This window comes from Netta rufina (genome assembly GCF_964035555.1).
Source record: "Netta rufina genome assembly, chromosome: Z".
Classification (NCBI taxonomy): Eukaryota; Metazoa; Chordata; class Aves; order Anseriformes; family Anatidae; genus Netta; species Netta rufina.
The window spans coordinates 288,030-531,317 of record NC_140126.1 but is presented as its reverse complement, the minus strand read 5'-3'; the positions used below and the strand labels follow the sequence as shown (position 1 = coordinate 531,317).

Below are 243,288 nucleotides of genomic sequence, written 5' to 3'. Positions count from 1 at the left end.
TTTTGCTTCTTCAGCCCAATTGCAGATTACATCAGCTGCTCCACCCTGAGTCTGATTTTTGGGGATGCTGTGTAATAATCACACCTGCCCAGGCTTCCAGTCATGTGGGGCTCCCTCAGCTCAGCCTGAGCTGGGGATTGCCCCGTTGTACTGCCGTCCCATGCAGGAGACGTGTGTGCGTTGTCACAGCTCACTCTGTTCCTCCCTAGGAAATATGAGGATCCCAATTCCACCTGGAAAAAAAATAAAATAAAAAAAGGATTTAAAGTTATGCAGTAGGCGTGAAAATCAGCAGTCAACCTCAAGTGTAAACTTGTATAAATGTATAATAAATTTTACCACAAAGTGATAGACTGTTCTTATCAGGACAGCATGCAAAACAATAATTGCTTTAGAAAATAATAATAAAAAAATAATCTTCAAATGAGCTCAGTGGTATGGATTTATTTAAATGAAAACGCTTAGGTACTTAAACTAGAATAACAAGAATAAAATGCTAGAGGAAAAAAAAGGCAAAATTAAGGCCAATGAGATAAAATACATATATATTTACTCTAAATACACCGGATCAAAAGATGTGGATGGACACTTGGCTATAATTTGTCTAGTCCATATTGTACAAATACTCTTTGTTGCAAATAGTTCACTGAGGTTGCTTTTCAAGCTTACTCTGGCTGAAAACATTCAAAATTTTCTTCATTCATCTTAACCCTTAAGTAGATAGAGAACTTTGGAATTAAATACATTTTAAAAATCTTAAAATAGTTTCAAGATGTATTTGAAAAGGAGGTTGGCTGCATGTTGTACCGTCTCCTGTAAAACACTCCAAATATTCTTTTGATAAAGAATTCTATTTTGGGAAGTTCTAAACAAAACAAAACAAAACAAAACAAAAAAAAAAAAGGGATGTGTCAACATGCCTGTAAATGTACTTAAGTATTTTTTTTAATCACATCTAGTACTGAATAGTTCTGGGAAAGATTTCTAAGCTACTCTTTGAGTTTTCAAATTACAGGGACCAGTGCTGGAACGACAGTAATTCTGGTCTGCACAGCCGTGCATGCTGCAAGAAATCCTTCAGCTTCGTCTCCGAGTATGTTGTTGCTGTTAGTATCTTCATGTGGCTTTAGAAACATTTTACGTTTTTTTATGCACTAACTTCATTAAAGCAATCATGTTCCAGGCTGGAAGGATTTCTGCTTCTCTAATTCAGAAATATTTCACTTAAAAAAATAAAAAAATAAATCAGAAGTGAGTAAGCAGAGGTTTAACCAGTAAGCGTGTGCTTCAAGTCAAACTTGCATTTCCTTCATTCTTAGCTGGCTTCCACCTACGTGGTAGGACACAGCACTACCTCCATCTGTCTTTAAGTAATTCAGCATTACACCATTCTTCCTAAACTGTGCAATCTCTGGTTCAAAAAAAAAAAAAATTAAAAAAATAACACCAACAACCCTCCAAACTCAAGACCTAATGTAATAAATGTTTCCTCTAGCCCCATGCTAGATATGCCTTTAATGCTAATTAAGCAGCACAGCACAGCTGCTTAATTAGCCAACATTGGCTGGCAAAACCCAGCAGTGAGGAAGGTTTGGCTTTCTTCCTTCCCTGGGAGAGGAGGGCTGCAGCTAGAGAAGAGGTGAGCATTTTAGGGCCGTGTGGGGCATTGCCACCCCCGTGCTGGTGTCCTGGGTGCCTCTTCTCTGATCCCAGGTAGGCAAGTGGAGGAAATGGTGCGACATCGTGAGGGAGCAGGAGCACAGATAGGATGGCTTGGCTGGGTTTCAGCTTTTGTGACTTCAGATGCTTGGCAGCCTGCAGCTGAGCTTGGAAAATGGGCGTTTTTTAAATGTTACTCAGAAGGTGAAGTTTCTATATATTCTTTCTGCAGAGGATGTTTAGTAATGTGCCTGTGGACCCATGGAGATGGGCTCTTGAAAAATCATTCTCCCGGTCTGGAGCTGGAGGGAAACTTCTGCCCTGGGGGAGGACAAAAGGTGTGAGCAGGTACGGAGGAGGTACTCTGCTCTCCCTGCAAGACCCAGTGAGGGAAACCAGCCTGGAAACACTTACCAGCCAAGCAGCTTGGCATCCAGCTTTTACTTTGACACGGGAGCATAGCACAGGGTCATTCCTGCGCCTGCTAGACATCGTCACACCGCAGGCGAATGCTGAGCTAATTTCCTCCCATTGTCTTTGGGGAAGCACAAGTGCTGCAGAGGGGATATTGAGGTCCCCTGGAAGCTCGTGCTGTGCCTCCTTCCACAGCTAAACAAACCTCTGCTGCTTCCCTGTGAGCCTTTGAGAGGTGCTCTGCCGAGACTCCCGTGTCTCAGCCGCTCGTTGTGGTGGAGGAGTTCTTATCGCTTCCTTGTGGGGGTAACTAATGCTGAAATAATTTCACTGTTGGCAGATGCAGTCTAAGAGTGATAAAAGAGAGCCAAAGGAGTGTACAGGAGTTGCTAGGCTGTACTCCCTGAATTCCTGGAGCCAGCACCACCTCTCACTTTTCTTCTTCCTCTCCTAATCTTTCAGCCTATCTCCCTGAAAATTCAAAATGATCCCCCTGGTATTTCTCCTAATCTGGCATTTAAAGTCTCAGGCAATAAAGCTTTCACCACTTCCCTTAGGGAGACAATTTTCCAGCCTACGGTTCTCTATTCAAAAGCTTTCCACCCTGATTCTCAGCTTAAACATGCCCTTTCTTAATTTCACCCCATTAAAATCATTAATGTATCACCAGTCTTCTCCCTTCATGCCATTTACTTCATTCAAATATTTACAGATCACTAATGTGTCCCTGCTTAGTTTACTAATTATAGTGTACCTACTATATTCAGAACCTCTTCTTTCTTTTCGTAATGCCTCCGGGCTGCTGATTCCTTCAGTTGCGGCTCTTTGAGCTCCTTTCCATTTATCACTCTTCTTTGCAAATGTGCGGCAGATGCTCGCCGCCCTCGCCTGTGTCGTTATGCTTTCCTGTGCGCCGTCCAACACGGCATTGCCTGTTCCTCGCTGCCGCATCCTAATGCATGTGCAGCCGTGTGCCAGCTGTCTCTCAGGAGTCGTGCCCCCGAAGCACGTCCTTTCCTTCAAATAGAGAGGCTGGGATGTGGAAACAGAGGTTGCCCAGAGATGGTTTTAGTCGGTGGGAGGGCACGGTTAAAGCTGCTTGGGAGAGCAGAGGTGGTTCTGGGTTTGAGCTGCCAGCAGGGGTGCCCAGGGCTCATTCATGAAATTGCCGAGGTTGGAAGGGACCTCAGGAGATCCCCCAGTCCAACCCCTGCCCAGCAGGGTCACCCCGAGCATGTTACACAGGATGGCATCCAGGTGGGTTTGAATATCTCCAGAGCAGGAGACTGCACAACCTCTCTGTGCAGCCTGTCCCCGTGCTCTGTCACCTCACTGTAAAGTCCTTCCTCACGGGGCAACAAAACCTCCTGTGGTTCAATGTATACCCATCACCCTTTGTCTTCTCACAGTGCCCTCCTTGTGCCCTCTGCTAATGAGACCACCGGTTTGGGATGGGCTGATTTTGGATGGGTGGGCCAAATTTTGGATGGGCTGATTTCAGATGGGCTGATTTTATGTGCCAGTTTTGGGTGGGCTGATTTTATGTGCCAGTTTTGAACGGGGCTATTTTGGGTGGGCCAATTTTGATGCACCGATTTTGAGGTGCTAATTTCAGATGGGCTGATTTTGGACAGGCCAATTTATTGTGCCAGTTTTTGTATGTGCCGATTTTGATGCGTCAATTTTGATGTGCCGATTCTGGGCGGGCTGATTTTGGATGTGGTGATTTTGGCTGGGCCAAAATTTGATGCATCGATTTTGAGGTGCCAATTTTAGATGTGGTGATTTTGGACAGGCTGATTTTGAGGTGCCAATTTTGGATGTGGTGATTTTGGATGGGGCCAAAATTTGATGTGCCAATTTTGAGGTGCCAATTTTGGAATGTGGTGATTTTGGACGGGGCCAAATTTGATGCACCGATTTTGAGGTGCCAGTTTCAGATGTGGTGATTTTGGACGGGGCCAAATTTGATGCGCCGATTTTGAGGTGCCAATTTTGGATGTGGTGATTTTGGACATGCCAATTTTGATGTGCCGATTTTGAGGTGCCAATTTCGGATGTGGTGATTTTGGGTGGGCCGATTTCGACGCGCCGATTTTGAGGTGCCGATTTTGGATGCGTCGATTCTGGACGGGCCGATTTTTGATGTGGTGATTTTGGATGTGGTGATTTTTGATGCATTAGTTCTGAGGCGCCAATTTTGGATGGGGCAACTTCGGACGGGCCGCTTTTGTGTGCCAGTTCCGTATGTGCTGCTTTCGATGCGCTGATTCTGGTGATTTTGTTAATTTCGGACGGGCCGCGTTTGACGCGCCGATTCTGAACACCCCAATTCTCGACAAATTGTCTATTTCCTACAAACACTGGCCGCTCCGCACCACCCCCCAACACCCCCTCTTTCGGACAAAAAACCACACTCAGGACACACCTTTATTCCCACACACGCCTCTCTCCCTTCACCCCACACTCCCCTGAGGAGGGAGCCGCCTGAGGGATCCCCTCCCGCCCGCTCCCCCCGCCGCCATTCCCCCCTCTCCCGCTGCCCGGCCTCCGCCGCGGCGAGGCGCTGCGGGGCGGCGGCCGCTCTGCTCGGCGCTCGCCTGCTCCGGCTACGGAAGTGACGGCGGGCGGCGGAGCCCCGCGGCCTCCGGGGACATTTTCTCCGGTGTCGGGGCGGCAGCGGAGACCCCCCCCGGCTCCTCCCGGCCGTCCATGCCCCAGCCGCTACCCCCCCGGGGGGGAGGAGGAGGCGGCCAGGAGGGGCCCTCGGCGCCCAGGTGAGCGCTGGGCGGAGCGGGCGGGGCCCGGCCGTTGTGGCCGCCGTTACCCCGCGTCCCGTCACGGTGTGGCGGCTCCCTGAGGGGGGTGGGAGTTTGTGTGTGTGTGTGTGAGAGAGAGAGAGGGATTTTGGGGAGGAAAGCACAACTTTTGGGGGTCTGCGGGGCGGCAGGGGGGCGATTTTTTTAATTTTTAATTTTAATTTTATTTTTATTTGGGGGAAGCCAGGCGCGTTCCCCAGTCTCACAGCTTGGCATCGAGGCTATCCGCCAAACACCTCCTCGGACCCCTCGGGGAGGTCTCGCCCCCTCTTTTTTTTTTTTTTCTGGCAGGGGGCTCACAGCCTGCCCTGGCCGTGCTCACGCCCTGGTTCCTCCGTGGCGGGGTCCAGCTGCTCGTGTTGACATCTGTAGGTACCTGTGTGAGGCGATAACTGGGTTAAACTGGGTTTTACTGGCACCTCCCTGCCAGCACAGAGTGCCCCGCTGCACCTCAAGGGCTCCAGCAGCTTGGACGTGGAGGGGCTGTGGCGAAAGTGTAAGTCCTGGTTTGTTATTTTTTTTTACCGTAGTTCTGGCTTTTAAAAATGAATGAGCAGTAAAGCTTTGGACCTGTAATTGTCTCCTGAAAAGAGTAAGTTTTCTCTTAAACGCCTCCCCTCCGAGTAGATTTTTATTTGGCTTTAAGTCTTTTCTGGTACTTGTCAAGCTTAAGACTGAATAGCAGTCTTCTTACAGGACAGGATACTTGCAGTTTGCACGCTAAAAACTTTAACTGCAAATGTATTATCTCTCTCCTTAGAACAGCAGACAAACATTTACACTTAAAATGTTTGTCTTGAAGTGTTTTCAGTTGCCTGGATCGGTTAATAAACCCAAGGTCTGACCTTGGTGATACACCATGCACTCCAAATAAGTGGGAACACGGTGCTCCTCTGAGGTGCTCATCGTGTGGCCCTCCTGCCTCCCTTTGCACCCATAATCACCATTTCTGAGAGAGGAGCAGCTTCCCTGCTGCCCTGGAGGAGGGAGAGCTGCCTTTGTGGAGGCAGTAAGTGTGTAACAACCTCTGAGGAGAACACGAAGTTGCTTGTGAGGCGTGTTTGCTAAACCCAGATGCCCCACATGGAGCTCAGATGGCAGGTAAACCCTTGGTGCAGGAGCAGTGGGATGAAGTGCAGTGAGCTCATCTCCCTCGCGGCAGTCGGTTTTCAGCAGTTTTGTGAGCATTTCATGTGTCCGGTGACCTAGAGGAGCCTGCTGCTGGCGAAGGAAGCTCCAAAGCAGGTGGTTATGTGGCTACTAAAAGCTAATAAAAGGTTGCTCTCTGTGGTTCTGGCATACCAGCAAGGCTGGTGTTTTGTCTGTGTGGCTTGGGAGGAGGGACGAGGGGTGAAGGAAGGCAGTACGTGAGTACAGGCAGCTGGTATTTGTGCTCAAGTATGAGAATAACACTTGTGACTCATTTTAAGCACTTGAATTTTTAATTATAATGTGTTGACTATTTCTGTTTGCTCTTCGAGCTAATTGCTAGTTGGCTAGCACACAGGCTTCACAAAGAGGTGCGATGAGAAATTCCTGAGAAATCAGGAAGAGGAAAGGGCTCTTTCCTTGCGCACAGCGCGTGGCGCAGCCTGGCCCTCTGCTCTTGCACGAGGGCTGCCCGCTCAGTAAAAACCCGAAGCACACAAAAAATGAGCTTGGAAATGAGCGGATGCGTCGAGGTGGGTACCGTGGGGGGAAGCAAAAGGGGAAGAAACCCGAAGCCGACCGCAAGGCAGTTGGGAACGGTAAATGCGCGGCGGTCCCAGCACGTGAGCCGAGCTGTGCCGTAAGCGATAACGGGGAGGTAGGAAGGAAGGATGTCTGCCTGCGTCTGGCAAACGGGCAGCTGGCTGCGTGGACGAGGTGGGGATTAGTGGGGTAAGATAAGACTGGATGAACAAAGAGTAAATATAGAGAATCGTGAGGGGCTTTGAACGCTAAGCGTTACAGAGATAAGTTGGTGTAACTTGATCAGAACAACAAGAAATAATTGCCTCGTTTTTCCTGACCCCCCCCCCTGTCTCCTTGCTGGGTGTTTACATTTACAGTGCAGGCTTTTTCACCTCGCCTCCAAGGCTGGAACAGATTTTCTTCACTTTCTTCACTATCTCTTACGCATGATCCCATCAGCCCCCTGCTCCACCAAGGATGCCTGTGACGTTTGTGACCCACAAGATATCAGCATCTCACAAAAACAGCTATTTCCAGGGTGGGAGCATCCGCACGCCGTGCTGAGGTGGCTCCGCTCTGCGTGAGCAGTCTGGTTACGCTCTGGCCAAAATATTACCACTAAAAGCATTGAAAGCTTCGAAACTTTTCACATGAGTAGGTTGTTCCATCAACCTGTGTCTCGTTCGCTGTAACATCTCAAAGGCAGTGGGTTGATGGTACTTTCTGAGCACGGGGTCTGTGGTCCATCTCTGCTTCTGTGTTTTCGCCTGCAGCTGACCATGTGGCTTACAAACCCGTAAACATTGACAGAAGCTGGGCAGCAGGCTTAATAACACATTTACTAGATCAAAGTGAGAGATTTCAGTACTTCAAGCACGTAACTCACACCTCAGAAGAGGCTCTCCTGGAAGGAGGTACTAGAACTTGAACAGCGTTTGCTGACTTGTGCATTGTGGGGAACCAAAAATGAAACGGCCGTGGGAGAGCGTGACGGGCTCGGGGCTGGGAGAGAGCACGGGGATAAAGAAGAACTGCTGCACGATTACAGCACTGAGACTGCAGCTTAGGCTGTGTGTAGGTCAGCAAGGAAGCCACTTCTGGCTCTGTTTTCCAGCACACGAAGTGGAGCTCAGCAGAGAACCAGAGCTTTTGACTTAGGTGCTGTAGCTGCGGGGCAGCTGAGCTGTTACAGCACCGGGATCAGCTGCAGCAGAAATTTCTGCTTTGAGTCTACAAATTGGGAGCTAGGATGTAACTGCTACATACGGGCAGTTCTGAGGGGGGGGGGGGGAAACAACAAAAACAACAGAATATATTATCTTTATTTATTTTCTTTAAATACTAATTTAGATATAGAGTAACTATAAGCCTCTGCAGTTGCTTTATCCCAAGTCCATCTCTGAACTCGCCTGGAGCGACTGATAGTGTCGCTCACCCAGTTGCTGTGAAGTTAGAATTGAAATTTGTGGTTGCCTGATCGCACTTGTTTGTGTTCCCCCTTCGCACGGCTGATGAGCAGGAGCAGAGCTGGTACGGTGTAGTAATTTCTGCACGGATGTGACTTTGTTTCTGCAGTTGAGGCACATGGCCATTACTCATTCAGGACTGGAAATGAGATGCAGCTGGGTGCCTGAGGTGTTGCTGTTACACCGTTGCAGATGCGTTACTGAATGCACAGGGAGGTCAAGTAACGTGCCCGTGGCTGTGTGGTGAGTCGTCTTTAGATTCCCAGGCATCCAACCTAGTACCCCTTTTTATTTAAGAAGATATTTTTTAATCAGTTTCACCACATAGCCTGTCTCCTGAATGTTCAGAAGTGGATTTAATTAACAAAATAGTGTACGGACTTTGGCCATATCACACCTTGTGATACTTGTCTCCCAGAAGACAGCTGAAAGCTGTTGGGTCTCAGTCTGGCAGCTTTTAAGTCATAAGAATAGGTGGACACTTCAGTTAAATGCAGGTAGTTAAGACTCAAGCTAGCATTTTTGTTTCAGTGTACTTGCATCTTAGCTTTGATTTCATAATGAAACTTCTGCAGCATCCTGCAGGATGCTCTTCTGCTTTTATGCTTTATAATTTCCTCAAAGTGAGCAGGCAGAAACTGACTGTGGTTGGATAATGTTCTTGCCACGTTTCTTCTGTAATGTCTTATTTCATAGTGCTTGGTCATTAGTCTTCCAGGACTATTTCAGAGAAAGCAGATTTCACTTCCATTCATTCAAAATGGATAGAGACCAAGAGGCTCTCAGTAGCAGAGCTGGGAAGAGCTGAGAGCCAGGCTTTGCAGTGCCGGTTGTCTGTGAGTAGTTTCCACCATTTCAGTAATTGTTTTTTCATTGGGAATATTACGTTTCCACGATAGCAGTTTGCACCGTATGCTCCAACAGTCCTGTCAAACTTGAAGTAAAAAGAAGCAACTTAACATGATAGCCAGATAAGATTGAGATAGTGTGGTTCTCCTGTACCATGGTTTCTAATCAGCTGGAAATCTCCCGACTCCTCAGTTTACTCTCCCAGTTTTTGCTCTGTGGGAATGCCAGCTCCTGTAGTGAGATCTAAGTAACCTGGTACAAGCAAAATTTTAGGGAAGAGTGATAAAGGCTGGGCCAGGAAGCTGTCCCGAGTACTCTCGTTAGGAATACAATGTAAGATAAGGGTTGTTTTTTTAGAGACTCTGCTAAGGAAGTGAGCTGGATGAAATGCCGGTAGCCTGAGGTCTCGTTGTGTTTCACAGGATGTCTTTTGGAAATGAAGTTGTTGCTGTGGGAAAGAACGAGCTTGTAGGTAACGGTGCCCACGAGCTGAATTACTTATAAATACAATTTGAGTTGTCAATAGCTGTGGTTCCCCAGAACTCCTAGTACTTTTTGGTCAGCATTGCATAGAATATGAGGAGTTGAAAATAAATGTGTTATTTAAAAAAAAAAAAAAAGAAATTAAGTTTTATTTTCTACGATTTGGTTACTGATATTAATAAGTCATCTTAAGCGATTCACAGGCCTTGGATCCCAGGCCATTCTTGATCTACAGCTTTTATCAACCCACTGTAATAACAGAAACTCCAGAAATTGTTGAATACAGCAAAACTAAGCTAGGGAAATCTAGTGAGTATCATATTGCAGCTAGCTACTTTTTGAGGGCTTATGAAGCTGTAGACCTCACGTAATTTAAAAGTTGTTTTAATGATGCATTTGATTTCTCTTTTTTTTTGGGTTATAAGGTGAAAGTGCTTGTTCTACTTAACACCTGTAGTGAATTTTACTGCCCCATGGAATTTGTAAAGCTACATCAACGATAGGGTTGTGTTGGATGAACACAGTGGGATTTAATTGATATTCCAGACTTAACACCATTTTTTCTTCTACATTTCCTTTTGCTAGGAAAGTTATATGTATGTTACTTATACATCTTCTATTGTTAATTATTAGCGTTATTCTTAAGAAAGCTCTTCCAGCTGAGCTTTTTTCCTTAAGTAAAGAACAATAATGCAAAAATCATTTGGGGGTAAATAGTGTTTTTTATTTAAGGGTAAGTGGGGCTTTTTTTTCCTGTTACTACCTGCATGGTACTGATGAAAACTACCATCCAGTTTTCTTTCTCTCTCTTTATAGTTGGTAACTTGGTGTTCTCTTGGGTATGCTGATACTTAATCCCTGTAGGCAAATACATGCAAAGTCTTCTGTACATTGTGGGAAAGAAATGCCTATTTCCTGGTCTGTCTGTTGTCCTCTCACAGCAAAGGTCTAATTTCTTCACCTGTGCCAGCTGGAAGTAAATGCTTTAGGAAGTATCTGATAGTAAAAACAGCATTAAAAGCATTATTCATAATGCACATGCAGCTGGCTTCTGACCCAGTCAGTTGTGTGTTAGAAATACCCAGAGCAGCTTTTGTTCAGTTGTAGAACCAACCTGTGTACTTCCTACTAATTTATTCACCTGCTGGCTGTCAAAAGCTAATTAACCCTCTCCTGCACTGTTCTTTTTCCTGATGTGCTCTGTTCTCCTGCCGTAACAGATCGTGCCCCAGTCTCTTGCTTACTGCCTGCATCCAGACACCTATGGCTGCTGAGTCCCGTGAGAATTTCCTGTATTTTTTGTCACAGTAGTTTCTTAGGAAACCTCAAATAGGGAGCAGTGCACTGGGATTTGTAAAAATACAGACTCAAAGTTTGGCTGTCTTGTTAGCTGTGGTCTTGGTTACAGTCCAGCAGCACAGGTGAACTTTCTTAGTGTGAAGGCAGCAGGTTGTTCCTGCTGGAGCTCTGTCTGTGGCTTGCTGAGTCCTTAGGTCACGACAGAGCACTGTAACAACAGCTTCCTTCAGAGGAGCATGTTGAACATGTAGAGACTACATTTGCAATCTGTTAGACACCAAAATAAATTGGTATCTCTTATTACTAGTTTTTAAGAAGAGACTTTTTGGTGTCAGTAACGGCCCAACAGCAGTTGATGTCTACTGTTGCTAAAATGTTCATAATTTGACCGAACGACTTTGTCATTAGTGTATTGATAACATTTATTTTTTTAGTAGTATGCCTACTGCAATTTCATGTCACAGCATTTAGATTTTACACTTCTAGCTTAATAGGTAAATCAAAAAATGAATGCTAATAACTTGTGGATGAGGAAATAACTTGAGGTGAGGGTCTGGCTTTTAGATCCTTTCCAGCCTGTGTGTAAAGTCTGGGCTTGTCACCTAGTTCTTCAGCTGTCCAGACCATAAAATGTTTATGTCGCTGCCACATGTGGCAGGAAGATTCTGGCTTTAGAAAAAAAAACAAACAAACACAGTTTTGGTATTGAATTTAGGTGTTCAAAGTTTTAAAATACACAAAATTTGGTTTGCGTTTACTCCTTCCATACTAATATGTGACAAAGATGTGTAAAATGGGCTGATGGTAAAATACTTGCAGACTGTAAGTTTGCTTAATATGTCTGTTAACTCGTCTTTGTTAAAGACAGACGGCTGTCATAAATCGATACCAGTGGCAGTTTATTGAGCGGCTTTGTCTTTTAGGTAGCTTTGAGAGATGGTGAGCTGCTGGTGAGTCCCTTCGTGTGCTGCACCAGCTGCGGGAGGAGCACAGGAGCTGGCACGGTCCCTGCAGCAGGCAGGCAGCCCTCTAACTGGAAGGGAGCAGTGGCACAGAACTTGACAAAACAGCTCGTTATTGAGAGTGTCTGTGCTCCCCATCGCAAGGGTTGTTTAATTACAGGGTGGTTTTCTGCAAGATCAGGTGGATTGTCCGGTGTTGTCCCTCGCTGCAGGTCTGTCACTGCTGTCCCTTGTGTTAGGCTGCTAACCCTGCTCTCCTGGAGTGTAGTTCTCTGATCTCATTCAGTCCCCTGGCCCTGTGATAAGGTAGGGAGCTTCCTCCTGGGAAGGCGGATGGCAGACGGAGCAGCAGGTAGGCAGTTCTGCCTCCTCGCCGTGGCACTGAGCTGCTGGAGGGGCTGAAGGACTTGTGGAGCTGCCGTGTGAGTATCCCACAGCACTCGCTGCTGCTTCACATTTTCCAAATAACAGCAGCAGCAGGGTACAGAGTGTTCGTTTGTGCCTGTCTGTGCTGGATCTGCTTTGATTTTGCCGGAGACAGCAGTGAGATGACTCGTGCTTCGAAGTTACATTGCTCTTGCCTTTTGAGCTATTAGTGGGTAATGCAACGTGTGATTACTTTCAGGCTTTTACAGATAAACGTTCTTAATAGAAATCAGATCTGCACTCTGAAGACCAGAATTGAAGTGTTACTGTTGTTCCCAAGCAATTTTAAAGACATGGCATTTCTGTGAGCACTACTTTATTGACCACAGTAGAACAACGGACCAATGATTCTGGAGAAGAGGTTTGCTTATTTAAAATGGCGTGAACCAACAGAGGAAGCACATTTATTTTGAGTTATAGAAATGGATAGGTGAAATGGGAAAGTTTGTTAAACTCAGTCTTACAAAAAGATAGTGCATCTCTATGGCTATCCTCAGTAGGGTGATCTTGTGCAAGCTAATAAATGGGAGAGGAAAAAAGAAATGAAGCATGGCTCTCCCAGCATGAATTTCTACCACTAGTTTTATTGAAAGAATAAAGAAAATCTGAGTGAAACTCTTAAATTTTTAGGAACAGGTAGTGATAAAAATATGCCCTCTGCAATTTATGGAGTAGAGAGTGCTGTAAACTTTAGATCACTGTGCACTTGGAAGAAAGACAGTTATGCTCTGAGGAAGAACTGGTATTTTAGAAGGGTAAATGTGTCTTTATCTGTATGCTAATGGATTTATTTTTACAAGGACTGTGATTTTTGTGGGATTTTGGTGCAGCTGGTGAATGTTTCTGCAAGTCTCTGTCAACTTGTAAAGTAACCCGTAGCTGGTAGTTACTTTATTTTTATTTGTACAGTTTATTTTATTTGGAAGAGGCAGGAAATGTGCATTAAACATTAGAATGCAAAGACCAGTATTTAAACGTAAAACCTTGTTTCTTATTAACAATGGAAAATGTTGCTTTTAAAGGTTTCAAAGGATGCTTCCCAAACCTTTGTTTAATACATATGCTTGTAGTTTTTATTCTGCCTTGAATAATTTGTATAGCCAGCCTGTTGAGCCCACAGTAGGAGCAGCCTATTTTTAACCTCGGTTTGTTTATGCAAAACCAGTTGAAACAGAGCATTACTTTAATCCTTTCTTCTTTTGTTTCACACCTCAATTCTCTTACCACGTCCCTTGCAGAAAGGGTCCTATTCTTCAGGGTTGCTACCAGGCCTGATTTATGAATCATCTGATAAAGAGCCAACTCCACTCCCAGAAATGTGCCTTAGGTAGAATTGTATGCTCGTGAGTCAGCTTCAGGGCAGCATTTTCAAAGGAACACTATATAAATTACACAGTATCCATGCGGGGGTGGCTCAGTGTTATGAAAAATCTGCTCTAGAGCATCGTGCACGCACATCCACACAGCGCTGAGTCAACTGTCTTGAGTTAAATTGAGTCCTGGTTGCACTTGTGTTGTTTGAAGAGCAGAGGTATGTGTGACACTTAGAGGGAAATAAAAGGCATGTGCTAAGAATGTGCGGTATCCCTGGGGAGGAGGTGGAGGAGTACAAAAGACAGCAGTTGGGAAGTCCAGAAAGCATCACTGCTTCCTTGTCATCATGCAAGTTAGGTTTTTTTAGTAGTCTAATTCTGTGGATTGATTAGTTTTTAATTACTTAGGCATTTTGTTGTTGGCACATCCACGCTTAGTGTTAGTAGGAGAATGGCACTGATGAGCTTGCTGCATTAGGAAGCCTGGTTAGAGTAAAAAAGAAGGCATGGCAAACACGTGGATACACCTGCAAAGGATTTAGGCAAACATTCAGAAGTGGCCAGTCACTGCAACTCCACATCTCCACGGTCGTGTGACTCACAAGTGGGCATAACTTCGGTGTTTGCCCAAGTTACTGTTCTGTTAGGATGAATTAGTCTTGGGTGTCATGGTCAGCTCCTCAGTATCCAGGTTGTGTGCTGCTCCTGCCCTCCCCATCTCCCCTATCTTTAGGTAAGTGCTTGATTCAGAGCTCCTGCTGCTCTTGTCAGAATGTTTACATTTTTTACTGTTTAAAAAAAAAAAAAAAAAAAAAGACTCTTTTACACAGTTCTGTTGGGCTAAGCTGTATACATTTGTCTATAACTTGTTTAGCTCTTACTCCATCCATGCTCAGTTGCTTTCAGTAAAGGGGAGATAATCCACTGCTGATAGAAATCATTGTTTATGGAAGTTTCAGCCACTGTATTCTTTAGGTCCATATAAATGTAAAACCATTTAGATGACAACTGGAGCTGTAAGGTGTATTTCCTCTGGGCAGACTGCTTTAGTTAGCTCTGTTTTCTAAATAAGTAACTAATCTGCAGCACTGCAGTTTAACTTTTCATTTACCTAGTCACAGACTGTACATTTTCTGCAAAACTGTACATTTTCTGCATAACTATAGGTACCGTTTCTCTTTTTTCAAATTATAGCTTGTGAATGAATGGCTAGTGGTGTGAGGAGGTGGGTTGTTCAACCTTTTTTTCTTTCAATGCTAAAATGGCATTCAAAGACAGTATTTTGCTAGATATATATGTATATTTTTTAATGTAAGCAATTGCTGGAACTGGTGTAAGAACAGTCATAAGCAGGGAGAAGTGAACTGCTGCCCTCTGGGTAAGAGGACATCGTGGAGTCTGCGTCAGCGGAGGTTTTCAAGATGTGCTTTGTGCTAGGTACTCTCACCTAGGCTCACTTTTCCAGGTGATCTTTGGAGGTTCCTTCCAGCCTGGGCTGTTCTGTGAAATGTGCCAGGAGTGAACTAAAGGCTCTGCACCCAGAGGTGGTCAGGCACTGCGACGGGCTCCCCAGGGACGTGGTCACAGCACCGAGCCTGGCAGAGCTCACAAGTCATTGGGCCGATGCTCTCAGACACACGGTTTGATTTTGGGGTGGTCCTCTGGGGACCCAGGAGTTGGACTTGATGATCCCTGTGGGTCCCTTCCAACTGAGGATATTCTGTGATTCTATGCTTTACGGTGACTTTTAAGAGCAAGCTGCTGTGAGAGGCTTACTTCTTCTGAATCTGTCGTACCCACAGCTGCTGAGGGAGCGCAGGCTTCATTCTTTATCATGAATCAGTTCAATAACACCTAAAAAGATGACGTACAAAGAAGATGAGGCTATCATGATGTTTATTAAGTATGTCAGGCTTTATCATTTGTTTTGGGTGAAATTTCCTACTGACATGGCAGGATTTACAATTCTAAAGGACATTTGCTTTGCTGAAAGCAAAACAAAAATGTTTTGAAGGATGCACATGTGGCCAGTTATTGATTAAAAGCATCCATACTGTCCTTGGTACAATTATTTGTGCAGTAGAATATATTAATAGCATAAATTCCACAATAGTTGTTCTTCCGGAACTACTAATACCTCTGTTCAAATTTCTTTTTTGGGGGGTTTTTAACCATTTTTTATCTTCAAAAATCTCAGAGCAAACAGTGCTGTGAAGGAAATACTTGGCAGTCCCCCCTGTGGGGATTTGGAACCTGTGAGTTCAAGGTGTGATGAGATCAAACTGCAGGTAGTTTTTTGTCAGGTTTGTTTTTATCTGAAGGGATGCTTTGTTCCATGCCCTCCCTTCCCTAGTCTTACTGCCAGCTCTGGCAGAGAATTTCTTATATTTTGTGTATTTTGTGGTGTGTGTGTGTTTTTGTTTTGTTTTGTTTTGTTTTGTTTTTTCCTGCTGAAGTGAATCTACCCAAGAAAGGCCGAGCCAGCTTTGGAGCAAAGGAGGGAGCAGGACTGCCCACTCGTGAGCAGGGGGTAAAAAACATCTCGATGAGAGGCAGCGAGCTGTGAGACTGGCTGGGCTGTCTCTGCTCGTCTGACCTTTGGAATCCTCCTGACTTTCTTCACAAAAGTGCAGTTTTCAAAGAGAGCAAATTGTCTGCTTTTACAAACGAGTCCGTGACTTGAAAGCACTTCTCGTGTACAGGTAGATGTTTAAAGGTTTCCACGTAGTGGTGCTTGCTGTGTGTGGTTGAAAAATAAAATAATCTGTTGAAAAAAGCTAGCCTAGGAGTTTTTATAGAATTGCTTTTTTGAGTCGATATCTGTGCGTCTGAGAAAGGAGAGTGACATTTCTGAGCAATATCTAATTAAGTATCCATCTGTGTCTGTAAGCACCACAGCTTATTTTTCAGTGCTATGTTGTTCTCGTTTAAGAAGAAAACTGTTCTTTTTCTTGTGTTACTTTGAGATCACCTTTTCTAATGCCATTGCAAGAAAAGAGAGTGACAAGAAAGGACGGGCGTTTTTCAGTACAGTCTATTTCTCTTTATGATCTATACATTTCTCCAATAGAGCTAAATCAATGTTTTTTTTTTTCTTCTTTGAGATGTGACTTTCCTTGGCATAGATATTTTACCCCCACAGTCTGCATTCTTCCCTACAGCAAAGTCTGTTCGAATCACGACAAACCTTCTTCCCCCAAGATAAATGTGCAGTTTTTTATGCACAGTAACACCGGAATTCCTGCAGATGAAGCTAGGGACATCACGTAAGCCAGCAGGGCAGACTGGAGTCCGTGGATGAGGAGGCTGCTGGATGTCCTTGATACCATCTCTACCACCCGTGAAGACTCCTGGTGCCTGAGGGAGGCTGCTGAGGACCGGAGCAAGGCTGAGGACAGGACCAGGCTGTGGCCAGCCCGATCTCACGGGTCCTGCTCTGAGTGGGCAGGAGCTGGGAGCAGAGAACTTCGGACCAGACCCGTTGTACAGAAACTGTCCTGTGGTTCTGTGACTCTCTGTATTTGGGTTGTTAAAGCTCGGAAATTTTATAAAATCCTTGCAGCGTGAGTGAAAAGAGGTCTGGTGCGGTTTGAGTAGTCAAAACATGATCCTGCATAATAACAAAAGGCTTTATTTTGGATTTAGACTCTCAGCAAGGTTGCAACATGTAGATAAAACATAATGTTTGTTGGTTTTTTTTTGTCTGATAGACCAGCAAGATGGAAGGTCAAGTACTGATGTCTTTATGTTCCCTTTGGGGCTCGTGAGTAGATGATGTTCCTGGGTAGGACACTCATGAGAAAAAAATCCCTGGTCAATTTGTGCCACCCCTTAGCTCTGTGTTGGGCTCCCCTGACCAAAAGGGTGAAGGGTACAGAAGCTGTTCTGTGGTTACTAGCTTGAATTTTAAAATGCATTTCTTTTGGCCAGGCTATTATTCTTACTGTATGTATTTGAGCAACTAAGTTTGTTCCTGCATGAGTAGAAATCACATTTCAAAGTTCCTAGGAAAGGTATTTTTCTGTTCAAAGTGTATTACCAAGCAAAAGCTGGGAGTTGCACTAGCAGATACAGTACATACCCCGCTGTGAGTGGCTTGGCAAGAGTTATATATTCATCAGATCTCTGTTCCGCTTTCATGTCTCCTAGGAACATTATTTGGTAATGTAGATTTGCAGATGATATATGTAGGAATACTGATTTTATTACAGCGTTGGGATGCCATTGTCTCAAAGGTGTATTCGTCATGTGGGTTTGTTGATACTGGGCTGTGGCCTGGTAAATAAATGGGCTCTTACGTGATATTTATTACCTACATTAAATTACCATCTCCAGAAATTCTTCTTTTAAGTTGGTTTCAAGAGAATTTTTCTCAGTGCAAATATTGGGAACGTTTTTCTCTCTATCTATTTTCCTTTATTTTAAACTTACTCTATTCTTGTATTTTTTTACGTGAAACAGGGTTTCTACTTGTTTTTTTGTTTCCTTTTTTGTATTTAGTATACCTAGAGTTGTCACCTGTGCCTTTCTTCTGTTGTCTGTTATTAACTAAGTTTTCTTTCCTTAGCTGGTGTTTCCCATATTTATTTTCATAAATCTGTTGCATCATCTAGCATTTCATTCATTTGCCTGAAGGAGACACGACCTCTACTTTAATATTCTTTTGAAAGTGAAGTTTTGAAGTGGGTTAGGGCAGACAGCACAACCCACAGCATCTTGAACCAGGGAAGCAGCTTCACTCTGTGCTACAGGCAGCAGCAGCATTCACGTACAGGCAGCTTGGGATCGATGGGGAGACAAGAAGGATTGTCAGGGCATAGAAAAACCTCTCTGACCCATCTATGCTCTCTTAGGCTGCTCAAGTGCTATTTGCCCTTGCCTGCAAAAATGCCATTTTAAAATAGTAAAGCTTAATATTGCTTTTCCTTATGTGTCTATGCCTTTTTTTTTTTTTTTTGAAGTGCCATAGTGCCATAAATTTGTTGTTTTCTGTACTTCTAAACCCATGAACCATTTGTTCCATGCAATTAATCTGCGAGCGAATGCGGTAACTTCCTTCGCTTTTTTCTTGCATTGAATTCCAAATGGAAATTTGGGTTGAAGGCAGAGTGTGAAAAATTAAGATAAAATGATAAATATTGTACTGCTGAAATTTTATTATTATTTTTTTTTAATTCCCTGAAGGTGCTCTAAGTGCTGCTTAGTTGATAACGTGCAAGTTATTAATCAGAAAAATGGCTTGTTTTTTGTACTTGTGCTGAAGCAATGCAATTTATTAAATTATAATTTAAAGTAAAATAGCAGTGTGGGTGGATACTGTTTGTCACTTGCAGCCCATACTACTTTATGCTGTTCTCCTGGCAGATTTAAGAGAAACTAGGTCAGCCTGTAGGTTCTTGTACCAGCAGGACTTGTACGGGAGCCTTTCAAGGAGCACCGAGTGGTGTTTTAGATGCTCCTGATACGTCTTTACACATGGCTCACGTTGGTACTGTAAGTTTTATAAATTATCTTAAAAACATTAGATTATAAAGTTTGGAGTCCTGATCAATTGCGAAGAGATTTCTCATAAAGATGAAAACTGGACAGTGTTCTGGGCTGTCCGGGCAGATGGCTACAAGTCTGGGAGTTTTCGCTCTGGCTTTGTTCATAGGTACTAAAGTTCTTTGTTAAAAGGTTTAAAGGCCTAGGTAAAGAACTTTAGCATATGTTGCTTATAAGACACTGGTTTAAATCTTTGTAAAGGAAAAGTAAATATTTTTGTTTTCTAATTGTTTTGATCTAGTGAGATAAGCCATGTTTACAATGCGTGCAGTGCTGCTTTTCTTAAGTGTGTAAAAGGACGAGTAGATTGGTGTAATGGGATGAGTTCACTAGGAAAAAGTAAATGGGGGAAAAAAGAGCAGTATGGTACTGAGCAATGCTCTCCATGATTGAAAGCAACAAGCTGACAGAGAGTTATTTGGGTAAATGATTCTTACTGTTCTGTTCTTGTGCAGGCTGCTGTGTTGCTGAAAACCGTATCTAGCTGACCCAGTCTTCCAGTCCGCGTGCTCCATGCTTTGAGACCAGGAGAACCTCGGCGTTCTGAAATGAAGATGGAGGCGGTGGGAAAAGCAGAAGAACTTCTCGATTCGGAAGTTCCTCCAAAGGCTTCCGAGAAGCAGGAGACTGCTCCCGATGAAGACGGACCTTTAGAACTGGAGCCGCATCCTCAGAAGGACAGTGTGCCCGCTGCCTCAGACTCCGCAGTGCTCTCTTCGATGCCTTGCTTACTGATGGAACTGCGGCGAGACTCCTCGGAGTCTCAGCTGGCGTCCACGGAGAGCGATAAGCCAACAGGCAGTCGAGTTTACGAGAGTGACTCTTCTAATCATTGCATGCTTTCCCCTTCTTCCAGTGGGCATTTGGCTGACTCAGACACGTTGTCTTCCACAGAAGAGAATGAGCCCTGTCAAGCTGAAGCTGCTGTAGAGGGAGACCCTTCGGGGGTGTCTGGGGCTGCAGTTGGGAGGAAATCCAGGCGATCCAGGTCCGAAAGCGAAACTTCAACAATGGCTGCCAAGAAAAACCGCCAGTCTAGCGATAAGCAGAATGGTCGAGTTACCAAGGTAAAAGGTCACCGAAGCCAAAAGCACAAAGAAAGAATCCGACTGTTAAGACAGAAGCGGGAGGCAGCTGCTCGCAAGAAGTACAACCTGCTGCAGGACAGCAGTACCAGTGATAGTGACCTGACGTGTGACTCGAGCACGAGTTCATCAGATGATGATGAAGAGGTTTCAGGGAGCAGCAAGACAATCACTGCAGAGATACCAGGTAGAGGATGTTTTTTAAACTGAACTGTAACGCATCTGACATCGTTTCTCAGCTGTCATGCTAAGTTAGATGAGTGACACTTGAGAAAAACCAGAACTGCAGCTCTGTAAATTTGAAGACTGCAGTATATTAACAAGATATGGGCAAACTTTAAAATCTGTTCTGAGGTTTCATTGCACTTTTGCATACCAACAAAGTGTAGAAATGGTTAATTGGAGGAAGGACTATCTTTGAATTCTGGAATTTTCAGATCTCTTCCTTTGTAAGCCTATATGAATTCATGTCAGTGCTGTTAAATCCCATTAGATGGTGATAATCTAATAAATACATTCTTAAGATAAGTGGCCAGCTTTGCGTTAATATATTAAGACCACAGCTCTGCAGCTGTGTTCGAAATGACATGGCATACCTCTTGCCTGTGTTATAGTAAGGCCCTGTTCACTACTGCACTTACACTGTGCTTTCAGCTCTCCATTTCAGTGCATGACAAACCTACTTAGCCTTATTGTAAATTCTTGCAGGTTGCTGCTGGTCACCTATTTTGGGACAGAAATAAGAATTTGTTTACAGAGGTGCCCAAGCTGTTTCCAAATCTAAATTTTCAGCGTTTTAGACAATTCTGTTACCATTTTCCTATGTTGTAAGGATCTATAATTTCTATATTTTTGATTTTCCCAGACACCCATGTTAAAAGATGGGAGGCAGCAAATTTTAGGGGCCTTCTTATGATGTTATTAGTGAAAGAAAGCTGGATTCTTCAAATTCTTGTCTGCTGAGTCTTTGTTATTTTTATTAGCCTAAGTGCCATGGACGGGATTTTGTGTGAGCTGCTCTTGCAGAATATTATACCACAGAACCACCATCGTATGGCAATCAAAAATAAAATTGCATAAAAATAAACTTTTTGGCTTGCCAATTTTTACTGGGTTACATGACTTTTTGCCTTCTGTGCTAGAAGCTTTTTTGGAGATAAGTTTAAGCTTACATAAGGCAAGAAGACCAAAAGGAAAACTGCAATAATTAATATTAAGTTTCCGAATTAATGTTTGCTAGAATAGAGTTATTTAAAATATTTGTATCAGATTTTACAAATAATGATCACTGTTCTAACTGGCTTGGTTATGGTGAGCGATCCTGCCACCAGGAGAACTGGCACTTTTCCCACATACTGCTAGGAAGCAGGTTGCACAAAGGAAGTTAATGTTTATTATTGGAAAGTCTGGGAAAGGCATAATCCTCCTATAATTATTGTGCAGTAAAATCTTAATAGAGACTCTAAAATTATTTTTACCATTTTAGTAGCTAGCCAGACCTCTAGCTTTCATAGTTCTGTGCCTTTTTACTTACTCTATTTACACTTTGCTGGGCAATAAGACCTAATGTAAAGCCTGTCCTGTGTAAGAAAACTTTCTTTCATTGAGTTTTGGGACAGCTCAGCCCCTCTACTCCCAAAACAACCCACCCACCCTCAGTGCAAAATCCCTCAGGGTACACTGCTTTCATTTTTTTTATAAAATTATAAAGTACCTTGTGACCCAGAAAGGTACCACCTGGTGTTTTCAGATCTGCCCAGACTTCTGACTTGCAGTGCTGAGGTCTGAAGGCACACCAGGGTACTTTTCCATGTCAATTGGCTTCTCAGTATTTGAGCTCCAGGTCTCGCCATGAGAGGTGTGCAGTGAAAAGGTCCCATTGTGGCTGATGGAAGAACCTGTCGATTTCATGATTATTAAACCAAAGCCCGATTTTACCTGGGTTGCAAGACATGGGAGTGCAAAACCCACCTTGGAGAACAGTGACCTTTATTTATTTGGAGGCTGTTATCACGCACCTGGCACCAAATTACATTTAAGACAGCAAAACTTTTGAGCTGTCCTTCTGTGACTAGGCACAACGTGTACCTGCCAGATTGCAGTTTTCCTTTAAACAGAAACAACGTTGGTTTGTGGGCAGCAGTCTGCTAGTCCGAGGGAAAACCATCCCCTGCAGAGATGGGACAAGGGCGGCCAAAAACGCTTCCTGCACCTGTTGCAGGCTTTGCAGGCACTGCAGAGCTGTGGGCTGGGGGCTCCCAGCACCCCCCCTGCAGTGACAGGTTCATGGGCCCTCCTGTTGGGATGGGCAGAGTGGTTTAGGTTGTTTTCCTGAACGGACAGCTGTTTTAGTGCACTTAGCTTTGTGCTCTAAGCTTCCTCAAAATTTTGGGGAGGAATGAGTAGTTAGAAGATAATACAGGGTAGCAAAGCATTGCTGGAAATCTGAAAATACAGGGTTAGCCTAAACCTCGTGGATGCTAGTGAGAATTTTCTCACTGACTCAAGCAGTTTGGGCTCTATTTCGTTTAATGCCATGATTTTTGAATTACTGCAGGTGAGGAATAATTTTTTTATATATTAATGATTGAGCCTCTCTGTTGGCAGTAGGGTTTTACCATGCTATAACAAAAACTAGATAGCATTTGCTTTGGGCATAGGAGGATGATCTTCAAGTCCTAAAATAAATTCTTCTAGACTTGCTGCTATTGAAAGGTTTCCCTTTAAATGCTTTCAGATTTGATCATGCAAGTTAACTCTAAATGATATTGGCATGAGAGCAAGTCTGGAAATCAACGTTTATTTCTTTGGAAGAAGGAAAGGGTTTTTAAAAAATTTAAATATAATATGAAAAGATGGTCCTTTCACCACTGTTGTGCTTCCTACAACTCAAGAAGAGGTCTGAATTGAAATAGGGATGACTCACGTTCTAGGCTTTCAAAAATCTGTAGTTCGAAGTACTGATCTTAAAAAAGATGTTGCAGCTCATTTGTTTGAAAAAGAAAAAAGGATTTTTAATACACAGAAATCTGAAGAGAGGAGCACAGTGCGCGTGAGGGACTCTGAGCCAGTTTACTTCCTCCAAAGGTTAGTGCACAGAGATAGACTGAAGCATCTTGCAAGGGGTGAATTTTGTTGGAAGAATGATAAGCATAGGGAAAAATCGGAGTGATTTGGAGTCAGTTCCTCCTTTGGAAGGGCAGGATAGGAAAATGGCTAGGTATTGTCCACCAGTGCTGACTGCAGTGAAGATGCAGCATGACTTCTAAACTGTTAGGTTGTCTGTTTTCCTAAATTAAATGACTTTGGACGTGGTCATTATTTGGGAAGTTAATTAACAGATCCCATAAAGAGACAACAGGAGTTCCATAGGTGCTGTTCTGCAGGTGATAGTGTCTTGGCTGACTTCTAAAACTAGAGCTGCAAGCTTGCAGTTAGCAAGGGGACCAATTTGATAAACGCTAGCTTTTTAGTATTAATAGAAATGCATTTTTAGACTTACTTTTTTTAAACACCAAAGGCCACCAGTAAATGACAACCGAGTAGGGTATGTTATAAGTAGAACTGCAGGGGAAGCCTTTGAAGCAGATTGGTTTGCTGCTGCTGTAAATTGTAGGTATGCTATAAATGATGCCTTTTAAAAAAAATGACATTACAGGGTAATGTATATTTCAGTACATAGTCTCTTTTAGTTTACAAAACAGTTTTGTCAGCTTTGACTGTGCTAATTCATTCTTAACTTTAAAAGCCTGCCTATATTGTATCTCACATATCACTGTCAGCAGTGGTTTTAATTTAAATTGCAGTTAAAACTTAGTCAGCGTTACTTAAAGGTGTCAGCTGTTAAATCTGTGGAAGTCAGGCTGCTGCTTAGTCCTTTTGTCTTGGGATAAGTTCCCTGACTAAAGAAGAGTAAATACAAACGTATCAGCTGTTCAACACTAGGAGTATGTGAACAGAAATAATACTTTTTTCAGGGGGGAAAAAGATATTGAATATTCAAAAGGAGCCACATTTTAGGAAAAAGGTACCATTTTACTTAATTATTTTTAGTTAAATGCTGTCAGAAGAGACGAAAGGTAGTTACTATAAAGTGATTTATTTTTGGGCAGTGGACCTGAATGATGAATTTCCAGCATGTCTGAGAGAGAAGACTTCAGAAGTAGGGTTTTTAATAGAAAGTCTTTGCCCCTCAACTGGAAGCCTTGCTACTGCTGAAAAGTAAAAAGAGAGTAACCCCAGGCTTTGTTTAGCTGTTACTGAAGGTCTTATGTATACCTCATTTAAATAGCTCCTAAAATGAATGTATTGCTCAAGTGATACTGTAATTTCGTACGCTCAGTGGAATCCCAATAAAGAGTTAGTGCCTTAAGCTTTTATTAGTGAGTATGCTTAGGTTGTGCAATGATTTCTCTCCCTCGTAAGATATTTTCTATTATTCTTAAGCTAGAGGATCCTGCGAGTTTCGTATTTATGTACTAAGTTGTCAGTTTATATAGCTGCTTTGTGTAGTTAACGTGGTGCTTGTCTCCTTGTGGACCACCTTAGGTGACGTTCCTGCGTTAGGCCAGCGTGCACGCATTGGTTATTGCTTATCAGACAGGTGCAAAGCCTCACCTTCTTGGGGCTTTGTTGCTTCCTAGAGGATTCCCGAGTGAACTTTAAACTTAAAAATAGAGATACTGCTGCCTTCTCTTGTTAATAAGCAGAGTAAAATAATCATAGAATCATAGAATCATAGAATATCCTGAGTTGGAAGGGACCCTTAAGGATCATCAAGTCCAACTCTTGACACCGCACAGGTCTACCCAAAAGTTCAGACCATGTGACTAAGTGCACAGTCCAATCTCTTCTTAAATTCAGACAGGCTCGGTGCAGTGACCACTTCCCTGGGGAGCCTGTTCCAGTGTGCAACCACCCTCTCTGTGAAGAACCCCCTCCTGATGTCAAGCCTAAATTTCCCCTGCCTCAGCTTAACCCCGTTCCCGCGGGTCCTGTCACTGGTGTTAATGGAGAAAAGGTCTCCTGCCTCTCGACACCCCCTTACGAGGAAGTTGTAGACTGTGATGAGGTCTCCCCTCAGCCTCCTCTTCTCCAGGCTGAACAGGCCCAGTGACCTCAGCCGTTCCTCGTACGTCTTCCCCTCCAGGCCTTTCACCATCTTCGTAGCCCTCCTCTGGACACTCTCCAACAGTTTCATGTCCTTTTTATACTGTGGTGCCCAGAACTGCACACAGTACTTGAGGTGAGGCCGCACCAGCGCAGAGTAGAGCGGGACAATCACCTCCCTTGACCTACTAGCGATGCCGTGCTTGATGCACCCCAGGACACGGTTGGCCCTCCTGGCTGCCAGGGCACACTGCTGGCTCATATTCAACTTGCTGTCTACCACGACCCCCAGATCCCTCTCTTCCAGGCTGCTCTCCAGCGTCTCATTGCCCAGTCTGTACATGCAGCCAGGGTTTCCCCGTCCCAGGTGCAGGACCCGGCACTTGCTCTTATTGAACTTCATGCGGTTGGTGATCGCCCAGCTCTCCAACCTATCCAGATCCCTCTGCAAGGCCTTTACGCCCTCATTTGAGTCCACAACTCCTCCAAGTTTGGTGTCATCAGCAAACTTGCTCAAAATACCTTCTATTCCTACATCCAGATCGTTTATAAAAATATTGAAAAGTACCGGCCCTAAAATGGAGCCTTGAGGGACCCCACTGGTGACCGCCCGCCAGCCTGACGCAGCCCCATTTACCATAACCCTTTGGGCCCTGCCCGTTAGCCAATTGCTCACCCATCGTATGATGTTTTTATTTAGCTGTATGGTGGACATTTTGTCCAGTAGGATCCTATGGGAAACCATGTCAAAAGCCTTGCTGAAGTCCAAAAAAATCACATCAGCTGGCTTCCCTTGGTCCACCATACGGGTGATCTTATCATAAAAGGAAATCAGGTTAGTTAGGCAGGACCTACCCTTCACAAACCCATGCTGGCTGGGACCAATGACTGCTTTGTCCCCCAGGTGCGCCTCAATAAGTCCGAGAACCATCTTCTCCATGATTTTACCAGGCACTGACGTGAGACTGACAGGCCTGTAATTGCTAGGGTCTTCTTTCTGACCCTTCTTGAAAATCAGCACAACATTTGCCAGCTTCCAGTCTACCGGGACCTCTCCAAATTCCCAGGATCGTTGAAAAATAATTGAGAGAGGTTCCGCGATGACATCCGCCAGCTCCTTCAGCACCCGGGGATGAATCTCATCCGGACCCATGGACTTGTAGGGATCCAGGTGGAGTAGCAAATCCCACACACGTTCAGGGTCGGTTGGGAGTTTGTCATCCCCACCGTCCCGGCCCTCCAGCTCAGGGCACCCTGGGTCCCGAAGCCCATCATCGGCATTGAAGACAGAGGCAAAGAAGGCGTTAAGCGTCTCTGCTTTGCCTATGTCACTGTCTGTGAGGAGACCTTCCCTATCAAGGAGCGGCCCTATGTATTCTTTAGTTCTCCTTTTTCCATTCACATATCTAAAAAAAACCCTTTTTATTTTCTCTCACAGACACAGCCAGCTTCAACTCTAGGTGTGCTTTGGCCACACGAATTTTCTCCCTACAAACACGAACAGCATCCCTGTATTCTTTCCATGACACCTGGCCCTCCTTCCAGTAGCAAAACACTCTCTGTTTCCACCTAATCTCCATTAGAACGTTCCTGGTCAGCCACGCCGGCCTCCTGCCCCGCCTGCCTGACTTGCGATATTTAGGAATTGCCTGATCTTGTGCTTCTAGGAGGCATCGCTTAAAGAATGACCAGCACTGGTGGACATCGAGGCCTTCAAGAGCAGTTTCCCAGGGGACCTTGCTGACTAGTTCCCTGAGCAGCCTGAAGTCCGCTTTCCCCATATCTAGGGATGAGGTTTTGGTGGCACTTTTCCTTCTGTCACCGTAAATTTTGAACTCAACCACTTCATGGTCGCTATGACCGAGGTGGCCACCAATCACCACATCTCCCCTCAGACCCTCTCTGTTTTCTAGCAACAGGTCTAGGAGGGCACCTTTCCTAGTTGGCTCCGTTAGCACCTGCACCAAGAAGTTATCATCTAGGTGCTTCATGAACCTCCTGGACTTGCTCATGTCAGCCGTGTGGCACTCCCAGTTAACGTCTGGCAAGTTGAAGTCCCCCATAAGGACAAGGGGAGTTAATCTCGAGGCCTCTCTTAGTTCTGTAAAGAATAATTTATCGGCACTATCGTCCTGGCCAGGCGGTCTGTAATAGACTCCCACAACGACATCCCCTTTATTCGTTCGTCCCTTGATCCTTACCCAGAGGCTCTCAACTTTGCCATTGCCGACCTGAAGTTCCACACAGTCCAGCCCCTGCTTCACATACATCGCCACCCCTCCACCTCGCCTACCCTGCCTGTCCCTCCTGAAGAGCCTGTAACCATCTATCACAACACCCCAGTCACAGGACTCATCCCACTAGGTTTCGCTTATGCCGATGATGTCGTAGTTGCGGGACTGGGCCGGGACTTCTAGCTCATCCATTTTATTCCTCATACTGCGTGCGTTCGTGTAGAAGCACTTCAGGTACATCTCCTTACACTCAGCACCTTGTGGATCTGACCGAAGGACCTCACTGGCACACAGCCCCTCTGATTCTAGCGTACCATCCCTTAGGTCTTCACTGGCGTGCCTGGTTTTAGCCCCTTCCCCCTTCGACTCTAGTTTAAAGCCCTATCTATCAGCCCTAATGAGGATGGCCTTGCATTCTTGCTGCTGAAGCTCTTCCTGAACATCCCAAAGTCACGTTAACCATCCTTTTGATGGATGGAAGGAGAAAATCCTCCTTCCAGCTATGCCCAGCCTGTTTTCAGCACTGGCTAGGAGGAGTTTCGTGAGAAATGCCGCACGGCCAGCCGCTGGCTCTGCAGGTGAATTAAGGGCATGCTTGTAGCCGGTGCGAGGTGAGCTGCTGGCATCGGCATCATCACGCTGACCTGATACAGTCTGTGGGCTGTTCCTCTGATGGAGCTGGGCTCTGCTGTCAGACCTGACAAAAGCTGCTTTCACCTCGTGTACTAGCACAGTGTCCGTGTGTCTTTCTGTGCTCGTGTCTGTGTGTTTGTGTCATGTATTCTCTTCATCGGTGTTCACTATTTTTTCCCAAAGTTAAACCAAGAGCGGTAAGATCTGGGCTTGGCTGCTCTAGATGCTGCAGTCACTGCTTCAGCCTTTATCTCTGTTATTTGTGTACGGTTTTGTGTATGTCCATGATAAAAGGGTTAATCTAGCTAAGCAAAATGCATATAATTGTTCAGGTTTATCATTTAAACAGTGGCATCTTGGACCACAGCTTAACAGAAGTAAACCTCTTGTTGCATGATGTTTCGGATTCCTTCAGTCAAATTCAGAACTGAAATTGCAAGGGAATTGGGCTAATTTGATTTATAAAGCAAACGAGACCTTTGTGACAGAGTTGTCTGAGAATTCTAGAATAAAAATAATCTTGAAGCCAAAATTTATGATAACTTCAGTGCGTGTAAAATGTTGTTTATTTTAACATTAATACTGTTGGTTGATTCAATATTTGCTAATTCCTCCCCGATGTCATATCCAAAGGACACAATTAGAAAAGTTTTATTTTCCTGAGTTAACATGCCTTAATAAACAATATTATGTTATTGCTTAATGATGTCTTATCAAATGGCCTCAATGTCTTTAAAGCTGGCTTCAGTCGTGCTGGGGGATCTGGAGGAGCGACCAGGGAAATTCCAGGATTGCTTGACAGGGGCACCGTATGGGATAGGAACTGCATAGGCAATGTCCTGGAAGAGGCCATGAACTGCTTTGCCGAGATGCAGAGGCAGACAGAGGAGAAATTTCGCATGTGGATAGAAAAGCTAACCCGTCTTGACACGGATGAAGAAAGCAAGCAACAACTGGAGCCCAGGGATCCTAAAATGCAACTAGTTGGCCAAAGAGTCCCCCCTACCACGCAGTCAGGGGCATTCATACAGATGCCTGATAGCCAAGTACTTCCACAGCAGTCGTTTAATTCTTACATGGGCTATCAAAGTGTTGATGCTACATTAGAGTTTCCAGCGACTTTTAATAACAATTTTCCAGCTATCTTTCCAGAGAATGGGAATATTGCAGAGCCTGATCTGAATCAATCATAAACTTAAATATAAATATATATATATATTTATCTCCTATCTTTGCAATCTTGATGTTACTTTGGATTATGCTAAAAACAAGGTTTGCTTTTCTCTTCATATATATTTGTTTCGTTTTTCTCTTCTGGGTTTGAATACCATGGTATCTTTTTTAATTTATAGAGAATATATATGTAGTTTAAAAAGAAAAATAAATTTACACCCATGTGCATGTGCCAGCACACACATAAAACACCTGTAAAGGGAGGGGGGGAGTGGGAAACACCGTAGGCTTTCATCACCCAACTTGGGAAAATATAACTTAGAATCCTTGTTTAAACACCCCAGAAGGAATAGAGCTATGTTTGTTACCACAGGAGCATTTAGACTGCTCATTCAAATGCCCTCTTTGCATGTTAGAACATTTATATAAGGAAATAAGTTTTATATTTAAAGATGCACCCTAGAGAACCAGACAAGATACAGACCTGTAACTTTTCCTTAACTCTCTGTTTGTTCCCAATTTCTGCAGCTTGAACATGGCACACATTAGTTTTTCTTCTTCCTTTTTAGGTAGAAGTAACAAATGAGCTTGCCCTAAAGCTTTAGCTATATATAACCAGTATGCACAACTGATTTTTTTTTTTTGTCTCCCATTTAGTAGTTCATTTTCTGTCCAGAGTTTTTATTAATGTCACTGCTGTCTTGCATATGACATATTTATGGAAGCAGCTGTCTGACGCTGTGTGCACAAATAAGCACATGTATACATATATATATGTGTGTTCAGCTTGGGTGGAAATCATCTCCTCTAATTTTAGGCGTCTAGTTTGCTGTTCTGCAGATCTCTGGAAAGAGAAGCACCTGTAGAGGATATCTCCTGGCGGCGTCTTTCTCTTCCATCAGTTGTCTGCACTCCCCTTCTAAATAGTTTAGGTGAGATAACTTCTGGCTGAAGTTAGGCGAGATGAATCACCCAAAAGGACATGTGTGTGCATGCATGACTGGTGCATACAAAGCACTGCTGCTTCCCTGTGTATATATGATCAAACTGCATCCTTCGTGCTGGGATAAAAATAGTGGTGTCAGTCCTAAGATAAGCAGCCGTTGCTGGATGGATTGGTTCTTGGCACAGGAATTCAAAGAAAGGTTTGGCAGGCAGATGAGCAAGCACTGTGGTGGTCGGGAGGAGTGGTTTGCTGCTCTGGGTCAGACAGCAGGAGCTTCTTCTGAACCATGCTGGAATGCTGCTGAAATCATTATTTACTTGTGACTGGGAATGCCAGAGCACTAGTTTCATTTAAATAATACAATAACTTGCTATTGCGTGGATTTTTTTATACTGATAGTTATCCTGAATAGGCAGGCTTGAAACTGTGATGTTTAAAGTAGAATTAATTTAAAATATATACTAGAAACCTCTATTTAATTCTTACTATTACTACTACACACAGGGATTTTTGTTCACCTCTCCAGTAAGGCCTTTCTTCGTGTGAAGTAACTTCTCCATAGCTACCAAAAATGTATACTTCTCATCAGCTAGAACGTGTTAAAAGTTTCTAATGCAAATCAAAATTTTAATAATGGAAATTGAAATTCTTTGCATAGGCATAGTTTAAGTAAAGAGAACACTACAGGTCTCTTTTTGCTCTGCTATTTTGTCTTTTAAATATCGGTCACTTCTGTTTTTTTCTAATTATTTTAGCCAAATTCCTTTTCTTTCCATTGGAAGTAGCCACTGTATCTTCTGTAGGTCTAACTTCTTCCTTCCTGAAGTCAGTGGGAGATTTTTCATCAATTTGTGGCTTTCAGATCAAACCTGTAACCGGAATTCAAGAAATGCTTTTTATTCTTGGTATAATACTGTCACTGGTGTTTTAACGTTGTTCTTGGCTCAGACTCTTTTTTTTTTTTTTTTAAATTTGTGATGCCTTCATTAAATAGAAAAGTTAGAGAGCTACGTTATTTTCAACGTAAGTGTTTGAAAGACTATGCAGGAGATAATTTTTAAGAACTGGAATAAAATCTATACAGAACATACCAACTTCATGCTTAATTTTGATACAAAGATTTTGATATGAACTTACGAGAAGACTCCCTCATCTGAATTTGTGTGCATTTTTAACTTAACTGTAGGTAAACTTTAAATGAGTTACATTTAATTGCAATTTAATAAACGTATCTGCTTAAAATTTAAGGTCATTCAGGGAAGATAATTTGCTGATATGAAAAAAAAAAATCCTCCTGTTGTTCATAGATTTGATATATATACCTTTATGATGATAAGAGCAGCATATTTTAAAGCATGACAACCTTACAAAGCCTTCCCATGCATGCAGAAGCAGCTTTTTGCAGTGACTGGTTTCTTTTAATGTGTAGGCATCACTTAACTCAGTATGTCTGTAAGCATGCTCTTAGCCTTTTTTTATAAAGCACTAGGTATGGAGCAATTAGGTATTTCAAAACAAATTGTGTAAGGGGATCAGTTGAGCTTATTTTTCTCTCAGACTTCTAAACTGACTTTTATGTACTGAGCTCATAAATAGATAATAACTTTGGGGATGTAGCCAGTGAAATTTCTGCCTACCTTCAATGTCTTGGTTAGGTAATCTTTTTTTCTTTAAAAACAAAACAATAACAAAAACAAAGCAGAATTGAAATAACTTAGTGTATTAACAGGTAATTTGCATTTGAATACTGTAGGCAAAAATTAAAAATTCTCCAACACTTTTATCCATTATTATTTTATTTTATTTTTTTTTTAATGAAAACAATTATAAATGTGAAAGAACAAGCAGACAATTAAAGATGTAATAATACTAGGGTCAACTTACTGAAAGGCATCCCGAAGGCTGAGGGGATGGTTCATCTCAGATGTAATTGGAACTCATTTTCCCTATGAAAGCTGCCTAGCGTTGAGGATACCTGTGCAAGACCAATGGCTGTAAATGATTTTGGAAACTTCCAGGCTCCTGATAGGTAACTTCAGAGGTTTTCGTTTTCTGGAAAAATGGAAATATTTTTGCTGTAGTATCTGACTACAGTTGAGTTTGCCCAGATTTCCATTTTAAGTCTGTTTTCAAAGGGCTTTGACTAAAAACTTTCAGGGAGTTAGAATTTCTTCAGCTGAAATTTTAACATAAATTTTAATCTCATCGATTTAGTATTGCATTAAAGTAGTCCAGCCTTATTTAAGTGTGTCAGGAGGAAACACTTTTGCTTTTCAACCTGGAGATAGATTTTTTTTTTTTTTAATGTATGTTTTTGCTCACATCTCAAAAAATTGCTTTAAAACCACTGAGTTTAACACATAGAGGAGAATCAGTAGGACTTTTTGCACAGGTATGGAGAATCACAAATGATGATTTGGAGTTTGTATAATTTTCCTAAGATTTATACTTCAGAAAGGATTAAAGACACATTCTAGTTTCTTAAGTAGATAATTACACGTGGTCTTATGTTTTCGGAAGGGTAGATGCGTCAGGTCAGATCAGCTGGTGTAGACCAGGATAACTCCATTGTAAACGGTGCCAATGTAAACCCAACTGGCCTATTCAGGTTTCTACGTTGCCATTTTTAATATTGAATTATGTTCTCAATGCGGCAAACATTTCTGCATGGGAGTAATTGAACACCCCTTCCATCGACTGCAGAGTCAGGATCTAGTAGGAGGCGAAACACAGCTACTTCATTAATGTTTTTATATGAGTGCAAACGAGCCTTTATAGAAGGGACTAATTGAAATGTCACGAAATGTCAAACTGCCAATTCGGTGAATGAAACATTACAGGATCTGCTCCTAGGGTGGGATCCAGTGCAGAAGCCCCTGAAGGTCCTGGCGGCTGAGCACTCGTGCTCCTTCCCCCCTTGAGAAGGGTTTGAGAGGTACAGGCAGTCCCCAAGTTTGGCACACACGTCGGTTTAGCTGAGGGTCGGGGGCTTTTCTTTACATGTTTCTATCAAAGTAAGTGAATTTTCAGGGCTTGTTTAGGAAAAAAGGTATTTTTTTTTAATTAGCACACAGAATAAAATAAATTCAAGTCAAGGCAGTGAGCCTTAAAACAGTCTATTGGAAAAGTAACTGAGCAGGGGGAAAAAAGGCAAAAAAAAAATAAAAATCCTAGGCATTTCAGGTATACCAATCTTTATTGTTATTTCTAACAGCATTAGGACAAAATAATTCAGGTAGAAATATGCATCTGTTTGTGTTATTATTTTTTTAAGTTCACGGTGTCTTAGTGTTCGTGCAGGATTGTTTGGTTATTTTGTCAGAGCTGCTAAAGTTAAGACTGGAGGACCGGTCTTAAATGTGCTGGAATGAGGTTGGGCATTTATTTTGCCAGTCGAAACGTATTTATATTATCACCGCGTTTTCTTGTTAATGTATTTTGTTTCTTTCTGTATCACATACTGTAAATGTCTTTAAGTGCTATCCTGTGTCTTTAAGGGCATTAGAAATTAAATCCCAGCCCTATTAAAACCAGTAGAAAACCTCTACTAATTTCAATGGGGCTGGCATTTCTCCTCATTAGCAAAGGAACTTGCTGCAGGTTTTGGTCAGAGACTACTTTAAGGGGACTCTTTGCCTGATAAAAGTGTGTAAATGGGGCTCCCTGAGCTGCTGTTTGTTTTTTTGAAATGATCGAGGTCTGCACTGTGACCACTGCAGCTGTGTTTGGAAGCATTAGAACAAACGCGCTGTGCAATTAGTACTGTAGACGCTAAATACTCAGGCTGGTTGATGAAGATGGACAGTACTTCGCAAAACATGCAGCTAGAAAACGCTTTTTCTCACAAATTTTATTAATCTCATGGTGCTGGATCAGCAAAGCAAAGGCACACGGAGAACAAAATTAAATTAAGACCGATTTTGAGCGCTCTGTTACATCTCAGACTGATGGGCAGGGGTTAGCCCGGACCATCAGGCGTTTGGTATCTCATCGGGCCGCAGCAGCTCGCCGTGGGAGGATGCAGACCGTGCTCCAAAAACGTGATGCTGCTGGCAGGGTGAGCCTGCCTGCACTTGCCTGCCTTTTGCTAAAGTAAGTTGTGCCTCCACAGGAGAGTTTGTGGTTGTAGCTCTGTGTGACGCTTTCAAATCCCTCCTGATAAACCTCTCCCCAGTAAAAGTAGGGAAGAGAGCTGGCTAATAGGTCTGCTTCCACAATTAAGCAGTCATTAAGTAGCACCAGTGACAATGAGTCCTGTTGTGCGACAGACATCGTGCATTTCCTCCTGTTCTCAGTGCACAACCATGCTCTGTGTGCCTTGGCTTAACACACATTGAGAATACCTTTATTGCGTCTCTCGGTGTAATTCGGTAAAACAAATCCAAGATACTTTCCATCTGGCCATCAAAAAGCCTGAAAGAATGAATGTTGATCAGCAAGACTTGAATTTTTGAGATCTCTTCTGGTGTGATATATTATAAATGATCCAGTCTGAGAACAGATACTCATTTGATCATGTTGGTTTTCATTATTTTATTATGATAGTTTAAAAAAAAAAAAAAAAAAAAAAAAGCTTTACTGTGTGAAATGAAGGAAACTGTGAGGAAAATGGATTCATCATTTTTTTGTTCACTTTATGATTTTAGGGAGAATGTTGTTACACTACTATTGTTTTTTATTGTATTTACCATGTATTCTTTGCCTAACCCTGTAAATTTTGAAATGTAACTACTGTAACCTGGAATAAATAAATAAACATAAATAGTAATGAAGTGTTTCATGTTGCTAAACAACATTTAAAAAAAAAAAAAAAAGGCAAAGGTCTCCTGCCCCCCACCCTCCTTTGGGAACTGCTTTAGAGTTCAGATCCTTTATGCCATCTGAACCGAGCCTGCTTTTGCTGTAGCTCTGGATCATGTCTTAAATAATACCAGGTTTGTATTGTTTATCTAAAATAAATTAAAAAAAAAAAAAAAAAAAGTGGTTGCTTCAGCCTGTACTCTTATATACGAAGCCATCCTGTTTAGGTGGAAGTTACTGCTTTGTCTACTACAAAGCTATTTCAGCAAGTCATTTGGGATGCAGTCCTCTGGATCTTAGTTTTTGGCACCCAAAATTTGTTTGCCTTGATTGCCATAGTGATTATCTGAGCTTTTAATTGATGGGGTTATTAAAGTCCATGCTATGTTTTGCTTAATCTTGAAGTCAGTATAGTTATCGCTCAAATTTGTGCGAGGTGTAGATGAAAGGTGTTCTCGGGTCTTTTTATTCTTTTAAAATATCTATCTCAGTATTCTCTCTTGCTACATAAAATCAATAATTTAATTCAAGGTACTGGGGTGGGCGTAAAACAGAGCAATGCCTTTATTCCTGAAGAAGACCCAGAGGTGAAGCTGTGGCTCTTTAGGCTCGCGACTACCTGGGTGCCTCGGCCTGTTGCCTTTTCAACTTCTGCACGTTTCAAGAATACATTCCCGAGCACTATTTTTAAACTCCCCCATAATTTCCCAGTCAAAAATAGCTCGGTAATTTGAGGGGAGCGTTGTTTTCAGCCCAGCTCAGCTCCCCAGCTTGTTAGCCCTGAGCGAGCCGCACATCTCTGCGTGCCTCAGTTTCCCCCACGGGCAAGGGGAGGTGAACAACCACCTCGCTGAGATCACTAATGGAGAGCTTTGTTCAGAACAAAGCGCTGCAATTACTGCTGCTGCTGTTATTGTGCACGTCTGAGAGCTTGTGGTGCTGCTCACACCTAAAGGAGGCTCCAGACACCGCTGGCTCCAGCAGGCAGCCCCAACCACCAGAACTGGGCTTTCAGCTGTGGGGTGACTGCAGCCCTCTGAAGCCTCCAGCCTTTTTTCTTTACTTGGAGGGAATTTAAGCACATAAAGTACTCTGAGTAAGTCCTGTCCTCAGGGCTGGAGCTGGTCTTGCCGGGCAGTTTTGGTGCTGGATTTGGGTGCTCTGCTGATGCCAGACCAAGCCCTGCACGCTGGGGAGGCCGTCCCCCAAAATCCCCCTCTCTGGCTGCAAAGGGAGGACATTTGGGCAGCGAGCTGGGCCTCCATGCCTAAATTTAAGAGAGCTGAATGACTCGGAGGAGTAAATCCCCATTCAGGTCGTGCTAGCTTGCCCTTTGTTTCACGCTGCAAAGTGACCCCGGTACGCTGAGCATTGCTAGGCAGCTGCTTCAGCACAAAGGTAGCCAACGCCGCTTCTCCCAGGGGCGCTGCTTTCTTAACCCACCGCTGGGTTTTTACGCTTGGCTCCCCCTTTTTTTGCTCGTGCTGCCCTTCTCGTGAGCTGGGGGATGAAAGGAGACGTGGCTCTGTGGAAAGCATGGCAGTGGCTAGCAAGTAGGAGGCGACTGAATTTGCTGCGTTGCAAACTAAACTTGTTATGTGTAGAGCTGGATTTCTGTGCATGTGGCTTTTAATTCACGTGTCCTGAGCGGATTTAGCCTTGGTGGGCTCTGTAAATCGAGGGAGATGCTTGAAAGTTTTGTCCCTGTCATGACCTCTGCCTCCAAATTCTTAATAAATAAATAAATAAATAAATCCTTGCAGTCTTTCCCTCCCCCTGTTAACATTAAATGTCAACAGCTGTATTTTGCTGCTGGTACTTATTAACTTTCAGCCTTGTCTTTTTCAAGCACTTAGTGCTTTAGTAATAAATTAAAGCTTATCACCAGTGAAATGTAAGGCTTCCAGCTTCCTTGGGTGCTCAGAAGAAGCGATTTTTCCTAAAGGCATTGTTTAAATTACTGAGTAGGGAACCTCCTAATTGTGCCACGTTAGATCGTGATCCTGGCATGATTTCGTTTTGCTGTCTCCTTCGAAGTCCCTTTGCAGCCAGCTACTGCGAGGAGCAGCCCTATCGCAAAGACAACCTGATGTGAGTTGTGGCTGTGGCTTTGGTTGGTCCTTTCCAACCTGAAAGCCCTTTTCGGTCCCTATTTCCTAGCCGAAGCTGGCTGTCCTTATTCCTCAGCACCCCGCAGTCCCTTTGCATCACGCCGTCAGATGGCCAGGGTTAACCCCTCCTGCCCCATCCGCCTGCTGCCGAAAACGAAGCGGGCTTTGGGCACCGGAGCTGTTTTAGAGGATTTTTTTTTGATAATACGTCCACTGCAACTTTCATCCGGTTGTCATCTGGGACTGTTTTATTTATTTTTTAAACACACACAAGCATTTCTTGCTTGTTCCTTCTTTTATTCGTGCTGGGAGTCCCAGGCTTGTTACCTCGGCCGCGTACTGGTGATAGGTGTGGGTAACCCTGGCACCAGGGCCCTTCCCTCTCCAAATCTGGCTTTGAAAGGCAAGGCTGAGAAAAGCACAAAGAGACCTCTGCTGTGCTTGGTTTGTAAACAGGCAGCTTGTTTTCTCCAGATCTTTAAATTGGTGGCTGTTACGCTGACAAATATAATTACAGTATGTAAATTATATTGAAAATATTTTTGTCTGTTTGATGTATACTAAATTTAAGCTAAGTTATAAGGTGTGCTGTTTGGAAGTGTGGAAGATACAAGAGTGGAGCTACAGATAACAAGTTTATGCTTGTATTTCCTACTGATGAAGACTTTCACACAAGTTATTTCTATGGGTAGGTGATGAGAATATCACTCTGCATGTATATACATTTATTATACATTTTTGCATGATTATACATGTAGGAGTGGTACAATTTTGACTTGAGACTATTGGTGCCTTTTGTCCAAATACAATTTTACTTGTGTAGACACGTCTATCTAAATCAAATTTCCCTGCTTCTTTTGGAGACCTTAGCAAGAAGCGAAAGAAACAAAGCCCTGAAGGAACAGTACACAGCTCCTGAAATTTTAGATAACCTTTTGTAAAAATGGTCAAATAGTCAATATTGTACTTGACCCTCGTATCTTCTGCACTCAACTGTTTATTTTTATAGATCACATTATATATGTTCACGCTGAACTCTGATGATAAGACTGAAAGAAAACATTCCTCTCGTGATTCAGTCCACTTGTAACTTCTGCATGTAATTAAGTCATCAGCTTGCACAAACAATTAACCGAACATCAGCCAGCTTAGTTTTGAACTTGGAATGCCATTATTTTGCAATCGCCTTTTCAAAAGCAAAAGATTGCCTTTCAGTTAATTATCGGGATTTCTTTTCTAGTCATAATCATCAGTGTTTCATGTTGTGAACAGTTTGGTCTTTAATACATTGGCATTTAACTACTCATTTATTTTTGTCGGGTCTGTTTTAAGTTTGTAATATAACATTGTTTTATGAAGCTGTTGTTTTGGAGACAGGTCTGATCTCAAATATTTTGTGAATTTCTTCATACCTCGTTGCAAAACTGATCTTTAGTACAACTTAAGCAATATGGTCACTCTTTAATGAAGCGTGTTGCTAATCACAGAACAGGCATTTCTTAGGGTGTTGTGTTGAATTATGTGTCAGGGACCGAGTTACAAAAGCAAACCTGAGTAGATGCAGCTTTTCAGGGACCTAGATCTGAAACTTTTAGTTCATTGCATTCTTTGTCTTCAACAGTAGACATTGGTTACTTCCCAATGAGACTGATCTTTCCTGAAACTTTTTTTTTTTTATTCTTTGTGAATTTAAAAAAATTCTTCATTCAGTAACTCTGAAGGTCCTGTCTTTCTGAACACGTCATTAGTGTCCCATATGACTGATAATGTTATGAAAAAGCCCCTCAGATGTTCAGCTGCCAGCACTCCTTTGGAGCTGTGCAGTTACACGAGGGAAGCACCTGAGCTTTGGCCATTTTTCCATTTTGTACCATTTTCTGTGGCTGAAGTCTTAGCCCAAACCAAGTTTTCATTCTGGCACTTGAGGAACTCCAAACACTTTCACCCACTCTGAATTGATGAGCTGTAGTTGCTAGCTGAGACAAGGTATTTGAATCAAAATGCACATCCTTTCAGCATTATGATGTCTAGCTGTTCTCTCTTTGCTTCCACATCAATCCTTGTCTTGAATTTGAGGTTTCTCTGAGCCTCTTCTGTTTCTAGTATGCTTCCTCATCATAGGAGGTTTTCATTGCTCGAAAAGGAAATATTCTGCCCTAATGAGATGGACCAAAAATATCTTTTTGTTTTTCCTCAGTAAGATTTCAGAATCATGCAAGCAATTCTCTGCTTATTTCCCCCTTCACTTTGGTGGCAAAAGGTGCATATGGTGATCATAAAAACAAACAAACAAAAAAACATATTTATCGCTGCATGCTATAGTTTCATTCCTCATTGTTCTTGATCTTAAAAAAAATATAAAAAACAAACAAACAAACAAACAAATACATTGCAGTTTTGAAAAATCCTCCCTGTCCCTGACAGACAGCTGTTACGTAAGGAAGCTCAGCTGATGTTAAATTGTTGTAACTGGATCAGTTATATCAGAAAGTTAGCTTTACTCAACCAACCCTAAAGTAATGTGAGCTGTCACTTGAGTTTTGTAAAACTCTCTAGTTAAATGTCTTGCCAAATTTTATGTTCCGTAGTATATTATTTCTTCTTTTAAACTGAAGGTTTTATCCTTTTAGGACTGTAAATGTAACATTGTCAGATACTGGAGCTGTTGTGTGTTAACGTGAAAGATAATACCCAAATAACTGGCACATTCATAACGCTGTTTTCCTCACATCTGTGTTTTCTGTGTATACAAAGGTTAAAATGTCTCTGTAATCTCAGACTATGTTCATTAACTGAAGTGCAATAATTGGTACAATTTACAGTTCTTTAAGAGCTTTGCTAGGAGATTGCATTAATCCTTAAACAATTTATATGTATTTTAAAGGTGCCTTTAAAAGGTGTATGCCGATTTCTGACAGCTGCTACCTTTCTCTCCTTCTGCAGATGGACCTCCAGTTGTAGCTCATTATGATATATCTGACACAAATTCGGACCCAGAAGTGGTAAATGTGGACAATCTGTTGGCGGCTGCAGTAGTTCAAGAGCACAATAATTCTTTAGGAAATCAAGACTCGGGATCTACCTGGAGAACCAGGGGGCTGATAGAGGAGCTGAGCGCTGATACAGGTCTGTTGAAGTTCCCTTCCTCTGGTGTTCATTCATTCCAGCATCTTGGCCACTGTCTCTGCCTTCTGTCCTTTCGGTATCTTTGTAATTTATATGGCTTTAAAAGCACCTTGTACGGATTATGCAATAAAGCAGTATAGGAGTTTATTGAAAATGTCTGGCATTTATTCCAACATACAACTGGTAAAAATTGGCAAAGGTTCCTGCAATGTGTTTTTTTGAAACTAATTTTCTTAATTATTTTTCTTCCTTCCCCTCTAATTACTTCTTGGAAAAAAGGTCTTTTTTTTTTTTTTTTTCCTTTTTTCCTCCTCTCTAGTGAGAGCGAGCTAAACTTATTACTTAATGATTGATTATGATGACCCATGCCACTAGTTAGTAACCAATCATAATCTTATTTTAATTATTGTAATTGTCTATGTCTACGTATGTCTTATTTTTTCTCTTTTTTTATTTCCTTAAAATATACGCATTAATTATTCCCATATGCCACCTTCATTTTTTAACATACCCCAGAAAACTGGACATACTGACATCAAATAGATGAAGGGTGAAAAAGTGCTGGTAAGGGGGCTTCGCATCGAGAGACTGAAAAGAAATTTCCTACAAGAAAGCAAGAGCAGGAATACTGTGGGAGGCTTCATAAAAACTGCTCAGCTTCACTTGGTGCTTGCAACGCTTCGCTAGCAAAAGGGTTGAGCAATTAGACGAGATGTTGCTGTGTCTTGGGGGAGAGCCATATAAGCAGGGAGCTAATGGGGAGTATTTCCTATCGACTTCATCAAGTATCCTCAAGTGGCAATATATTATCTTCCTTGCCACTCATTTTTGATATATGGTTAAGTTTTTTAGCTGCATAAGACATGGAGTCTTGCTTGTCTTGGTGGAGCAGAGTTTTTTGTGTTACTCAGTTTTTAAATACCAGTAGGTCGCAGCTACTTTTCTGTGTCTATCAGGCTTAAAGAAATACAAGTACGTGGCAGATTTTGAAGGAGCTATTCCATTACTATATAGCAGACGTTTCTGTTATGTCAATGTGAGAACCTCTGTTGTGTTATCTTTGCTGTGCTCTGTGGCCGGATGATGTTCCAGCTTTTTTGAAGCTTGCCTGCGCTTTCCAAGCTCACTGCTGTTGTTTGCAGGATAGTAGGCTAACAAGCCTACTCCTCTATTAAGTGATTAAAAAAATATATATAAATATTAGAACAGCTGAAATTAACTTTATTACATAGCACTAATGATTTGGTACTTTAGTAGAAAGAAAGGAATGTAAGGAAATAAAAAGTGAACGTTTCTTACCAAGCTTCCTTCTGCTTACCTGTTATGAGTACAGTTGAGCGATGCAGGTAGAAATTTGTCATCCCTCCTTCTACCTATATCCAAGGGCACTCACTTTTGCAAGGACGAAGCTGTGAGGTAAAAGAAACTGAGATAACTTCAAGAAACTTCTTTATCCTTGAACCGATGTGAACATGTCCAGACTAATTCACTCCTCGTGCTGGGAAAGCATCTGAAAGGATGAATCTTTTTTTTTTTTCTTTCCCCTGCATATACTTTGCCCCAGAGCCTTGTACCTCTAGTACACTTCTGACTATACATTTGTCAGTGCCAGCCTTTTCTTACCATGCCTAAGAGTGCACGTTTGGAAAGCAGATGTAAGATTTGAAAATTCTGTTTTCCAAATTAATCTCAAGCCAGTATCTAGTTTAGCATGCATTAAAAGATGCGTTCCCATGGGAAAATAACACCGTAAAGTTTATCTAAGTGAAAAATCATACTGGGACACACTATCACATCTTTGTGTATGGGCAAATATTTGGAGTTGTTTTGCAAGCTGATGTAGGGAAAACAAAACATCTCCTTTGGGCGTCATCTTCACATTAAAAAAGCGTAAGCATGTTATTAGGCATGAAATTCATATGGCCAGAGGCTATAAATCTGTGTGCCGTAATCCTGATTTATACTCAGCTACGTGTTGTAATATTTACTTTGCTAATCACAGTTTCCCTACTGCTAAGTACCTTTTTTTGTCTGAATGTACAGTGATGGCAATATCCTACTGTTTCGGGGCTCTTGTTTATACCCTGGGGACTTGTTAGGGGGCTGTAAAAGCCCCTCTGATGGGCATTACTGTGTCTACAGAGGTTGCAGGATGGCATAAGTCAGTTTTTTAGCCCCAGCAGTTAATGTACTAAGGCAGACCGAGAGCAGTAGCAGCAAGCTGGAAGTGGTCAAGGAGCTCCTTGCTGTTCCGCTGTTGGGATCGGGGCGATGCGACCCGCTGGGGCAGCAATCACCTTCAGCTCCTGGTTGGCATTGCCAGCACATGAATCAAAGCCTCTGAGCCTCTGTTTCACGTTGCACAGCTTGCCTGTGTGCCCGGCCACTTCTGTTTAAGAAATATCCGTGACCCGTTTGGGGACTTTATGGCAGTCTGTGATATTTGTTCAGCTGAACTGTAATATTAGGAAAAGTCTGCCTGGGCTATTCATTTAGTTTGAGCTCATCTTAAAATCTTTCCAGCCTTGTGAGGTGGAAGCTCCTCCTTCAGGCCCATTGCAGCACATGCATTTCCTTTCCTTTCCAGCCCTGCTCTGATGCTGCACCAAGCGCCTTTGCTGTCCAGAAACAGTGAGCATACAGTGCTGTCACTGTCCTATTTTGCTTCCACCCTTTCTGAGCATTTCAAGTATTTCTGAGTATTTTCAATTAGAAAGTCTTCCTGATGCTTGTTCTTGGGTTAATTTCTTCTTTTTGTGTCCTCTTGGTCCACCTTGGGGTTTAATCAGTTCTGCAGTTTGCACGCTTTGGGAGTTCTGTAGATGATTATTGCAACCTCCTCCTCCTATCTTTGAGGAAGTGTCCAGTCAAACTAGATACGGATAATGCATTTGGCTAATCTCAAATTTTCCTGCTCTACAAATGATTCTTCCCATGTGTAATACAGTTGTGTGAATTGTTTCCAAGAAGCAGGTAGTCTCGTCTTCAAGGTTGCCCTGCTTCTCCCAGGTTGCTGCTAAGGAGACAATAAAAGTATATATTTTTATACTTTTACGTATTGAATTATTTTATTGTCTATAAAATAAAAATTGTTTTGTCTATTTTGTGTTTTCTGTGCAAGTATAATATTTCACAACGCAGTTTCACTAATTGTGGTGAAGTACGCAGCAGTACTTAGCAGGAAACTGAAAACCTGCCACACTTCTTGTGTTTAGAAAGGACTTGTTGTTTGACAAACTGATGAAATGGATAGCCATTGAGGAGCTGTGATTAAAAACAAACAAACAAACAAAACCCAACATTGTTATATATAAAGTTTATGAAGAAAAGTGTGGTTTTTTGTTTGTTTGTTTGTTTGTTTCTCAAGTATTTATACTAATTTTAGAGCAGATGTGAAGCAGTCTGACCAGAAACTGATAGTTTTGTTTTCTTCTGTCTCCTGGTTTAGAACAAAATATTGACACCAACATTTCTATTTCCTCAGGGTGTGTGTGGTGTTTTGATCCATCCTGTAGCCTTTCTTTCCCATAGTGTCAGTGGGTTTGATTTATTGACAGTAGATTGTCATCTTGCTTTATCTCGAAGAGGTTTAGGTGCAGGCTAACTCTTAGCATTATTGTAAAATAACAGTTGGAAAGTCCAATTACCCCTAAAGCGGAGGAGTGTGCCTGACACAATGTGTTCCTGTCTTTTTTTCACATTTGTGTGATAACACCATTGCTAGAGCTACTGAGATTGGATAAATCCAGTGATCATCCTGTATCAGATAACGCACTGAAAGTTAGCTAAGTTGATCTGACAACCTTTCCTGATCTTGGTATTTCAATCTTTGTTGGGTTAGCTCTAGAAATTCCTTTTCCAGCTGATTCCTGAGTCATGTAAGCTGTTAAACATTGGCTTTGTTTGCATTTTTCCCTTCTATAGGTCATTTGGATCCAGGCGTCCTTGCAAGTGACAAAACCTGTTCTGGTAATGCCCAGATCAATGAAGAAATTAATATTGCCTCTTCTGATAGTGAAGTAGAGATTGTCGGAGTTCAGGAACATGCCAGGTATGAATTCCTTTTTCCTACTTTTTTCAATTTTAATATTTCATTCATTTTATCAGAATATCTGTGTTGCAAAAAATAATAAGGGAAAAAAAATTGCTAACTTTCACTTGGCTAGTTATCATCCTTGACTGATGCCCCAAAGGTAGCACTTGTTTTTTCTGTTCTGCTTGTCATGGTGATATCAGAATGTTTTCCTGCAAAACGGTTATCAATGTCATATGTATTTAGATTAAGCTTGTGATTTGCTATCAAATATCAGCAGGCTAGACATATGAAATATTGCAACACCAAATGTTGAGATACCAACTTTGTGTATGTCAGGAAACGTTGTTAGGAATTCTGTTTTTAAGTACACAGGATAAATATGCAAATACATAAATCAAAATAATTATTAGGGTTCTTGTTTCTTTTCAGAATAATTCACTTTAAGCATTTAAATATTTTTTGTTTTATTTAATTAATCAGTTGTTGTAGAAGTAAAACCAGTAGTGTCTTTTCAATGGCCAATGCAATAAGATAGCCCTTTCAGCCTAAAAGTCAAATCCGTATTAATCTTAGTTTTATTTGAAGATAAAAGGTAATTCAAACCCCCAAACTAGATCAGGGCAGGAAAGCCACAAGTTTCTCTAAAGTTTGGACAGATAGCAGTTGAGCTGTGCTTTGGCTGTTATTCTTGGTAGGCATATTTTGATGTCTCTCTCTTTAGGCTGTGGTCTTTCCTTCCTTTGAGGTATTTTGAATCAGCTGAGCAAGACCAGCGTTTTCATACAGTGAGGAGAGTCAATTTGGTGAAATAAAACCAAGTTATTACAGTGTACACACAAGCTCTGTTTAAAACTAGTTTGCTTCCTGGTGAGTGCTAGGAGGAGGAAAAGGGGTGTGCAAGAGAAGGAGCGGAGCTTTTCTCTGTCATTCCTTCACCACATCTTTCTGGGAGAAAAGAAGAAAGGAGGTGTGCAGGACCCGGTTTCCTGGGTAGGAAACTACAGATAGTTTGGATGCAGTCCATCGCTGTTGGATGCAGGGCAAAAAAATCAAAATTCTAAGGTGCTAAAGGCAGATAAATTTAGTCTTAGCTTCTAGAATAGTGGAAGTCTTCTCATGGCTAGCCTGCCTATTTATCCAGCAGACCCAGAGCTTAGAGAATCTTTACCCTGATGCCAAGTGACGAGGACTTGTTCTCCACTACTATTTCATGTACTAATCTGTCTAGTGCTATATACACATAAGCCTTCTGCATGAGGTCCCTGAGTCAAACACTTTCCACGCTGCTTGCCTCAATAATGTTTACCATGTATGAGAATAGAAATGTTAAGTAAATGCAGAGTTGCTGTTTAAAATTAGTTTTAGTAGATATGGACTGAAATAATTTCAGCAAAGATAGATGAATAGCACACTCTTCTTCTTCTGCTTGCCTTTGTTCATGTAACCACTCTGTCATCCCTCAAAAAGTGGTTCTTACTGGTTCCGTAAAATATGTGCACATTTTGGTTGTTTAAATCCTATTTAGAGTTTTATTTCTCTTGCAGGTCTAGGCTTGCAGTTATGAAGTATTGATGGGCTTCTGACAGGGTTGTCGTTTGGAAAAGGTTTAGGTTTTTGATCAGTATTTCTTGCATGCCTAGTTAGTACGGTGTTTGGATTCCGTTCTTTTGCTCACACTGTTTTCATTGTGCTCCATGCTCCATGTTGTCATTGGATTGGTGTGAGTTGTGACACTCTAGAGTTTGTTTCCCATTTGTAGTTCTTGAGATTAGTAGCAATTTGGTGGTGTTTCTCATCATTAGAATTATACTTGGCATTTACTTAGGACACCAAGTCATGTTTCTCAGTTTCTTTATTTTTTGTCTGATAGAATTATTTTTTTAATCATGCATGTGTATAAAAGTCTTCTTCCATTTTTTCCTAGTTTTTCTTTAAGTTTTGTTTTGTTCCTTTACCTGATATCATCCCCTTAGCTACAGGTTGGAAAGCATGTTCCCTAAGTTAATACTTGATTGAACATTTTGTTATTGGCTGCTTGTGCGACTTGTTTGAGGAAAAACACATTTTTTTGCAAGGCATCATTTCCATGAGATAAGTCGTAGATCGCTTTTTGTCATCTTCAGGGAGAAAAGTTAGTGTTAGCCTTGCCTAAGCATGGAGGGCTGCTCTGTGTTGTAATGGTGAAGCATAGTCCCTGAGACTGGGCACTGTGTTTAGCTTGCTTTGGCTACAAACCTTTCGTGTCAGTTAAGCTTTAAAATGTTTCTTCTTAAAAGAAAGCTTAAAAAAATCCCCTCCATTTGTTAGAGTTCCAATTCCTTATTACTAATTCTTCGTAGACACCTAGTTTACGTATGCGTTTTTAAGCTCAACAGTGTAATAAAAATAATTCTGAACATTGCATCCAAAACTAAACAGGGTATCTGACATTTGTATTCTAACAAGTTGGAGCTCAGAGAACGAGATTTTTCATCCTATTTCATGAAACTCTTTCTCTGAGCAGAGACAAACACGATGAGCATAACCTAAGGCGTTCTGGAGAAACTAAATTGTGCTGCCTTGAATTAAAGCCAGTAAAACGTAAATGTCAGGAATATTTGACCAGTGCAGGAAACGTGGGTGCCTGAAATACAGTTCACGTGCCTTCACAAAGAGGAAAAGGTTACCCCAGCAGCCCCAGATCTCCTGCCTACAAGAGCAGAATAATTTTTGGAGCACGAGGTATAACGTTTTACTAGTGCTTGTTTAAGGTTTCCAGCTATGAAAGGAGAGACCATCTTAAAGACCAGTAATTCTTGTCATCACTTCATAGAGCAAGCTGAGTCCTCTGTTATGCTTTTTTTCTAGTTGTTGCTAGCTTGTACTTAATTTGTCACTTACCTGTTATCAATGTAATAGATAAAAGTACTGTGCAAATAAGTAGACACGTACCTCACTTCAGCAGGGCACTTGAGCGTGTGCTTATCTTTAAATATGTGATTTAGTCTCATTGACTGCAATCACTGAAAGCCTAAATGTTTTGCTGAAGTGGGGCTGTACCGTTAGCAGGGAGCATTTCCCAGCATGTTTGTAATTTTTAGTTAAGATGACCGAAGAAAAATCAAGTGTAATGGCTTTATTATTGTAATGAAGGTATCATTATGTCCTTACGGCAACACAGTTTTTTGATTTCGCATAGAAAGTTGTCTTTTCTCTTTGTCTCATCAAGTCTCGCATTCAATTTTTCCTTTTTTAAAATTCCAGTGGGTAAAATTGCTAGCGGGAAGCTGAATGCTTCTGCATAATACGTGATGGGGCAGAAAACTCTTCGAGATCCTGGGGATCCATGCACATATTTATGGGGAACACCCACTGGTAGTAAGAGTTCTTAAAAAGAATGTAAACCCCAGCAGCCCCTTCCCCACCTCTGCCCATGATTATGAATTTAAGTCTGGTCTCAGCGTGGTGAACCTGCAGATCAGTGGGTATTTAAGGTGTCGTGGGTCTACAAATGGAAAAGCCCCAAGGAAATTCTGGGGAGGGACACGTTAATGAAATGCATAAGCGGTAACACACTGCAGCTAAGAATCTGGTGCCTGAATTCAACAGCAGCTTTTAATGCTTTTTGCTTTTTGCCTTGCTACAGGTGTGTGCATCCTAGGGGAGGCGTGATCCAGAGCGTGTCTTCCTGGAAGCACGGCGCCGGCTCTCAGTACATTAACACTCAGCAAACGCAATCATGGACAGCTGTGACTCCCCAGCAGAATTGGTCTTCGCCCCCAGAAGTAGTAGACCTCACGTTGGATGAGGATACCAGACGCAAATATCTACTGTAATGCGGTGTCACTGTGTTTCTGTCCCCATCCCTCCTCCCTTTGTGGCACAGAAGTTCATTGTTACAGCTTCAGCTTCAGAAGCCCTATTCCTGGCGTTATGGCATTCAAACTCATGAAGTTTTTCATTTCCATTGGAATGTAGTATAATTTTAAGATCATTTAAAACGGTTTCTTTGCCTTCTCAAAGGAGGATTCTTCCCAGAATAAAGACCCAATAGCTCCAAATTTAAAGCACAGCTCTAGTTGCTAACTTGTGTGTGTTAATTTGAGGAAAAGCATACAAAGTTGTCCTCCCACCCTTTCCTGCCTCCAACTTCAGAACATTTTTTAATTTATCAGTATATCAGGTTTGTTAGTAGAAGTTAGTGTTTTGCTGTGTGAGCATCAGTGATTTTGAGAAATGCTGTGTCCTCACTGATTTCAGTGGAACTGGGGTTATTCAACACTTCCAAAAACTGGGCCGAGACCATTTATACCCAAGCTGATGTGGTTACGTTACCAGCAGGAGGGACTGTCTGTAACACAAAAGGCCCATAGCATATGCACTGAACAGCTTTTAATTAAAGGACTTTTATTTTCAATTTAATTTATAGTTTACACTCTTTTCAGTGCTGAGTCTTCTATCTACTTGACTACTGTGTTTCACTGATCATTTCCCACAGCTTACTACAGTTCAAAATAGTCGTAACAGAAACTTTCTAGCAGCTAATTATTGAAAAAGCACAAGGAAATGAAAAGTAATAAAAAGGCCCAACACCCCTCTCCTTTTTAAATGTATCTGAGCTTTTTACCTATTTCTGAATCTTGCCTCAAGTAGGGGAAGGAGAGAAATGAAATGCATTTGCTCCTAGTCCTCATTTCTTCTATTGCTTATCTGCTTCATTGACCATCTCAAAAAATAATTAAAAAAAAAAAAAAAAAAAGTGTAAAGCCCCAGTCTAGCAAAGCACTTTAGCAGCTGTGTATTGTTAAGCTCTGACAGTTTGCTGAAACTCTCAGGGCCATTCAAGTGCTTCAAACTCTGTCCTAAAGGTCGTTGCAGGATCAGGGCCTGAGGTTGTGATCTGTTCTTTAACTAGATCTGCACCATTTTCCTGGCTTTAGGTCATGTCTCTTATCCTAGTTCTGGAATTGCTTTTAGGGTATGATCCAGGAAACACTTTCTGCCGGAATATTTGCTTGACTGAAATCAGTGGAACTGCTTGCTTCGGAGGACTCCAGTTTCTGTAGCGTATGTGGGGGTTCCTGGCCGTAATCTGTCATATTGAGCCTTCTGCAAGGCAAAAGCCAAAGATTAGACTTAAACAAGATGATACTCACTTTGAGTATCTGTTGTGCAATTAAAATATTCCAATGTTTCTAATGGAAATTTTCTAGAGCTCTCTTGGCAGCCTTTTGCCATGTGATGCTGAACAGGGGGTAGTCAGGACATGGGAAGTTGTGTTTCGTGTTTGTGTTGGCTCGTTTTTAAAGTTATTTGGCTTCCAATATTTTTTTTTCTGTGAGCAGAAAACAACAACAACAAAAAAACACCACCAAAATTCAGTTACCCGTGTTGTCACGTAATGTAAAAACAAAACAAAACAAAACAAAACAAAAAAAAACAGTGGTGGTATAGTCAACAACAGTTTTTTTCTTTAATAAGCAGAAAGGTTATGACTGCACTTTAGAGAACAGCTAGGTAAGGGATTGTTATTCCAGTTTAAAGCTTTCTAAAACGTGGAGCTGTGATAAGTGTATTGCATGACCAGGCAGTGTATGTGGTGCTTCTAGCGACGGGTTTCTTTCTCGGGGGTGGGAGGGAGGAGCGGAGCCCACGCTCCTTGCGGTAGGGACAAAAAAAAAAAAAGAGCCTGCACCATCAGGACACTCTATCAGCAGAGGCTGCTGATCTTTTTCTCCTCGTGTTTTCATCGCGTACCTCGGCCGTCATTTTGGTGGGCTGGCACACATGCTGTAAGGTGACTTTTGGATTTTGTGTGGCTGCTTCTTGCTGTTTGATCGAGTCGTTTAAAGATCAGTTTCGAGGAAAGCTGCAGGGACCCATTTGTAGTCCTTCCATTAAAATCGCAAACTATCTGTTTTTCAGTTTGTATATGATGTGACTTCCATGTATATATAAAAGCGACTGCGTCCTAACCAAACTTCCTCCAATTGTGCACTGTGTTTGTTTAAACAACTCATGTATCGTAGTCTGATACAGGTTTTCTTTTTATTTTATTTAAAACACTACATTATTTTCTTTTATTCCTAACAAATTTGAAATGATAGTGATCCGAAAACCACAATCACTGGATAAATAGAAAGTGTTTTCGTTTTATTGTTTTTATTTTTTATTATTTTTTTTTTTTTACAAGAGAGCAAAAGGTGCCTGGATGGTTTTGCTCTTCTCAGCAGGAAAGTGAAATGTTAGCCATTGTATGGCTAAGAACCAATGCACTTAGGGCCTGATCCAGAGCCCACTGGAGCTGATGCGGGGCTTTCCGTCAGCTTCAGTGTGCATTGGCTCAAGCCCTTCATGGTTTTAGCAGTTCCTGAATTGCTGGAGTGTGAACTTGGAATCTTCTGTAGTGAAGACAAATCATTGCTTAGAAGTTAAATGTTTAAAACGTGTGACTCTAGTTAAAAAAAAAAAAAAAAAGTTTGATTCTTCTCGACACTCGTTATTTAGTTCTCATTTTCCATCTTGTATTTAATGGTCTTTGGAGAAAAAATAATAATAAAACAGAGTGTTATATATATATATAAATATATATATTTTTGGTGCAAGATGAGACCTTCTGTTTTTTGAAACAAGTCTGTAGCATAAAGGTTAAACTATTTTAAGACAAAATAAAATAGAGTGTATTATTTAAACAATATCATCTTGTTTGGGATGTTTTTTTGTTTGTTTGTCTGAGCAGCCTCCTCGTGGTATTTCCTCCGAGCGCGTCCCCTTGTCCTCCTGGTGGTCCCTGCAGGCTGAGCAGAGCACTTGGCCACTGGGATCCTGCTGCACGCAGATTTTCCCCACAAGAACCACAGTGGCCTAAAAGAGCTGGCAAGCTGAAACCTGACATTTGAAAGAGAGGTGTAGACCAGCAGTGGAGCCGTGCCCGGGTCCTGCAGGCCACAAGAGGTGGTGCCACGCTGAGCTGCGTTTGGGGAACCCCTAAACTCCCATCTATTGCCTCCACTAATATGGAAGCAGGAATGAGAATATAAAATCCATTATGTTTCCAGCCGGACAGGGTAGTGTGGTTTATTTCTGATGGCTTTTGTCACACAGGGAGGCTCTCCATGGTGCAGGTGGTGAGAGCCATTTTATCCACGTGTTCTACATAGCCAGACAGATAACAGAAGTCAGTTCGCTTTTCAGCCCCATTGAGTTCTTGGCTTCTGTGAAGCTTAGAAATGGGAATTTGGGGGCCAGGTTGCTGCCATGAACATGGACACCAGAGATTTTGTTTCATGCACATCACCAGCAAGAGAACAGCATCACAGAGTCTGGTGCAGATGTGGGAAGATGGGAGGCAGCGTCCTCCCCAAGCCCTTTTTCTCCATCACCAGGGGAAACCCAGCGTCCTTGAGCTTCAGCACACGCCATACGTAAAGCCTGACATTTCCCTGCAGTCACTCAGCACATCCCTCGTGGCTCAGGCCAGTTTGCTTTGTGGGGATTGTCGTTTCTGGAGCTGTATGAGAATTGACAAAAGCTGCCCGAGCAGCTCGCATTCTGTATTGTTTTCCACGGTGAAGTCATTGCAGTGCAGATTAATTTTTTGGCTGAGTTCTGTTTGTCTGCCTTAAAATGGGAAGTGAAAGGGTTTTACCGAACAAATTAGTTCTCGCCTTCCCTGGAGGATCCGCAAAATGTGTCCTTTGCTGAGTGCTTCACCACCATTTGCTGAAGTACTGTTTGTTTTTTCCCTCTCCTTTTTAGGGCTGCAGCTTGTGAATGCCAGATGCTTTCTCTCCCGAGCATTGCAGGGACGGAGCTGCAACTTCCCCTCTGCAGGGACAGGGGCAGCCCTCCTGCAAAGCACCTCCTTGTGTACGAACACATCTTGTTTTACTTCCAGCTTTGGTGCAAATAAGGTGGCTGCTCTCCTTTTATTGGAACTAAACAGTAGCTTACGGCTGGAAAAAGAAACAAATTAGAGCTCTGCAAAATTCATTTTTCATTACTCTACACCACGCAAATTGAATGCAGACCTGGAGCCTGGCTGCTGCCTCTCACGGCGGGTTTCCTGTGTGTGGCTCTGACAAAATCCCATCCCCTACAGCTGAGGATCACATTTGCTCTGCCCACAGCTTCACCCACTGATAGCTTTTGGCTGGCCCCTGATCAAGGGCACCCAAACCTTTCCCACCTCCTTTCTGCTGGGTCCTTGTGTGTCTGCATTAAGGCTGATGCCACCAAACCCCACTGCCACGTCTCACTCCAGCTCATCCACTTCTTCCCCTGCTGGCAGTGCTGCACGAGCCCGCCTGCTCAGCGGTTTTCAGTAGAAATCTCCAACTCTACGCCAAGGTCACTCGTGAAAACACCGAAGTAGCGTGGTTTCAAAGCCGGTCTCTCAAGGGGAGCCAACAGCTTGCGCAGCCACAGCTGAACCAGGCATCAGCTTCCTCAGAAACTCACCACGGGCAGATTTAATTACTCGCATGCTAAAATATCCTGATTGCTCCTGTCATTGCCATGTTAACCCCCTGGATCCCCAGCCTTTGGCAGCTGGGACCTCCAGGTCCTTCCAAGGAAGCAGGGTGCCTACAAAGCCCCCAGGAAGGGGGTTTCATGTTGGAGTGGTTGGGCTGGAGCGATGCTGGTGAGACCCTGATGAGAAACGTGTCGCTCTTGCAGTGTGTTAGTCAAAGCTCATCTCACATGGCATGGAATGTGACAGAGATCCACAACACAGTAATTTTACTGCTTTTCCCCATGATCACACTTCCCACCCGGGTCCATTTAATCCCACTCTCCTCGGACCGCGTGTGACAAAACCTCCAATACAAATACCCCTGGCAGGAGCTGTGCCCACTGCACGGCCCCAGCTGGGCGCCCCGGGTCTATTTCGGGACATCTCCCCAACACCCTCCTCCTGCCAGCTCTCACAGCTCTTACAGGATCTGTCATCTGCACCAGGAGCACAGGCGAGGCTCTCCAGGACGTGGTGATGGGCTGGAAACCACCTCCTTCACTGGGCTCTCCTCTTGGTCAGCAGCACGTCCCTGAGATGTCCCCTCCTTGTTCCCGTGCCTGAGAGCTGTGCTTTCAGGGAAGGGCACCCTAAGAAAGCTGCTTTGCACTTAAATAAAGCAGTGGTGAGGGTTGATGAATAGATTTGGGAAGATGGGTAGGTCTTTTGAGCGGTTGGGCTTGGCTCTTGAAGGTGGGCATGGAAAGCTGGGGAGCTTTGTGGGGATCGACCCGCCTTAGGGAAGTGCTTCTCTGAGTGATCTGAATGATTTTGGCCCATCATGACCCCAGATTGCTGAGGAATTGTTCATCTCCTGGTGGCAACTGTGGGGACCAAGGAATGGAGGAGGCTCCAGGAGAGCTGCCTGGAGAGGGGCAGGGCTGGTGTGTTACTGAAACGGGAGCAGTAACCAGACGCCTGCCCTTGAATTATTGAGGAGCTGCGGCATGTGCCTCCGGGGCATCGCGAGTCACAGCATGGTGAGCTGGGGTGGGCGGCGTGGTGCTGCCACCAGCGTGCTTCCAGGTCAAAGCCACGATAAATCCTGATGAAAAGAGGGGAGCCTGCAAAAGGCAGCTCGCGGCATGGCTGGGACAAGGCTCAGCGTGTTGAAAATGCAGTTTGGGTCATCTCCATCGCAAGGAAAGGTTCCTGGGGCACACCAGGCCGTCCGCCACGGCCCGTGGATAATCCAAGGACCTTTTCTGTGTCTGGGAAGCATCAGGCCTTCATTAGGAGGAATTATTAGGGAAATTTTCACAGCAGGCCAACCTGGGCATTGCACAAGGCGGGGAGCACGCTTACCAGGGGGGGCTGAGCTCCCCACAAGGCAAAAAAAAAAACGTGTTATTAAAGTGCCTCACAGGCCGGTTAGCGGTGGTTTTTAATCCAGTTTGGCCACCGACATTTTAGCTCGAAAAATGCGGTCTGGAAGCAGCCGGTGGAAGGCACTAGATGGCACCAGAGCCGGAGGCACGGGCTGCAGCCGCATCCTGCGCTCCCATCCCCAGGAGCAGGGGATCAAGGCTCCAAAAATCGCGCCAGAAAGGGCTGGTGGGTGTGAAAGCATCCCAGGCATCGGCAGGGTTGGATTCGCACCTGGCTGCAGCATCCTGGCTACAGGAAAAGTGAGCCCAGCGGGATTTACCTGCAGCTGGACAAATACAGGGTGTAAACGCCGCCTTGCAGCGCTTGTGTATGTCCTGGGGCGAGCTTTGGCTAAAATGGGCACATTTAAACACTGAGCACACACAAAAGATGAGATGAAATTATGGAAATAGCAAAATAAGTGTGAATTTAGTTGAGCATAAGCCTCAAACAAAGCCTTGGGGTGACCCGGGTGTCAAAGCCCAGCTGGGGCTCCCATCGCACTGGGCCAGGCTGTGGTGCCACGGCACCACCTCTCCCTGTAGGATTTCCTCTGATCACCACCCTCCAAGCCCAGCGGGGTGTTTAATCCCCCAGCAAGACCTTGAGAGCCCCAAAACCCTGTCAGCGTGCCACCAGGCGTGCTGGTGGTGTGGACACCACATCTTCCCATCTGCAACCCGATGGCATTGCTGCTGTGGGTGCGAGACGTCCTCCTGGAGCCGGCTGTGGCAATTTCTGAGGGAAAAAATAAAATTAAACGATACATTAAATAGATATATATCTATATATCCGTGTGTGTGTGTGTATAGGTGTTCACCAGGGCTTTTCTGCTGCTGTGGTGGAGGTCTGCAAGGAAAAGCCAGCTTCGGATGATGTTGGCATGCGGGGTTTTGAGCTGGCTGATCCCACTCCCCTGTCCTGGAGGGTTTCACCCCATTTTTGTGGAGATGGCAGAATCCCTGCCCTGCCATCCCTGCTGGAGGACAACTCGGGACCCCGAGACGGGGCTGCAGGGACCCCAGGGGGAGCCTGTGGGTGCCGAGCTTCAGCCGTGAGGACAGCTGGGGACCCAGGCCTCACTTTAATTTTAATTTCATTTATAATGCCGAGCCGTGGTGTTGGGGATCGGGCTGCTGTGTGTGTGTGTGTGTGTGTGTACGTGCCGCAGCCCCAGCCCCCCTCCACCACCTGCCACCCAGGCAGTTGGCGCTGGGGCAGCCGGCAGAAACGGGTGGAAAGCGACGATTTTTTGTGCGTGCGTTTTACTTATTTTATTTATTTATATATTTATTTATTTATTTATTTATGTATTTATTTATGTATTTATTTATTTCCCATTCTCCCGTTACCCTGCGTGCACAAACGGGGCAGACCTGCCACAGGATAAAGATTAAAACCAGGACGGGTTTTAATCTTTATTTTATAAATGTAGTCAGGAAGCTGATTTAGCTATCTCCCCCCCCCCCCCTCCCCAAACCCCCCCTCTCCCAAAAAAACTCCCCTCAGCCACACTGCGCGCGTGCCCGCGCCCCCTCATCATCATCATCTCCCCCCCCCCCCCCCCCCTCCCCTTTTAGTGGGCGGGCACGCGCGGGCCCGCGCCGCGCTGCCATTGGCGGCGGCCGCCTTTGTGCCCGCGTGCGCGCGCGCGCGGGCGGGGAGCGCGGCCCGGCCGCCGCTGCAGCTGCTGCTGCTGCTGCTGCTTCTGCTGCAGCCACCGCCGCGGGAAAGCAAGCAGAGAGCGCGAGCAAGAGCAAAGGGGGCCGGCGGGAAAGCGGGAAAGCAGCGAAGCAAGGAAGGAAGGAAGGAAGGGAGCAAGGGAGGAAGGAAGGGAGGGGAGGGGGGGTTGGAGCTGGAGCCGCTGCAGCCGCTGGAGGAGCCGCTGGGGCCGGGGCCCGGGCCGCGCGCCGCCCCGCGCGCAGCATGGTCCTGGTGCACGTCGGCTACCTGGTGCTGCCCGTCTTCGGCTCCGTGCGCAACAGAGGTACCGCCACGCCGCGGGTTCGCGTCCCGGGGCCGCCCGAACCGGCTGGGGGGGGGTGTGTGGGGGGGTTAAATAGGGTGGGGGATGCTCCCACACCCCCCTAAAACCCCGAAAACCTTGCCCCAAACCCCAGCCGGGCCCCCACGCCCCCTCCCCTAATTCCCTATATTCTTTTGTTTCCCCCCCTCCCCAGCATCCCGCTTGTTCCTCCCCCCCCCCTTGCCTGCGCTTCCATAGATCCATCCCCCTTCTTTTTATTATTACTGTTATTATTGTTTTGTTGTAAACGCCGATTTCCGTTAGTTTTCGTTCCGTTATTTAATTCACCCCTTTTTTTTTTTTTTTTTAACCTGCCCCCCCCCCCCCCCCCCCACTCCCCCCCACCCCTCCGCGTAGCCTAGCGGCCACCCCCTGCCATCTGTGCCCCCATCCTGTGCGGCTGAGGACATGGCACTGTAAATCCCTGCCCCGGGGATTCCTTTTGCTGGTTTTTTTTTTTTTTTTTTTTTTTTTTGGGGGGGGCTGCAGGGGGGTCCCGCTGCCAAAACCACGAGAAAATTAAAAAAAAAAAAAAATTCCCCCAAAATTTAAAAAAAAAATTAAAAAAATCACAATTCGGTGCGATCCGTAACATCCCGAATCAAAGAGGGGGGGGGGCGGGATGGCAATTGGGGACCCCCACCTTAAAATAAAGCCCCCCCCCCCCTTAGACACACACCCCACCAGCAAAATGGATTTCCATCAACCAGGGATAACATTATTTTCTGCTGTGCTGAATTACTTCCTGTTCTTATTTTGTGGGTAATTTTCTGTACCGAATACCCTTTGGTTGTGTATCTCCACCTTTTTTCTTGTACTAAAACTAAAGCATGGTCTGTATTTTTTTACATTACCTAGTTTCTGATGTAAATCTCTCTGTAGAGACATACCCTGCTGAAAAGTAATGTGCTGTAGCCTATACATCTGCTCAGTGTACGCTGCTTTTGTTCTGTTGCCCTTCCATAGCATGGTGGGCCTTGCCTTTTTGTATTGTGTGCATGATGACATTGTTACACACGATTCCACTAATACTAATATACGATCTCTCAATAAAGAAACTAGTTTTCCTATATTAACCTAGTGTGCTTTTTCTATTGCTGTTTTCCCATTTATTGTCGTATCCTGCTGTTTAGATTTTTTCCTTGCTTTCCCCCTCACCCCCCACCCCCCTCATCGTGAGGTCTGAGTGAGTGGATTTCTCCCTGGCGCACATAGGGGGGCTTTTTAACATAGATACATTTTTTTTCCCCATCCCATATCAACCCTCAGCATTACTCTGTGTATACATTGCTCCCGCAACGCACGCTCTGTGCTGCCAGTGTGCCGATGCAGAATCCTGCCTGACAACTGAATAGCCAAAAAAAAAAAAAAGCATAAATCCAAGCTATTAATCAGAAAAGATGGATAATTAATGAAGGGTCCGCCACTGATTTTATCTTAGTTCTGTTACACCTTCCTTAGCAGACTGGTACCAAACCGAGGGACGGCCTCCGGATGGACGGGGGGAGTTCTCTCCCCCCTTAACTCTGATTAACAAGAGGTGAATGGCCCTGGGAAATATAAAATCCCCCCTGCCCGTGGCCCTATATCTGAGCACGGATGCGTGCTCGCCATCTGCCAGGCGAGAAGTCTCCGTGCCTTGGTCCCAGGGCTGTAAATATCCCCGCCGGGGCCCTAAAACCGTCCCGTCTGCTGGTGCCCTGGCTGCCTCTTTCTGCTCCGGGCCCTCCATCTTCTGACGCCCGCTGTGGTCACGGAGTCGGCCCCCGGGCTCGTGAGACATAAAATCTGCCCCAGGCCCGCAGAAGGGTCCTGTAAAACCCTCAAATTTTGGTTGCAGGGCGGTGCATGGATGCCAGGGCCAGCAGGAGAGGGGCTGGGGCGCGGGGGGGGGGACCTTGTCCGAGCGGCGCCCTGAGGAGACGGGGAGCCGCAGGGCCGGGTGCTCATCCTCACCCAGGGCAAGGCGGATTTCGGCAGCTCCCAGCGCTGAAATCCCCTTGCCACCATCCCCACAGAGCTGCCCTAGCCAGCCAAACAAAAGCAAGCGGTCCGAGGCGCCCCCAGCACCCCTCCAGGAGCCGCATCATTCTGCAAAGGCCGTGCCTTTCCACCTCCCTCCTGGCTTTTCCCTCAGTTTTTTTGTTTTTGTTTTTGTTTTTTTGTTTTCTGTTCCGTTTTTGAGTCACGACCTCCTCCTCCATACTTCCTCCTCTGTCTCTCTGGGTGCCTGTCGGGGCCCCCCCGTCCCCCAGCGGGCCCCCCTGGGTGCAGTGCGTGCCGTGCCCCTTTGTTCTCCTCCATCCTCGCCCCGGGCCAGCGCTGAGCTCCGCACACATGTCCCCGCGCACACCCCGAGGAGGGAGGCTGTGCTTCTCGCTTGCATGAAGGGAGACGTGCATGCCTGTTGGGGCTGATCATTTTCTGATGTGACCTTTTTTTCTTTTTATTTTTCCTTATTTTTTTTTTTTTTTCCCTTCGTTTCTTACAGTTACTCAACCCCCCCCCCCCTCCCCACCCACCCCACATGAAACAATGAGAGTTTTGGTTATGGTGTAAAACAACAGCAAAAAAATGAATCCCTTCCACCCCACCCTGCCCCAAAACCCTGTCGTGGATAAACCCTGTCCCCCCTGGACCTGTGGGTGGCTGCAGCCCCTGAGGTCCTACCCTACAAAGCGGTGCTGGTACAGAGCAAAAGGGGGCGGTCAGCGTGCTCTCTAATCACACCTCGGTAATCTGGTAATAAAAAGCTGCTGGGTTAATGGCGACATGTCCTAAGCTATTGATCACCCCCATCATATTTTGACCTGTCTTGTTAGAAACACATCCATAGGAGAGGAAACATCTCCCCCCCTCCAGCTCCCAGCGTTATTAGTCGGTAACCAGCGGGCTTCCGCGGCTCATAATCCATCAAACACATCTGCACTTTAACGACTTAATTCCTTTGACACCCTGAGTCTCGAAAAGCCACCTGGACAGAGAAAATAATCTTTTTTTTTTTTTTTAATTTTAGCATCTGCGGGCTGAGGAAAGCCCAGACAGATCCTGTGCGGGTGCTGCTGTGGGTGTGGAGGCACACGCAGCGCTTCTGTCCCTCCAGCACCAACCCCAGCCCGCAGGCTGCTCTAAATAACCTCTTTCTGTAACAGGGAGGAGGATAATCCCGAACACGGACAAAACCGGCTCTGAGATTGGTTTATGTAAGGGTTGTGTAAAGGTCTTAAACGCATCTGTGGGAATTTAATAACCGTGCTGCTAAAAGGGGGCCGGACCCATCCAGGCTCGGGCTGTGGTCACCATTTCCATCGTTTTTTAAGGAAAAGGTGAAGGGATGGTGGTCACGTTTTGCTGTTCCTCGTTTGGGGAATAATCAGCAAAGTCTGGTGAGTGTTGATGTGGACTTACCGTGTGGATCCGGCCCCATGGAGGTGTGTTAGTCAAGAAGCGGTGAGTTTGTGCCCAAGTGAAAAAGTGAATGTGGCTGGGATGGGAAGGGGGATCCCAAAATCCCTCCTGGGGGCTCCTCGGCCCCGGTGCTTGGTCACCAAAACCTGGCCCCGTTTTTTGGGGGAGAGTGGGACCCTGAAACACCCTCCTGCAGGCTCGGTCGTGGCCTCTGTGAGCTGCCTGGAAGGAGCTCCACGGAGTAAGTGTGAGCCTGAGTATTTTTGGAGCGGGGGTAGATTTTTGTGGGGAAAATGTCTGGAAGTACAGAGCTGGGAGGATGTTGCAGGTCTCCTGTGCCTCAATCAGACTCAGCACCTTTAAGCCCCAAGAGCAGAGCTGACTTTGCAACTGGGGGAATCGTGACGGCACTGCCAGGCGTCAGGACTTTGGGGAATACCACGGGATTTGGGTGGTTTTACAAAACCCGCAGCTCCAGGAGTCAAGCGATTACACCAGGCTTTGCTTTCCTGTTAAATGGGGGTCTCTGAAATAAAGCTTTGAAGCACTGCTTCCTGCAGGCTCCCTGCTCGAAGCCCAGGAGTTTGGGCCACCTGAGGTCTGGGACGGAGAAGGGCAATGTGTGGTTTGTGAGCATGATGTGTGTGGTGGGCTCGGGGCAGGGACAAGCACCCGGTGGGGAAAATGCCCGTTTTCCCCCGTTCTTGCTTCAGTTTGGGTCAATCTGCAGTAGGGCTGGGCACGGGGGTCACGGTTCCCCTGGCTGCCCACACAGGACCCCACGGGAGGCCCTAACTTAGTCCTTCCTTGGTCTCATCTTACTGCTGAACCTTCTTAGGGTGAAACTCAGGTCTGTGGGGAATGGCTCAGCTCTCCCTCTGACACGGCAGAGCCCCACATCGTGCTGGAGAGCTCGGGTCTGCAGAGCTCAGGGCAGGCAGCACTCAGATCAAGCTCACTTCTGCCCCGAGTCCCCTCTGCTTAACCCTTTTTGCTCCTCCTCTCCTAATTTTGCAGTCTCCAGGACCTTTTCTCACCCATTTTCCTGCCTGCTGCTCCTTTGCATTTCACAGCCCCAGCAGTGGCTGGGTTGTGCTGTGGGGCACATGCTATGGATGTCTCTTGGTAAGCGTCCTTATCGCCGTCATTTTCTCTCCCTTCCTTTAAATGTCCCTGCAGGAAAGTTGCATGCTCGTGGCTTGTAGCTCCTTAATGAAAATTATGGCTTTGGTTTGGGTGGATAAGCTGAGCAGGGTCCGCAGCAAAGCTGTGAAGGTTATGGGGAGAGGCAATTTGGGGCACCTTGGTGGGCTCTGACCCTTGGATGTGAGGATGTACCTGTAGGGAGATGTTCCTAAGAGGATTTTGTTAGCTTGGAGGAGAACCTTGGTGTCTCCATCAATAACTGAGGGAACACAACTTTGCATATGCCAGCGTGCACAAAAATCCTGGTGCTTTCTGGGGGGTCTCCCCCTGAAGGAGGAATTGGAGGTGATGGCTCTGCCACCGTGTCCCCGTCCTCCTCCCTGCCTGGAGGTGACACCCAAGGAGTGGGTGCGGGGGGAGGTCTGGGTGCCCCTGTGCAGAGGACCTCTCAAAAGAGATGAAATCCATCATTTCAGTGAGAGGAGAGCCTCTTCCCTGACAAAGGACCGTCAGCCCTGCAGTGTTTGGCATCAGTAGACGTTGATTTCAGGTGGTGATCTTGGCCAGCTGCTTTGGTTTCAGATGGGTTTTGGCAAACGTTTCTTGCTCTGTGAGCTAACCGAAGCCAGGGATTTTCTTCTCTGCTTCGAAGAAACTGCTCTGAACAGTTCAGAAGGCACTGAGCAGGGACCCTGTGGTCTAGCAAAAGCCTCCTTTGAGTTTTATTGCTTCTGGGGATGGCTCACCGTGGGGTGATGTTTTGGCGGACTACCGGCCCTGATGGTGCTGCTGCCCATTGCTCATTTTCCTAGGAGGGCTCTGGTGATGCTGTGGAGCTGTTATCGTGTGTCTCTCTTCCTTGAATGGTGCAAGGAGCAGGCATTTCCCTAAAAGTGGAGAAAATGAGGCAATGTGTTCTTCATGGACATGGCCTTTCTTTGAAGGGCCCTCGAGGAGGACTTTTGGAGCTGGACAAGGCTGATGGTGGCTCTGGTGTCCAGGCACCCAAGGCTGGCTTTGGGTTAGGAGCTGCTCCAGAAAACTGCTCTCATCTTCTCCAGGCATAGGGAATCTCCAAAAGACGTCCAGAAGCAGAGTGCCCCGTGCTTCTGCCGTGCTGTGCCTGCTCCCAGTGCTGGGCTCCTCCCGTGGGGGTCTCTGGGCTTCCTCACCCACCTTCTGGGGGCATCCAGCTCTTCCTCTGCTGCGCTGCGAGCCCAAACACGGATGGATATATCCAAAGGGATCTGGGTGGTTTTGGAAGCTGTGGATGTGTTAGGAGCCACCACTCGTGAGCACCCCAACCTGTTCCCATGATATTCCTGCTTATAAGCTGGGCATCTACAGAAAAAGGAGGCTTTCTCCTGGTTTTGTTTATTTGTTTGCTTGTTTGTTTTGCTGGTGAGGCAATGCCTGTTCTTGTGCAGCCCTGCAGGGCTGGATGGGATCTCATTTGTCTGTGCCCCTTGGGCACTGGGGGACGTTTGTCTGCTCCATTCAGACCATTTGTTGGCAGCTGGTGGGAGGTGAGGCTGAAATGGGCTCAGCTGTGAGCCCCAGACCTCAGAGAGGAGAAGCTGGAGCTGGAAACGAGTTTTGGGTTGGTGGTGAAGCTGCTAGGACGCGGGACCTGGCTCTAAAGGTCTGAGCGTGCTGATACGTGCATAAAATCAAAATTACCCCTCAACCTTTAAAATAGTTGCTTGGGATTTATAGTGGGGTGAGTAAGATGAGAATCTAGTTTCAGGTGTTAAAAAATAATTGGCAGCAAACTGGCCCCAGCCTAATTATTTTGTTTTTGTGTGAGTTTGGCAGTCTTTGCAGGACTATCGGCATATTTTCAAAAATCATCTAACATTTGCTGGCAAATTTGAGCAAAGGAGCCCTGGGAGGAGCTTTTTAAACCTCAGAGAGTGTCTGAAGGCACTGGAGATGCTGGTGCTCGAGGAGAGGTGTCCATGTCCCCTGGGTGGCAGATGCCAAGTCTGCAACACGCCCGGTGGGAAGGGAGCTGTAAATCCCATGCCCATCGCCACGCTTCTTCTTCTTGTTGTTGTTATTGCTAAATCCACATTTCTCTTTCTTCTAGCCTGGCCTTTAATATTAATACCTTAATTTCATTTATAAATTCACTTATCAGCTTTCATTAGTCATCCCATTAATGATCCCCGGCAAGAAGTTTGTCACTTGACGTCAAAAGGCAGATTAAGGGACTGGTGGAGCCTTGGGAAGCGGCTTCGCTCCGCACCAGCACGACAGCGGCTGGCATCTGAGGCTAATGCCATGTATAATTTGCATCTGCTGCTCGGGGGGTGAGCGATTATTTCATATATTTAGCCGAAAACAAGAGCGTTTCTCCATCATGAATGGTGCTACGTCTCCCCCAGACTCGGCGGCGCTGTGAATCACCTGCCTGTTAGCATCCTGCTGCTGTGGTCAGGCCCGAGGGGACGGATCCTGGCAGCCCCGGAGGGGTGCTTTACTGCAGCAGCTGCTAATTGGAATTAAGAAGCTCCTTCGGTGCTCGGGACTGGGAGAGGATTAAGATCTGCATGGCCAAAATCAGGCGTCCTTGGTCTCTGCTCCTACCGGTGGGATGTAGGGTTTGGAGATGGGCATCTTGAGGCGTGAGAATGGGGGGAAAAATGCAAATTTTGCTCAAAGCATGTTGAAAAGAGCAGGGTTTTGGACTGGAAATCGATGAGATACAGCATCCCCTGGCACAGGTCTGTTCAGGGCCATTGTGGTGAGGCATTTTAGACGCTAGGAGCTGGCACGTTGGGAAAGCCTTATCTTGTCCAATCATTATTTGTGATATCCCACAGATCTCCAGGGGCCGAGATAAGGAACGAAGCAGCTTTCTGCACAGAAACAGCATGACATGAGCGGGCTTGGACGAACAAGCCCAGAGAACACGTTTTCTAATAGTTATTATCTCAGATGCATGCAAGCCTATGAGAAAAGGACCAGAGCAGGGAGGTGTTGGGTCTGCACAAGGGCGACCCCAGCTCAGCGCCCCATTTTGAGCCGTGCAGGCTGGTTTTGCTCAGCCCTCATTGACCTGAAAGGGAACTTCTGCATTGAGGGGAGATAATGGAGTATTGTGTTCTCTGGGAAGAGCCCTGCGGCCACAACGAACCCGGTGTGGGGCATTTTGATCACTGCCTTGGGTGGGAAACGGCAGCGTGGGCCAGCCTGGTGGGCAGGAGGCAGCTGGAGGTTGGGGACGAGGGGACACGGAGCCCCTCAACCCCAAATCTGCAAGGGCTGAAGGGTGACCAAGGGAAGAGCTTGGTGCTCTTGCTGAAGCAGCAGCACGCCCATCACCCGTCCTTGCTCAGTCTCAGCTCTTTGGCTCCTTCCTGCGTTAAATTCATTGCTGGGGGCTGGATGTGTGGCTCCGAGGTCACTGATGATGATGATTTTCCGGTCCACTGGCTGAAAACCTATTTTCCTGGCTTTATTTTATTTTTATTTTTTGAAATTTTCAGCAAAATGACAGGTAATTTAACACCCCGTGATGCCATCCAGGCTTCTCCTGTAGGGTGCAGGGGTGTCCCCGGGCAGGACAGCATTTCCAGGAGGCTGTTACAAGCTTAGAAAAATGGGATGTGAACCAAGGGGAAGGGGGCAAAGTGAATCCCCCGTTCCTTGGCCAGAAGGAGGTTCCTCCTGAGCAGAGCCGGTTGCAGATCTAAGGCCAGAAGTGCTCGTTACCCTTGGTTAGTGCAGGGATTTGGACTGGGCAGCTTGGGAGCCAAACCCACACCACCCCGTGCCAGCGCAGCCGTCCTGGCCAGCACTGCTGGTGGGTTTACCCCCACGGTGCTCCCTCACCTTCACCTCTTTCCCATTTTTTAAGCACCTGCCACACTTTTCCCTCTGGATGTGGTGGGTTTTTCTGAATTGCTGTCCATGGCACAGTGTGTCCAGGAGATGGGGAACCTCCTGGGGAGCCCTGTGTGGGCTGACGGGACGGGGAGGCTGTGCTTGCAGATGCTGCAGAAGGAGCACCTACCTTGGGAAGGGTGATGGATGCTGCACTAGCTGGTGCTGGGAGCACCATGGGGATGTTGGAGGCTTGCTCGTAACCTCAGTGCCAGCTTTAAAGTGTGGGCATGTTGGGCACTTCTAGAAAACGCTGCTTTTAGAGGAAGGAGGTCTGGACAGGTGCTTTCTATAAAATAATTTTGCAAAGGCGCTGCTGCTTTTTCACCACATTGAGCAGGGGGTGCTGGTGCCTCGCCTCCCCCCACCTCTTGGCACGCTGCTGTTGTTGGTCACAGATTTTTGGTCTCAGTGATAGGAGCAGGGAAGCAGTGAGGGCCCCTGCCCAAATCCCTGCAATTCAAATGGGAAATGTAAAGATGGAAATCCTTTGCAGAAACCCAACTCACCAGCAACATCCCTTGATGGGAGGTGACATCCAAGAGCCAAAAGCCTCAAATTGGTGAGTCCCTCCTGCAAGGGATGGCCACAGGGAGGAGAGAAGTGCCAGGGCACCCAATAACCCCACCTGGAGCTGCCACCGCTGCAGAGGACCTTGGTGAGTCCTCTCCAAAGGCAGTCCAATGGAGGTAAGTTCAACGTGGGCGTGCAGAGGTGGCACCCCAAAATGCTCCTCTCTGGATAGACCCAGCTCCTGGTTGCTTTTGTTTTTTTTTTTTTTTTTCAGTGTAAAGCCCAAGTCTGTTCCTAGCGATGCCGTGACGCACGCACTCCCGCACCACACCAGGGAGCTGGAGCTTGGAGAAAACCAACAAATATAATGAGACTTTGTGATTTAAAAAAAAAAAAAAAAAAAAGGGAGAGGGGGATAAAAGCCCAAAACACAACAGCAACATGAAAATGCAAATTGTTTGCCAAGGTCCAGGCACCAAAAGGCTAATGAAAAGGTACTTTGTTCTTACTCATGCCTGCCATGGGGACTGCTCCCCGTGTCTCCCTGGGGTCTGGGTTGGCTGTGGTGCAGCCCCTAAGGCTCAGGAGTTGCTTTCTCTGTGTGTCCACACGCAGGATGCCTTCCCAGCATGGAAGGGGACTTTCATGCTCTTGTCAGGGCTCAGAAATCCTGGAAATCTTGCAGCTGTGGGAGAGGATTTGGCTTAGCCTTGGTGTGGCTTGGAGAGCCGTGGGTCTCCACCACGTCCAGTGCTGTGTTTCCACAAAACGAAGCGAAGTGGAAACTTGTCCGAAGTTGCTCTGAAGGACTGGGCAGCTCGGCTGAGCTGGACACAGCTCTTCACTGAGAAAACGAGGCTCTGCCCGAGCTGCATCCACAGTACAAGGGCATCCCAGCCTCCACAGCTGTGCGCAGGTTAATGCCAGTGGGGGCTACGCTGCTGTGCGGCTCTCCAAATCCCAGAGCAGAAACCCATACACACCATCAGAGCAGGAGAGCAAATGACCCGAACCCGGGGGCCCTGGGAGGAGGTTTTCCATCGGTACAGCTTGTGTTGTTACTCTGAAAACCAGAACGATCCCTCTGTAAAGTGTCAGAAGTCGAATTTTCTGCATGAGGGCACTTGGGGCTGGGGACAGCCCCTGGTCTCCTCTCTGGGCTGGAGGTTTGCAGACCTGCCACATCGTGGGGGACTTCTGAGCCTGCTGGCACCTCCTCGTGGGGCTCGGGTTGATTTGCTTGGTCAAAATGCTGCTTCTAATTGGAGGAATGGGCTTTTGTGCGTTGTAGTTTATCTTTCTCAAAGAACACGAGAGAAATTTTAGAAACACAGTGTGCAGCTCGTCAGTGTCCTAGGGACAGCGGGCTTTAATTAACGTAAACTTAAAAGTTCAGGTCCCAACTTTAATTCCTTTTTGTTTGTTACTGAGAGCTCTGTGGAGTCAACAGGGTTTGTGGCTTGAGCAGATGGTATTTTTCCCCAGAGCTGGGCTGGGTCTGAAATACCGCATTGTAATCGCTGCTTTTCTCTCTTCTACTTGATATCTGCCAGAACCACCAACCACCGGGCATTGCTTGGGTTGGTATCGCTTGTGCCCTCTTATTTCAACTCAGGCAGAAATGAGTTCTGCTCTGGGATTCAGCAGTTAGCACCACAAAAAAAACACAACAACAAAACAAAACAAAAAAAAAACCAACCACCAACTAACCAACCAAAACCACTTATAATCTATTCCTGCCTTCCCTAAAGGTTCAGGTACGCTGCGAGCTGGTGGTATAAATGGAAAATGCACACCTAGTGCTATTTTTATTCCAGTCTTTGAGTGAAATCTGCACTGCTCATGATGCAGAAGTGCTGTGCTGCATGCAGGGGTGTGCAGTCACAGGCACGCCCCTTGCAGATGAGGAAGAGGAGACTCTGCCGTGCTGTCGGTGCTTTTGGGGCAGTAATGGGGAGGCGCACACGCCGCTGCCCCATCGTGCTGCTTGTGGGTGCTTTGTGGTTTTGCTAGAGCATCTTCTGCCAGCTGACAGAGCTGCTGAGTAATTAATTTGGGAAGGGACCTCTGGAGGTCTCCAGCCTCCTGCTTGGGGCAGGGTCTTGCCCAGCCAAGGCTGGGATACGTGCAAGGATGGAGCTGACAGCACCTTGCTGCTGCCTGCTCCTGGGCCAGTGCTCCCAGGGAGGACACCTTCTCCCAGGGCTGGCTGGGTGCAGTTTGCACCTAGGGCATCTTCCCCGAACCAAATGATTAAAAACATAATGGAAAAGCAACCGTTTCCCCCAATTCCCACCTCCCAGAGGGCAAAACTGAGCCCTCCTCTCTCTCCACCATAAAACTCAGCATAGGAAACCTCTTTCTGCTTGGCACCAGAGTCCAAACAAGGGGAATCCCCATGGGGATCCACAGCCACATCTGCCCAAACATCACCTGTGGGCGGGGTGGGCAATGGGTGTGTGGGCACATCAGGCTGAGCCCAGCTCTGTGGGACCCTCTGGGCTTCCCTTGTGGTCTCCCACCTTCCTGCCTCCCCCTGTACAACATGTTGGTGTTTGTCTTATAGACCACCGGGTGTAAAATTTGGGGAAAGCGTGGATGAGTCTGCTCCTTGGTGGGTAAAGTACTGGGAAAAGGCAAATGGGGATGGGGAAAAGTGGATGTCTGGTTTTCATTCTCCTTTCCATGCTCCTTATGGAGGAAAGATAGAGGAGAAAGACTCTTCTTTAAAGAACGATTTTAACCTTATTTTGTTTTAATCCGAGGTCACGCATTTTCCCATTATCACCTATTGCAGCAGCTGGAAGAGTGACTCAGGCCACATCTTCTCTATGAAATCTGCTTAAAAATAATGATCTGGGGAAAACCCAGCTGCCAGCAGCAGCAGCCGTGTGACTTCCTCACCCAGCCGCGCTGATCAATAGCTTTGCTTTCCTCGTCTGGCCGACAGATCTTGGCTTTTCGAGCCCGACTGGTGCAGAGCCTCGTGGGCACCTCTCCATAGCAGGGGATTTGTCCAAGTCGATCAGATCTGGAGCCACCGAGAGGGAATTAATGCGAAATGCCTTGATGTTAGTTTTACAGTCTCTTTAATAGGCATAACTACGCTATTAAGCTGATCTGCCTATATTTAACTCTTATTTGTACTCAAGTGGAATAAATGTTTTGCTTTAGGAAGGATGAATTTTACGGAGTAAAAGAGCTATTGTAAATCTCCCAAATGCCTCGGCAGTGACAACATGACGGCTTCCAGCCTGCAACCCAGGCTTTCCATGCTGTGGTACTGCCCCAAGGCCCTACCTCCTCCTCTCCCCCACCTCCTCTTCTCCCCCTCCCCGATCACTCACAAAATGCCTCTGAAATGATGGCGTTGGGCACACGGCTGATTAGACGCTGGGTATCACAAATGACTAAAGTTTTCATCCAGCCCAAGGGGGCCCCAATTTTGGTGGCTGCCGGTCTGTGAAAAGCAGGTGGAGAATAGCAGCCTACAGGTCTGAGTGGGTGGGCACATCCAGACCCAAAGCCCATGAGTCCAGCAACAGGGGGGAAGCTGAAGCACCTTTAAATCCCCTCTGCCCTCTTTGTGGCAAGCAGGAATCTAACAGCAGTGTGGAAAACCTTTAACTTTGCTCATAAAGCGAGGGGCAGAAATTGAAACAGAACAGCCTTGCTGAAATCTGTGTCTTGCTTTTTCTCTCTTTCTTTATTTTTTTGGTGTTTTTGTTTTCCTTCCTCTCTTGGCTCTATCTTCCAGCTGAGGCTTGTGCTGATTTGTCACAGGTCAGGAAAAACGAAGCCGTGGTTTGCAGAAGATGAATGGACTTTTTAAATCAATTGCGTGGTCCCGGTGTCAGCAGGGTGCCAATCGCCCTGCATGGCGCTGCCTGGTCCCTCTGCTGGTGTCATTAAGGGGCGCGGGCAGCATCCATTACGTGGGGGCTGAGCCTCGCCACCCCGTAATGGAGCTGAGCTGCCTGACCTTAATGTGTGACTGAGATTTAATTTGAAGCTTCTCTGAGCACCATCAGGCTGTAATGGAAACAACGCCGGCCCAGCTCTGTGAAGCCGTAGCCCTGAGAAGACAGCAAAATAAATTAAATTTGGCAATCAGTAAAAATCCTTGGGGCTTGGAGGTCACATGCGGGGCTAGAAAAGGTGTATTTTTTTCCACTTCAGAACTGCAGGTTCTTGGTAGGCTTCTGTGTGCTGCTGGGAAGAGCGTGGCACAGTCTGTTTGCCCTGAGCTGGTGGGAGATTCCTCCAGGCTGGGAGCAGCACCCGGGTTTGTTGCCTGCTTGCTAAGGATGGGCTGTGGCACATCTGCTGTGGTGGGACGGGTGAGGCATGGGGCCTTCCAGAAGTGGGCTCCTGTGGGAGAGAGCAAAGCTGGGGAAGGAGTTCAGCATCCCAGCTGCTTGGCAGGAAAGGCTCAGTCCCCCCTCGGTCTGCAGCAGAGGGAGACGTCTCGCTGGAGCTAGGATGAGGCTCTGGGGTGGCAAAATGCCAGATAAAAAGGTCAGGTTACAAGTCCCTAAAGGCTTCCTGAACATCCAGGGCTGATGCTGTAGAAGGTGCTCCGAGATGCTTTGGGATGGCTGGGCCTTCACCCCCTGAGATGCAGGAGTGACACACGGAGGTGGAATCGAGCTCTCGTGTCTGTAAATCCACTGCCCCCGCCCAGGGCTGACCCAGCTGCTCCTGGGGTAACTTTTCCCATTCCTGGGCACACATCTGTATGGCTTGCTGGGCAGAAAACTGCCTGAGGCTGAGACAAAGGGGGTGTGTAAAGCAAAAGGGGCATCAAGCTGCTAATGGTAGGAACCCAGCCCTGCTGTTCTTCTTTGGTTCCTCTTACTAGCCATGGTAACACCCAAATCAGTGTTAGCATGGCCAGGATGGCATCCCTAAATGCAAACATGGGTGATGTAGGAGGTCTTGGCTGGCCATAGGAGAAAAGGTGGCTTTGGTCCTTGCTAAAGTGGGGAAGGGGATTGCATGGCATCAGCCTGTGGTTGTATGAGCACTTTCTCATCGGAGGTACTTGATCTGGCCACAGGTGTACCACCACCACCTCTGCTGCCCAGGCCAGGCTGTCCTCTGCCCCTCTCCTGTCCCCTCTGCAGAACAGGGTCCATAAACCAGCTTGGTCTACACCACACTGGGCAGGAGCTTTGCCACCTCCCTGTGTTACTTAAGCCCAGAATCAGCCAATTTGGGTGCGCCGTGATTTGCCACAGCACGAAAAATCCGCTTGAAGGTCCTGCGGAGGAACTGAAATCAAGCAAATTTCAGATGGCCTCACAAATGGAGCTGAAAGGTCATTGCAATACCAAGCAGGAGGTGGTGTGCTGCGCTGCAAGCCTCTGCTAAATATCAGCCAAAGATTAGCCCATCCCCTCTGAAAGGCCAAGAGCTGCAAAGGCTCCGAATTCTTCCTGTCGTGCGTTCGAGCTCGCGGAGTCTAAAAATGGCACCAGCCTCCTTATCAAAGGGAGATACAGCTTCAGGAACAGCAAATTCAAGGGAAAATGTCAGGCCGGTGAGGTACGTGAAAAGGAATTTGGGAGATTCTAAACTTTTTGAAGCCAAAAGGGAAGCTGTAGATCGTGTGGCTAGCACTAATTAACTTGGCATTGTGCTGATTAAACTTCATTCCAGTTTAATCAGCAGCTGTGGAGAGGAGCATTGTTGCTGCCAGCCTCCCGTCCCAGCTCCTGCTCCACTTCCCTTAGTTTTGATGGATGGACAGCCACGCTCAGAGAGGAATTTTTGGGGGTGGAGGAAAGCTTGAGCTGCTCTGAGGTTTATTCACTGCCCGGCTGAGTCTGCGATGAGGTGGGAGCAGTCTATGGGCAATGATCTGCTGTAGGGTTGGATCTGCATGGCCATTTTGGGATACCCACCAGACGCATCACCAGATCTTGTGTTTGTTTGGAAATCTGTTTTTTTAAAGGCTTCGCCAGACCTACATGTTGCCAGTTCAGGGACTCTACTAAATACAGGTTTTATATGGGAAAAGCAGCATCAGAGTGTCAGTTTTACCAGGGGATAGGCTTGTGGAAAGAGCTCAGCAAGGCTGCAGGTGTCTCACCCAGGCCTCCAACCTTCCCTAATGGCATTTTGTTAATTTACCTGGCAAATTCCTCACCTCTTGTGCTGGCATGTCTGGCTGGTCTAACTGGGCTCAGCAGTTCTCCCCACACCCAGTTCCTGGTGTCCGACACTGGGGCCTCCTGCCACCGCCAGAGGTACAAGACCAAGAGTTTGGAGAGCTGCTGAATCTCACAGCAACCAAAGCCACTAAAAGCCTGGATGAGATAGTTTGCAAACGTGAAATAACCCATCTGCATGATGGAAATCTCACCTCCTATGTGGCAGGTAGTGCCTGGCCCCCCAAATATGTGGGTTGATGCATCAGTTGGGTTAAAAGGTGCCTGTTGTGCCAGCATCAGCAGGGCAGAAAGCCTGGGGAATGCTCGCCCAGCCCCGGCAGCAGTTTTGTTTCTCAAAAGCTTTGGGAAACGAGGTAAGAGCAGCAACCTGGTGTTGCTGACAGGCTTCCCTTGGGGGAGAGCTGGCTGAGGGCTGCAGGGCCCTCCCCTGCCCGCCATGCCTGCGGGCTGTGCTGAACGGCAGCACGCAGGTTTCCGAGGTGGATGTAATAAAACAACATCCACGTGGGAGAGGAAAAATGTTTCTGTCTGAGCGGGCTTGGCAAAACCGCTGTCAGGAACAGTAAAACTCATAACGGGAGGTCAGCTCGGGTGCCAGGCAGGCGGCTCGCTCCCGCGCCGCACAGCGGGAGGAGGCCGTGCTTTAAAAGGAACTGGGAAAGGGAGATAAGCTGGGCTGCCAGCACCTTGGAAACCCTCCCTCCAGGTGACTTGAGGCCACACGGTTTGGCTTGTGTCCCTTGGGAAGTGCCTTCTTCTCCCAGCAGCTCCTCTGCTCCCCAGTGCTCTCCATCCCACGAGGTGCCCACCATGCCACCGAGCCTGGTGCAGTGTGAGCACTCAGGACCCATTTCCCACCCCTGTGATGGATTTTCCAGTTTAGCTCTGCCTCACCTGGCTGAATCGTCTGATGGGGAGCAGGCTGCTGGAGGTTGTGTTTTGCCCAAAGGAGAGCACAGACCTTGCTGCTGGGGTCCCCCTGCTCCTCCCCGTGCACCCTCCCCGCCTGCTCAAGCCCCTGGCTCCTCCCATGGTAGCAAGGCTTTTCCCAGCCTTGGACCACAGCTGGTGCTTTCTCCAGAGACCCTTATGAGATGTCTTATGTGAACGAGAGGTGGGAAGACCCTGCTGTGGCTGGAGGTACCTCCAGGAGGTTCCTATTCCCTCTGGGGCAAGGGCAAGCTATGGGCCTTGCTGCCAGCCAGCAATCTCCTGGTCCCTCTCTCTTGCAAGCAGTTCTGCCAGGATTTGGGGTCATCAAGCTGTGGAGTAACTCCTTGGGGAGGTTCTCTGTGTGCTGTTGGGTTACAAGCCTGGCTTTGAAGAGGGGAAGCTGGTGGGAGGTTGTTTTGGGGGAAATTTCCACTATGTAGAGTCACCTTCAATCCTCACCCCAGCAAACAGGGACATGGCTCAGAGGGGATGAGGGATGTGACTCCACACCAAGGAGAGGACTTTTTCCTAAGGCAACACCTGCAGAGTCCTCCCCAGGCTGTGCCGCATGACCCTGAACCAGCACAACCTTCCCATACTCCTCCAAAAAAAAAACCAGCCCTACAGAAAATGAAACATTCAAATAACAGCACCAGCTGGGCAGCAGCCCAGCACCCCGCTGGGGACGCTCTGACATCCAGAGCTGACCTCCTGAGCAAAACCACAGCTATTTCCCTCTGCCCCAGCTGGGGTGGACTTTCAAAGCCTGGCCAAGCCTTTGGGCTGAGAGGCTTGGAGCATCTGTTCGGCTTTTTGGCCGCTGGAAAGTAGCTGATTGATGTAGGGTAACCTCTGAGTGTGGAGTAAATCTGGAAGTGCTAAAATCCTGTCAGGTGCATGGTGGAAACCGTGGGGCTGGGGTGCAATAACCGGAGAAGTGGGGTGTCATAGGGCCACAACTAAAACAGAAATCCTTCTCCAGCATGTTACTGACATGGATTAAAAGGCTTGGGGAATTTTGCTGTGTGGTAGCTCTTCCTGAACACCAGGCAGAAGGTGCTGGAGGTTGAACCACCCGGTGCTGCAGCCACTCCTGGAGGTCTCGGCCGAGCAAAGAGCTCTGGCAGCAAAGCTGGAGCTGAGCTGTGCGAAGGACATCGATCCCGCTGCAGGGTTGGGATTCAAAAGGCCAGGCCTTTGAGAAATAACACTGTAGGTCGTGCTCATCTGAAAACAAAAACAAAAAGCAACACCCTGCCATTCTTCAGTATAAGCTGCTTTTTCAAAATTTTCTGAACACAGCGAAAAAAAATCCCAAGCATTTCTGATTTCCCATTTTACATTCTTAAGCTGGAAAAAATAAAAGTGGCTTATGAGGTTTAAGCTATTTATTACCAAATAAAACTGCATTTGGGCCGTCTGCTTCTGTGCCAAGTTTTGGTCTCCCGAGAGCAGGCATATGGAGAGTTACGAGCCCCTCTGAAGCGAGGCTGATGACAGGAACATTGACTTGGTCTTAATTCCGTCCAGGCTGTCAGATGCTCCTGGGCTATTTTGGAAGCCCATCATGGGGACACCAGAGGCTGCCTGTGCTGTGGAGCCATCCCCACAGCATCCCACCAGGATGCTGCCTTAGCATTATCCCTTATCCCCAGCCATCTCCTCTGGGTATTGCATTTACTGGTGAAATCGTGTATTTCTCTCTAAAGCTGTGTGTGAGCTACAGAGAAAGGATATTCTTGGTGGAATAAGCAGGAACATGATTTCTGTTCCCCGAAACATGATTTCTGTTCACACCATGGCTGGAAGGCAAGTTCCTTGCAGTCAGCCTCCTTTGACCTCAGCGGGAGGGGAAAATATCCACAAGCGGGTGGATGCTCAAGGTGTAAGTGAGAGCTGTTGTCACCTACTCCGTCATTCCATCCCAAAATTAATCCCTGCCTGCGCCAGGGGATGCTCTTTAGGAAACCATCCAGCCTCAGCTTGGGCAACCCTGGTGCCACGGAGGGGATTTTGGCTGCAGGTACTGGGCCAGACCTGGTTTTGTTGGGCTTATTTGCTAGACCCAACCCATGCAAGGCACCATTTAGTCTGTCCTAAGCCACATTTTTTCCTCTTTTCTCAGTGCAGTGGGGCTGCTGTGGTGCTGCCTGTGGGGTGCTGGGTGCGAGCCCCTCTCCAAGCCCCCTCCCCATTTCTGGCACCCATGCAAGGGGCTTGTTGCTTCCCCTGTGTGCAGCACCAGCCTGGCATTTCCTAGGTGAATGACTTTACATTTCTCCCCACGAAATACATATTTCTCACTGTCTGGGTAGAGTTTTCTGCTCTGTGTTATTACAGCAGGACTCAGGCATTAGCTCACACCAGGATCGCGTGCGGAAATGTAAAGTAAGAGTGATTTCCACCCTGAGAAACTGATATTTTGTTTGTGCTTTAAACACAGCTCTCTTTCCTAGAGTGACACATACCTCTAAAATCAGGACATTAAGTTTAATGGACAGCAGGCTTCCAGGATCTTTGATTTCAGCTGCAGATTTCTTATTCACAGAGCATAAAAGAAGAATTGCCTGGGTGTAGTGGGGTAGGACCGGGGTTTCCCAGCCCTGAGTTCACCCAGCTCAGCTCAGGGACCTGCTGAGCTGCCCTGACCCGTTCATCTCTGGCTCTTGCTGTGGTGCTGGGGGTGCAAATGGGCCCCAGAACATCCCCTCCAGAGGATGCACGGTGATGGTCTGACCTGCAAAGTCCTTTTGGTTAATTGAGTGAGCAGGTCGGGGGGTGTGGGATGCTGTGGGCAGCAAAGTGTATTGGGTGTTGGGCACTTCCACAGGCTGGGGAGCCCTTTGGCCACAGGGCAAGCAAGGAAATATCAGAAATCTGAGTGTTGGATTTGCTTCTCCAAGCAGCTGGCAGCACATTGCTGCCTGTCACAGTGGGGACACAAGCACCCAGACTTGTACATCACCAGCCTTGATGGGGACAGAGCTCACCTTGAGAGCTCCTCACTGCATGCGTGTATCATCATCTTACCTGCTGCTCTGTGCAGGCAGAGACAAGTAGCAGACCTCTGGCATGTCAGGACTTTTATTATTTTGTTTTTTAAGTTAGGGATAAACAAGCTCCCTAGTGTCCCAAAAAGGTGAGCATGGAGGAACAGGCAAGTTTATTGCCTCAGTTATCCCAAGTGTTTTCCGTCCCCCTCCAATTTATTTTATTTTATTTTATTTTATTTTATTTTATTTTATTTTATTTTATTTTATTTTATTTTATTTTATTTTATATTTTATTTTATTTTATTTTATTTTATTTTATCATTTAATTTAATTTTTATTTTATTATTTTATTTTATTTTATTTTATTTGGTGAATTGGGCTAATATCCCAAAACCTGGGGAAGAAATTTTGGGCCCAGGTGCCTGCCAATAATCTGGGAAAAACTCCTTTGCTCTGCCTTTCCTGCTGTATGGAACATAGAATAGGCTGGGAGACGCTGCAGCCCCCCTGCCCCTTAGCTCCCCCCCCATGCTCCCCCTCTTTCCTCGCACCCAGATGGAGTGACATCAGGACCATTACATCTTGGGAAACATTTTTTTTTTCAGCTCATTTTGGCTTTTTATTGGTGTGATGATCCAAAAAGCATGCATACACCCTCGAACGCGAGGCATTAGAATAAAGCTATAATTAAAACATAGTGTGAAGTACAAAAGCAAAAAGACGACTTAGAGTGTAGCAACACCACCAAAGTGTTTCGCTTTCCTTCTCTGAAAACATTGCTGCATTCAACATGTTCTTGCAAAACAGTATCTTCAGTGGAAGGTTTTTCCCCTCCTGAAGCTATGGGAAAAATGTTGTAGGGAGAAAAATCATAGGAAGAGGTACGGGTCTGGGCTGCCCGGCTGTATCTCATCACTGCTCTCGCTGAATCTGGCTGCTCAGTATCAGTTCAGCCTTTCCTTTCATCCCTGATGGAAATGTGCTGAGGAGTGCTGGTTGTCACCAGCTGTAAACATTGTTTGCTGAATGCTGAACCCGGGCTCTGGAAGGAGTCCTGTCCTGGACTTTTTGGGGTCCAGCGGGGCTGCATGTGGTTCCTGCAGGAGAGGGGTTGCTCTGCGGGGGATGTGGAGGCTCAGGAGAGCTGCAGGGGTGTGGGTATGTGCACGAGTCTCTGCTCTGTTCCATGGTTTTGGGATGAAGTGAGCTCTGCCTTGCTGTGCCAGCACAGAGGTGTGGGGAGGAGGGATGCAAGGAGGATGGCAGCAGCCACCAAACAATTAAAAGGCAACAAGGAGCCCTTTTCTGCCCATCTCAGTCCTTTTCCCCTTAACCCCTTTGCTGCTCTTTCCAACCAAATATGCAAGACCTTGAGAGGCACAACGATAAAGAAAAACCCACCCCAAAAACGTGGTGCTCCCGCCCAGAACCCAACCACGCTTGACCATCAACCATCACATCAACCACGTGGAGCCCACCACGAAGGCTCAATCCTGACTGAGTCCTTGGTGCTGCACAGCACGGCCAAGCACATAAAGCAACCAAAAACCACTCCTTACCTGTCAGTAATGCTCACCAGGGCTGGAGCTATGGTCTGCTATGCTCGGCATGGCACTAGACGCGTGGGACGGCAGCCTGCGCCCTGGGCTGGGTTTGAGCCGGCTGCCTATTATTTTTGGCACAGCTCTTCCCATTTGCTAAACAAAATGACAAAGCTGTTGGCGAAGGTGCTGAGATCGGGACAGATTCCTTCCCATCTGATAAGCTCTTCTCCAGTTCTTTCCACCTCCTCGTCTGTCCTCCCCTCCCTGATCTCCTCTCCTTGCAGTTTGGTGTCCTACACCGGGAGGGAGAGGGCATGGTATCCCCTTCTGTGCAGGGACACTACATCTTTATGCACCTGAATATGCAGTGGATTTGGCCTATAGATTTTAAAATTATTATTTATTTTATTTTATTTTATTTTATTTTATTTTATTTTATTTTATTTTATTTTATTTTATTTTATTTTATTTTATTTTATTTTATTTTATTTTATTTTATTTTATATATGTTATGTTATGTTATTATGTATATTTCTTCAGATTTATTATCTATTTGGACATTTTCATAAGGATTATGTTCACAAAAAAAATTGCAAAGGGTTAAGACAAGACTGACAGCACTCACTCATGGTGCCAGGCAGTTTGTAGCTTGTTTGTAAACACAGTGTGAGCCCCGTGGCCACGTGAACCTGAAGCTGCTCCCACAATTTCTGCCTTTCCTGGCCACAAACCATCAGGACAGATGCTGACATCTGACCATGTCTCTCTCCATGGGGAATGTGAATACACAGCTACAGGCATGTCCAGGGAAACAAAGTGCAGGCACCGTGGCGGTGCTATTAAAAGCCTGGCTCTGGTTTTGGGGGGGTTATCTGCCTTCCCAGGAGGGCTCTAATTAGCCCCAAATGGCCGAGATGGTGTGTCTCTGGTCCTCATCTCGGCAGATTGCAAAGGGCAGACCTTCCGTGGTGGCAAAATTTGTCAGTGAGCAAAGCCAGGAGGATGTATAAATAACCCCAGCATCCCTGCCACCCCCTGCCTGCCCACCTCCCCCGGCCCTCACTGTTAGAGGCTCAGCGAGCAGGGCCAGGTTGCCTTTCCCAGGGGAACAACTTGCATGTACCGTGGCTGCTTAACCGCATCGGACAGATTTTGTTTTCCCTGCAAACGCTGCTGTAGCTGTCTGCTCGAGATGCCCATCTCCAGTGTGAGCTGCAGGTCCGATCCTGCCCAGTCCTCATTGCTCCAAAAATACCGCTGCCACGAGGAAAGGGAGTGGAAATTGTTCTGATTTCTGTTTTTATTTTATTTTATTTTATTTTATTTTATTTTATTTTATTTTATTTTATTTTATTTTATTTTATTTTATTTTATTTTATTTTATTTTTGTTTTTAGAAAGCTGTAGTATCTTCTGTCTCCTGCCACGCATTACCCAGGGGCTTTGCATCTCCAGGGTGGGCCATCTTTTAATGAGCACTTGGATCCCTGCATCCTTATGGGGTGAAACATTGGATAAATCCACATGTGCATATGCACAGTCAAATCCTGCCTGCTGCCAAAGGAGGATCCCCAGGGACCGAAGCAGCCAGTAGCAGACCGGCACATTTCTGAGATTCGGTGTCACCTACCAAGCTGTAAAAATACATATGAGCTTGTCATTTGCAGGGGTTCACCTGGGAGTGCCAAGGAATTCACAGCATGTCTTGTTTCATGTTTTAATGAAAAAAAGGTCCAGGCTGCTTCAAATAATGTATAGAAACAATAAATATAACTGTAGAACTGAGAAAAAAAATAGCTGTGGAAGAGAGAAAGAAGCTGTGAGGACACGATGAGTTTCCAAAACCAGATTTATATCTCCTAAATTTAAGTCCGCTGCCTGTAATGCCATCTTCCCACGAAGCACTGTGAGCACTTCCCAAATAGCTGCTGAGTGATCTTCCTGGCACGGATTTTGGGTTGAGATCATCTTCAGGGTGCAGGTAGGGAAAGGGGCTGTGGCATCACTGAGATGTGCAGCGATGGGACATACCCATCAATATCAGGGTCAGAGCAGGCCCAAGAATAAAAGTCCAAATTGCTTATGTCTTCTTTAACTCTCAGGAACCACCTTTTGGGGACTAACTTGTGCCAAAGAAAGCATCTGTGTAAAATCAACTGCATTCTGGTGATGTTCCCCTGTTCCTGCCCAGCCACCCAAACCACTGTGCTGCTCCAGGGCTTGCTCCCGTGGTCACAGACCCAGACCCGTGCCGGGTCCTCAGCACCACTGCTGGGGGCCACAGCACCAAGGAGGTGAGCCCCCCTGGGGGGGTGGCCACTGGTCTGCATGCCTGTTTTGGCAGCAGCAAGAGGTAGTGAAGTGCTGATTCCCCACCCTGTGGGCCCTCTCTGCTGGCCTTGGCTTTGGGGTGTGATGGAAGAAGCCAAAGAACAAGGAAAAATTGCTTTTCTTTTTATTTTACTCCCTCCACTTTTCAGTGGCAAAGACCAATGAGGCTGGTGAACCTGCTAGGTGCCTTTGCATAAGGTCATCAAAAACCTCCCAAGAGCTGGCCAACTCCTCTTCCTGCAAGGTCAAAGCATCCCAATGGAGAACGTAATCCTGCAGCAGGATGAGGACCAAAACTTGAGCCCATGGTGGTGGGGAGCTGGTCTCTGTCCTGCAGAGGGATGTTGCCCTCCTGCAGCAGCACTAGGACAGGCAGTGGGGAACAGCTTGTGGAGGATGCAGGTGGTGGCTCTGGAGCTTGATAGACAGCTTCCAACTCATCGCCTTTGCTGTAGAAAAGTCCTCGGGGCTTAGCTGAGAAATGGAAATATCAGTCCTGCCTCTGTCACGGGGAATAGAAACAGAAGGTGAAGCGAGGTGCCTGGACTGGTTTTCAGTCAGTGATTGCTCTCTGCGGTGGCAGACATTACTGCCCAGATAAAAAGCAGATTAAAGACATGAATCAAATTTTCTTGAGGCATTTTATGGGCCATGATTTTAAGTTAGAATGCAAATATGGTCTGGGACCGATCTGAGGCTCAGGAAAGAGAAGGAAGATGTGCTGGTGAGTAATCATTAATAGGCACGGACCAGGAGTGGGTGTCAGTGAGCCAGGCTCTTGTCTTGGTCACAGTGGGTTGTCTGGAGCAGTTCTGCTCAGTAGGGGTTACTGAGTTGTCCTCGTGTGTGCAAGATCAACTTGTGGCCTTGGAAACAAGTCTCCAAGATGCCCCCTCGCAGCTGGATATGACAAGCAGAACAGGGCAAACTTGACATCAGATAGCACAGGGATGAAATGTTCTGTTTTGTGTGGTTGTTGGCTTCCCAAAGCTTTCTGGGGTCCACCAGAGCTGTGTTTGGCAGCGACCGGCTCTGTTGTGCAGGCTGGCTCGGTTATGCCAGCTGCATGATTTGATGACAGCTAATAAGCACAGCTTTGCTGAAATATTCTCTGAAGACTTTGCTTTGCCATCAAAATCCTCATCAGCAATTGGATTAACTGTAGGAAATGAACAGCTACAACACAAGATAGTGAGTTATGTTAAGACAAATTGGTGGGGTTTATTTAATCATATGGTCTGGGTCTGGATAATATTATTCCTATGGAGTTAAATACATCATAGAACCTGTGGGTACAAGAAAAAAAAAATACTAAAAAATAGTTAATTCCGATGACTAGTGCCTAAAATAAGAAAGATTAACTCTATATCGAAAAACCCTACAGGGCTGGGCTCTTACCTTAGGTTATATTGGCTCTGCATGGGCCGTGCATGCCCTCCCACCCAAACATCAGAGATGTTCTGGACCACAGCGAAGGGTATGACCCAGTCCTTTGCCAAGGTTGTTGGCATGGGAGTAAAAAATCAGGTCAAAAGCCCTGACTGCATGATCTGCCCACCCTGTGCCCTCTGGTCGTCATGCCTCTGGCATCAAAGACCCTGTAGACATTTTGCTAAGTCAGACTGAGGTTTCCCCAGACACAACAAAAGGCTGAAAATCCTTGGGTGATGTGGCACCAGACATCAAAAAAAAAAAAAAAAAAAAAAAAAGCCAGAGACACAAAGGATAAGAGACTGGCTTTTTCTAGTTTTATTTTGTGCTGCAAAATTTGGCTCAGTAAATGTGTGATGAAATATCTCTCAGCTTCATTGCCCTGTGCTTTGTCTGACCTACAACCAAACTGCTGCCCCAAGGCACAGGCTGGTTTGTTCGGGTGAGCAGTGGGATTAGCACTTTAACCTCCTCTTGCACCTTTTCTTGAGGCCCCACGAAGTCCTGAAGATGTTAAATCTGTCTCCTATCACTTGCTGTAGCTGTTTTCCATTGGGAGGAGCAGAGCTGAGCTATTCACCATGAGTGACTCTGCCAGTGTCCAGCAAACACAAGCGTTAGGAGGCATCTCTCCATGGTGGTGGTGTTGCCCAGCTCGAGCAATGGGCCAGGTCCTCAATTCATTATTCATTTTTTACCTGGGAACTAGGGCAGCCAAAATAGCCTGTAGTATGGGGGGACAGGGTACATAGACACCTCTTGGATGGGGTTGGTAGCTCTGCCATTCAGGAATGGTGGGTCTGGTCCCACCTCCTCTGGTTTTAATTAATAGGGCAGTCAAATCATGCCATTACCTGACAGCATGAGAAATTATCACCTTCAGAATCTCTGCTGCTGGTGGAACACAAATTTGTTCCCCATTGCCTCTCTCAGGGGGGCACTACGGAGGATGAGTTTGCATTTAAGAGACGTTGTGTATAATTACTTATGCACTGTTTTAAAAGCTTTTCATTTCCTCTAAATCCTCTCCTGTTCTTTCTTCTGCTGGCATCTGGCTTGCTTTGTGCACCCTCTGTTTCCATAAGGGTGTGAACAGAAAGAGCCTGGGGCTCCCCCAGCTCTTGTGCTGGCCTGGCCCAGCCCATGGGTGGAAGGGAGATGGAAGCAGAAGGGATCTGGGACAAGGAGGCATCACCTGCACACCTGGCCTGTGTCTTGGGATGACACTCAGTGTCTCACAGTGCTGTTACACCTTGACATCTTGTGCCAGTTCCAAAGATTAACAAAATTATAGGAATTTCCTTCCTAAAAGGAAGATGAGGCATTCAAAAAAGTGCATAAAAAGGCCGGTGTCCTATCTTGGGGCTGATACCCAGCAAAGAGCCTCTTCTAATGGTCTCTCTGGAGTCTCATCCTTCAGTGCTGAGCTGCCTCTCTCCTTAGTTCAAGAGCCAGAAGTTTTACCGTGGTGCCTGGAACTGTGCTGGGAATGTAGGAATTAACGTGCTGGGCTGGGCCACGGGCCCATCCAAGCAAGGACCTTGAGGGAGATGAAAGCCAGTGCCAGACGTTTGCAAAAAGCCTCCAGCACGGATATCTTTCACACCTCATTTCTTCCTCATCCCCACCAGCCTCACGGCTGATCTCACAGCAGCTCATGTTGTGTTTTCTGCAGCCATTTTCCATTTCCTGATGAGGCCGGGCTGCTGGAAAGGGTCTAGGCAAAGAAAAAACTATCAGCCAAAATCATAGCCCCTGCTTTCAAGGGAGGAAGGTGTCCTGTCCATCTCCTGCAGCCACTGAGAGACACTTTCTCAGGGCAGGGATTATTTCCATGCCTTTTTAAGGGTCAGACAGGCAAATAAATACCTTTTTAGACAGGCAAATAAACACTTTGATTTGCATGCATGGAAAGTCAGCGACTTTTGGGAAGTTCTGTGGGCTGTTAACCTGCAGAAACGCATTTCAGACAATGCATTTTTTCCTTCTCTAAAATGTTGAGCCTTTTGTTCCTTTTTTCTCTTTAAGACAGGCAAACCAAAACAAGCTGAAATTTTCCATCAGCATGCACTTCAGTTCAGAGCCAAAAGACTACTTTGAACCCAAACCCATATTTTGGTTCCAATGTTTTTTGGAGGAAAAAAAAACTATTAGTCAAAATCAACATTTTTTTTCCCCTGTGCAATCGACATTAGCTGACCTGCCCTTTTCCTCTGCCTTTTGGCAGGGGAGGCAAACAAACAGCTGCCTGCATAAAAATTCCTCTGGATCTGCAACTGGGTGCCTCTGCCACCGCCGGCCCCGGTGACAGCCGCGCTCTTCTCTTCCAGGTGCTCCTTTTCAAAGGTCTCAGCATCCCCATGCTACCTCCTGCCGGCACTTCCACCTGGGTCCCCAGCCTCAGCTCTCGGCCGACTTCGCCCTGCCTCACGCAGTGCAACCCCAGCCGGGGCTGACCCCCCACATGGCCCCTGCGCACCAGCACAGCGGCCCCCTGCACCAGTCCCTGGCGCCAGTGCCAGCCCTGCCCTTCCAAGACGTGGCCGGACCCTCCTTCCTACCTCAGGCGCTACACCAGCAATACCTCCTCCAGCAGCAGCTCCTCGAGGCCCAGCACCGCCGGCTCATGCCCCATCCCAGGTAAGGTGTGGTCTGAAGGAGTCACAGGAACGGAAGGGGTTGGGTTGGGTTGAGTTGGGTTGCGTAGGGTTGGGTAGGGTTGAGTTGGGTTGAGTTGGGTTGGGTAGGGTTGGGTTGAGTTGGGTTGGTTAGGGTTAGGTTGAGTTAGGTTGGGTTGGGTTGGATTGGGTTGAGCTGGGTTGAGTTGGGTTGGGTAGTGTTGGGTTGGAAGGGACCTCTAAAGATTGTCCATCTGACCTCCTGCCATGGGCAGGGACACCTCTCACCAGACCAGGTTGCCCAAAACCCCATCCAGCCTGGTCTTGAGCACCTCCAGGGATGGGGCATCCCACATCTGGGATGCTGGGAAGCTGTTAGGCTCAACTTTGCCAAGCAGCTTCTGGAAAGTCCTGTCAAAACTTGCTGATAACATTAGGTTGTCTTCCAAAGTTTGCCTGTGTTTTCCCCAAATGTATCCTCCAGGAGGCTGCAGGCCAGGGTGCACTAGGGGGTGAACCCTTCCTGTGGGGATCCACGCCATGCTCACCTAGCATGTCCCAAGGCCACCTAGTGCCACCACTTGTAGGGGACTCACAGCATAACACCCCGGGGTGGCAGTGAACCTGTCCTGCATCCCAGAGAGAGGCAGACTGCATACATGAGCTGCTGCCTCAAAACCAAGTAGAAGATGAGATCCACGTGGCTCACAAGGTTTTGCACATGCAGAGCTTGCTCGTCTGGACCTAGGTGTGCTTCCCAGCTGTGATCCGCCTCTGTGAAGTGAGACAGAACAAAATCATTGATCTACAGCACATTCAATCAGGAAAAACAGCCTAAATTCAGACGGGGCTGAGGACTGCAGAGAGAATTACTGCAGCTCAGCAGAGGTGGGAATGGGCGCCCAGCCTCATCCTGTCAGTGTTTGTGGGGAGAGGGGTTTGGATAATGTGTAGGAGCAGCGTGCTTTTTTTGGAAGCATATGGAAGCTGCTTGTGGGCTGTACCCGTGCGCTGGGAACCAAAGGATGAGTCTTTGTGATAATACTTCGTTTGGAAAGCATGCTACAGACGGAAAATGCTTTCTTTCTGTATCCTTTCTGTCTGCAAATTGCGGATTCTTCTCATCCAGCTTTTGTTTTGCATAAGCTGGATTTCAGGTGGATTTAACGATTAGTTAATAATTGGGTAGCAAATATGTGCGAGGCTGAGGCACTGATGATACAAGTGTTTATCCCTTAGTCATAAGCCGAATTCAAACAAAACTACAGAGCACAGTTTCACATAGAAACTGCTCCACTACCTGCTGGCAGTGTTACATATGCAAACAGGTTGTCAGAGAAGAGGGACTGTGGTGGGGGAGAGGGTAGGAGCCTCTCACCCAGCCCTGTAGCCTGCTCCTGAAGGCATCCAGCACAGCTGCTTCACAGGAGGCTGCCAGAAACCCTTGGGTATGGGGCACGAGGTCCTGGTAATGGGAATATGGGGGTGCCCTAAAGATGAAGCCTCTTCATTGTGCAGTTTTCTTATGTGTTTGTCCAGTGTTTTCCTGTGGATTATCTTTGTGATAGCTCCGTTGGTGAGTGGGGACTCAGCAGGGAGCGTGGGGTCTTGGTCTGTAATGCAGAGCCTGCTTGTGCAGCCGCCTCGCACCTCTCCATGCACAGACAGTGACCAAGCAGCATATGCTCTTCCCCTGAGCGGAGAGTAGTTCAAATGGATAAAAATCACAGGAAGAAACTTGATTCCCTAGAAAAACCTCACTGTATTTCCTACTACTTACCTCTCCCTGCTCGCAAGGGTAGCTGGAGCAGAAGAAGCTGGGTCCCAGGCTGGCACTTCCATCACCCACAGAAATGTTGGCAAAGGCCAGCAAGAATAAATTCTGCTGTCAGTTACTCCTGAGTGATCCTGTTATGAATGAGGTTCCCTGGGAGTTTATGGACTGCATGGGGAGACAAGACAACCTGCCGCTTCCTCATGATGATGGATAACACACGTACCGGGAAGATGCTTTGTCCTGTCTGTTGTTTATGGGGCTGACTGTGGAGAAAAAGAAAATAGTGAGAGAGACACAAAGGTGCTAAGGAAGAAGTTTAGTCTCCTCTTTATTTTTTTTCCTTGTTGCCACCAAATAACAGCTCATGTAAACTGAGCACATGAGGATGTTTCAGGGGGTGCAAGTGGAGGTCTGCATCATGTCAGTGGTGACCAAGAGCAAATGCCATAGCTCTGGGTTCCTCTTCCCATCATCCTTGACACCTGTCTGGGTTCTTCTGACTTGGATGCATGATAGCGATCCCAAATCTTTGGGTTTTCCCATTGTTTGTTGACTTGGGCTTGTGCCCACCCATTGTTAACTCGCTTCTGGTCTCTTCCTCCCGTAGGCGGGCTCAGGAGCGCATGTCCGTTCAGCCCCACCGCCTGCACCCCAGCTTTGACTTCAGCCACCAACTGCAAACTCCACAGCCCATGGGGCCCCAGCCCAGGTATTTAGCCGAAGGCACGGACTGGTAAGTCTTCCTCATCTCTCCAGTGTGTTGAATGAGGCACTTAAAAAGTTCCGTGGGGTTTGCAAACCCCTCATGGCTTGGTGCTTCCATGAGAGCTGGTGGTTCAGTAGAACAGAAATAAACTGGGGAGTGTGCAATGGGGAAACTCATCCCTGAGAGCCACAAGTCCATGCTAAAGCATTTATGCATGTGTACGATAACATCAAGGCATCGATATTGCCCAAACCTCTCCATACATGGATGCAGAATGCACCTAAACCATAATCTTCCTCAGGGGCTTGTCATGCTGCAGCCTCCAGGGCAGCACCTTCCATGGTCTGTTTCATCTAGACCAATATCTCTCTCTGAATGAGACCCTCTGCTGTCCACCAGGCACTCAAAAACAGTGTCCATAACTCTTCCAGAGCCTAAATTAGTGGGCACAGCCCTGCCCTGCCCCGAAGGGTGGGGTGAACGAATTAGTAGCTGTTAATCATTCTCTCATCACATTGTCTGATGCCTTGGAAAAGCTGAGCAAAGCATTGATTGCTCTGTTTTCAGAGCAAGTTTTGAGCTCCTGCACATTTAATAAGGCACAGGGCCCTACTCGGAAGAAAAGGAGAATAAAAACATATTTCTGAGTAGCTCCTTGTTAGCTGAGCAAAGCCCATTCTGTGCGTTGAAAGGAAAAAATAGCATGTGAACATGTAATTAGAGACAATCGTAGTGTGTATGCACAAGGGGACCAAAATAAAATGGCACAGGAAATCTTAATTATGGCATTTCCTAACATCTGAGTGGTTTGCTCTGCAAATGGAGAGTTCTTTTAACACAGTTTTTCTTCCTCCTCTGGGGTAAGAATATACAACCTAAAATATGGCCAGATCCTTCTGTCATTTTCTTCTCAGGTGTTCCCATTACTGGTACTGCCATGAGGTGAATTTGGCCGATGTGACATTGTTCAGATCAGGCTGCAAAGCGTTTCATGCTCCATCTGGGTAGAGCCACTCTTTCTGCTTCTCTTTCTGTGCATATCGCTTAATTATAATCATTAGAAGGATCCGATAAAGCATCATTTAATCTTCCCCTCCTCCTCCCCTCTCCTTCTCCCTCTGTGTTGCTGCGTTGCCTTACAAAACCTAAGGAGTGGGCACGCCAGAAATCACATACCGTGTACACATATTGGGGTGACTCACTTCCCCTCGGGGCACATGTACAGTTTTGCCCAGTGATGGATATAAAAACTTCCCTCTGATGTGTTATCACCACGTGAGCTGTGACAGTGCTTGCTCAAAGGCAAGGGCAGCGAGGTGGGAAGCAGGGCTGGAAGCTGGGGCTGGAGGGTCATGGGTCATCTCAGACAGCCTAGCCTTGGTTAAAATCTTCTGCTGGAGGAGGAATAAACTCCCCCTGAGCTCCATTCTGCATAGGCATTTATTGATGACCATTCAGCCTGTTTTCTTGCCCTTATCCCTCAGTTTTTAGTTGTTGGCAGCCCACGGACTGTACGCATTGCAGCTCTTGAACCTCACCTCTTAACCTGATGATGCAGTACCTGTAGCACAAGGCAGAAGGTGATGGTTAGTTTGGGTTTTCTTTAGCTAACGTGCTCTGGATGCTTTACAGGGTTTGGTGCCCCAAACCCTGTAAAAACACTGTTACATGCAGTGTTCTGCATTCGGCAAGCATCACTTTAGGAGCTTCAGTGCTGGGCTTTTAGGATCCAGATGCAACACTGCACAGCAGTTCAGCAGTGCTGCTGTTGCAATCACTTGTGCAAGTTAATGATGCCCATTTGTCTTAAGGAAATCCCTTCAGCCCCTGGTCTCAAGGCGCTCTGTGGGTTATCACATCTGTCTGCAGGCAGGGAATATCAGCAGGCAGAGAGGAGATGGCTGGAGTCGTACATCAGGCCAGAGGCAGGGCTGCGATGAACCCAATATCTGATAATTTCCAATTGAGCCTTTCATCCACCTGGGAACCATCTCAAGCAGCAGGATAGATCTCCAAAAATGTGACATGGGAGTTGGAAAATGCCCAGTCCTGTGGATTCCCACCCTGGCTCTGTTCCTGCCTGTCTCCTGCTGTGTCTTATCCTCTGCCAGGCTTTGTCTGTCCAGGATATGGCTAGCATACGGCCAGCACACAGCCAGCAAAGACAGACCCCCTCTTTGCTCCAATTTGATGTGGGGGGAATTATTAGGGGGCATGAAAGCACTGCAGTTATTACCTGGTATGCAGACTGTGCTGGGTAAGAGATTTTTGTATTTAGAATCACAGAATAAAATTTACTGTCCCCTCCTGTCCATTAACTGCCGCTGGGCACACTGCTGCTGTTTCACAGCTGCTCCAGGACACGTCTGGGTTGCTCCTAACAAGCCGTGGCACTCACTGCTGCTGTCCTCCGCGGAGAGAAGGAGAACTTCAGGCTGGAACAAGGAGCAACCCCTGTGCTCTAATTAGTTTTGCTTTGACAAATGCGAAGACAATAGCTATCAGAGCGCTGGCTTTTGTAATTACGATAAAGTGAATGACATTCGGAGCACTTGTTTGCTGAGAGACTCGGTGGCTCGGGGAGAGACAAAGGGACCAGCTAATTGGGTTACAGATAGATGGATTATGGATAGGTGCTGTGCTAGGTCTCCTCCCATCCCATCCGTGCAGGCTGGGATGGGGTTTGCAGTTGTGGACTGGGCAGAGCTGCGGTGTTTTTTGGGATCTCGGTCACTTGAAGTGGCAGGGTTGAACTGGGCTGATTTCTGGAGGGACTAAGCACCCAAACCCACAAAAATGAGCCTCAGGACAGGCTGTGTGCAGGGCAGTGGGACTGCCAGGGATGTCCTGCTTCACCAATGGTCATCTGCTGGTTGTGTGATGCTGTTTCCTACAGCTGTATCATCCAGAAATATCTTAGAACCTTTATTATTTTTTCTTTATTGTTATTACTATTATTATTGTTATTATTATTGTTATTATTGTTATTATTATTTTGTACAAACAGCATTTCTGGGGTGCCCCGAGGCCAGGTTTGATGCATTCTCCCTTGCAGGCAGGGAATACCTCCCTTGTCCCCTCCAAACCTTCTTGTGACCTGGGCTGGGAGACCTCCAGAGAGGTCACAGGCACGGATGATGGTCCTAACAACCACCCAGAATGGCCCCTTGTTTCTTTGCCCTCATGCATTTATCTGCATTCCCGCAAAATGAGGGCAAAATGTGATCATCTGCAATGATGGTGGCACAGGGAGGACCTGGCCAGGCTGAGTTACTGAGTCTAGGGATTGATCAGAGCCCTCAAAACACTGCTCTGCAATTTTCAGGCTACACCCTGCAGCTCTTGACCCCAGCTAGCACAAATGCTAAGTGCAATAAAATCATCCCCTTGCTCCTTCATTCTGCCCTGGTAGAGGGAAGGGTGATTGCCCAAATCCAAGGCTTTTAAAGCAGAAACATCACCTCTTGTTGAGGCACCCCTGGCTGCTCAGAGCCCTCCCCTGCCGTGAGCGTGATTTATCACAGCCCGTACCATGCTGCTAGACAGCCACAGCTCCACCTTCCTCCTCCTCGTACCCACAGGGACCTCAGCGTGGATGCAGGCCTGACTCACGCCCAGTTCCAGGTCCGGCCGGTCCCTCAGCCCTATCAGCATTACTTGGCCACACCTCGGATGCACCACTTCCCCAGAAGCACATCCTCGACACAGATGGTAAGTGAAACGCCTTTACCGAGAAATGTTTTATGCATTGTCTGCCAGAAGGCAGTCAAAATAAAGGCTGCTATCTTTCTATCACCTGTCTTCTGCGAATCCCACTTATCTCCGGCCGTGGGAGGGAGTGTCTGAAAGGATAAGGTTGCATCATTGCACTCTGGGCTAGGGAAAGGAAAGAAAAGCTCAGCTGCTCTGGAAAGATTTGGTCCATTGCCTGCAGAGCACACACAGGCTGGTCTGCAAAACCTGGGAGACTCAATAATTATCAATAATAATGTCATTAATGCAGTGAACTTTGGGTTCCTAAGGCTCCCTTTATGCAGAAGGACTGGAGTTAGGTGGCAATTCCCCATGCCCAGCCCCCAAGACCATCCCTCCTCACATATTTGCCATCTGCATCAGCCTCGATGCCTCCTATTAAATTTGTGTGTGACCTGTTGCGCAGGTGGAGCTAGGATTTGACAAAAATATCTTAATAACATTAAGATGGGCAGACCAGGGTCATTTGCTGGTCTTTCTCCTAGCAGGGAGCTGCGTTTGGAGCTGAGCCACCCAGAGCCCCACTCATCTTTAAAGCAGCCTCAGAGATCCCACGAGGGTGCTCTTCTCTTGTACCCACAGTCCGACCCTGACACCTGCACACTGCTGCAAAGCTTTAAATACCAGAGGTTGGGTGAAGAGAAATCAACACATTTAAAAATGAAAATTAAATCTCTTTTTAAGCTAATCCACGTTGAGAGTTTGGAGCTGCGGTGTTATGGATGCTATAGGAATAATTATAACAAAGAGTTTATTTGACATGTTTATAAGACATGTGAGTATGTTGTTATTATTTATAGGAGATCTACTTTTTTTTTTTTTTTTTTCCTAGTTATTAATCTACTCTTTCTTTTTTTTTGGTTATTAAAAGACTTCCATCGGGGAAGGTGTCAGCCTGCTCTCTCATTTTCAATTTTTGTAGCGCTAAATTTAAATCAGGGCACACGAGGGATTTCTTTGTGCTAGCACAGGTGGCTTTATTTTTCTCCCTCACTTCCTGCAGGTTGTTCATGAGATCAGAAATTACCCTTACCCTCAGCTCCAGTTACTTGCTCTTCAGGGACTGAACCCAAGCAGGCACACGTCGGCTGTGCGGGAGAGCTATGAAGTACGTATCTTGGGGACTGTGATTATTAAATTTTTAAGCCCTGGGAATCCATGCAAGCTCTGGCATGAACTCATAAGGCTGCCTTATGGCTTGGCAGCCGCAGATGGGAATGGGATGGAGACCTGCAGCCATTTGAGTAATAACCAGGAAGCAAAAGGGGTTGGGTGGCTTAGTGAAAGATGTTTTATTCCAGGGTGCCTGGGTCTGTCTCTGGCTGACTCTGGCTCCCTTCATGGCTGTAAGCGAAGTGCTGCAGTTCTACAGGGTTTTGTCTCCTGACCTGCCAAACGGGGCTCAAAATCCACCCCAGTTTCTGAAATATTGGGTATCCTGTGCTCCTCCACCACTGCCTCCCGTGAGCAATGCTGATGGCATTTTGCTGCTGTTCTTGTGCCGCAGGAGCTGCTGCAGCTGGAGGACAGGCTGGGCAGTGTGAGCCGGGGCGCCGTGCAGAACACCATCGAGAGGTTCACCTTCCCACACAAGTACAAGAAGGTGAGCTCCCCAAAAATATGGCATGGCTGCCACCCCCTTGCAGCTGCCCAAGGGTTGTGTGCATGGAGCGGGCAGAAGAAAGGACTTCAGGGGGTTGCAATCCTCAGGGGTGGCAAACCAGCATCATTGACTGAAATATTCCCCCAAATGGACCGTGAAATTCAGAACTGGTGCTTTAGCATCTTGTGGGACTGCTGGGTTGACGTGGTGGTGTAGCTCAGCTCCCTGTCGATGGTGTGGGGGCAGCTCGCCCTCCTTTCTCTTTGCAAGGAGCATCTCCTCCGTTGGAGCTGAACTCTTGCCCTTAAAAAAGTCGATGCCAATTTTTTGGGGTAGTGCTAAAGAAAACAGGAAAATTGCTCATTTGGGTAGAAATGTCATGTTTGTCATCCCCTGTGACAATAAATATGTTTCATTGCCCAGGTTGGAAGGGACCCAGCTCCTGCTGCACTTATCTCTGACCACATCTCCAGTGGATGCAGAAAGAAAATAAGTCATTTGGAATGGGTGTCGGGGGAAAAGGAGAGGAGGGATCTGGCAGGCTAAGAGCTGCCACATGGTGCAGTAAGGGTCTATGCCAGTGCCCTAGCTGACAAGGGGCACAGTGGTTTCTGTTCTTGCTGGCAGTGGTGACCCTACACATTTTGGGGTCTTCAGGAGAAGCACGCACCAAAGGAGACTGTGGCACTTCCATCAGCCCCACTGCCCCCAGTTCTGGGAGGAGGCATGTGGCCCAGCAGCGTGCTGGTGGCATCCTCCCCCCGCTGGCTGTTTTGGCTGGGCTGGGTTCCCCAGGCTGGAGGATCTGGCTGATAGAAGAAGCTCTTACTATTTGCCTTCCTGCCACTACCCAGGCCTGGCAGAGCATTAGCAAATCAGTTCTCAACCAAATTATGTCTTTAACCTTGCTGCAGAGAAGACCGCAGGAGGGCAAAGCTGAGCAGGAGGACGGAGAGGAGTCGGACACTGATGAGAAATGCACAATCTGTCTGTCCATGCTTGAAGATGGAGAAGATGTCAGGTATGACCCTTCCCTCTGCTCCACTGCCTCTCAGTGACATCTGAGTTATGCTTATCCCAATAACACTGCCATGCCTTGGTGGGGCTGTTCTTGCAGGGTTTAAGAAAGCACATGCCAATGTCCAACTGAAAGGGCCAGATTTTTGATTTTTTTTTTCATTGGATCTCCTGGGTTTGGATCACCTGCTTCAAAACCTTGTGTTGGGTGGCCAGATGTCCTAGGATAATGGGTGCCAGGCCTCAGAGAGCCATTGGGAGCTCATGGGCATCAATGTCTTGCCTTTACAAGATGATCAAAGTATGATAAAAGGGAGATTGTGTGTCAAGTACAGGGGAATGAGGCTTGTGGCTGGGGTGTAGCTGCTTTTTAACAGAACAAGGGAGATCTCTCAGCCTGTATGGTCACAGCGAGCATCCGGGGCCACAGCAAAACCCCTGCTGTCAAGGTGCCCAGGCTCTTGGCTGGGTCAAGACTCTGCTTGATGGGGACAAGCAATTAGAAGAGCTGAGCTAGTGGTGAAGGAGCTTTGGGTGGGCAGTGCATCTGCACTAGTTGGTCCTGCTCCTCACCTTTTGGCTGCCTTAAGCTGTTGTGAAGAGCTCTGGTTTTCTTTTGCTGTGGGCCCTTGTGGTTTAGGATCCTTCCTGGCTAATGAGAGTCACCAAAGAGATGGCAAATGTGATATGGATGAAAAGGAACCACATTGCCTGGGGCACACCAGACACATAAGTAGGAGCAGTGGAGACCCACTGACTGCTGGTGAGCCACCAAGATCAAGAAGCCAAGCGTATAACTTGACACTCTTGAAGGGATAAAAGCAGCAGCCAGGGTAGTTGGTCACTGCAACAGCTCAGCTCAGGAGGATGTGGGATCTTCTAAGAGGTTTTGGCCAAGGACACCATCTCTGCCCTTCTGCCCCAGGGTAAGCTGGTGTTCCAGTGCTGCTTCCCCATGATGAAAGCAGCCCCATTTGCACCTTTCTGGATGTCCTCAGTCCCCTGAACCCCCTCCACCCACGAGGTCCCTAACGGGTGGTGCTTCTCTCTCCACAGGAGGCTACCTTGCATGCATCTCTTCCACCAAGTGTGCGTGGACCAGTGGCTGGCCACCAGCAAGAAGTGCCCCATCTGCAGGGTGGACATTGAAACACAGCTCGGCTCGGACAGCTGAAAGGACTGGCTGGACACACCATTTTCCTTATCAGGTCGTATGGCCATAAACCCTTGCAGCAAAATTTTTGCCTTCTGAGCCATTTGATTGAGAGGAGAAGTCTGCAGGCACGTTAGAGAGGAGGAGGAGGAGGTGGCAGTACAATATCTAGCAGTAGGAGATATTGCACATACGCAGGATACGGGCCCGGTGAAAGGGAGCTGGCATTCCCGGAGCTCAGAGACCCCGTGCTGCAGAAGATTTAGTGTTGAACGTGAAGGAACTAGTTGTGGTAGTCTGGCCTGTCAATCCTGCATTTCATGAGGATTGTATATATACCTCTCGAATACGTAGAAACATGTTATAGGGGTCCTTTAGCTATTTCTATGGATGGCAGCTGGAGCATGTTAGCTTAAGAAATGTTGTGTTTGATGCCCTACTCATCTTGTGGTGGACATGTTGCTGTTACCTAATTTGCACCAAATATTTTTTCATAGATTCCTTATTTTGGTGCCTGATTAATACATTGCAGAGGGGGAATGAGGAGGTCAAGCTTTCCCACCCTTGGGGGGAAGAGGCGAAAAAGCAAAATCCTGTTTACAGTCAGAAGGGTTGCGCTCTTTGCCTCAGCCACGTGTGCTTCCTTTCCGTGCATTTACAGTGCTGCAAATTCAGAGACGCTTACAAAATAAAATGTAATTGGGAACAAAATGAGTGAAGCAATAGGGAAAGGCTTCCCTATAAGCTTCCTGCTTATCTGCTGGTGCTGGATGCTTGCTGGAGGGGCACAATATCAATGGGGATGCTGTTTCTTTGCTTTCTGTATCTTAACAAAGTGGCTTGGCATGCCAAAATCTAAGGCAGGCCATGTGCTCTCTCCGTGCTTGCTATCTTCCATACTGCTTTCTCCTGTGAGCCAGGGGCTGGTTGGCTTCAGCATGCTATGGCATGGCCCCCCTGGGGTTAGACACATCCCAGGCTCCTTGCTGGTCCAAAATGCTGGTTATGGAGCCAGCTCCTGTACCTGTGCTTTGGGGTATAATTGCTCAGAGGAAGCTCCAAGGGGACAAAGCCCAACGCCACATGATTTGGGGATATTGCTAACGCTGTGGCTGGGCTGGGGTAGAGCCGCAGACAAGATGCCCTGCTCCTGTTCCCCCTCCCAGCCCACAGCAGGGTGGGAGAAGGAGAGCAGGGCCTTTTTGTCACACACGGTCACCCTGCTTCACTGCTTCCCCAGCGATTTATCACAGCACAGGGAGGTTAAGCAGATATACGGCACAGGTGGGAACCTTTCTTTTCCATTTTTTTCCCTTAATCCGCTTGGGTTTATAGGCTGTGGGGTCTTTTGTGGGGTCAAGTCTCTCAGAGCAGGGATTGCAGAGACCCTTCTCTGATAAAGGGATGGGAGGAATTGTTGCTCATGAGACATCAGTGTGGGTGTTTTGGTGCAGGAAGGGAATGCCAGCTCTCGAGGGTTTGCTGCCTTCTGGAGGGGCTGGGTTTAGCCCTGTATCAGAGCATTGTTATACACAGATGCATTTCACTCCATATCCATATGGAGAAAAAGGTGATTATTAAAATGAAACCTAATTTACCACTTTCCATTATAAAAATGCACACAACTACATCAGGAGGCAGTCCTTAGAATAGAAGTATCACGGAACCATTAGGGTTGGAAGAGACCTCCAAGATCATCTGGTCCAACCATCACCCTACCACCACTGTCACCCACTAAACCATGTCCCTAAGCACCACGTCGAACCTTTCCTTGAACATCCCATGAAGGAGTGGGCCATTTTGACCCAAGCTCCCCCTGAAGTAAAGACCTCAGCTGCAGTGACACAGCTGAAAACCCTTTGGTGAATAGGCATTTACAACCAAAAAGCTTTTTTTTTTTTTTTTTTTGGAAACTAGGAAAAGAGAGATGCGGAGGAGCCAGGGGAACAAATCCTGAACTTTATATATTTATTATGCAGATGTGGTGGAGCTGAATTGTGGCTCCCCAAGCACCCATTCTGCTGGAGCCAAGAGATGCTCTCCACGTAGAAATGATCATAAATTACCATCTGGGAGATTGCAGGATTCCCATGAGCTGTACCAGGAAAACACCGACCTCAGAGGACCCACAGAGATTAGTATTTTTATTTTTGCCAACCTGCTGATGAGAGTGAGGGAGGGGGCAAGGGGCAGCAGGCGACTTTCTCCCCTCTCACTGTGCCTGTGTCGGTAAAAAGGAGTGCAGGGGGGGTCACAGTGATATATATTTATTGTGGTGACATTTATTTGCCACCTGTGAGAGATGGTTTCACAGGAGATACAGTAGTCCCAGCCCTGATGTCCGGAGTGATGTGGACTCCTGCAGCAAGGAGTGACCCACTGGGACATAGGGGGCTTGCTCCAGCAGCAGCAGATTCAAGCAGCATTAAAAATAATCCTAATACTACCAATAACATGGACAAGAAAAGTGAGATGTTGTTTGTAAAGCACACTGTAAGCCGGGCTGGTGCACCCAGGTGTGAGCTGGGGGCGAAGCAGGGGAGGAGCGGGGCAGAGGGACCCTGGCTGTGCGGGGAGGGAAGGAGGAGCGCTTCTGAACCGCGCCTTTTCTTAAAGCCTATGCGAGAGTATTACTATCTGCCTAACGAACAAGCACAGTTTTTAGATATATATTTAAAAAAAAAAAAAGTAACAAAAAGACAAAAAAATCTGGTGAAGAAAAGCACCAAACTCCCGTGGTCTCGTGTGAGTGACTGATCCCGAGGTGCGTGAGAACCGTGTGTCAGGTTCCTCTTTGCGTTGAAATCATTTCTACGAGTGGGTCGCGATGATAGGAGGAGTTTAAAAACAACAACAACAACAAAAAAAACAAACCAACAACAAACAAAACAAATGAAACACACAGAAAATCTCTAGGAACAAAACATTGATAGTTTACAGGGTTTTGTGAGTTTAAATGCCTTATATTTAACAATCATAATTTATGACTAACTTGTAGATATTGTGGGTTCTTATTTAATTATTTTTATAGTTGTTTTTTGCATTTTTAATTATAATTTATTTATTTAGAAATTAATACTAATTTTTTTTATTACTCCTATTACCTCATTTTTGCATTGTTTCTGGGAATGGAATGCTTTGCATGCGTCGGTACTTAAAAAGAAATTAAACATGGGATGTGGGGGTAATGCTTATCTTGTCAAAAAAAAAAAAGAAAAAAAAAGAAAAAAATCAGGGTGTGTGATTACAAACTGTATTACTGTGGTGCTGTTACCTTGGATACATTCCATAAAAATGCAAACCTTTGATTCTGTATGCTGTGACATAGTGGAAAACTGCAATATAGTGACTGTGTTTAGCACATATATATGAATATTATTTGCACTCATAATCAAACTCTGGTGATCCTTTCACTCGTGTCCTTGAGCATTGAAGGCAGTTCGTAGTGCCCTGAAAAACCAAAATTTCAGTCAATTCCTGCCGCCACCCTGTCCCAGTGCCTGTGGTGATGCTCCTGCCCTTGCTGCATGTGTTACCTGCAATAACGCCTGCTGGGCCCCGCTGCAAGGCTGTGCTTGGGGCAATGCCTACATTCAGTGCATGACTCTGCAAATTGTTTCAAAAAAATGCGGAGGGGAGTCCAGGTGCTGTGGTTCTGTTGTTTTTTTGGTGCTTGTTGGTCTGGCTGCGTGTCCCCTGCCAAGCCACCCCTGCATGCACCCAGCTGGGAGCTCCAGGGGGATGCAGGAGGGAACTGGTGGAGCCTGGGTTTGGACACCTCAAAACCAAGGGTCTGCCAGCAGTTTTTAGGGGATGACCCCCCTCCATCTGGTTTTGCATGGTGTGGTGCTGTCAGGGGAGGGTGGTGGGACCTCAGCTCCTTCACTGCTCCCAGACGGAGCTGGGAAATGGGGGCTGGATGGACAATTTGGGATCCTTTTGTCACACCAGGCCTTGACACTTGGCTATAATCCAACCGTAAAACATGCCTGGAGCAGAAGCCCTCAAAACCAACCTTACTGTGAACCTTCCACTTGCTTTTGGCCCCTCTGTTGGGGCAGAAACCTTGACTTGAGGCTTGTTGAACTGCTGTAGGGCTGTGAGAGGCACTGGAGCCCCCCTGCCCTGTTACTCCTGGGTCATCCCCAGGGGACCAGCCCTGGGCTGATGTCTTGTTCCTGCAGCAGTGGCCAAGCATCCACGTCCCCATCCCCAGCCACGACTGCACCGCTGCTAACACGCTGCCCCTTCCCAAAAGGCTCCTGAATATCCAGTGCTTGAACCATGCAGGAGGGTTTTAAAGCACCCCAGAAAACATTTTAAGCTTTAAGCCATAACTGCTGTGGGTCAGCACAGATGCTCAGCTGTGCATGAACGCAGAAGCAGGGCTCGATGTGTCCCCCCACCCCAAAAGGCTTTAGAAGCAAATGCCTTTTGGGGCTGAAAGGCACGACACGACTGTACCTTCATCCTTCCTCTTCGTCCCTTCAGGGTGCTGCTCTGCTTTGCTGCCTTTGCCTTACCCTGGGTTTCCGCGTCTTCCCTTGCTGCTCTGTAACTTTTCTCCCTTAAACTGTGTTTTTGGGCTGTATGGGGATAGGGGCTGGGTGTCACCCCACAAAGACACCATCAGAGGGACACGTAAAACATGGGGCAAGCAGACAGAAATCCTCCCCTTTAATGGCCCGGGCTGGTGAAAGGATCACCCACATTTTTGTACTCCTACTGCTGTTCTGTTGTGCTGTGCAACATTTTGCTACATAGACTATTTTATAGAAGAAAGCTAGAAAAATATTTATTATTAATATTAAAGCAATAGTGCATTGAAGAAATGAAAAGACATTAGAAATTGTGTAAATGCTTAGATTCACTTTTGGTGGATTTTTTGTACTTTATTTATAACTAATAAAATGAACTGCATTGCTAACTATAAACCTGTGCAAGCTGGCAGGACACTTGTATGGTCTTTATTTACCCCTGAATCCTGACCCCCACCTGTGGCCACCATGTGAAACCCACACAAGTGGGTGCCCAAAGCCTCCTGGAGAACCCCCCATTGAAGGTGAAGCCTTCAGCATGCAGAAAAGTGAACGCTGGTGGAGATTTTTCTGCCTCCTTCAGCCCTGAAGCAGGAGGAAAAGAAAAACCTACTGAAAAATGAAATAACAGTAATTAAAGAACTTTAAGGTGGAAAGAGTTGAGGGTATTTTCCAACCTTTTGTCGCCCTTGGAGAACACAAGGGGTAAAACACCCAACTTCGCAACCCTTTTCATGGGTCCTCTTGTTTTTTTTTTTTTTTTTTTTTTTTTTTGTTTGTTTGTTTGTTTGTTTGTTTGTTTTTTTTCTTGCAATGAGTGGTGTCAGTCTCCCTCCTGCCTATTCTCCAGATGACTTTTCCTCCTCATGTGTTTCATGTCAAAAGGCTGTGACCAGTCTCAATTATGTGATTAGACCGAGCATGCCCTGGGGACAGACGCTGCTGATCAGGAGATTTGGTTCCTGCAGCTGGGCAGAACTGCTGGCTCCTCTAGCACCCAGTAAGGGCTGTGCTAGGGATGCCTCCTATTCAGGCAAGCTGAAACTCCTGTTATAGCAAGCTTTTACAAATTCTATCAGAAAGCAGGGAAAGCACACTTGCTCAACGAGATCTCGCTGATGTCCTTCAAAAGGGTTACAGCACTGAGAGCTGCTGGAGATCACAATCGGTTTTGCTTCAAAGCTGCCACAGCAGAGCACAAATGTGCTGCTGAGATCTGATCACAGCCCCGCCAAGCACAACGAGCTGAAAGTGGCTTTGCACCCATTAGGGCACAACATCACGGCCACTGCAGGCATCCACTCTCCACATTTACCTTTTTTTTTTTTTTTTTTTTTTTTGTAGTAGTAGCTAAACCATCAGCTGGCCCAGGGGTTGGAGGTCAGAGCTGTACAAGCCCACAAGTAAATAGAAATAATAATAATAATTATTATTATTTTTTCAACGGGGCATCTTTTCTGTAGGGTGGATGCTTCATAGCCATGAGTTACCCTGACTTCGTGCACATAGGGTTGGTGTGGGTGTACCAAATGCCATCGGATGTTTCACTGCTGCTTCCCAGAGATGCTTGGTTTAATTATCAGTGTCCTGCAGCAAGAGACAGCCAGTCCCTACCCGTTAATCTGACACTGCGAAAGTCTCCTCGGTTATATTTGCTGTCACTGAGAGCACCAAAGTGCAGGATGTCATCGGGCTCCCAAAATGATGGGGACCACAGAGAAAACAGACAACCCATTTTTGCAGTTTCCTCCTGGGTGCCGAGTCCTTGTCCTGTGTCCTCACTTCTCATCCACATTCCTGTTTTTTTCTTTTTCTTTTTCTTCTTCTTATTATTTATTTATTTTATTATTTTTTTTTTTGAAGGCATGTGCACTAAACCCACACCAATTAAGAAAAAAAGAGCAAAAGAAAAACAACGGTGGAAGGTAGGGGAGCAGGAGCTGTGCATCTGCCCAACACACGGCTTTGGGGAGCTCTGCCCCAGGAGGCAGACATGCCCTGAGCCCTGCACAAAGCACAGAGCTAGGGTAGTTTGGGCTTTTTTCCTCCCCAGTCTTCTGCTTGGCCAGGAACGTGTTGGGTTTAGCAGCTTAATGCAAATCCAGCCCTTGGAAAAACTCCACTCTGCTGATTACTTTTGTGGCGTTAGTAGTTGTAGCAACAGGATGACTCCCCAGAGCTGGGGTGGAGCTGGGTTTTGCACAAACAAAGGGTGTTTTTAGAGTCTTCAGAAGAAAAAAAGATTTTTTTTTTTTTTTATGCTTTGCCAATATTGCCTTCTGGGGAGAGCGTGAGGTTGCTGACTCCATATCAGCAAACTCTCCCTTGACCCTTTTTTAGGGCAGCATAGCCTGGAGTTCAGCACAGATTTTGGGTTGAACGTGCCCATCCAGGGCTGGCAGGTGGTTTTGATGTCAGCCTAGGTATTTGCAATCCCTACACAGCAATTTGGTGGCCGCAAAGTTGCTCATTCCTGCTTCGACAGGACCTGTGATCTGTGAGTTGTGGCTGCAGCTACTTGTTACATGATTGCTTCCAGATGGAGCCTGTCCTGATGCCGTGCCACCTCACAAACACGTCCTATGTACGCCAAGGATTTCCCCGTTCTGCTTGCCCCACGCAGGAGGGTGTGGATCAGGAGGTGCTCCCAGGGGCTGGGAGCACGGAGCAGTGAAAATCCTACTCACACAGTAGTGAAATTCCTCCTGTTGCTGATAGAGGTCCAAGCGAGGTGCCCTAGTACACACCTCCAAGCTCGGCCATCAGTGCACGGGGAGTGGGGAGCACTGAGGGCTGCTGTTGTCCTTCCATCAGGGACCAGCAATGAGCTTTCCTGGGAGCACACACCCCACTCACTCTACTCCAAAACCACCAGTTTAACCCACTCTCAGCCCGTTTGATCCCTGTTTGCACAAAGGGATCCCCCTGGGAGGGGGAAGGAGCTCTCCTAGGACACAGCCAGGCTGTGAGGAAAGTCTTCTGAAGGCAGCTCAAACACTACAATCCCCATTCCAAGGGACATGTCCTACCACCTGGTAGGTGGACATCAGTCAGCTGAGTGTTGGGAGGAGGAAAGAAGCCTTCACCCCACCTGCTGAAGCTGCAACACTTGGCTGGGGGCAGCAGACCCCTTCTGTGGCTGCCTCGTTAACCATCCCGGTCTCGTTAGTGCACCCTGGGGGCTGAAGGTCTGCCTCCTCCTCCTCCTCAGCAAACCTGGCTACTGGGAAAACCCATCACACTAAAGACTGTGAGTTTAAAGATTAAAATGAATGACAGCTGCTTGGAAAAGGGGTTGGTGTTCAGTCTGTGAGGGGTAAGATTGTCCCGAGCCGGCTTTGAATACAATTAGCACAGCTTCCTTGAAGAGGAATGGGTTGTCTGCTGGGTCCTCTGCTAATGTGCTCCCAGGAGCTGCTCTGGCTGCCAGAGCCCTTGGACCTTCTGAATCCAGCCTGGGAGCTGTATCTGGCATGGGAGGAAAGCCCATGGGTGGAAAACAGCCCCCAAACCGCACCACCCGAATCCCAGGCAGTGTTCATACGTAGGAACATGTGCTGCAGTGATGTGAGACAAAACCAGGATGTCCCCGTTCAATTTTCTTAAATATTTTGTCTCAGTTTCATACTTCCCTTTACTCACCCCAAAAGGGAAGCAGACAGCGTGGAGGCCAGTGGGCATTTCCAGCCCCAGCAGGGCAAGGTGCTGAAAGCAGGAGGTGGCAGCTGAGCTGCTGCTGGGAGAGTGCATGGGTCAGCTACTGGCAACCTCCAATTGTAGATAAGAAAGAAATGAATTTATTTCATTCACAATTTTATATCCATTAAAAAAAAAAAAAAAAAAAGAGTATTACTTTTACAAAACTTTAGCCCAGGAAACACATCTTGCTACTAAAAATCTCTCCATACAAAAGGCAGCATTCCGAAAAGGAAAATGCAATATAAAACCACAAGGTGGGAAAAAAATGCATGTCCTGAATGGAGCAAAATGCTCCTCAGTACCTAGGGAAAAGCTCCCTCCAGATCAACCCATCGCCCCGGTTCTCATCCAGCCACTTCCCACAGGGAAATATGGTGGTGACGCCGGTGGCCGAGTTGGTGATCTCCACCCGCTCCACCAGCCAGCCGGGTGCCAGCCCACTGTTGTCATGCTCGATCCGGACTTTTTTGAGCTCACCCATGTCCAATGTCTCCAGGTAGAACCTGTTGGTTTTGCCCCTCTCGAAGAGGTTCCTGAACTTCTGCTTCAGGGCGCGCTTGCCCGAGTCCCCATTCAGCCCAAAGATGGTGATGAACACATTGGCGTCTGTCCCTGCCCCCTTCTCAAAGCCCGTGACCACGATGGTCTCGTATTTGACTGGCACCAGGCTGCGGGCTTTGCTGGCAAAGCTCTCGGTGACCTTGGCACACTCGAAGACTTTGTAGTCCCGTCTCTTGTACCGCAGCGGGATCTTCACGTTGCACCTGAAGAAGTACCTGCCAGAGGGAAGGCACGTTAGTGGTGTGGTCACCTCCTTCTTGTTAGGGTGCTATGGACCTGTTGCAATACTTTTCCATCTACGTGCTAGCACTGGAGTTCCCCCCCAGACAGACACCCAGGCTGAACACTGCAGCTGCTGGAAAATCCCCTATTTCCCTGCACAGACAAGGACAGGCTGCATTATGAGGGCTGGAGTGGGGCAGCTCTCACCTCTGTTGGCTGTGTGATGGCACGTCTAATTGCAGAGCCACCGAGAAAGGCAGCAATCAGCCCTGTACCTAGCACAGCCTGCCTCTGCGGAGCTCAGCCGGTCTCAGAGGTTGCATCCCTGCAGCAGCAGCACGTGAAGGGAGCTCAGCAGCAACCCTCACCCACACTGCAGTGAGGATCGGGTTAGGAATTGAGAAAAAAAGGACTGGGGAAGATGGGAGGAGGAGGTTTATATAGCCCCCTGTTCCTCCTCTATACCACCCAGCCCATCCTGAGCAGGCAGAAGAGTGCGGAGCACGGAGGTGATGGGTACCAGATGCTGAAAGCCCTCGGCTCTGTGCTGCTGCCCCTGGGGGTGTGCAGGGAGCAAAGAACGGGCTCACAAATTGCTGCACACCTGGCAGCCAGCCAGAGGCTGGGGCACGGCGCTTCTAATGATGTATTTCATTTCCAGTGATGCAGATCATTTCCCAATGAGTTTTTCCCCCTCCTCCCTCTCCCCCCATGCCAAATTGCAGCAGGTCCTCCCGGGGGGGCAGCGTGGCTGGACTGCAGCACGTGTGAGTAAAACCAGCACCTGGAGGAAGGGTTGCTGCTGCTCTTCGAGCTGTAGTGCTTCTTAAGCACTTCCAACTCTTTTGACATTTTATGCAGCCAAAGAAAAGCTCTCTATTCCCTGGAAAGAGGGATTGTAAATGAAAAATTCTGCCGGGAGCAAAATTTTAGGCTCAGGGACAGAAAAATTGCATGAAAATGGATGGGGAGGCTGCCTAATGCTGCAGTTTTATTTCCTGAACTGCATTATTATGGTGTGGATTATGGTGGAGCAAGCCAGTCTTTAAGAGAGGCAGGAAGGAAAAAGATAATTTCTCTAGCCCTGGGATTTGGAACAAAAACCTTCCAAATACATACATTTTGCAAACTAACATTGAATACCAAAAGGAAAAACAAAACAAAACAAAAAAGCAGTATCATTCAAAACTATTGCTACAGCAATCTCATAACTCTTTTAATATAGTCTTTTTTATTATTATTATTATTTTATTTTTTTTTTTACATTTGGGATCAGCAGTACCCAACATGAGAGCTCGCTCTCACGGTGAGATCTGCTCCAGTTGATGATTCGCAGCCTGCAAGCGCTACCGGTATCTCCTGGCTGCTCTCTTTTATATAAAACAACTTTAAAAGGCGTGGGTCTTTGTGAGAAAGTCTTTGTCCTCTTCAAAACATCCTCATTCAGCAGCTTCAGCATGTTCCCAGGGAGTTTCATGCGCAGACCTGACTGCGAAGCCAGGCACTGAGGGTTCCAGGTTTTCCCCCACCAGGAGAAAAGTGTTGTAGGTTATAATTGACTGAGTTTTCATTCAGCAAATGTTATTGTGGTTCTTCTGCTGCCTGATTAATTTGCTAGGAGAGACTCTCAGCATCTAAAAAATATATTCACTTCAAGGATTTCTTCTTAAACACTCAATTGTCTCAGCTGGAAAAAAAACCCTTACAGTTAAATTCCCTTGCAGCAGTGGAAATATCACAGTGCAGAAAAATCCATTAACGTTGTGGATATTTTCTCTGAAGAGGAGTTTGTTCTGCAAACAGCCAGTCTCCTCCAGTTCCTCCATATACCTCGTGCCATCTGCCCCACAAACCATGAACATCGCTCCTTCCACAGACAAGGACGTGTGGGTCCTGACATGCACAGAGCCCTTCAGAGATGTTCATTGTTCCAGCATGGAAGATTTCAGCCATATTTGAATCAGAGTAGCTGAGTATTTGTGAATTGGAAGCTACTTGTACCTTCCCAATGTGCTTTCAGATCATCCCAGAAGGATCATCCAGACTGATCTGAGGCTGAGGTTTTGTCTTACTCTCAACTTTCTTCTAGCAGCTGTATTTACAAGACTTACCTGGTGGCCAGTCTGTGCAGAGCATCCTTCACACCCCTTAAATTTCAGTCAGTATGTGTACTTCCTACAACCTGAAATGTTTGTCATAGCTGTAAGACTCACCCCAGCTACCTTGTTCATGAATTTACTTGCATGTGCAAATGGCCTTGGTGACAACAAAATGGAACAGCAGGAGAGGAGGGGGTATTGTCTACCTGACAACCCAAACAGCTTGCCCTTATCTTTCAGAAAAGGATTACGATTTTGTAAGAATTTCCACATTTGCTTAAGTTTGAGATGCTTTGGGAGGATGCATGCAGAGCTGCTCAGTGTCCTCCTGCCCTCCAGGAGCAGCTCCCTGCAGACAGCAGACACTTACTTGTTGCAAAGCTCCATCTCTGTTACGATAATCTCCTGGACATGCCAGTAGACATCAGCTTTCGCAGACGACTTCTTTCCATCCTTTGGACAGTGACCAACACAGATGGCTGCAATATCTCCAAGGTTCTTTGAAGAAAACTGAAACGTGTCTGTTGCTCCCCTATAGGAAACAGGGAGCAGTATCAGTCAATATCTTGAATGCTGGCAGTGCCTCGTCTCATATGGACATTAAGTAATTTGCACATGGCTATGGAAGATAGAAGATAAGCCTTCATTTAAAGTCATTTGAGTTAACCTACAATCATTCAACACAAAGTATAATTTCCATATTTAAATTCAGTATTTTGTCTGATTAGGGGTGACACTTTAAATTACTGCCACTAGGACTTTCTAGGATAAACTCAAGCAGTTCCACATACAAAATCAATTTGCCTCATTATAGATAAAGCTAAAGAATGACTAATTTCCCCTCCGGCACTTATTCATTCATTCTTGACAGTTACAGTATCTGTTACACATCTACCCACCATAGCTGTTTTAAATCTGCTAGTTCAGCCACCCTTCCTGCTTTAGGAGCTCAGACCGAAAATAGTTTAGAGAAACAATAGGTCTCTGTCAAACTCTTGTCTGGCTCCCCATCATGCCTCCTACATATCTGTTAGGTTTGTCTCCTTGGCTTTGGTCCTTATTCCAACCTGCCTCCAAGGATGGACTGTCACTAATGCTTTGAGGGATGGTGTCTCCAACTCCACTGTAGTCCCCAGCAGCTGAGTGTCAGGAGGAAACTCATTCATGTTTCCCATGAAATCTCAGCCATTCATACCAAAGTCCAGATCAGCTGTAATTTCACTTTCTACAGAGCTATAAAAAACAAATTTCCTCTCTGCAGAGCAACTGAACATCAGCAGCAGCTGTGACTTTGAATATGTTCTTGTCTCCTAAGGGTGTGCTGTGTCCTTAAACAAAAGAGAAAACCATCCCATATCTGGAGCACCTTGGCCCCACATGGGGAAAGGAACTTGCCCCACGTTACACAGATGTGCCTCCAGCCTGTCTGCACATGAGGCTGATACTCGGCTTTCCTCACACAACGGTGATCTTTCAGCCTTACCCCCAGATTTGGCTGGAAAGTCAGATCTGAGTGGCTCTGACAACATTTAGCCTCCAACTATTTTTACTTTCCCTCTGATTCCCACTGCCAGTGAGATGCTGTAAAAGGAACTAAAACCACCTCCAGCTTCCTTCTGCTACTCCCTGCTCAAAAATACGCAGCCTCCCCAGAGGCTCACCAGAAGCCTGTTTGTATGTACTGATAAAAAAGGACACACATACACACACAGAGGTATGCATCATCTATATTGCCTTTTACCAAAGTTTTTTTTTTTGTTTGTTTTGTTTTGTTTTTCTCGTCATTTTTAAAACCTGCTCTTTGTCTGCTCATCAAAAACTGATTTTACATCTTGCTTTTACTCCAGGTGACAAGTCTTTAGGCTTTTTTGAAGGGGGTTAAGAAAGAGCATGGCACAAATGCAGCTCTGTGGACTGTCCTGGAGAAGACATGGCATTTGTGGCAGACACACGAATGGTGAGGTATTCCTTTAGACCACCACCCACTCCCACTACCTCTCAAATCTCCTTTTCTTGGAGGAGTTTTCCATTAGGAATTCTTTTGAGCGGCCCAGCTTCCCTTCTAAGATGATCCAGATGTTTTCCTTCGTTTCTGCATCCTCTCTGTCGCTTGTTACAGTGACAATTTCATAGGCTTTAAGGCATAATTAACACACGTGTTAAGCAGCACAGGAAGAGCAGATGGTCAAAGACATCTCTTCAGTTGACTGTCATTTTGGCTGAAAACCCTCTTCCTAATATTTATTGCAGCACACAAGACAGCATTTGCAAAACAAGGGAGGAAATGCACTGAAATCTGTGGGACTCGTGACATCTTTGTGCTTAGGATTTTGTGCAGGGGTAGAGCACGTGGAAAACCTGAGTACTGCTTGGTCAGCTGGCAGGATTAAATGGAGCTGCTCTTGAACAAGCCGTGTCCAACTCCCTGCTGTGTGAAGAACCACTATTTTAACACAGCACAAATACTTCAGTTTTGGTGATACAGTTCCTAACAGCATAGAACAGCCTCACAGAGACAGTGAGGGTATCCAGACACGCACAGGACGTGCTCGGATGCTGTGGTGGCATGTCATTACTCACGATGGCAGTCATGGGGTTGTCGTTTTGCAGGGGCTGAGTGGAATCACATTGAAGTAATGTGATTCTCGACTCCCCGGGATTTTCCCGAAGAAAAGCACTGTGTTGCAGGAGTTTCTGAGGTGTGCTTAGCAAATTATCAGTGCGGTTAAATAACATTGCTCTTTTTCTCTCACTTGTTCACCACATTAGACACCAGTGTGATTACCTTGGAGCTGGTGGAGTTACCCAGAGCAGGGAATTACCCAGGTCTATGGGGTGTTAAGCTCAGCTGTCATCTTCAGCTGAGATATGGGAGTCTGTAGCCCACAGCATGTTCAAGAGGAAGCTGGAGAAACGTTACTTGCAATGCTTTAAGGACTGAACTTATTTTCCACCTCAAAGATTTTCCCAAGGCCCATTGTTTCTAATGAGACCGTAACCACGTATGCATACAGCTTACTGCTGGATTGAACCACAGCAGATGGGCCCTTCTTAAGTCTTCAGCCCAGAATGAGGTGTTTTTCTTCCTCATAAATCCTGATTTGTTTCTCTCTGATCACAGCATTGCACTTTTGAACTAAGGTGTACCTTAACTAATCCAACCTTCAGAGCCCCAGTGGAGCATCCTCCAGGAGATGTGGCCCTGTGGCCTCTGAGGACCCTCAGCAAACACCACAGGTCACCTGTAAACTTACCAGTCCGCTCCTTCAGTTCCAGGATGTCATTATTGGCACAAGCCAGTTCCCTTATGAGCTGCCCATCGTCTTCACCTTTAGCCAGCCAGCGGTCACACTGGAAGCGAAACGTCTTGTCCGTGGCAGAGTCCGTCACGTCGATGTATTCCAAGTGCCAACCCGGCGCAATTCCTTTGCAGTAAAACAAGAAAAAAAAAAAAGTTAGGATATTTTTCACATTGTTTGGGTAAGGAGGTGAGATACCCATTGCCAGGAGTACCTGACTGGCACTGGAAATGACTGGTACTTGTTTCAGATAACGTCACTGGTATACACAAGGTTCCTCTGATACTAAACCAACATGGACCGGCTCAAGACCATCATCTGATCCCCCTTCCACAATCAGGCCATGGTTTTGAGGGACTCACTGGCTTGAGATCAGACATAAGGGTGTTGGAGTGTGGTCCCAGAGAAGCTGGATTTCAAGGGGTCTGGGCAAGGGGCCATCCCTTGTCCTTGCCCAGCATGTTGCAGGCGTTGCAGCTCTGCAATGAGGAGCAGCCTCTGCACCACTGTCAGCACATCACACCTGGGGATGTGGGGCAGGAGAAAGCCCTGCTGCAGTTTAGGGATAACAAAACCTTACAAAACCCCCACAAAATCAAGGCCCAACAGAACTGTTTGCCAGAGTGAAAAGAATGAAATCTCCTAAAATTCAAAGGGCTTGGAGCAAAAAATGGAGCAGCTTGTGTTGCAGAAACTGCTGCTGATTCTTCCTTCCACTTTAAAGGAAGTGTGAAACCTTAAAGCCTAAAGAAAAATATGAGTACTAGATGGCCACAAACTGTAGGGTTTAATGTCTTTTCCTCCGGCCTGTACTACACCCCCATCCCTTCATATCTGCATTTGAAGGTCAGAAGGTAAATTATCACTGGCTCCTTTGGCCCTGTCAGCTAACACATGCAAGGAAATCACCCATGCTATCCTGCTCTTGCCAAGCAACCAGAGTGAATTTATTAATGCTGTGGCTGGGCATGAAAGTAACACAAAGTGATGGATGCTCCTCCAGGGACCAACAGATCACCTAACTTTTGCCTCGGGTCCTTTGGAGGAGACATAGCTCCCTCTTAGTTTTCTATTTCCCCCCATTTTTTAAAAAAATTATTATTATTATTATTTTATTATTATTTTTTTTTTTTTTCCACAGAGGGAAGCAACTTGAAAATCAAGAACAGGGCATTTGGGAACATATTCCAGATTTCTTTGTTGAAATAGAAGAAACTCTTGTTGGTTTAGGGGGCATGGGAGGTTCTGACAGTTCTACTTACAAGTCTAGTTATTGTCAGACAAAGGGAGGTTATGTTCATGATGAGACATCTCTGCTGAATTATTACTTACATCCCATAGGCATAAAAGAGCTCTTGCTCTTCCAAGTGCTTAATGCCATGTGCCAGCTTCCTTAGTTTGCAAATATTAATCTTAATTAGCCTTTTAGCCCTGGAAGATAATGATGGCACCTTTCTGAGCTATGTCAACAAGTCACCCTGCCCTGTGAACTGCCATACAGTGTGTGTTAGCTGTTTCCTACCAGCCTCAGAGGCGTTCCTGATGTGTAATTTGGCTTTCTGAACCTTCTCTAGGCTAAGAAATCACCATACAAAGAGCTCAAACCTCTACTGAAAACACTATTTGCTCTTTAAATTCCAATTTAAAGATTGCAAGCCAGCTACAGGGGGTTGCTCAGGGCTGAGTTCAGCCAGGCTTTGAATGTCTCCAAGGACAGAGACTCCACAACCTGTCTGGGCAAGCTGTGTTTGATCACCTGTGTGAAAGGGAAAATAGCAAAAAACAAAACAAAACAAAAAAAGTCTGGCTCCATCTTCTTTACTCATCCCCATCAGGTATTTATACATATCAGTAAGATGCGCCTGGGCTTTACCGTCTTGAGGCTGAGCCTCTTCTCACACAACAGATGCCCCAGTTCCTTCATTCTTCCAATTCCAGTCATATTCCTGGCCCTTCACTGAGCTTGCTCCAGTGTGTCCATGTGTCTATTGCATGGGGAGCACAGTGCCAAGGGAGCTGGGTACACCTTGCAAACACGCCTGGCCCCATCCAGGCTTCAGCAGCAGAGCAAAGTTGTGAAGGGTTTTTGGGGAAGGCCTGGCACATTGTACCCTTGCAGATCCTCATCAGTTTAGTGCCTGCTGGGCAGAGCTTATCAAGTTCCCTGGGGCTCCCACTGTGCTCCAGCCTGCTCTTTGGGGCTGGCTGGAAATTTATTCCGAGCACGTTGGCAGTGTCAGCCGTTAATCTTTTTGGCAGGCTCATTTCCATTCAAGTTGAATGAACATCTCTGCAGCATATTTGGGAGGCTGTTCTGCTTCCATCAAAACTTCAGTTAAAACAGTGCAGGATGAAAGGGAGAAAACATCCCATGGTTCTCCAGCGCGAGACATCAATGCCTGCAGACTAGGACGGAATAAATCGGTGATCTTAGTCCTGTTGCCAGCAGTGAACAGCTTGACAGCGGCGGGATCAGTGCTAAGCAGTGGTATCAGGAGATGGCTGAACGAGACCTGCATACCCTCCTCCCTCGTCTCCAGCCCAGCCCCAGCAGCTTCTCACCAGGAGAGCTGCAACAAACACCTGCACTTTTACCATGGGGAGAGATGGGCCAGGGCTGGCTTTCCAGCTTGTGTTGGAGTTAAGGGCAAAGAAAGCATGCAGTGCAACTTTTCCTGGTGTTCCCTGCAAAAAATGTATTTATCAGCTCTGGGATATCTAAAAAAAATCTCTGGGCTCTGTCAGGGGATTGATGCTGAAAAGCAAAAAACAACAGAACATCCCTTGCAGCACACGGGTACCTTGAGTCAAGGAGCTGGCTGGTCACCCTTAAAAAAGTGATGCTCCTGCTTCAAAGCATCCCCTGCCTGCTTTAAACAAAGAATGCTTCTCTTCCCTCTCATTAGAATTGCTCTTCAGTCTTTTCCTCTTTTCTTTCCTGATGATTAGCAGTTTAAATTAAATTGGGAGACCTGGAAGCTATAGACGTACCCTATGTTGCTTTCCAATCTTGAGAGAATTCACCCTGGATAACTTCTGTACTGCCAGCACCCAGGGCAGCACGTCTCCCTGCCCTGTCCTGTCCATCTGCCCTGGTGTCAGCAGTGGATGTCACATCAAGACCTTCAATGCCACAGCACTAAGCTTCATTTAAAACCTGATGTGAAAATGGAAGGATTTATCTGGGGCTTAAGAAATTCTGTTTTACCAGACAATTATTCTTCTCTTTTTTTTTTTTTTTTTTTTTTTTTTTCCACACTGGGAAAAAATACATTTAATTTATTTTTGTATTGATCTAGAAAATAAATGCCAAGTCCTGTTATGAACAGAGTCTGAGTGTGAGGCTTGGCTGACCTGGCTCTGCGTGCCACAGCAGTGGAAGGAGAACATGGTTTTCTTGTCTGCAGAACCATTTCTCAGGTTGTGAAATCCTGCTTTCAGGAAATTCCTGCTTTCTGCACATCGGTGGCATTTGCAGAGCAATGGGCTAAGAGAAAGGGAAGTACACCCCATAAGGATGTAACCCCATCCATAAGGATGTAACCCCAGAGGCAGCAGATCTTCAGCACAAGCTGGATTATGGCATAAGCATCAGTCAGGGGGTGAGGAAGAGGAGACAGCAAAGTGCTGTGGGCATAGCCAAGGACTTGGCCACTGCTGGCAAAGCTGGAGGATCTCTTCAGCGATGGCTTATCGGCCTTTTCCTGGGTGCCAGGATGCTGCTGGATGGTGAACTACTGCAAAAGGCCACAGCCTCTACATCGCTCAACTTTCAGTGCTTGCACAAGAGCCAAAGCAGGTCTGTTCGTATCCCTTTGGCACCTCAGCCAACAGTACCAGGAATGCAAAGGCTCAGGCACAAAGCAGTGGCAAAAATGCCTCGGAGGATATCATGGGCTTTTCTGCAGGGACTCCAGGACAAACCAGGGCAACCACATTTGTCTCCGTTAGTCTGTTATTTGACAGAGGGAAAGAAATAACAAATGTCTGGGCAGTTCCTGCTTGATTATGCAGGTCTTGGTCTTTAAAATAGTTTGGCCACCACTGTGCCTTTGTGGGTGATTCCCTATCTCTGTAACAAGTGTTCAATGTTTATAACAAAAGGAATTTCCCTCCAGGCCTGTTTCACTGCCATCGAAACCCCCAGCAGTAAACCTGCCCTAATAAAACCCATGGCTGTGCCACGTAGACTCCTTAATGGTCCACAGTTGGAAGCGACATTTTCAATAGCATGCAAAACATTTCAAATGTAATTAGAGGAGGAGAAGAGCTTTGGGGAAAACAGAATCACTTTGCTTGCTTGACTCTGGCAGTTGTATAATTTAGTGTCATGTAGGGAAATGTATTCTCTTCCCAAGCGCCCCTATCCAAAAGAGCAGCAAGTTGTCCCATTTATCTTCCTTTTCAAAAGAGCCCAAGCTGGCAGCTGAGTGATGCTGGGCAGGGGTCCTCTGTGTACGTCTGCGAGGTCTTCACAGGAGCATCTTGCTTCTTTCCCAGGTGATGCTGAAAGCCCGTGCCTTGTGTAGTGAATTCCTTGCTAAGTCACATCTGGGGGAATCCAATCTCTGCTGGTAGACCAGGGAGATGAACCACATCCAGGCTGGGGTGCCCAGGTGTCCATACAAATGAAGATCTCTCCCTTCTCTGTGACCATTCTCAATGATTTTCCTCCCTATCCCCTCTCTATTTGAAACATTTCATTTTATTTTTATTTATTTATTTTGTGAAAGCATTTGATGCCCAATTAAAGATAACCATTGTCATTACTGGTGTTTATGTTCTCGTATGAGTAAAAGAAAAATCCTCCTTGCGACACTGACTGCTCAAGGGTCAGTGCAGAGCTGCTGCTGCCTGGCTATTCACCGCCAGCAACCAGCACTGCTCAGCCCCTTAATTCCAATTTTTTCTTTCACTTTTCAGATGTTCTGAAACTCAAAGTAATGACCATTACAAATGCAGTTCATTGGCCTTGTGTCCTCTGATGTCATTTACCCCCTGCCTGGTTAGATGACTGCCCAGCCTTAAATTAAATCCCACCACGTGAGACATCACCCAGAAAGGGGTGGGATTTTTGATAGACATGCCAGATCACTAGAAAAAGGAGCATTAATTGTGAGGTGCTAAAATCATAGCATCTAGCTCTGCATCGATACATCTCAAAACACCTTAGGAAGGTGAATAATTTTTATCCCTGATTTACATAATTGAAAATTAGGTACAGGGATGTGATTTACACAAGGTCATTCTGCAAGCCAGTGTCAGAATAAAAATAGATAATAGATGCATTTGTGTATTTCTCCTTGAGGATCATGTTAGTTCACACCACAACGTTTCTCATCAGAGCAGACAGGCAATGCAAAACCTCACGCAACCTTTGACAAAGCAAAAGCTTAACACTCGGGACAGTTTTAGAAAATAGGTTCCCTGCCCCCCACCCGTGTTTTCTGTGCAACTTGTTCAGTGCGGGATTTGACTCAGGGCAAAAGCATCAGTAAATTACTCTCAGAAAAAAACAACACTAACAACAACAACAACAAAAACCACACATCTTACTGACAAACTACTCCTGTGCAAAAACACTTAACAGCTCAGAATGAAGATATAACAGTTTCTCAGAGAATATTCTTGTGATTGAAGCATATTTCACGTTTTATTGAAGCATACTTGATGCAAAAGCATTTAACAAGGGTGCAGGATAATTTGTCACCAAGAGGAGCAAAGGAGGCTTGTAGCAAAGGGAAAATTTTATGGAATTGATAATTTTACAGCTACTGGTTGGCCCTGTGGCCTCTTTCCATTCTGTAGTGAAGGGTTACAGGAAATTGGGATGAAATGAATGACTGTGCAAGGTCAACACTGAAGTCTTTGCCTTCTCTCCAAATCTGATGTTTTGTTTGCTTACATCTTTTATTTTTGTTTTTTATTCTATTTTATGTCAACTCTGGACTATGAGATTTCTGCCGTGTCTTATGTTTCTGCTGTAATGACTGTAGCACATCTCTGTGAAAAAACAGTTGAGTGTAAGGATGAAACCTGCAGTTGAAGAGATAGGAGGGCACATGGCACCTACAGGAAGGCTCTGAAGGGAATTTGCTGAGGACTAAGGATGGATTTGGGCAATCTGCAGGACTGAGCAGCCACAGCATGGTTGCTGGCATGCTACGCAGGTCTGTAGTTGGTGGACACCAACATGTCTTGTCTAAGGAGCTGAGTTCAGTCCATGCAGAAAGATGTAGAGTTTGAAGTTGCCTTCCTCTCTACTGAGCCATCAGTAAAACATGTGGGATGGAGCAGCCTCCTCTCAAGCAGCTCGGTGCATCTGTCTCACTTCCTCTTACTTTTTACTTAAAGCAGAAACTGTTAAACAAACCTGCCCCAAGGATCAGCAGAGTTTATGAAAGAACAGGCAAGCTCTGAGAAGAGGGCTTAAAAAGACCTTTTCAAGTCTGATAGCTGAGCCAATCTTTGTAGAGAGCAGAAAAGCAGATCTTTAAGTTTCTTTTAATAATTTATGCTCTCCCAGTGCCCAAAGGGCTTGGAATCATGTCAGTGAAATGCAGAAACATATCTCTGGATGTGCAGTGTGCTAGGAGTTCAAGGCCTGGGCAATTTAAGACCTGGTCCTATACATTGCTCCTGAAAAAGGCAGTTCCTTCAGAGAAAGAAAAGGAAAAACAAGGGCACACTGACATTCCCCTATTGCATCCATCTCAAGAAAGGGGAATAAGATGCTTCCTTCTTTGGAAGATCCACCCAAAATGAGTCATTGGGGCAGTTAGGCTATTTAAAACTCAATTAGACAATGTCATTGCAATTGGTGTAATTGAAAGAAGGGCCCCGTTGAGGCAAAGAAGGAGTTGGGCTGCATAACCTGGTTATTTGCTTCTATCTTTGCTTTTATAATAACACAGAGAAGCCTGGTTTATCCATAATTAGACTGTTCCTGGCTCCCCTTGGCTGATGGCAACTGAGATAATCAAGAATCTGAAATTAATGACTTTAGAAAGACTGTTTATCGTCTGGGTTCAGATCTACTCAGGCAGATGAGGGAGCTAAATCCACATTTCCCACATCTCCTTGTTGCGAAGAGAAAATGGCAAAACAACACCAAAAAGTTTTTATAGTTAAATAATTTCATTACTGAGATACTGTGAAACTTTAAGCCGTTCTTCCAGAATGGTGATTTAGTCCTTAAACCGGAGGGGAAAAAAATGAGACCTACATTTAGAAAGCCAGCATTTCCACAGACCTACAGATACTGATCTTGCATAAATGTAGAAGTAAATGAACTGAGATATGAGAAAATACATAGTGCCTATCTGAGATCAGGAGATGGGGAGGCTGGAAATGATTAAATTTGCTCAGGGAGTCTAAATATATTAGATTGAACATCAGTATCTCAAAGTGAACAAGGGCAGGATAAAAAGACGTGGAGCAAAACAAAGCTAAATTTCATTCACATCAGTTCATTGTTACCAGACTTTTGCTGGTGAGCTCTAAACATCTGAAAAATCAGGAACAAGCTCCTTGAAACTGCAGTTGCCAAGTCTCTAAACAGCCTGTTTTCAAACGAGCACCAACTTCCTCCCTACTCAATCTTACTGGAGTGGGAGAAATTAGATGGGGGCTTCGTTCCTGCTTTATATCTCACACAGAGGTGCCACTCTGTGGGTTTGGTGGGGAAAGTGACATTTAAAAACATTAAAGTGGGTCTATAAAAACTGGCACTCTGATATGCTTTTCCTAAGGAGACAAATGTAGTGTTTATGTTTTAAAGACCTCCTGACAGCCTTTGCTATTGCAATTACTGTCTCTTCAACTCTGAACACTCCAGTACAGTCAAATTTCAGTGAAATGATAAACAAAAGGGGGATGTGAACTGCTGGCATATCGACTGCAGTGAAACTTCCCTGATGCTGAACTGGATTTCATGGCAAAAAGCCACCTTAGGCAAGATGTTTAGGTGCATATTATCCCCAAATGGGGATCACCTGGTTGACTTATTGATGGGACCATACTATTTTTAAAAGAAAAGGAAGACATTGCTTAGCTGTTCCCTTAAGAAGCCCATGGGCTAGACTAGTAGCACCTAATGTGAGTCAAAACAAGTTGATGCTGCCATTAAGGCTGATATATATCATAATATAATTGATATATAGATATAGATATATGGTATATCATAATATAATTGATATAAAGAAATTTAAGGGAAGAACATCATTCACATTCCAAGTATGCAGCCTGTGAAGAGTAATGGGATAGTCCAGCGTGAGGCTAAGTTTTCCACACAACATTGAGAGAGAACCATTTAGGCAAAAATAGGAAAAAAAATAAGGAAAGAATGAGCAAAATCTGATGCTTGAAATTAATGGTAAATATAAGCATATTTCTGTTTAATACCCAAAGTCCCCCAAGCATCTGATGAAAACCATACACGACCCTTGACCCCTGACCTCCCTACTCTTTTCCAAAAAAATGGAGCCAGGAATTTCTAACCAGTGGCAAAGCCAATCTATATAAATTATATAGAGAGCAGGCATGTATGCAAAGGACAGCTCTAGCCTGGGACCCCAGCAGTAATAAATACTCTACACACCCAACTAACTGTCATACTTTGTTGCGTGAAGCTGTAGATAGGATATGCCTTTCACATGACTAATGCAAGAACAATGAAGACAACATATGTTATGACTTAAACTACAGTTGTCCTCTTCACCGAGGGGAAAAACAACTACATTTATACTGAACAAAACCTGAGCACATTGTTTGTCCAAGGCTTAACCCTACAGTCAGCTAGGTCTGGTAAAATCCTTATTAAATATTATTTATAAATGGAAACCAGAGATATCAGGGAAATAAGGAAAGAGAACATGAGGTTGCAAAGTGTACTTATATTCATAAATATGCACCATTTTTCCAGGTTCTGGACACATGGTATACTATTTTAGGTGGTTTGTGGTGACTCTGACTACATACTCAGCCTACAGCAAAATTATACTAATTGAGACTATTTACTGCTTAGCCCAGGGCTAAGCTCTGTTAACTCCCTTTGCCACCAACCAAGAGTGTGTAAAAAGCAATTACCATAGCTCAGCTGCAAAGTGGTAGCTCCACAGAGTGCAACAATAAAATCACCAGTGGCAAGGAGAAGGTGAACCATGGTCACTCGTCAAGAAGGAAAAGGCAACAGGTGTCCCATGCAAGATAACGGGGAATTGCTCATCACAGAGCAGCCAGTAGACTCATTGGACTCAGTGCCACGGGTGCTAAATGTCTCCTGCAGAGTCTGGGTTAGCACGTGAATGAGAAAATCCACTGCACATTACTAAATGGACAAAAATGATAACCAGTGCAGGAGACGCCCTGAGGGATGCAGAGTGAGATGTGGAGGATGAGGCAGGATTACACACGCTTGCTCAGTTCCTTCCCCTCCTCAGGCACCCTGTGATGGCTGCTGTTGAAAACAGCTGCTGGGCTCGATGGCTCCTTCGTCTGACCCAGTCCTTGCCTTGCTACGTCCCAGCCTGTTCACGTGCCTGAGCCCTGAGGTTCAGCTCAGATCCGGTGGGTATTTTTCATTCTGTTAGCATGATCGACCACTGGGAGCCACGAGGTCTCCTGAGGAAAATGCTCTCATTGTGGAAATTTTAGCTGGTAATATATTTACACAGGAATCTGCAAGTCCATGGTGGTTTTGTGCTGCTCTAAGAATGACATTGAAACCACCCCTGCAGCTGCAGAGATGCCTGTTTGCTGAGCTAAAACTCCAGTGGGAATTTTGATGGTCCTTTCCATTTCAGCATCAAAACAGCAGATTCAAAGAATTAAGTGTTTCTGCAACTAAGATCAGGTAAAACCAGCTCTCAAACCACCTAGTTAACACTGACTTGGTGGGTCCATGGGAGCCATCAACTTCACCTTTGGGCTGCAGCAAGGGCCTGCCATTAGCAACCCGTTCATTATTAGTTCGTAATCACCTCCTTGAGACAAAGAATTCAGCTGGGTAGGGATGAGATGAGATGTCATCAGAGCAGTGTGGTTGATGCTTTTGTTACAAGATTCTGCCTGATACTTGAACACCACCACAAATGACTATGACAGCAGTACCAGGCACTGCTGCTCTTTGTGAAACCAGTTAGGGTGTCCAGCAGCAGGGAAACGTCAGCATCTCTCTCAGCAGGGCACTGCACACCCACCGTATGATGTACTGATTTTAATAAAGACAGACAGAGATCTTTATTTCTATCTTCCAAAGCTCACCGTGCTATGTCAGGCTGCATTACCCCATGTGTCAGTGTCAGGCGGGGAGCATTAAATTGTGAGAAAAGTGCCATGCTGGCCTGTGACAAAAGTATTTCATTAAAGGAGCTGCTGTGTTGGGATAGCAGGCTGGATGCCTGTGCTTTGGAGGAGATATCATTATCTGTGCTGCAGCACTAGCTGTATGCTCTGAGGGAAGCTGGGGACCTGTTTGAGCAGATCCTACACCAGCATGGGAGGAGACAGACTCAGGCATGAAGTGAACAGGTCTAGATGAGCTAGGGCACAGGGTCCAAGGAAAATCCTTCAGGTTACCCAGTCTGCAGCAGAGCTGGGAACAATACCCCCAGCCAACAAGGTGGCTGCCCCTCCTGGCAGGCTGTCCCAGACCCCATGTCACTGCCCTGACCTTTGTTGTCGTGCCAGATCCGCACTTTGCAGAGGTCTCCCAGGCTCAGCATGTCGGAGAAGTTGAATTCGTCCATCTGGTTCCTCTCGAACTTGTTGGACTTGTTGGACTCCTTCAGGGCAAGGATCCCGCTGTCCCCGTTCTCCCCAAATAGGACCAAGAACACGTTGGCATCTGTGCCTGCTCCTGGAAGACAGAGCAAGGCACATCATCACGAGCTGTCCTGCCTACAAATGTATGGAAAGGGAGGCATCAAAGGCAGCCTGGAGCTGGCTGCAGTGAATCTGGGGTTTCTTTGGGCACAGCCAGAAAATTTCAGTGAATCTGTTCAGGATCCTAAAAGGAGGACATGCCATGGTATCTAACAAGCCAGCCCTTGGATCCTGTCCCCCAAATACAGCTGGAACATCTTGTCTTGTGGTCAAGGTATGGTGAGTGTGATGGTAACAGCACTAATTGTAGGCACAGATATGAACTTCTGACGGATTTGAAAGCAAAATGCAGATGATCAGCCAAAACACTGTGGCATTCTGAGGTCCACCCCCCTTTCCCTCTCCCATAAGCCTTCTCCGATATTCCCATTTCTCAAAATATTGTCCAAATTGAACCAATGGAAAAAGTCCCCTTTTCTCACACAACTCTCAGCCCTTCTCATGTACATGTACAGAAAATCCATTAAGATGATCTTTATTAACTAATATTGAATTTCAAATGTCCATATTTTGTAGAAGAAAACAGAAATGCTGCCAATTTTCATAATTTCTGGAGTCTATACCATCACCTGAAACGACCTTGCGAACATTTTAGCTGAAGACGTTACCACAGTTTTACAGGGTACTATTTAAAATTTGACCAAAATTATGAACTACCATTTTATTCCTTTTTATTTTTGATGCCACTATAAGGAAGCAGATTCATAGAAAGAAACTTGACTCCATGCGGGCAGATGTTCATTGGTATGTCAGAACAGAGACCCTTAAATTTTAGCAAATAAAAATAAGATCATCAAACCCAAATCTGGCTTACAAAGAAAGTCAGTGTCTGCTGCCCTTGGTTGGATATCCTAGCTCTGAAAACTCTAAGTGCCTGCCAAACCTTTCTTATATGACTGTATCGTAAATCCACTTTGGGCCACACAGACAGTATTTCCCATAGCTCCATTCAAAACACAACGCAGAGACAAAGTCAGGGGGGCTGAAAACTTTTAGACAAAGTTACCACTTCTTCAGGATAATCATTTGTATACTTAAATTAGGAAGAAATCACCACTTTTCTTATAGGACTAAAAAAATGCTAAAATAAAATTAAAAAGTGGGGGGAGGAGGTCATATGGACAAAAGGTAAAGCATCATTTGATGTCCACACAAAAAATTGTGTATGTTAAATTGGGGTTAATTTTCAGCAGTTCCCTGGAAAGGACTTAAGAAGGAAGATAAAACATCAGGGATTCAGGCAGTTCATCTGGCAGCATCTTTTATGACCCTAAAGCTTGTTGAGATGAGGGACAAAGCAAACTAAAGTCCATTTCCTTCCAAGGAGCAGGCTCCCAATTAATGCCAGGTCTCAAAAAGCACAGAACCAACCGTTTCCTAGCAAAACCTTCCCAGCAGGAAGAAGCTTATGGTGGCCTCATGCTGTGACATTTCCCTCACAAGCAATTAGCAGGAGATGCGAAAGAAAAGAACAGAAACTGCTGAATCAATGTACATTTCACCTATTTTGGTCTCTCTCTCCCTGCTACCCTCCCCCACTCCCCACCCCTCCCCCTTTTTTTTTTTTTAATTTTAATTCCAGGAAACATCAGGCACACTTAGGAACTGTAACAAATTTGACAAATGAAGGGATGAAGGCCCTGTGGTTGCACAAGCTTTAGCTGGCAATGAGTGCAATAGTGCAGGGGTCGATACTGGGGTCTGTACCACTGAACTTTGTCGTCAACACCCTAAATGATGACAGAGTGTATCCTCAGATTTGCAGATGACATTGGATCTGGGGCACTGAGTTACACACTGGATGGCAGAACTCTAACCCAAAATGGACCCTGAGAAACATGAGGGCCAGGCAAGTGGAAATCTCATGAAGTTTGGAGTGGAGAAAAGCAAAGTTCTGCATCTGGGGTGGAATAACCTCTGCACATGGGTGCGCTGGGGAGCTGAAGAGGACTCAGAGGTCCTCTACAACTCAAACCAGTTCTCAGTGTTCAATACAAATATGTAGCCCATAAATTGGGCTACATCAGGAGGAGTGACCAGCAGCTGAAGGAAAGATCTTACTCCTTTTGCTCAGTGCTGAGGAGCCTCCACTTGCACCGTTGTGTTAGTTTGTGTTCGCAGGTCAAGGGGGACATAGGGACAGCAGGGAGGGCCCAGCAAATGGTTGCCAAAATGAATGGGTGCTGGGACACATGGCCATGAGGAGAGGCCAGGAGAGATAAGCTGGCACAGGTGAACAAGGGCCCTATAACCATGCAGAGGGAGCAATAAAACGATGAAAGGTCCAGGAGCTGTGGAGATGTCAGATAAACCCTAAGGAGCCACAGCCACAAATTGCAGCTAGGGACGTCCAGACTGGGCATTAGGAGAAAAAGCTTTCTTAGGAAAATGGTGCAGGTCTGGAACTGGTGCCTCGGGTGGCAGCAGCACCATCCCTGGAGGTGTCCAAGATCAGATGGGCAGAACCTTGGTCCATCCAGCCTAGTGCTGGCAATAGTTCTTTGAGGTGGAAACTGGATTAAATAACCTCCAGATGCCCCTTCCAACAAAAGTGTCTATGATTTTATGATTCTTACTGAGCAGCTGTGTAGTTTTTAACCAAACTGGATTTGAGTCATAGCCTTCTGAGGCCAAAGAATGTCCTTCTTTTGACTTAATGGGGACTTGGATACAGCACTAGGAACTGACACCAACTGTCTTAAATTATGTAATTTGTAGGCTGTAGCTGAGCTGACAACATACTAATTAATCTTATAACAGCAGAGATAAAAACCTCCTGCTTCGTTAATGTTTGGAAAATGAGAAAGCAGTATTTATTCTTCCTCAGTCTTTATTGCATTACCATGTGTATGATGCCTGCCTATAGAGCACAGAAAGGCTGCATAAGTCAAAATTAAATGGTGAGGACATTGCTGTGCCATTTCACATGCTCTGGCTGTAACTGTGGGTCATGCCTTGAAGAAAATGAGATTGTGTTGTACTTCTCTTACAAGATCAAAAGTAAATCCAGATCTTGGTTTAAACCAAGGATTCCCCACCTGGCTTAGGATGTGCCTGCTGTAACAAGCTCTTCTCCCCTTATCTGTGTGTATTCTGAGAGCTGCCATTTGAGGTACAGCTGGTGGCCTTTGAACTTTGAGACAGGAGTTGTTCTTTTTGCAGGATGAGCTTTTCACTGATACAGCCTCTGTATGTTATGTGATCATCCAAGGTAAACCACTTCTGAAAAGCCAAAGTTTTTTGTTTGTTTGTTTTTTAAGACAAAGTGAAACAGGACTGCTATTGTGTGCATGGTGTATGGTGGAGAGGAAATGACTGCGGCTTTCAAGTTTGTTGCAGGACAGTTTTGGTGGTATCAATTTTCCCCAACTTTATCCATCTAGTTCAGCTTAGTTGTCTTGACTTTGTCTAAATCTAATGAAGGAGGGAGAAGGTTACTCCAGAGGATGCTCCAGCCCACTGGTTAAGAATCCTCTCCTGTATGAATTGGCCAGAAAGAATTTAGCCTTGTCCTGGTTTCAGTTAGGACAGAGTTAATTTTCCTCCTAGTAGCTGGTAGGGTGCTATGTTTTGGCTTAGGATGAGAAAAGTGCTGATAACACGCTGATGTTTTAATTGTTGCAGAGCAGTGCTTACACCAAGCCAAGGATGTTTCAGCTTCTCACTCTGCCCTGCCAGCGGGCAGGCTGGGGGTGCAGCAAGAGCTGGGAGGGGACAGACCCAGGACAGCTGACCCCAACTGCCCAAAGGGGTATTCCATCCCATCTGGGGTCATGCTGAACAATATATAGGGGTGGCTAGCCGGGGTGGGGGGGTGGCTGCTCAGGGTTAGGCTGGGCATCGGTCAGCGGGTGGTGAGCAATTGCATTGTGCATCACTTGTTTGTACACATTAGTAGTAGTAGTACTATACCATCATTATTGTTATTATTATTATTGTTATTATTACTGTTATTATTATTTTCCTGTCTTAATAAACTATCTTAACTCACAGGCTTCACTTTCCCATTTCTCTCCCCCATCCCAGAGAGGGAGGGGGGAGGGTGAGTGAACGGCTGTGTGGTGTTTAGCTGCTGGCTGGGTTAAACCACAACAGAAGGAGTTAAGATCAGAAGTAAAATTTTTGGAGTGACAAATTTAACTCTGTGTTTTCTCTCTCTCTCTCTCTCTCTCTTTTTTTTTTTTTTCTTTTCTTTTCATTGTCTCTGATGGACTGGGAAGTTGAAAGGAATTGCAGAGAAAAACTTTATATCTAGAAATAAACACTGTTGATTCTATTCTCAGTAGAGTATTGCTGTCCCTAGACAATATCAGCATGTCAGGAAATGATATAACATATTTAAACTGACTGTCAAGGATAAAAGGTCTTCTCTCCTCAATTGGTCGAACCAGGAGTAATAGTGGAATACATAATGATCAAAGAGGGGAGATGGTTCATGACTTGTACCCTCTTTAGATAAGCTGGATAAAGTTCAGCGCTATGTCAGTGAGCTGTATGATCTAATCATAAACAGACTCTCTGAAATCTCTCTGTAATCTGCTCCTTCCTACTGGTTGTCGCTGCACATAATGAAATAAAATGCTTCATGATTAATACCCGTCATCCCTCATTCAATGGGAAGGGCAGATCTGTCTCCTGTTGCTGTCATCTTCCATTCTCCTCTCGTTTCCATTTCTATCGCCTTTGTGTGCTAGGGCTGAATTTCACAAAAAGGTCACAGAAAGATCTACCGTTATACTAGATGGATTGCCAGATACATAAGCAAGTCTTCCTCTCTTTTGTTTTTAGTATTTCACTACATGTTTTTCAGACAAGCAGCAGGCAGAGCAGATAGATAGGTAGATGAAAAATTGCGAGGTGGCACTAAGACACTTTGCCAGGAGAATTTTGGTATTCTCAGCTAAAACCTCACAAGCTGCATAAAATACCACTGGTAAAATTAAAAGAGAGAGAGGGAGAAGATAAAGAGAAGGGTGGAGATCAGGAGGTGATATGTGAACTGGTGTGGCAGAATACCCTTAGAGGGTCAACGTTTCAGACAAGTTCTCAGCAAGATAATGTGCAACATGTCCCAGGCTGGCATGAGGCAATTGTGTACATGGCTGTAGCTTTCACTCATCAACCTGACAGAAGTTCTCATGCAAAGAGACAGTGATCCCAGGAAAAGACACAGAAATCCCATTTCTTGGCTCTTGAAGCTTTTCAGTTTTTACTTCTTCTATATGCATTTAGGGATGCTTTTTCATGGCTAGGGATAAACGGTTTCAAAACACTTACAAAGGGAGGGTGAATTACTGCTGTCCTCTTCGGACAAAGCTGATGGTGCCAGCCAAAAATCCAGAGCCCAGAAACTTTGCCATTAGCCTGTTCATCCACCCTGTGTGGTCATTGGACCTGATCAAAAAGGAAAAGTGGGCTCCTGACTATTGCAGCACGGTCTGGCAATTCCTGTGATTAAGGTTTCTTCAGAGGAAGCAGTCCTAGTCAAATCTAGACTTTGTGTCTAAACATTTCACTGCTCAGATGAGAACAAGTCCCGTAGAGTAACATTGCTAAGATGAACATACAGCCAAAGTGACTCTTCCAGCATAGTAGGGTTAGATCATGCTTTTCTTAACATAGCTTCTAATTAATCAGGAGATGTTTTTCATTGTTAAAAATTGAGCTTCGTACTAGAAAAGTCATAAAATATCCACCATGGACATACCTCCAATATCACTGGTTTTAACCTGAATAGTGTACGTTGTGTCCTCCATCATCTGCTCGTCATTTATCATGGCTGGCATCTCACACACAAGGCTTCCCGTGGCATTTTTCACCTTTGACAGCCATTCACCATAAGTAAATGTGGCCACTTCTTGATTAGTCAGGTTCCTCATGACTATCTGAGAAGAGCCAAAATAAAGGAAAAAACACTACAGTTACAGTTTGAAGGAGAGCAAAGATTAAATTTATAAAGTGCACAGTGTGGTATAACATGGATAGAGCTTGGTCATAGTTTGAAAGCCTGTACTGAGTTCTTCCAGGATAAACTCAACTCTCTCTCATGGACAACATTTTCTGTGGTGACTTGTCCCAAGAAACAGTCTTCATAGATGATTCTGTAATGTTGGACCTTTCCATGTATGGCCTAAAGCATAGGAAGAAATTTGGTCTTCTGACATAAATTATGAGCAGAGCTCATCTCTATGAGAGTCAGACCTTTCCTGGATGTCTGTACGTTACTAACTCCAAAGAAGAAAGAACAGAGAGTTTTTAAAAACCTCATTAAGCTCTCCCTGAAATTCATAGTACCTTTCTTTCACCTGTCTCTTCTGTGCAAACACACAACAATCACTGTAGAGATATGCAAACCAACTCCAAACAAGTTAAGGAAATGCATAAGGAAAAATTAGGCCAGGAGAACTTAATGCTTTCACACACTTTTCCCTCTGGGAAAAGGTGACAGAACAAACAACATGCAACAGATATTAGTCATACTGCCTCATGTGTCCCTGGCAGGAGCTCAGATGCTGTGGTGATAAGAACAGAATAAGGACTTATTTAGAACACGGAAGACAGCTACTCCAGCACATAGCAAGTAAAATACCCGCCTTTCCATGTCTTGGTCAAACTGGGCTTCTGCAGAGCATCAGTCGACTGGAAAAAAGGCATTGCCCTTGCCTACAGCAAAAATCTGGCAGTAACTTGTTGATAAATGGGGGTTGCTGGAGCAAAGGGAAGAGACAGGGATGGAAAGTATTATGTTACCATCTGACAGAAACAGAGACCATACCTAAGTGAAGCAGTGCATCAAGAAACAATATCTTGCAATGCACATCTCTGCAAAGGCCATGGAAAGACCTATCAGTGAAGTGTGACATGATATTAGGAAGAGAAAAATCATGGAATTGGGGAGAGTTAAGTTAAAAGGGCGTCTAGACCCACCTGCTACTCCAAGCAGGGCTAACTGCAAAGCCATGTCCAACGGAGTTTTGAAAATCTTCAAGATCAGAGGTTCCCCAGCCCTCTGGATCCCATCCCAAGGCTCCACAAGTCTCATCGTGAAGACTTTTCTCCTTATATCTGACTAGGATTTTCCTTGCTTCAATTTGCGTCCCTTGCCTCATGCCCTTTCACTGCCCTCCTCTGAGAAGGGACTCTGTGCCTTCCTTTCAAGCAGCAGAAGTCTGCAATTGTGTTCTCCCTTAGCCTTTTCTCCTCAAGGCTTAAAAGCCCGATCTAACTTAGCCTCTCCTAGCATGTCATAGGCATCCACCCTTGACTATCTTTGTGACCTGCTACATTCTCATATCTCAGCCTAAGAAACTTAAAAATCCTGAGAGAAAATATGCTTAAATTCTGTCCTCAAACTGCATCTGTCCCAGTGTATGGCGTTCTGCTGACCGCAAGTAAGCTTTGCTAGAGCCTTCAGCAATTCCAAAGAAGAATATTGTTCCAGGTTATAAAAAACATTTTTAAAGAGAGCAGAAGCTGCTCTGAAGCTGAACAAGTGCTATGTGTGTATTGAACAATTCTGTGGGTAGGACACTCATCTGGGGTTTTCTCTCTGCCTAATGCTAACCAGGGACCCATCACACAGCACCTTCACCCCTACAGGACATTTTGCTTTGTTGAAGCTCCCCTGCTTTTCTAAATGGATGCTTTGACACTATTTGTGGTCAGAGAACTGTTCTCTGAGCCAAGAGAAGTTGACCCAAAACCCTGCTTTGACCCAGGTGTCTACCTGGTCTCACCACCTCAGGTCTCCTCCAGCCTGGCCGGGGCACCTCTGCTGGGGTACAGAGCAGAAGGAAGTCTCCTCTCTGACGGGTGCATGAACCACAGCTACATCCTCTTGGGAGTCCAACCTGGAAACTTCACTTTGGCTGAAATTTGCAAATTTGAACCATGAATAACCTTACATCAAATTAAAATGTCTTTTTTTTTTTTTTTTTTTTTTTTCATCCAGGTGTATAAACTCTTCACTGGAAAAAATTCAGCCAGCTCTACCTTTGCCCTGTTCAAAACCGATAGCGATCCTGTCAGTAGCAAAACTTCCTGGGCACAGCTTGCAGGGAAATGCCAGGGAAGCAGCAGGGGGTAGGAGCAGATCAGAGCTGCCAGCTGGAGCACCCTTGCAGCCCAGGAGGTCAGACCTCTCTCAAACAACCCGCCCAGTGCTCCAGATGCTGTCTAGGGGAAACCGTCTGGCTACTAAAATGCCCTAAATACTAAAAGGGGCATGCAGGGAACAGGAGGCCTATGGCAGCTGGCTGCTAAATCCCAGTGTGGCTATGTTGCTACCTGACCTAGCATGGGTGCCCAACCCGCACATCACTCCTGTGTTGCTGTCCAAGCTTGGGACAAGTAAATGGCCATTCAAGGCACCTCTCCGACCCTCAGATGTCTCCCTGCTGACTACAAGAGGTCTAAATAATTTGGCAGAAAAGACAAAAGCTGAATGTAGCTTTTCATTGACTAAAAGGGCACAAAAATGAATCCAGTCCTAGAAGGAGATGTGCTGCACATATGCAGGCTGATGCAGAATTGTGATTTGGATGATGAGGGTCATGCTTCCATATAAACTATTATTTTAGGATACCTAAAACTCACTGTGGACATCCTGCATGCTTTTAAGCTTAAGCGTTATCGCTAGTTATGCATGGATTTTAACCGGGCTGTAGAACACCTATAAAACATGAAAAGAAAGTGGGAGAGGTGTGTATGAATAAAATGCTGATAATTTGCTTTGTAGCTGAGCAAATATTGCAGCTGCCAGGAACTTTAAGCCAGTGACTTGAAATTAATAGTGTGTTGTATGCTGTAACGGGAAGGTTTGACATGTCCATTCATTTGATTTACCTCTCGCCAGGCTTCTCCAAGCTGCAATAAAAAATAAGCTCCCCAGGGGTTCACACCCTGCTAACACCAAAATAAGTAGGTCCTGGATTTCATCTTTAAAGACTCAACCACACTTTTTTATGGTCCTGCTGCATGTCATTAGTCTTCACTTAAAGACAGGGTCCTCTGACTGTAAAACAGAAAGACTTTGTGGCAAAGAACAACAATCAGCTTCAGCTATAATGAATTGTCTCAAATTCTCTTAATCTTCATATAAAGGAAGAAGAACAGAATAAAGACAAAGTCCCACATTCAGGATTATCGGTGACGTTTGAATGCAATGCAATTAGTGCTTCATTAAGACAGCTTCTTATCTGCCTGGCTTTGACAGCACAAAGTAACATTAAAATGCCAAGGGAACCAACTCTGCAGAATTCAAGTCTGACAGTTCCTGTTACTTCATTTGGAAAGCTCTCATCCCTTCTTATTCCTAGCTTTTCGACTCCCTGTCTAAGGCACTGGGCAGCAGGTGAAATCTTCATGTGGCCTGAGGAACTGGCTAGCCCAGGAGGAGCTTTCCAAAGCATTCATTTCAATGTCCCTGAATTAGAATCACCTATTCTCTGATTTTTTTTCAGAAACACCAAGCAGTGTAGTCGTAGCTTGATGTGGCAGAATATAAGATTCAGCAATAGGTCAGAGGGAAATATCCAAACTCCACGTCTCTCCCAGCAGTGGTGAAGTCAGGAACTTGTTCTGCTTTGGAGAGCTTTCAGCATGTTTCTGTGCATGCTCCAGCTCATCAAAGTGCAGCGTTTGGGCGGAGGGGTTTTCTGTTTGCAAAGTGTGGCACCACATCTACAAAATGTCATACAATGTACATAGATATAAGTAGCTGTAGCAATAATAGCAATAATCTAAAGCATTCACTCTGGCCAGGCACATCACTAATTTTGTCCCCTCTCATAGATTAAGTACCAGCATTTAAATCTTATTGACACTTTTGGTGCAGTTGGAGTCTTTGGCTCCAAGTTCATTGCATTACTGAGATTCTGAATGAAATTTCAATGTATTTTATATAGACAGAAAAAAAAAAAAAAAAAAAAAAAGAATATATGACGACTTCTCTGCTTGTAAATTGAATCTTTTGGCTGTGTACAGAATCATTGATAATTCATGCATTTTAATTGGTATTTATGCACTTCTATTTCTGGTAAACCAAAAGCAGTATAAATTATAGCCAGCAAATAGTGTACAAAAAGACCAAAGAGAATTAAAAAGATCATTTATTGTTATTTTAATAGAACAAGAAAACTGAGAATATCCTGTAGATAAATGGAGCAACAAATGGTTAATTACGGGGTTGATAGCTTAATCTAGCTTCTCATTTCACTGTGCTAGTTAGCACTAACTGTGAACCATCTGTCTGAGAGTTTAGCACTACCCCCACAAGTATTTCATTATGCAGTTTTAATATGCACTTTTGACAGAAATGGAAATGGGCTTAGATCAGTTTTCATGTCACACCAAGCTACATAAGTTTTCAAGGCTGGAATACAAATCAGGGAACACAAATCCTTCCTCCCCTCCTCCAGAGCGCTCCTGTCCCGACTCGCTGCCTGCGAATGCCAATGCTGTGTTTACCTTTGCAGGGAAGGTGGGAATGAAAACTAATAAATAAAGTTCTCTACTTATCACTGGAGCAAGGAGATGCTGTGTTTCTCTAAGAAAAACAAACTAGAGGTACGGTTTTCAAAAGTTTCTAAAATCTTTTTCCTCCAAGAGTTGCATGAGAGGTCCACCAGTTGCTTCTGTACAGCTGTCAGAGGGCTATAAACACATCAGCTGTCTCCAAATGAGAGTACGCTTTGCCTACACCTTTGGGAAAGCCTCACTTTGTGTGGGTTCCAGCAGGTTGAGGTGTTGGAAGAGCTGGACAGAGCTGGTGAGAGGAACATGGGATATGCTACCTGCCCCTAGAGGTGCTGGCCCTTGCCTTTGAGCTATTGCTAATACATGACTGTAAGATCTGGAATGTCCCCTGGGTGAATTAGCTTTATATGATTTCACTTTATATCAATACAATTTATAAAACTCAGGGGGAGGTACAAGGGAGCAGGCAAAGGGAACTTGACCAAGACGACAGAATCAAATCAGAGAACAGATTGAGTTACTCCACAGCCGCAGGGAGATAAAATGTGTGTCTGTGACATCTATTTGGAAGACATATGCTGAAGGCCTACTGCTTTGGAAAGATGCACAAGAGTCACTATGAAAAAAGTTAGAAGTGGTAATGTTCAAAAAGCAAAGCTTTGTAGACCATGGTAGGTGAATTCATCACTGCACTAGAAACTAGAGGCCACCAAGGACCAATATTTAGAAACTTATTATTTATGGGAAAATTAAAGACAGTTTCAGAGTAGCCAAAAGGATAAAGGAGCCAATTAAAAAAAAAAAAAAAAAAAAGGTAAAAAAAAAAAAGTGTGCTATTCTTTCTGGCCATGGGTTAAGTCATTGGGTTTTTACCTATTCTTATCAAAAAGTTAAGCTACAGCAGTCCAGCAGGATACCTGCTCCATAAATAGCACACTAAATAAACATGGCAGAGATGCCTTCCTTCCTTAATGACTTCTGATTGTGTGGAATTGGCACGTTACTCTGTCTCTATCTTAGAAATACAATGATAGGCCCATAACAAGGAAACTACATTTTACTACCCAAACATAAGTGCTGTTTACATGGAGTTGGTGGTTGGGTAGAGAAGATAAAGGCAAGCACAGAGCTTTTTTGCAAGATAGGGCACTAGGGAAAAATACAATCAGCAGAAGCAGTCGGAGACATTTTGCATGCTGTATTCAAAACTCAGAAAGAAAATGACAATTTGCTTTTACGAACTGGAAAAGAAAGAAATCAGCCTGCATGTTAGATGAACAGAAAGGGAGAGATAAATTTGCCTGAAAGGATGGATTATCTGGACATTTACCACCCATCCCAGACTGCCTGGCAGAGGGGTAACCACTCTCCCATGGGGTCAGAGCAGGGCAGGGGACTGCAGAGCTGGGGATAAAACACCAGGACCAGAAAAGAGTGCAGGTGCCTGGTGGCAAGCCAAGGCTCTTTTGCAGGGAGGCAGAGTCTACCAGCAAAGCCTGCTGAACAGCTGTACAGCACTGCTTTGCCCTTGCTCCCCCTTTTTTGGACTGAACTCCTGCAGGAACAAAACATGAGCAAATTAATAGAAAAAGGCAAGAAATGAATAAAAGCAAGCCTTTTGCTGTCTTTCTCCTGTTTCTCAAGTCCAGAGAGACTTCAACACAAGAGGTACACGAGGAGATGAGGTGTGAGGCACATTACCCTTTCCAGGAACCAGTGTGGGCGCGTCCCCTTCCCATCCGTCCGGATCCTCATCTTCCTCAGGGGTGCGATGTCAGCGATCTCCATAATGAAGCTGTCCTCTTGGCCTCGCTCAAATCTGGAGGGAGTGAAAGACCGAGGAGCATTCATGCTGCCTCACTACACCACGGTCCCCTGCTCACGCTGCAGCTTACACCTTGCCAGCAGCCTCACATTAAAAGTTTATGAGTGCACTTTACGGGACTCGAGCCCTTCTGCCCTGCAATCTCCAGCTACTGTGTTTTTGGCAAGACACCTCAGCCCGGATTTGACAGGGATTCCTCCTCCCCTGGAAAATCAAGCCCATACGAGGTACCTGGAGCCTTTCCAGGCAGCCTGCAACGTGCCTTACCGTTCTGATTGTAACCAGAGCAGCAGGCAGGGACTCACAGCCAGGTTCCTGCACATCGCCTTTCTCTTGGCATCTGCCCACGTGCCTGCCCTTGGCCCATCCCTACAAGAAGGCGAAGCAGTTGTGCTTAATCTTCTTTCACTAAGATACATCACATAACTCTGCATTTGCCGTGGTGATAGACAGTTACTGCAGCTCAACTATATACAGCAACCTTGTGACTCAGAGCCCAAAGCCTACATTTAGTAAGTTCAGGCAAATGGTGTTAGAGAGGGGCCCAAACCATCCCACATCCTCTTCCTGAATTTGGGGAATTAGGATTTGCAAACAAGCTTTGTCTTTGGTGAGAACCAAGATGGGTTTGTGCAATGTTGCTTCAAACATCTTACCCTGTGCATGGCTGCTGCGTACAGACACAAGGAGGTGTGGGAACTGCTTGTCCACAACAATCAGCAGAAAGAAGGGAAAGGGAAAAAACATCTAACATATGCTTCTTGAAGAAGATATTACACTGGCCAGGACTGCAGGTACCTTACCTCTCTCTTAATGTTAATGATGACAAGAAGAAACCCTTGTAGCCCTTGCTCCTCTGCCTGTGCTGCCTGAGGCTCAACATTACTCTGTTCAGAGCAAATGTGCCTGACAGTTTGCCCACAGGTACTCTGGCAGACCTGCTGCAGCCTCAGAGATGGGAATCCAGCCCTAGCAGGGCAGAAGGGCAGCCAAGTGCATGGGTCTGCCAAGTACCAGCGTGGCACTCTGCTGCTGAGGTTCCTCCTTTGCACAAACTTCTCCAGGTCAGTGATTTACAAGGTGGGACCTGGGTCTTCTGAGAGGCTTGGAGAGAGCTCTGCAATCTGTGGGCACTGCCATTCTACAGATAATCCATAATGATGCTGTCTCATTCCTGGCAATGTACTCAGCTTCCTACAGCTGTGCAGTGCCAGGGATGTGAAGAAAAAAAATGTTTCTTTACCATCCCCTGCTCAGATTACACCCTGCAGCATGAATGTGATTATCCTCACACCATTATCTGAGCCGGCATGGCTGCAGATGTTAGCAACAAGGATTGGCTTGAGCTTCTCAGTTTTCATCCAGGCATTGCTTTCCCTCCTCTTCCGGAGGCTGTTGGATGGGGCCTTTTGGTCCCAGTCCATTCCTAGTTATTAAGGGTTATGTCTGCTCTTTGAAAAACTCCCCTCTCCATTTTTTGTCTCTTTGTGGTACTGGATACCAAGACAGCCTTTCACCATGAGAAAGAGAATGTGCTTTTGTGTCCAGGTTGGATTAATTCCCATTTCCATGTCAGAAAAAGGTGTGACCCTTCCAACTTGAATTACCCCATGATCCTGTGATCAGTTTTCATTACCATCACTGTTTCCTACAAAGCTTCATTGAGACCTCTCACTCCACTCCTTTCCACGCTGAACAACTCTAAGCTAAACAATCTGTCAGCAAAACAAACCATCATTTATCTTCAGTGAATGCCCTGTTTACAGCTTGTGAGGCTGATGCTCACCTGTTACATCCAAGAAGTCATTATATGAGACGGTAACAATTGCTAAAGCGACAAACTGTGTGACCCAGGAGCACATTTCTATCCTAAATTTATATGAACATGACCAGGAAAAAAATTGAGAAGGGACAAAGTGACGATATGAGCTGTCTGGCACCTTGCCTTTTCCAGAACAGTGAGGCATTTATCTGAGGGATTTCATTTAGCTTTCCTGCCATGTCTATGCTTATAAATATTTCTGTTGCCCAGAGGCCTTGGCAATAGCAGTAATGTAGCTAAAATTGCCTTAAATCTGTGACAGGTTAGACAGACAGTTCTTCACAATGCCCCAAGCTGCTGTGAGTGAGTTGGACCCTGGACAGCCCTGGTGAAGAGGCAGAGCCTTCTCGGCAGCTCTTGCCCAGCCCTCACACAAAGGCTGGTGAGATTTCCATGTGGAACAGGAGCCAGGGAAGCCTCTGTAGTTACCAGCTGGAGGAAGACACGTGGGAGTGGTGTGGAAATCAGTAATACATGTATTTGGGCACACACATGTCCTCTGCAGAGGATAGTGAAGAGATGATGAAGCTCCATACTCTTGGTGTCCAAGGTGTGGTAAAGAGACCCTTTAGCTAGTGGAGATGTGCCAGTTCAGCCCCAAAGATATTAATATATCACTAACTGTTTTTTACATGTCCTTATTCTTTATATGACCCCAACGGATTTCCATCATCTTTTGCAGATCTTCTGGCAGAAGACAGCCCAGGCAACTAACACCCCACAGACTGTGTGCAATCCTTTACTGCGTCTTCATATTCTTATAGTAGAGTTTATCCATCCCACACAGATAAACAAGTGGGAATTTTTTGATAGGCCACACAGTTACGCATATTGCTCACCTGGCCACAGAGAGCAAAGCTGAGATGCCTCTTTTGAGGGCTTGAAGCTGCCTCAGTCCCTTTGGATATTTTTGGTGATGCACAGTGATACGACCCCTGCTTTGCTTTTAAATATGGGCACTCACAATCAATTTTCCCACTGACCAGAACTGAATGCTGGCCTTAAAACACTGGCAAACAGCCCAGTGTGGGGTTGCCTGGGGTCCTGAAAACGGGATGACCCCAGTACTGGGACATGCTGGTGGCCCAGGTGCATTGCCCACACGTGGGATGCCTGCAGTGGGGAGCGGAGCCCAGAGCTCTGGCTGCCTGCGTGACTCAGCCTCCCTTCTCATGGAGATTTTCATCAGCAGCACCCTGGCTACATTTCCCTCAGAGCAAACAAGACCACACGAAGGATTCGAGCCTAGCTGAACGTGCTTGCCCAGACACCCACTCTGCTGTGACAGCAGCGAGTGAAACATCCCCTCAGCAAACAGCTCGACGCAGGGAGCCTTGTCTTCAGCTACCCAGCCCACACGTGGTGCCCAAAGCTGCAGCGGAGGAGCTGCATTGCCTGGAGCTGCGAGGAGAGCCCAGCATCACCTCCGCAAGCTGAGCTGGAATCGCGTGGCACAGTGCTCAATCTCTCCTGACACTCTGCAGGTGCTTTGCTGAGAACATCAAAATCAGAGGTCGTCAGCTAATTAAATTAAAGCGTGACGAAAGCCTGCCTCTGAAAGATGCCTAGTGCCATGCTCATTCTTCAGCACGCCAGAGCTTTCTGTACTGAGGGAGGTGTTAGGAACAGGAAAGCTTCAGGAAATGAATTGGTAGCATGTGGGTTTTTTTGGCTTGCAGAAGTGCTGGCGTCAAACTAGGGTTACAGCATTTGTTAGCTCTTTCTGCTGCAGAAAACAGGAGATTTCACCTTTTTAGCAAAATCAGAGCATGCCGTGCAGCACTCCATGTGGTTCACACCCTGTTTGCCTCTCTCTGCACAGTACAACCACATCTGTCCAGAGAGATTTTGTCGCGTGTCCCTTTTGTGCCAGCTGCAGGCAAGCCAGCCCCAGTTCCCAAACTGGGCATCTGATGTAGCATGGCACAGAGCCCAAACTAAGAAGCCTCACTTCTCAGCAGGGCCTGGAGCTTACTATCTCAGCTCTGGCTCCCCTCACACAGCTTCAGGTCCCAGGCTGGCTCACATCTGCCCAGTGCAGCAGACGGGAGGAGCAGGCAGAGCAGAGTCAGCACCTTCCCAAGGCACGTGTGTGAGTGTTGGTTTGTCTACCTTTCATTATACAGTTACATTCCGATCACAGCCACTAAATTATGTTGAAATTAAATCACTTGTTTTCCACAGAAGATGCATTCTGCAGAAATTGTACCTGTGGTTTCCATGCAATGTCCAGAGCTCCTCTTGGAGTTGAAGGGGGTCTCACCATTCATTCAAAAAACGTTCATGTTTTTGTTAGCAATGTTTATCTCTTAAAGCTACTGAGGGACAGGTTAAACAAAATCCTTATAGATGACACCAGATTATTCCCCTGGCAATACAGTGCACTCCTTTCCTCCACTCTGCTAAACACATTACAATAGCACTTAAAAAGAGCCCAGTTCAAAAGCAATAAAATCAATGAGTTGCAGTGGGAGCATGATCAAGCCCCAGAAGGCTCTTGCCCTGAAACCAGAATCTGTCATCACTCCACTTCTAAGCAACAAAAATGACAGCTACTGTACCTGTCTCCATTTTTTTCCAGCTGTATCTCCTCGGTGTTCCCATTGGATCCAAAGACAGTCATGAAAATACTGGCATCCGTACCACCGCTTTCAATGTCTCCAGTCACAACCGTGACTTCATAGAGGATCTGGGGAGGATTTGAAATGATCAGATCTCATGCAAACAGCTGTCCTTAACCCACACAAAAGCCTGGGCAAAAGGCTAGACAGGCTCTGAGGGAGACCTGCTTCTTTGTAGGAAATAGTCACAACATGGATTCTTGGGTTTTCTCCATACTAATGCTTTCTGAGGCAAAGTGAGAGAATGAAACTTGCTATGGGACCATCACCTTTGCATAATTTAGGACTTTTGGGGCAGATTTTCTCAGCCTACACACACTCCAAGAGAAAGGGACATTCATTAGGATGAGAAAATGCTTGTGGCATGATGAGGACTTGATAAACATTCAATGGGAATTGAGTGTGTGGGTCTCCAGCACTCGGCTACAGGCTTCTCCTCCCACCCCTTCAGACCTTTGCCCAGCATTATTGAAAAATGCTCATTATTGAAAAAAAAAAGCTCCTAAAACCACATTTATTTCTTTCCGTTGGCTGCAAAAGTGCTTCCCCCAAGTTCTTGGTGTCCACCTGAGTAACATTTAATCCAACACCATTAACAGGTTAAACACTTTTTATGGCAGAAAAATCCAGCTACCCTATCTCCCAATGGGATGTGCAGCACTGCATCTGGGAACACATCAGATTTCCCAGATCTCACACTTGAAAGGTATGCCAATTTGTAAAAAGCTGCTTGGCATCATTTTCACCTTATTAGCCTAACTTTGTTCTTTCCTCCTGACATGTGAATAATAAGATTCAGAATAAAATATTTCAAAAGTGTGCAAATCCCAGTGACTGTCAGTGGCATTAAGACTTCTGGGCCACTTAGAGGCTTTCGAGCCTGTGCCTATGGTAACAAGACCTCCAGACTTAAGAGGTGGACGAACATAAAAAATTAGCCCCAACAAAACTTTTCAAACAGTAAGCTGTTATGCAGATTTTATTGACCCGAATTGTAGCTGCCAGATAAATCAGCAGTGCAAAGGAATAATGCCATGGTAAAATTATTTTTCATGTTTGTTCAGACCTGAGCAACTTGTCCATCACATATTCATCCACACTTTTAAAATCGTAGTAGGGCAATATATTTGCTATAGGTAGGAGAAGAAAAACTCTAAACTATTTTAAATGTAGATTAAAGATTTTTAAGGACTGCAATGGATATTATTTTCTTCACATTTGGAAAGCCAGATAACTCAATTTAAAAGTACAAGAGTGAATATCAAGGCAAGAAGAAAATTAAATTGAAATGGGTGCATATGACTGTGTAGGGTCAAGCAAGAGCAAAGCAAACAAACAAACAACAAAAAAGCATGAACTTGTATTTGTCTTCTTTGAACTCTATTTAAAAAAAAACAACAACAACAACAAAAAAAACCTAACTCACTTTCTAACTACACTTATTTATGAGGGAACAGTTCCAAGTTCCCTCAACTAGGAGACTGATCAGAAAGTCAAATGTGTACTTCTGATTTCACGATTCAAACATCTCCCTGATTTCCTACAAACCCTTCAATGAGTTTCTGGCTCAACATCACAGAAAAAATGTTAGTTAGATGTGTCTATTTGAGGCATGCTTATGAAAATAAATATTCAGGACTGGGCTTTTAAAGGAAGACTGACTGTAAGTCCTCATTAACATCTATCTCAATCTAGAGGCAAGCCATCAGATCACTGATAGGGTTTTCAAACCTTATCCAGGAGGTTAAACAATCAATGCGAAGTTTTTAAGCTGTTAGATTTTAACCTTGGTATTCAGTCTGAAGGAGTTTATTTCCCCACTTACTGAAATCTGCGCTGAGTTGTTGAATCCTCCACAAATGCTAAAAATGTTAGCAAGCTTTTGTGCATGTGTGTAACAAAATATTTCAGGAGAATATATTTAGCTTGGGGATCAAGAGCAGCGTAAAGAAAAATTAATGTCCTTTGAAAGTGCAACCTCACTGCAAACAGAAACAAAACTATAGAGATTTAAAATTGCCATACAGGTATTAAACAGGGTATTATTGTCCCATTCATCTAGACTGGTATTTCTATTATAAATCTTACCTCCAAATTCAGCATAGCTCAGCTTTCCAATTTGTCCTTTGTTGAAATATGGCATAGCACACATTACATCAGATTTCTTATATTTGGATGGAAAGACAATATATTTTTCTACTATTTGTTCAACTTTAATGTGCTATTCATTTTAAAGATCAAATTTACGAATGTCTCCATGTTTCAAGAGCTTCCTATTATTATTATTTTCTAACTGAATTAAGGTTTCCCAATCCCAGATTAGAAAAACTGACGTGTAGCCACACTATGCAGAGATTAAAATATCTTCCTCTGTAAGTAAAAGACTGAAACCACAATCATCAACCAAAGGATGAGAACTGCTTGCACATGACCTATATCAGCACAGGGCTGTGCAACCACTACAGATGAGCCTAGAGCTTACCTTGAGACCGATGTTAACACAGTCTGCATCCAGGATGTTGAGGATTCGGGAGGTGAGACCATCGCCTTTGTCTCGGGCCAGCCAGCATTTACAGACAAAGTTGTACATGACACCCTTGGTGGGCACGACGATGGTGAGCTCTTCCACCAGCCAGCAGCTCTCAGGGGTAGCACCATCATGCCCCACCTGCAGAGTCACAGGGAAAACACCTGCTGGTTAAATGGAATTTCTTTGGAGGAGAGGCCCTGAATGCTGGTTTTAACCAGTGATGAGGGGTTAATGGCATTGACTACATACATTTTCATGTAAACCAATTCCACAGTGGAACAGAGCGAGCTGTGAAATAGTCTGTGCCACCCCTGCTCAGCAGGCAAGGCATCAATGTACAAGGTAGCCAATATGGGCAAGGGGGTGCAGGAAAACTGCTGCCACGCATGAGGAAAGGCAGGATGCTGTTATCCCCAAATGTAAGCAAAGGGATCATGAAATAGGCAGGCTGCCCTGACTCACATGAAAACATGTCCATCCTCTGACTACTTTACTTCAGCCCCTCTGACCACCAACCACTGTTGGCCAGTTCCTGGAGGCATCCGCTTCCATCTGTCCAACCCCTTCCACTGCTGTAGCAATGCTTAAAAGTGACTGTCCGAGGCTTCATAGACAAGATGAAAGATGCATCTAGGTGAACATGCACGTGTGTTATTCAAGCCCTTCTTCCCTCGCAAATCCACGTCAGCATAAGTTGAATGCACGTATCAGGCTGTTTCTCTGTTTCCTATTTCCCCTGCCAGACCTAGCTCAGTGTGAGATGGAGAACTCCGTGTAACAGCTGATGGGCAGACTTCTCCAAAGACCCACACAAGTCCCTGTAAAGGATGCAAGAAATCCATCTCCTATTCAGATTTACAAGGAAGATTATGTATCTTAGCTGCTGTAAGAGACTCTTTCAGTCATGCAGTCATTCCAGTGAAATCTCTGCACATGAGAGGTTGGATAAAAGACCTCCCTACAGATCATTATTTTCAGAGCAAGTGTTATTCATGCCATTACTTGGAAAATGAGGTTCTTAGCTTTCATTTTTAAAGAATTAGGATATTTAGGGTTGCTCAGGAAATAATTTTAAATAACAAGTTCATCTAGGGTGATATATCTGCTATATCTAGGGTAATATATCTGCCATATCCTTTTTTTGCCCCCAAACAAGTGATCTTTTTTATCTGTCTCAGCCATCACTGCTATTAGGAATATTATTACTATACTAATGTCTCTGCAGCTGCAGAAAATTAAAGTTAACCACTAGGGAAATTTCAAGTCTACAATGGATGCATTAATTCTCTGATTCCAGGGGTGTGAGGTGAATGGGAATATCAACACTTACTTTCCTATTCCCCCTCTGCCAGGGTGGCTGCCCTTCTCTACACTGAAAGTTCCTCTGATAGTTTGTTTTTTCTAGACCCATTGCAGGATGGTGTGGACAAAGTGGTGGACAAGGTTCATGGCAATGGCTCTGCAGTGAAGCAGGGATGGAAGAGCTGGAGGTAAAATCGTGATTAATCCATTAAAGTCTGTTCTCCTGAGTTGATTACAGCCACCTCCTAATGCATTGTTCCAACACATGGCCAGACACCAGATTTTCACAGCAACCTGTAACTCCAATGGTGTCAGTGGTGGGCCAGAAGAAAACGTCCTGCATTCTGGCTGCCTTGGGGAACCTGCACACAAGCAGATTTTCCACAGTCCCCAAGAATAATATTATAAAGTCACGGGGATTCATGAGCTCATTTCTGAATTTAATTTTAAGCCTGGTAAGAACAAATACCTGAATCCACCAATGTAGTTTGGACATGCATGCTGATATCAAGACAAGTTGTTTAGGCTGAGATATCTGAAGAAATTTGAATGCATTTCAGTGGCAGGTAAATCCTTGTTCTGTTTTGAAATTTTTTGTAACTCACACCCAGTGTGCTCTGGAGATTGCTGGGTTCTTCATCAAAAGTAAGGCACATTTTTTGTGCAGAGCAGCTGACACACACGTTGACCACAATAGGGGAAAAATGGGAGATAATCTGAAGGTGGACAGAAGGAAACAATGCCAAAGAAAAGAAAAAGAAGGGGGGTGGGCGGGAGGGTTTCTGTTAATTCTGAAAGGTTCTGAGAGTATTAGAAAGACCTGGTGGTCTTCCAGTATCAGGTCTCCCTATTCAGTGGACAACTGGACTTATACTTAATATACTTAATACGTCTATCTCCTTGGCTTTACTCTGTGCCTGTGACTGAGAAAGGCACTGAACCAGAACTGGTTTGGAAACACACAAAGCAGTGCAGGACTCTTTGAACACACCTGTGTCTCTCTGCAGCAGCTGCAGTCTAGGGACAAAGACACCTTTGTTCGATAAGAGAAAAAAATACTAAAACTGATTTTAAGAAGACAGCGTAAACTGCCTGTAACCAATAACTCATATTACTTATTTTCGTGTCAGCACGTCTATTAAAGTACACCAGTAGCAAATATTATATCTGTAGGTTTACAAGACAGGTACAAATGGGCCCCTTTCAACTTACTTCATGCTCCACTGTTTCTGCTTGCACTGTAGGATATTTGCCACAGGAGGATAATGCCAAACTAAAAATGACATCACACTGCAAATGTTACAATCCTGCTAAATCCCAGAGTCTACTGCCTGGATTATACAGAGCGCTCCTGGAACCTTAATCCCCATGCTATGCTGTTTTCACATGGTAACTCATATTCACAACCTCCTGCCTCCTTCCAGAAGCAGCCAAATGCCAAATCTGAGAACGAACTGTTCCTCACTTTTCCCAAGTAGATAACTAGCAATTTTCTGTAGTGGCCCTGAACACTGCAATTTTCTACAAGGAAAATATGGACTGGTTCCATGGCAACCAATGCAGACTGGCATGTGGATATCATCACTGGGGTGTGGATGGACAAGAAGAGACCTTCCAAGCATAGGGCACTGCAGGAAGGAAGGCATAAAACCGGGTGCAGATGGCTCCTTCAGCCATGAGCCTGGGGATTACAAAATAAAAAGGAAAAATGAGCAAGAGATGAGGCAACAGACTGGTGGGATCACTGAGGTTAACAGTGAAAGAGTGCAGAAGAACATCATCCATCTTGAAAGCTACATGTTAATTATTTTTTCTAACTCTGCATTTCATTTGCAACTTTTTCTCTTCTTTCCCATTTGTAATCCTTGCCAAATAATTTCTTTTTCCTTCCTTCCCTCTATTTCCAAGTGTCTGCTCTTATTTTCTCCTATTCTCCGTCCTTTCCTCACCCTAATCACTGTTCCTTTTGCAGCTTTCTTGCCCATTTCCTTCCCCAGCCACCTCTCCCTCCCTCTCTGACACTGAGGGGTTATATGGGCTTTTTTCTCCTGCTCTGTGCCAGGCTAACCAGGCTGGAAGAGATGCACATGCACACAGTCTGGAAGAGAAGGATTTATGCACTGGCTTCACTTTCAAGTTTGACCTAGAAATGGCTAGATAGAAAGTGCCTCTAATACCCATAATAACCATGCACTTGGAGTGCATTAAGGAAATATCAATGGCTTGATAATAAACTCAAATCTAGTATGGAGATTTCTCAAGTGTCAGAATCCATTGCATGAATGAAAATGAATGGGAGTGCTTCAGTCTATCGGCTGTTACAACTGCAAAGATTTTTTAATTAGTTAGGATTTCTCTATGTATTTCTTTCACTTGTCACTGTCTGAATACACAAGTATGCTCACCAATATATAGGTTTACTGTAACCCAGGGCATGGTGTAAAAATAAAATAAAATAAAAATGAGAAAATAAAATTAAAGAAAATAGGCTCACGAAGTCTTCAGATGCTCTTGTTTTCAGCACTTGGGGGCTGAAGCAGGCGTTCAGGAGATGGAACTGCCATATGAAACAAGAATGATGTACACAAACTGTCTGGAAGATTCATGTGAAGTTTAGGCTCAGTGATGGAGAGTCTATGCAAATTCTGTCTCCCTAAGCCATAGCAGAAAAAATGGCTCCTGTTCTGAAATCCATTTGTGCACGTTACTTATGAATGATGATTAATTTTCTTCTCTAAGCCTGGATCCTCCAAGCTGTGAAAACAATTTTCATGTTTAGCTAGAAAATTATACAAGATGTGTTCTTCACTGCAGGCAATTTATGAAACCCAACTGGAAGTACTATAAGAATCAGCTAGGAAAAAAGACTGACAGAAGACTGCATCCTGGGAACCTTCACTGCATCTGTCAATAACAGGGCTTGGCTAAGAAAAAACAGTGCCAGAGATAGGACAGAACTGCAACATGTTACAACTTCCTTATATTTCGGGATTATCTTCTGCCTCCCAAGGATGTCAGTTTTGCCAGACATAAAGAGTACTTCTTTCAGGTTTGGGTGCATATGAAATCTCATTAGCACATCCTCATTTACATTCATTTCAGACCCAAGTGTCTTTCTGTCACCAACTATGACAGGAACATGTAGTTTCCTTGGCTGTGCGTTTCATATGCCCCCCATGCTCACACTGCATTCACAAAGTACCTCCACTTTTTTGATCTCCCCAACGTCCAGGCCCCAAACAGAGAATTTCTCTACGGAGCCATCTGCAAACTCATCTTTTCCTTCTGGGAGATCCAGCCACAGCCTCTCTGTCTTCACTTTCTGGCCCATGATGATGATGTACACTCGGCTGTCGGTGCTGGAGTCGTACTCCGTGCCCGTCGTGACAGTGATGTGATATGGGATCACTGTAACAGACAGGTTTAATCATCAGAAAAGCACCACATATACACATGGATGCAAGACTTCAGAAAACCAGGGACTAATCCTATCAGAGAAAGCAGTTTTGCATGCTAAATAGCTTCACGTCCCATTGAATTCATTAGGAGAAGGCATAACACCATGCTGCACTGAGCTACAAATGAGTATGGAAAACCACTTTCACATGCACATTTCAGACTGAGTTCTGCAGGGGTTAAATTCCCCTGACAGCCCTGCTGGCTGCAAGGAGTTTATACAGGTATAATGCTGTCCAATTTCCTCCCTAATAGGCGACAGAACAGCAGAGGGCTTGAATTTTTATTTACACTATGAGACCCTCCTGAAGATAAGAGGCTGAGGACATAAATCTTAAGTAGGCTGTTAGACGAAAACGATCTCACACTCACCATTCAATAAAGGCAACTAAGTCTACGCTGACTCCAAGGTAAACCATCACTGCCTGAATATCCCAGCACAGCTGCAACTGTTCTCTTGTGCTTTGCCCCAGGATGGCTGTGATCTATGGGGCAGCTCAGGGTTTCAGCCTCCCTTTGCAAATCCAGACTCTTTGTACTAAAGGCAGGCCAGTCGATAATTTTATGCATTACAAAATAATATTGATTGGAGGAAAAACCTTCAGGCCAAGGTTTAGGACTTCGCTTAGTTTTTCTCTGTGTGTGTGTGTGTGCTTGTGTGTGTACGTGGTTTTCAGAAATTTCAGTTCAGCTGTTAAAAGGGAGGAAGTGCCAGACTGCTTTTCAAGTGCTTTCCAAAAGCTCATTTGGGTAGGCCGAGCGGGTGGTGCAGAATTAGAAGCTGAATACTCGTCTGATTTCTCAGAACATTTCTGCAAGGCTATCCAAGCTATTCTGAAAAGACTCTGAAATCTGAAACTTGCATTGCCACAGACTCAAAACTCAGCCCAGCTTCATCATCACTTTTCATTTTTCATGAGAGTTCATAAACCTTGACTAAAGCTTGGTTGGCTTTCAAATTACCATGATTTAAATCTAATTTTGCTTTATGATAACTAACAATATTTTGAAGTGGAGATTAGAAACTTAATGAAAGCTCAGAATATTAGAACAATATCAGGGAAGTCATGAACTCATGCACACCAAATCTGCCCACCCTTCTGGACTGAGCAGAACCCAAAAAGGTTCATTCAGCCCCAGCCTGAGACATCTGTGTACCAGCACAAAATGAACTGATGATTAGGCAAGACTTATTTTCTTCTTTATGGTATCATTTACATTTCAGTATGCACATCAGCATAATAATATGTGATGCCTTCTTCACAAAGTAACCATTGGAGCATCTGGTGTTAACAAGAGGAAAGGTTTAGCTGTAGGCAAGAGATTTTATAAGAATATTAAGGGTCCTGTTTAGAACAGCTCTAAAACAATATTTCTTTTATACAGTTTTTATCCTATCCTGTGACATACAAAGTTCACAGAACTATCAACTTTTCCAACTGATGTTGAATCCTGGAACCAAAGTACTAGAAGCACCCATGTTGAAAATGTGAAGGCTATAAGAAATTATCATGCCCCACTTTAAATAATGGGCACAAAAATATAGAGCAACCAGGCAGCAGGAAACATCTTTTGCTTTTTTTTTTCCTTTAAAGCAATGAAAGCAATCCTTTAATGTGTTTATATCCCTTCTCCATCGTCTTCTTCTTCCTCTGGGACTCTACAGCCCTACTTCTTAAATACCAGGAAAATGCAAAACCTGGAGTACATGGCCACACCTGAAGACAAGCCTGGGGCCAACCACAGATTCTCCAGCCCTTTTCCATGTGATCCCTGTGCCCTTAAGTCCCTGCACAGATTTTAGGTTGTTCAGGGGCACATGTCCTCCTTGCAGGGCACTAGGTTTCATGAGGGCTGTGAAGCAGGGTTCTTAGTCCAGACCCGAGAAGATTACTAGTCAACAGGGCTTGTCTCTATACTCCATCCTGACATCAACCCTTACCCTCAGAAGTATTCACTCATCTTGACCATGGGAGAGTCAGAACCAGGCTGCTCAAACCATCACTCCCTTTCCCAGGCAGCTCCCAATACCTCTTCCCTAATCGACTAATTAACAGCTGGGTCTTTATACTGCTCAGGAGGTGCCTGTCTGGCTCACACAGCCCATCTTATCTGACATTCCTTCGAAATGCATTTCCTTAATGAGGCCATGTCACTGCGACAGGGATAGAGGTGGTGACAAGCTCCAGGACTCAAGGAAGAAGGACCACCCTGGCACAATGGGGAGGATGGGAACTATCTCAGCACTGCTGGAGACAGGTTCTCATGGGAGTAATGCTGAAGCTTTACCCATTATTTGAGAAATGACAAGGAATGCCAACATGGCAGATGTTACCCATTGTCTCACCACAGAAGTAATATCAGAAAGAACATGGGAATCACTTATTTTTCGTTTGAGCACAATATGGGATTACAAAAAAAGAGTTGCCCCAAGACACAGTTACAGCCTGCGTTAAACAATGCACAGCAATATGTCTGCTTCACAGTTTAAAGCCTGGAGACATGCAACTCAGATAGCACATCACAGCAGCAGCTACTGGGCATCAGCTGAGCTGCAGTAACCAGCTCCCTTGGTCCATGTAAGTGAAGCCTGCCTTAAACTCCTAAATTAAATTACATCATTTTGTACTTGGCTCACCATAGAAGTTTAAGGCAAGGCTAATTATCTTCTGTTCAACATGGACTAAGTAAACATATACAGACAGTAACAGCAACTCATCTGATACTCAGTTCCCTGTTAAAATACGTCTGAAATCTTGATTTAAGCTAAAAGACCTGCTGGAGGATAATAAAACACTATAAGTATAATTTAAATGGTAAATCAGCATACAGGAACTTAGAAGTAATCAAAAGGTATACAAATACAGAGAAAAAGACCTGTATCATACTGAGATTATAAAGGAAAATCAACGGACTGGGAAGTTTTCCACAAAGGCCAACTTCAGCTGACCAACACTGGTCTTCTGGTTTTCCTTCAGAGCCAGGGCAGAAGCAAAACCTGTGCAATTTTTGTAAACTGCAATCCAGAAACAGACTTTTGTATTCAGCTTTATTTGTCTTAAGAACCAGAGCCTAACAATGCAACTTTACACCAGGTCAATCAACTGCTTCCATCAGCTATTTCAGCAGAAACCTCAGCCCAGATTGCCTGGACTTCTTGGAGCAACAGCACTTTCAGACTCTCCTCTGCCACACAGTTATAAGAACCCTCATTCTAACAACAAGGTCCCAGACAAAGCTGGTTTTCTGAGAGCAGAGAGACTTTTCTGTGCTCTTGCTCAGCTCTCTGTATCCCACTCTCCTCTCTACCTCACAGCAGCTGTAACGCAGCTATGTGTTGCAAGAAGAAAAACTGCAGAGATACAAAGCTAATCACACTCAAATTCATACTAAACAAACACCTTGGTGATGAGGCACTACCAGTCTGATCCTGAAATGGGAAGGTGGCTGAAGCATGGTAAATAGGGTCTCAAGATATTTAAAGCCTTCTTTGTTAATTCATGTCTAATATGCTACAAGAAACAACATCTTGAGTAAGTCAAAGAAGAGATAAAGGAGGAAAAAACATCTGATATCAGCAATGAGAGCTATATTAAGGAATCACATGGAAAAGTACCTCTTATAGTCCAAGAGAGGATCTTTTGGTGATAATGGCTGACTTTTCTATGGTCCCTCCCTTTAGATACTTTAAAGGATACTTCAGACAAAATTATACAATACTTGCATAAGCTGTATTCCCTTCACTGTATCAGTCCCCTTTATTCAGAGTGCACCACCACCCTTTCTTCTCCCCAGCTCTGAAGTGATGTATGCAGTGGTCATTGGTGGAAGGGGAGGGAGTATGAGTCTTCAGGTCTATGGGTTTTTATTTTTATTTTTTATTTATGTTTAGTTCTGAAGAGTCCTTGTGACACTTCAGCCATTCCCAAAGTGGCCACACCACAAGGTGAAGGGAAGCAATTTGCTGTTCTGCCTCTCCTTGCTCTTCACCAGGACAAACACATCTTCTCGAGGAGGGAAAGCCAAGAGCACACGCATGCATGAAACCAGACACGTTGCTCACTTACATAATCCTTCTTCTGCTGCCTTGACCAAACGGGATTTTCTCTTTTCCTTCATGTCTGCGTTGCTATCCTGACTTGACAGGCTGAGAGACGAACCACTCAGGCTGTTCCGTTCACCATCATAGCTCTAATTAGAAAGGCATGTTAGGCAGGGTAATGAGGTTCAGTGCTCACCATGTTGTCAGCTGTTCCTATGTACCTCAGAGAACAACTTGATGAGAAATGCCTCTAGTTCCCCAGGTAGCTTTTGGCTCAGTGTAGCTCAAATACATACAGCTTGTAATATACTTCAGGTCATTTATTTACCTCATTGTAGTAACTTTGACAGGCTGTTTTGGATGTGTGTTATAATAAAATAAAATATAATGGACCTAATAGACTTTAATGGTATGTTTGACTTTTCTTCTACCTGTGTGAGCAATAACAACAGAAAATTCAGACAGATGGAACAGTGCCAGATTTGCTTATCAGGTGTCAGACTAAATTTCCTAGCACAGGTTAAAGAGTGTAAGAGGGAGACTACTGCAAAACTGGATGATGCAAAACATCTATTGTATTAGAAAGTTATTGCAGATGTGTTCACTGTCACTGTACAATAAACATGGTGATTTTACCACACAGTCACATAACTAAAAAAAAAGTGATTATTTTTTCCTCACTATGAATTAATATCAGCAATGGGGTAAGCCTGACCACAAAAATTCATAGCATTGTCTGCTGCAGTTTTATGAGAGGGCATATGGCAATACTCATCCATGGTGTAACTCTTCTTACATCCATTCCAGATGAGACTGGCACAATTTCATCGATGATAATTTTAGTGGTAACTTTCAATTAAAATGTCACTGTGTTTTGCTAAGTGGACTCCTTAAATACTATGCACTTATAATCAGCTGCTTTATTATGCATCACTGTATAGAAGGAAGAGAGGTCTATTAATCTTGTTTGCTAATTTTAATTAGTGCATGTACCTTGAATTTCAATTAGTTATATTAGCCTGATAAAACAATATAGAATGTGCAACTAGAAAGGGCATTTCACTAAAAAGCATTTGGTGCTCTGAAAGGTAGCAGCAGAACTAGTCTTTTGATGTTCAGCATCAGTGGAAAAAGAAGATGAAAAGTTAAAGTCCATACAGTCCAGTAAGAGTGAAGCTGAAGGACCCAGTATTTTGGCTTGAGGACTTAGAATGGTGGGACCTGTAACTAACCTACTTTGTGGGCACAGCAAGGAGAGCAGCAGGGAAATACACTCTGCTGTGCACTAGAAAGGCATTTTGACCCTCAGCTGAAGAGTTTCATTTACAGTCCTTGATTTTTCTATTCATATTTCAAATTACAGTACTAGCAATACTGAGCTGAGAGTGGCCACACTTTCAGTTCTTGTCTGAATGTCACAAATTCAATTTGGATAAGCTAAAAACCATAAGTCCCTAACAAGCCATCATGGACTTCAACCAAATATTCAACCATTTTATTTTTATTAGTAGCAATTAGGCTGGGATTGCAGCTTTGGGCTGTAACTGTACCTGTTCATAAAGAGTACGCTCTATCTTTTTGTCCTCTTTCTTTTTGGAGAGCCAGCGTTCGCACAGGAACACGAACGATTCCTCTGTGGTCTCGTCCAGGATCTCTACTTTTTCCAGGAACCAGTCAGGACTGAACATGCTATTGTCGTGACGAATCTTGATCTTGTACAAAATGCCGAGGTCCACAGCCTGTATTGTAAATGTGTCCTCCTACAGGGTGTTCAACAGCAGTTGCTTCTGTTAATGAGCTCTGCACAGATCATCTACCAGACAAAAGCAAACGGAGTCTATGCTGCACAACATGTGTTTAAATTCTGTCTCACCTGATGGCATTTGATTAAAAGCTTTACAATGGTATGTAGAGGCATCTCTGTGCATTAAAACTGTTCTGCAGGGGAGCATTTTGAAGCACTCTTCTGCTATGAGGGCAACTGCACAAAATGTATACTTTCACAGTGAATTAGAATATCCTGGAATTTTACCTCTTGATTTTTAAGTCTAAGTAAGACTTTCCTTTCTAATCCAGTTAGATTTATATGGACTGTCCAGATAAGACAATCTTTGCCATCATTTTATCTGAGTATCATCATATGAGGCTGTGAATATGATTCATGGACTTTCTGACTGCAGAAAACCACTTTTGGAGTTATTTTGCCAAGGACAGGCACAGTTTAAGATCCATTAATTTATTATGCTCTAAAGTAAATTATAATATACAGCATGTATGTGCAAACCAGTTGCAGATAGGGTAGAGGAATGAGAGACCTCAGGTTTTGTGCGGTTTCAAACCTGCAACTAAAAATTCAAGACAGTCTGTGTAGACAAAGCTCAAAACTGGTCTCTACCAGCAACTTCACAGAAACACCTACCTATTTGCTGCAGTGCCTGCCAGTTGTAATACATAGCTGACAATCCACACAAAGCATTTTAAGAGGTAATGAAGATGGTAAATGGAATCAATCAATTCATCCCTCATAGGAAATCTCAGCCTATAAAGACAGTCATGCAGTTGGTAGGTTAAAGGCTGCAAAACATCAAGTGTAATTAACCCGTTGCAATCGTACCTGTCCTCTTTCAAACTTGTTGAAGCTTGTTTCAGATTTGCTGAGTTTCCTCTCTCCAGTGTCCCCCAGATCTCCATAGATATTCAGGAAAACATTAGCATCTGTCCCAGCACCGTAGATATCTCCAGTGAACACGCTGATTTTGTATGTGTGAACTGCAGTAGGAAGTGGAGATGTGATTTCTGGCCAGGTGAATTCTCAACTTCTATCTTAGATACTGAATTTGCCTAAGAAGGTGGTCCCCAGACTTTCTGCTAATTACTCAGTTCCTGGGGAGTTAAAATCCCATATGCTTTATCCTTCTGTGCTTCTGATAATGATCCCAAGGTTGGGGAAGCACTCGACTGAAATTTGCTGACTTTCCTTTTCTCCATCTAATCAATGCCTGCATATTGCTTTGATCACACAGTATGTAGTTAAAAATGCAAAGAATCATTATGGTTATTACTGGATGCGAAGTCAATAGGAGGTGAGGAAACTCAACACCTTTTTGTACTGAGGCCCAAGGGACCTACATCTGAGAAGAAGTGGTTCAGTGTTGTGCATCCTTAATACTCCATCTTCCATAAACAAACTCCAGGGATTCAGATGTGCAATTATTACTAGAGTTAATGGCATGTATCTCTATAAATTCCCCAAACAGAAAGAGAACATGTTTCTGGGTACTTTTTTTTTCAGACAATATTTAATTAAGGAAGTGTTGAGATGTGCTGTTTAAGTATCCTTTCTCTTTTTCTTGCTCAATGATGATCCAATAAAGCCCCATCAAATCTTTAATAATGTGCTTTAATAAACCTGTTAAATACTCCTTTTTCTATTTTGCTACTCTTTTCCTAATTACATAGGGAAAACAAATCAAGAACATCTTCTCGAGGAAAACAGTTAGGAACTGTGCAAGTCTCTGATTACCCTGGTGACATGCAAGCCCTAGAGAATGCCTCCTTGCAAATCCAATGGCAATACAGATGAGGAAGAGGGACAAAGTCTTAGTCATGGAGATTTGCTACATATGTTGTTAATGTTCTTCTTTGTACCTTAACAACATCATAGAAAATATAAATCATGTTTTTTCCTTCTTTCCCAATAAAACAGAGACTATTCTTCTTAGTACATGAAATATTTCCATTTATTTCTCTAAAAAAAGTATCAAAATCTTCACATGAGAACATTTATAGGTTAGATACAATGCCAGGCTTTCTGGTTTGCCTCTCCATATTATGTTTATACACAGCTGCAGCTTTGTGTTTGAGTGACAACTGCCACATTAGTAATGAAGGAAGGAACGCATACAGTCTAATTAGTCACTTCATCTCTCTTTGTTTTTTGCTTGTCATTTCCGGACACCTTCAGGACTGAAATGCAGACTTAACCCTAAATCTCAGCCAAAAGAAATATTCAGTTATTCAAATACCTATCCCATAGTTTGTAGAACTTGTTTTAAGGATTTGGGTTTAGCAAGAAAAAATGGGCCACCCAGATTAGTTAACACATGATAGTGACCGCAAGGCAAAATGACATGGGTTAGTAGGTTAAAGTATGTCATGAAGATATCTAGCAGTCATGGTGCTTACTAACTGATAATACAACTGTCTTTTCCTCCATCAGAAAAAAAAAATAATATAGTTAAATAAATAAATAAAATATCACATAAGCTACCAAGTAGTTCCTAACAGATGGAAAGAGTACACCTTTCTCTTCTACAGGAACAGCGCAAAGGCTGCACTCCATACAAAGTGCCTCTACAGACACCACACAAAGCACCTCTATACTTCCTTGACAGTAGAAAACGCTTAGCATTCATATATATTCCACCCTGACAATGGTGTACTGTAAATGCAAATCAGGCTGAGAGAAAAGAAACAGAGGAATGATTTCCTCTGTTGAATCATCTTGTTACCAGATGCAAGAACCAAGAATGAAGATGGCAGCTGCGTTCAATTTGCTCTGCTCAGGATACAGGAAGGTTCACAACTTCTTCCAAGGGCAGAGGAGCTCAATGAGGGAAAAGGAGGTCCTAGCGAAAGAAAGAGTTAGGAACAGCCAGGCATACAGGGAAGCAAAGAGTTGAGGATGAAATATCAGTTGTTTCAGGTACTTGTACCATGAGGGTCAAACACAGAATCTGAATACTTTATAAGATTGAACAGTAAATAGAGCTGGTAAATAAATTATTCTGCTCCCCAGAAACATTTGAATGAGGTGAGGGTGGCTGCCTAGAGCCAAATTTTTAGAGGGTATTTGTATGTACAGAATCACAGAATCACAGAATTTCTAGGTTGGAAGAGACCTCAAGATCATCGAGTCCAACCTCTGACCTAACCAGTCCCCCACTAAACCATATCCCTAAGCTCTACATCTAAACGTCTTTTGAAGACTTCCAGGGATGGTGACTCCACCACTTCCCTGGGCAGCCTGTTCCAATGCCACCACTTCCCTGGGCAGCCTGTTCCAATGAAAATGTACCTGGAGAGCATTGTAAAAATAGCTTTGGGAGGAAAGAGGAGCATGAATCAGACTGACAGGGTAGGATAAGAATGGGTGGAGTGCACAAGACAGGTGAATTTGGGCAAGCATGTAAAGGTGTTTGCAGAGTCTAGAAGACAAGGTCAAGATATTGCGAATTTGCTGTACATCAAAAGAGATGTGCTAGCTATGCCTGTGTGGAAGGGTGGCTGCAATGGGCTTTTAAATACCCTACAGGAAAACAATACAGTTATTACATGGGAGTGCTTCAGGTGTAAAGTGCTTCAGACCATGGGATGGGAAGAGAAAGAATAGTGAACAGGCAGTATCAGCAGTACATTTGCTCGAACTACACATCCAAACACTTCCCCCCTCCCCCCCCAAAACAAAACAAACAAACAAACAAACAAAAACAGATAAATAACAGATAAATACACCTCTTTCTACTCCTACCATAGTATTACCTTCTAATGGGTCTTCAACCTCTTCCTCTATCTGTTTGAGTGTCCCGTCCTTCATGAGCTTTTCAGTAAAGATATCAGACGGTACCAGTTCTCTGACAATCTCACCATCATCTTCAGACTTTGCAAGCCATCTTTCACATGGAAATGTGACAGTTTCTGAGCCCTTAAGTAGACAGGACAGAGAAGCTTTTCAAAACAAAGCGAACACGAGCTAGCATTCCTCCTTTGAAAACACTACCCTGACATGCAAGCAAGGATTTTCAATTCATGTATGCATGCCTGTGTAAGTATACACAGACCTGAAAGAGTAGGCATGGCAGCAAACAACCCACACGGGTATGGTTGTTGAGACAAAGCAGAACAGAGTGCATCTTTACATGACAAAATATTTCAGTCATTCAGACTCCAGGAAGAAGATATCTGAGGACGCTGAGAAGAAGCTCTGAACATGTAGCAGAGAGCAGTATTCCCAACGGCTGGGTGAGACTGGCTACACGACCCAGTAGATCATTGTCCTCTACAATAACCTGTGGGTTCCAGTTTTTGATCTTGCACATTCCTAATCAGGACTGCACCATTTCCACTGAAGCTATGTTTTATTGAGACTCTGCAGTCCCTCTTCTATCCTTACTCAGGCAGCATTCTCTTTGAAGTCAGTAGTTTTTGGTTTTTTTTTTTTTTTTTTTTGTTTTTTTTTTTGTTTTTTTTGTTTTTTTTTGTTTTTTTCCTGAATCAATACTTCAAGATTTTGCCATGCAATTTTCTGACTCAAGCTGGTTTCCAGGCAATTCCCATACGTGCTTTAAGAGGACAAAAATACCGAATTTTTGATCCTTTGTTTTGACTCACTTTGGTGGAAACAAATATGATTCCTATCATCAAAGAAACAAAAACAATAGAACATGTGTTTTCCACTTAGTAAACAAAATCAGTCCCAGGCTACTCATTAGGAACAGACTCCTGTAAGGCCTCCAAGATGGTTGGTAAGAGGCAGGAGATGTTCTGTGTGCTGGGCACCCCAGGCTATGTCTCCGTAAAGGAATGGGCATGAGCCATCACGCAAATTGCACAGACCACAAGTCTGAACAGAAAAAAATGTTCAGCTCACAGAAAAAAAATAAAAGAAAAAATGGCCCTTTCCATACCGACCATTTCAGCATTTCTATTCTTTAGTAGCACAGGGGCTTTCTGCTGTGTCCAGTAGCTTATCTGTCACTGAGCTGTTACATATAGAGTACTGTCCCCCTTAATTATTCCCATGGTTATTTATCAAGTTAACATAGGGCCACTTCTTCATTATTTATTTTTTATAATTTATTTTTTATTTTTTATTTATCTTTTTTTTTTTTTTTTGCTATTTAAATACTAAAAAGTTATATAATTTTATATAATATATTTGTTATTTATTTTTTATATATATGTAACATAGTTATATACTAAAAAAGAAAGCTCTGTCTGTTACAATATCGAGCATCGTTATTGCTGGATAATATCACAACAGTCTTGAGCAGCTGGCTCCTGCCCTCCCAGACATGCTCACTGGGGAGGAATGGGCTGTGCACCTCAGATCAGTCCCCGCTAACCTGGTATGACGAGGTCATCACGCAGATCCCTGAAAAGATGAGGAGCAGGTGAGAAGCAGGAGCTGAACACCCCCAAGGGGCTTGTGTGATACAGCCGTTAAGTGTCCTGCTGGAGCCTGCTGCAGAACTATCTTTTGAACCCAGATAGCCCAAATCTGTCAATACAAAACAATTTATCCTCCTTTCTGCTGCTCCATGTGACGCTGGTAGTTAACCCCAGACTTGAAATCCTTAAGCCCATAAGGTATTTTGGAGCATGACTTTTTACACAGTGTCAAACAGTTTGACACACAGTACATTAGATGATTTCAAATATTTTACTCTGAAGTGATTTTTGTGCTGTATAAACAAAATACAGTGCTTAACATCTGGCCACACCGCTACTTCTGCATCTTTATTTCTGCACTGTCTCTCTGACCACATAACCCATGTTACCTCACTGTACGCCAAGCCAACAAACAGCAATTGCAGTCCTTATCTCCCCACTTACATTTTGGGAAGAGAGGCCTTTCCAGAGCAATGTTTCAGTGATGAAACTCTCTCCTCCCAGTAGAGATCCCACTTCAGTCACTTCTCTTGCTGAAGCTTTTAACTGCTCCTTAAAGCTGATAATGTTGTTCATCCATGCCATTGATACGATCCCTGTTTATTTGGTAATAGGACATCTAGGGACTTGAGTGCCTGCACAGTTGTGCATAATGTGCAGTTACTGCAAGAGTTAATTGTGTCATTATTGTTAATCACCATGACATTGCCGCGGTTTTTATTGGAGCTTCCTTGTTAGTGATTGCATTAATATTTAAGTGACGTTAAGTGCACAGTTTTATGTTAGCCACAGTAAAATCCTCTTGCAGCTCCAAACAGAATTTGTTTCATTAGAGTTTGAGCCTGGCCCTAAGCTAGAGGCAGGGTGTGACAGTGTGTTAACAGTCAGTTCTTTGCCCTTCTCCAAGTTGTAACAAATGAAAATAATTATCAGATATAATTGGCATGCCAAGACAGAGCTTTATTGGCATGCGACAATTCTAGTTTCTTACCCAAGTGCTTTCAATTTAATCTGAAAAGTTACTGACCTCATTTTTCTTTTGCAGCATTACAGATACATCCAGACACATCTTAGCAGTCTAATCAGGTAGCACAGCTTTTAGAAGTGTTGGCAGCATATTGCTATCCTGTGGCAGGTCATAATATCCTGCGGCTGATCAGCGGCATCATGCAGTGCTCTGCTTTCTTCTTTTTTCCCCATGCCATAATCAAAAGATCAGCGGAATTGTAAATCTCTCCATTTTTAAGGTGTTAGTCGCTTTCCTCCCTTCCTCCACCTCCCCAGGTTTCTTGCTGTCTGTCCTTCAAAACCTCTGTAATGACTGCACAGCCGTGCAGCCCTGAGCACCTTTCTGGGGTGATGGCAGAGCACTTCACACTGAACTGTCAGAGTTTCCCAAAGTGTTTGGTCAACCACAGGTATAGAAAGAGGGAGCCCAGGAATCTCTTTTCACTTGGTTTCCATGCCTTTGCAGAGCACACTCTTTGTTTTTCCTAGTCCCTGACCAAGAACACATCATCATCTTGCTCAATAATGTAATCCAGCTGTACAAGATTAGGGTTAGTCAATACACAGGGAGAGGACCTGACAACAGCAGACTGGCAAAAAATATGATCAGGAGCAAGCAATGAGTACTGGTTTGTGTGGAAACTTGTATAACAAGTATAAACAAGCTTGAGTGTAATGAGGAGGTTCAAGGCAGATGTTTTAGTCGCTCAGTGAGGCAAAGAGTAAAGTCTACCCCTGAAATTATGAAGGAGGAAACAAGATGAACAGTAGGTTCACCACATCTGAGCACACCAATGCTAGATATCAGAAGCTGCTTGAGGAAGGGGCAGACCTAAGCGATGGGATAGAGATGAAAGCTTAAATCCACTCAATGAGGGGAGGAAGGACAAGGCAGAGGACAGAGCCCAGGTGCTCCCAAATACAGCCACTGCCCAGAATTCTGAACTGGCCCTGAAAGAGGTGATTTTCTTCTGAATCTTCTGATTTTCTTCCTGGCAGCCACACTTGTTCCTGTTCCTACAGCCAGCACCCAAGGCAGGGCCAAGGAACAGCTTCTTGTGTGGAGAGGTTCAAGACCTCCAATTTGGCTGCACTCTGTTAAACCTGTTGGCACGTGCAACCATAAGTCCTGTGGCCTAACTCAATGATTCTTACAAATGATTATGGGACTTACACTGATGGGCCTTTTGGTTGCCCTCATTGTAATGTTCCCTGCATTTACTCTGCCAGAATTAGGGGACTGATTAAAAATTTATTGTCCATGTTTAGCATCAATACTATTTATTTTTAAATGATGAATCTAATTTCTTCACTGTGATTGGTCAAAACAAATCTATTCATGAAAATATGTAGCTTTGGTCTCTCATATTACTCAAATCCACCATTATTTGAGCCCTGAAGAAGATATATGACCCTTGCACACAGATATCTGATCAAGTCTTTGGCAGTCTGCGATGCCCAGCCACAAAGGTGGAGTTGTCCACAAGGACAACTGTTCAGGCCCATAGTTCCTTGGCTGAACTTGCACAGCACTAGGTACAAACTCAGGAATCTCCCCTCTCAGCCCAGCAAGACAGCCAGCACAATGTTGCTTCCAAATCCAGCAGGCAGATCGCTCCTTCAAACCAAGGACAGTAGCAAAAACGGTAGCAAAAACCCCCAAGGGTTAAGGAAAAATATCACTGCTATCCTCCCATCCATTGCCAGGAGAAAATACCTTTCATTCTATTAAAAAGTTACAATGACAACAGCACTTTTGAAAAAAAGCAATGATTGCACAATTGTATAATCAACTTTTTAAGAATAAAACATGATAATAAATGGTTGTTGTCCCCAGATCCCCAAGCTTGAAGAAGTTAATTAATGTACGTTGTAGTTTAGGGAGTATTTTTCACTGTTAATCACACTTTGTGTACTGAAAATCCTCTTTGTAAAATGGAAGCAGCTGCCAATGGAAGTGTATTCCAGAGCAACATGATTCACAGCCTACCTTCCCATTTGGTAACAGTCTTCGAATTGCCACACGATCCAAATGCCATCCAGAGTTCAACCCTCCACCGTTGTGTCCTATGCGAATCTTTTCAATAATGTCACCAACATCCTCCAGCTAATAAAAGAAAATAAAAGAAAATGAAAGAAAAATATGGCATGAACAACAGGTGAATTTTGAGACACTACTAATAAATCCTATTTCCTATTTCCAGTCTGTATGAAGTCCCTTGGGAGCAAATACTAGTGCTGATGCTAAATATGCCCTAACTTGTATTTTAATTAAAGCTGAGCATCTATCCCCAAAACAGAGAGAATTTTGCACTACATAACTTACCCTCTGTATCAGATAGCTTTGGTTGCACAGCAGCAATCCTGCATCCCAAGCTTTTTGTATTAGTGGGAATGAAGGTAGTTTTGGGGAATTGCAGTGCTGCTGCATCTAGAATTGTTCTTTCTATATCCCTTTACCTTTGAAAAAAGCTTATGTGATTAGATGGTTGTGCACTGTTATAACACTGGGAAAATAGCCTTGAGATCAAAGCACAATATTAACAACCTGGCATTTTATATTCCCTCCCTTGTTCTGCCACAAAACCCAAGTGCCATTCTGAGCAAGTCAACAGAATCACTACCTTATGAAATGGCTACTATGTTTTTATGCCTCACCTTATTACTGGAGTAACTTGTCACTAGTATATTATATTTAAGACACTTTCCTTCCAAAGGCCTGAACAGGAAAATATATGTCTGCTGCTAAGCAATACCTTTTGGTGATTCCAGTGCATGCATTTGCATAGTTGGCCTTTGAAAAACCAATGCTGACTACAAGCTTCCTTTGCACATAGGAGAAGGACATCCAGCTTTCCAAAGGGACTTGGAAAATTTTGTTCCTGGAGACATTACAAAACTGAACTTCTCAGCTTACACCACTGGAGACCACTCCCTTGTCTTCCCAACTAACAAAATTGTACCACACTAAAGTAAAGACATCATCATTTTTAGGACACTCCTCAGCACAGTAAGATTTCAGACAGCATAAGCATCAATTGCAAAATAATTAAATACTTATAATTCATTTCTAAACCTCACGCATGCACTCAGGTATACACTTGGGGGAAATTACATTCTTCCTCCTCCCTCCTGCCCAACTACTCATCTTTCAATGAAGCTTTCGATCAATACATCGCAATGAAGTGATGCGTGACAGGAAAGGTTCATGTTGAATAAGAAAGGTTCCTTACTCTGCTGTAGGCATCTCCAGCAAAGCATCACTTTGGAATGTAGCTGAGGCAAGTTTAATATTTTTGTGCCTCTTTTGCCAAATACAAAATGGCAGAGGCAGTAAAAACACTAAAACAAATGGGCAAAATTCAGTTTGTGTTTCCTGAGATCCCCAAATTGTTTACAAGTTCTATTGAACTCCAAATTATGGATCTACACAAGCAAGTGAAAGAAGAATATATTTTGTCTCATCCTTCCCCTCTGCTGCAGCAAGAGGAACTGGTGAAGAGACAATGAAGTTCGGGGACAGGTTAATATAATGTTATAAATCTGAAGAACAAACTGCATTTTCACTTGCTTCATATAAGAAAACTACTGATGTTTCACATTCTGCCAAGCCTGAAATAAATCTTATGGAAAAAAGAAATAACAATAACACTCAGTTTAAGATTTATACCTATGTATTAATGCAACCTCTGCTTTAAAAAACTCTGTGGAAGCTCTGCCAAAATAAGTCATATAATTTGTTTTTAAGGAATCACGTTGGAGGTGTATTTTACAAAATTCATGCCATACAACAACACTGTGGGCTCAAATCATTTTGACTTGTTAAAAAGCTTGTTTTAAGATTTGCCTTCAATTATTTTGCAGAAAAACAAACAAACAAACAAACAAAAATCAAAACAAAACAAATTCAAAGCACAGAGAAGTTTGTAAGGCCCTCTACAACGTCAGTGTCATTTTTGCACCCAAGGAATGAAGGTGAGTGTATTAAGTAGTACCAAAAGAGCAGGCCAGGGCTGAAGTTCCTGTATTTTTGCCTCTGATAACTTCTCAGACATATGAATATATTATGAATAGGAATTGCTGAGTACTGTAGATGTAAATGAACAGTCATTCACATGCAGTGGTTTACTATCTGTATACATGTGCAAATACTTCAGTAAACACTTGATAAGATCTTTCAAAAAGTTAGTCCATATATTCAGAAAATCCTGGGACCTGCAGCAAAGTTGCAATCTCTCTGTTGTAGGACACAGAGCAGGAAAGCATGATGCTGTGATGCTCAGCATGCTACTGAGTTAGAACAAAAAACAGACTATCCACCCCAAATGGAGCACTTTGCAAGCCGTGAGCACTATGGACTAGACACTTCAGCATGATCTGCTGAAACAGGAGCGTGAAACAATGTATAGCGTTCTTAAATACTAGGCCACCTAGTTTCAGAGATACTTCAAAGATTTGGTTCACTTCAAAATCTTGCAAACTGTGAGGGAAAGGAAAACTACAAGCAAATAAGGGTGGTAAAGAGAGGGACACATGATAGACTCAGCACACACTTAGGCTGGTGCCAGGAACGGTCTAGGGAATGGAAAATGTAAAAACTCCTATGCACTGACCTTCCAAAAAAAGTTGCCTTTCCATGTCTCAATATGACATGGAAAGGCAACTCTCTATGTCTGTGCATGGGTACATCTCACCTCCATGATAAAACTGAATTAGCCCTTACAAGGTTTAACATGGCTTTAGGCCACAGGGACACTGAATGTTGATAACTTTGAGTTGCTACTAAATTTGAGTTGCTCAGTGAGAAGTGATTTGCTCCAATACATGGTGAGTCTGTCATAGAACAGGGATTTAAACTCACATTCTGTGAGCAAAAGAGCCAAATATCTTTCCTTAAAAGAGGAAAAATTCCCACTTTGTTACATTTTGTCTTCCTAATCCCCTCAGGGCAATCCAAGATGAGAGCAAAAGTCTTTGATTTTACCTCCACGATGAACTGATTCACTGAGTTCCTTTCAAAATACATCCTTTGCTCTCTCTTGTTGAGGCACAGGGATTTCTGCTGAGTGCAGATTGCATCGCTTCCATAGAGGACAATGAAGACATCTGCATCTGTGCCAGCTCCAAAGATATCGCTGGTGTAGACGGTGATCTCGTAAGGAACAACTGGTTTAGAAATTGGCAGAAAATAATAATAATTTTAAAAGTTAGCAAGCAGCAGATGAATGTTCCTAAAATAAAATCTGGGTTAGAAAACTCAACTATTAAAGAGGATGGGGTAGTAATTACACTTCTGCTCATTTAGTTATTATGCTCATCTGTATTATGAGAATCCAGAGGAATTTCTTTTAACCCTATAAAACCAACTGACCATGATTCAAACCCATTTACTGAGATTTTGGGGCTTATCAAATGATCAGAAAGTGTTCAGGATATTTATATCAGCCATCTAAAATTACTGAAAGAGGATTTACTTCAGCAGCTCAAGTCTTAAAGTAAATCATGATTTGACAAATTTTTGAGCAACTAGGCAGATGGATGAAGTTAAGCCAACTGGATGCATTATATAAATATTCAAGATAGCTTTGTTTGTAAAAAAAAATCTCCCGTTTCTTTCAGTACTGAACAAGTAACAAGAATCAGTTAGAAGGAAAAGAAATGAAACATCTTGCTATCCACTCTGATCTAGTTTTCTCATACCTTATCCTTTGACAGCAGATAGTCCTTAACACCCAGGCAAATGAGGTAAAATACCTGCAGATCAGTGGGGAGTGCAGGACAATAAGGATCAAGCCCCTACATACTTCCTGACTCTGTTCCCTTGCTTTCACCAGAATGTCCCATTACCCAAGATCTGATGTCCCTTCTTGTCCTTCTCCATCTTCACAGTCCTGACTCCAGATGGAACCTGACTCAGACTTGCAGAGAAAGAAGACTGGCCCAGGAATAAGACTGGGACTCTGTTCCTGGCTCTGCTAGCTGAATATCCTTGGTCAAGTCCCTTCCCACTCTTTTTCCAAGGTGAGATGCTGTTCAGCTCACAAATTTGGAAACCAAAATTCAGATGTCCACACATCAAATAAGTGTCTAAATCTCCCTTGAAGCCAAAGGAGATGTAATCACTAAAGTCAATGAAGTTTGGAGAAAGAGAGAGAAAAATAAATAAATAAATGCTGGCATCTTTATCAGGATTAGCTGAATCGTTCTGCAAATCCACCACTTGTGAGTGACCAAACATCTATTGATAGATGTTTGGGAAATCAGACACTCAGTGTCGTGAGGACATGTAAGTTCAGGGGTGCCATTTCGCAGACTGAGTCAAACATCTGTCTCTCTTAACTCCTTTCTGAAATCTATAGGTAATAAATATCAGGTGAGACTTAGGCACTATTTATTAGCTTCAGGGACTTCTCTTTACTTTGGATAGACGTAATCCCAGTATCCACATTGCTACCTGCAAGCACTGCACTCAACACCCTGGCTCTGTCACCGGGATCCCTGCTGTCCCTCTCCCATACACCACCCACCCACCTTCCACCATTTCACGTCCCTCACCAAGATCTTTTCAGCTGCTTGTCATCTGCACCCTCCTACGCTGCAGCAACTTCAGTCATCTTTGCTATTCTTTACACAACAGTGCTTTGTGCTGTATTTCAGATTCAGCATCTCTGTAAGGGTAGAGGGAGGGTTTCTGGCACAGTGTCTGTTACTGTTGGAGTAACTCTGATTATGCATATTGGAGGCTAATCATTCATTAAAAACACAGGCTCTCTACTTACAGCCCTCGGGAGAACAGAGATGAAGAAGTTTTCTTTTACAGAGAGTCAGCCTGGAGGTACTTAATATTCTTTCTGCCCAATCCAACAAAATCTGCTCTCCTGTGTTCCAGGTAAATTAGAATAGTTTCTCCAATATGTAAGGGGGAAAAAAAATTAAATCCTGGAGACCAAAAATCACATGCTATGCATTATGAATTAAAAATGATTTTCTCTACTGAAATCTGTGGTGCTTGCTTTTGCTGTTTTAATATTAACATCAGCTTAGAACTGAATCAGCAAAGCAGCACGTAACAAGGTCACTAGCAGCACAACTTTCGGTTGTCAGACTCCCGTCCCATTCACATGGCACTTTTAAAGCAGTATCCCCACAGGCATGATTTTAATTGCACTGCCAATGACATGTTTTCATCTTTCGTTCTTCATGAGACAAATCGACCAGGAGTCATCGTAAAACAAATCCAACCATTTTAGTTACCTCTGGCACACTGAAACCACCAGGTTAATAGTTAGGAAACTAGAATACGGTAAATAGTATGGTGGGAATGGTTTGAGTGAGGAAACTGCCTAGGCTAATGCCAGGTCTGGTGTGACTCTTTTGCTAGAGGTCTATTCTCAAATGCTGAACGTGGACTGCTGACAAAAATCAGGTTTACATACACTGTGTACTCAAAGGCACAGCATTCCAGAAACTATTACATCATTGTTATGTACTGGGACATTAATAAATTATATAGTCAACGTCTGCATCCAAATGTGTATTGACTGGGATAACAGGGAAGAACCTGCTGAAAAGCACGTACAAGGTCTCTGATTTACATTCACTCCCATGAACAAGTTCACTATATTTACAAATTTATTCTTTCAAACATAAGGACTATATCATATTCCAGGAGACCGATGAAAGCAAGGAGGGAGCAAAGAGCGTCTGTTCTTCCACTCCAGACAGTTTAGGGAAAGAAAGACATGAGGAGTACCTCAGTCAGAGCATCGTGGAGGTACAAATGGCAGATATCTTCAGAAAAGAAAGTTGATTTTAGCTTAGAGACTGCAGGATATGTTCATGTGGATATGTGGATAGCTGGCCAGTATGAAAGAGACATTCAGCATCAACCATGGTTGACAACTGAAAGCAGTCAAAGTGGTTGACAGTCTTTATGTAGTTATTCTTACAATTACTTCTGAAGAAGGAAACTGAGGCAGAGAAAGAGAGTTTGGGAAGCTGTAAATGTTGATATCTAAGTAACTGCAGGCAGTAGATTTTCATACCAGCACTTTAATACCAGTTTACCCCAAACATTAATTTAAAGGGGAGTGAAGTGAAGATTAAGGAAAAATGGAGAATCCTAAAGAGTCAGGCTGCTGCAATGCTGTGAGAAAAGCACTACACTGACACAAGTGTGGAAGAGTGCCCTTCAGCAAGACTGGGGTGCACAGTGCCAAAGGCACTGGTGGGACCAAGGCTAGGAAGTGAAACCACAACTGTCTGCTTTGACATCAGAAGCAGCAACATTAGCATGGAGGGAGATCAAAGGGAAACTGGAGATGGGGAAACCAGCATGAAATGGGCTAAGGACTTGGAGATGAAAGGACAAGAGTGAGTAAAAAGGCAGTCATACATGGTCACATAGCTTCTAATGACACTTCAATTTGGAAAATACAGGAAACATTACTCTAGAGAACCCAGGGGAACTTTCTTGTAGTAATTGGAGAAACTGGCATATTATGTTTTTATAAATTTCTCAAAGACAATTTCAGGGAGAAGCCAAGCCAATAAAACATGAACTGGTGAGATTTTATCTTCTGTAATGATGGGTGTATCCTGGGGAAATAGTGTTCTGCTCACATGGGATATATTCTGTTGTCTGCAGTTCTGCAGGGAAGATAATTCTCTCAATGGCTCCATCATCCTCTGATTTATCCAGCCAACGGCCACAAGGGAACTTGAGGCATTGGCCCAGGGATGGGGCATCGATTTCCACCCACTCCAGAAACCAGCCAGTTGAATTACCTGTGGTTGGAGAGATACAGGCAATAACACACAAAACCTTTACTGACAACAGCAAATGAATCACTGCCTTCCAGGCCTCCAACAATAAATTTTCCTCTTTTGCCAATGGAATAGAAATCGTAAAGACCATTGCAAATGGATTGGGCAGGTTTGAATTAATGTATTTTATTTCTATATGCAACAAGTTAAAGATGCGTGTGTGGAAGTGCTATTTACTGCATTGGTTGGATTAATTTAGATTAACGGGGAAGTTATGAACAGTTATCCCTCAGTGCCCCATAAGGAAGGAATCAGTGTATCTTTTCAGTGCTTCCCTTGTTTGCAGTTGAGACACATCTATGTCTGAAAAGCAGTTAGCACCTGATAATGAAAACAACAAAAATATTGATAAATAGATGAGACAAGTCTGTAGGTCCCATGTGGAACAAGAAAAACTCTCTCTCTCTCTCTCTCTTTTTTTTTTTTTTTTTAATAACATTAGCAACAAAGATAATGATAGCAACAGACGAAGTGACAGCAAGGATCCATCACCAAAAGGTAAATTACATTTGGGGTCTTGGAAGAGATTTTATACAGCAATGTGCTGAACCCCATAGAAATACTAAATTACAAAACAGATTATCTTACCTTTATTGTCATGGCCTATCTTGATTTTTTTTAGGTCTCCAATGTCCACAGACTCCACTGTAAACTCATCTACCTTCCCACGCTCAAATTTGTTCTTGTTAATCTTTGAGGCCTTTAGGCTGACTATCCCTGTTGTGGTGATGCAAAAGGACATTGTTCAGTGTGTGAAACAAATCCTCTGGGAACGTCTGCAGTGGAACATGGGAGATGGCTAAACGCATGAAAAATGGCTTTTCATCTCGAGATCTGAGCTTTGTCCCCCCTGCCCTCTGAACCCAAACCTCTATCAACACCCGCACCCAAGGAAACTCTTTGCTTGAGTGATCCACTGGCTATGCCACAGGGACAGTGCTGCCGTGCTGTGTTTACAGCTAAGGAAAGGGGTCCTACCCCTCGGTTCCCTGCCACAGCCACCAGAGTCCCTGCACAGAGCTCATCAGCTGATAAATGCTCCTGGGCCACTCGGAGAGGCAGAGCAGGGCTGGTTTTCAGGAGCATGCTGATTCACTGCTGAGGAAAGCAAATCAGTCACCACATTCACTGCTCAGCAATGTAGTCCCAGGCAACTGTGCTGTTTCTATAATTGAAATTAAAGCCTTCAGACCGGCAGCTGGTGCAAATCAGCATCTCAAAGTTCGGCAATGATTTACAGCAGCTGGTGGTATGCTCCCAGCTATCATGTTGTATGCAGAGACAGCGAGAACATGAAGTTGTCCTAAAAAAGACTGAGGAACTGGCATTGAGGAAGCAAAAAATGACCGTGACCTGTCTTCTCAGACAGCTATATTCATCCATGAGGTGCCACCCTTTTCCATCACATGGAGACATACCTGTATCATCTTTACTTCCATAGAGAGTAATGAAGACGTTGGCATCTGTCCCAGCATTCTTTTTGTCCCCAGTCTTCACTTTCACGGTGTATGTAGTTGATTTAGCTGTCAGATAAAATTTCTTAATTTAAGAGTGTGAAGTCTGAACAGGAATTAACTCTACTTTTACTGCATATGCTTGAGTCTGGTTTGAGTTTTATTTTGACTGATTGCAGCCATGTTGTAATCTCTAATTCCTGCCATATGCTGTGAGCAGGGCTATCTGGTTGCACAGTCTTCTGCTGCTCCAGTCAGTCAGAACATTGTCTGCATATTTACAGATGAGAAATGTGCTCACCCTTCCTATTTGCTGCCTGGGCATCTCTAAGATGCCTCAAAGCTGCCTTTATCTACAATATTTCTTGGGGGGAGGAGGGAGAACAAACTGCTTATTCTAATAGCACCAAATAATACAAGGGCATATAACATATACCAGAACATATGCATACTTCGACATACACAGTTCATATTCACAAACACATTCTTCACAGCAGCATCAGTAGGGAGGTTCCTACTGCATCATCATCTAGCAAGTTCAGTAAATTCATTAAAAATATGGAAAAATCTAATATAGCCTTTACTGAGCTACAAAAACCTGCTCAAGTTTTCCAGAACAGCACCTTTCTGCTATAGTGAGATATGCATTTTCCAAGATGCTGCTCAGCCAGCAGGTCCTACGCAATTTGTGGAAATTATTCATGTATTCAAAAGCTTTTGGAGGGAGAGCTAAGGGAGAGCTTAAGACCTTTTGCAGGCAGTGAAGCCAGTGGAAGTGCTGGACATTCAGCACCTTGACACATCAGACCCAGGAAACCACATTTTTCTGTGGTTTCTGTGTAAAATTATGTACAGTAGAGACAAAATTAATTTGGAGGATAACAGACACAAGATAGAAACAGAAACAAACTTAGGTCTCTTCCCCTTCCCTGATTATGCTTGCTCTCTGCTCAGTTTCTTGTTAAAACATTTAACCATTATAGTCCATCATGTGAAATACCTGGGATTTATGCCTTAGATGTTAACAACTAATGCATGTTTCAGATGAGAGATCATGACTAAAGACATGATCCATCTTCCTAGCTTTCTGTCTTTGGGTCGGATCTTGCAAGATGATTAAATCACCTAAAAATGAGGAGTGTCCACCCTTTACTGACTGACATGCACTTCACACTTCATTCACACCTGGAAACTTCATGGTTGGGGCTGAATTACAGCCCAGCCAATGCTAACTGGTAATGCCCTTAGCACTACTAACACCTTGGTTCCTTTTCAACCCCATACTGGAAGAAATACAAGGCTAACATAGACCTTTCTGTTCCAGGCCCAGCGTTGCAAGAGACTGGCCATCATTTTCCGAATCTTTCTTTACAAATGCTTCATCCACTGGGACCAGCTCCCTGACAATCTGACCGTCATCTTCCTCAACTGCTAACCACCGCTGGCATGGAAAATAATACCTACAAGAATGACAGCAGCACCCAGCACTTACACAGGACTTCACAGGCTTTAATAACAGAAATATGCACAGATCAGAGCTTAGTTTAAAAAAAAAAAATAAAAATTGCTCAGAGCTGAATAATACATCCATTTCCATTCTTAAGCTTTGGTATTATTTGTTTATTATTTACTGGAAAGTTAATCCATAAACAGGTTAGCAAGCATTTACTGAAAAGTGCTGTTTCTGAATTGCCAGCACAATATGACTGAATCCTTTTCACTTTTCACTTCCAGAAGTTAAGTAACTCAAGGAAAACTGCAGTCTCCCAAGCATTCTATACTTACAAAGAGTGGACCCATCATGAGGTCCTTATGAGCAGTCCCACCCACCAACGCATTGTGAAACTTTTAAATAAGCTCCAGCTCAAAGGTGAGCATGTATTTAGGATTTCTAACACCTTAAGTTTTGTCTGTGAAAATGATTGGAGTTTGCTTAGATCAGGACTTGGTTGTAACCCAGCACTTTGCATTAGGTACAAAATAGAAAGGAAATGTGAGGTGAGGAATTTCCATAGCAGAGCCTTGGAAAGAGGCACGCAGCTGCAGGCTCTGTGAGGGAACCTCTTCAGGAGGGAGAATACTCCCAGGAAAAACAGAAAAGGTGAGCTTTCCTTCGGAACACAGCTGGTTCCCAAACTGCAGAGATGCTGGGATGGCAAAACCCCACACAAAGGGTCCCCAGAAAGTCCCTGTGCTCACTGCAACTGCACAAAGACACAAGACTCCCATAGGATGCCTGCTCACTGTGAGCTGGTGAGGAGCTACAGTGATGTCCTTCTGCATCTCCTCTGCCCTCCCACAGTTCCGCAGTCTCCTGAAAAAATGCCCCCTTCTCTGACCACACAGAAAAGGTGCTACAGGCTGCTCACGTGGTGCTCTCCTTGAGGTCAACAATCTCTACCCTCTCCAGGAACCAGCTTGGGCTACCACCAGAGTTGTCGTGGCGGATCCGCAGTTTCTTCAGCTCGCCCAGGTCGATGGCTTTGATGGTGAACACGTCCACCTACACAGGAGGCAAGAGGCAAGTGACTGTGCTTCCCAGAAAGGGGAAAGGAGAGGCAGGAGCCAGAGTAATTTTTTCCCCACTAAAATTAAAGGTGCTTGTAAGTCTTCCTTGTATTCCTAGGGTGGATGTATAACTCCAGAGCTGTGGGTTGTCCCATTAGCACTCATGTTTGGCTCCTACAACACAGTAACAGCGTTGGAGCTACACAACCCTTCATTTCTTTCTTTACCTCATCTCAATTTCAGCCTCCTGTAGGTTTAACTCACCTCTCTGAAATCTCATTCCTTTCAGGGTTAGCATTTCCATTCAGTTTCAGTCTGGAACTGAACACAAACACTAACTCCTAGGAAACTCTGATCTGTGCTTCCATGTGCTTTACTTCAAACTGCAGTATTATTTTTTTTTTTCCTTTTGTCATTTACTACAACCAAGAGGTTCATTTATTAACAGTATTAGTGTGACAGAATGGGTCTTGTTATGATAACAATTTAAACATCTTAATGTGATTAACTTGTTGGTAGACTTTGGGTTTCTACTCCCAAGAGCAGAGGGCAATACATTTGCAGCTTGGAGCTCTTCCCACCGAATGAAGAACCACACGCAGGTTGCAGACTCACTAGTGCCAAGCTCATAAATCACAGCTAACAGCTTATTTAACAACCTTAGGCTCTCTTTTTCTTATTGCAAGTTTTCCACAACAGCTTACTGTCGCCATGATTTTTCATTATTCAAAATAATTCCCTCAATAATGTCTGGTTATAATACTTGCTTGTTATTTGTTCATAAGCATTTTTATGGCAAATATTCAACCTACAAGAGATGTTGTTTAATTGGATTGGATTATAACCAAATTATAGCACACCACGCAATACTGCTTTTATTCTCTGACTGGTTTAATCAAGAATTTAGAATTGTATTTGCAATCTAAATACTAACATGGCTTGAACTGCCTCACAAATGCTCTCCAATATTAATTTACAGTTTGTGGTTTTCAAGTATTCCTGGCAGGAAATGTTGTTACCAGAACACTTACAGGAAGCAGATGCAAAAGGTGGCTCCAACACAGAAGAGTGTTCAGCTTATTATTCAAATGAATTTCCTCTGGAAAATATTTTGAGGTGTTTTGCTTTAAATATAAATTTCAGAAATAAAACACATCTGAGCTTTAAGCTAGAAGAAGAAACATAGACTCACAGGGAAGAAACAGTAATGATTGACCAGCATGATAACTAAGAGAGCTCTGCCACCCTTCTGCTTGCTCCAGTGAATTGAGTTCATGCATTACCTGGCCCTTTTCAAACTTGTTGAGGTTATTGGACCTTTTCAGCTGGCGCTCACCCGTGTCTCCTCTTCCTACACCGTAGATGCTCAAGAAGACATTAGAGTCCGTCCCAGCTCCCCATACACTGCCAGTGAGAACGTGGACTTCGTATGTGTTCTCTGCAAGTGAAATTGCAAAGAGAGATCAAAGGACCCCAGAAATAGCCATTTATTGTCAGATCTCTGGCTCACCATAGCAGTGTGTGACCCAAAAACGTTTGGCAATTGGCTCTAAGAAAGCTTTTATCTGGAATGTATTAAAACACTTGCATCTATCTTAAAATATGAGGGGCATCATCTTTCTCTATCCCTTGGCATTAACCATATAAATAGTTAAAACTTTATAAACTCTCAGCTACGGTGGCAAATCATGGAACTCACAACCCAAATTCTCCAGAAATGGCTTGGAGAATCTTGTAGCCGTTCCCTAGGATATTCACATTTCAGCCTGTTTCACCACTGTCCTCCTCCCCAGAGCTGATCAGCCAATCCATAGAGTAAGCCATGCTGCAGGCCTGGGGCAGTGGGATGGCTGAGGAGCCATAAGTGGTCACTGCAGCGTGGTTATCGACCTTCATGTCACTGCTGTATCCATGCACACATGCACATTCCCTCTGATATTTACCCTCCAGGGCAGATTCCCCATCAGGAACCAGTTCTACCACAAGCTCCTTGTCACCTTCATCTTTAGCCAGCCAGCGGTGTGCCACAAACGTATAGACATCCATTACTTCCTCCACCTTAGCTTCCTCTTCTTCCACCTCCTCAGACTTTTTCTTTTTCTTCTTCTTTTTATCAGACTCATTCATCTTCACAGCAAGCCGCTTCAATGTGACACTTTCCAGAAACCAGCCGTCTCCAATGCCTTTCCCATCGTGGCCTATCCGAATCTTATAAATCTTGCCAACATCTGCAGCCTCTATCTGCCATCAAAGGAAAGGCAACACCCAACAGGACATAAGACATCTTCATTTCAGAAAATGCATTCGTAAAAACGAGAAGCATCAACCAGAACAGCTACTTGACGGGAGAAATGAGAATAAGCCCTTTTTTTTTTTTTTTTTTTTTTTTTTTAACTTGTTTACCTTTACTTTCTCCTTCCTGTTTTATGCTTTCATTAACAAATCACATTGGAACAGACTGATCTGAAGACATCCAGAACAACTGTGGATGGGATAGGATGGGATTCTTATTTACTGGGCTCCTTACTTCTTAATTTCTCTCTTCCCCAGCATTGTCTCCATATCATAAATAAAAGTGAATATGCCAAATATCATATTACTTCATGAGCTCCAAGGTGCCTGAGTTCTTTTTGAAAGGAATAATAAGATATATTTAATATCTAGCATGAAATATGAACTGTGGGGAGCAATAATAAGCAGTAAACTTGGACTCAGATAACCTAAGCTCTGATGTGGATCTTGGGTTTGGACTGTCCTTCTCCTTATATCTCATCTAGAAAATGTGATGTAAGAGTGTCTTCTCACGTTGCTAGTGTTGCAGAGAGGATACAACCCATTCATGATTGCAATACATCAGTGACAGAAGGCTGAATAAGAAGGAAGATTTCCATTTGTGTAGTCAATACAGCAGATACAAAACCTTGTTGGTTTAGATTATTTGTCTGTACTATTACCTAATGAAGTTGGATCGAAGGCTTTTATGCCATGCAATCCTTCAACAACCAATCACTTTTTTCTGATGATTGCTTATGCTGATAGAAAGTGCATATGTTATAAAACTTGCAAACATTTGTTTCAGGCTGAAATTTGGCAACTTGGCAAAAAGGTTTCAGTCTAGAAGCATTTTTTTCTGTAGTAGATTAAAACAAAGTCAACCGCACAAAAGATGCTTATCAGAAAACTAAAATTGATCCAGCTGTCCTGGCATAAAGAATGCATCTCTCTTTATACTCTTTACTGTTAGATTTGCTGTAATCATCCTGCATTCCCTGTCTATAACTGATGACATTTCCTATTAATATTTACCTCACACAATCTTATTCTTGTCTATATCTTTCTGTAAATATTCATATCATGAACAAGGTAGAGGCTATGTCTATTAATGCTTCACAGCTTCTGCCTCGCACATACAGGAGAAACAAACAAACAAACAAAAACAAAACAAAACAAAATAACAAAAACAAACAAACAAACAAACAAACAAAACAAAACAAAAACAAAACAAAAACAAAACACCAACACAGAAAATGGTCAAAACTTTAAAGTACAGCAATAAACATGCTGGAGAGCACAATTAACGCAGCTATGTAAACAGAAGACTGTACATATGGCTTCATTATAAATCTGATATTGGATTTAATCCTCATTATTTCCTTTAAAATCAGAGAAATCTAATCTTAAAATTATAAAGTTTTAAATAGACAAGCGTTTATAAGGTGTTAAGCATTTTTGGTCCCAAATAACTCAATAGAAATAGATAAACATCACTAACTCCATTCTAAAAAGCAACAAACTGAGGCAGGAAGAGATTAACTGAACTCCAAAATACACACTACAAAAACATAGAAAAGCTTGTGAGAAGGGCAACTCTGTTGACCTCTGGCAATGGGAAGGATATCCCACTCTTGATGTTTCAGGGCAGGTTACACAACTAGATTGCAAGTAGGTGCGTAACTTTGTGCTGAGGTGGATAAGAGACCTCAAAGCACCTCAGTGCTGATCTTTGTGCTGTTAACACTTACAACAGGTATGCCTTACATTCTGCTTCCATCTGGACTTTGTTTTTTACCGTCCAAATGTTGGTCCCTCCTGAGGTTACATCACTAGAGAAGGATGTGGCTCTGACATGCCCTGATGGCACATGTCATCTGACTCCACATCAGGGAAAGAACCAAGACCATTCCTTTGCCTCATATCTCAGTTTCTTTGGAAAGAGAACCCAAGCAAGTGAGTAAGCAAGCCTGAAGAAGATGGTAGTCCAACATAGCCAGACCTGACTGTGGAGAAAATGCCCAACCACTTTGTGGTGGTCAGCTTTGTCAGTCCAGGATCTCTTGCTGGATTAGCTGGGTCCTGGCTCACACACTGCTTACTGTTAACTAAAAAGGAGTTATGGACACTGCTGTATAGATTTCAATGCTGGCCAGACTGATAGCTGGAGGAGCATGTTGTGTACCTTATACAGCATGACCATGCTGTGCATGTTGGACTAATGTTATAGGTAGTAAAAACCATGGGGCAGTCATACGCTTGCAGAAATCACAGCAGCAAATCTATGCAGGATTGGGCCAACAAATTATACTTGTCATAAATAGCATGTGTGATTTGAGGCAAAGCTGAAATTCCTTATATTTTGTTTCCTTTTTCCCGACTGGATAAATAAAAGGGACAATAACATGTGGTCAGGCACAAAATGTAAGTTTACAATCTTTTGAAATCTAACATAAGTATCTCCTTTTGAAAGGAAAGGTAAACAAAAGCAGCTACTGGACTGTTTTTCTATGATACCTTTGCTATCAGTCCCTGAGAATATAAAAGTCACTCCATGAAATACAGAACTCCTCAAAAAGATGTAGAAGTCAGCAGATGCCAACAGACCTGTCAGTTTTTTTGAAGTCAAATACTTTGATGATTGTGGCAATTATTCTTCGAATATGTCTGTATGGGCTTGTCATATCTTTCCCCTCACAGAAGCAGCAAAGACTGTCTTCACCATACCTTGAAGATATCTGTGGCTCCCCGCTCAAAGTTGTTCGATCTGTTTTCTAAGATGATCAATTCAGTTTTGCCAGTCTCGCCGTAAATCTGCATGAAGACTTTGGCATTGGTGCCTGCAGCCCGCACATCTCCAGTAACTACAGAGACCTCATAGTTTATCACTAGTCCAAAAACAAATAATTAAATCAGAATAGAAGCTCATATAAAATGATCCTGAGGGCTTAGGTTCAAAATTAAACCACCTTGTCTTAACAAATGACCGTGTAGCTGAGGTGACTACATTTGCTCTTATCCAAACAAAGTAAGAGAGAGCACAGCTCTTCACTGGGGACTAACCTAATAGTTTTCCTTTCTACAACTATAAAGCCATTGTCAACAGGCTGCAAAATAGAGCTTTAAAATGGATTTTAATTTCAGTATTAACTATAGGGTGGTTAAATGATGTTCATAATGTAACATGAGGGAGTGAGTTACACAGAACAGAGGAAAAACACTTGTAAAATAAGTGATTCCAAGGCAAATTTTAACCTTAGCCTTAAAAGAGAACAAATCTGCTGATATAAGTCAAATGAGCTGCACAGATTTGGTCTACATATATCAAACTATGTGGTAATACAGGCAGGACAGGATGTGTGCTTCTCCAGGCTTTGTCCAGAAAGACACATAAAGGTGAAAAAGGCAGAGCCCACTGATATTGTAATGAAGATGCATGGGAACAGGGGAAGGAGCAGTTGGTAGTGTTTTTCCAACTGTTTTAGGAAAAAACAAACAAACAAACAAAAGAATAATTTACTTTCCTCACTAATATAAGCTCTTTGGGACAGGGACTTTTTGATGTCTAACACAGGGGTGTCCTGGTCCTTAAGAAAACTAATAACATGAACTTAATCCTATCTATTAAAAAAATTACACTCTTCTCAATGTGTCTTCTCTCACATTTCTCAATAGGCACAATCTCACTTGGGTAGACCTCCACCTCCACCCTGCCATCAGCCTCATCTTTGTCGAGCCATCGGTTGCAGGGGAACATGTACTGCCTTCCCTGGACTGGAACTGTGATCTGGACACTGGCCAGGAACCAGCCAGATCGGAGACCCACATTATCGTGTCCAATCAGTATTCGGTTGATCTTTAAAATAAAGCACACAAAAACCAAGAAGGCAGGAAAAACAAACAAACAAAAAAACCAACAAACAAAAACAAACAAACAAACAAACAAAACACCAGAATTTACTTAATACATACAAATCTACTTCTCCTGGCACTCTGCTCTTCCACTGTGTTCACAAATAATTTCTATCTATATTTGAAAACAATCTCAAAACAGGCATTTCACATGCCTGCATATACCCTAGACCGCCAGTTTAATAGTCTGTACCACATGCATTTCTCAATTTCCGATGTAAAGGTCAGAGCTTTTTACATCACACTCAGTCCTTAGCTATATATTGATCCTGAATTCAGCCACTTGCATGAAGCACAGAGCCACCTGCAATTAATTCTTACCTTCCCAATATCCATCGTGTCGAGAGTAAACTCATCCACTCGACCACGTTCAAAATAATTGCCTAGATCATTATCCGAGACTAGCAGAGGCTCCTTGCTGGTGTCTGCTTTTTCACCGTAGAGTTTGATGAAAACTTTGGAGTCTGAGCTGGCACCTGGGATATCTCCTGTCTTCACACTGATGTGATAACTGACATCTGAAGTGAGATCAATGTACAAAAAACAGATGCATGAGTGACATTTCCAGCTATGCAAACCACACAAGGCGGCTGCCACATCTTGGAGATATCTAATATATATAAGAGATGCAATAGTTGCATTAATAAACACAAAATATCTCATCTTTTTCCCTCTTACCATTAGATGATTACCAAGCCATAAAAATGAGCTTAGGCAAGTGGGGTGATTTCACTTTTTTTTTTTTTTTTTTATACTTGCAGTTTAGTTCAGTAGGTTTAACTTTCTTTTTTTTTTTTTTTTTAGCCAAAAAAAAAACGCATCTCAATCTGATTTCAGTAAGCATTGTTTTTTTTTTTAAAGAAATTTATACTATTGAAGTGCTAGTTTTCTAGAAAAATGTCAGTGTAATTTTTTGTCAACAGCTTCCAGGAACAGAGCATCATTCAATGGAACTTTCTCTAACAAAACAGTGACAATTCAAAATCCTTCAGAGAAAGCTATACCACAAATAAATAAATAAATAAATAAAACACAATTCTTCAACTAATCAGAACATTAAAAATCAAAGTTCTACATATGCAATGTAACAATTACTTTCTTTTATGTAACTTAATTCCACCCATAAGCTAGGATTTAAGGGTCAGAGGCATTTCCCCTGAGTGATCTACTACAGCTCCCTGCATAAGAATGGCAAAAAAAAAAAAAAAAGCCCAGTAGAAGTGTCATGAACTGACATGAATTCTTAAGAATAAAATTCTTAGAATAAAACAGGTAATTACGTGCATACACAGCTCAAATCCAGATCTTCCTTTTTTCAAAGCTAAACTCACTTTTTAGCATTGGTGACTCCCCAGCAGGCACTAATTCTCGGACAATCTGACCATCATCCTCATTTTTGTCAAGCCATCTGGTTTACAAAAAATAAGTTATTTTTGAATAATTAGGACCTAATAGACCTTTTAAAACCCAGGCTGGCTCCATACATAGTAAAAATCCACACCATAGTAAAAATGATGTTTTTACACGGCTCCATATTTCTGTGAAGTTTGCAGGAGTTTGACCAGACACTACAGCAGTCGTGTTTCCAACCTACAGTTTTCCAAGAAGAGAGATCACCAGAACCCTACTCAGAGCACAGTAGATAAGCATTGCCTGTGACTTCCATCTGTCCGGCAAGATCAAGCTCTGCAGCCACAAGTTATTTCTGTAAATGGGCAGTCTTGGTTTCTTGAAAGCATTGGCTGTTACTGACTGGAAATACTTGCAGCCTTTATTACCAGCTGCCATGATTACAATCTTTATGACATCAAAGTTACAGAAACCCTTTTTTTTTTTTTTTTTTTTTTTTTCTTCTTCTTTTTCTGGCTAGTGTTTGTTTACTCTAGTTTATCATCACTTTTCCTTTTCTTACAGATAAGCATATAACCCTTCTTAAGAGAGGAGCCGAGTCTTCTTATTCCCATTTTCAGGGCTGGGTATGTGGAGGTAGCTGATACCAGCAAAAGGAAGGGTTTCCTATTTTCTCTCAGTTTTTATCTAATGATATGACTAGACTGGACAAGAAGAGGAGACAGGCACAAAGCATAATGCAGCCACAGTCTCAAGGGAAAAAAATCCAAAAGGAAAATGGAGGGGCACCAATTGGTAAACTGGTACCTCCACAGATGTCCCTTTCACAGCTCCAAATGCATCATATGAAGTGGAAAGCTTCTTACTTTCCACTTCAAAAAACCCTTTTTCCCAGACTGCTGCAGCACACATTTTATTCCCATGAACATCCATGTAGGGTCAGGTTTCCCACACTGGTGTAGCAGGGCCGTTTCTGTCCCCAGATATTATGCCATGAGAGCAGGAGCAGTTCACAGAAAGCCCTAGTACACAGCTATCTACAGCAGCATCTTTTGCTGTCAAAAATACTACCTAAAACCTGTAAGGTTTTAGATAGAATTGCATGAAGAATAACTAAGCAAGCTCTGGCAGGTCACACAGTGTATTTAAATTGCTATAATAATTCCAAGAACTAGAAATTGAAAAAACAAATTCTCAGAAGTGACTTCTTTTTAAAGAAGACCACAGCGCTACGTGGATGACACCAGACCACAGACGACCTGCTTCTGCACAAACACATGCAGCGTAGGTGTACCACAGGCTTCTTGCAGTGACCCCGTGCCACATGGCCTCTGCCTTGCTGACCCTCACACCACAAAGGAGGTTGCCTTCCCAATTAAGTTTCCACCTTTGATTTTGCTGATGAGTGAAACAGAGGGAAAAGAGTGAATTGACATGAACAAATACCACTGATAGCTAGATCAAACACCTTTATGGCATCTGCTGGTAATAAAAAAAACAGATTACAGTCATGACCACTTGGACTTGCCATGGCAACAAGGAGGTAGCCAGGTATTTTGTGAGACTGAGGATGGATGCCAGGTGTCCATTTCATCCATCTGAAGGAATGTTATCTTTTTAGTCTCCTCTCCCTTCCCACACCCAATGTACCCAAAGAAAACACACAGAAAACCTGCAGCAGGAAAGAAATCCAAACAGGAGCTGGAGACAGCCAGTCCCCCAAACAGCAGCAATAAAGTCCCCATGCAAAAGAGAGGTGCATACATTCCCCACCACACAGACACACACATCTACAGCTCCCCTATACACTTGTGCTGGTTGTCGGGTACGCAGACTACCCCGTATTCTTCCCTTTCACTCTAAAGCAGGTGGCCATGTGCAGGTGGCTTGAAAAGGGCTAAAAGCTAAGGGGATCAGCACAAGGGTTTAACACAACATGTGGGCATCAGGTATCATGCCCTGGTGGAGTCTGAAAGGTGCAGTAGGGATGGAGGAGCAGAAAAATCTGTGGGGAAGACTGGGAAACTAATTACAGGAATTGAGCAAGGGTGGAGTGCAAGGAGGGCAGAAGAGGAGCATGCCAAGACATCAAGACCTAAAAGAGGAAGACTTTACATGAGTTGACATTTTTGGGGTGGGGGAATTATTTTTACCTGGTAGAACTGGTCCTTAATACCTTTGTATCATGTAGTTCTTGATGCTGGCTCAGGATTCACATCCTTGGACAGGTATCCAATGGATAGGGGATCACATCATCCCAAAAGTCAAGGTTCTTCTGCACACATGGAAGTTAACTGGGAAGACCAACTAAATCTGAGCCTGACCTCTACCACCCCAGGACCACTGAACTCAGCATGGCTTTCATGAAGGCAGAAGCCCACAAGGTGGTATAAACTTCTGCTTTCTAGTGCTGTTTTTTTTTTGGTCCTGCAAGCTGATGTTTCTGCTGCCAGTGTACATGCTGCTGATTTCACCTTTGCTATTGTTTTAGGGACACATGTTTTGTCACCCCATTTGCTGATGTTTTAGGGAAGCGTGGGATGAAGCAGGATGAACCACTTCTGCACCAAGGTGGCAGGATGAAAATGCATTCCACAAGAAACAGATCTCTGTGTGCAGCATAACAAATGCTAACTGCTTCAGCAGTCAGGAATCCAATAAAGGAGGACACATCCCTAGGTAAATAATTTCCCTCTACCAACATTGGCAGCTACTGATGGCAAGGGAAGGAGTTTGCCTTGGAAGAAGTGGGTTAAAGCTGCTGCTGTAGAAGAAGCTGATTACTTTTTTTTTCAGCCAAGAGAATAGTACTATTTTCTCAAGAATATGACTTTAACTAGTGACAGAGAAAGTGTTTGGATGAGCAATGCAATTGTATTCCTTTTCTTCAGCACATATGTTGCAATATCCTAAATTTACTCCAACATAATTCCAAAAGCATATCACTGAGCAGCAGATTGCAACCAGGGGTTTATAGTTGTACACTGAACACAAATGGATTGACACATTATAAACACATCGGGCAACAGAAAATGGATTTTTTCTGTATAGTGCTATCATATTCCTAATACAAAAGACCTGTCAAAACATTCTTTCATTTTACCAAGCCTCCATGCAATTTCAGTGCATGTAATTCTCACACCAGTACAGATTTTGGAATGGTGTGCATGCATCTTGTGTCACATGCTTGGTTTTGCAGGGTTATTGCATGCCCAATTCTCCAAAGTGGACACAAATACAACATGAAAGATACTCCAGCACAAATCTCTAGAGGATCAGAGAATCAGGGAAGCACTGGAAAAATGTAATATGGTATCACATATAGCATTTGAAATCCTGTAGATAATAGCCTATGTGCAACAAGAGTGATTAACATACCCAGATAAATTCAGACATGCAAGCATATCTGCATGTGTGTTTTTAAATTCAACTTATATATATAACTACGTACAAAATACGCAGAAATTGCAGAGTATTTAATGCAACACAAGGAGGTTTCTCTGGTTCTTTTGCATGATGAGCACTTTTGGCATCTGATTGAATAAATGTTCTTTTACAGGGACCTCCTAGTGCATCATCCCATTCATAGTCTCTGTTCTTCAGAGAATTCATGATATTCCTTATGCTGGAGTAAAATTAGGACGTTGCAGTACATATGCTTAGAAAAAAAAATATAACAAAGTATCATTAAAGGTTTCAGTAGAGCTGTAATGATTTATAACATAAAAAAATCTATCCTATCATGAACTCATGACTGCCTGATTGAAAATTCATTTCTGGCTGGGATATAAATATTATGAAAAATAGGCTACTTTAAAGAATGTCAGCTAGTCCAATCCTGGACTTCCACAGAGCCTTGAGAACAAACTGAAAACTGAAACACTCAGTCCTGAGCTTTGGAAAGGCTTGGCTCCACTTCTGGGGCAAAAGTTGAACTCCTTCATTTCAAATTTTTCAGTGTTACTTATTATCACAATAACTACTTCACATCAACTAGTATAAGGCGTATATATAGTACAATTGTATCACTGAATGATTCAGGGTTCAGTTCCAAAAAACATGATATTATAATATGATGTGCTCATAAGGGAAAAATAACACTGCAGTGCATCTGAGTGAGGTATACTAATTCTGTAAATAACACTTGGAGAAGTTGCATTTTCTCCTTGCGTGCACAGATCAAATGACCGCTTTAAACATCACTGACTGTAGGAAGAGCTACAAGCCTTTCTCTTTACAGCCAACTGTTTTAAGAGTTGAAAGCACAGGCCTGGGAGTCATTATTTCTGGATGCTCTTCCTGAACCTGACACAAATTCACGCTTAATCCACTTAGCTTCTCTTTATCTCTGTTGGCTCCCTTGTAAAACGAAGACTGTTCTTCTCATAGAACTGTTGTGACTATTAGGTTATAGATGTTCCTATAGAACCATAAAAAAAGCTTTCAAATTCGTAGAGCTTAGGGATATGGTTTAGTGGAGGGCTGTTAGCGTTAGGTTGGAGGTTGGACTCGATGACCTTGAGGTCTCTTCCAACCTAGAAATTCTGTGATTCTGTGTGATTCTGTGAAATTAAAAGACAAAACATAGCCATGCATATGAATACGTAAAAAGTAGGAACAGAGACTTCAATGAGTCACATACAGTAAAGATCTATATGGGTATCCTACGGGCGTTAGATATAATGGAGGCTGTTTAGCAGCTCTCAGCTGTATTATGTGTTTTTATAGAGGTAAGAAGCCTCTGGAGCTTTCTGCACATGTGAGATCTGTTCCTGCTGGAAAGCATTTTGTCCTCTAGCTGACTCAGAGGAACAGCTAAGCTGCAGCAAGTCTGCAAGAGCAGCTTTCAATAAGGATGCAGCAGCAGAAGCTGTTTCCTCCAGATCATGCAACTGTGCTGCGTGGTAGAGTTGAAGTTTATCAGGTCTTGGGGATGAAGGCAATGAGAACATCAGCATGTCCACTGGCTGGCCAGAGTCTGGCCAAGCAGAAAAAGAAGATTCCCCAGTGTACCCTGGATGGAGACTTGCATTAGCTAACTAACCCCACTTGCATTGGCTCACCAAAAGAAGGCTGCTCTTCTTGGACAAGCCTACTTCAGCCTCTTGGCTCTGAAAAAGCAGGCAAAGAAGGTCCTTCTGAGCACCCTCCAAAGCAGTGAGGATGTAAGCTGTCCTTGGCCCACAGGGCTGGAGGGGAACATCCAAACACTGCAGGTCATGGAGACATGTATCCCTCAGATGGAGGATGCAGTGGGTGAGCACCTTCGCCCTCAGATATCTCCAGAACCCATGACGACACCCGTATACTGCGATGATGCCCCAGTCTCCCCGGAGACAAAGGCACCAAAGATAGTGGTAGGGAGCAGCAATCCCCTGTGGTTGGAGGTGATCAGTCATGTTACCTTCTCAATCTGAGGGGAGGAGATAATGCTGGCACAAGGACAGCAAACAAAGCCGCACAAACAGCACAGACTTGCTTGGAAAAAGAGACCATAAGAAAGGTAAGAAGAGTGGAATTCCATCATTTGTGACTTGGAGCCTGAATGCACCCTATATATCCTAGGGATAAAGTCATTTTATTATTCTTTGTTGTTGTTGTTGTTGTTTTTCTCCCTCTGTTTTTTTTTTAAGTCCCTGGCCTGAGGGGAACACCCTGTGCACTCTTTTGATCTACTAGAGTAAACCTAGGGGGAACAGGGTCATCCTGCCAAGCTGAGGGAAGACACATAAGCAGCCAAAAAAGGAGGCAATTCAAAATGAAATCTTAAAAAGGAGCCAGTTGCACAGTGCATTTAGACATGGAAATATCTCTGAAGAATCTGAGCAAAACAGCTCTTCACGTGGACACTTCATGTCCAAGCAAAAACCTGTCTAGCTGGGTTGCTTAACTCAGTAAAACATATGGTTGTTAAATATGTATCAAAAGGCAGCAATGACATAACATCGTGGTTTGTTCTTTGAAAAGGGAGAGGCTGGCTTGCTTTTCACAACCAAGATGACACTGCATCTGCTGCTCAGTGCTGTCTCCCCAGTGAATGTGCTCTCTGATGTGATGAGGCTTAGCAATTCAGTGGGGCTGGGACTGGCTCCTGTTTTATATTAGACTGACTCCCCTGATTATAGTGGTGTTCTGTCTGATTTATAGTGACAAGAGACAAGTAGCCAGCTTACTGGGTTTACCCCTGTTTGCAATTTAAGAATAATTGTGTTTGCATTTTACAATTCCACTTGTTTCCCTGGAGAAGACTTTTTACAACAGCTACTTGATGTGGTTAAGTGGAGCTCAGTGGACTTCCATCCTACAGGGTGGACATTCTTCAAGGGCAAGTGGGACTGCACAGGACACTGAACTATGCTGAATGTCTGTCTCTTATGTTTTCACCCAGTCGTCTCTGGTTTGTGCTAGGACGTGGAGGACCCCAGGTAATGCCAGAATGGATGTTCCATCTGGCTCCCCATGGGCAGCCTCTCTACCACATATTTCTTTTGGCCACTTGATTGTCTGGGAAAGAGAAGAATACATTTATAACTACCGAAGGGTTGAGTTACAACCCTTCACTCTGCAACTATCTCTGTCTGCATGATATGCATTTCCCTTCATGTAAGGAGCTCTTAGGATGGCAGCATAATGATTTTACATTCTCCCAACACGAAAACAGCATCCCATTGCTCCTGGAAAGATGGGATGTGCATGCAAGGGAGCAAAACCTTGTCCCTCACATGCAATAAAGCTAGCAAACTGCAGCAGATTGCAGAGCGTGTTTCTGCAGCAGGCAATTGCAATGACACTCTATGTGGGACTGGAAGGTTGTGTTTTACCTTTTGGAAATTCTCTATATTACTGAACTAATTGCTGAAAAGTTCACAATTCAGATTGCTGTTCATTTGGTAAGGGGAGTTAACAGTATCTTAAACCTCCCAATCCACACTCTTTGCTTTCAGGCTTAGCAAAAATAAATGAATGCATAAATAAAAAGGATTAAGCTGTGCTCAGAAAATTCCAGTCTTGGAACAATAGCTAGGCTCTTTAAATGCTGGCAAATGCATAGCTGGAGGCATGATTTGCAAGCACAAGCATTGTTTCCAGTACCTGTAGCAGGGGAATTCCACAGCCTCGCTTTCTGGCTGTCCTTCTTCCCTCACTATCACTTTGGCAAGGTACCAGCCACTGCTTCCTCCTTTGCCATCATGCCCTATCCTCACCCTCCTCACCTGCTTCAGCGTTACTGCTTCAACGAAGAATTCATCAGCCTTTGAGGAGGAGAAAGACAAAAAGGTAAAGCAGTATTTCTCCTTAAAAACAAACAACCCAAATTTATTACTGCAATCAAACCAACATCATCAGCATGCTGTAAGATAATTCTTCACGAGATGAAGGGGTAAGTACAAATTAATTTACCAAAGAATGAAAGCTTGAATATTTGTGCTAGAAGTAAAATATTAGATTTACAAATATACGATCTGCCAGCATTTTAAATCTTCCATGTCATTGCTTGCCCTCCACAACTGTAAATAAATAAATAAATAAATAAATACTAATTTGATTATTAAGAAGTTCACACAGAGAACCCCCATTTGGATATCAGCTTTCTGGGAGAACCTGGGCAGGTCACTGTAGACCAAATCCACAGAGGTATTTGGAGGTACAATCTGAGGACACCACCCAACATTAAAATGAGCTGACATGGACTACTGGGCACAATCTGATCTCCCAACATTTCCTCGCATGCAGGTGTCAGACGTGGATACACAGGGGTATTTCCAGGTGCTCAGGAGCCTGCTCCCTATGTTGTATTCAGAAGCTGGTGTGAACCTAGCCCAGGAGCTAAATACCCTTAAATTCCCATACAGACCAACAAACAGGCAAACTGCCATGGCTACCTCTGGCTGAGATGCTGTTTTAGGTAAGAGAAAGCTAACCAAATGTGGCAATCTGCTCATTCTTGATCATCTCCCAAAAGCCTGTGAAGCACATATGACAGTAGCAAATATCCAGTTAGCTCCTGGAAAACATGGTGGCCTGATAATGGGGGAAGAATAATAATTATAAATAAAATCATAATTTCTTCCATTATTCAGGACTCAAAACTGACTTTTAAAATATAGACAACTAAACATACTACCACTGTTTCAAACCTTAATGATGGGCTCCTATGCACAAACAACTGTTACTTACAAACTCAAAACTGCTGTATGGGGATTTAAGTTATCCAGACCTCACTGAGTCAGACTAAGTCAATGAAGTCTGATTCATTAGGTCTGATGTTCATCTTACTTATTAACGGCTGATATAAATTAATGAGTAAGTAAATGGATGGAACTGAAGCAGGGCAAACACCTAATTTAAAGACATCTTTAAATTTTACCATCTATACAGGCTGTTAGTTTGCATCTGCAAGCAAACTTTTCAAGTTAAATTGGTAATCAAGGTGCTATTGGTTTAAGTGGTTGTAGATTAAAGACTGCACTGACTTAGCCACATTTATTTAATGGTGTATCTGAGTTAATCAGTGTAGATATACTTGTTCAGTCTCTTGAACACATGAGATCCACGTTTGTCAGGATCAATCCATAAACAGCTTTCAATTCATTCACCAGCTTTCAGCTCCTCGTGCCATAAGACCAGTTATTCATTAATAGATTCCAGTTTGGTTTATATCATCTGGATACTATTAATCACATGAACTGATTTCTGAAATTACTCTTCCTATTTTCTTGGGTATTTTTTTGTTGTTGTTGTTGTTTTGTTTTTTTCTTACTTCATGAAGCTACCATATAGCTCATTTTGTTGGGATTAAATAATACAGTAATAATAATTATAATAATAAGTAATAATAATAGTCTGTCTTCAGTCTTCTGTGACCAAGACTTCAGTCTTCTGTGACCAAGTATTTTTTTTTTTGGACTCCACTGAAACAGTCTTCAAACCAACGTGGCTCATGACTCATTAAGACTTCCCCAAATGACAGAATGACTCTCTTTTATATTTTGGACCTACTTTTTCAAAATAAATAATCTTATTATGCAAATGCATAGGCAAAAATATAATGTTTGCAGTGCCTATGTCTGCAAACCTTTATATCATGTAGAAGCAGAATAAAATTTACCACTATGTAAATATCATGCATTTCCACAGACAGGTCTTACCAGCACAAGAAAAAACTAATAAAAGTTATTTTGAAGTCAAAAAACCTCAGTGATCTTAGTGAAGTATTGGAATTTCTGAACACTCAAAGGTAAATCCAAAGCATTAATGTATATTTCAGAAGCTTAAATTCAATGGTCAATTTAGAAAATATGACCTCCTTTCATCTTCATTTTCTTTCCTTTCCAAAACTTCAGTCAAATAATGACACAGAAGAAGGGAAATCTGCAGAGTTCTGTGATCAGATTCTCAAACTCTCCTCCTCCAGGAGATACTGATTACATTCTATCAGTTTAAGTCAGACCCTAGAGATCCAATGTGCGCCTTGTAATTGAGTATATATTAAGTAGGTTGACCCCTTAGATCAGATCTGCACATTATTTGCTTGTTAATGTAGCAGGGGCTTAGCTACAGATTGACTTCTTCATTATCTCAGTTTTTCAGTGGAAAAGGCTCAGCCTTCATTTCAGGCCATTTCCCCCTCTTCTCAGGACCCGACCATACAAAACATGTTGACTAACAGACTGAATATAAGACACAGAAATTGAGTGCAGCACTGTTGAGGTGAGACTGGTGGAAAATTGAAAAACACATTAAGATTTTTGTTCTGATTTTCACATTAAATTAGATTTTTTTTCCTTCCTTTGCCCCAGAAGCCAAATTTGTGCAATCTTAGATGGAGGGGGACAGGCTTCCCCTTGTTCTTGGAAGCCAGACAGCTTTCCTGGAAGCCTTCTCCAGACTGAAGACACAACTTCAACAGCCACTACTTAGCTGGGGAGCAAATCAGGATGTTTATTTATGAAAATACCATTGTCAAGCAAGGGTACGCTGTCCCTCACCTAACCCCCCTTCCCAAAGCAACTAGTATGACACCCTGCAGCTGTGATTTCCTTCTCCCTGCTGCCCTAGGCCAAACCAGCAGGGAAGTCAGCCAAGATTGCAAATGCACGTCTTCAAAAACAAAAACATCTACAAACCATCACAAGCTTTGTTTGGCACTTTCAAGCCCACCTTAAGGAGTTGCTGCATGAACTTACGTTGCCTTTTTCGAATTTATTGACGTTGTTGATGCATTTGTAGAGAACCCGTTCTCCCGTGTCTCCCTGGTCACCGATGAGGCAGACGAAGACATTGGCATCTGTGCCGCTGCCGCTTACCATCCCTGTGCAAACTGTCACTCGGTATTTTATCACTGTGGAAGCATAAATTAATAAAGCAATTTCAGCAACACAGTTAATTGCCATTTAAATTTACAGCATTTTCCCACAAACTTGCGATTAATTTTAAGTGTTCGCACTTCCAATTGGTAATCCTGTATGTGTATTGACTTTTATACTTCCATGCTATCACTTGGAAAAGAAAAAAAAAAAAGAGAAAAAAAAAAAAAAAAAAGAGGAAGGCCTGAAATATTAATAAAGCCTATAAAACCCCTCCAAAGAAGCATATGGAAGTGCCCTTCCCTTTGTATAAACCTCACAAACTGGGGTGCAGGGTTCCCTTGAGGCCTTGCCCTGGCTCTCCTGCCTCCCCTTCCTGAGGGGCCTTGTTCAGGAAAAGCCTTGGTTTTGGCATCCAGGGGGATGGCCAGCAGAGGAAATGAGTTACAAAAAGTTAAATGTTACACTGATACATGGTGGGGGCGACATGGCCAGCTGGCCCCATCTCCTTGGGCCTTCTTGCAGTGCAGGAGACTGGATCGTGCCTTGTCTCCTTGTTACCTCTGAGATATTTCTTCAGGATTTTCTGGTGGGATTTTGGGTCACCACTTTCCTCCCCCAACTCAATCCTCATCTGTGACCTCCCATTCTGTTGTGGGAAGGACTTCCAGAAGAGGTTTCGACATGAAGAACCAGCCCACAGACTGACCTTCTTGAAAGTGAGACCAGAAGTCCAGCATCACTGAATTTCAGAGGGGTGCAGACATCCCTGTGAGCAGCTTGGCAGAGGGAGGTGTGATCTCTTCTCCATGGCAGACAGGATCACGTTATTACCCTGTGTCTGACCTCTTTATACTCAAACCCTACGTTTTTTCTCTAACACTGAGTGAGAGCCTATCCTTTAGAAAGGGACTTGCTGATGGCACAGGCCAGCACTGAGCTCCTTCAACAAGCCAGGAGGCAGCACAGAGGAACCCATGTTTTGGGTGGTTTCAGGGAGTTTCTACCATTCCTCCAGGCGGGATGAGAAGCAATGTTCCAGCCCTGCCTCCCAAACCCCCACGTGCGAGTGTCACGTCTTGCCTCCTCTCAGCACAATTGCTTCTTACAGGAGAGAGCCTGCATTTGAGTTCAAGCAGCCCTCTCCACAGCTGATTAAAAATACATTTCAAAAACAAATTTATTTACATTTTAATAACCTCTGTAATTACCATTACTCTTCCTCTTCTGAGGAACAGTTCAGCTGCATGCAGATCACTGAGTTTGTCAGAAATTTCAGAAAAGAGGGGACTTGTGGTCTGTAGAGCGTGGAGCCCCACTGGGTGCTTCAGTAGAAATGAAAGAAAACCCAGTGGCCATCCTGAGCTGTGCTGCTCTCCAAAATTTTCCCTACAAGTACATTTAATTCTTGTGACCCGAGGTCAAGATAGAAGTGACCACTTCAGGAAGCCAACACAAAGTTCTGTGGCTTGCCTTAATTAAACTTCCAGTTTGAGCATAATTTACCCAATAAATATTTCTGACTGCTCATGCATACTGAAAGATACTTAATGCTCTTGCATGACTGTTCTCTGCATCTATCTATACATTTATACATTTAGCTGAATAAATGTGCATATATCTAAATAAAATTGTAAAGTGCAAAAATGATTGTGAAATTTTAGATAGGCTTTCAGCTAGGCATGCAATCCATGAACTTCCCTTCAAACCTAGCCTTTCATGTTTTAAGGGAGACTGGAGAAAATATGAATTAGAAAAAAACACAGCTCTGGAAACTGCAATGCTATGGCCAGATCTCTCCCACCTCCCAGCAGAGAGAAATCTGCTCAGAGTCAGAGCCTGGGATTTCTGATGCCTCATGCAGCTAATGATGCACACAGAAAATACTGCAGAGAGAAAGTGCCAGAAAGAGGAGCTAATTGAATGGCACCGCTCTGTCCGTGCATCCCTTAGACAAAGAGGTTTGTTTTTTTTTTTTTTTTCCTTTTCAGGCCTCAAGTGAGCCCCTGCACAGAGCCCATGGCTCTCACCTGGCATGACTTCAGTCACCAGAGTCCCCTCTGCAGGGAGCTCTCGCACGATCTCATTGTCGTCTTCATTTATATCTAGCCAGCGGCCGCAGTTGAATGAGTATTTTTCTTTTGTCAGCGTTTTCAGCAGAGTTACCTTCATTAAACCAAAACACCGCGTGAGTTCAGAGTCTTAGAGACAAAAAGCAACCAGCTCCTGACAGGTCTGTGCCTGGGAAGCAAGAGCAGGTCGCAGCAGAGAAATAACACACATTAATAACGAGACTGTCGCAGCTCGCCCGGGTGCCTTCCGAAACGAGCACAGGCTGTCATAGCTGAAGCCTTTTTGTTCCTCTTTCCCCCCATCACTCCATCGTCCTGTGAAAGTTTTGATGGATACCGTGGCCCTGAGTAATTGCTTGTCATATGCCACATCGTGCCCAGACAAAACACAGGTAATCTGTTTCCTCAAATGGAGATGGAGAGAGGCAGAACAGGCAGGGTGTGCTGCCTAATGCATTTATTTCTAAAGCATGGTTATTGTGATAACTTTGTTCATCACCAAGGAGAATGCATTTTTGTAGGGATCTTATACATTTTGGGTAGGCCTTGATGACCTACACATTTGCCACTGAGAGCCTGGGTCCTAACATTTACCCTACCCAAAGTAAAGGGCAAAAATAATAAAGGAATTTTATGTAAAATGAAGTTTTCTGGCTGCTTTGCAACACTGTAGTCCTGTTTCTCCAGCACGAACAAATTGAAGACCTTGGTTCTAGTTCTCAAACATTAAGTCACAATGCAGAATGGAAATACCAGCTCAGTCCTGAGTAAAGATTTAAAAATAATAATAAAAAAATATATATATTAGGGATTATTAGGGGAAAAAAAATAAACAATGAAATGGAAGCTGTTGCTGTGCTACTCTATAAATCCACAAAACAAATCTTGGACAGTATTTGCACTTCTGGTCCCCTCAGCACAAAATCAGTGCACAACATGTTTAGGAAACACACCAGAAATGGCAGCAAGGATGATCAAAGTTGTGGAGTGTCTTCCAAATGAATAAGCAGCAAATAAGGTAAGAACCTGCTGATGGCTGGAAGAGCACCTAAAGAGAGGGTATGATGAAGGTGTGAGAAACAAAGTTGTGTTTTTGTAGTAGAGAACTAATTTTCTGTATTCAAAGGTAGTTGTGTAGTCATAATAAGGAGAAATGCTAAGTAGAGGAGTGGACAGTAGAAGATCTCACTGTTACAAAATAAGGGAGAAGCTTGAGAAAAACAGGATGAGCAGTGTGAGAACAGTAAAACAAAGATCACAACTTCTCAAAACATAAGAAAGGAGAAATTTAAGGGTTGAAAAAAAAAAATAAAAATGGTACATATATGGTATAGAGGAGTGTTGAGTGGCTTGTGAACCTGTAGTACTCAGCCAATGAGGAAACAGGGGAGGTGATCAGACGTTGGGTAATAGGGAATAAAAGGTTATGATTTGTTTACTAAAATGCGCTCCTAATTGACAGGATGCCCGCCATTGCAATCGCAAATAAAATAGCTTCACAGAAGGTCCTGTCTGAAGAAAATTATGCGAGATTTTTTCTCACAAAGGTCTCCAAAATCACAGGTGGAATAGAGAAGGCAGAGGGAGTTCACTCTCTCTTTGCTACGAGGAATAGCAGGCATCAAATGATCCTAGTAGAGCAAAGTTCAAAGCAAACAGAAGGACATCTTCAACCTCTGAAGTCCTTGCTGAAGCCATTATGGTTGCTAAAAGTTTAAATGTTCAAGGGGAGACAGAAACTTTTGAGCAAATAAATGGAAGAGAAACCTGCTAAACTCTTTGTATTTAGTAGATCTGCTCAGGAAGTACATCTCCAATTGGGAAAAGTCAAAAGATGGGAGAATATTAGGGGAATATAACATAAATGCTTGTCCTTTTCTTATTGTTCTCAAATCATGCACTTATGTAACATAGGAGAGAAGACGCTGGGATAGATGGAAGTTTGGACTGAGTGGTATGGTTCTTCTTGTAGTAGAAAATGTACGCTTGCCTGAAAGTAGAGTAAGCCCAGCATGACATGTGAGAGGACTAAAACCTGTTAAGGAACCATTGTTAAGTTTTCAGCTGGAAGTTCTGGGATGCTGTAATGTACACACAAGCAGTGGGATTTATGTGCTCTCAGCCTGATGCATCCAGAAAGTGTCAGACTTGCTGTCCAGAGGCAAACTGAGTTCTGGCATCATCACCATGTTTGGTCAGGCAGTTTGGCCTCAGATGAATCCTAAATACATTATGAGATCCTTTTTTTCTTCCCTGAACACAGTTTCTGTGCAGGAAAAGAAGACATACCTAGGGAAATGTAAAGCTATGGAAAGTCTAAGCATTCTTGCTTATCATCTGCGAACAAACTGTTCAACAAAATTGCACTGGCCTGATGTCCGACCAGCACTTATTTTCTGATAAATACCATAGCCAGGCACCTTCTCCCACCATGTGGAGGACACCACAGTGCTTGATGTGCTCCCCAGACTGGAGCAGCGTTTGGCTGTGTATGCTTTCACAGCTCCCTGGCCATGCAAGAGAGTAGAATCTGTCAAAGCATGTCAGAGGCACGCAAGACAAATCTCTAAGTGGTAAATTGTGATTTATCATCACAGTTATTTATGGCTGTGGAGCAAAAGTGTATGTTTTCCTGAGTGCAGAGAAAGCCTTCCAAGCACTACAGAAGAAGTAAGGGTGAAGCTCAGAGATGAACTTGCTGTTCTGCAGGCCTAGGTGAGGGCTGACAGTGTGGTAGATTGTTGCTCGTGCAACAAAGAAAATGTGACTGGAGTTCAAGCAGATCACCATGTTTATCCCCCAGGCAGCACAGTGCTGCTCTCTGCTGAATGGCCTCCACAGGCTCCTCCAGTCTGCACAGGTCCATCTCTGGCAACAGGACTGTCATTGCTTCATGGCAGGTTACACTCCACTGTATAGTAGGAGTCTCCCATAAGTCAGTCTGTCTCTCTGACCAGCCTAAATAGGCCATAAAAGGACCAGTTTGCCACTCTTTACGGTAGCAATCTCAAACTAGAAAGATTTCTGAGAGGCAAGGGAAAACTTCTGGCAGCAGTGAGGGGGGACTACAATGGTCTGACACTGGAAAGAAGGGGGAATGCACTTTTCACCATCAATCTGGGCCGTCTGGAGCTGCCCTTTCACATTACTCCCATTTTCCATACAAATCTTGGCTAAACTGAGAGGGATAGGAAGGAATGTCCTCACAGAATCATGCACTGAATCCATCTCTCCCTGCATATTCTTGCCCAGGCTTCAGCGTGCTCTCCTTTACGTCTTGTTTTCATGCACGATTTCCACTTCCACCCCTCAGCCAGCACAGTCTGTAAATGGATTCACCTTTGACCACTGCACATCAAACTCAGCTGCCAGCTGAGGAACACAGCGACCCAGGACTGACACGACACACCTCTGTGACCAATGTGCTTTGTCAGGTGTATCCTTCCTTGCTGTCCTCTCACCTTATTCAGATGCCAGCCAGCAAAAGGATTTCTTTTCTCATGCCATATCCGAAGCTTATAAAATGTGCCCAGATCAGGGAGCTCAATCTATAGAGGGGGAAACAAAAGAGCTTTATACATGTACATTTTTGTAAGTTAGCAAAACATCCATACCAAGGACACCACTGATCACTTTTTAAGAGACAAATGAGAGAGAAGTTGAAAACTAGACTAAAATACTAATGTTCTTTAAAAATAATGAACCTTACCCCACAGAGATGACTTGTGGCCTCTCTTTTCAGGAGGGGAGAACACAGAGACTGAATTCAGACACTCTTGGTCATGAGAGCTGCTTAAAACCATTAAGAGCTAATAAGAACTAAAGCCCGATCTCAAGCAGGGCCTGCAAAGCAGAGCCTGCAAAGCAGAGCCATGCTTCCTCCAGAAGGCAGCTGTGGATGTTGGTGCAAAAGGGGTAAATATTTTTGTTTCAGCCACAAATTAAAATCTCTTGTTTCTCCAGGTTTCCCTGACGAGCCCCCAATTAAATTTGGGAATGTATTTTTTTCCTAAAAGAAAATGGAGATGGGAATGAAAGAAGACCCTCACCAGCATCCAGACTCAATGTGCCATTTAAGTTCAGCCCCTAACATTCATGGAGGCTGAAGACCAGATCACAAAGGGGAGGAAACACCTCTATAAATTCTCCTGTACATAGGTAATTCTTATTAAAAAAGACATGGCCTAAATGGGTGTGAGTGAGTTTGAAGGTAATGACTATTTCCTTCAGCAGCCATGGAGAAGATGTGGCAATTAAGCACAACCATAACTTGAAGTCATCACCACCTGAGCAATGTGGAACACCAGCCTAAGCCCTGTTTGGAGAAGACAGGTCACATCCACAGGTGAGGAAATCATTTTGCATCACCAGCAAACTGAATGACTTCATGTCCACTTCAGAACGATAGATATATAGAGGTAAAGGTCTCACGCTGGTGATTTTCTCTACAGGGCTGACTCTAATACCCCAAAAAACAATGCTAAGCCAAATTTATTACTAACATCAGATTCATACCATGAATTTGTCAGTCTGTCCAGTTTCAAAGTTGTCTGAATTGTTGTCCAGTTTCATCTCATCTGACTTCCCCTTGTCTCCATAAATCTGGAAAAAGATGGTGGCATCTGTCCCTGCATTCTTAATGTCACTTGTCCAGATCCACAGAGACCAGGGACTTTCTGAAAGCAAATAAACAAACAAATAAAACAGAATTCTTTCTTTCTTTTCTCTGGGTGGTAGAGAGGTCTGGATGGTAGCAAAGCAAATCAGGACATTTTATCCTGTTCTGCACAAACATAATCAGCTGCCACTTGGCATACAGAAATGAGATTGCCTAGAACTATAATTCTGTGTTTTCATTTAAAATAAAATGTGAAAACACATAAATCACCTTTTTGCAGGTGAGCCATATTCTTTCATGTCATACATTACTAACAAAGTAAGGACCCAAGGATGTGCTCCATCTGTGTAGTTTTGGTGTACTTCTCCAGCACCCACAACTCTAGCTTCCAGCACAATTACCTCCAGTGACTTTACATTGGTTTTCATCAGAGGATGGTTGCACATATGAAAAAGTGAAACTATTTCTTCTGGAGAGACCCTCATCTGCATTCTTTATTGGTAATACTGTATTTCATATCTGCAGCACCTACAGGAAAAGGAACAGGTTTCTTTCCTGACTCATTCATCAACTGAATTATTAACAAATCCTAATGAAAGAGTTGCTAACCCTTTCAGTATGCCCCAGCCCGCATGAGTGCAGATTGACCTTCAGAGCCCAGAATGGAATGTAAAAGTATGATGACGTGCATATAAATTAGACTTTTACTGATCTCCTCAGCATTTGATTGCAAAAAGGAGATGACAGCTACCAAAAAAAAAAAAAAAAAAAAAAAAAAAAAAAGATAAAAGTAAGTTTTCTTTTTAAAAAAAGTTTCACCTCTATTTTAATAAAATTCAAAATGTTCATGAAGACTCTCCTCCAAAATCAGCAGCAAGCTTTATCTGAGCAGCAATGAAGCAGAGCCAAGTCAGTGCACAGCACGTGATGCAGCAGCCTGGCCTCCCCAGGGAAGAGAGCAAGGGCAACGGGGACACCAGAGACCTCTCTCGTCTGCAGGGTTTGGCCCCTCTGACCTTTTGCTGAGGGAAAGGAGAAGCCATGTGTGCAGGGAGGGGCAAGGGGAGCTTGTACAGGGATTAAATGCAGATAGAGGGTTGTCAGAGAGAAACCACACAGGGAGAAGTCGGTGTGAGACAGGTCTGCAGGGACTGGGTGTCCCCTAGGCACACATCACCAGCCTCCTGGGGCTCATGGGCACCTTCCCCCATTGCTTATCTGCACGTCCCTTCACATCCAGGCAGTTGGGGAATTCTCAGAGCCAAAGCAAATATTCCCCCAGGGTACAAGCACCAGGGAGAGCTAGACCTGACACAACTGTTTCCCGATAACATTGAAGATAAGGGGGCAAAAAAGAGACTGTGGATAAACACGAGCTACACGCCGAGCTCCAATCTGCTGGGGGAGCAGCCTGCAGACGCTGTGCAGGGACTGATTTCACCATGGATACCCAAAGCGAGGATGAACCAAGCTTTGATCAACTTGCAGAAAGGGACAGTCCTGCGTGCACAGGGAGATAGGCGAGATGACATAATAGGTCTTGTCTAACGCCGAGTCTTACGCTTCCATAATCTGGCAGCTAAAGGTCACGGATTTCTCAGGGCTAATGCTCTCTGTCTATCTCCTGCACTGCGGCAGCAGGGGAATTAGCCTGTCAATAACAATCAGAGCTGATAATAGCGGGTTAAAGGTTGCAGATGCTTTAGTTAAATGGACCGAGGCAGAGGCGCAATGTGGTTGTAACACCGACTAACATTTAGATAAAGCTTATTTAAATGAACTGCTGCTTAAGCAGGAGCCCACCCGAAGCATCCGGATTAAACTGTGTCTATTATCCTAATTAAAACGTTCTGCTCACACATGCACACCGATGCAGGCGAGAGAGCAGCGACCCAGCGTTTCCCTTCAACACAGCCGGGTGCCAGAGTGGTGCGGGTAGAGCACTGCCCTGCACCAGAGCTGCACGTCCGTATAATACATGAGCCTGCATCCTGCTAGAGAAAAGGCTTCAAAAGCCCTGCACACAAGCCATATTTGGCAGCTGGACAGGACTAAGAGATGTTTTTGTCTTCAATGACCAGGAGTAAAAAAGGTTGACTTCAGCAGGAAGGATGAACCAGCACAATCTAGACTGGTTGCACAATTCCCAGTTTGTGTTTTGCTGCCTGTTTTCCTCCAGTTTTGTCCTTTTAGGTTTTGTTTCATATGGAGCAGCCATTCTTTGCTTCTGTAGTGGTCAGACATGTAGCCCTGCTTGTCTGCAAAGGTGAGGTGGTGGCTGCGGCAGCCCCAGCCCAGTGACCCTAGGTCACTGCTAGGTCCAATTCCTTTCTGTAAGGAAATGAGTGCTGTTCTTCAAAATCATTTTAAAGTTTCATTTTTATTTTATATTTTGTTCTTTTTTTTTTTTAAGTGCCCAAACAGGATGTTCAGAACCAGAACTCATACAGGACCCTGTTCATTTATACATCTACTTTATCATAAGTCTACCCATGTCATGGTAAATGGGTGGCATGCAAGGCGTTGTTGCTTGGTGGGGGGGGGGGGGGGGTCACAGGAGATCGTGGGCACTTGTACCTACTTTTCAGTCTTCTTTGGCGCAGGGACACCATTTCATAGAGCTCCCTCTCTATAAGGCCATCTCCTTCATCTTCATCCAGCCATTTCCCACACGGGAAGGTTTGCTCAATACCAGTGAATGGACAGTAAACCACCACCTAGGGAAAGAGATTGGAAAGGTGAGTTTATATTCAATCTCTGGCAACCCACAGGACCCTGGTACTGAGGTAAGTAACTGATGCAGACAGAGCTGGGGAGCTTGGTCCTGATTTCAAAGCCAAGTTTTCTTAGATTTTCTGGCCGGTATTAACTATACTGGTTGCACAATTCCCAATCTGAAATATGTCTAAGACCTTTCTGTCTTGTTATTCACACCTCTCCAGAATTACACCAAAATGAGTCATCCAAGACAAGGCAAAACAGCTGATGCTGTACTCTTCCCCACATCCCATCGTGCTCCACTACCTCCCAGTAACAGCTGTGACCAGTCACTTCTTTTCTGGGCTCCAAAGCAGCATCTAAAAGCTTCAGGAAAGTCTGAATTTAGATGATAACTTTGAAATGCTCCGCACAATCCAAGACTGCATTTTTGCCTGGCCTATTGGGCAAACATCTGAAGGTGCTTTTGGTGCTGAGCAAAAAATAATCTCTGCCTTTGTGACTGCAAAGAGACAATCAGCCCAATTAGTAGGTGATTGATTTACACATCTAATGTGCCTTTGAGGCAATCAGCTACTTCCATGCATTATGTATAATATTGACTTGCTAAACTGCGGATATTGTCATCCAAATAAAGGCAGACCATTTTTTAAATTATTATTTTTTGTAATGAACTTATTTGGTTGTTGGGGTCAGGTTATGAATGAATAGGAAACAGCCTGAGAGCTGTCTACAGACGTCTTAGTCTCACCTTCTCACAATACCAGCCAGAACTGACGCCACAATTATCATGCCCAATGGTGACCCTGCTGAGAGGGCTGAGAAGAGCTGCTATCTCCACGTTAAAGAGATCTGTCCTGGCACGCTCAAATTCACCTCCTTCCAAGAAAATCTTCCCACTGTTCTTTAAGCCTTTGGAGCCATGGAGGATTACGTGGATCTTGGAGTTTGTGCCAGCTCCTCTGATATCTCCTGTCACTACAGCAACGTTGTACACAATACCTGAAGGAATCAGAAATTCAGTTAGGAAGAAAAAGAAAAGCTGAATATAAGATTTTTTTTTATTATTATAGGATTTACATTGGGCCGTACTGATTTCCCACTGGTCTTTTTAACTTTCAACTTGCAGTGCAACGCTTCACTTGTTTTTGTTCCACGCATACTTCTGAGAAATGCATGGCTACCTTCAGAGAGTCTGAGAGAAACAGTTTTTTGCTGACAAACTCCCTGTCACATGGCCCAATGGAAAAATACTTTATTTTTAATCACCATATGGTGACAATTAGGTGAAGGAAAAAATGAATTGGCAGTTACATTGCTTGAATTTGAGAGGTCTCAAGCATCAGATATGTCAGAAGATGCTTAAAGGATGGAGTGGTGTTGCTTCAAACAGTGGTGGTGAGATTTGTAGCAGCACAAAACTCTGGAAATGTGAGAGAGAGATCTCAGCAAAGCAAGACTCGGGAGAGATATTGTCCCAGCTAGAAAAAATAAAAATATTTCTGAAAGGAAGTCTATTTGCAAAGACGTTTGCTCTTTTTTTCCATTGTAACTTTTAGTCTAATAAATGTACCACTTCTTCTTACAAGCCTTATTTCTCAGAAAGCTCTTTGGCAGGCATATCTTAGATCTATATAGTGGTGAATAAGGACACATCTCTGTAGGCATAACAATGTTTAAGGGACCAAGTTAAAATAGTTCAGGTCCAGTATAAGTCCTTCCTTTGCTAACTTCACCCAGAAATTTCAGTATGGACTTTGGACTAAGCAAAAATATCAGAACTCACTCTTTTCTAAACAACCATCTCTTTCTTTAAAGGTTACAATAAAAATTATATTCAGGCATCTTTTACCATGCATGTGGAATGTCTTCAACAAAACTCGTGAGAGGAAGAGTACATATTTGCAAATGGTAAAAGAATAAAAACAGTTTTTAGTAAATTATTTACGTATTAATTGGAAAATTTCTTTCCCCCCATCTTCTCCCCATTTTTCACAGCATGTGCCCTGCAGTCAGGATTCTGCACCCAAATCATTTTCTTTGCACACATGCAGGGAGCAACAAAAAGACCACAGGTGTTGTAAAAACATAAAATAAGAAAGGAACTCCATAGTCAAACTGTTTACCTTTATACTGCTGAATAAAAACAGGTCATGTAATATCTAAGACATCTTCTGCATCACAGTAATTTATTTTATTGACTTTTCAGGCAGGTTTCCTTTAACAATGACATAGCATTTTGTTTCCTCTGCTTTTTTTATCCATGCTGGATAATGAAAAAGCCAGTTCTGGGGCTCAGCATCACCCTTCTTGATTTGTAAAAGGATGCATGGCTCACAAGCCTGAAGTATAACATGCCTTACTGTGAGGCACCTTGGTGTCTGTGGGATTAGCAGCTGTCTGCCTTCTGGAGGCTGGTGAGTGCCTTGCACAAACACATGCTGGACCTTTCATCCTTTGCCCATCATTTTCTTATCCAGGTGTATGGGGTGACAGATCAGCATGTAGGTCCTGCACAGCTTCACCAGTGAGACATGGAGGGGGGAAGGGGAACGACAGTTCAGGGACCTTTCAACAAAACTGCCTGTCACCAACATCTGGCCCACTGTAGGTGTCCCTGAGCACAAGGCATTCAGTCTTCTAACAAAAACATGGCTAGAAGCAGCAATTAGACCTTTGTATCCTTGCATTTCCCACCATGGATTTAGCACATGCCTTTACCTGTGGCTTCAGTGCCCCCTACAAGGATGTCCCTCTGGATTTTTCCATCATCTTCATCTAAAGCAAACCAGCGCCCAACTGGGAATTGGTACACGCATTTATTGCCAATGTCTTCAATGATCACCTAAGAGAAAAGAAACAGCACTTTGCAAAATACATGTGGAAAAAACAAAGGTGTTAGACATAGAGACAAAGGTGTTAGACAAAGAGGTGACAGAAGAGCAGGAGCTCGATGTACATGCTCTCACCTGACATTTAATATATTCAACACTCAGGCAGATCCCTCACCACTCCCTAATTAGCACAGATAGAATTTCAGACAATCAGTGAGTAAAAAACAGGCACTTTTCTTTTTTCTTTCCTTCTTTCTTTTTTTTTTTTTCTTTTTTTTTCTTTTTTTTTTTTTCCCCTCCAGTGAACTCAATCTGCATCTCTCACAGTGTACGAGACCAGATGTCTCTGCTAGCAAGACCAGCTGGCTGGCCTGTCTTCCTTCTCTCCAGAGCCCCTTTGCTGGCTACTCTTCTCCAGCAGCTGAATGGCAGCTCTTTGTTCTGCTTTGGGAACAGGCTGTCTCCGTTCTCTCTCAGCTTCAGAGCCTTGTTATGAAATAATACCAAGGAATTTTAGGACAAATCAAGACCGTTGGATCAGCTTGTGTGACCTAGTAATACCTTCTTATCCCACTCAGTGACTCCGAGATGGAAACACTTGCAAAGACAGCCTTGAAACCCTGGGGTAGAAATAGTTTCTCGTTTGGAAGGATTTGGCTCTGGGCTGTACTCTAGACATACTCTGCTGCAACAAGGCAGGGAACAATCTTCCTCCTTAATATTAGATTAAGCCAGTGTTAACCACTTGGAGTTTCTTGCACATCCTGCTGCAAGGCATTTCTTACCACCATTCCTGAAGCTTGCCATAGAGTTACTGCAGTATTCTTTTGATTTCTAATTTTGATTTCACAGTGAAGAGCAAAGAGTACTGAAGATTTTCAGCCGGAAAAGAAGAAATCAAAATCTCTATTTACCTGTATGGCTTATGTCTCAGAGAAAAAAAATCACTATTAGGGATAGAAAGTCAATGCTTTTTTTTTTTTTTTTCCACACTCCCCCCCCCCCCCCCTCCCTTAAGAGCAAAAAGGGAGAATCTGAAATCTGTTCTTCCTGATAGACTTGTGAGACCATTCTTTGGGAACCAGTTTCCTGTTCTGTCTCTCATCCCACACTGTACTATTGCCTGTAGCATCACAGACTCTTGTTGCACCTCCATAGACGTGGACAGTAGTGTCTGCTGGGGTACTAGCTCATCCTCTTGGGATTTCTGTTAAAGGATTAATTCTATTCATTCATTTATTTAGAAAAACAGCACTGAGTATAAGCTACACAGAAAGCACAAGAAAAATGAGAGGAACCACTAATGATGCTTAGCAAGTTCATCCAGGAGTGACAATGCTAGAGTCCCCAGTATTAGAGCAAGTTAGAATAAAAACATCAACCAACAGTAGAAAATAATGGAGTTATGGTTTAGCTTCTTCCTCCAAACTTCCAACTAAATTTGTAAAAAAACGCTGCCTTTTACTTAATTACAAACATTTCAGAGGTTTTGTTGCAGAACATGGGATAACCCCTTGGCTGCAGCTAGTCACTGCTTTGGGTGACTTAACCTACCTAACCAGCATCAAAAATCATATCATGCAGACCACACCTGTTCTGTGAGAATGAGTTTTTTTTTCTCTATTTTTCCCTCCTCTGTTTATTACAGGGACCACAACAGCTCTGATTTTCATCTTCTGCATTTTTCATGGACAGTCAACATAATAACTTTTAGAGCTGCATATCATGATGGTGAAAAAGCATGTGCTAATATTTGCATTGGTAATACATCAAACCACCCTGCTATCTAGGTTTTACAAATCTGGGGTTAGATTAAAGCCAGCTGTGTTAAACTACACCAGCAGAGGAAAAAAAAAAAAAAGAAAAAAAGAAAAAAAAAAAGAGAGAGAGAGAGATTAGAGGAAAGAGTCATTTATTTCTTCTTTTTAAATATTCTTTCAGCTATTTCACTAAAAGCTGCAATACCTTCACTCCTTAGAGCAGGAGATTAAAATGTGGAGGAAAGTGGGAGAGGAAGGAAGTGATCTTTGTGGCAAGTCTATATTTTAGTTGTGCCAGAGACAAATTACTTAAATTTTCCCAACCTATAAGTCTCTGCAAGTTTCCAGCGAGAACAGACTCAATATATATTTCTTAGTCTCTGGTATCATTACTGTCTGAGTAATGAGTTAAGTCAATAAAGAGGGGGGGGAAGGTGGCTTGGAGGCACTGGCTTGGAGAATTCACCCTCATCAGTCAGAGAAACCACAGTGATAGAGACAAGAGAAATATTATTAGAGTGGGTAAATTCCAGTATTAACAACTGAATTTTCTAACTACCACAAAGCCCTGTGAGGTGCTGGACAATTTACCCAGACCCAGAGGTCCCTCGCAGTTGGAAACTGCTGCACCTGATTCGCAGGAACAGTGTGCACGCACAGCTAAAGGATGCACCATATTGCCACCAAACATCCTTGCATTTCTGGACATTGGGCCATTAAAAAGGTAAAAAGTGAGACATTTTGATCCCACATCATGCTTACATTAAACATCTAAGGAGTAACTAACCTTTGCAAGGAACCAGCCAGCAGAGCCACCCTTGTTATTATGGCCTATATTAATTTTTCTTAACCTTCCCAAATTTGGAGCATCAAGCGTGAACTTGTCCTCTGCTCCCTTTTCAAAGTTGTCTTTGTCGTTGTCCAGTTTCCTCACACCTGAAAAATATAAAAATACAAAAGCTGAGGAGCTGTTGGCACAAGTGTGATTTTTAACTGAAGAAATGTTTAGGAATGCCACTGCTGACTGAATCAAATATTCTCCAGGTACCAGATCTCTCTCAGGATCCAAGGTAAAGGCAGAGGACTTTATATTCTAATAAAAAGGCACCTTTCCTTGAGCACAGAAAAGACAAGGATTTTCACTCTAATGTCACAGTTATTTACAGCTTTCAGAGTTTTCAGAAATGTATATCCAGATGGCTCTTGCATCTTTTTTTTTTTTCTTTTCTTTCATTTTTTTCCCTACCACCACATTTTCCTTTTATATTTTTAATGTCTTTTAAAATCTCCAAACTGTTTAAAAGAGGCTTGCTCACATGCGGCAGATTTTGACATTTCAGGACGCAGGATTCTTCACCACATCACACAGGAAGGATTTATTTTCAAATTAAGTCCTGACCAGGGGCATTGGCTTTTCCAGATCTTGCAGGTGCTTATCGTTATGAAAAGAATTAAAGCACTGACCTGGGTTGCAACCAGCGCTGCTTCTGTGCTAGTGGCAAGAGGGTAGGACAGAGTCTGCCTGAGGCATCCGGCCAAATCTGTGCAGGAAAGGCATCAGAGGGCAATGCATCCCGCTTACATTTGTAGGGGATGAATCATTTTCTAGAGGTGTTATTCCTCTGTGTAGATTTGACAGGGTGCCTGGACAACGGGCTGAGATTTGGACACCCACTTTCAAAAGTCTTTGGAGAGATCAGATGAATCCCCTTGTAAAAGTCTGGAGAATTAATCAAGAATGAGACTTCTCTGCTAGGTTTCATAATCTGCTCAAGGACACTTGGCAGGCATCATACCATTATTTCTTGACTTTGACAGGATATGTGAAGTACAGAAGAGAGAGGATATTTGCTAGCTGAGTCTCCAGGAATTTCCACCTGTTCTTCCCCATGGTGTGAGCCAGAGACTTTGGTCTGGGCACATCTTGTTAGTATTCAGATAACAGTATGTTATTTAAAAAAAATTTGAGTTCTTGGACCACTGTTGTAATATATTCTGTATTAAGGAGTAGCTACCACCATCAATTTAAAGCAAGCTAGTAAAAAATGTGGACAAATTATTTTTCTAAATGACCAGACAGGCTCAGCCACAACCTATGCCAACTCAAAGAAGAACGTTATTCTTCCAGGGTCAGAGAAAGGATGGAACATTTGACCAGAAAAGTTTTCCTCCTTGGAGATCTCCAAAAGGTGCCTGGATGTGGTCCTGGACACCCATCTCTGGATGGTGCTGCTTGCACAAGGGGCTTAGACCAGATCACCTCCAGAGGTCCCTTCCATCCTCAGCCATTCTGTAATTCTGTGACATTCAGCACACATTGCATGCACTGTAAATAACACATTGGTGTTGGGACCCCTGGTGGCCTGGTGCCTATCACACTGGTTTCTGCTGGTGGTGCATTTTCTCAGGTTTGGGATTTTTGGTGGAGGGTGACCACAGCCATGCTCACAGCCCCGCAACAACTGCTGCCCTGCAGACCCCTCTTCCAGGAGCTGCGGATGTGAGAAACCCCAGCACTAACAACAGCATTTGTTGTGCCTTTCGCTCAGCCAAATTATTCTGCATTTGCCAGATTGCTGCTGTGCGTTGTTCAGATCGCAGGCCTGCAGAGCAGGAAAGAGTATTTTAGGAAACGATTTGCATTTGAATACCTGTGTCTCCTTTCTCACCGAAGATATTAATGAAGACATCCGCATCTGTTCCACTGCCGCTGACTTCACCCGTGAACACTCGGACCACGTATTTGTTGACTGCAAGGAGAGAGGCAGAAATCCTAACTCATTAATAGCTGAATGGTTAAAAAACATAATAGTACAAATCAATTCAGGCTGTGCTGTGCTATCTTGAGAGCACATCTGAACCACTGCTCCTGGATCCTTTACACTGACCCTCAAAACTTTTTTTCTCTTCTCCACAAGAGAAATAAAATCCACACACAGAGACTCTGTCACTGACATTGTCTGTGGACAGATACGCAGAGCTCTTGTACTTTGGGTATTCACTGCCCATGGCAATAGACAGAGATCACTCAATTTCAAGCCCTGACATGGCCTTTTTTCCCAAAAAAAGTTGAAATAGGTAAGAGGAAGATGCAAATTTTGATGCTGATACATGGCCATTAAGTGATCTCAGACCTACACACAGTCTTTGCTTTTTCAAAAACGTTAGTGAATTACAGAGCCAGCCATCTGCTCCAGCTCAGACCTGACCCCTGTGGTCCAAATGCTGTCCTAGAGCTATTTTTGCAGCTCAGCTTGTATTAAGCCTGGCTGGTGACACCAAGTATTTTGAGGAAAGGTCAGTCACACTTCAGGAGCCCCAAAACCTTGAGGGCACCACCCTGCTACTCTGTCCAGTTAAAAATAAATAAATAAATAAAAATCCTTTTCCATTTAATGGAAAAGTATGAGTAAAGCCTAGTAGCTGTGACACTACAAAGCTACATCATGTGTGGCACAAAGGAACACAAAAATGACACAGGTGAACCACACCACGAACATTTCTCACTCCCCATGTCAATGAGTTTGAGATGCAAGCTCTTCCAGGGATCAGGATGGGATTAACGTAGCTCCAAAGGACAGCAAGGGTTTGCTCTGCTTCTTCTAAAATCGATAAGAAAACTGCCATGGCCTTCAGTGTGACCATACGTGGGGCAAACTTGAGCAACTTTCAGAATCTACCACCAAGGTCTACCTTGCAAACTCCACCATGATACTCCTAGTACCATATCTTCTGTGCAGCTCCAGGGCTGGAGACAGGCAGCAAAACACAAAATAAAAATTACAGAGTAATGCAAAGTCTACGGTACATGCCCTGATCTATGCCCTCAGCAAAGCCTCTGTGACAGCCTGTGTTAGTGACCACCACCTCCTCCCATCCAACTCCTGGGCACTCTGCATGTGCAAAAGGGACAAGTGCACAAACCACATTACCCACATCTCCCCTGCAAAAATAAAGCTTTTTGCACCATGATCCACGGTAAACAATTTTTTCTCTTTTCCAGGTGAAAAGTTAGTGGAGAAGCTTGTTTGGGCCTCCAGTCAGCACCAGAAACCAGTTAATTCCCTCAGAAGCTATGGACCATCACAAACCCTGAGCTGCTACTCTCAGAGCAGGTCACCTGCCTCCTCCACCTTGATCAGTGTATAGTAAAATTATTCTAAAAGACAGCAGACACTTTGGTGCACATGCTCCCCTGAGGCAGAGGATGTGAGAGCAAACGTATGAGGAGAGGTTGTTGGACCATTCCCTGAATTATAAAGATGCGCTCAGCTCCCGGGGTGAGGAGAACAAGGACAGAGCCCAAAGAGAAGAGAAATTCACCTGTCATGGTTTAATGAATGTGCTCTGAAAAGGCTAAAAATCGAGCTGACATTCTTGGCGCCCCATCGCAAAACATGCCGTTACAAATAAAATGATAATGATAAAAGTGCAATAAATACTAAATAACAAGAAAGAGGAGGGCAGAACCTCCTCTTTCAAGGGAGCAATATGATAATATTTCTCTTTAACTCTTTTTCTTCAGTTTGAAGAGCTCTCACAACCTGCTGGAGATACACCAACACCAACAGATTTTGTTTGCATTAGCCAAGGATAGGGACGCTGCAATTTACAGCTCCCATGTGGTTACTGAACTGCTCCAACTAAAAGTGACCCACTGTACACCGGGATCGTCAATCACAGACCACATTTTTCAAGAAGCTTTGCTCTGTGCACCTCCTCTAAATTATTTATTCTGGTGTCAGTGATTAATTTTCCACTCCGTTTTCCAGGGGCCAGAAGAGCCTGATAGGATAAAAGGATCCACAGAAGGGCAAGCGTCAGTGGCCAAGGTTAGATTACTCTTGTAGGATCAGGCTTTACGCTTCCACCGAATAGTCTGGAAGGATGCCTGAACACATGCAGCAAGGGGGACAGGTAGGGAGCAAGCCAACGAAGAGCAATCAGCAGCAGTGCCCAGAAACAGGGTAGGAAGGGCACCTTGAACAGCTTCTGCAGGAACAGAGCTAATCAGCAAGCAAAACCCTGGCAAAATTCTTGGCCCCATCTGATGCCTTGAAAAGGTTTTTAACATTGCTATATCTCAATTCTACGACATACAATGTCATGACAACTGCAAGAGTTTCACTCTGCCCCCTTACAGATATTCATGGCATACACTTGGATGCCTCTCCTCCATGCTCCATACCTGCCCCTTTCAGCTCTAAGTGCAGGACCAGGTTTAATTCCATCACATTCAGAGAACAAGCAGGATCAAGCTGAGCCATGCTGGATTTTTGCCATCACCCTCTCCCTCTCTGCAATCCAGGACTCAGTTACAGCAGAGGGAGCAGCACTTCATGCTGCTCAGGGGTCCTTCTGTGCTTCGTACATCAGCTCGTCTTGCAGAATTACATGGTGGAGATGCAAATTTAAACAGAAAGAGATGCTACATCTCAAAAAGGCAGGGAGGATTCAGCTGCTGGGAGCATGCAGAAAAAGGCTCTCATTGCACCCAGGCAGAGATCTGGCTGAAGTCAAGCACCCTCCATTTCGAGCATGGGTGGATGTCGTTCCCGACTCTGCAAGCCCTTAATCATGAATTATTTAAAACAGTAACATCATCTTTTCAAAAATACCCACTTGGCTTTTTTTAATCTCAATACATGGCTCCAAGTTCATCTGCAAAACAGACATCAAGATGTTGCCTGGGTTTTTATTTTTTTCCTGAATGCTTCTCCTAGCACCGGGAACATGCAAAATGCTAATGTAAGGCTGGTAAAAGCTGTGACTCCATCTAGCAGTGCAGGCTCGGCACAGCTCAGCAGTGCAGACACGGAGAGGAGAGCTTTCCTGGAACTGAAATTAGCAGCCTCAGAGGCACGAACCAAGAGAAAAACAGCTAACAAAAATGTAGCAGGAAGAGCACTAATTATTTTCTGCTGCCTTTCCTCTTCCCATCGCAACACACTATTGCAATTGTCCTGTATAGTTACAGCACCTTCCTTTTCTCTGCCATGGGTTGTCTGCTCAGTTATGGGTGATCCAGCTGCCCTGACACCTCTCATCCGACACACTGACGCGCACAAAGCTGCCCTGAGAAGGCATTTGGAAACATTTCCAGGATGCCCTCTCAGGGAAGCAGGGGGCTGGCACTAACTGATATGACCTCACTGCATTAATTTAGCAGAGGTGTGATAGTCTGTTACTAACCAACTCAGACACAGCTTCTAGCAGCTGTGTCTGAGTTGGTTAGTAAGAGGGAGGATGAACATTGCACCATGGACACCACTGCACCATTGCACACTCAGGCTCTTTCCAGTGAGAGCTAAGAGTTATATTTTTGGGGAGAGCAGTGGAGCAGTGTTGCATTCCTCACTGGGGGGGAAGGGGTGCACCCTCCTGGTGCACCTCCTACAGGCTGGTCCCATTGCCACCTCCACCCCAAGGAGACAGGGTGCAGCACTAACCCAGCACCCTGCCCAGGATCTTTTTACCCAGCCCCACCACCCCAAAATGCCCTCATGCATCCTCACCCCTGCCTGCTGAAGTGGGAAACTCATGGAGGCATCGCAGCCAGATCCTTCCACCTGCAAGCTGCAGCTGGCTGCTCAGCCATGTGAGGTTCAGCTGTTAGTGCTGTTTATTTGGCAATACGATGTCGTGGTCAGCTGAAGCACCACAGGATGGAGTCGCCTAAGGAAATCTTGTGGCTAAAATTATTTGGGGCACTAGATAAGGTGTTTACGCACAAACTGCTGAATTTGTAGCAGCAGGAGAACCAGATTTAGGCAGGGAAACCAACTCAATCGTGCTTCATTACGGAGAGTTATCACCTCCTGTGGGGCGCAGTGAATTCTCCGCTAGACATCTCTGCCTCCCTCCCTGGTGCATGACCTGCCGTGCAGCAGGTTAGCAGCACAGCATGCAACAACCAGGAAACGTCACAGCCTTCAGAAGCGACACACGCCGGGTTAAAAGCTGGGAACTGAGTCGTAGGCAGAGACAGATTCTTCTCATAAGGCAACTTTTAGCAATTATCCTTCTGTTTTCACAGCGCTCCCAAGGGTGGCAGTGTCTAAGATCCATCCTGCACTACTCAGTGCCGAGCAGGCAGATTTCAGAGCAAAGAGGGGAGGGGAATGGATAGGAAAGAGGCAACACTGATGTCCCTGAATTGCTGCTGCCAAAGAAATACATGTGTGGCTAGTATGAAAAGCAAAAAGAATTGCTGCTCTGGGGAGAGGCAGGGGCTGGATCCATGGATAAGAAGCAGTTTCAACCTGAGCCCACCACAGCCTTTCCGCACGAGCTCAGGAAGGTGGTTGAATGTCCATATGCCTCAGTTCCTCGCTGTCAGATCGAGTCAGTCATTCCAGCCCACCCAAAACACTCTGGCAAAATCTCTCTGTGATGACTTGTCAAAATGGGAGCTCGTTTCTACCACTTCTGACAGCATATTCCTCGGTGACAGCTGGTCAGAGCAACCTTAAAGGTCAGACAGCCTATGGTTAGGCACGAAGCCTGTGGCTTCCCAAGACACTAGATTCAGAGCAAACATTTGAATTTCTCTCTCCTGACTGGAAAAGAGCCCATCTCCACCTCATAGATGCTCTTCTGGTGGAGATGCCTCACTGCATGGCCATCCAACAAAGTGCTGCCTCAGGAGTTTATACAAACACTGCACAGAAAATTAGCCTAGCCCTAGTCATTACACCTCTCTCTACTACAGTAGCTAGGACCCTAGAGATAAGTGTGCAGAGCAAGACGTAGTAAGAGCCTAAAGCAACCCCTGTAAGAGCAGAGGAGCTCATCAGGTGCTACCTCTGCTTCCAAGACACGGCCCACCGCTGCATAAAGCAACCCCACACAGTTAAGATTTTTACCCCATCCAGCAAAAGGCTGAATTCAAAGGATTGGTTTTGAGCTTGAGAATAATTAAACTGTCAGGAGTAATTGACAGCTATCTTTCTTAATGAGCTGCACCCTCGCTGGTGGTGAGCATCTTCTTAAACCAAGGGTTCAGGCTGGAAATTACATGCATGCTTGGAGTGCAGGGATGCTGATGAAAGAGCTTTACACTGCTTTTCGGCCATCAACACCCCAACAAAAACATGGTGTTAGTGGGGAGAGATGCTAAGGAGCCTTTGCACATCTGAGATGCTGAAGAGCCTTTGGGGTGCACATCAATAAGGGCAGCATCAAGGTTGTAAGGTTGGTGTGACCCTGTGTTAACATTTTGATAGTCTCAGAAGAGCTCTCTGAAACCATGTTCTGAAGAAGGAGAGATTATTGCTGCTACCCAAGGAGTCATAACACAAAGGAAAAGGAAATGAGTATGTTTGCTCTGCTGAATATTACATTATCCTCAATCACTGCCTTGTGCACCTCCTGTAATGAACTCAGCTGCTTGGTCTCCCCATCCAGCCTAGAGACCACAAGGTTCAGTCCCATTATGCATGGATCTTACAGGAAATCAAAGCATGCGTCAAAACAGTTAATATATTAGGATTCAGCCCAGATCATCCCTCTGCAAAGCTTGTGAGAGGCAATCTACCACATGCAGGAGCCTTTGGTTGTAGGATATGTTAAACTGATGTTCCTACTGTGACTTCAAAGTGATGATGATATTTTGAAGTGAGCTTTAAATGACCTTGCTCAAGAGACAGTAGTTTAGTTGCAGAGGCATGGAGCTTTGCACGGGGCAACCCGTCTTGTTACAGCGGCATGGAAGCCCTTGTTCATCTAATTCTCCAAGATTTCTCATTATTTTTCATTAGTTCAGCCCCAGGGTGGGAACCCATTAAAGAAAAAAAAAAAAAAAAAAAAAAAAAAGGGAAAGAAAACAGACTTCAGACTTTTCAAAAAAAAGAAACATTCACTTCCAGCTTTCTCTGGGTCTGTTATATTCAGGTTTGGGGAAATCACTGAAAAGAACCTCTTGGGTAAAATATTTTTACTCAAACTGAAGAGTGATGTAATTTTAGAGGACTGTTTACAATCATATTGCTGTCATTGTACTTCAACTTTATTTGTATAAATCACATTTTAATTTTTTTTCACAATACCAGTTTAAATAATTACAATATCTAGACATAATTGGTGAAAATTATGCCCATCTTCACAGCTGTGCTGCACTGTTCTGTGTTGGATACACATAGATCTATATATACCAGCTATACATAAAGATGTCTCAACCCTCTCCAAACATTTTTCCCTTGAAGCATGAGATCTTTTATGTGAATTACAAATCTCTATTTACATCCTACATGTATTTCTGACCTCTGTGTATCTCATCTTCCTTGTGGTTTAAAAGTCACTGGTGTTTCTTTTTTTTTTTATTTTTCTTCTAACATTTTAACTCATTTGACTCATTTTTAAACATATTTTTTTTCCTAACATTTCCACTTGTCCAGTTTTAGAGACAAAACAAGAAGCAAAATAGACATGACAAATGAAATGCTCACAGATGACTCGTTTAACGAGTGGTGACTGAAATGTACAAAAAAGACAGAGTCCATAGGAAGAGAGTAAAATCCTTATTAGATTAACTGGTTAATATTGGGTGGAGAAAAGGGGAAAGAACAAAAAACAAAAAGTGTTGAATGCTCAGTCTTCCAGGTAACAACTTGACAGGTTTTTCTTTCTTCTTTATTTTTTTCCCCAGTGATATCAATTGGGTAGTAAAAGGTATTACTCACTCTATAAACGTTTGTTGAATATTGCAGCATGTAGCAAAGCTTCATCCTTAATACAGTGAATATCTGTCATTATTCGAAAGTAAACAATTCATATTTATTTCATAAATATATTTAGCTGCATTTTCATGTGCTGATTATACACTTCCAGTTCTCAGCACAAAGAAAGATAAGTTTCAATGAGCTGGTAACACCTATTAATATTTAATTTCTCCCTTTCACATTCTCTAAAATAACATTTTTTATTTTTTTTTTTTTTCTGATCATGAAAGTTTCCAAAATGTGACATTTTGAACCATGACTGAGGGTAAACAGGAGGGGGACCAGTCCTACTCTCCAGGCCTGATGTAAAATGAGGCTACAAAGCCCATAGGACATCACCTAGTGTTGCCTCTTATCCAAAACTCTCTTTATCAGTGCTTTTAGCAGTAGTACATTATTGAGAAATGCTGGCCACCGCTTCAGTTCAGATCCAGTCCAGCCCTTAGGCACACGTGGTTCCCACTGGGTCAGGAAGGATTAAGCTACTGACTCAAAGCCAAGTGTGAGCATCAATACCTGCTGCCCCAAGTGTCTCCTCAAGGCACAGCCAGGTCCTCATAAGTCTTCAAGTCAGACAACATTGAAACTCTGAACAATGAACGGTGAAGGCTTAACACAAGCCTCCTTTGCAGAAGAAGGAATTAAAACAGCTCACATTCCCAGCTCAAATATATGAGTTTTAGGTCCTTGAGGATCTAAAAACCTCAGAGAATTTCTTGGGCCTGTTAACTCTACCTGTGCTCACACAGATGCTCTCAAAAGCACACCAGGCAGAGAAGCCTAGTGCAGGCTGCTGCTTTGTGTGCACAGACTGTCTTATTTTTGTTTGAAGGGAACTGTTCTGTGCTTCTTTGTGCCCGTGGTCTTCTCCTCTGACCCGCCATGAACACAAGCTGTCCAAGCCTCCTCGGGTGATCTCATTAACTCTGCCCCAGATGAGGACAGACCGGTGGGTCAAGGAAACTCATGAAAGACTAATGGATTGGGGCTGACCTGCAACTTGATCAGCTGAACTTCTCTCATTTGTAAGTATAATAAATATTGTTCTCATTCTGTAAAGGCGAGGCTACCCTCTGCATGCACAAACACACGGGCATGTTACACGACCAATCTGCCTTCACAGGACTCCAGTTGGTCCTTCCAGCGTGACCTCCCAGGCATTACCTCTTAGGATGCATGTATTCAGGGTGCAAAATCTCATAGGCACCATATAGCAACCCAAAATCAGGCCAGAACTGACACAACCACCAACCTTCTAGTTCAACACTCATTCTTGTCACAGTGAGGAATAAAACTTGTGTCTGCATGCATAAAACCATGGGGATTAAGCCCTAGATACAGCACAGCTACCCCTAATCTGGACTTGCAATCCATTTTTTTGGACACAATATTAATAATAATTAAAAACAGTAAGTGACCAATTCTTGGCAATTTTAAGTATGGTAAAAATCAAACGTAACACAACCCCGTTGGATGCTCCCATTCTCAAGGTGTGGGTATACAATGCGCTGTGACTGCCCTGCTGCTCAGAACTGTGCTGCAAAACACATCAGTTTAAATACCCTCCTTTATTACTAAACTAAATAAGATTAAACTTTACACAGAAAAAAAAAAAAAAAGTGCTATTATCAGCTAAAGGAATGGAGCAGTTTTACAGTTTGAGGTCGCATGCATGCAGTTCTGTCCTACTGTAAATAAAATGTCTTGAAATAGTTTCACATGAGCTGCCATCCCATGAACATTTTTAACCCATCACGTCCAATCTTAAATAAATTTAGACTGCTGATGGCCAAGGAGCCAACTGGAAAGCAGTCCTTGGCTCTGAAACTCATTTGCAACAGACAAGTTGGCAAGACTTCACCAAAATTTGACAGGTCAGTATAAATTACAATTGCATGGAAATCTGAATTGCTTTTCAGGTATTTGTGCTATTTTGCATGGTTTTAAGGACCAGATGAGAAAAAGACCCTTTGCAAATGAATGTTTCTGCTTTCTCTTGATAAACAGACTGTTGTTACCCCAGAAAGAAGATGGCTCATGTATAACTAACACATCACCTGACCCTACTTAATCTCAGCTTCTTTTAAGAATGATGAAAAAATAAAGCCTTTGTACTGGGTCTGGCTGGGATGTTAACCTTCCCTGCAGCAGCCCACACAGTGCTGTGCTCTGCACTTGTAGCTAGAACAGCAGTGGTATCACACCAGGGTTGTGTCTGCTACTGAGCAGACAGGACTCAGGACACAGCATCAGGACTCTCTCAAACCCTCCTAGGGGGGGGGCAAAAAGTGAGAAGAGAAACATCACCAGGGCAGCTGACCTAAACCAACCAAAGGGATATTCCATACTATGTGGTGTCACACTCAGCAATAAAAGGTGGAAACAGGAAGAAGAGGGGAGGGGTGGGCTGTCATGAAAACATCGGTCCTCCTCCCAAACACCGGCTACGTGCGTTGAGGCCCTGCTTCAAGGACGTGCTCAAGCATCGCTCATTTGTGGGAAGTAAAGAGTAATTTCTTTCCTCTGCACTTCCACATAGCCTTTATTTGTTTTGTTCTTTCCCTTTCTCCCTTTCCTTTTTTTTTCCCCTTAAGCTAAATTGTTCAGTTAATAATAATCTTTCAGTAATATTTTTGTTTCCTTTATTTAAATTATCCTTATCTCAACCCATGAGTTGTTCTTTATTTTATTTCTTCCCCTCCTCATCTAGGGAGGGGAAGTGTTTAGCTGCCAAGCATGGTAAAACTACCAAAGCCTTGTAGAAATATTCCAGTATTACATATCTTGAAACACCCAGGCTCAGACTGGAGCTGCAGAGCAGCCCTGGGGCTGCAAACCACCAGGGAAAGAGTGGCGAGGCCCAACCAAAGCAGCCTCACCATGGGGTGTGGGACATAACTGTCCTTCCAAGGAACAGCACAAGTGATTCTTGTCTGCTCTGCAGGTATCAGACAGCAGGCTGGGAATAGGCTCCCGAATTTCCTTTGCTTTTGCATCTCCACTGGGTCAGTAGTTCTTATTAGTGCTGCTACAAGCTATTATTAATGCTCTCCTCCCCCATCACTTAGGCAGGACATCAGACACCCTTGGAGAGATCCAACACCTGCAACACTCAACTAAAACCCAAAACCCACCAGATTAAATCAGTTTTGAGCCAGTCCCTTGCATTAAGGCTAAGCCACAGACATACAAACCCAAGGTTTCATAAACACAAGTGAAGCAGCATAAGGCTGAACAATAGTCCTTCCTTGTAATTAATACCTGTAACGTAAATTAATCCAGGCTGCCAATAGCAGCTGCTGGGTAAATAAGAATCTGTGACACCATCACTATCAAAGCACGATGGGCATATGATGCCATGGATGTGAATACAGGGAACAGAGAATCATTCAGGCAGGAGCACTTAAAACGTAACCTGTTCTCCTTGAAAAATGTGTGGCATTCAATGGGGAACCTAACAGGAGTCATTTTATCCAGTTAAGCAAATGCAATCATTCAGCTGTCTGCAATCACTAAGTCTTCCTGCCTTCTGTTTTTTTTTGTTTGTTTGTTTTTTGTTGTTGTTGCTGTTGTTGTTGTTTGCTTTTTTGTGTGTGTGTTTTTTGTTTGTTTGTTTGTTTTTTGTCAACTTTTTCATTTATATGTTGACAATTTCTAGAGTACATATTCTTTTCTGTCTTTTTAATAATGCCATTATTTTTTTACTTTAAATTAACCTCTTCAAAAGCTCATAGCCCTACAGGGATTCCCCAGCTGGACTGCGCTCTGTACCAAGAAAGAGACCAAATCTCCCCATGGCTTTAGGCTTTGGTCCAAACACCAACAATCCCCTTCAAATACAAAGCCTCTGCAGAACTTCAACAAAACAAAAACTTGACAAAATAAATCACTCTACTTTTCACCAATCCACATCCCACACACATCACAGAAATCATGCACGTCCCAGCAGTGACCTTCAAGAAAGGAAAAATAAATCCTCACAACAAAGATGTGAAAGTTCTTCTCCAGCAGAAGATCAAAAGCTGAAGATGTTGTAGGAGAAGGGACCTGGACAAAACTCATTTGGTTACCTCCAAAACATAATGGACTGTGGCAGCAAATGGAGCATGAAAGCAAACACAGGACTAAGGTCTTTAACATCAGTGCCCAGATGGTTTACAAAGAAAAACTAAAGAAAAAAGGGAAGCAATGACTGAAGATCCATGACTAGAAAGAAGGGTACAGCAGTAAAAGCTGCTAATGGGAACACAGACTTGAGAGGGAGAGACCCATCTTTCTCTACAGGCACATAAAATCACCAAACTACATAATTATTCATTTGTCTAGTAGAAAATATTAATACTCAAAGAGTAAACACAACCGTTCAATTCATTTGAAATAAAAATAACAAAGTAGGGCAAATTACTTGTATGTATGAAGAAAATCGTATCACAATCTCATTTCAGATCTTTATGAATTCAGAAGGAGCCAAATGAATTCAGATGAATTTACATTTGCAGCTGACAGTTCACCTCAGCAGCCTGGGAATGTTTATCCTTCATTAATTATGGTTCAAGGGGAACTGCAACCTGAGATAGCTGAGCTAACCCTCTCCTCTTACAGCTTCAGACCTGCCGCCTGGAAGGCGTCCAACCCTTCACCCGTGCCTCTGGCCTCAGCCCAGCTCCCTGCATTTATGGGGGCAGCTGCAGAGCTCCTAGGCTGTGGCACTCAAAAGTGGCATTTTCTATCTGATAAAGGTGACAAGAACAGATGCATTTCTGACAAATGCCTGCTTGAATCTCCTCTTTCACACCCTTAAGGCCAGGGACAATCTCCCTTGTATATTTCCTGGACATCCAGGGCCAAGCACAGCATTAACAGCTGATCTATAACCCAAAACCACTCCTCCAGAAGAGCATGTGCTTTTCTGCAGCTGAAGTGCAAAGTCTCTCCAGCAGTTTCATTGTAGCTGCACTGATTTTTACCAGCTGAAGGTTTAGCCCACCAATCTTTCCCTGCTGAGAGACAGGTGTTGAACAGGATGGAGGAAATCACAGGCATTCATTTGAATCAGCTCTCCCAGGCAGGAGCAATAATAAGTTCAGAGAAATTGTTGTGTCATTTAAAGATCTATTAAGATTGAGTAGTTGACTTCCTCCTCGAGGGAACCTCTCTTTAATTGTGTCTTGCTTTGACTCATCCACTACCTTCTCCAGATCCCTCCTTCCCCACCCAGTGCAAGTATGCTGAGCTCTTCTTTTTAATAAACTGAGAAGATAAAAGAGCAGTGAAACACTGTGGTGCTCTCAGTCCCACAGCCACTGGGTGGGTGGGGTTTTGGCAGAGCATCTCCAGACATTATCTCATCCCCCGATGGCATCCACCCTGGAGAGGTCTGCATCTGTAAAATACTTCCACATACATTTCTTGTCAATGTGCATTATTTGTGTATGATAAGTATAATGCAGCCTTTCATACATTTCTCTTCAACACACCGAAACTGTTTTAGGAGATCCCATCTGAGCAAGGAGAAATCATTTAACAATTCTGGGACAAACAGCATCACAGTATATTGTTTGACTGTTAACTTCAGCAGGATATCAATAAGATAACAATGCTTTGCCCTTCCAGAGCATCCATCAATACTTAAAGCACTCTATTAGGACTTCCAATAACCTGCTTTACCCTCTAAAACACTGCTAAGTGGTCATATCAACAATGGCAGTGCAACTCAAAAAGACGTGATACTAACAAAAACACAAGTTTTCCCTCCTTTTTTTTTTTTTTTTTTTTTTTTTTTTTAACACACCTTTCCCTTACTTCAGACTTACGGCTAATGGTGGGTGCACTTCACTTTCCATGCCCGAAATTAAACTCCCATAAAGAAGTGGTGCACTGGTGAGGTGAACAGAGGAATACAACTTGGTTTCCTCGTTAACACTCGCAGACAAACTGCTGACCACCTGAGGCTGGTTTGCTGGCTCCACTTTCACATCTTGCTCGCCTCCCCACTCACGTTACATGCGCTGTACATCACCACATGGCCTACACGCTGATATCAATTTGGGAGTACATGTCTGGTTTGCAAGCTGTTCTGGCTCTGTTTCAACATCATTAGCTTAAAACCACTCTGAAAAATAGGCACTGGTTCAATATGGATATCATACACATTCAGTAAAGCGGTGTAGGATTGCAGTCAGAGGGTTGGCTTGTTTGTGGAAATTTCTGGCAGGTCCTCACCAGGACCTGGAAACACTGAACCTCAGGCATAGGATGTATCCACAGTGCCTCTTCTGATAACACTCACCTTGCCGGCTACATCTTCTGGGGTGGGATGCCACGCATCCCTTTGCAGATATTTAATCTAATTTAAAGCAGTCATCATGTATTATCCTCCTGCATTCAACCAACAAGTGGAGCTTCTCCAAACAGTGATTTATCCTACCCTGAGGTGTCAGGTGTAATGCTGGAAGAAGGAATTACCCTCTGGAGGCATCTTGCATCTTCCTATTTCCCTCTCCACTGACTGTAACGAAAACTTAAATTAGCTTAGGCCACGCGATTACTTTTTGTATGGCTGAAGCAATCTGAAAGCAACTTTGTCCTTTCTGACAAGGCACTGGGAAGCCAAGCCCATTGGAAAGCACTTACTTTTGGGTACATCCATGGGATTCAGGCTGCCTATGAGGTCCCTGACATAGAGCCCGTCCCCATCCTCCTTGCTCAGCCAGTTGTTGCAGGGGAAGTAAAACCGGAGGTGAGGTCTGTTCATGTCAGTCACAATCACGCGGTCCAGGAACCAGCCTGCGTTCAGTCCAGTGTTATCGTGCTCAATCCTGGAGGAACAGCAACCCACATGTGAGGGCCCGGATTTGATATTTTGGTTCAGGGTGGCCACCAGAACTATAATTTGGGGGAATATTTAATATTAGACAAGGCTAGGGTGACTGTACACAATATGCCTTCTTACACCAGGCTATTGAAAGTGTTTCACAGGATTATGGGCTTCTATGGGGTATTCTGCAAATAACAACCTTCCCTATGTATTTGTGTGAAGATGCCAGGTATGCTACTATCTGCTAAGGAATGCACACATATGCACACCTGCATGTTCATTCAGCATATGCATTTATTCACCTTCTACTGCATTTCAAAAATATATGTGACTCTACCCCCTACCCTGGATCTTTTCTTTTTTCTTTGCTTTAACCACCTCTTCCAGTCTTACCAGCTTTCTTTGCACTCCTTCCTGATTTTTAATTTTATATAGGTCAGTCAGATGGTGGTTAAACATAATAATTATCATTTACATTACACTAATTCAGCAGAATGGAACACCAAACCCAATTTAACTCCATCAGAACATAAAAACAGCCTTAAATCCTTTCCTCTGTGATTGTGTATGACAGGAAAACAGTTCTTGATGGGGAGCGTGGATAGTTATAAGCAATACCGTAGGTGATTTCATGCTTCAGTTCAAATCTTACGCAGTAAACAAGCTTTTACCACCCCTTAACTTCACCTTGATGGGAGCGTGTTAACAAATAATGAATAAAACATGGCAAGACTAAAACCCCTGCAGCCTGTCATTTGATTAGCACCTCACAGAGCACGTCGTCTGGTGGCAGTGTTATGCGGTTACCTTATTTTCTTTATTTGTCCAACATTGTTGGTTTTCACTCGGAACACATCTGTTTTGCTCCTCTCAAAGGCTGTGCTGCTCCTGTAATAAACATGCAACAAAAGCTGTGGTAAGAAATTACCTTGCCAGCCAGCCCGCTTTGGGGTTTCAGGACCAAGTGTCATTTCTAACAGTGGGCAGACCTAATTTTCAATGTCCTCTTTGCCATAGTATGTTTCAGATAGCTCTACATGCTGGCGTTTAACAGACCTTTTCCTTCTCGAACTCTAAGCATCCTCTCAGAAGCTGAGACCAGAGCTTTGGGGGAAATGCAATGCTGGCCCAAGTAGATGCAAGCCTTGGATCACATTCCATATCACCTCCAAGAGTAAAACATAACAGACGTTTTCAAAATCCTCAGCTAAATCCCTGTACAGGTAAGAGCTGGGGGAGACTGTAAGCCTTTGCTGCTGGCAAGTGGCTTTCAGAGATGTCTGAAAATAATTTTTGGTGAAAATATATCAAGGCAGCACTAAGGAGGCCAAAAATATTTTAAGAGCTCCGACTCTAAGAGCTCCAAGTCTTTTTGGTAATACCTCATCTGTGGTTGCTCAATTCCACCAACCCACCCATCAGCTACTAAAACACAAAGGCAATAGCAGAAACAAAGGTATGTTTCCAGCTGCTGCCCTCGGGGGTGGCTGCAAAGTGCTCATTTGGAGAGGTCGAGCAGGAGCTTCATTTCACCCTTATCAACCAGCCCTTGTTGGCTGAACCAGGTGGAAGACTGGTGGATCTAGACTCATGCACACCCACATTAATTGCTTCACTGCCCTCAGTATGCCTCTCATCTCTGTTTCCCACTCCCAGAGGTGTACTTTCCTGATAGCCTAGTCCCTGGGCACTGAGCAGATCCACTCTGGGTGATAGAAAAAGGACTCCATGGTTTGAAGGTGCTCCACAGCCCAAAGGTGCTCCCTGCAGGCCTGCCCAGAGCTCAGCCAGAGACAAAAGCATCCGCCTGCCCCAAGGGTTTCTTCCCACTCCCATCTCCCAGTGCTTTTGTAATAGTCAGTGAAACTTCCTTTGCAGCTTTCTCCTGCAGATTGTATCCCATTCAAAGCCAAATGTCTGTAGGACAGGGACCCATTCCATTATTATTTTTTTTTTGTGAAGTGTGCAATTACTATTTCACAGGTGCAAGCAGAAGGCAAAATGAAGTACATTGGCCTAGGTCAAAAGATGTAGAATTTAATTCCCTGTTCTGTCTCCAGCCTTTGGCTAGCACCTCCATCATTTGCAGATCATACTTTCCACTGTGAATAATATCAAGGCAAAACCCGCCCTTGCTCTCAAGATACAGCCTCTCCCACCTGTGCTCCCTGACCAGCCATGATTTCACCTGGATGCTAATCCTAGAGTCATTAAGGCTGGAAAAGGCCTCCAGGATCATCTGGTCCAACCACTGCCCTACCACCAATGTCACCCACTAAACCATGTCCCTAAGCATCATGTCCAACCTTCCCTTGAACACCCCCAGGGACAGCGACGCCACCACCTCCCTGGGCAACAAGTCCTAAGCATTGCTGAAGATGATTAAACACAGCAAAATCCAGAAGTCATATTAAAAGGAACAAGAAACTGCCGTGCTTCAGCAGCATAAAACCGCAGTGACAAGCAGCTTGTACTTGGGAAGTTAATGAATATTAATAACCCAAGCAACGGGCTTTGGTTTTGCTCAGCACTCTTCTCCACATCATTAAAGGATGTGCACATGCCTTTGTTTAAAGGTTATTTCACGTGTTCTCCTTCTCCATCCTGCTGTCCTGGGCACTGTGCTAGGACCATCGCTGCTACATGAAAAGGCTAAACTGGTTAACCTTGCCTCCCAGACAAGAGGCGATTAAATCCATCCCAGCTTCCCCCAGCCTGGCTGTCAGAGGGAAAACAGCCAGCAAGCGCGAGGCAATTAGTTTGCCAGGCTTGAGCAAGCGCCGCAATGACAGTGGCTTCTCAATGGAGATCGATGCGGCGCTGCAGACAGCATATGGAGCTGTGGAGATGGCTCAGAAGTAGTAAGTGGGACTAATTAGCCCAAAGCTCACCACGCGCCAGTCCTGGCGGCTGCTGGTCTAATGGAGGAAAGGTGGAGCACAGCCCCACAGCGCCCAGCAGAAAGATGCTCCAGCAGATGCTTCTTGAGACAAATTCCTACTGTCAAGGGTTAGGAAGAGTCTGAGCTGCTTAAGAGTGAATGGCTTATACCGAAATTTATCCAAACAGAGAAAGGAGAAAGAGAAATTTCAGCTGGGCCATGTCAGAGGCTGGTCCAGGCTGGGCTGAGAAATACACAGCCTGATTGCCATGAGGAACTTGTTACGCCAAACAATGCAGCACATGGGGTAGCATAGCTCTGGTGACAAATAAAGCTGAGAAAAATCTGACTTGGAAATGGTAGCTTTAAATCCCCAGTGTTCAGGCTTCACTGGGTTCAAACCCAGGGCTTGGGCATGGATTGCCATAATCAAAGGCTTTATCTGGATCTTGGAAGAATTTCATTCTAACTTTTGGATGGGAATTCAGGCCAGGGTGACTTCAGAAATATGTTTAAATCATTGTGTTTTTTTATTTTACATATTTAATTGACTTTAGCAGCTCTATTTTTATTTTTATTTTTTAATTATCTGCTGTAGTGTTTTACCCATATGCAATGTAAAAAACATCTAAGGAAGCTCACTAGATATTAGTGCATGAAATGTTCGGTATATTTGGTATCTGAAGCCATTTTCAGATTAATTTGGTTGAATGACTGCCTGCAGGTTGCATTCAGTACTCACAGCACTGTAAATGTACAAACAAGGATTTAGAGCACTCTGTCCCCTGCCTGGGCAATTCACAGTGCTAAAACGCACCACAAGACCTGGTGCATGCTCAGGCGTGGTATTTATAAATCTCTGCATGGATCTCCTCTGTAGACCATCAGTGCAGAGGACACAGCCAGTGCCATGAGAGTTTCATTGCTACTTGGTGTGCTGACAAAGAGAAACTACTATTTGTAGAAAATAATCTTCACCTCTGACCAGCTAACAAAACTCTTTCCAGAGGTGGCCTCAGAGGAACAGAGGAAAAACCTGAGTACTGATCATAGCAGAGGCATAAAAATAAAAACCAGAACCTTTAGCAGCAACACAGCAACCTGAACCAACAGCACCAAACCACTGCATTAATGACAATTTACATTGCCTCCATGCTCAGTGTTTTATCTGATGACATTCTGTACACACAGAACTGCCTGCAAAAGCCCATGGAGACCATGGAGGCACAGAAGCACAAAGTGTTCTACCATGGATGTTTGTTCAAACAAAATTGTAAAGAAGCTTCATTAAAACACGGGGAAGAGCCAGCTCCCAAAAGCATCTCCCCATGGGTCTGTCTGCTCCTGCCACCAATGTTCAGAAGCAGCAGCAGGGAGCAGAGCACCAGGGGAAGATCTCAGAAAGTCACTCAGGGAAAATCATCCTACAGCATGCCACTTACTAGGGAAACATTCTGTTTGGTTTACCTGTACTCTCACAAGAGGAATGCTTCTCATATACTAGAGGTGGGCAACAAAGTTTTTACATATACAGGTGGCAGGACTGAGTAATCTCCAGTTCTTGCTGGTTTTCCTGGCCCAGAACAACAGACAGCTTTGCTCATCCTCATTCTATATATCTTGTAGGCTGGGCATCTCTGGGTTATCAGGCTCCAATGGAGAGGGCAGCTTGCCAGAAGATGCAAGATATTGGGAAAACGCCTACAATGCATTCACCTTATTCTTCTATTTCTCCCTATGCAACCACTATCAACCACTGCTAGAGAGAGGACACTGCCTGGATGGACTTACAGACAGCCTCACTGAAGAAAAACACATGTTCAAGGCATATTTACCCTTAATGCAAAGCTCCAATAGCAGCATCATTAACCTCCTTCTTGGAGTGAGTGAATACTCCAGAGAGTTTGGACTGCAAATATTTTGCCAAGACTGTTGCCATGAAGCTGACAACATCAGTCAGCGAGCGGCTGGAAATACCGCATAAGGCAGCATGCATCTAAAAATACTCCAGATGGAAAAGAAACCAGCCGAAAAGAACAGTGACAGCAAATGTCTCCATACAGAGGACATGATTTTCCTTTTTTTTTTTTTTTTTTTTTTTTTTTTTACTACGAATAACCTGACCAGCAGAAGAAATTCTGCTTAAAGAAGCACAGAAGAATTACCAAATAATGAAAAAACAGTCCCACCTGAAGAGATTTAATTGAATGAGATAGATTACTATGGAACACTGATGACACCCAGGAACCAAACACCAGCCCAACACCATGGGAGCCCACATCTGAGCTTACCCTGAAACTTTACAAAGTGCCATAGGGCACATTGAAATGGCCCTTGTTTTATCCATAAGCATCCACATAACAGATTTCAACAGCCTTAATAACACTCATTGAATAGCTCCTTCACTTTACATCACAAGGAGCAACAATTAATTTAATGTCAGTTTTTCATGTTCAGTGGCATGATTTGCAGAGAAAACAAAAGTTGTATTTAATTTAGATAATCTCAGCTATACGGTGTGTCTTTGTTATCCATACATTGTCTGTTATAGACAAACTGTATACAAAGCAATCTATAATGTTGCAAAGCCCACTCAGCATTTCCAAATATTAAAGTACATTTTGATTTACATCTACTTCAGCAGATTTGGGGGCAAATTTTTCTCTGCTGAAAATTTCTATCTCATTCCCCTGGGGAAATATGCTGCAAAATTTTATTAAGAACAAGCTTAGACATTCCTAAGGCTGAGATTAATGTCTTCTATATGAAAACATTCTTTCATGTTTCTATTGAGAACCAAACTCGCTGTGTGTTGGGGTAGGGACAGGATTTTGGACAGGACAAAAAGGTTGGGTTTGTTCCAGGAACACATCTTACACTCATCTCATGGAGAAAACCAGACAGGTTTTACAGTAGTTGATGTTGACACTTGACCAACAGGGAACTGATCAAGCAGCTGAACTCCCTGAAACATCTGAGTAAATTCCTGTTCCTCCCTGTAAGTCCTGACCTGGCTGTAGCTGGTACCATGAATGCTACTTGCATTGTTGCATATGGATTATATCTATACGTACACCAATCACAGAATCACAGAATTTCTAGGTTGGAAGAGACCTCAAGATCATCGAGTCCAACCTCAACCTAACGCTAACAATCCCCACTAAACCATATCCCTAAGCTCTACATCTAAACGTCTTTTAAAGACTTCCAGGGATGGTGACTCCACCACTTCCCTGGGCAGCCTGTTCCAGTGCCTCACAACCCTTTCAGTAAAGAAGTTCTTCCTAACATCTAACCTAAAACTCCCCTGGTGCAACTTAAGCCCATTCCCCCTCGTCCTGTCACCAGGCACGTGGGAGAACAGACCAACCCCCACCTCGCTACAGCCTCCTTTAAGGTATCTGTAGAGAGTGGCTCAGTCAGGTCACCCCTGAGCCTCCTCTTCTCCAGGCTGAACAAGCCCAGCTCCCTCAGCCGCTCCTCGTAGGACTTGTTCTCCAGGCCCCTCACCAGCTTCGTCGCCCTTCTCTGCACCCGCTCAAGCACCTCGATGTCCTTCTTGTAGCGAGGGGCCCAAAACTGAACACAGTCCTCGAGGTGCGGCCTCACCAGAGCCAAGTAAAGGGGGACAATCACTTCCCTAGCCCTGCTGGCCACACTGTTTCTGATACAAGCCAGGATGCCGTTGGCCTTCTTGGCCACCTGAGCACACTGCTGGCTCATATTCAGCCGACTATCCACCATCACTCCCAGGTCCTTCTCTGCCTGGCAGCTCTCCAACCATTCCTCTCCCAGCCTGTAGCTCTGCTTGGGGTTATTGCGCCCCAGGTGCCAGACCCGGCACTTGGCCTTGTTAAACTTCATGCAGTTGACCTCAGCCCATCGGTGCAGCCTATCCAGATCCTCCTGCAGAGCTTTCCTACCCTCAAGCAGATCGACACACGCACCTAACTTGGTGTCATCTGCGAACTTACTGAGGGTGCACTCAATACCCTCGTCCAGATCATTGACGAAGATATTAAAGAGGACCGGCCCCAGCACCAAGCCCTGGGGGACGCCACTAGTGACTGGCCTCCAACTGGACTTGGCTCCATTCACCACGACTCTTTGGGCCCGGCTATCCAGCCAGTTTCTAACCCAACGAAGCGTGCGCCAGTCCAAGCCAAGAGCAGCCAGTTTCTCGAGGAGAATGCTGTGGGAGACGGTGTCAAAAGCCTTGCTGAAGTCAAGGTAGACCACATCCACAGCCTTTCCCTCGTCCACCCAGCGCGTCACTTTGTCATAGAAGGAGATCAGGTTCGTCAAGCAGGACCTGCCTTTCATAAACCCATGCTGACTGGGACTGATCGCCTGCTTGCCCTGCAAGTGCCGCGTGATGACTGTCAAGAGGATCTGCTCCATGAGCTTCCCTGGCACTGAGGTCAAACTGACAGGCCTGTAGTTCCCTGGGTCTGCCCTCCTCAATCCTACAGGCTCTAATCTTCAGAATGTTGAACATCACTAAACATCCTCTCAGGTGGCTTTGTTGATGAAATACATGCTCTATCTAGGCTAGAGGCAGTGTGAATGGGTGGGAGAGTGAACAAATTTCCCTCTTGGTGTCTTTTTCAGAAGCAAATTCAGACTCCAAAGTGCGCTGTCAGGTCACTCTGCCCCAGATCATTAAGTCTTCACAGTGCGGTGTTAAGTGCTGCAGATTTGTACCAGCATAAATTAGAGGGAGGTTAGATACATACATAGCTTTAACACAGAAAACATCCTGTGCTATTAAAAGTATTGCAACTCATTTCTGAAGTGCTTCTGCAGCTATGCAAGAAGTATTCCTCCACTGCTCTTGTGGTTCATAGGAAACCTCTTCTTTTGCTTTCTAGCTGAGCAGCCCTTTCCATGCCAACTTTCTAATACTTTCCAACTTACTGTTTGTATTATTGAGAGTATTTGTTCATTTATTCCAGAGCTGTTAAAAAACTAAATCAGATCTTCTGCAACGTGGGACAGCTCAGTAGCAGTAGGGCCACACAGATGAACATGCTCTTAAGTCTGCCACGTAGATACTCTGCAATTCATCTGTACTTACTGGCATTGGGAACTGGAAAAGCTCTGTACAGTAACTCAAGACTCGGTGGAAGAGATGGCTAGTTTAAGGTATTCAGCGTGGGAAATAAAAATAAATAAATAAATAAATCTACTATACAGCTATACAGCTCTCAAATTCAGTGGCACTGCAAGAAGCCAGCTGTCACTTAGCACTTATTTCATCTTTCTTTCAGAGTGCCAGAGCTACTAAATCTTTTTTTTTTTTTTTTTTTTTTTTTTAAGGTGGCAGGAGATCATGAGTATTTATCACAGTTGCTACATGCACAAAGTGTAAACCTGTCACTGAAAAGTGAATTCCTTTACATTAAACACACATAAATTTGCTGCTGAACACTGTGACTGGCTAAGTTTCATAATCAGTCCTATCCATTCTTAACCCCGAAGTGGTAGAGAGTACACAAGCAAGAGGAAATAAAATGCTGGGGAGGATCAGCACTGCTGGTTGGTGTTGTGTTGGACCACAGAGAAGCAGCTCATAGCCGCAGGAGTGGCCACAGAGGATTCTGAAATGCCACCAAGCAATGCACATACAGCTGCCTTGGTGTCCACTCATGCTGGTGATGGAGCTCATGAAAAGAAGCCTATGTTCAACAATACTTTTAGCCTCTGGCTGAACTGTAACTGGTGCAGGATGGCAGGTGGGAATCTGGAGAGCTCTGTGAGCTGGGTTTTTTGCTGAGTGCAGCTGGGACCAGTACCCAGCCACCACCTCAGGCACCAATGGGGACCACTCACAGAGATGGTGCCATCCCCAACTCAGAGAGAGCAAATACAAGGATTTATTCCAGCCCCCCTAGACCCAAACATTACTTGGCTAAACCTCTTGGCCTAAATAACTACATCTTGTTGGACAGAATTTGGGTGCTGCCACTTCCAGAGGTGATGTTCCTTCAACAGGCCATTATGAAGATTTGTGTCTTTTTTTCACAGTTACCTTATTGTTGGCAAATGATAAAAACACATGATATTTCAACAGATTGCCATGTCTTCCTTTCACTGTACATGACAAAAAGAGCTGAAATGTCATGTATTTCACTACCAGCACACAATCACAAAAGAAGTAAGAAAAACCTATTCTAACCAGAAGCTGAAAGGGTAGTACCATCTTTAGTCAATGCAGGATATGTTGTCTTTCTATCATACACCGGGAAATGGAAACACCTAGAAAAATGTCATGCATTTGCAGTCATGTCATAAGTGAAATCATGTAAACATTTAGTTGAAAGATGCATGAGATTCCATCCTTTTGCCATATTCACAAAACCGCATAATAAACTGGGGGCAAGTAGACTCAATATTTAGAAGACAAGACTATCAGCTAAACAATTTCTATGTTCAGAGGAGCTTTTCTCATGTTCTTGCTTGATCACTGTGATGCATGAGGCTTTGCTTTCAGATGCAGAAGCATTGCTGATGTTTGGGAAACCCCCAGTGGAAAATTATAGTTGTAGTTCTAACGGGCACCTCCTACAGGGCTGGTTTCAAGAGCCCTGAACTACAGAAGGTTGGCTTCCCATCCTTTAATCCTTTCTTACCAATGCTTCATCCATCTTCTCTCTGCAGCAACAGGGACCAAGCTAAAATGCTCACCCAAATCTGGACAGGCTCAGACTGATGCTGCCCCAACCTAAAATCAACCCTGCGCATCCTTGATTTTGGTCACTCACAAAAAACAGTAAGTACAAGAGGAAAGAGTAGGCTGAGATGACTCGTAGAAGCATTAACTCATTTATGAGTTAACTCATCCTTAACTCATTTAAGGTTATGGCTGATTAAGAAATCTATTACGGGTTCTCCTGACTTCTTCTCTAAAGGGCATGCAGTATTTTATTTTAATTTTGGAAAGATAACAATTGGGTGCTTTCCACAGCCACGTGCAGAAGAGCACTTTCCCAATTAAGTGGCTCTTTATGTAAATGCTGACCACAAGAAAACTCCCTGGAAAGCAGACGCTGCTTTGATGGCTTTGCCAAGCACTTGGAGGCAGGTCTGGGCACAAGCAGCTCTTCCCCCAGCAGAGCTGCTGCTGCTTCCAGCTCAGCCACTGACCTGCCACGGGGCCACAGCATCTTTTACTTCCTCACCTCAGTTTCCTTCTCTGAGAAATAGAGAAAAATGGTACTCCGTTTTATACGTTCATTGAGATATCTGGATGAAAATCACAGAACAAAGCATACTGATTAGATTTTTTATTATATATATATTAGATATTTTATAATTAAATTCTATTAAGTTAGATCTATTATATAATTAAGTTCTCCCTGGTGTTTCTGAGGATGATGGGATAGTAAAACTCCTTGGGCTAGCTCTGATTTCTGAGTTTCAAATATGGCAAACAGGGCTGAAATTTCATGTATTTTCTTTACCATTCCCATATCATTTTCTTTACAGACTCTCATGTTTGAGTTGCTTCACTGGGAAGAGAAGCTCTTTTGAGGGTAAAATTTAAAATAGGTGCAGGTACCTCTTGTCGGTGCTGTAGAAATGGAGAAAATGTGAAGTTACCGTGTGACATTAGCACAGGCTTAATAATTTCTGAAGCACATTTTCAAGAAAACCAAAACAATAAGAACACAGAAAAGCAGAGACACACAGCCTGTCCTAGACCCCGTGGAGAAGGACTTTGTACTTTCTTAGTGCAATTATCTGGCTGAGGGGAAATTAGTGTATGCAGACTTTTAATAAAGTCACCTTGTTTTCATGGGAGGTGAGCAACTGCTGACCCTGATGTTATTCTTTTTAAAAAAAAATTGTGGACTGAGTCAAAAGCCTCATAATAGGACCTTAAGTTATATAATATGTTTTCCACCACGTTCAGTGCAGTGATAGGAACTGGGAAGCTGCATACAGAAGATGGCATTGGCATCAGCTGGAGAAAAACAGAATGGTGGGACCACAATGGGTGTGCAACTATGCACAGAGCAGAGAGGCTGTTTCCTAAATTACACTGTTTTCACCCTAAATTATTCCATTTATGCTTGCCTCCAATTTTCTACAGCTGGGTGTGGGTGGTTACCCATCAAATTTACTTTAGACCCACTGAATTACTCTTCAGAAACCTTTAAGGACACTTATCGCTCTGTACCTGATTTCACACAGGCTTCAGTGGGATTTAGGCATATGAATTTGGACCATCATGCCCACTCTGAAAAAGTGGCGAACATTCTCAGCTCCTAAATTGGGAGCTCCTAATTTAAGCTTTAAGAAAAGCAAGTATCCCCACACCTTTCAAGTGTGAGCCTTACATAATATGGATCTGAACACACGTTTCCACCTACAGAAGGGAATACAGGTTTACAAGAGATTTGGTAGGAAGCGTGTAACAGCAAAAATTCAAATTTCCTTGGTGATCTCAAAATACCTTTTAGATTTATTCCCCCTATATCCATCATACACATATCCACAATATTATGTTTCATCAAAAAGCAATAAAAGTTACTGAAGAACAGGCCTGAAGGGTACAGATTTCCTTCCAAATACTCACTTGCTTGTCAGATGAGTCTTGGGGGTAATCCCATGCTCTCCAAAAAGAGTAACAAAGACGTTGGCATCTGTTCCAGCTCCACGGACATCTCCTGTCACTGTCACCACTTCATAAACTGTGGAAGGAGAAGAGAAATATCAGGACAACAGGAGAAATTCCTTAACCCATGCAATGTAGATCCAAGACATTTCCCAAAATGGAGCAGATCTGCAAACCCTGGAGATGGATCTCAACACCCACCTTGAACAGAGAACATCATCACTGCTAAGAATCCGCACAACTGGTGAAAATCACCACATCAAGCTGACACACAGGCAGACAGGGGTTGAGTTAGGACAGATTTTGCTGAAAATTGAACACTTCTGTCTGCGAACACACACTACCTCACCTCCCATCCCATAATGTATGTGCATGTATTATATGTAACAGACAAATTTATGTGAAGTGTTAGAGTAAAGCTGTTGAGCCATTTTTCATTTATGCACATGTCAAGGCAATACACACTTCCCTGTTTGCTTTGGTAATATATTTGTATGAAGCTGAGAAATCACTACAGCCAGAAAGTTTGCTTTTCAGATGTTCTGGAGATTTTACCAAAGACCAAATGGTAAATCACAATGAGAATAAGACAGAAAAATGTTTAAATTAGACTCTAAATTTGTGGAGCTTTGAGACTCTCAACGCTCTGCTTTCTGAGCAGTAGATTGAGTGGTGACTTTATCACCACACATCAGTACCTTCTTGGGAGAAGCACAATTAGAAAAGAGGCTTCTGCTCAAGTGGAGAAAGGTATAGCAAGATCCGATGGTCAGAAAGTAAAGCAAAATAACTTTGGATTACAGTCAGACACACATCTCTCAAGCAGGATGGTAAGTGCAGTTGGAATAACACTTTGGGCTTGAAAACAGGTCACCTTTCTGAAGGACATGTCTTGGGGGGCTCGGTACAGACGGAACTAGATGAAGTTATAAAACTCTGCTTATAGCAGACCAAGTATCCTGACAGCTCTTTTTGGCTTTAGGCTATACGAAGGTCATTAGTTGGTAACAGTATTTTACTTCAGGCTCAGACCAATAGGCTAGAGGAAAGGCGAAACTTCATTTCATCTTGCACAGCCTGACTGGTAAGTATGTGATTTCTCAGACCTAGCAATGTAAAAATGTCTTTCTTCATGGATGCATCAGAATCACGTATTTTATTAGGGCCCATTTTTTACTTATAATATTACACATTTATTAAGAAGACATCATAAAGGACTACCTACTTCGAGCTTCACAGCTCTGCCCATTCCCCCGCCCCCCCCCCCCCACACACACACACAGTTTGCTCAAAGCATCCTGGAGAGGAAATTAAATCAGAATGTTAACTGAAAGGTTTGGAGACTGAGTGCTAGAGCAAAGCCCAGGCCACTCAGGTACAACTGATTGGAACTAACTCTTCATTTACAGTAGAAATGCACTGCAGTGAGACAGAATGAAATACCACAATATTTTCCTAACCACACCTTTCCACAAATGCAAACAAGACAGAAAGGGGATAGTATCATAATAACTGCAGTAAGGTATAACCTGTGCTCAGCTAGATTTTAAGAATGTTTTGGTGTGGCATATTTTATTTATGGGCTCAGGGAGGGAGAGATTTCTTTGCAGCAGTGCAAAGAAGAACATGAAATCCACAGCTTCCATATAAGATGAAATGAGAACACTGTACATAAATCTTCCTCCTGTTAGCATTCACACTTGCCAATGGGGGATGTTTGGCACAACGTAGACAGACAGTGGTCGCCTTAACTGTTAACAGAAGGACATGCAATCCACCTTGCCTTTGTGATTCACTGTGAATTAACTTCATGGTTTTCAGTGCTGCATCATTTCTGCTTTGGAAACTGCTAGCATCATTAAGCTCCACTCATTTATAGCAGCTTTTTATGTTCAGTCATCTCAGAGCTTATTACAACATGTCTGTTTCATGTAAGTACATCTCACCATCAGTACTTCTCACCCTCAGCCACCAGCAGAGACACAGAGCACTGGGGAAACTCGTGCATCAACAGTGTTGCAGCAAAACTAGCCACCAGCCAACACAACGCATCTAACACCATCAACAACCCACAACACTCCCCCCTTAAAAATCAAGACCCTTCTCCAGTCCCCACAACAAGAGTCACACAGCTGTCAGAAGCCTCAAAACACAAGTGAGTACAAATTTGCACTTCAGGTTCACAACCCCAAACTCAGCCTCTGTGCACGGAGTGAGCAGGCAGCAGGTGGATCAGCAGTTTTCACCATGAGCAGATCCGGGAGTGGAGGACAGATGTGCTGGAGCCCAAGTAGCTCATGTTATTACTGAGCATATGCTGTGGTTAGCACTGATTTAATTAACTGTGCACAGAGGGACAAAGTGACGGCTAGATTGGTGACATCAGCACATCAGCACACTTCAGACATGTCACAGCGTGCCCCTGGGAGAGGAAAGAAGCCCGGCCACCTCCTCTCCATCACTACAGCTGTGCTGCCAGCTGTGCAAATAAATGATGTCACAGCTTTCCAGCAATGCCATGGGAGCAAGGCCCAGGACTCCCCCTGGGGGAAGAAAATAAAAGTTAAATGCTACTACTGATGCTAAATCTTTCTAGAAAACACACCTGGGAGATGCCGCTTATTCATCTGCTTCCTTCAAATGCAAGGAGCCTGAGAGCTCACTGGTCTGGATCCCGGGTCTTTTTCTTTCTTTGCATTTATTTTTGATCAGCCTGATCTGACAGCTGATGGGTGTGATCCTGACAGGGAGTATGTCTGCAGCTTGAGGACCCAGCAGGTAGAAAAGGTCAGGCAGCTGTTGGGGCAATGTTTTGTACACCAAGCCTCTTCGCTGGGCACAGCATCTGTGGCATAAGACAAGAGCTGCAGAGTACTGACATTTCTCAACCACCCCAGGAGTTTTCTCCTGAATAATTGGATATTCTGGCTTTGAGAGAACATGTCCAACCTTAGCAAATCCCAGGCATAAACATCTTCTACTTTACAATTTGAGACAATAAAGCTGAATTAGCTGAAAAGCTTGAAATTGGATTTCTGTGGAAGTCACACTTCTAACCAAATGTGGAATCTGGGCAGAAAAGATCGATTTTGCTACTTCAGTGCCCCTGCTGAGAAGGGGAAGATTAACAAAAGACAGAAATGAAATATCTCAAGTATAATATCTATTTCATCATAAAGGTTAGGTCTCCCCCTTCCCACCAAGTCCCTTACTTTCTTTTGGGGTGCCATCACAGGCTTTCCAAGCTTCTTCCCTGTTTGAATCAATTTCCACATTCCTCTTCCCCACTCAGTTGGTCTGAATTTGCCTCTCATTGCTATGATTATCAGGAACGTGGGCTGTTTTCACTTATAAGAGTGTATTTACACTCAAAGGTTTGCCTCTATAGTGCAAAACTGCCAGCGCCTAAAACCTTCCACAGATAGAAAATATCTGTCCAAATTTGCCAGAAACTGCTAACTCATTTTTAGAAGGACTGCTGTGTAAATACATCTGACCACATATTTATTCAGTCTTTCTATCACCATGCATCAGTCTCTCAAGGAATACATGCTTATTACCAAAGAAAATTTTATGTTATAAAGTAAAAAGGAAAAAAAAATGCAATATTTCTTTGCAAAGTAATAAGCTACAAAGGTTGCTGTTTTCCCATCCTTTGACGATGATGCTCATTGTCATTTCAGGGTATCTCCTGGGGCTGTTGTGTGGTCCTACAGCTGAAGACAAATTATAGCAAAGTTTTTCAGAAGAGAACAAGGTTTCGGTATATCACTCCAGATTTGGCTGTCTCCTGCCATTTAGACTCCTGCTCGACAGAAGCAATCACTGAATGCAAATAAAAAGAACATCCATAGGGATTTTATAGTTACCACTGAAGCTTCCAAGTGCATCCACGAAATCTCCCTCCTCCCTTTCTAATTTATGGGATGTCAGCATGTAATGGCTCTGCTTCCAGCTAACACCGATGAGAGTAATAATGAGGAACCACTGAGCTCCTCAAAGAGTTTTGCTCTTGGAGCAGAGTCTGGGAGGGCCAGCTGAACCACGCTGACATCTCCACAGGGTCAGCAGAGGCAACACTCCTAAACAGGCACCACAATGTTTTGTCAGCTGCACACCTCAAGAGTTTCTGACTTTCCCATCCTGGTCAGCAGGATTTGAAACACAAACTTTCTTCAGAGTTTTGCAATAATTTTTTATTTCCAAAATATGAAAACCTCATCTTATACAGATTTCTGCCTGTCTTACACAGCAAGACCTACTTCAGCAGAAGGCTCTATTCACAGATAGATATTTACATCTAGCATTCTCCTATTTCCCTCTTGGTCAAATACAAGGTGCAAACAACGACATTCCCCAAAACAAATATTGACATTGGTCACCCACTTCCCTTCAGATAGGGACAGGATGTCCCAAATGTCCCTGCCTCTTCCTCCAAGCTGATACTTGGTCAGGCCATTCAGCCAGTCTTAAGATGCTCCTGTCTATTTGTGTTGTTCCTACCAATGTTGGATGAATTCATCACACAACATGGGCAGGGGCCACCTAAGGAGAGGTGGGACTGTCACAAAAGCAAAAGGGAGAGTACCAGATCCCGGTATGAACATTAATCTCCATGTGGGACACTGCTCACAGGAAGACAGCTACATGTGGGTGCTTTTCGTCGACAAACAGTCTCACCTCTAAGGTCAATGTCAGCCTATTCCGAGTGCCAAGACACAGTCGAGTTACAGTAATCTACAGTGTTATATATGGGAATGCTTGGTTTTCAGGCTAGTCTCCAAATCTTGCTTTTCTCCCAATGGGCTAGGCAAAGTCAATACAAAGCTTTTAATACAGCCACTGATACAGACTCTTGTTCCAAATATTATCTCAATCAAATGGAATTTGGTTCACTTATCTCATCTGGTAGATACCAAATCCCCAGCTGACTCCACTCTTCAGCTATCTGGCATTAAGACTTCAGAAACTGGTGAAAGTTTCAGCAAGCAGAGCAGAGCTGATTTGCTATGGACTACAAACCCATTACTACTTTTCATGGGCATACACAAGAGCAAAAAGGGAAATAATCGACACTAGATTCTATTCTGAAAATAAGCATTCAAAACCAGTCATTTCAAGCACAAGACACAGACAGCATAAAATCAGTATCAGGTTACATTGCAACGTTGCTGGAAGAACTTACATCTGTTTTTCTGTCTTGCAGAAAGAGCAGATACTATTAACTGTCCATTCAACATATCCAGAGAAGAAAAAATTTTTGCAACCATTGCTTCAAAATGGTTGCTACAATATTACTGTAAATACCAGCAAGCAGAGACTGAGATCTTCTGGCCAAAAGGCATGTAAAAGTTCCTTAGCTCAGTAGGGAGGGAATTTCTTCAGGGTTGAAGAGTGCTTTGACTGATTAATTTGGCTTTCTCTGGCTCCAACTACGTGGGACTGCTTGGCACCAATTATAGCAGTGACTGCAGATCCCCTAGGGTCACATTCTTATACTGCGAGTAGTGAGAACTGAGTTAGAGGTTATGATGGTGCCTAAAACTTTGTCTAGCGAGATTAGTGGCCCTGGGTAAAAATAAACAAATAATAAGGGTTATGTCAGAGGAATGTTTTAACACATGGAATAGGATATCAAAGCTAGTGGGGAGTCAAAGAGTTTAGGTAAGGAAGAAGGAAAGCAGAAAAGAAGCTGAGCCATGCTGTGAGCATGAGTAAGGAAACAGAGGATGCAAATGCTCCAGGGCAACTGCAGACATGAAACGCTGGCATCCTGGAGGCAGCCTGCAATGCACTGCCACCCTTCAGTACCTCTGCCTTTTATCCCTCCCTGAGCTCACCTATCAAGCACCATCACACACCATATCCATCACAGCTCTCATCTCCATCATCATTACCTACTGCCTCAAAGAGATCTGCAACCCCAGCCTGTACTTCTGGGCTGCGTGCACAAGGCGAGCAAGAATTAAACCCTCCTACACCACAGCAGTACAAGAAAATAAACAGATGTTGCCTTTATCTTGCCTATAAACCCAAAACAACACAAACTGCTTTGAGCCTGTGGCTATCAGACCTACCCTCATCCATTTATCAGGATGCATTTACCTCAGCAGCTGTAATAGTTGTTTGTACTTCACGCTTTCCAGTTGGGAATTCACTGATTATCCTCAATATTCACACGTTCTCAAGACTTGCCTAATGCTGATTCATGCAATGCACCTATCACCCTGGCTGATACTGAAGCACTTCAGTATGTTTGTCTTAGAGCACCTCGACATTTATGCAAAATCCCTTGGAAGTTTCTAAGCACCTGTGCTGCCTGCTTCAGGTTATAGCTGCCCAAATGATTCTTGATGCACATGAACACACTGGTTATACACTTGTTGAGGTTAGAGTCTCATTGAGGGACCATCCTTTAGCCACTGTGAAGATGGGCCTTTGAAATTATTTTGTTTGTTTTTATCAGGTCACAGTTTGAGCGATAATCTCTTGTCATACACAAAATGAGTCAAATTCTTCTCTCGTTCTCTTTGGGGCAAATCCTGACTGACTCCATTGACTTGAACACAATGGCTATGGATTCATATTGGCTAAACCGTGAACAGATTTGGGCCTCACACACTATGAGAGATCTTTTGCTCTTTTTATGCTCTAGCAAAAGCAGCTTTTGAGTCTGGCATGGATGCCAAATTAATTACTCAAAGCAAAAGAGAAGGATTTTTTCCACAACTATTTGGACTAGTTACACACTGTTATCCATTTTTCCCATTCATAGATTATATAAAGAATTGTGAAATTATTCTATCTTGCATTCTGAGATGCTTCACAGACATGAATTAGGGAAGCTGCCCCACAGACTTACCACAGTCTGTTCGTACTGGTATTATCCTGAGCTCCAAAACCTCGTTTCTCTCTCAGAACTGAAATCCAAAGCTGAGTACTGTCCCACCAACTCCCACAGGCGGGGTAGCAGTATTTTGGGGTTTGTCATGCTTCATCATCTATTGCAAAATCAGCGATTCATTCTCATGCACCATGGGAAGCCAAACTTGTTTCATCTGGTGCTCAGGCTATCACTTAAAAGTGCTTTTGCTTTCATACCACCAGGAAAAAACATCAGTTCTTTGCTGGAACAGCAAATTAGAATTAGCTTAGCAATCGACATCTTTGTTATTCAAGTTTAAATTGCACTGGAGGAAAACACTGTGCCTCAGGGGAGAGAAACATTTGCGAGAAAAACCTGTGCAGCTTCTTTCATTATCTTTGGAGGCAGGGAAGGCCAGCCAGAGCACAGGGTTTCTCTGAATCATGACCAAGAACAACAATGTTAGATGTTACTGTCCAGTGGAAAGTAATGCAGCCCAGATGAAAATTTAATATTGATTTTATTTGCAATACTGAGCAAGCAAAGCCTGCAGCAGAACAACGCATCTGCAGAATGCAATGGAAACCTCTCCCCACCATTTGCTCCAGGACCAGACTCCAACAAGAGCCCTGTTTTCTTCTAGCTGTCCAGGCAGCCGGACAACCATGATTTAGAAGAAATGCTCTCCTTGCTGCCAGCTCCTTTTCCCAATACCCAGAAGATGCCAGGTAGCAGGAAGGGCGATTCCACCACAGATCCCTTTTTGTGGCCCCCTTGGCCTGAAGGCACTGAGGGGCTGGATCCTTCATCTTCCCCAGGGTGAGCAGAGCAAGGCCTTTCTCCCGATTAGTTCCTGGAGAACTGAGTTACTTTTACAGACAACAAGGTGCTGACAAGGAGATGTTTCAAAACCACTCATCCTAAGGCAGAGAATTGCGTAGGGTTGTGTTCAGTGCTGTGAGCCAACAGCTGGCAAAGTCATCAGCACACAAGGACCGGGCGATGCCTCGAGCAGGGACAAGGCAGAGGGTGGCACGGTGCCATCTGAACATCCCAGCTGAGGAACCGGCACCTTTTGCTCCTCAGACACAGTTTCCAGCTCCTGTTGATGCTTTGCATTAGCAGGGCCTGATACCTGCCAGAAGCTTGTTATAAACACAAGCAGCATGTGTTGCTATATTTACACACACACACAGGTTGTTGGATGTCATTATGAATTGATCATAATACCCTAACTTAATCATTCATGAAAGACTGTTGCTACTCCCCAAATAGCACTTTTAAAAAGATTTTTTTTAGCTTGAATTGATAGAAACTATGACCTTCCAACCTCCTATCTCTTCCTTTTCTACCTTTCTCTGTTAACTGAGTGTTAATCAGACAAGTCTGATACTGTTATACAAACATATATCAAGTGAAGTGAGTGTACCAAACCAATGCAGAAAAAATACAGAAGGTCTGAACATCCAGGGTGAAGAGTAGGAAAGATTGATAGCTTCCACCAGCCACCACCACTGACAGCAATGAACCACCAGTGCTTTCTGATATCTGTCCGGTGACACTTAATTCACCAGCAAAAAAAACACAATTATTTTGCATTCTCTGAAGTATCGTCACAAATGTATTTGTGATACTTAGATGGATAAACCACCCCATTTGAAGCTGCATGGGGATTAATTAAACCTGGAATTTAAAAAATAAAAAATAAAAATGGTTTACCCTGGTTCCCTCTCTGCTTATAGTTCATAGTGCTATAGTGCCTTACAGTTCAGCACAACTTTCTGCCTGGGCTTTCCATACAGATGAGGGCATTTCTGCCTTTTTAATGGCACAGTATTCAGGCAATGGACCAAGTGCCATTTGGACAGGATGATAAACAGCTCAAAAGACACATTTAACAAAGCATAAGCAGGACCAAAACTCACAACCCTTAAATCACAAGCGTGATGCTGAAATGGGGAATTTGATACACCAGTGAAGGGGACTGCTGTACCTGTGAGCAAGAGCAGCTGCTCAGTTTTCTTTCTTCCAAACAAAGAGTGAAGGACTGCCTAAGAAAAGCTGGATTAAAACACACACATCCCACACTAATTGCAATCAGCTTAAGAGTTTGAAATAATTCAATAGTGTTTTTTTATTTTTATTTTTTATTTTTAATGTGATTCTACAGCCTTCCCCAGAGGACACCTTGCCCTACACCTTGGATGCTACATATAATTAAATCCAGGCTGAAGGGACACAAGGGCTGGAGGAAGCACGTTCAGACTTGAATACATTAATCTACATTTAACATCTGCTTCCCAGTGAAATCTTGCTCAGTTTCTCTTCAGAAACTCTCTTCTAGTAACGTCCAAAAACAAAATATTCATCCTAAAGAGCAGCCACAGATAATTAAGGATATAAAACTGAACTGACCATTCTGCTCACATTTAAATATTTAGGGTATGAGGAGAGCAGCACTGCTTGAAAGCTGCGGCCCTTGCGCCTGTGGGTTTTCCAGGCACCAGCCGGCACACCAGCTGCGGGGGCACTTGGCAGCCCGGCACGTACAGCTGTTCCCCGATGCTGTTTTTGGTGCTGCCAGCTGGGCTGAGCTGTCCCCAAAGGGTCACATACATGTGGCAAGGATGGCTTCTGCATGTGCCTGAGGCTGCTGAGTCCTGCCCAGGCAGGGAGGGGGACACACAAGTGCTCAGCACAGGAGCCAAGCTCATCCCCTCCCCAGCCCCTCACACACACAGTTGGCACAAAGCTGCACGTAAGAGGGGACATCTGCAGGGCCCAGACCCTAGGCTGGTTCTTCCCACAGAGGATTTGCTCCAAAAGCTTTGTGATGCCAATTTCCCTTAGCATGACTAGCGGCAGAGCCATGGCAGGTGGAAGGCCGACCACAGAGGGCAAGGACCCATTGCAATTCTTTTCACAAAGCCCCCACAGAATTTTAACCATTAACTACTCCTTTAACTACTCATTTCCAATTCATATGTCTTCATTTCAGCAGGGCACATCCAGATGTTATAAATGGCTCAGGATTCAAATTAGAATTAAATGAAAAATAGGATTTATTAAAGGATATAAAGGAATAGAGGTAAGCAAACAGCGCTGGGTGCACCGGGAGTCTCCGCTCCACCAGGATGCACACCAATTACATCAAGCAACTGATTTTTGTGCTCCTAGACTAATACATATTCATTACTACTTCTAAAAAAATAGATTATTAAAATTAGCTTCCGGGGTGCAGTCCCTCCTACTGGAGCATGCGCAGTCTCCTCTGGGGTCTCTTCTGGGGGTCTCTAGGGGTCTTCCATGCTGAAGGCTCGCAGTCTTCCTCTTCCCCTTTGTACTTACTGGGCACCATCCCAAGTTTACGGAACACCTTCTTCAAAACACCTTCTTCAAACCTTGTCTCCCAGCCGCCCTTCAGCTTCTTTCTCGGCCCCCCCCTAACCAGATACCAAAGATCCACATAGTATCCCATAACAGTCACTAGTTGTTATCAGTTGTTCTGAAACTCCCAGACACACGAGTAATTAAAACATTCTTCCCCAGCCATTCACAGACACATCTATAGCAGTGTTAGAAATAGAAGTCCGGAATAACAAAAGCAAACAGGTTCATAAATTTAAGAAGTGATAAATTGGCTAGAATGAGGAATGAGGGGGAGACTGGGACACACTGCAGCTGTGGTTCAAGCATTGAATTGCCAGTGCAGGGCCCAGAGGCAGACAGGATTCAAACAATTCAAACAGAATTGTTCTTTATGGACACGAATTGTTAAAACATTCCTCACACAGACATTTCCAGCTCTCCAGTGGGGCTATTCAGGTATACAGTGGGGGGAGTCAAATAACCAGACCCAAATATTTTTGGTGCCCACATTAAAATATCAAAGTGTTCCTGCAACTTAACCAACACTTTAATATCATATTTAGTTTAATACTAGCTTGTTTGTCACACAACCAGATAGTTCCTGGGTGTACTCACCTAGCAAACTCCAGAAGTGATCTAGAAACTTATATTTCACATTTCAAAATGTATATTTCACACCATCATGTATAACTACGGAAAACACTGATATGTAAACAAGGGCAATCTTCAAGGCAGGTGTGACACCATCTCTCAGCAGCAGGCTTTGCATGTCCCGCTGCATCACAAGCCATTAAATTGCCACTGGTACTAAATGTTTCTCTGAATATTTTACACCTAAAACCAAAGCTCATCCTAGAGGTGAGGAGAAAAGTCTGTCTTCTGAGGAAGATTCTGGTTTAGAATATTAATCAAAACCTCAGTTCGGGAAGATCAGTAGGTGCAGGGCACAGATAAGGCAATTCTGCAGCTGCTGATCATCTGTCATAGAAGTATGTGATACATCTGCCCAGTCCTGAATATAGCACAGGGAGAGCCAGAGCTGGCCACCGCACAGCACTTGCTCTCCTCCTCCATTCTGCTCCTAAATTACATTCAAGAGAACTCAGCAATAAACTCAGCGTGTCCTGAACACTTTTTCTGTGCAACCCTTCATTGCAGTTGCTAAAGGAACACAGTGTGATAGATGTAATACAATAAAATGGATGGTGCACATCCAGAAGGAAGGATGAGCTGCTCATGGATCTACTCACAAATCAACATCGGCCATTTCCCTCCTCCCATCACTGTTTGAGACAATGTGTTAAATAAAACATACATTTCTAGAGTAGCTTCCTTCATTTTATAATTATTAACCATCACTGCCAAGATCACTGAGGTCTGGCATCCCCATCATTGTGCTGTGTGGACAAACCAGCAGTACTGCATACAAAGTGCTCAACATCCACTGGAAGAGAGGACTGCAGCCTCAAAGCCCTACTTCTCCTGGGAGCTGATCAAAGCCTTGCTTCCTCGCATGTGAGCATACATTTCTCATGGACCTCTGCAGTGTCTTTATCATCATGAGCCACCTCGGCTTTCCTAGTCATTTACTGTCACGCAGACCTGTCATTTAAGCAATCGCATGTGTGGAGTTGCCTTATCTTTCATCCTTTATGAAACACTCCTGGGAACCCTGGAGATGGAGGCTGAGTGAGCACAGCATGGCAGATCTGGCTGCACACTACAGCAACACTTCCAAGAGACAAGGAAAACTTGCTATGGGATTTGCTACTCTAAAGGGATGACACCCAGTTCTGAAATTCTGGTGGGAGAAAGAGGGGTTAAAAAAAAAGTTTCTCACCAATTGGGCATAGAAAATAATGTTCAGTGACAGCTATGCAAGCAGAGAAGCCCTGAGAGGTCCCAAGCCAGGGGCACTTCCATGTGAATCAGCACAGGAGAGACACAGCTCCCCAGCCTAGGCTGGGCTCTCCCCCATCTGCCACAGCCCCTGGATGGCTCAGGATGGAGTCACCAGCCAGCAGCTCTCAGTTCAGCCAGGAGGAAGACTTGGTTCATGGAACAAAAGGATCTGGGAAAAGAAACGTTTTCTTTCTTCCTACCAACCCATAGATACCCGTGGCTTTGGGAGAAGTGATCCTGAGAGCAAATAGTGACACTTGGTCCTCTGACCCCAAACATGAGCAGGAGGATAAATAACCATACCAGCCTTCCCTCCTCTGTATCACAGGGCAGTCCCTGGAGATATCCAGGAGACAGCATGGGGAAAGAGATGTTGTTCCTGCAAGGACTGAGTTTCAGGCCTCTGACATCCATCCTAAGCCTCAGCCAGCTGGGACCTACAGAGCCTCTAGTAACAGGTAGGCAGCCAGGTGGCAATATCAACAGCCTCTGGATGCCTGCTTCACTTTAAATCTACTGCTTGCACCATTAACCTCACATTACGCAGCGTGTCCTCTTAGGAGCATTATTGGTGATTCGAGATGTTCTGCAGTAGAAACTTTGCAAATACTTATTAATAACTGTCCTGGTTAACACCGGGATCACAGGAACAAACAGAAGCTACAATGGAGTTAAAAATGCCTGCTATAATTTCCACACTATCACACAGTCACCGTGTCTTTTGCTTTTCTGTCCCTGGGAACCAGATTCACCTTGTTCTTCAGTCATCAGTCGAATGCGACAAAGGCAGGGGGAATCCTCCTCTTGCTTGCTAATACAATAAGAGGACATCAGATGACACAGACACCACCAACTCCCTGCTTATAAAACATTTACAGCATCTCCCTTCTTTTCACAGCAAAAGAAATTGTGGCTCATGAACTGAAAAGCATCCCTACTGCATATTCACCAGTACCAAGGGCAGCCCACATCTCCAGAGCAGCAGGGAGGCTGTTTGCATGGTTTACACATTTCCTGGAAGCCTGACCAACATCAGTCCCTTCAGTTAGTGATCCCTTTGGAAGAAAAACAGCAACAGGCTCCAGAACCAAGTCACAAATAAATAAAAAAATAATAAATAAAATCTTCTGCTTTGAATCAAAATGCAAAGATCAACAGCATTGTGCATGGCAAAGGGAGTAGCTGCAACGCAAGCAAGAGAATAGGGAAGTTAGAGCTTGCTCCTAAGCTTTTGCTTTCTGTGCCAAATGGCCCATAGAAGGTTTTCACTGAGGAAAACCTCAGTGGGTCATTGTTTGGGTGCGTCCTACCCAATGCCTTTCTCCCCTCCCTGCCCTCACTTCCATAAATATCTGGAAAATGAGCGTGCAAAAAACCCAATCCACAGCTAAGGAAGGAGAGGCCCTGAACTAAAGCAGCCACCAATGATTCACTCTTGGGATGTCTGGCCACATGAAAAGTTTCTTGGGGGTCCTGGAACTGTCACAATAGTAAGTGTCACAGCTTTTGGCCCAAGTTTTTTTAATTTCTGATGGGAAGTATAAGAATCCATTCCCTGCTTAATTCATTTCTCAACATACTTAACCACAAACTATTACCTCCCCTGGAGAAACTGTTGACAAACTAAGCAGAAGACCATGGGGAAACTGTTACAGATTTTTGCTGGAACTTCTCCCTTTGCATCGTGCAAAAGTTAATAGCCCTCTATTATTAAAAAATAAGATGGTGGTATGAGGGGGGAGAAGTTGTCTCAGAGCCATCACAAATGAAACGGATTAAGTGTACAGCCTGAATATTGTACTCATACGGGCTTTGCTTTACCTGCATCAGAGCTTTTGCATCATTTTCCCTTTCCCAGTGCATCCAGAAGGCACCATTACAGAAGTCATCAATTATATTTAATCTATATCCAACCACAAGTGTGAGATACTTCACAAGACTCCTTAGGCACACCCAGTTCTCCAAATTGGCACGCACAAGGTGTGTTATTACCCCAATTAACACAGTGCTGAGAGGCTAAGCACCTTGCCAAGATCCAGTTACACAGGTAACGTGCAGCTGGTGTCACCCCTTGGCAGTCCTTTACCTCTTTGCTGCCCACCCCGATAAGGAGATAACCCCACTGTGGTTGGGAGCACCCTCCTTCCTACCCAGGGCTCCCAGATACAGTGCTCAAGTACAGATACAAAGAGACAAAATGCTCAAGCCCAGCAGATAAAATGCTCAAGTACAGCCTTTTTCCAGAAGCTAACTCAGTGTAGATGGCTACGAGCCTTCTCTAGACCATGTATTGATCTAAAGTACCCTGTGCATATAAAACAGACTATTTATCATACAGAGTATTAATGTTTAGATACAACTAGACATATTTCCCCACCTATTTGGTTACTGGCAACAGCAAGAGAGACTGTGCTGAGCATCCTGCTACTACACCCACCCTAAGTGGTGCACTGCCTGCCTGATCCAGTGGCTGCTGTCACTGGCATACTCCTGCTGCGTGCACATGAGCAAGAACACACATCTTGGCTACACATCCTGCTTACACAGGGGAGTCTGACTGCTGATCCAGCTTCTGAGCAGCACCACAGTGCAAATAATGTTAATTAGGAGAATGCAATTACAGCAGTACCATGCACACAGCAAAGAGACTTCATAAACTGGAAAGCTAATACAGACACAATCTGTCAGTGCCATCTCACACAGCAAAAATTCTCATTTAATTAGAAATGTTCTCTACAGAGGAAAGACAAGTGCCTGCACTGCCAGGAAGGGTCCTGGGATGGACATCCACAGGGCTAACAGCACCACTGCCTGCTCAAGGGGGGAATGGGAAACAATGGAGCTGACCTTTTTTTTTGTTGTACTCATCCTCTGTTGCATTGGAGGAGTCTGAGTGGTAGTCCCGAAGTTCCTGTTCATACAACTCCAAAAAATTGTCCTCTTTCTTTCCTTTCTTGGACTTGTCACCTTTCTTCTTTTCTTTGCTCTTTTTGCCTTTCTTCTTCTTTTTCTTCTTCTTCTTCCTGTGCTCATAGTCCTCCTCTTCCTCACTGCTGTACTCTCTTCGTTTCTTTTTCTTCTTCTTTTTCTTCACTTCCCCATCATCCTCTGAGTCCTCAGACTTTGATTTCTTTTTGCTTTTCTTTTGGTTTTCATCATCCCCATCTTCCTCCACTACCTCCTCCACTACTTCTTCTTGCTCCTCTTCCTCCTCCTCCTCCTCCTCTTCTTTGTTCTTTTGGGTCTGTTCTTTCATAGCATTGTTTTTTACCCCTACACTTTAAACAACACACCACAATTGCCTTGACTTGACTTCTACAGCCTGTTCTGCCTCCTCTACCAATTGTTGAAGTCCTCCTGACCTAGGGCCAGGCTGCCCTCATTTCAGTGTCCTTCCTCCTCTGTGGCTCACCTATGTCCTGGAGTCCCGTGTCCTTCCCAACAGCTCTCCTCCTTCTGACTCCTCCTGCCTTACTTCACCTCCTTGAAGGAGGCACCTTCCTCTTCCTCCCCTTCTGTCTCTTCTGATCTTTGGGTTTTCTTCTTTTTCGCTATTATTTATTCATCGGGCGGTGCTGAGACCTCTCTTTTTCCAGTGCCACCTTGGGCCGTGTTCAGGTCAGTTAACAATCTGGGTCTACTCTATCCGGATGTGTCGGTCACGGTTGTAGCTCTTTGGAAAATGGCTCGGACAAGGGCACATTGTCCTCTTGATTCTTCCCTTCACGTGCCAGCTGCCAAGGGGCAAGAACAGGGACATTTCTCCTCCTCACAGCCTGTAGCAGCTTCAGAAACCTCATGAAAAATTACTTAGTGTTACCCAGACATGTGATTGTAAGACAGACAGGCAGGTGAAAAAGGAGACCCACCAAGCAACCATATCATGCTGGTCT

The 243,288-nt window shown here is 44.2% G+C and overlaps 3 protein-coding genes across 4 annotated transcripts; 2 read left to right on the top strand and 1 right to left on the bottom strand.

Annotated features, from left to right (window-relative positions):
- The first annotated feature begins 4,719 nt into the window (after positions 1–4,719).
- ARK2N (arkadia (RNF111) N-terminal like PKA signaling regulator 2N) lies at positions 4,720–50,722 on the top strand. 2 transcript variants are annotated; one of them, XM_084305077.1, is made up of 5 exons: positions 4,720–4,850; positions 19,364–20,180; positions 39,943–40,125; positions 44,050–44,176; positions 47,787–50,722. In XM_084305077.1, the coding sequence occupies exons 2-5, from the start codon at positions 19,457–19,459 to the stop codon at positions 47,974–47,976; spliced, it is 1,224 nt and encodes a 407-aa protein (XP_084161203.1). In that variant the 5' UTR covers positions 4,720–4,850; positions 19,364–19,456; the 3' UTR covers positions 47,977–50,722. The 2 variants fall into 2 exon arrangements, with proteins under 2 accessions (XP_084161203.1, XP_084161204.1); XM_084305078.1 differs by lacking the exons at positions 39,943–40,125; positions 44,050–44,176; positions 47,787–50,722 and adding an exon at positions 28,708–29,386.
- A 5,227-nt stretch (positions 50,723–55,949) lies between these two features.
- ARK2C (arkadia (RNF111) C-terminal like ring finger ubiquitin ligase 2C) lies at positions 55,950–93,059 on the top strand (the record flags this gene model as incomplete). The annotated part of the gene is made up of 8 exons (XM_084304950.1): positions 55,950–56,010; positions 82,742–83,051; positions 85,414–85,539; positions 89,094–89,223; positions 90,269–90,373; positions 90,773–90,868; positions 91,783–91,889; positions 92,942–93,059. 8 exons carry the CDS (start codon positions 55,950–55,952, stop codon positions 93,057–93,059), a joined length of 1,053 nt encoding a protein of 350 aa, XP_084161076.1.
- Positions 93,060–101,570: 8,511 nt separating this feature from the next.
- On the bottom strand, positions 101,571–242,651 carry LOXHD1 (lipoxygenase homology PLAT domains 1; the record flags this gene model as incomplete). Its single annotated transcript, XM_084305109.1, has 41 exons — positions 101,571–102,051; positions 104,528–104,689; positions 106,153–106,291; positions 107,412–107,582; positions 118,129–118,314; positions 124,048–124,225; positions 130,518–130,635; positions 135,025–135,152; positions 137,567–137,752; positions 142,119–142,324; positions 146,440–146,563; positions 147,965–148,174; positions 149,029–149,183; positions 151,956–152,118; positions 156,583–156,699; positions 159,577–159,758; positions 163,215–163,379; positions 164,007–164,135; positions 164,837–164,941; positions 166,184–166,332; positions 167,242–167,375; positions 168,664–168,818; positions 169,324–169,621; positions 172,379–172,539; positions 173,315–173,507; positions 173,885–174,081; positions 174,895–174,971; positions 182,006–182,166; positions 185,101–185,255; positions 187,251–187,386; positions 190,754–190,840; positions 191,808–191,968; positions 194,492–194,627; positions 195,380–195,630; positions 197,350–197,473; positions 200,010–200,158; positions 201,874–201,972; positions 215,575–215,759; positions 216,566–216,646; positions 227,221–227,335; positions 242,447–242,651. The coding sequence occupies 41 exons, from the start codon at positions 242,649–242,651 to the stop codon at positions 101,571–101,573; spliced, it is 6,714 nt and encodes a 2,237-aa protein (XP_084161235.1).
- Positions 242,652–243,288: the final 637 nt, after the last annotated feature.

Excerpts from the sequence above, each read along its gene's own strand:
- ARK2N (XM_084305077.1), top strand. The coding sequence starts at position 19,457 with ATGAAGATGGAGGCGGTGGGAAAAGCAGAAGAACTTCTCGATTCGGAA. Across the intron at positions 20,181-39,942 it reads AATCACTGCAGAGATACCAG|ATGGACCTCCAGTTGTAGCT; the intron begins GTAGAGGATGTT and ends CTCCTTCTGCAG. Across the intron at positions 44,177-47,786 it reads GGAGTTCAGGAACATGCCAG|GTGTGTGCATCCTAGGGGAG; the intron begins GTATGAATTCCT and ends GCCTTGCTACAG.